Raw genomic sequence first — 257,852 nt, 5'->3', positions numbered from 1 at the left:
GACATACACCTAGTGTTATCTTGGCAGCTCTACCACTCTACCTACCAGTTCTATTGTGATTCCCCACTGCCAAAAACAATTTGTGACTGAATTGTAGCCAGTTTTATGCAAGCACTAGAATTAAATAAAAAAAGGGGTATGACACTCCCTTTCCCCATGAGTACTGCAAGTAAAGATGTCCAGCACCAAGAAAGGCCAATACCTGGTGAATATGACAGAAAACCCTGGTGAGAATTACAATACAACCAGAATGTATGTGAGCATTTTAACTAAGAGTTCAGTTTCTAGGGCCAGGGATATGGTCTTAGGAGTTGAACTATTTGTCTTACATGATGACACCTTGGTTCAATCCTGGTACCACAAAAAACTCCAGGTATGAGCACAAGTGCAAATGGCACAACTAAAGAAATATAACCCTCAGCTAGTATCATTGCTGAGTGTGTGAGCACTATAATCTGATGTGTGACCTCAGCAAGAACCACACTAAATACGTGAGCATCATAGTCAGGTGTATGGGTGAATCTCTATCCATCACAAAGACAACAAAGGAAGAGAAAGGAGAATTTACATGGATAGGGGCATAAAAGATAGACTAGGGGGTAGAGTACTTGCAAGTATGCTAATTGGGGTTCAATCCCAGGTACCCCATGTTGTTCCCTGAGCCCACCAGAAATGATACCTGAGCACCGCTGGGTAGGTGTGGCCCCAAAACAAACAAAAAGATATATGTACACCTATGTTCACTGCTGTACTTGTACAATATCCAACATACGAGTACAATTCAAGTGTCCAACTACCGCTGAATGGATTCAGAAGTGTGGCATATATACACACAATGAAATACTATCAAACAGTGCAGCACACTGCGCTTGTATGAAACTGTAGGGTAATGTGCGGGGTGAAATAAGCTGGGACGGGGGATGGGAGTGGGGAATGAAGATGAAAGATGGTCTCACCTGTATACTTACAGAGAAGCAAAACAAAGGTAATGACTGATCAGTTGAAAACCCCTGAGCACTAGATTGCGGAACTGAGACCACCAGGATAAAGGGGAATGGGGAGGATGCTTGATGAGTTAGATTAGAAGTGATACACAGGAATTGGTGGAGAAACTTGCTCAGGGTAAGGCAAGGTAGCTGTGCACTAAAACTATAAATGTCAACACTATTATTAACATGTAAATTTAATAAAATTTGAAAAGAAAAAAACTTGGAGAGTCATGGGCACTTTGGTGATGCAATAATTTTTTGTACATCAGAACTAAACTGCTAATACTACTGTAACCAGATTACCTAAACTATAACCAAAATATACATAAATAAGACATTTAAAAATTAAAGTTTGAAGGGGTGCCTCCCAAGCAATGTTCTAGGACTCCTCCCAGTGATACTCAGCCCAACTCTGCGGGCCTGAAGTTTCAGTGCTTGAGTGAGAGGTGCTACTTTGGCCAGAGGTGCTCTAAGCCATTAGGGCCACACCCAGCAGTTCTGTGAGGGACATGGGGTATTGGGAATCAAACATTTGATCTCCACATACAAGTTATGTACTCTTGGGCTTTGAGGTATCTCCTCTTTGAGGTTCTAAATTTAATCTTTGGGAGGGTGGGATAGGCAATGGGGCCAGGGTTTGAGCCACAACAAGCAGTGCTCAGGGCTTACTCCTGGCTCTATGTTCAGGGATTACTGCCGTCAGTGCTCAGGGGAACATAGTTACTATGACATAGATAATATTCTTATTTACAGATGAAGAAAGTTTAGTTTGCCAAAAAGAGTATGGTTAGTAAGTAGCAGAGCTGATAATTATAGCTAAGCAGTCTGACTCCAGAATATAAATGCACCAGAAATATATAATGGATTAGATAAATGCTATTATAGAAGTCACTATATTTTGGAACAACTTTAAGATATAATAAAATTTGAGAAAAATTTTAATAAAATTAGACCCAATGTGTGTGTGTGTTTTAATTTTTATTCATTACTTTGGTGCAAGGGATACACCCAGACCCTCGCATACACATGTGTTTTTCCAAGTGTAAAAATCTCATTTATATTCTTGAAAAGAAAAAGGAAGATGTTTCTTAAGGGAATAAAGGACACTAACATTAAATTCCAAAAACCAGAGATAACAAACTGCCATATTAAAAAGATTCTTTTTCAAATTATATTATGCTGAACAAAGAAGAAGACTATACTAATTTGTAGCTTTAAATTCACTTCCTTAAAAAAAAAAAATACGAATCGGGGCTGGAGCGATAGTATAATGGGTAGGGCATTTAATTCCTTGCATTTGGCTGACCAGGTTCGATTCCTGGCATCTCACATCTCATATGGTCCTCCAAGCACTGCTAGGAGTAATTGTGAGTGCAAAGCCAGGAATAACCCCTGTGCATTGCCAGGTGTGACCCCAAAAGCAAAAAAATATAAAAATCAATGGCCAGGGAGACAGTCCAAGGTGGTAAAGGGCATGACTTTGATGCATAAGACCCCAAGTCTGATCCCTAGCGCCACATAGTCCAGCAGTGCTGGGTGTGGTCCTGGTGACCCCCAGCAGCACTGAGCCAGAGAAGAAACACATTGTCAAGAACAAGCAACAAACTATACCACCAAGTATCATAGCAAGGTCCCCCAGGTCCTTGAGCATCTCAATCCTTGAGCATCTTTCACAAAAATAAATTTAAAAAATAAATACAGTGTTCTGGAAAACCATCAAACTAGTTATAACTATTAGTACCAAATTCCAAATTTATTAAGCACATGACAACCTGCAATTCCAATTCACAAAGTAACATGCTAGATGTAGATTACGATCACGATCATCCTGTTGTTCATCGATTGTCTTGAGCAGGCACCAGTAACGTCTTCTTCCTAGCCCTGAGATTTTAAAAGAGCCATTTAAATGCTCTTTTGGGGTTAGGAGAATGGGACCCATCATTATTACTGGTATTTGGCATATTGAATACGACACGGGAAGTTTGCCAGACTCTGCTGTGTGGGCAGGATACTTTTTGTAGCCTGCCAGGTTCTCCAAAGGAAAAAAGAGATAATAAGATGTCACATGGCCGCATTTGCAGCTGCACGCTTCCAGGAGCTGGGTTTTATAGTCTCTGCATCTTGGCCGTTGATGGGACCAACCTGGCACTGGTGACAGCTGGTGGGTGTGACGCCTACCTACTGGAAGATGGGGGGTCTGGGTGGAGAAGGCCCAGTCCCAATTCGAGCAGGCTTGGAGATCTCAGCCTCAGATCTCAGAGTCTCCTTCTCCCGCTCCTGGCTGTCCTCACCGGGCCCCCTTGGACGGGAGCGGGTTGAGTTTCCCTCCGCCCCCCCCCCCCCGCCCTGCAGAGCCCCAGCAGCTGAGAACCTCCGGAGCCAGCCATGGCCATACTGAGACCACTCTCCACACGTCCGGACAAGCCTCATGCATAAAAGAACTGGCAGAGGAACCCAGGCATGCGGGTCCCGGGGCTGAGATGTAGATTATGTAGAAATAAATTAAGGTAGAATTATCATAGAAAAGGAGCCCCACTATTCATAAATTTTAGAATGTTAATCACATCCATTATTTAACTTTAATTTTCAAACTGGAATTTGTAGTAAATATGATTGAGTGGTCCATACACTAAGCTATTTGAGACAACTGACATTTGAACATGTCTGAACCATTGAGGTCTCCTTATGCCTGGATTTTTCTTTTGTTTAACATTTAGCAAACCCTCTATGTACTGAGAGAGTCCTAAAAGCAACAAGAAAAAGAATTCTTTATGAAGGATCCTCCTTAAAACTTTCAGCTGAGGGGCTGGAGCCACAGCACAGCGGGTAGGGTGTTTGCCTTGCACACAGCCGACCTGGATTTGATTCCCAGCATCCCATATGGTCCCCCGAGCAGCGCCAGGAGTAATTTCTGAGTGCGTGAGCCAGGAGTAACTCCTGTGCATCGCCCGGGTTACAAAAAAAAAAAAAAAAGACTTTCAGCTGATTCTCCACAGATGCTCTACAGGCCAAAAGAGGGTGGCAGGATGCATACAAAATGCTGAGAAAAGACCTCAAACCTAAAATCTCTAACCAGTTATCAGATTTGAAAGAGAAATAGCAAGCTCTCAGACATCTGAAAGTCATCAAGCAAGCCCTCCAAAAAATATTTGTGTTCCTACAAATGAGAAAGAAACCCCAGTTGGAAACAGTAAGATACCAAGAAACACAAAATGTGGGTGAGGAAACAATAAAAAGGGACACTTTACAAGTTTGCAGATTCTTTCCTTGTTAGCTTCATTCTGTTAAGTTTAGAGAAGTTTACATTTCAGACACTGAACTCCTTAGTTCTAACGCTATTATTTAATCCATCTTATCTCTGTTAAAAAAAAAAATACCTGTGTCTGAGCTGCAAAACCTTATGGTTTTGGAATACCATTTAACAGAACACACTGATCAAAGATAAGTGTGTTGGGTTAGTCCTGGGATCCAAGTCGCTTGCCTTCAGTCAGATCAGTGGTTTGGAATCCCAAACCTTGGATAAATTAGACAAAACAAATTACCCTCTATAAGAACATTAGCAAAATAGTGCTGCTAAGTAGCTGCAATTACTAAGGCTATTTTCACCTTGCTAGTGTTGCATGCTGTTCATTCCACAAGCAGAAAAAAAAAATGTCAGTACAAACACCTGGAAACCTGTTTCTCTGCGCAGAGGGACTTGTGTTAATTATCACATTGGTATTCTCCCAGGTCTAGGACCTAGACCTAGTGTTTCTCTGCAATCTAATGCTCATGGTGAGCCATGACCCCCACCGGCCTAATTAATCAAAATCCAGATCTTCCCAGGAGGTTCGAAGGCACAAGTTATCAACTTCTATCTTGCCAGTCTCCCTCCTGAGGAACTGAGTGGAGGAGCTCCGGGGCTCACATGGTGTCTAATGACCTGAGACTACCTCACAAACACACAGAGGGGTGTGGCCAGCCCACTAAACTACCTCATGGCCAGCCCACTAAACCACCTCATTAGCCAGAGCAAGCTGGATGCTTAGGGCTATGCTTGCCCCATTACCCAGCCTTCAACCCTAGTGGAAGCTACAGCAGGACATTCCAGGTAACAAGAAGCCTTGTGATTGACTATAGGACCCCTCTAAGCCAAGCTCAGCTCTCTTTCATCTCCCTGAATATGCGTAGCCTTCCATGTCCTTCCTCTTCTTCATTCCCCAAAGGCTTCCGTCTCTCTTCAGTTCCATGTTGCTGTAGCCTTCATTAAGTGACATTTTTCCAAAATCTAACAGATAATTTGTTGATACTTCTCAGTGTAAAAAGGCCTGTGGCTCTCATGAACATCCATGTCTTCCAGGTGTGTTACAAATTACATTGGGCAGCTGTTAAAACCACTGGGGTCTATTTTTGCCTATCAAATTGACAGCATTTATCTTTTTTTTAGCTGTAAATAATTTTTATATATTTTTATTTAAAAAATTTTTTGGTTTACAATACTATTAATGGCTTCTTGTGGTCATAATTCCAGCACCACACCCATCACCAGTATACCAGTGTCTCTCCCCCTAAGAAACCCTGCCCCACTTACTCTCGCCACCCTCTTCCCTGACTCAATTGTGTAAATTCTTCCATTGGCAGCATTTGTCTTTAAATGAGACTCAGTCCCTGTGAGAATGAAACGGAAAAGATATAAAATTAATGGCACTGGACTGGAGTTATGGTACAGCAGATGGGGTGCTTGCCTTGCACATGGTCAAACAGGGTTTGATCCCCAGCACCTCATAGGGCTTTCTCCAGCCCCACTGGGTGTGGTCCCTGAGCACATAACCAGAAGTCCTGAGAACTACCTGGTTTGGCCCCCCCAAAACAAAAAAAATGGTGGCACTTCCTTAAGTGGAATATTCTACAGGTGTGAAAGATACGTTTTCAAATACTATTTTATTTCAGCGGCTGGAGCGATAGCACAGCGGGTAGGGTGTTTGCCTTACACGTGGCCGACCTGGGTTCAATTCCTCCAACCCTCTAAGACAGCCCAGCAAGCTACCGAGAATATCTCACCCACACTGTAGAGCCTGGCAAACTCCCTGTGGCGTATTCAATATGCCAAAAACAGTAACAACAAGTCTCACAATTTGTTGTGAGATGTTACAGGTTCCCGCTTGAGCAAATTAATGAACAACGGGAGGACAGTGCTACAGTGCTATTTTACTTTAGACCGCAGTATTGAGTCTAAAGACTATCCTGTCATCGTGGAAATGTTGGATTATCTGAACAGTCTAGTGAGATAGTTACCAATCACATATATCTCGGAGCACTTAAAAAGTTAGTAGGATGCTGAGGAGCTAAATTGTAACTTTAAATTGAAAGGTAATACCCACATGCAGCTAGAAGCTACTATACTGGCATTGATATATACATAACAATTTTGTTTTTAAAAATGTATATGGTTGACATTCACCAAATGTCTATTTCTAAAAAGTGGTTATAGACGCCATCATAATTGTTTCTGGAGCACTTGTTCTTCTATTTGTTCCATCACCCTACGCTAGTAGCCCCAAGGCAGATGTTATGTCTTTCTCTAAAGGTGAGCAATATGTTGCTACCTAAAACAAAAACTCTGGCTTCTAGCCATATCATGGATGTCAGGGTTGGGTGGGAGATCTAATTTGGGCCAATGAACTTGAGATTTCATCTGTGACTAAGTCTCTTCTCCTTTACTAGTCCAGACTGAGTGGTAGCATTCAGAGACAATCTATAGGTAGCCACATCCAGCCCTTAAACTTTTCATCTTTTAAAAATAGGTCGTTTGTTACCTAACAATGTGAATGTACATAAGGTTGCTAACTATATACTTAAAATCCCTAAAACAATGTCATTTATGTATATTTTAGCACTTTAAAAAATAAAGACAGCCCTGTGCAGAAAAACAATCAACCCCCTTGGGGAATAAAGATCAGAATCCCAAGGGCTGAAGTCACCTGAAGAAGATATCTCTATTAAAGACAATCTGGACTGTTAGAAAATGCCAATATCAAAACTCTAAAAGCATAAAGTACAAAGCCTCACCATATCTCCAGAGCCTTAATCCTTAATCTCTGCAATTTTATAGCAAGTACCAGTTTTTTTTCAAAGTGATCAGTCAATATAGCATATGTCTGAATATGATAAATAGAAGAATAAAACGCTTCATTGCCCAAGTTCTTTATCAGTAAATATATCCTGGGAAATATGATTTTAAAATATTAACTTTATTACTTGGTGTTGCAGTTTACAGAAAATGGCTCTGGTCAATATCCAGTGGACTTAAAATAACTTACTCCAGCCCGCTCATATGTTATTCTTAACCAGCAATAGAAAACAAATTGTCTACTGTTGCCTTTCAGCAGATCTGGTTGTTGGGGTAAAATTCCAAATAATAATGGTGGGTCTGGTGTCAAAATATTGAATGCGATCAAAGTAGAGTGAGAGTAATGTGGAAATTATCTGCCCCACAGGTAGGGGGAAGGTGTGAGATGGCGGTATACAGGGTTTTTTTGTATACCTGGAGAATGGGCACTTGTGAAGGTACAGGTGTTTCATCGTATGACCAAGACTTAAACCCTAAAGCTTTGTGACTGCTCTCACAGTGATTCAATAAATAAAATTATAAAAAATTTTTAAAAAAGTAAGGTGGAGTTCATGCCCAATTCAATCAGCTAATCAGTGGTTGAATAAATAGCAGTACTCTTACATTAAAAAAATCAAAACTAGACAAAAACCATACAAAAAGAAAAATTACAAATAAAAATATTCTGAATATTGGATTTAATAAGAAGTGATTTTAAAAAGTATGTGACAAAGTTTGATTTTTCTCAGAAATATTAGGTATTTAATAATAATATGTATTAATATGATATACCAAATTCACATATTAAAGAAATAAGATGCACATATTAAAGACAGAAGCAGATACTCTAGTGAAGTGTGGTGTTGGAATGTTGTATGCATAAAACCTTATTAACAGTATTGTAAATCAGGGAGCCTTAAAAATAAATAAATAAGACAAAGATAATTATCATCCTTTCCATTCCACATTTTTCTGATGTTTTCTGATGATGTTCACAAATGCATTAAGGGGTTAGGGAGAGAGTATAGCTAATTAGCTTGCCTTGCATGAGACAGACCTGCATTTAAACCCCAATACCACATATGCTCCCACCAGTACTGTCATAAGTGATCCCTAAATACAAAGTCAATAGTAACCAACCCCCTGAGAATAGCTGAGTGTAGCCCACCCTCATCCCAAAATCCACAAAGACAATAAAAATAAGCAAAAGGCATTGAAGTAGATAATGAAAATTAAAAACTCAGTATTTGTAGTATTGTCCTTAGGAAAATATGTAATACTAAATAAAAATTATTTAGCCCAATCATGTTGCTGAATATAATACCATGTACAAAGATGCATAGTTTCTATCAGTTTTAATTTTATTTAGAAATATATATTTTATAGCAATATTTTTATAGCCAAGTAAAAATGACAGATAAAAGATATTTTCAGTAGCAAAAGAGGTACACAGGTTTTTAATAGGAATTTCATAATAAATATACCTTCTCTCCAAAGTCAATTTATAAATTGAATTTAATATATTTTCTTCACTGCCAGAGATTAATATATTTTCTTCACTGCCAGAGATTAATATATTTTCTTCACTGCCAGAGATTGAATCCAGGGCTTCATATACAGTGAGACATGTGCTATACCACTGAGCCACAGCACTTATTCTCAAATTCAATTATATAATTATTATTCAGCAACAGATATTGAAATCAGTGTGTAACATATGCCAGACATGTGCTTTACCACTGTCACATCCTCAACCCATACTCAGTTAATATTTATGGGGGTGGGTGATTCATACCTGGCATTACTGGCATTACAGGATTACTCCTGACTCTTAGGGATTATTCTTGCCAGTCCTGGGTGGACCATAAGCGGTGTCAGAGATCAAACTAGGATGACCATTTGCAAGGCAAGCAATTTACCCCTGTACTATCTCTTTGGCTCCTCAATTCAACTTTAATTGAGATATAAGCTAGACAGTAGAACTTGATACAGTGAAAAGATTTACAATAATCACCATAGTCTTGAAAAGGAAAAATGATGGTTTTCTCTACAAGAATTTGCTCGAACGGGCCCAGTAACGTCTCCATTGGAGACTTTGTTGTTACTGTGTTTGGCATATCGAACACGTCACGGGGAGCTTGCCAGGTTCTGCCATGTGGGCGAGATACTCTCGGTAGCTTGCCGGGCTCTCCGAGAGGGGCGGAGGAATCGAACTCAGGTTGGCCATGTTGGCTGCGTGCAAGGCAAACGCCCTACTGCTGTGCTATCGTTTTATTTCATTTATATTCCATATTTGGCAGTGCTCAGGGACAGACCCTAGTATCGTACTCAGGGGATACTCCCAGTGTGGTGCTTAAAGGTCACTTCCAGAAGTGCTCAAAGGACCATGAGGTTCCAGGGGTCAAACCTGGATTTCTACATGTAAAACATACCCATTATTTCTTTGAGTGATGTCCTTAGTCCCTCCAGATTTATTTTAAAGTATTTTCATTAAAATATTTGGAAATGATGCAAACTTAGACAAACAAATAAAAGAAATAGTAAAGAAGGTCCAGAAACAGTTTCCCACATGCATGCTGTATAACTGAGGCAGCATAACAAGTCAATGAAATTGAGGTAAAGTTACTATTTAGTAAACTGTCAAAGACTCGATAAGCAATATGAAAAAAAAATTAGACAACGACCTCACAGCTTACACAAAATAATCACCTGATAGATTAAAGAACTGTAAAAAGCAAAGTGTACAATTTTTTAGAAGTTGTATTGCATATTTTTCATTTGGTCTTTCTCTCCATTGGGGACAATGAGTTCACAATTATAAATAGGTTAACAATTTGAGGTTAGCATAGGTTTATCATTCTTTTGGCTGGGCTCACCCAAACACATGTGTTCTACCCTGTCAGCTCGTTCACCCCACTTCTAGGAGTTGACTAATGGCTGGAATAAGGAGACACATGTCTATCACCATCTAGGAGACTTAGACTTCTTTAAGTTGTCTGTATGACAGTGATCTCAAAAACTGTAAGAGGAAATGTTAATTCCAGTATCAAAATGCTCTTCAAAACTCTGCCTAAGTCACACCCGGTTGTCTGAAGTAAGCTTCATGTACAACCTAAGTTTCAAGAGGTGAGGAAAACAGACTATCTTGAAGCATACACAGATATGGGGAAAATCTGTGCCCATTTCTGTAATCTTAACTTCTGCAATTTGCTTTGTATCCAGAAGGCTGAACTGAAGGGAATGCATCCATCATTAAAAGCTATCAAACTCTGATTCTAGTTGGGTTCAGCCAGCAGGGAGCAGTAGAATATAAAAAGAATGGAGAAGAGTGAAACCAGGAAGTTATTTCCTTGACTTTCTCATTATAGCATGATTGCAGACTCACTTCTACCTAAAGTCTCAGTTCCCTACCCACAGAGTTCTTCTACCCACAGAGAACTCTCTGGGTTCTTTCTTCATTCCCTTAAGGCTTCGAAGTGATACTAGAGTTCATGGTTAGGAACTGTAATGTAACACCTTTATTTGGGTTTTCTGTTACTATTCCTTATCTTTGGGGCCAGAGAGATAGTACAGTGAGTAAAGTGCTTGCCTTGCACCTGGCCAACCTGGTGTTCGATTCCCCAGCATCCCATATGGTTCCACAATCACCACCAAGAGTTAATCCTGACTGCAGAGCCAGGAGTAACCCTCAAGCATCTACAGATGTGGCCCCCAAAACTAAAAACAAACTAAAAACATCCCCCCCAAAAAACTATTCCACATCTTTGTAAATAAATTCTGTTAATTGTTCCTCAAATTGTATGATTTGAAAAGATCAAGTCTTTCCTGTGGGACACTAATACAGAAGTAAATGTGCAAGAATAAGAAAGGAAGAAAAAGAAGGAGAAGGAGGAGGAAGGTGGTATTTAACAAGGCGGATATGTCCAAAACATAAAATTAAAATAGGACAAAGCATATTAAGGAAGTATAAAAGTTTTATAAAAAGTTAAAGAAAAAAAACAGAGATTTATCAAATAAACCCTCTAGTTCACTTAGGAATGGTTAAGTTTTCTTTGAAATTAGATTCAAGGACGGGTATAATATAACTTGATTTATATGCCTCTTATGAACACACTACTTGTAATATGTTACTATTATAAACAATACTTTGTCTTATATGCTTAAGAAATCATGCTCAGGGGAGAAGAAGAGTCACAATGGTAGGAAAGGGAACAAAATAAAAATGCTCCACGGGTCTATGAACAAGACACAGTCAGTTCAGGGCAATAGAGATCTTCCCACCAAGGAAAGAAATGAAATAGAATCTGGAGACAAAATGCACTCACTGCTTGAAGTGAGGGTATAAGTGCTACGTATGTTGCAGGGAGGTGAGGGGAGACAGAGACACACAAAGAGACAGAGAATAACCTGTGCCTAGAATACTCCCCAAGTACAGGCATTTACTGGAACCGACAGAACCACATCATTGAGTCTGAGGACTGTATCTGTACATGGGTGGCTCCTAGCAAGCTAGTGGGGATAACTTGGAACACACAAGAAGTAGGAGATCCCGTGCATGGTGACAAGTCCACTCTGATAGTCTGAGGACAAAAAAAAGCTGTGGAGTAGTATTAGCATCTGCAGCCCCTTCTACCCATTTTGGAGGGTAAAATTGTGGGGCATGTTTAAAATTTTGGTGACACACAAAGAAGCAAAAATTTAACAGGGGCTTGAAATAAGCACATTGCTGGGAGCCCCCAAAGAACATAAGTACCCTGGAGTAGAGCAGACTACAGGATAGCCCTCAAAGTTACCTTGAACAGAGAAATAGGTATGCACTTGGTGTGGACTCCCTGTGGTGAACAGCCTACTGGTGGTATACAAATTGCCTGGAGCTAAGTAATAGGCTAGGCACAAACTTTAATAAGGATGTGCACTTGAGTGTGGGTACCCAGAGTGAATAGACATGTGGCTGTAGTTAGTAACTAAGAACAGACTGGACACAAGCTCTAACACAGGAGCACAATCCAGTGTGAGCACCCAAGTGGTTTACCAGTGGGGAAAAATTCTATTTCTGGCCATTTATATGTTGCCAGAAACTGAAAAGATTGCTGGGCATGTGTTCAAGTATGGGTGCCCTGTGACAGACAGGCTCCAGGTAGTTCTCAGGTCACACAAAACTGCAGATATGTACAAATTAGCAAGAACTTAGACCAATCACACCTTCACAATATGGTTACTCAGACATACCAGGGTAGCTGTGATCTGAAGCACAACCTCAAGGTTGAATGAACTTTGCTCAAAACAGCCATCTGCGACCATCACAAGCATGAATTCACTGACTGTGACCATCCAGGTCTTTTTTTTTTTTTTTTTTTTTTTTTTTTTATAATTTATTTATTTATTGAATCACTGTGGGAAAAGTTACAGAGCTTTCGGGTTTAGGTCTCAGTCATGTAGATACCGAACACATTTCCCTTTACCAATACTCATTTTTAACCCCGAACCCCAATAGACCCCCACCTCCCACCCCTCCCAATTCTTATGAGGCAGATGAGTTCTAGTTAATACTCTATCTACTTTGACTAGATAGATTATTTCGATAGAAGATGCACAATTATTGTTTAGAGTTTACGACCCACCCCCCCCCCCAATCAGACATGCTGAAACAGCGTTGTGAAATGATTTGCTTTCTACAACTTGGTTTAAGAATAAAATGATGTCGCGCGGCCGCAATAGCGGCCGCGCGGTTTTGAATTTCTGCTATTTTACTTATTGACCCTGGAAGAATTTCTATTAAAAGTTAGCTAGTTAAGAGATTGATTTCTGTGCCCTGGAGTCGTGGCCGTGCCGGAGAGCTGCTCGTGGGGGGCAGCTGGCGACCTCGGTGGGGCGTGGGGGACGGCCCACAAAGCCCCCCTTCCCATGAGGTCCCCGCCGCTTCCCCGAGCCCGGCTCAAACCCGCTTTCCACAAGGCTCCCGTGCGGCCGCCATCTTTCTTTCCAGAGAGGAGCGGGCGGGCCGGTCAACGCCCTTCCCCCTCCGGGCAGGCTTGGTGGCGCGGATCAACACAAGTCCATTTGCTTTTCTGCTCCAAGCGGCTGGTTCTCTGTGCTAAGTCCTTGTGCCTCCGGGGCCGTGGCCGTGCCGGAGAGCCGCTCGTGGGGGGCAGCTGGCGACCTCGGTGGGGCGTGGGGGACGGCCCACAAAGCCCCCCTTCCCATGAGGTCCCCGCCGCTTCCCCGAGCCCGGCTCAAACCCGCTTTCCACAAGGCTCCCGTGCGGCCGCCATCTTTCTTTCCAGAGAGGAGCGGGCGGGCCGGTCAACGCCCTTCCCCCTCCGGGCAGGCTTGGTGGCGCGGATCAACACAAGTCCATTTGCTTTTCTGCTCCAAGCGGCTGGTTCTCTGTGCTAAGTCCTTGTGCCTCCGGGGCCGTGGCCGTGCCGGAGAGCCGCTCGTGGGGGGCAGCTGGCGACCTCGGTGGGGCGTGGGGGACGGCCCACAAAGCCCCCCTTCCCATGAGGTCCCCGCCGCTTCCCCGAGCCCGGCTCAAACCCGCTTTCCACAAGGCTCCCGTGCGGCCGCCATCTTTCTTTCCAGAGAGGAGCGGGCGGGCTGGTCAACGCCCTTCCCCCTCCAGGCAGGCTTGGTGGCGCGGATCAACACAAGTCCATTTGCTTTTCTCCCATCCAGGTCTTTTAAAGCTGAGTATCTACAGCTGCTAGAGAACAATAGAAACATAGGAATTTAGGCTTGTAAACAGGATCACCAGACTGCTGCTCAGACCAGTTTGGAGCTCCGACCTTAGCACCCATGCAGCAACAGCAACAATGACACAAAGTAATTTATCCATGTAAGTGGATGGCAAAAATTCAGGAAAGGAGTTGTGTTAAGGGGTGGTGGGTGTGGATATATATAGTACAGAGGGTAAGACACTTGCCTTGCACGCACCTGACACAGGTTTGATCTCCAGCACTGCATATCGTCCCTAGCACCACCAGGAGTGATCTCTGAGCAAAAAACCAGAAGTAAGCCTTTAGCCCTGCCAGGTGTGGCCCTAAGTTGCCTTCCTCTCCACAAAAAAAATTCCAGGAAGATGAATCCTCGACCACATCAGATATTTCTAAACTTCCTGAAAATTTCAAAACAACAATCTTCTCTGTTAAATGATCCAAGAAAATTGTTGAAATAGAGATCAATAAGCTTAAAAGATAGTTCTGACGGGGGAAAAATTGAAACAACTCATTCAGGTTGAAATGAAAGAATGAAAGAATATAGTAGGACAGAGCAGAATGCAAGAAGCTGAAAATTAAATCGGTGACCTTAAAAACAAAGTGACAACATCAATAAGGAAGTGGTAATACAGGAGCTAAAGATAGAGTACCGGGATTAAGGCACTTGCCTTGATGTGGTTGACCCAGTTCAGCACCCTGTACCACATATGGTTTCCCAAGCACTGCTAGAAGTGATCCCTGAGTACAGAGCCAGGGAGTACTGCCAGGTGTGTTTCCCAAAAAAAGTGATTGTAAATTCAAGTGTGAGTGAAGCTTTCAGTGGCCAAGAGCCACCTCCCACACATCCTCTGCAGAGGAATAAAGAGACGGGACTCACAGATAGATGGTAAAAATGGCCCATTTAATTCCAGAGCTGAGTAGCCTTATATAGACAATCTGAGGGGCGGGGGGGATCAAGGTACAGGACACACACATAGGTGTGATCGATCATTTGCAGGAGTAAAGCGTTCAACAGAGGAAATTCTCTTGGGATTAACTCAAGGAGATGCTTTGTCTCCCAGGGGCTATACTGAGAAATTTACTCAGGGGCATCCATATTGCTTTTCTCTTTTCCTTGCTGACAGTACATATTGAACAATCAAGTTTACTTCTTATTAATATTTGCAGTTATTTGGATAAACATAATAAGAAATATAGTTTCATAATAAGAAATATAGATTCAGAAACTTAGTTCTCTGGGCTCTGGGGGCAGAGCTTACTGGGGTTTTATCATATATCCCAGACTAAAGTCCTAAAGTCAGTTTAGCTTTTTATACCCCATAGTGTCCTATATCTTAAGTCATAAGAGACTTGTATCACAACTGTGCTTTATGCTTTCTGAACTATCCCACTGAAGCCAGGATAGCTTTGCTGCTTGCTCTGGGTCCACCCAAGTCCCTCGGCAGGACTCAACTTTTGGAGGTGTTAGGAACTCAGACAACTAAAGCCTGAGTCAAGTAGTTATGTTGGGTACCCAGGAGTAGATAGATTTCAGAGTCCATTAACTACCAAATATTAGGACAATAGCATTAATGGTCTTTCTGTATTTAAGCAAAGAACATTTCTCTATAATAAAATATGAAAAGTTTATAGGGGGAAGAGAAAAGCAAGTAGTTCAATATAAGTACAAAGTTCAGAGTCACCAGAAGGTTTGACATTCTAAATAACCAAGCTTGCACTGTAGCACTGTAGCACTGTTCTCCCATTGTTCATCTATTTGCTCGAGTGGGCACCAGTAATGTCTCCATTGTGAGACTTGTTGTTACTGTTTTGGGTATATCGAATACACCACGGGGGTGCTTGCCAGGCTCTGCTGTGTGGGAGGGATACTTCCAGTAGCTTGCCGGGCTCTCTGAGAGGAACGGAGGATTCGAACCCGGGTCAGCCACGTACAAGGCAAATGCCCTACCCGCTGTGCTATCACTCCAGCCTGAGCTCCAAATCAAGCTTGACTTGGGGAAATTAGTAGCTAACAGAAGGAGAAGTGAAGAACAAAAAGTAAAGGTTAAAGGTAAACTTGAGGGATTAGGTTGCTAGTAAGAGCACTCTGCGGGGGGTGGGGGGGGAGGGAAAATGGGCAATTCACTGATGAAGCCTAAAATATTTAGTGTTAATTTCCAACAAGTGGTTATATAAGACAAAAGAAAAATGAAGATAATTTAAGAGATATTTTATTTATTTTTTTATCTTTTATTAGTGAAACACTACGAGGTACAGTTATAGACTTACAAATTTTTGTGCTTGGGTTTCAGTTATACAATGATCAAGTACCCATCCCTCCACCAGCACCCATTCTCCACCACCACAGGTCCCAGCATTCCTCCCACCCCCCATCTCCCCCATCCCACCCTGCCTCTGTGGCAGGGCATTCCCTTTTGTTCTCTCTCTCTCCTTTTGGGTTCTGTGGTTTGCAAGAGAGGCATTGAGTGACAATCATGTTTGGTCTATAGTCTACTTTCAGCATGCTTCTCCCATCCTGGGAGCGTCCTCCCAACACCTTAAGAGATATTTTTGACAATGTTTAGAATAACATGCTTTGACTATTAGAAATTATAGAAGTAAAAAGATAAAAGGAAATAATTACTAGTGGATGACATAATAACTTGAGAACTTCCCTAATCTGAGAAGGGAGAAAAATATTTTGATCCAGGAGGCACAAAAGAGTACAAAACAAAAATAAACCCTAACAGAAAAACACCAAGGCACATTGAAATCAAAATGGTAAGAACCAAAAAACAGAGATATACTTTAAAGCATCAAAAGTTCATTTGGAAGGAACTGTCGCAAGACTCAGCAGATTTCTCAAAATTATAAGCAAGAAGAGATTGTACTGATACATTCAAAGTAATGAGTGAAAAGAACAACCAAGCAAGTATCTTCTATTCTGCAAGGTTATCACTCAGATCTGAGGAAGTGATAAAAAACTTCTCAGAAAAACAATATCCGAGGGCATCTTTTTTGTCTCAAGCCAGTTCCACAAGGAATAGTGGATAATATCCTTTGAAAAGTAAATGATAAATGGCAAAAAAAAATCAAAACTTTCACAGAAAAAATGGCAATAAAATTCTTCATAGAAATAATTTCTTAGAATGTTAATGGAATAAATTTCACTATCAAAATCCTCTATCCAGTCTTTGGAGGAGGAAGGTGGCTACACTGAAGATGACTGTAGTGTTGGAATCAATGTGCAGGAGAAACCATCATTAATAATATTGTAAACCATAGAATCTCAATTAAAAAAAATAGAGAAAAAAGCAGCAAAATTCCCTATCCAAAGGATGGATGGATGGATGGATGGATGGATGAGGAAACAAAATTTAACATTCTACTGCTTATAAGAGATACACTTGAACTCTAATGTTAAAAACAGGTTTGGAATGAAAGGCAGGAAAATAATTGCCTAGGCTAATGGAAGACTGAAATAATGAGGATGCTCATATACAAAATAACATTTAAACTTAATAAATTAATAAAAGGTAGGGATAGACATTACATTCTGGTTAAAGAACCAAAAAAAGAAACATATCAACATATTTGCATAAAGTGAAACAACAGCAAAGTTTATAAAGCAACTGCTAATAAGCCTGACATGATATATCAAAAGTAACATAATGTTAGTTAGGACTTTAAAACCCTACTCTTGGCGGGGGTATGGTGCTGCCAGCAGGTCAATCTGTACCTGTAAGGTGAGTGCATCAGCAGCCTGATGGCACCTTCAGACTTCCAAATACCCCAAAGTTGCTGCTGTGCCTTTGGCCAGACCCCATAACCTTAGGGCAAAGTTTACCAAGAAAGTAAACGGCCAAAAGTTAGGTATGTGGGAGACACACCCACAAACCATCTCTGGCTCAGCTATATAATTGGAGGCATGGCCTCTCTTGTTCCTGATCAAACTGCTTAACAGCAATGATCCCAGAGACTCAGAAACAAATCTTGAAACCCAGTGGCTTTTGGCAGAAATGCATCTGGTCCCTGCAGTAGGTTACCGGTGCCAGGCCACCTCAGAGGGGAATAGGTTTTGTGCCTTGGCCTGTTCCCCCTGGAGGTCCGGTGGCATCATCCTCCAGAGGCCAATGGACAGTCAGGTTTGGGCCTACAGTGACGAGACACGTGGGGCCTCAAAGGATGGGGATGGAGCCGGCCCTTTCCTCCCCACCCCAACAAGACCCCGAGTCGCCACCCATGAACGGCCTCTCTGGCTCCTGATCAAGTTGCTTAATGGCCATGATCCCAGAGACTCAGAAACAAATCTCAGAACCCAGTGGCTTTTGGCAGAAATGAGTCTGGACCCACAGTAGGTTACTGTCACTGGGCCATCCCAGGGGGGAAAGGGTGCTGTCCTTCCACCTGCTCCCCCATGAGGCTCAGTGGCTGTCATCGGCCAGAGGCCATTAGACAGTCAGGTTTGGGCTCTCAGTGACGAGATACGTGGGGCCTCACGGGATGGGGGTGGAGCTGGCCCTTTCTTCCCTGTCCCAAGAAGACCCTGACTTGCCGCCCATGAATGGCCTTTCTGGCTCCTGATGAAGCTCCTTAACGGCCATCATTCAAGAGACTCAGGAACAAATCTCGGAACCCAGCAGGTTTTGGCAGAAATCTTTGCAGATTTAAGTGTTAAAATTTTGGAATTTCAAAATTACGTGGCCACTACTGCAGCCACAGGACACATATGTTATTCATAACCAGCAATAGAAAACAAACTGTCTACTGTTGCCTTTTCAGCAGATCTGAGTGTTGGGGTAAAATCTCAAATAATAATGGTGGGTATGGTGTCAAAATATTGAATGTAATCAAAGTAGAGAGAGAGTAATGTGGAAATCATCTGCCCCATAGGTAGGGGGAGGGTGTGGGACGTGGGTATACTGGTTTTTTTGTGGTGGAGAATGGGCACTGGTGAAGGTATGGCTGTTTCATTGTATGACTGAGACTTAAACCCAACAGCTTTGTAAGTGCTCTCATGGTGATTCAATAAATAAAATTATAAAAAAATTTTAAAAATGTAAGGTAGAGTTCATGCCCAATTCAATCAGCTAATCAGTGGCTGAATAAATAGCAGTACTCCTACATTTAAAAAAACCCTACTGTTGGGTTTGTAGTGTTCAACTGGACTTGAGCAATAGTACAACTGGTAGGTGCATGGCTTGCATATGGCCAACTCAGGTTCAATCCCTGGCATACCATCTTATAGGGTTTCAGAATGCTTCCAGAAGTGGTCTCCTGAGTGGGGAGCCAGGACTAATCCCTGACTATCACTGATCATGGCCCCCGAATCAACCAACCAACCAAACAAGAGCATCAAAATCCTACTGTGATCACTGTTAAGATTAACTAGAGAGAATATTAATAATGAAACAATAATCCTAAATGAAGAATTGGAATAACTGACTTTAATAAACACATATAGAACTCTTCACACCCAAATCTATAAAGTTATGAAAATAGAAATATAAATCAGATTGAGTATCTTTTCAGACCACAACACTGGTATTTTAACACAGCTATTAAAGTTATGAAAAGCTGTAATATTTGGAAAGTTTTATTACAAATATTTGTAATGTTTGAACAATAAACTATCAAATAATCATTGGATCAAAGAAGAAATGTAAGAAATGAAAATATTCCTTGAATGAGAATAAAATACATAAATTATTAGAATCTATGAGAAAAAGAAAAATAAGTATTAAGAGGAAAGTTCATAGCAGTACAAGATACATCAGGAAATGAGTGAAAGCTCAAATAAATATTCTAATAGCAAAGCTTAAGAAACTAGGAAAAGAAAAAACACCAAAGTAACTGCAATAGTAGAAATAATTAGATTTAAAAATTAATGATACAAAGGGTAAATAAAACCAAGAGCTGAATTTTATAAAAACAAGAATGATAAAATTTTAGACTCACAAGGAAAAAAGAGAACAAAGCCTATTAATAGTAAAAGCAGAAAGAGAACAAATCAGTGAGTAATAATAAACTTTAGCAACCAAATAAATCATGACCATATCAATAGATTGGGAGAAAGGTTATGAAAAGACTCAGCATCCATTCATGATAAAAAGAAAAAAAACTCAACTAAATGAGAATAGAAAGAACATACCTCAAGACTGCAACAGGCCACAATGGAGTACTATGTAGGTGTTAGAAAAGATGAAGTCATGAAATTTACATACAAGTGGTACTACATGGAAAGTATCATGCTAAGATGCTAAGCAAAATGAGTCAAAAAGAGAGGGACATAGAAAGATTGCATTCATCTGGGGAACATAAAGTAACAAAATAGGAGACTAACACCCAAGAATAGCTGAGATAAGTACCAGGAGGTTCACTCCATGGCTTGGAGGCCAGCTGCACATGCTAGGGGAAAAGGCAGCTCAGACAGAGAAGGGAGCAACAAAAAAAGGTGTTGGGAGGATCCTCCCAAGATGGGAGATGCATACTGAAAGTAGACTATAGACCAAACATGATTGCCACTCAATGCAAACCAAGCACCCAAAAGGAGAGAGAGAGAGAACAAACACAGCACCCAAAAGGAGAGAGAGAGAGAACAAAAGGGAATTCCCTGCCACAGAGGCAGGGTGGGATGGGAAGGATGGGGGTTGGGAGGGATACTGGGATCAGTGGTGGTGGAAAATGGGCACTGGTGGAAGGATGGGTACTTGGTCATTGTATAATTGAAACCTAAGCACAAAAATTTGTAAGTCTACAACTGTACCTCATGGTGTTTCACTAATAAAAATTAAAAAAAAAAAAGATTGCAACAGGCCTGGGGATGGAGGTGATAGTGCAGAAGGTAATGTGCTTTGGCATCACTTATGGTCCACTGAGTCCTACTAGGAGTGATTCCTGAGTGCACAGCCAGGAGTAAACCCTGAGCATAGCTGGGTGTGACCCAAAAGAATACAAACAAAAAATACAGTAATAGCCACAGACAGCAAACCCATAACCAACAACATACTCTGTGGAAAAACAATAAAACTTCCCTTTCAACTTATGCATAATGCAAGGATTTTCACAATTTCCGCTATTATTTAGCATAGTTTTGGAAACTCTTACTAGGCATGAAAAGATGTTAGAGGCATTAAATTTATTTTTAAAAAAGACGTTAAATTCTCACTATTTGCAGATGATAATCTAAAGATGCCACAAAAAACTCTTAGAAACAATAAACCAGTCCCTCGGCTCCTCACCTCCAGGTGGGTCGGGAGCGTCCAGCCTGGAAGTGCTCCTGCCCCCCAAGCCGCGCCTCAGATTCCCGCCTGAAGCCCAGTGGGGAGACTGTAGACCACCCTTCCTCCATTCCAGGATCCTGGGTGGGTGTAGCCTGGGACAGGCTCGGGGCGTGGCCACCAGGAAAGGGGCGTGGCCTCTTAAAGTGGGCGTGGCCTTCTCCTTGGCGGGCGGCCGCAGTTATATCACTTACGTCAAGCACTCAGGACTCCCATCCCACAACTTGCTGCCTAATACCAACCAAACATTTCCCACCTCTTCTACTGCAATCCAACAACAACCCACTCGCCTACTCAAGTTCCAACAAAGACCTGTTTGAAAACAGCTGTATAAGTTCATTTCCAAATAGCACCTCCTCCAAAAGTTTCACTCAATGTCTGTTATAAAACAAAGAATAACGCCTGACTGAGAAGAACGTCAAACTCAGAAACGTAGAAGGGGGCCTACCATGGACAAAAACTTATCCATAATCCCTTCCCACTATAAGAGAGAATAGTGTAATCTGTGCTGGACGGAACCGAGGCCCATTGTTTGGCAACAAAACTGAACGGCTCCTGGCAGTCTCTCCTCATTCAACCAGGTACAGCCTGCCCCACGGCTTGAGACTCCCCCAGGGAATGCGCAGCTAGCTTGATCCCCTAGAATTGCTGGTTTTCTCCCTTGACCTGCGCAGGACGGGAACTGAGGCAACATTAGATCCCGCGACAACAAAGCTGAAGGGATCCAGGAACTCTCTCCTCACTCAACCAGAATAGTAACAGTGAAGGTGAAGGACTAAAGCACACTGGTCACAATGGTAAAGCAACGCAAAAGCCCACCAAACTTTCTTATTGAAGAGGCAAGCCCAGAAGACACCAACAGTATTGTAGTATTAGACAACCTCTCTGACAAGGAATTCAGAAGGGAGCTAGTTAGGATGCTTAGGGAACTAAAAGAAACAATGGAAAGCAATGCCAATAAAAGACAAGAGGATTTGAAGGCAGAAATGAGAAAAATGCAATCGGAAATGTCGGACCTGAAAACCCTGGTAGGCGAATTGAAAACCTCAGTGGAAGGCCTCAGAAGCAGAGTAACAGCTGCTGAGAACAGAATCAGTGAGCTTGAAGATGAAGTTCAGAGACTCTCCAGAAAAGAGCAGAAAATGGAAAAGAGACTCACAGTTCGGGAACAGATGGCAAGAGAAGATCGTGATGAAGCCAAGAGGGGTAACATAAGAATTATTGGAGTCCCAGAGGGACAGGAAGAAAACCCTGATGAAGAAGAAACTGTCAAAGACATCATTGCTACAACATTTCCAGAGCTGAAGAAAACTTGTGACCACATTCAGGAGGCCCGAAGGGTACCAGCTAGAAGAAATCCGAACAAAAATACCCCAAGACACATCCTGATCAAAATGACCAAAACTTTAGACAGAGACAAAATTCTGAAAGCAGCAAGATCGAAAAAAGAAATCTCTTACAAAGGAGCATCCTTAAAATTCACAGCTGATTTTTCTGATGAAACCCTCAGGGCCCGAAAACAGTGGTGGGACATAGTGAGAAAACTCAATGAAATAAATGCCTCTCCAAAAATACTTTACCCAGCGAGACTCTCATTCATAATAGAAGGAACAACACACAGTTTCACAGACAAACAACAGCTCAGGAACTTCATAGACTCAAGACCATGGTTACAAGTACAACTAAATGGGCTACTTTAAGACAGGACAGGCCCCTCAAATACACCTAATTTCAACAGAACAATGGGACAAAATCCCATAACAGTAATCTCTCTCAATGTCAATGGGCTAAACGCACCAATTAAAAGACACAGAGTGGCTGGATGGAATACAAAATTGAACCCAACATTCTGCTGCCTGCAAGAAACACACCTTAATAGTCAAAGCAAACACAGACTCAGAGTCAAAGGCTGGAAAACAATCCTACAGGCAAACAGCTCCCATAAAAAAGCTGCGGTAGCCACCTTAATATCAGACCAGATCGATTTCAGAGTGAAGAAGGTCATAAGAGACAGTGAAGGCCATTTCTTAGTGATCAAAGGATCTGTACAACAGGAAGAACTTACAATAATAAATGTATATGCACCTAATGAGAGACCAGCAAAGTACTTAAAACAACTACTCATAGATTTGGAAAAAGACATCAATAGCAACACAATACTAGTGGGAGACTTCAATACCGCTTTGTCACCTCTGGATAGATCAACCAGACTCAAACTTAGCAAGGACATACTTAATCTGAGGGAAACAATGGAAGAAAGGGACTTAGTAGATATATACAGGACACTTCATCCTCAAAAGGCTGAATACACATTCTTCTCAAGCGTACATGGAACATTCTCCAAGATAGACCACATGCTGAGCAACAAAACATATCTCCATAAAATTAAGAAGATAGAGATTGTATCAACAATCTTCTCAGACCACAATGCACTTAAATTAGAAGTAAATCACACACAAAAACAGAAAACTAAATCAAACACCTGGAAATTAAACAGTGCGCTATTGAACAACGAGTGGCTTAGAATGGAAATCAAAGAGGAAATCAAAAGATTCCTAGAAACGAATGAAAATGAGGACACGAGTTACCAAAACTTATGGGACACAGCAAAAGCTGTCTTAAGAGGAAAGTTTATAGCTCTACAAGCATTCCTCAGAAAGGAGGAGCGAGCCCACATAAATAAACTAACCTCACAGCTTAAGAGCTTGGAGAAGGACCAACAAAAGGAGCACAACCCGAACAGGAGGAAGGAAATAATAAAACTCAGAGCAGAGATTAACGAGATGGAAACCCAAAAAACAATCCGAAAGATCAATGAAACCAAGAGCTGGTTCTTTGAGAAAATTAACAAGATTGATAAGCCTCTAGCAAAACTCACAAAGAAGGGGAGAGAGAAAACCCTAATAAACCGAATCAGAAATGAAAAGGGGGTCATCACAACAGAAACTACAGAAATTCAAAGGATCCCCAGGGAGTACTTTGAGAAGCTTTATGCCACGGAACATCAAAACCTCGAGGAAATGGATAAATTCCTAGACTCCTACAGACTCCCAAGGCTGAACCAAGAAGACCTGGAATACCTGAACAGACCTATCACCATCAAGGAAATTGAAATGGTAATAAAACGTCTCCCCAAGCACAAAAGCCCTGGCCCGGATGGATTCACTAGTGAATTCTTCCAAATCTTTAAAGAGGACTTACTCCCAATCCTCTTTAAGCTTTTCCACGAAATTGAAATATCAAAAACACTTCGAATAGTTTCTACGAAGCGAATATCACACTGATACCAAAAGCAGACAGAGATACCACAAAGAAAGAGAATTACAGGCCGATATCCCTGATGAACACAGATGCAAAGATCCTCAACAAACTACTAGCAAATAGAATCCAACTACTCATCAAAAAGATCATACACCATGACCAAGTAGGATTCATCCCAGGGATGCAAGGATGGTTCAGCATTCGGAAAATAATCAACATAATCCACCATATCAACAAAAGAAAAGATAAAAAGCATATGATCATATCAATAGATGCAGAGAAAGCATTTGACAAGGTCCAGCACCCCTTTATGATGAAAACCCTAGCCAAAATGGGTATAGAGGGGACTTTCCTCAACATAGTTAAAGCCATCTACCACAAGCCTACAGCAAGCATCATCCTCAATGGGGAAAAACTGAGAGCCTTCCCTCTAAGATCAGGGACGAGACAAGGATGCCCACTCTCTCCACTGCTGTTCAATATAGTACTGGAAGTACTTGCAATAGCGATTAGGCAAGAAAAAGATATTAAGGGCATTCAGGTAGCAAAGGAAGAAATCAAGCTCTCACTATTCGTAGATGATATGTTACTATACTTAGAGAACCCAATAACCTCCACCAAAAAACTCCTAGAAACAAAAGACTCGTATAGTAAAGTTGCAGGCTACAAAATCAATACCCAAAAGTCCATGGCTTTCCTATACGCAAACAGTGAGAGAGAAGAAAGCAACATGAAAAAAACAATCCCGTTCACAATTGTGCCCCAGAAAATCAAGTACCTAGGAATCAGCTTAACTAAGGAAGTAAAGGACCTGTACAAAGAAAACTACAAAACACTACTTCAGGAAATAAAAGAGGACATGAGGAAATGGAAAGATATCCCCTGCTCATGGGTCGGGAGACTTAACATTGTCAAAATGGCAATACTACCGAAAGCATTGTATAAATTCAATGCAATCCCTATAAGGATACCCATGACATTCTTCAAAGAAATGGAGAAAACACTCCTGAAATTTAAATGGAACAATAAGCCCCCACGAATAGCTAAAGCAATTCTTGGGAAAAAGAAAATGGGAGGAATCAACCTCCCTAACTTCAAACTCTACTACAAAGCAGTAATAATTAAAACAGCGTGGTACTGGAACAAAAGCAGAACTGCAGACCAATGGAACAGGGTTGAATACACTGACATCTCCCCTCAATCATATGCTCATCTAATCTTTGATAAAGGTGCAAGAAATGTGAAGTGGAGTAAGGAAAGCCTCTTTAACAAATTGTGCTGGCATCACTGGACGGCTACATGCAAAAAAATGGGCTCAGAACTCTGCCTAACACCATGTACAAAAATAAGATCAAAATGGATTTAAAGACCTCAACATCAGACCAGACACCATAAGGTACATTGAAGACAAAGTTGGCAAAACCCTCCATGGCATTGAGGCTAATGGTACTTTCAAAGATGCCACACCACTGGCCGAGCAAGTAAAAACAGAGATAGATAAATGGGACTATCTTAAACTAAGAAGCTTCTGCACCTCCAAAGAAACAGTGACCAAAATACAAAGACAGTCTACAGAATGGGAAAAGATATTCACCGAATACACATCTGACAAGGGGTTGATAACAAGGATATACAAAATACTGGTGAAACTCCACACGAAGAAAACATCCAACCCCATCAAAAAATGGGGCAATGAAATGAACAGAAACTTTCTCAAAGAAGAAATCCGAATGGCAAAAAAGCACATGAGAAAATGTTCTACATCATTAATCATCAGGGAGATGCAGATCAAAACCACAATGAGATACCATCTCACACCTCAGAGACTGGCCCACATTCAAAAGAACAAAAGCAACCGATGCTGGCGCGGATGTGGCGAGAAAGGGACACTCCTTCACTGTTGGTGGGAATGTCGACTAGTTCAGCCCTTTTGGAAAACAGTATGGACGATTCTCAAAAAATTAGAAATTGAGCTCCCATTTGACCCAGCGATACCACTCCTGGGAATATACCCCAGAGAGGCAAAAATGTGTAGTCGAAGTGACATCTGCACTTGTTTGTTCATTGCAGCACTCTTTACAATAGCCAGAAACTGGAAGAAACCTGAGTGCCCAAGAACAGATGACTGGTTAAAGAAACTCTGGTACATCTACACAATGGAGTACTATGTAGCTCTTAGAAAAGATGAAGTCATGAAATTTACATACAAGTGGTACAATATGGAAAGTATCATGCTAAGTGAAATGAGTCAGAAAGAGAGGGATAGACATAGAAAAATTGCATTCATCTGGGGGATATAAAGCAACAAAATATGAGATCAATACCTAAGAATAGCTGAGATCAACACCAGGAGGATTACTCCATAACTTAGAGGCCAGCCGGATATTCTAGGGGAAAGGGCAGTTCAGATAGAGAAGGGAACACCAAATGAAAGGTGTTTGGAGGATCCTCCCAGGAGGGGAAATGCATGTTGAAAGTAGACTATGGACTGAACATGATTGCCACTCAATGCCTCTTTTGCAGACCACAACACCCAAAAGGAGAGAGAGAACAAAGGGAAATGCCCTGCCACAGAGGCAGGGTGGGAGGGGGGGGGTGGGGGGAAATGGGCACTGGTGGAGGGATGGGTATTTGATCATTGTATGACCGAAACTCAGGCACAAGGATTTGTAAATCTACAACTGTACCTCACGGTGCTTCACTAATTAAAAAAAAAAAGAAACAATAAACCAATTCTGCAAAGTAGCAGGCTACAATATCAGCACACAAAAATATCAGTTGCATTTCTATGCACAAACTATGAAACATAAAGTAATGGGGCATCAACTTAAAAAAGATATGAAAAGCTTATACTTCAAAAACTTTCACTACTGAGTGGAATAGAAGAGAACATCAGGAAATTTTAAAAAATACCAAAAAAAATACATGTCCATGTATTAGAAAAATTATCATCAAAATGGCTATACTAACCAAAGTATTCTATAGATTCAGTGCAAGTCCCAATAACAATATTCAAGATCTTGAAATAAATGTTATTAACATTTGAATGGAATAATAAATCTCTCCTGATTGGCCAAAGCAATTGTGACAAAAACGAAAATGAGAGATTTTGCATTTCCCGGCTGAATTATACTACAAGCCTTGTAGCACTGTCCTCCTGTTGTTCATAGATTTGCTCGAGTAACGTTTCCATTGTGAGACTTGTTGTTACTGTTTTGGGCATATTGAATATGCCACGGGGAGCTTACCAGGCTCTGCTGTGCGGGTGGGATACTCTCGGTAGCTTGCCGGGCTCTCCAAGAGGAATGGAGGAATCCAACCCGGGTCGGCTGCATGCAAGGCAAACGCCCTACCCGCTGTGCTATCACTCCAGCCCAATTATACTGCAAATGTATAGTAATTAAAACTCCGATTCTGGAATAAAGGCAAACTCTCAGACTAGTCAGTCCAAAAGTTCAGGAATCACATAAAGAACTCAAAATCAGAATTTAGTCTTGAAGGACTGTTTCATTTTGAGTTCATTCTTACAGAAAGCAGCTGTCTTATTTTACTCATATCTACCAGAAAACCCAAAATGTATTGAATTTCATTTTGGGAAAAGACATTTCAATGTCTTATTAAACCTACACTGTCTGTAATGTAAGTGGCATTATTTGCATGTGGTGCAAGTGACAGCTGACTAGATCCTTTAAAAAATTAATTATATTATTAATGTTAGCCACTATGAAGCTAGAACATTAAAGGAAATCTCAATCTGTTCATTAAATTAAAAGGAATTATTATATAAATGCCTTGATACAATGTTTAGCCAATTTTAATAAAAGGAGAGAAGTCTGATTTCACTGTGTGAGAACATCTTACCAAACATAATTTATGTATGAAAGAGAAAAATGAAAAAAATATTCCTTTAGAACAAAACCATATTCTTTTCCATTTCTGTTACCTATTATACATCAGGAAAACCTGGGACATGGACATAAACATTGAAGGAGCAACAAAAGGTCAGATGCAACAGAACTAGAGAACTGGTCTACTCCTGGCAGTTCTTGGGGGGCCATATGGGATGCCAGGGATTAAACCTGGGTCAGCCACATGCAAGGCAAATGCCCTCCTTGCTGTACTATCAGTCTGGCCCCCCACCCCCACCTCTGTTAGCTTCTTTAAGACAAAATTAGGAACTGGAGAGAGAATATAACAGGTAGGGAAGTTTTGCACACACCTGAGATGAGAAGCCCTGAGCACTGTTAGCTGTGTGCCCTAAACCAAAAAATTAATATTTTATTTACACACTATAATTTACAAAGCTGTTTGATTTTCAAGTATAAAAATACTTCCACCAGTGTCCCTAGGTTCCATGCCACCTCAAGTTCATTTCCTTAATAAATATATTTTTAGATTTAATTATTGTACTTTGGTCCTCATGTTTACAGCAGTGTTAATTTTAGTGGTTTAGTATAGATACCTTGCCTCTTCATCATTAACATGTCGAAGTCCCTGATCTCTATTACCTCCAGATTATCTCTTCTTTTTTTTTTAGTGTTTAAGAACATCATGTGTTTATTTGGATATTCAGAATAGTTGTTTCTGATAGTTTTTCAAGATGATTTTTATCTCTTCTTCTTAACCCCCTCGACTTCACTCCTCCCGTGGCATTTTAATTTCTGTAAACCTAGGGCCAAGTATTTACCCACTTTTGAATTTTCCATTCCCTTGTCCTGTCATTTACTAAAGATTAAACATCTGCTATTTGTCTTTCTCCATCTGACTTATTTCACTTAACATGATATCCTTCAGTTCCATCCAAGTACTAGTAAATTACATGATGTTGTCATTCCTTGTGGCTGCATTGTATTCCACTGTGTGTATATATACCACAAAGCTTTTTTCCAATTTTGGTTACACCCTGCCATATCCAGGACTTACTACTGGCTCTATACTAGGAGATAATTCCTGATGGGGCTCAAGGGGATGGAGTGCCAGGGATCAGACTTGGGTCAACAGCATGCAATGCAAGCACATTGCATGCTGCACTATTGTCTGGCCTTACCACTTCTTTTGTTGTTGCTGCTGTTTTGGGCCACACCCTGCAATGCTCAGGGGTTACTCCTGGCTCTGTACTCAGGATTACTCCTGGTGGTGCTCAGGAAACAATAGTGAGGCCAGAATTGAACCCAGGTCAGTTGCATGTAAGGCAAATGCACTACCCGCTGTCACTCTGGCCCCCATCCACAATTTCTTTATCCACTCATCTGCTGTTGGATATCTGGATTGCTTACAAATACTGGCTATTGTACTAAATGATGCAATGAGTATGGATGTATAATTATCTTTTTGAATGAATATTTTCTTGTTTGGGAATAGATACTGATGAGTGAAATCACTGGGTTATGTGGGAGCTCTATTCTTTTTTGATGTATCTTTCATTTCTTTTTCCATAGGGGATAAACAAGATCACGGGGTATCTCCTTTTTGTCTGCCCCAAATTTGCTGAATTCTCTAATTCCTTCATGTCTCCTTTATCACCTTCTTTCCTCTTCTTTTTTTCCTTGTTTCAAGGACAGGAATTCAGCCCAGAGCCTCATAAATCTTTAATGATGAACTCTGACATCAAGACCATCATCCAGGATCCTTTCTCAAATACATTTGTACTTTAAAAAAATATATGAGTAGTGCTATTATTCAGCCACTGATTAAACTGACTGAAGAGGGCATGAACTCCAAATTACTCTTTTAAAAAATTTTTTTATTGAGTTTTCCATGAGATAGACCATTACAAAGCTGTTCATGATTGGGTTTCAGTTATACAATGATCCAACACCCATCCCTCCATCAGTATACATTTCCCACCATCAATGTCCCCTGTTTCCCTCCCACCATGCCCCAACACCCCTCCTCCCATTGCATCCTGATCTGAGCCACGCACTTCTCTTTTGTCTCCCCTCCCCCCACCCATTTGTGCGTTATGGTTTGCAGTACAGGTACCAGGAGGTCATGTCTTTTCAGGGCATTCAGTATTTTTATCAGGACGGTAAGGCGGGACTAGTTTTTTTAATCAGGTGACAGTTTGGGGGTATGGAAGTGATTACTGAGGCTTCCAGAAGTACATGGAGGTTGGGGGGAAGTAGCCCACCCTAACCCTGAGAAAGCCTGGTAATTTCAGTCACAAATCCCACATACCCAAACTTTCAGCATATTAGACCTCGGTGTGGTCTTTCCTGAGATGGTGAAGTCTGGCCAGGGGCATAGTGGTGATTTTGGATTGTGGGAGCAAGTGACTGTCAGAGGATCTGCTTGAGTGGGCACCACGCTGATCTGCCCCCACTCTGATTTACCCTAGTCTGTACAGTCTTGTGCAGGTACAAGATTAACTGTGGTTTTTTTTTTTAATCTCTTTTGAGATTTGTTTATGGGTCTCTGAAGCAAGGCCAGTAGAATAACTTTCATGGTAATGTTGGAGATGATTCGTGGGGGTGACTGCTGGTGCTTTCAGGAGTTTAGGGAATTGGGGGGAGGTAGTCCATCCCAATTCCGAGAAAGCCTGAAGATTCAGTCACAAAACTCAAAATTCAAATTTTCAAATTCGAATTTTCAACAGGTGAATATCTCGATGAGGTCTACCCTGAGATCGTGGAGTCCAGACAGGGGCATGGTGGTAATTATAGATTGTAGAAGCAAGTGGCTGTCAGGAGCTCTGTTGGGATGGGCATCAGGCTGACCTGCTCTCCTCTGATTTACCCTCCACTGTTTAATGTGCCAAGTGCCAAGATTTAATGTGTCTTGTGCCAAGATTAACTATGTTTTTTAAAAATCTCTTTAGAGATTTATTTATGGGTTTCTGAAGCAAAATCAATAAATGAGCTTGTAGAGCTGCACCAGAGGTGTTTGTGGGCATGTTCCCCCATACCTAACTTTTGGCCATTTAATTTCTCAGGAAACTTGGTCCTGAGTTGGGGTCTGGCTAGAAGCACAGCAGCATTTTGGGGTATTAGAAAGCTTGAAGTCACCATCAGGCTGCTGATACACTCACCCCACAGGTACAGGATAACCTGTTAGCAGCACAGCACCCCTGTGTTTTATACTTCTTATTCCTGTTTATAATTTTAGTGTGATTTCAAGAGTATCATGTGGTAAATGCATACAATCAATATATTATCCTTAACCAGGAACCCATAGTTAAAAATGTAAGGGTTTTATATATATTACTTATTATAGAATAAAATATAATAAAATTAATGATTTTTACAATTTTGTTAAGTTTACTCTTTTAATAATAACATTTATTTTTATAGGTCCAAAAGGAAAAACTAAACATGAACATTGTAAAATCAAGTTATAAACTCTATTTGTGTGAACATATCAGCTAATGAAATGTCTGAAAAGGAGGATACTTCAGAAGAGCTAACAGATATCTCAAGACAATTTAATGAACAGTCTCATGAGAAGCCTTCTAAGCAGAATTCTGAAACATATCCTAGACAGGATACAAAGTTAGAATACTTACCTTCATATGTATTTTGGAGCAATGAAGAACAAATGGAAACACTTCAGTCTTTTGAAGCAAACAAAAATGGCAACTTATCATCATTATTAAAAACTGATATGGCTGCAGAATCTCAGTCTTTTGCTGACACTCTATCTGATGAAACATCAGGAAAATATCGTCCACAAATTTTGGAAGAAAATCAGAAAGAATTTTACCCACAGACAGGAAAATTCACAGTTAACCTCAAAGCCAAGGGTTTGCATGATTTTCCTACTGACACTTTAAAAGTCAAACATATAAAATGTCTCTATTTAGATGAGAACCAAATTAAAAATTTAAAAGGAACAGACTTCAGTGACCTGCTAGGACTTGAAGTTCTATCTCTGCAAAGAAATGAGCTATCATTACTTCCACCTGAAATTCATTTACTTCATAATTTAAAGATATTAAATGTCAGTCACAATCAAATATCACATATACCTACAGAGATATCACAGCTTAGAAATATAACACAACTCTATTTAAATAACAATGACATTGCTAATTTTCCTTCTGGTTTTGAAAGTCTTGAAAACTTGGAAATTTTAAGTTTGGCTAAAAATAAGTTAGAACATATACCAGAGAGCCTATCTAAATTAAAAAAGTTGAGTGTTCTCAATTTGGAATATAATCAGCTAACAATATTTCATACATCTCTGTGCTTCCTCCCAAATTTAATTTCACTAAACCTTACTGGTAACATGATAAGTAGTTTACCAAAAGAAATTAAGGAGCTTAAAAAATTAGAAAAACTTTTATTGGCTCACAATAAACTTACTTTTCTGGCTGTGCAAATTTTCCAATTGCTCAAAATAAAGGAACTCCAACTGACTAACAATAAGTTGGAAGTTATTTCACACAAAATTGAGAATTTTGGGGAACTAAGAATTCTCATGCTTGATAAAAATCTACTGAAAGAAATACCAGAGAAACTTTCCCATTGCATGATGTTGGAATGTCTTATCCTCAGTGATAATAACTTAAGAGAACTTCCTAAGAACATCCATAAGCTTAAGAATTTAAGAAAACTACATGTAAATAGGAATTACATAAAGAAAATAACTGAAAATATCTCCCATCTTAACAATATATTCAGTCTAGAAATTTCAGATAATTTAATCACAGATATTCCCATTGAAATAAAAAACTGTACAAAAATAACTAAAGTTGAATTGAATAATAATAAAATTATATATTTTCCAGTAGGTTTGTGTGCTTTGGATACTCTCTATTATTTGAGTTTTAACAGAAATTATATTACAGAACTACCAATTGAGATATCATTCAGTACACAACTGCTTCATTTAGAGCTGAATGAAAATAAACTCTACATATTCTCTGAGCACTTATGTTTTCTTATTAATCTTAAATATCTGGATCTTGGTAAAAACCAAATAAGGACAATCCCACAATCTATCCACAACATGGCATCACTCCATGTTCTTATCTTATGCAATAATAAATTTAAAGCTTTTCCTATAGAAGTGTGTACTTTAAGAAAATTGCAAGCACTTGACCTTTCAGAAAATCAAATACCAAAAATCCCTTCAGAGATCTGCAACTTAAAAGAAATTAAAAAACTAAACTTAGCAAGCAACCATTTTTTATACTTTCCAACTGAACTATGCCAACTTCAATCTTTGGAAGAACTGAATATAAGTCAGTTAAATGGACGAAAGGTAAGGTATCTAAAATTTAGTCTTTGGAGGGAAGGTGGGACTGTAGAGCGGAAGAATCTAAGTGATATATTTGTGGGGGTATCTTTTAAGTTTAGCTAGAATATTTTGGGGTTTTTTGTTTTGTTTTGTTTTTGTTCTTTGTTTTTGGGCTGCACTTGGCAATACTCAGGGGTTACTCCTGGCTTTGCATTCAGAAATTACTCCTGGTGATGCTCAGGGGACCATATTGGGTGCCTGGGATCAAACCTGGGTCAGCTGCTTGCAAGGCAGATGTCCTATCCACTGTACTATTGCTCCGGCTCATGGAATATTTTTATTCTTAAAGGGTAAACATTTCTTTCCCTTTATCTTTGGGGTAACGGCCAAGAAAGTGCTTGGAGGTTATGACTACTCCTAGCATAGTGGTTAGAGTGGAGTGGCAGGGATCAAACCTAGGGCTCCCACATTCAAATCACACACTCCAGACCTTTTGAGTCATCTCACTGGTCCTCCAAAAGAATTTTAAACTATAGATTATAAGTCCAATATTGAAAATTGGAAAATTGAGAAAAGTATTGAAAATTATACGGGCAATCCATTAAAATTTCTGGTCACATGTTGAAAAAACTTTTTCAGTCTTTTGGACATAGTATTATAATTAATTGTAAAAAGACAGTGCATTCAACCTAAAGTTCTATTTCTTTTAATTCTAGAGGGAATGCAGGTGTTTCCATTAGGAGAGAGCAGGAAAGAGCCCAAAGGTACCCCATAAAGTAAAACAAAAGAATTCCGGGGGAGACAAAGCATTACAGGAGAGATGAATTATGAGGTGCTTGCCTTGCACATGGTCAACCAAGATTTGATTACTCCATATGGGCCTCCCACCCCAGCACTGCCAAGAGTGATCCTGAGCACAGAGCATAAACACTGGGAAACAGTGGGTATGGCCCAATCCCTCCTCCCACAAAAAAGAAAAAAAAATCAGTTTGAGATGCAGGTGACTCTCACAATGGAGAATACCAATAATGTAATTTTTATTATCATAAAAATAACCTTTGTCATATATTTCTATTTACTCAGGGATTTTTCCCTATTTTTGCTGTATTAATGAGAATGAATATTCTTTTAAAAGTCATCTCTAAAACCAATGTTGTTATGCCATAGTAAATGAGTGTAAAAAGAGTGCATTACAAACTTCAACAGAAGAGGCTGGAGACTCTAAGCCAGAAAAAAAAAATTTATAGTTTATTTAGTATTTCATTTTTTATTAAAGTCTATGTATGAATATTATGGAAATGTTTGGAGGGGTGTCATAAGTTAAACCCAGGATCCATACATGTAAGGCATGAGTTCTATTGTTAAATTATATTCCGAGTCCATGGCAGTACTTAAAAAAAATTAAAAAAATAAAAAATAAAAAAAGGAATTCCCCTGGAATTCTTTTGTTTTACTTTATGGGGTACTTTTGGCTCTCTCCTAATGGAAACATCTGCATTCCCTCTAGAATTAAATGAAATAGAACATTAAGTTGAATGCACTGTCATTTTACAATTAATTATAAAACTATGTCCAAAAGACTGAAAAAGTTGTTTCAACATGTGACCAGAAATTATAATGGATTGCCTATATAAAGAAAGAAGTCAAAGGGCTGGAACACATGTTGAAGAGTTCCCAATTACTGAATATTTCCTATTGTTCTCTTCCACTGTCTCAAACTCAAGATGTCAAGATCAAGTTAATCTTTCTTTTGAATGAATTCCATTCAAACATGTTTGTTATGCTATTTTATTCAAATCTTCCAATGTAGAAATTATAGAATGATATTTGTTCCTTTTCTTTCATCAGTTATGCCAACTCTTACAACAAAATGATCTTATTTTTTCTCATAAAATTCTGATTATCATTCTCATTTTTAATAACACTATCTCTATTCTAGTACATGATCAATTCACCTCATGTCCAGAACCTCTTTATATTTTTATACTCAGTTTCCTCCCTTTAATCAGAACTTGTCAACAGTATCAAAACTCATTCCAGAGAACAGTCTCAGTGTTGCACACATGCAAACAGAAATTCAGACTTGTATAACTATTGCCTGCTTATGATGATTGGTAGCTAAAAGCACCAGTTCATATCACTGCAATCAAAGGTCTCCAATGGTTTAAAAAAAAAACATGGGGGAAAGAGGATAAGGAGCTTAAAAGGACACATTTTCCATTTTGATGGCCATCTTAAGGTTGCCATGAGATGCTCAAGTGATTATATAATAGCAGTGATCACTGAATAGTCACCTATAGAGTGTGAGCCAATTGTTACAGGACCTTTTTTTTAAAAAAAAATTATTTAGGGAATGGTCCTTAAATGACCCTTTTCCTTTTTCTTCTACAAAGTTCCATCATTCAGAATTCCCAGGTTGTTCTTTGAAAGTAGTTAAACATTACTTGCTTGAGAGAATGGCAAATTACGGACCAGCTCTCCTAAACTGATTTGACTATTTTCTTAAGAGTCTGGCTCTAGCATCTTGCCATAGCTAGATTACATGTTCTTTCTCCGTAATTCCTTCTGCTTCTATCTCTACTGTTTAGCTTCTGGCTGGTCATTTTTTATTTGTAAAATTTGTCTTGCCTTAAACATCCCGCAATTTATAACCATTTGCATCCTTTACCCCAGCCTCCTTACCTCCAGAGATCCCAGACTGGATTTGCCAAAATGCATGCAGCATTACTAGGGATTAAGCTCACAGCTTCTAGCTTTCCCTGGACAATTTAAGATACTGCACCCCAATTCTATTCATGCCCAGGAGGTCATTTATATCTCACATAATACATAAACTCTTCTTTAGTCTTTTGTTTATACTGGTAAACATTCCTTAAACTTATATTTAATCTCTTTTAATGACTGTACTGTTTTGACATTGGTTTACTTACTGCTTATTGCTGTTTCCTGATTGTTTCATTAACATTTTGTTTGTTTTGCCACATCTAGCTGTGCTAGGGGTGTGAGGGGCTGGTTCTGGGGTGTTGCTACTGAGCCATTCTCAGTAGGATTCCGTGGACTGCTGGGTTTGGAAACAGATTCCTGCAAACAAAGCATGCGCTTTAGCCCTTTGAGTTATCTTCCCCCTCCCCTGGTCCCCCATTTGTTTGTATTTTGATTCTGAACTAATATTTTATCTCCTTGAAGATAGGGTCTTCTCTTAAACTTCTTTTAAATCTGTAAGATCAATGTTCAGTATTTACCTTGTTGTTTGATTCTTTCTAAAGGGACAATACACTCAAAATTCTTTTCTTCATTCATAGTACTTATTATCTCACACATAATGGCCTTATTTTCTTTGAATACACATATTTTTCTTCACTATAGTATTTATTTTAATTTCTCTCACTTTGCAATACTTTTGATACTAGGGATTCTAATTAGAAGATATATTACCAAACTGTTATTCCACTGCAAAGAGGTTAATTTAGTGTTTATTTAAAATGCATCCTGTGGGCTAGAGTGATAAAGGGCAAGACACTTACCTTGCAAGTAATTCAATCCATATTCAATCCATAGATTGAATCCATTTTGAATCCATAGCAACCCATATGGTCCCTGAGTACAGAGCCAGGAGTAGTCCCTAAGCACCACTGTGTATAGCCCAAGATTAAAACATAAAATAAAACACAATAAGGTGCATCCTGATTAGAACATGTAAACAGTAAGTATAAACCATGTATTTTAAAATGTCATATAAAAATCAAGGAAAATACAAAGTAATAAAAAGCAATGTCTGTGAGAAGAGCAGGGAAAAAAAAGATCAAACAGTTGGGAAAAACTTCAAGGAAATAAATCCAAGCAGGGTCAGACTTAGAAAAGGATGAAAGAGATGAGACAGAAGGACCACTGGGTATTTGGCAGAGTGTATAAAATGGATTAGCAAACAACAGAGTTGAATTTATAAGATGAAATAGATACTTCAATGCCATATTATGGATTATATTGAGGTGAGTGGGAAAGAATTTTTGACACTGATGAAAACATCTCCTTTCCAAAGCAGAAGCAATTAATAAAAAGAAATCTCCAACCATCTGATTTTTAAGTTTTAATTATCAAACATTAATTATAATTGTTCAATGTGTATTTCAGCTAACAAGACTTCCAGAAGAACTGCCTGAGATAACTCAACTTAAAAGACTTGATATTTCAAATAATGCAATCACAGAGATTCCAAAAACTATAGAGGAACTGAGAAGTTTGGTTAGTTTAAATGCATGCAATAATCAAATAAGTTATTTCCCACCAGCTTTTCTAGCTTTAAATAATCTTCAACAACTAAACTTGAGTGGTGAGTGTCAAGCATTATCATCAATAACCTATTCAGTAACAGTATTAGTGATTAGGGGCAAATTTTGCTAAGAAGATACAGAACTTTGTAGTCAGCACAGTGTATTAAGTACCCGTTGGAAAGAACTTCCTATTGTAAAGAAAATGATAGCAAGGCAAAAAGTTTTATTTCTTCCTTCAAAGAGGCTATAATCTAGAGAAGCTGAACAGATTTTTCATTTCTTTCCTGCCACCTCTGACCTTAACCTATCATTCAGTATTTCTTTCCTTTCTGAATCTGACCTCCTCCCCCACTTTAAACAAAGCTACACAATATCAGGTCAGCATTTTTTTTTCTAGAACTCTTATTCCTCCTCTAATCCCACTATAGTCTCAATCCTATGTGAGGTCGTTGTGAAAAATATAACAACAGTAAAAGTTTCTGAATACACTATGGCCAAAAAGCTAATTCAAAATCAATGCTTAATGCATCTGAGGTGTTACTCATAGTGCTTTCCAGGATGCATCATGCAATTCAAGAAGGGGTGGCTAGTGGATCAAGTTTAAGAAGTCCTTGGTTGGAGACAGAAAGATAGTACAACGGGTAGGATGGGGGTGATCTGGGTTCAATCCCTGGCATCCCACATAGTTCCCCTGAGTATTGTCACATGTCTTCAGAGCCTGGCAAGCTCCCTGTGGCGTATTCGATATGCAAAAAAACAGTAACAACTACAGGTCTCATTGCCCTGACCCTGAAAGAGCTCCAATTGGCAGCATTGGGAAAAAAAGAGTAAGGAGAGGCTGCAAAAATCCCAGGGCTGGGATGAACGGAGATATTACTGGTGCCCACTCGAATAAATTGATGAACAACAGGATGACAGTGATACAGTGATTGTCACATATAGTTTCACTACCCTCCTTTCACCCCCCTCCTCACCACCAAACCCAGAAATCTTATTTACAACAAGAAACCTACATCCTATTAAATTTAGAGAGTTTCTAATTTTAAAACAAAGCTCATATTTTTTTGCTCATATAATGCAACTGATTGTCTCCTCAACTCCTCAATAAGTTCACTGAGTGAAGTTCACTGCGAGAATACACCAGCCACTTTATTATTATTACTAGTTTAAATAATTAAACCGTACAATTAAAATTTTGATCCCATTTTTGTTATGGATAAGTTTCATGGTATTTCAGGAATATTATTTATTTGTCCAAGTGTAGGACATACACCACTCACTACTATTTGTATAAGAAAATTTAAAAGGCTGACACAACCTCCTGATCCATTGCAAAACATAACAACTGGGAGCATGGTTCACTGGAGGCTTATAGTATAGAAGAAAAGCAGAATGAGGACCAAGGGATAGCTCAGTAGCAACACACAAACATTCCAAGCTTGAGGTCATGAGTTTGATTCCCAGCATCCCCAACATACCTGACCTGAGTATGATCTCAGTGGCACTGCCATTTGAGACTCACGAAACCACAACAAAGTGTTTGATCTCCCATACAGTGCATCAAAAATGTGCAAGCACTAAGACAAGTGTTGGTCCCTGCTCATCGCAACAAAAAGGAAAAGGAAGGAGAAAATAATAATAATAATAATAATAATAATAATAATAATAATTAGAAAGTAGAATGGGACTCTGTCTTTGAGCACCAGTGTCACCCCTCCCCCATTTTTTTTCTTTTTGGGTCACACCCGGCAGTGCACAGGGGTTACTCCTGGCTCATGCACTCAGGAATTACTCCTGGTGGTTCTTGGGGGACCATATGGGATGCTGGGAATTGAACTCGGGTCAGCCGCGTGCAAGGCAAACGCCTTACTTGCTCTGCTATTGCTCCAGCCTTCCCCCCCCATTTTAATCCTCCTCCACTTCCCTGTGGTAAGCTTCTGTCTAAAGATTTGATAGTGCGTAATTATGGATTTTTTAACTTTGAAATCATTCTCTTTATTTCATTTACTATATGAATTTATCATATATACAATTATATATTATTTTGTGTTTGTGCTTTTGGTGTCGTATCTAAGAATATAGTTCAAGGTCAGTAAGATTTAATCTTATATTTTAAGTAAATTTAAAATTAAATCTCTTTACTTTCAGTGTATATCCATTTTGAGGACGATTTGAGGGTTTTGTTTATTTGTGGAGAAGGGACTTAGGCCACCCAGTTGGTGCAGAGGACTTAAGCTAGTCTCTGGATTTAGTGATCACTCAAGGCAGTGCTGAAGGAACCATATGTGGTGCCAGAGATTAAACAGGGTTGGCTCTTGCAGGGAAAATTATTATTTCTTTAATATTGTATAAAGTAGGAGTCTAAATTCTTTTTTTTTTTTTTGCATGAGGATTTCCAGTTTTAGCACCATTTTTTTCAAAAGATTGTTTCTCCCAATTTGAATGATCTTGGTATCCATGATGAAAATTCAAAGGTTATAGATACACGTATTTATTTTTGGCCACACCTGGCTGTGGTCAGTGATGACTCCTGGCAGGTTAGGGAGATCCTATGTGGTTCTGGGGATAGAACATCGGTCAGTCAAGTGTAAGACAAGTGAACTACCGGCTATACTATCACGCCACCTCATAGAAATTCTGAATTCCAGGGCATTGATCTGCATGTCAATTCAATACCAGTCACATACTGTTTTGATTACTATATCTGTCAATTTTTGCAATAAGAAAATAGTCTTCCAATTCATATTTCCTTTCACCATTTTCTTTTGTAATTTTATTATTATTTTGGATTCCTTGCATTTCTGTATTTTAGGCATAATAATTTACAATTTACAATGTAAACTTACAGTTTAAATGTTAATGATAGAGGTCCAAGCATAAAATATTCCAATATTACATCCTCCACCAGAATGTTGGCTTCCCTCCACCACTGTCCCAGTGTTCCTCCCATCTACCCACAACCATCACTCCTACCCCAATCTCCCCAAACACTGTGGTAGGCTTCCAACAGAAGGCCAGCTGATAGGTTATTTTTCTATGATGCCCTTCCTTTTGTTGAGTTTTGCTTTTGTTTTGCCATTGGAATTGAATCTCCAAAGACACATTTAATGTCCCTATCATGGAGCATTGTGTCTATGTACTCTTCTGTGTACTTCATAGCTTCAGATCTTAGATCCAATTTGATAAATCACTTTGAATTAATTTTTGTGTATGGTGCTAGATAGTGGTCTAGTTTCTAGTTTCATTCATTTGCATCTAATTGTTCAATTTCCCCAACACTACTATGATATTTCTTGTTTCACTAAATTCTTGGGTTCTTTGCCATAAATTAGTCATTTCACTTATGTGTGGTTTCATTTCCGGGTTGTTGGGAGCTGTTTATTTTTGTTGTTGTTTAGTTCTAGTAATATACGCAGTGGTGATTAGGGGTTATTCCCAGATGGGGCATGGGCAAAATGCAGGGTGGAGGATTGAATCTGGGACACCAGCAGAGCAAAGAAAATTATTTGATGTAATTATAAACGAAATTGTTTCCTTTATTTCATTTTCTTCTAGTTTATTGCATATAGAAACTCAGTACTTTCGTATATTCTGTAGCCTAGTACATTATTGTGTCCATTTTTCATTTCTCATAGTGTTTTTTTTAATAGAGCCTTTGGGGTTTGCTTTGTTATTGTGTCAATAAATAGTAATGATTTATTAAGTTCACAATTTACTTTGTCACTTCAGGTTATTTTTTTCCTCATCGACTTGTGTCTGGAAGACTTATTCACTACTGTAAGAGGGGTTGTTAAAAGTCATCTTACCATTGGAGAACCAAGGAATGGCTCAGTGACAAAACTTCTGCCTTGAAGCATGGGCCAAGAGTTCAATCCTTGGTACTCTCCCACATACTTCAGTGCAAACCAAAGAACTTTTTTTTTAAAATGTAGGAGTACTGCTATTTATTCAGCCACTGATTAGCTGATTGAATTGTGCATGAACTCTACCTTACTTTTTTTTCATTTTTTATAATTTTATTTATTGAATCACCATGAGAGCAGTTACAAAGCTTTCGGGTCTAAGTCTCAGTCATACAATGAAACACCCGTACCTTCACCAGTGCCCACTCTCTACCACCAAAAATCCCAGTATACCCCCATCCCACTCTCTCCCCCTACCTGTGGGGCAGATGATTTCCACATTACTCTCTCTCTACTTTGATCACATTCAATATTTTGACACCAGACCCACCATTATTATTTGAGATTTTACCCCAACACTCAGATCTGCTGAAAAGGCAACAGTAGATAATTTGTGTTCTATTGCTGGTTATGAATAACACATGATGTTGTTTGGCTGCAGTAGGGCCATGTGATTTTGAAATTTCGAAATTTTTTTTTTATTAGTGAGACATCATGAGGTACAGTTGTAGACTTACAAATTTTTGAATTCCAAAATTTTAACACTTAAATCTGGAGGGATTTCTGCCAAAAGCCACTGGGTTTCGAGATTTTCTCCTGAGTCTCTGGGATAATGGCTGTTGAGCAGCTTGATCAGGAGCCAGAGAGGCCATTCATGGGCGATGACTTGGGGTCTCATTGGGACGGGGAGACCAGGACCAGCTCCACCCCCATCCTGTGAGGCCCAACAAGTTTTGTCACTGTGGGCCCAGACCTGATTGTCCAATGGCCTCTGGAGGATGACAGCCACCGCACCGCCAAGGGGGAGCAGGCGGAGGAACAACACCCTTTTCCTCCTGGGGTGGCCTGGTGACAGTAATCTACAGCGGGGTCTGGACGCATTTCTGCCAAAAGCCGCTGGGTTTCGAGATTTGTTTTTGAGTCTCTGGGATCATGGCCATTAAGCAGCTTGACCAGAAGCCAGAGAGGCTGTTCGTGGGCTATGACTTGGGGTCTCGTTGGGGTGGGGAGGACAGGCCTGGCTCCACCCCCATCCTGTGAGGCCCTGTGTGTCTCGACAGTGGGGGCCCAAACCTGACTGTCCAGTGGCCTTTGGAGGATGGTGGCCACTGGGCCGTGGGGGGTTGGGGGGGAGGGGGCAACAGGCCAGGCACAATACCTATTTCCACCTGGGTTGGCCCAGCACTGGTAACCTACTACAGGGACCAGACGCATTTCTGCCAAAAGCTGCTGGGTTTCGAGATTTGTTTCTAAGTCTCTGGGATCATGGCCATTAAGCAGTTCAATCAGGAACCAGAGAGGCCATGCCTCCAATTATATAGCTGAGCCTGAGGTGGTTTGTGGGTGTGTTTCCCACATACCTAACTTTTGGCCGTTTACTTTCTTGGTAAACTTTGCCCCAAGTTTTTGGGGCCTGGCCAAAGGCATAGCAGCAATTTTGGGGTATCTGGAAGTCTGAAGGCACCATCAGGCTGCTGATGCACTCGCCTCACAGGTACAGATTGACCTGCTGGTGGCACCATACCCCCGCAAACCAAAGAACTTTACTGTTTGGATTTTTTTTTTTTTTTTGGCTTTTTGGGTCACACCCGGCTATGGTCAGGGGTTCCTCCTGGCTCTGCACTCAGGACTTACTCCTGGTGGTGCTGGGGGATCATATGGGATGTTGGGAATATAACTCGGGTCAGCCTCGTGCAAGGCAAATACCCTACCCACTGTGCTATTGCTCCAGCCCCTACTGTTTGGAATCTTGTAACCTACAAACTGTGCAGTCTCTGCACAACACAGCCATTTGTGAGCAAGCAGTACAACTAAAGTGTGTGACCTCTGGTGAGCACTGGAACCAAAAGTGAGAGTCACAACCAAGTATGCATGACCCCCAGTTGTCACAGAAACAATAATAATAAAGGAAGAGAGAGGGAGAAAATAAACAAATTTAAAGTCACAAAAGCCCGTACTATTGTATTTTTGTTCATCTCTCCAGTTCACAAATCAATCACAAATCATCCTGTTAATCGTCGATTCCCTCGAGCAGGCCCCAGTAACGTCTCCTTCATCCTAGCCCTGAGATTATATTCAAGGCTCTTTAGGAGAATGAGACCCATCATTGTTACTGGTATTTGGCATATTGGGTACGCCACAGGGAGTTTGCCAGACTCTGCCGTGTGGGCAGGCTACATTCGGTAGCCTGCCAGTTTGTCCAAAGTAGGAATGAGATAATAAGATGTCATAATAACATGTCCGGGCTGGAGAGATAGCACAGTGGTAGGGCGTTTGCCTTGCACGCAGCCAACATGGCCGACCCGAGTTCGATTCCTCCACCCCTCCTGGAGAGCCGGGCAAGCTACCGAGAGTATCTCGCCCACACGGCAGAGCCTGGCAAGCCACCCGTGATGTATTCGATATGCCAGACACAGTAACAACAAAATCTCCAATGGAGACGATTCTGGGCCCGCTCGAGCAAATCGATGAACAACGGGAGGGCCTTTACCTTTTACCTTTTAATAAGATGTCTGGGTTCCAGGAGCTGGTTTTTATAGTCTCTGAGTCTTGGCCGCTGATGGGATTACACGGCGCCAGGGGGCCAGTTGGTGGGTGTGACCCCCGCCTACTGGAATTTGGAGGATCTGGGTGGAGGATGCTCGGCCCAAATCTGAGTAGGCTTGGAGATCTCAGCCCCGGAACCCGCGTGGCTTTGTCCCTCTGCCAGTACCTTCATGTGTGCGGAGAGTGGTCTCAGCATGGTGGTGGCTGGTCCTGGAGGTCTTTGGCTGCCGGAGCCCTGATCGGGGCGGGGAGGAAAGCTCAACCCGCTCCCCTCCAAGGGGCCCCGGCAGCGAGAACAGTTAGGCTTATTAATACATTATGTATTTTGGGCTCCTGTATTGGGAGCACATACACTAATAAGTGTTATATCTTCCAGTAGTATTTAATTTTCATCACTATATAATTCCTGCCTTTACCCCATCACCTTTCCCCCCATTAATCCTTTAATCTGCTACAAGTATAATGGTTCTATCCATTCAATTTTTGCTTTTGTTTCAAGTACCATTTCTATCCCTTTATTTCAAGCATGTTTTTATAGATTTTGTGTCCTGAGAGCAGCATATTTTTGGGTTCTATTTCTCAATTCATCAGGCCAATCTGTGCCTTTTGTGAGATCAGTTTATATACATTAACGGTAGTTAATAATAAATGATGGTGCTACTGTTACTGTCTTTAGCTTCCTACCTTTATCTTATCTACATGTTTCCTTGTTCAATTTTTCATGAACTTTCATTTTTTAATTTATATATAATTCCTTTCAACATTACTTCTCATGGGATTAGGAACATTAGGAAAAACTAAACTGAGGAGGAGCATATAGAAAGTCTTTATAATTTCTGCAAGTATAAAGTGTTCCAAATATGTTTAAATATTAAAAATCACATTTACTTTATAAAGTTCTTTGTTAAATTATAAGAATAAAAGTTCCAATGATGTTTCCTCTATCTTTAAGGAAAAAGAACTATCACTGTTTTTACTCAAATAAAAAGAATTTATGATTTTCCAACATCATGAGGGTCTTCTGGTATCGTGACAATGAGACACAGTAGATGCTCCAAATATTTGTCACCAGAGTTTTCTTTTATAGAAAGGTATATAATTCATGGGGCTAGAGCAATAGCACAGCGGGTAGGGTGTTTGCCTTGCATGCAGCCAACCCGGGTTCGATTCGCAGCATCCCAAATGGTTCCCTGAGCACTGCCAGGGGTGATTACTGAGTGCAAAGCCAGGAGTAACCTCTTTGAATCGCTGGGTGTGATCCCCCCCAAAAAGGGAAAAAAAAGAAAGGTATATAATTCAATTATTTTTAATTTTTTTCTGATAGGAAACAATCTGACAGCTCTACCTAGTGGCATCTCCAAACTTAGTTCACTGAAGGAAATAAATTTTGATAATAATCCTTTGCTAAGACCACCTATGGAAATCTGTAAAGGAAAACAGTTAAATACTATTATACATTATCTACAGAGAGCTGATGAAAGAGATGGTAGGTGATAAGTGATTAGTTAGATTATAAGTCATTTCCTTATTTATATAAATTTAAAAAAAGTTTGCTTTAATCATGTGAAATCTGGCCAAAACATTAACATAGTTACATCTTCAATATTCTTCTGGTAAAGATTTTTTTCTTTTTAAAAATTCAGTTATTTTCAAGGTTCATTAAAATTGGAGAATTGAAAACAGATAAATCTATGTGGAGTGGTGGGATTCTTCAAGAGACTTATTTTCACGGTTATAGCCAGATATGGAAGTTCACATACAACCTTCATCACTCATGATCTTATGTAACTTTTCTAAAAGACATATATTTGACTTTGAAGGAAATCATGGGTCCTTCTTATTTATGCCAATCAGCTTTTGGCCCATGACGATCACCTACCTCAAACCTTGGGCAATCGTCATTTTTCCCATTCTTTAAACTCTCCTTTGGTAGTGCTTGACAATTTCCCAGAACAAGTTTGTTTGCTTTTTAATGTTTTATCATCAGACCAGATGTAGAATAGTTTATTTATGACTTTCAGAAGTAACTTCACTATTTAGTTCTTTCCCTGGTGCTGAATTTCCAACAAGTATGCTTTCTCCCTGAAACTCTGAACTTCGTAGTTCATTGTCACCGCTCCGAGAGGATGTAGGATATGGTTCTACAGTTTAATGCATTATTTAACAAGAATTAAATAAACTTAATCAATAATGGTTCAGATTTAAGTAAAAGGGACATACAAAACCTCCAGATCATTCTATTACATATCATAAGTAATAAGGATTTTATATCACATAAATTCATAATCTAGTTAGATGATCACTAAAATGCATAATCCTCTGGAAGCCACAATATGCATGTATGTACATCAAAATATAGTGTAAGACTGAAGAAAAATAAAAGCTGCAACAAGAAATGGGCTGGAGCGATAGCACAGTGGGTAGGGTATTTGCCTTGCACAAGGCCGACCCGGGTTCCATTCTTCCGCCCCTCTTGGAGAGCCCTGCAAGCTACCGAGAGTATCCCACCTGCACAGCAAAGCCTGGCAAGCTCCCCATGACATATTCGATATGCTAAAAACAGTAACAAGAAGTCTCACAATGGAGATGTTACTGCTGCCTGCTTGAGCAAATCTGATGAACAACGGGAGGACAGTGTTACAGTGCTACAACAAGAAAGATCAGTAGATTTTTCCCTCTAACTTGTTATGCAAGCTGGTTCTGCTAATCATTATGAAATGGAATAGTCTATTGTAACTTTAGTTGCCCAAGACCCATAGGATATTCCTTTTAGGTAGAATAATTTAGTGAAGTGCAGTACTATAAAGTTAAATGATTAAATGTTCTCGCAAAAATTCTAAAGTTGCCAAAGAGGGTAAACATATAGATCTCAATGGGGAATGTGTAATAGGATATTACACTTTTATGTAATGGCAATACATAAAAAAAGTCAGGTGAAATAGGGGGCCGGAGTGATAGTACAGTGGGTTGGGCGCTTGCCTGCACACAGCTGACCCTGATTCTATTCCTGATGCCCAATATGATTTCTCAAGCCCTCTAGGAGTAATTCCAACATGCAGAGTCAGGAGTAAGCACTGAGCACAACTGGATGTGGCCTCAAAACCAAAATTTTTTTAAAAAATGTCAGGAGAGAGAAGAGAACCCGAGCCATTAATCTATTTTCTCTAATCCAAGTTAACAAAGAACATGTAATTTCTTATTTAAAAATAGTGCTTACTGTAATAATTTTAATTTACATTATTATCATATAATCTACACTTGGATTAAAGGTTTGAATCAGTAACATTTATTCATACAATAAAATAAAAGCCTAGAAGCATAGAACACATCTGGGATGATTACAGAGTGGGGCATTCCTAATTCTTAAAAATTTCCAAAGCAATATTGTTAACAAAAAAATGAATCTAACAAGTTAGCTAGGATCTATTTTTTATAACTTAAATTCTCTATATACAATGAATACCACATTCATTAGTTACTTGATTGTACATCATTTTCATAGTTGTGAGATCTATTTCTCAAAATACATAAATAAGACATGAGTAAAAGGAGGAGTTGAGTTTATTTTCAAATCCTAAAAATAAAGGAAGAGTTTAAAAATTACTTTGAAGTGGCTTATAATACCTCTTTAAATAGACATGCTACATTGTAGGGTTATTCAAATTTTAGATGAAATGATATAAGTTATTCAAATTTCAGTCTGTATGTAGAGTTATGTTTTAATTTCATTTTTACTTTATATATATTTGATAGGAGCAGAAGAAATTAGAACTAATGTTAACTCAAGATATGTTTTTCAAGAGATGGTCTAATTTTTCTTTTATGTTCAAATACAGAGAAAGTCTTACAGAAGATAATTACAATAATTTCTGTTAGCATCACTGAAAACAATTTTGAATTTTTGTGTCAAAAATTAAAGCAGAGAACTATGGAAACCCATATATCTGTAAATAGGTATGTATGATACATTTAGTATAAACTTAATATCAAGTTCTGATTTATAACATACTAATATGACATGACTTTGAAACATTCATATTAACATTTATTCCAATTAACTGTAGAATAAGAATTTCATATTTGATAGCCATGTGAGTGTAACAGTTATGTCCAAAGGTTCTTAAGACAAACTTCCTGTCTTTCAGTCTCAACTAGCTTTGTAAACTTGGTCAAGTCCTTGAACTTCTCTGTGCCTCTGCTCCTTTACTAGTAAAATTACTATTACTTGAGTTGGCATGAATTCAAATTACAAAGCTTGTAGTATTTTAGTAGAAGTACTGTTGTGGATTGGTCTATGTAATTTATCCACAACTAGTGTTTTTGAAGTTTTGCATAAGTCTTTTAGAACTCAATTTTAAGTTAAATTTATTTTTCAAAGTAATAAGGGATGGCATGGAGGTAACATTAAATTTTTATGTGTCAGCCTTTATGCTAAACTTCTACAATCTTTACTAAGTCATAATTACTTTGATCTGGTAAATCTCCTTGAAACTTACATATGTAATATTTTAGTAGCTTAAAACAGTGTATTTAATTGTTGATTAAACTAATTATTATTTTGATATTTTTCAGTACCTTTCCATTTAGGGAGAGAGTCTGTCAAGTACTTAATACATGGAAAATAGAAAAAAACAACTTGTCAATAACTAATTCTGCATTAATAGACCAACTAATTCGAGCACTTAGAATGATAGGAGAATTTGAAATTATAGATAAAGTAAAAGTCTTAAAGCTTTCTACAAGTGTAATAAAATTCTGAAGAGTGGATCAATAATAATAAAAACTGAAAACTTAATGATGCATCTATATACTGAACTTGAATTTTTGAAACATTTAGCTTCACCTTATAATAAAATTGTAGAGAATGTCTCTTTTCATATAGTCTCTGGGTCTTGGCCGTTGATGGGATTACACGGTGCCAGGGGGCAGTTGGTGTGTGTGGCCCCTGCGTACTGGAAGATGGGGATTTGGGTGGAGAGGATGCTCAGCTCTGATCCGAGCAGACTTGGAGATCTCAGCCCCGGGACCTGCATGCCTTTGTTCCTCTGCCCGTACCTTCATGCATGTGGAGAGTGGTCTCAGCATGGTTGTGACTGGTTCTGGAGGTCTTAAGCTGCCGGGGCTCTGCTTGGGGTGGGGAGGAAACTCAACCCGCCCCCCTCCAAGGGGCCCCCGGTGAGGACAGCCAGGTGCAGGGGCAGGAGATTCTGCGCTGTTCTGCTGTTCTCTTTCCGGGAGCTGGATTTTATAGTCTCTGGGTCTTGGCTGTTGATGGGATTACACGGCGCTGGGGGGCAGTTGGTGGGTGTGACCCCTGCCTACTGGAAGATGGTGGATCTGGGTGGAGAATGCTTCCAGAGGAGAGGAACAAAGGCATGCGGGTCCCGGGGCTGAGATCTCCAAGCCTGCTCGGATCGGGGCTGAGCATCCTCCACCCAGATCCTCCACCTTCCAGTAGGCAGGGGTCACACCCACCAACTGTCCCCCCACTTCCCCCCCGACACTGTGTAATCCCATCAACGGCCAAGACCCAGAGACTATAAAACCCAGCTCCCGGAAGCATCTTATTATTTCATTCTTACTTTGGACAACCTGGCAAGCTACCGAGTGTAACCTGCCCACATGGCAGAGTCTGGCAAACTCCCTGTGGTGTACCCAATATGCCAAATACCAGTAACAATGATGGGTCTCATTCTCCATACCCTGAGCCTTGAATATGGCACTTTTTAAAATCTCAGGGCTAGGGCAAAGGAGACGTTACTGGTGCCTGCTTGAGGCAATCAATGAACAACAGGATGATCGTGATTGTGATTCTCTCTTTCCATGCATTCTAAGAGATGATAATAAACATGTATACCATTTGAATGTAGCAAAAATTAAAGATGATGTTTTGTGCATTTATTTTGAAATTTCAATTACTTTTTTTGTGAAATAAATTTTATTTTGGAGGATTTTAAAGGATTTTAAAGATTTTAAAGGCTGGAGCGATAGCACAGCGGTAGGGTGTTCGCCTTACAAGCGGCCAACATGGCCGACCCGAGTTCTATTCCTCCGCCCCTCTCGGAGAGCCCGGCAAGCTACCGAGAGTATCTCACCCGCATGGCAGAGCCTGGCAAGCTACCCGTGACGTATTCGATATGCCAAACACAGTAACAACAAAGTCTCCAATGGAGACGTTACTGGGCCCGCTCGAGCAAATCGACGATCAACGGGAGGGCCTTTACCTTTACCTTTAAAGGTGTGGAGGGGGAGAGAGTGAGAGAGTAACGTACTCAAGAGAGAACACAGACTTCTCCAAGGGCGGAGAGAGAGCCCCTACAGCTCCTAACATTAGACATGAAAGTACACATCTCAAAAGAGAATATGAGGGCAACACATGTGCTCTGGCACCACATGTGCTCCACCATGTGGGCATAAGTAGCACATGGGCTCAGGCAGCATATGCTCCTGAAATTTCAATAAGTTTTAAAAGAAATAAACTCAATAATATACTTATTACATGGGCCAGAGAGATGACTCAGAGAGCTGGAGCACAAGTGTTCAATTTCTGGCATTGCTAGGAGAAACCCCTAGCACCAAGCTGGGAGAAACCTTCACACACGGTGGGTGTGGATAAAACAATTCAAAATAAAATCTTTAAAGAAACCAAGATTTGTAGGTAATAAGGTGATCAGTGACTTTCACTAGACAGCTTCTTTTTAGATGCTGACTTTAATATTGATAGAACTATATTTTTTCTCATTTAGGATTGGGCAGCATTGTTAAAAATAAATTGGTACTGCGCAAAAGTTATAGTAATCCCCGGGCACTGCTATGCTTAGCCTAAACCCCTCCTTCCCTAAAAACCACTCCCTTAAACCTAAATCAGGGTTAAGGTTAGTAGAAATTTAATTGACTATCCTTGGAAAATTGGTGATGTGACCATCTGTCATTTTGCCTGTAATACATGCTTTCTTCCACTTCCATTTTTCTATTTCACAAAGCTTTTACGTGGGAACTTAGTTCATGGATCAGGGTGAGCTGGCTTTTCATATGCAATCTTCTCCCACTCTCCCCTCAGTGACTAATAGTAAGCTTACTCATTGATCAATTTCTCTTGATTTTGAGAATGTCATTTGAGGCAGGTCAGTTCATTTATACTATCCTTTGTACCGATGCTACAGACACTGTAGACATAGAGCAATTTTTGTTATTTTATAAAATAATGTCTACCCTAAGAAAACAGAAAACTTTGTGATGAGTGTCTAAACAAAGTAACTGATTATGCAGGTTGAAATTTTAAGTTTATATATATATATTTTGCTATTGCTCTGGAAATGCAATATGAATAATGTTTAAACTATTGAGTATTTCTCTGGTATTTTAAAGTCTTATAGTAGCAAGGCTGGAGCAATAGCACAGCAGGTAGAGCATTTGCCTTGCATAGGGCCCACGTGGGTTTGATTCTCAGTATCCCATTTGGTCTCCTGAGCACTGCCATAGGTAATTCCTGAATGCAGAGCCAGGAGTAACTCCTGTGCATCGTTGGATGTGACCCAAAAAAGCAAAAATAAAATAAAAATAAATAAATAAATAAATAAATAAAGTCTTATAGTAGGGATAAGAATTTCTATGATTCTATGAGAACAAGACAATGATGGCCGTTTTCTCCACTATTATTCAATATAGTCTTAGAAGTTCTTTCAGGCAATAAAAAATATCAAAGGAATTCAAATTAGACAAGGAAATGTCAAACTATCACTATATGCACTATATGCATCAGGTATGTGTATATATATATGTATATATGAATATCCTGAACATTCCACTAAAAATCTAGAAGAATGAATGACTCAGTACAACAATGTATTGGTCACAAAATCAATATATAAAAGTCTGTTGCATTTCTATATGTAAATAATAGTATCCAAATACCTGGGAATCAACTTAGAAAATCATGGTAAAGATCTTGTGGGGGTATGGTGCCACCAGCAGGTCAACCTGTACCTGCGGGTCAAGTGCATCAGCAGCTTGATGGTGCCTTCAGGCTTCCTGATACCCCAAAATTGCCGCTGTGCCTATGCCCAGAACCCAACAACTTGGGACCAAGTTTACCAAGAAACTAAATGGTCAAAAGTTAGGTATGTGGAAGCAACACCCACAAATCGCCTCTGGCTCAGCTATATAAGCTCATTTATTGGCCTTATTTTGGAGATCCATAGATAAATCTCAAAAGGTATCAAAAGCCACAGAAAAGCTCAGACCTGTGCATGGTTGAACAGATTGGGGTAAATAGGAGGGGGGTGGGTTGGTTTGTGCCCGCCCAAGCAGTGCCCCCGGCAGCCACTTGCTTCCACAATCCAAAATCGCCACCACACCCCCAGACTGACTCCACTGTCTCAGGATGGACCTCACCAAGATAAAATCTGCTGAAAATTTTGTAATGTGGCTCTTAGCTCACCAACAGCCCTGACCCTGAGACACAGCAGCAAGTCCCAGAAGATACTACAGTGCTGGAGATCTCTCCCGGCCCCATAATGGGCCAATTTTATCAGGGCACCCCAGAAGGAGCAGGTGTGCTCTCCCCACCTACTCCAGATGGAATCCCGGTGACCAAGAGCTTCCACAAGCAAGGCCCAGGTTTGCAGGTTCCAGTCTGTTGCATTTCTATATATAAATAATGGCATCCAAATACCTGGGAATCAAGTTATTCATGGTAAAGATCTTGTGGGGGTATAAAATAAATAAAATCAAGCTGGCAGCAGAGGCCCCGGGCTGTTGCTCCCCAGGTCCCCGCCTACCCAGCATATTGAATGTCATGCCCACAATTTGCCTTCAGGTGGGTGCCATCTTAGTGCACCAACAACCCTGGCCTAGAGACTCCCAACTGAATCCCAAAATGGATTAGTGCCATACAGATATACCTCTGAATCCAACTATTTACAATCTAGAAATTTATATTTACAATTAAGGCCGTGCAAGCTCTCATGATATTCAAAATGAGTGATGGAAAATAAATGACCTAGTGTCTGCCCCTGGCAGGTAGGCTTGAATGATGATGGGAAATTTCAAGCAAAACATAATGTCCCAAATCAGAGTGAGAGTATTGGGGAAATTGTCTGCCACAGAGGCAGGGTGAGGATTGGGATATGGGTGGTGGAAAATGTATACTGGTGGAGGGATGGGTGTTTTATCATTGTATGGCTGAATCTCAAACATGAAAGCTTTGTAACTCTATCTCACCGTGATACAATTCAAAAAAAATAATGTGGAGTTCATGCCCAGTTTAATCAGCTTAATCAATGGCTGAACAAATAGCAGTAACTCCTACATATTTAAAAAAAAATCTATATCTTGAAAACTAGAAGTCACTTATGAAAAAAATGGAGGCCATCAGAAAATAGAAAAATATTCATGTTCATAAACTGGAGTAATTATCAAAATAACGATCCTACCAAACTATTATACAGATTCAGTGCAATCTCAGTCAATGTATCAATGACATTATTAAAGTACTTGGAAAAATACTAATACAGTTTTTATAGAATCAAAAACTCCCTGAATAGCCAAAGCCATACTGAGAAAAAAATGTGCTCAATAATTTTTTTGTGGGGAGGGTCCACCATGCAACTTTATTTTTTTAATTTATTTACTGAATCACCATGAGAACAGTTAGATAGCTTTTGTGTTTGAGTCTTGGTCGTACAATGATAAAACACCCATCCCTTCTCCAGTGCACATTTTCCACCACCAAAAACCCCAGTATACCCCCATCACTACCCCTGCCTGTGTGGCAGATAATTTCCACATTGCTCTTTCTTTACTTTGATCACATTCAATATTTTGACACCAGTCCCACCATTATTATTTGGAATTTTTCCCCAACACTCAGATCTGCCGAAAAAAGCAACATTAGAAAAATTGTTTTCTATTGCTGGTTATGAATAGCATATGATGTTGCATGGCCTGCCCGATCTTGGAATTCTAAAATTTTAATAATTAGGTCTGGACAGATTTGTATCAAGGAATTTCTCACTCAGTTCTGAGATTTGTTTGTTTGTCTCTGGGATCATGGCTGTTAAGGAGCTCAATAAGTGGGGGGAGGGACATGTTCATGAGCAGCATCTCAGGGTCCCATTGAGGTGGGGGAGGAGGAGGACTGGCTCCTCCCCTATCCTGTGAGGCCCAGCGTGTGTTGTCACTGCTGGCCTGTACCTGGATTTTCCAATGAATTCTGGAAGATGGTTGCCACCAGGATCCCTAGGGAACAGGTGGAGGGACAGCACCTGCTCCCATCTGGGGTGGCCCGGCGAAGGTGGCCTAATGAAAAGTCTGGAGGCATTTCTGCCAAGAGCTGCTGGGTTCTGAGATTTGTTTTTTATCACAATTCCTGAATTTTAATTATACTACAAAGCCAAATGGCATGGTACTGGAATAAGGATAGATTGTCTGGCTGATGAATTAGAACTCCAAGTCCAGAGATAAACACTCAGACCTATGAATAGTCAATATATGACAACAGAAGTAGGTGCAGGAAGTGGAGCAACGAAAGGATGGAAGATGAGAGGGAGGAAGGGAGGGAGGAAGGAGAGAAATTTGGTCCATATCTTATACCATATATAAAAGATTATTCTTTTGTTTTGTTTGGGGGGCACACTTTGTAATATTTAGATATTACTCCTGGCTCTGCTTCAGAAATTACTCCTAGCTCAGGGGATCATATGGGATGCCAGGATAGAAACCACGTAAGCTGTGTGCAAGGCAACTGCCCTACCTACTCAGTTATCTCTCTGCCCCACAAAAGTTAATTCTAAGTGAATTAAATGCCTAGAGATTAGACCAGAATCCATAAAATACATTTAGAAAAAAATCAGAATATTCTAGGATCCAGTCAGTCACACCATCTACCTATCTTCATTCTGTGTTCTCACTATCTGCCTGTCTGATCTCCTATATAGTGACCTATGTTTTTATATATTAACCATTCATCCTTACTTAATTTTACCTATTTGTTACACCCTTGTGAGGTGATCTTATCATCTTATTTGCCACTGCTTCTATCCCCAAGCATTCAGAAACAATGCAGTGTCTCAATCTCTGCTGCAGTTAAACAATTCTTCATCTCCAACTTGCAATCTTTAGAAGTATGCCAATTAAAACTCAGTGCAAGTCAGTAAGAGAAAAATAAAATGGTAGCTCATGGAGGACAGAGAGATAGTATAGTAGGTAAGGTTTTTGCCTTGAAATTAAGGTGCTTTCTTAAAATCCCACCTTCTGAGCCCAACAGGAGTGATCTGTGAGTGGAGAGCCAGAAGTAAACCCTAAGCACAGCCCGGGGTGGCCCAAAACCAAAAGAAAAAATTTTCTTTTAAGTGCCAGCTCAGAAAGTCACATATAAGAAAAATTCATAATTTCAGTTTACTAGCAAAAATAAAAAAAACACCAAAAAACCAAGATTAAGAAGGAACAATTTTATTTCCATAAAGATCATGTTACTGAAATGCATTTTTCTCTACTTTCTCTTTCTTCACTTGTCACCATGTCTCAAGTGGCTGTGGAATCCATTTGAAAACAAAAATTATTGAAAAAAAATTTTCTGTTTTTATATTTGAAAACAGTTTTATATTTGAAAACAAAAATTAATGATAAGGTGCATTGTTTTGGATTTTTGCAAAGCTCTTTGATGCTAGTTAGGTAAACAATCAGGAAGGGGCTCCTCAGAAATAATTAAAAAACAAAACAACAAAACCTTTAAATCTAGATGGGATCTACAGTGAAGTTGCCCTACCCTATCCCAGGCTGAGGTTCAAAATTCTCAAATGACCAAGCACAGACTTATGACCAAACTAGGGGTTCAACTCAAGATGACTCTGAGCCTAGGAAGCTGTGCTTAGGAACTTGCCATCTTACCCCTAGGTCAGGGCTTTTTGCAACCCATGGCCTGTAATGTGGCGATATTTTTCTTCACTTCCTATCTCACAGAGACCAAAAACTGACAAAATTAGTCACTGATCTTCACAACACACAAATCATACCAGACTGCAAAAGTCACAATGGGAAAGCAACACAGAACCTCACCACATTTAATGAATGAAGATGATAGACCTGAAGAACCAACCAATAGTAACCAGGTATAAAACTTCTCTGACTTTAGAGAAGAAATGTCAAGGACATTTGAGGAGTTCAAAGAAACAACGGAATGGACTGCCCCCAAACCACAATAGGTAGGATATGAGAACAGAAGTGAGGAAACTGCAAGCAGAAATGACAGAAATAAAGACTTTAGTAGGTGAAGTGAAAAATTCCCTCAACAATAGTAACAGTAAGCTGAGGACAAAAATCAGTGTACTCCAAGATGCAAAACATCTTAGGGAATTCATAGCCTTGAAACCAGTTCTGCAAGAAATGTTAAAATTGCTCCTTTAAAGGACAGGAGAAATTTCCCATCATGTGGCATCAAGTGACTATAATGATATAAATAGTTGTTTACTAGGTTAAGAAAGGTTGAAAACATTTATTAATCATCACAAATTGATTTTATTGATTTATTTTCGGATAATTCTATTTGACATTCCCTTAAGCTTTATTGGACCAAGTAACATGTCTGCCGAGGGAATAGGCTGGGGGATGGGAAGGAACCTGGGGATATTGGTGGAAGGAGGAGGACATTGTGGTGGGATTGATGTTTGAACATTTGTATGCCTGAAACAACTCTATTATGAACAGCTTTGTAAATCACGTTCTCATAAAACATTCCTGAAAAAATAAAGTTGGGAAAAGAAAAAAAGTGGACTGTTGCATCGCTGTAGTAGTTAGGATGAGAAGCTTTAAGAAGAGACAATTCAGATTGAGGAAACTTTGAAGTGGTTGGAATAACAGGTTTTAGTGACTGGTTAGAAATGAGGGGAGGGAAGTAGCTAGTGATGCCCTGCCTACATACGCACTGTAGAACTGGCAAGTTAATTGACTGAAGGGTGGGAAGAGATAAATTCAGGTTGGGATTAACTGTGAGGAAGGTTAAGATTTCTAGGAAAGGAGTTGGAGATTTGGGTTTTCTCCAAAGGTTTGTGGTTTCCTCGTTCACTGTCTTATCTCCGGCGCCTCTCACACACCTTGCTTAATGACAACCTGATATATAAATCTGGTCCTGGCTTGTGTATCTGATATTTTATAAACACGCTCATTTGATACCACCCAGAGACCACGTTGACTGTAGTTGGGGGCTGCATTTGGCTTCAAACTCTAGCTGCTCTGCGGCCAAACTCGTGTTCTTGTGGGAAGGCTACCTCAGAGTTCACCGTGTTCTGTAACATTCGAAATTTATTCTGAAGAACCGCTTTCCATATTATCCAGCATACCAAATAACCAAAATATATTTATTACCTTCATGGCCAGTCAGGCTGATTTAATTGGGTTAGGGAGGGCCTGATCTCCTAGTCCCACCCATCACTGTGAAGAGACATCTTTCACGGGCTCCCCTCCCGCAACTATCTGGTGAAATTCTCGTGTCACCACAAGCGGCCGTGAGGTGCCGCGGGTTCGAACGCTGAGGCACGGGGCGGCGCTCCAGCCAGCGACCCAGCTGACGCCACATAAGACGAGATCACCTCACGCTCCCGCGGTGCAATCACAGAGCTCGGGTCCTCCTCGAGCCGTCCCGCCTCAACCTCCTCCCGAGATCCCTCCGCCCAGCTCCTCCCGGCCTCGTGTCCTGGCGCCCCTAACCGAGGGGAACAGAGACTTGGTGGCCTGCTCTCCTCTGGGGATGATCTCTCCTTTCTCCTACATTTGCTTCCATGTCTGTGCCATTTGTATCCTAGGTACAGCCTGCTTATTCAGGCCCCCTCTAACGGCGCAAGGAGACATCAGCATCGAGAGACCTACTTAAGGGGCGTGGCCTGCGAGCGGCCCCGCCCCCGTCCGTGACGCGCCGGGTGGCGCGCGAGGGAGCCGGGAGTAGGGGGTGGGATTGGCTTTAGTAGGAGACCTGGAGGCCGGGGCCGCCTCCATCGCCCATCTGGCCCGCTTCTCTGGCCGGGTCGAATTGGAGAAGCAGCGGCGACCTCGGCCTCCAGCATCTCCGGAGAGCTGAAGCAGCAGCGGCGGCGGCGGCCTCGGGATGGTGTTGCTGGGCTTATTGCAGGCGGGTGGGTCGGTGTTGGGGCAGGCGATGGAGCAGGTGACCGGTGGCAACCTTCTATCCATGCTGCTGCTCGCCTGCGCCTTTACGCTCAGCCTCGTCTACCTCTTCCGCCTTGCTGTCGGTCACCTGGCCCCTCTACCTGCTGGGGCGGTACGTGCACACACATACTCCCCCTATTCCCTACCGCAGGGGTCTAGCGGCGGGGGCCCCTCCGGCGGCCTTGGGTCGTAGCGGGGATGGAGACGATCGCGGTGCTGTGGCAGCTGCGCTGGGGACTGGGCGGGCCGGGGTGAGGGGAGATGGGGGTAAGTAGAGGGCCTTATGGTGGCTTGAACTGTGGCTGTCGTGCCTTGTCTTAGGCCTTTCCGGCTTGGGGTCTCTGCTGGCCGGAGTCTTGCTGGAGGGGTTTGTGGTCCGTCGTGATGGCTGTGCCGGCCACACCACCGGTAGCTCCAGTGACCTGACTGGCCGGCTAATGGCCGCCCTTTTCAGTGATCCCTGGGCTGTGGCATTAGCCTCATGGCGCTTTATTTCAAGAGGCATAGGTTGCAGTTTGGTAGAGTGGTATTGATTTGGAGTGCTCTTCAAGTAGTATATTTGGTGAATGCATCCTTAATCACCCACCCCCAAGTAGCCTTTAAACTTTTAATGACAGTAGACTGTTTAAAAACGGTTGGCCAGGTGGCTAGTGAGCTTGTCTTGCACGCGGTGGACCCAGGTTCCATCTCTGGCACCTCATTTGGTTCCCCAGAGCCCGGCCAGGAATCACTCCTGGACTCAGAGCCAGGAGTAAGAACGTAGCACTTGGGTGTGGCCCCGTTTTCCCCTACCGCCCTCTCCCATAAAATAAAATAGTGCATAACGCTAGTAGACAGCATTTTTTCCCTACCCTTGGGATTTGCGAGGAAGTGTTAGTGTTTTGAGATGGTTGTTACCGTTACCTAAGAGTTTCTAGTGCCCCTTATTAATTCGTCAAAGATCTGAGGAGTATTATTCTTTTTCGTATTTGCGAGTTTGGTTTGCTGGAGACTCAAGGTTGTAATCTACAAGGCTCATTTGGGGTCATCCAAGGTATCTTTTAAGTCCTAAAGAGTTTCTGCCATTTTACTCTTTAAAATCAGTGGATCTAGTCCATTTGCAAGGAGAAAAGTATCAGATGTGTTCTATTTACTGATATGTGTAGTTTCTTAAATATTTTTTAGTTATATTCTGTTACTGTATCTTTTTCTATACTTTCTACGATATTAAAACTAAAATTGAATGGTACTAATAAGTGGTGTAGAAAATAGAGTTTAGGAAACCAGAGCCATATTAAGAATTGTATACACCATTTATAGCTATAGTATGCTTGTGTTAGTCTATTTATTTTACACCATGTTTTGAATTTCTGTTTACTTTGGTTACTTTCCAAAGATACCTCGAAGTTTAACTGTACTTTTACTTGTGATGCTTTATTTTGGGGTAACTTTAGTATTATTGGAAATTTTTATTTAGTCATTGAACAGGGATTCTCTTAAAATGAAACATTAAATGAAAGTAATTTTTATTTTCCCTTGCAGAAAAGTCCACCATACATTTTTTCCCCAATTCCATTCCTGGGACATGCCATAGCATTTGGGAAAAGTCCAATTGAATTCCTAGAAAATGCATATGAGAAGGTAAGCATTTCAAATCATTAGAAAAAAAATTAGTGTTTTCCACAATATTCTCTTAAATGGCAAAAGATTAAAAAGTTCTACCTTAAGTTCTATCTTAACTGTTATTTAAAGTACATTAAATTGGGCAGATTAATTAAAAGCTGGAGGGGTCTCGGAGACCTTCCTTCCCATATGCTGAGGTGATTATGACTTCAGTTCCACTGTTCAGCCACAGAATTGTGGCCACTAAGACCTTTGCCCTTCTTTCCAGTGAATTTTCTTGTACCAGTTTAGCCATTTCATTTCACAAGTCCATTATTTCACCTCCAGATTATGAAGTTGGGCATTCTGTCTTTTGAAAACAAAAACTTATTCTTTGCTCAACTAAACTTTTTTTTTTATCTTATGAGAGATTCTAGTTTATTATCTCATTGGAGCTATAGCACAGCGGTAGGGCGTTTGCCTTGCACGCAGCCAGCATACATGGCTGACCCGAGTTCGATTCCTCTGCCCCTCTCCGAGAGCCCGGCAAGCTACTGAGAGTATCTCGCTCGCAGGGCAGAGCCTGGCAAGCTCCCCGTGACGTATTCGATATGCCAAACACAGTAACAACAAAGTCTCCAATGGAGACGTTACTTGGCCCGCTCGAGCAAATCGATGAACAACGGGAGGGCCTTTACCTTTACCTTACTTTTTCTTGATTTATCACTCTTATTTTCCTTTATCCACTTTTGGGTCCATGATCCATCATTTCAGTAGACTCTTCCCACTGTCTTAAACTTCTTTGCCCCTGGATCACATCATGATACTGGTAAAATCCTAAACTTGGATGGGAGTGATACTGCTTCTCCTTTTCTTCTTCCTTATAGCAGATTAATTCCTTCCTAATTTCCTCATTACCATCTTTGGAAGAACTTGGAACACTGTTCCACAACCATGTTAATTCTTGAGGTTGATTTTCCTACTCACTGCTATGACTAAGTGCTACCTCCGCCTTTCTAAACTTCTGACTCTTCCTATCCCTTTATCAAAACAGACAACTTACCTCCACTATACAGAGATTACATACCATCCAATGGGAACTCTCTTGTGTTTTCAATTTCAAACATACAACCCTTCTTATAACTATATTATCCCATTTCTTTATTTTACACTAATAATTATAAGGTAGCACTGTAGCACTGTCCTCCCATTGTTCATTGATTTTCTTGAGCGGGCACCAGTAACGTTTCCATTGTGAGATTTGTTGTTACTGTTTTTGGCATATCCAGTATGTCACGGGTAGCTTGCCAGGCTTTGCCATGCGGGCGGAATACTCTTGGTAGTTTGCCGGGTCTCCGAGAGGGGCGAAGGAATCGAACCCAGGTTGGCCGCGTGCAAGGCAAATGCTCTACCCGATATGCTATCTCTCCAGCCCAATTATAAGGTAACTTACTTTATACCAGTAGTTCTTTGATTCAGTGATGCTAGTGTTTCAGTGATACCTCTGAAGCTACACAGATATCCTGTCTGGTACGTCCATTTTATTGATGGCAAAACTGAGAATTATTTTATAGAATCCTAGCTAATGATCAAGCATGATTCACATACAACTTGATTTCCAAAATTGTGCCTTTAGTAATAATATTAAAACAAAGTGCTTTATTATAGTAAGTTACTTTAAATTTGTAGTCTCTAATAAACAGTCATCATAGGCACATAATATACACATATATTGCATATATGTACACTTATAATATTTACCATAATTTACATATGTATACAGAATTAAAATTTTAGAACAATTCTATGAATTATTGTTTTCTGGTTTTGGTTTTGGGGCCATACCCAGTGATTCACAGCTTGGAGTTTGGGATTTGCTCCTGATGGTAGTTGAGATCAAACCCAGGACTTGTGCGTGTCAAGCATACCCTTTGGCCTGCTGAGCTCCAGCCCTGGAGTTGCTTTGGAGCCATTCTTAGCAGTCCACTGAGAGGCTACTCCCAGAGTTGGTATTTGGAGACCACTCCCTGCAGTGCATGGGGTACCATGAAGTGCCGGGGATGAAACCTGGGCCTCTTGCATGCAGAGCATGAGCTCCAGCCCTTTGAGTTCTCCCTGTCCTCAGCATAGGTACTGTTTTAATGCCCATTTTATAGGCACAGATAAAGGGAAGCAAAGCACTCAACATTAAATTTCTACTCTAGAACTAAGGTCATTTAACTAGTAGGTGAAAGAGTTAGGAGTTGCACCCAGGAAGTCTGACACAAGAATTTTGTCACTGATCCTTGCTCACTATGCACTATCGCCTTGATTTTGTTATACTATTTTGTCTTCTATGGGAGGCTAAACTGCGTTTTCTTTTTTGTCTCTGGAACCGTATGCTATGACTTACAGTAGGAACTTAATTTTTTTTATTTTTTAAAGCATTGCCAACGTTTCATTTAAAAAGATCAGTCTTTACTACCACCTAGTCTCCTGCCAAGGTCTCTCCCCTCTTAAGGACCCTCTTAAATATAGTCTGTGTGAACTATATTTCAAGACCACTTGGTATTTATTCTAGTCTGGCTTTCTCTTTTCTTGGTGATCTCCATGTCTTAATTCAATGAATGAACTTGTTCTCTTATGTGTTTGTTGCTAATGACTACTCTTCTTGTGTTTTATTTTTTCTTTCATCCTATATCTTTTTTTTTTTCATCCTATATCTTTGACTATTTTTTTAACTCATTTTGTAGGTTCATGCTTGACCATTTGCTATTAGGGTTTTCTTTGTTTGGTCCTAGGCCTTAATTCTTTTCTAGGGGAGTTGGTTCCTCCCTTCAGCTCCAACTGTGGATAGATGTTACCCAAATTAATGTTTATGCGTAAGGTCTTTTCTCCAAGCTGCTAGCCTGGATATTTAACTTCTACATGATTCTTAGTTGGTGCAAAGTCAAAATTTTGATTTTTTTAAATTTTTTTATAATTTTATTTATTGAATCACCTTGAGAGCAGTTACAAAGCTTTCGGGTCTAAGTCTTGGTCATACAGTGAAACACCCGTACCTTCACCAGTGCCCATTCTGCACCCCCAACAGCCCCAGTATACCCCCATCCCACACCCTACCCCTACCTGTGGGGCAGATAATTTCCACACTACTCTCTCTCTACTTTGATCACATTCAATATTTTGACACCAGACCCACCATTATTATTTGAGATTTTACCCCAACACTCAGATCTGCTGAAAAGGCAACAGTAGACAATTTGTTTTCTGTTGCTGGTTATCTCTAATCTTAGTTATCCTGTTTTCATAATTATTCTAGTGTTTTCAATTTGTTTTTTTGGTGGGTCACACCAAACAGTGCTCAGGGCTTACTCCTGGATTTGTGCTCAGGGACTATTGGTGGTGTTGGGGAGTGAATCAAGGTTGGACACATGCAAGGAAAGTGCCTTAACCTCTGTTATCTCTCTGGCCACTGTTCGTCCCATTTTGTTAGAACTGGAAGACTAGAATCCATTCTTGATACTTTCCTCGCTTTCTGTCAGTCTGTTATAAGATCTACAGAGTTTCTCTCCAAAATAATTATTACATTTTTATCGCCACTGCCCTGTACAAAAGTTCTTATCACTAGGTTTTACACGAGGCTTTAGTTGTTCCTTTGCATCTTTTTGCTTTTGTCTCTCCCTTTCCCTATGTAGTACCTAAAGGGATCTTTTAAAATACACGATGCTGTCTTTCCCATGCCCTTTAAATCCTCCATAACTATCCGTTGTTTGCAAGGAAAAAGCATCCTGAATCCAACTAACAATGTGCTATATATCCTAGGTTCTGCCAGTGCCAGCCTTCATCTTATCCTTGAACCCTCTCTTTTATCTTTGGGACCTTTGTCCTTATTTGGCCCTTATACTAACACTATCAGCTCAGGTGTCTTTTGCATTCTTAGGTCTCTCTTTTGTGGCTGATTTATTACAGAATTGCTTCCCTTTGTATAATATTGTCACATTTACAATTTTATATATACATTTAGTAATTATTTGTTAAGTTGTATGTTTCCAGTAGACAGTTTTATTAGTCATTGACAGCAGTTCACAATTATATCGCCACTACCTAATTTTTTATAATAATAAGCAAAATACTGCAAGATAAAGCACTTAACATTTAGTAAGATTAATAGAAAATGAAATCATTTAATGTTTCTGGGACAATGATAAAACTGATGACAGGAACTGGAGCAATAGGATAGTGGGAAGGTGCCTTGCATGCACCTGACCTGAGTTCAATTCCGGACACCTCAGCTGCTCCCCGAGCCCTGCAAGGAGTGATCTTTGAACACAGAACCAGGAGTAAACCCTGAGCACTGCCAGGTGTGGCGCAAAACACAACAAGAAGACAAACAAAATGATAACCAATCCTCTTGGTGTCTTCATGTAGCAAATTTCATAGGAAAATCCATATCTTCTGTCCCTTACCTATAAATTTTATCTTGAACCAAAGGTGAAAAAAACTGTTCTCAGAGATGTTCATTATGGAATTATCTATTACTGAGAAATGGACACATTTCCTACATATCCAATAATGACAAATAAGTTATAAACATTACAGTGTCTGAAAGAAAATATTTTCAGTATAAACAAAAAGAAAAAGAATAAAAAGCTAGGTTAATGTCCCATTTGCAACAAGGTTGACATAATTATAAATTTGGACAGAATCAAAAGATGTGCACTGAAGTTTATGAATGTTTTTATTTTTAATTGCATATTTTGTGATTTAAGGAGTTAGTGTTCTTAGAGTTACATATTTTTTTAGAGACATTTGAATGACTGGTTCTTTTCTCTTTAGTATGGACCTGTTTTTAGTTTTACTATGGTGGGCAAGACGTTTACTTACCTTCTGGGGAGTGATGCCGCTGCACTGCTTTTTAATAGTAAGAATGAAGACCTGAATGCCGAGGATGTTTATAGCCGTCTGACAACACCTGTATTTGGGAAGGGCGTCGCCTATGATGTACCAAATCCAGTAGGTAACATTATCTTGAGGAAAGACAAATCTTGTTATAAATCAAATAATTATGACTAGTAGTATATATATTTAAATATAACAATTTGTTCTTTGATTAAAAGTCTGAAGAAGGGGTTGGGTAGAATTAGGCCCTGGGTTCCATTTTTGATATCCAACCGCCTCCCCAGCACTTCCCCTGAAGTGCACAAAGAAATTTGGAAAATCACAAGATAGTATTAAGAAGGAGGAAACCCGCACACAGCTAGCAGACAGCAGGTATTTTAGTTAGTTGCTGGCCCAGCAATTTTAGGGGACTTCTTGTATAGTAAAGAGAATTAATAACAACTTAGCAGATTAATGATTTCAAGTGCATGACTTAAAAGCCCAATATTTCATCAGGAGAATCTCCTGCCGGAAATTCCTTTATAAGCATTCTTCTGGATTTGGAGAGTGCTGTCTTCAGAACTTTGTGTCATTTCTTCTTGATTATAAAAACAAGGGGCCAGTTAGATAATGCAGGAGATTCCTGGCATTACATCATCCTCGAGTACCATTGGGATTGATCTATAAGCACTGAGATAGGTGTAGGCCATGAGCATGGCCTAAATCAAACAACCTTCGATAAAGTCAAAGTGCTACAAGTAATGTAACACAAATCTGATAATTGATAGTTTTTGGTGAGTGCTTTGGCTTTGAACTCCCTAACCAAATAAGAAACAATAGATAAATACAACAGGTAAGACATAGTTGTATTTGCAGGGAAGGAGAGGTGTGGCAGAATATATGGGTTTCTTCTAAGTCCTGATAAATCCCACTGCTCAGATATAGCTACTCATTTCTCATAGTTTATCTGCTTCATAAAATAGAGACCATAGGGCTAAAGTCACTAGTTGTCTTCATGTGAACTTATTTTATCCTTTCATAAATAAGATTATACTTTAATTAAAATCCTGGAAGTTATAGTAAAATGGGAACTTGTTGGGACGAAGAAAATAGGAGAATACGTGAAGGAAAATGAAAAACACCTGGAAATATAATGAAGTTTTGGGAGATAATGTTGGCCTCTGGGTTAGGCTGTAAGATTAGAAAATGGAAAAAGAGGAAAAGGAATCCTGGAGGTGGGAGTGGGAGGAAGGTACATAAGAAAGAAGGCAGAAGTTGGGGCTCTTAATTGATCATTTCTCTAGAGTCCGGGTAGTATGTGTCTTCTGCATGTTACTACTGGTGGATGCCTGGATGTGCTGTTTCCCACATGTGATAAAGATTTGAAAATCCTTTAACTCATGAACAGTTTTGTAACTATCTCACAGTGACTCAAAAAAAAAAAATCCTTTAACTTTATTTTCACACTTTCAGAAGGTGGTTTTCTTTTGAGAGAGTGGTAGTAACTCAGTGGGTCCAACAAAATCCATCGAGGTAACACAGAATTGTATTTTAAATAATGCTTAATTTTTTTTTAAGGTTTTCTTAGAGCAGAAGAAAATGTTAAAAAGTGGCCTCAACATAGCCCATTTTAAACAGCATGTTTCTATAATTGAAAAAGAAACAAAGGAGTACTTTGAAAGTTGGGGAGAAAGTGGAGAAAAAAGTAAGCAAAACATTCTGGTTTTGTATTTGTTCTGCTATTTTCACTTTTCTGTGATTAGAAATTTAAGAATATGTGTGTGTTATATATAAAATAAACTACAAGATATGTAAAACCATCTTAGACTGAGAAAGGAAAATGTTACTATTTCCATGGAATTAAAAGGATCTAAGAAGTAATTCTTGCTGCTTGCGTAGTACAACATGCCTATTAAAGTTCATTTGTGCACATAAAAGAGAAATTATTTCAGATTAAATTTTGAAGTAAAATAAATGTGAAACATTGCAGGGCTATTTTAAAATTTTACATAATTCCCCCCTCCCCCGCCATGGGCAAGTGAAAGTCCAGATTTATTCACATATGTAATACTCTTATCTAATATTTTGGTAACGTTTTACTCCATGAAAATTATTAAGATATGGCTTATTTTGAACAAAAGTTAAATTTCAGCCATTTTCAATAGAAATCTTTTATTTTTATTTATTTTGGCTTTTTGTGTCACACCCAGCGATACTCAGGTGTTAACTCCTGGCTCTGCACTCACAAATTACTCATGGCTGTGCACAGAGAGACCATATGGGATGCCAGGGATTAAACCAGGATTGGCTGCATGCAAGGCAAACGTCCTACCTGCTGTACTCCGGCCCCTCAATAGATATCTTTTAAAATCTATTATCTTTAGATAGCTTTTGAATATTTCTGTGAATCGAGTCTTTGTATTCGACTTCATTAGGTGGTGTTTTTAGAGACTATTGCCATCCCCATAATAGGAGGCAGCATGGGAGCTAAGACCCCTCCCTGGGTCTTCAGCTTTTATGAAAGGTCTAGAAATTTCATATAAATAGTTATTAATTTCCTTCATCCCTTTTTGTTGTCATAGGAGGTCTCACACCTGACTGTGGTGCTTACTTTTTAGTTGCATTGCTTCCCGGTTTCATGCACTTTAGATGGGGGTGCACACACTTCACTGTGTCAGCTATCACAGGCTGTATTGCCTTCACGGATGACTTAGCATATAAGGTGGTGCCAAAAATCAAACTCGCAGCTCATGCCTACAAAGCAGGCACTCTACCATGGAGCTATTGCTGACCTCTGATTTTATTAACTACACCTAATATTGATACGTGAAACAATTTTTACCACAGAAGAAGCTAATGTAATACTTGATAATAGTAAATTCAAACAAATGACATAATTATAGCACCAAGAACAAAAGAGTACTTGCTGTATTCCACCCACCGCCATTGTTAAACTATTTTGAAAGCCAAATAATAATTAGAAGTTCATTTGGTGACCAAGGCGTTAAAAAGTAGACCATTGATTGAATAATTTTAATTTATTTGTTAATTTATTTGACTTTCAGGCCATACTCTGCACTTTTTGGGGGGGCTACTCCTGGCTTACTGTTTGGGGTTTTTTCCTGGCTGTGTTTGGAAGAGCTAAGATTTACTTTCTGTGTGTCAGGCTTTGTGCTAAACTTTTACAGTCTTTACTTAAATGATGCAGTTGTTACTTTGATATGGTAAATCTGCTTGAGACATAGATAAAAAATTTTAGTTGTTAAAAAAATGAGTATTTGGAATTATACCCAGGGGATAGAGAATTGAACCAAGGCCTCCTGCATGCCGATCATATGTTCCTGTATGTTGAGATGTCTCTCTGACTCTGAATAATTTTTTAAAATTTGATTAATTTTTGGGCCTCATAGGCAGTGCTCTGAGGGCCTCTTTATGCAGTACTAAGCCACTGGACTGGATGGTTCAATGATAGAGTCAGAGGCTGCATCACTGCTCAGATTCAGTGAAGGCTTTCAGCTGCTCTGGTTTATTCCCAGTGTTTCTTTGTAGGGAAGTGGGTCATTTTGAATTTTGAAAAATTATTTCTCCCTCTTTTTTTTCTTTCTTGCTTTTGTGATGACTCTAGTTCACACACATTTATGTGCTCCAGTTATCTCTGGGATTGACGTTGAGTGTGTGGGGTGGTACCAAGATTTGAACTTAATGCCTCAACATGCTATACATGATGTTGTACCACTAGAGCTGCTGCCTTCCAGCCTCTAAACTTTTTTGAGGCCATATCTGGTTTTGCTCAGGGCTTCTGGCTCTGTGCTCAGGGCCCCCTTGTGGTGATTCCTGGGGTATATGGTACCAGAGTTTGAACTGGGGTCAGCCTCATGCAAGGCAAGCGCCCCAACCCTTGTATGATCTCTCTGATCTCATTATAGGTTCTTTTGATGGTGTGAACAGGATCGTTGTTCTTGAGTGTTCAGTTTTTCTCTATGTTTTTGTATCTCTAATAAAACGTTTATTAAAGTTTTGGCAATTATCTTTCTTTATCTAGATTTGTTTGAAGCTCTTTCTGAGCTTATAATTTTGACAGCTAGTCATTGTTTACATGGAAAGGAAATCAGAAGCCAACTCAATGAGAAGGTGGCACAACTGTATGCGGATTTGGATGGAGGTTTCAGCCACGCAGCCTGGCTACTGCCAGGTTGGCTCCCTTTGCCTAGTTTCAGGTATGGAGAAGGAAACTAAGCTCGATTTATTTAATTGTATCAATACATTAATAAAGGTATAAAACATAAAATGGATGGAGATCATTATTCTCTATTCAAGCCAGGCATTCTTTATATAGTGAATTCATTTAAAAAATGACACTTTAGTTTATTAAAAAGTTATTTGTTTTATACCATTGAGCAATAAAATTTTTCTTTTGTTTTTAGTATTACAACTGATCCTTAAGAACAGTCATAAAAATGAAGCAGGGCAGCAGTTTTTATGAAAAGGCATGATCAGAGGGAGTAGGTAGTGAGGTTATCAGCTCTACTGCCCAGTGGCTGTGATTTTTATGCAGCTATCTGTGAATGAAGGCTATTATATCTGCCTACAAGAGGATAAAGTGAGTAGTTCATTGTAGCACACTAATATTGAACCTGTAATTATAGATTAAAGTAGAGCAAGCTCCCTACTTTAAAGCTTACAGATTCAGAGTCTGTTTGCTGGCTTACTAGTAATTTTGTGTCCCCACAAAACTATATTATTTTACAGGCTAAAAGTAGAATGAAATACTATATGAGTTAGTTAGTATCCTAGATCTCAGTAATCCTAAATGCTGCTTACTTAAACCTTAAATCTTGGATAAGAGCCACAGTGACTTTCCTGCTCAAATAATTTGGTTAAAATTGGAATTTCATGGTTAATTTAAAAGTATTCTATTTTCTGGTGAACTGGAAAATGATTTTAAAGAGAATCATTTGTGTTTTTTTCTAGACTATTAGAACACAGGTAAAAATCAAGATGTATCTCTGTATGTTTATATATGTCGATATGTTTATATATACATATACACACATATCCTCATTATTATTTTAGTCATTAAAGTTAAATAAGATTGCTTTATGCAAAATCTTATTTTCAAGTAAATTTGATGCTTAGAAGCATTGTTTTATCTTAATTTTATCTAACTATAGGCGCAGAGATAGAGCTCATCGAGAGATGAAGAATATATTTTACAAGGCAATACAGAAACGCAGAAATTCCGAAGAAAAAATAGATGACATCCTCCAAACTTTACTTGATTCTACTTACAAGTAAGATCTATTCAGATCAATATTAAGATGAAACCAAAAATTACACGTTAGAATACAATTAAATAATATTTCTTGTTAAGAAGTAATGATACTAGAAAATTAATAATCTTTGGAATTTATTGGGGGGGTAGGGGAGCATAGTTCGGGCTACTCAGGGGCTATTTCTGGCCCTGTGCTGGGGATTAACAAGTACTTTGACTTTTATATATTTCTTAAATTTCTAATCTTTGGTTGTTTGGTTGATTTTTTTTTTTTGCCCCCTAAGGGAATGAGATAGAAGTTAGATAGTGGGCCTTAGTAAAATCCTGATGATGGAGTGATGAAAAGTGTGCTAATAAACTGCCAAAACTTTTTTTTTGTAACAAAAATATCTTTGTCTCTTTTTCCCTAATGGGAAATGAATTATGTGACTTGCGATGGTCAAGGAGTCATCAAGAACCATTATGCCTAAGAGATTTTCTCATTAAGCATCCTTAAGTGTTGAAGATGAAAGATATCTGTTGAAACGTTAGTGTGTGTGTGTGTTCATTCTGCAGAGATGGGCGTCCTTTGACAGATGAGGAAATAGCTGGCATGCTTATTGGACTGCTCCTGGCAGGGCAGCATACCTCCTCAACTACTAGTTCCTGGATGGGCTTCTTTTTGGCCAGAGACAAAGCACTTCAAGAAAAATGTTATCTAGAACAGAAAACAGTTTGTGGAGAGGACCTCCCTCCTTTATCTTATGATCAGGTTTGTAGATATTTAGTATCATTATTGCCGCAAGACTTTTAGTATCAGTGGTTACTTGTAGAAAGAGACCGTTTATATAGTATTAATTCTTAGATTAACTTGACTAGTTCTTTGATTTTTAGAAAATTGCCCATATGTCTCCCTGAAATAGCCTGATATGGTTCCTTCTTGATATTAAATTTTTTTCAGTGTGTTTAGGTTCATTTGTGGATTCTTGGGGTTGTTTCCTTAGGACTCTTTTTCTCTGGTTCAGTCTGGCACCTGAGAAAGAGTAATATTATATGTTTGTTGTATTTCGTTTTTTGAAGTGAAGCCTCTGAATTACTTAGAATTCTGCAGGCCCAGAATGATCTGTGCATTTAAAATAAAAACAAAATAAAAACAAGTGATAGTGGCAGTAATGTTAAATAATTTCTGCTGATTATTTTTTTCACAAGTTGGCTTAACTTCTCTAGTAATTTCCAATTGCTTATTTCCAAAGCTATTGTAATAGCAGGCTGTTTGTTACCAAGCCTCTCTAGGGAGAGCAAGAAGTATAAGTTATATACCAGAGAGCATGCTGTTCTCACCAAGCTTTTTTCTTGATTTTTCCTTCAATTGTTACAGACCTTTGGTTAAATTTCTAGAATTTTGAAAAACTAGTAACTTTCACTAATACTGTTTTTATTTTGGTGACTCCCAAGCAGTGTTTAGTGGGTCTAGGGCGATTCTTACCCAACCAGGTTAGTGGTTCAAAGTGAGAATGTGGTCCTGCTCAGGCCTTGGCAGCACCCAAGGCGTCACTGGGGCCTTTGAGCCACACCCAACATAGTGTTCAGGAGGCCAGTGGTGCCAGGGGTCAGATTTGGGTCAAGTACATGCTAAGCTGGACTATCTTCCAGTTCCTTTTCGTGTTTTCAGACTAGTGATCATTGTGATCTCTTATTGTTCTCATGCCCTCATAATCTTTATTGACTGTGTGGAGAAATAGAAGATATTTCAGTAAGCCTGAGCCTGTTAGATCTGTGTCAGAATATAAGTTCTTTTGTAAGTTTTCTTTGTTTTGGGGCTAACATAGCACCTTATGTGGTGATCATTTGGCTCCTGGGACTGAACCCATATGCAAACCATATGCTCTAGCCCTTTGAACTTTCTCCCTAGTCCTTAGGTAGTCTGTGATAATCTGTAAATTTTAAATAATTGTATATACTTCTGATGATTAAGTACTTGCAAAATTTAAGTATGTATTTTCTTTATTAGCTCAAGGACCTAAATTTACTGGATCGCTGTATAAAAGAAACATTAAGACTTAGACCTCCTATTATGACCATGATGAGAATGGCCAAAACTCCTCAGGTGAGTCTCTTCTAAATATCTCTTCATGCTCCCAGATTTTGTTTACCAAAGTGATAAAATCTGATAACATCAAGGAAGAAAATTTTAGTTACAAAGGCAAAATTTACATAATTTTCAATCTCTTAATTTTGATATATAATATGGTTTTACATAATTGCTGATATTTGTTATTTTTTAGGGTTTTAAAAATAGAACTTTTTAAATAATGTGTTATTTTTTTAAAATTTAGGCTGTGTTTAAGTATATGTCAAATTGTGAAAGGCTCATTGTTTCCCCTTTCTACCAGTGATTGAACCTAGAATCTCATACATAATTTTGTGTTTCATCATTGAGTCATATCCAAGCCCTGAGAGGCTCTTTAAAATCAGATGCTGTTTTTGACACATTATGCCCTTTTTTTTAATCTATAAATACTCTGGTCCAATGATGAGTCACTTGGAAATTTTTTAATTAAAGCTGTATTTTTACCTGGTTAAAAAAAAAAAGAGAATAGAGGTAATACTCTTTAGCTATTAAATATATGTTTATCTAATGTATGCCAATGCCTTATTATACTGATCTGGTTTTATGGTTGAATATTTCAAAATTATGTAATAATGTTCATCTTATTTGTAGACTGTAGCAGGGTATACCATTCCTCCAGGACATCAGGTGTGTGTTTCTCCCACGGTCAACCAGAGACTTAAAGATTCATGGATTGAACGTCTGGACTATAATCCTGACCGTTACTTACAGGAAAATAATCCAGCATCAAGAGAGAAATTTGCCTACATACCATTTGGAGCTGGTAAGATTTGAGTTTGAGTTTCTGATAACATATATGTCCCTATAAAAAAAAAGCCCATTTGAATCTTAATTTTAAATATAGACCCTTTCCTCATAAGGACATTCCCGCAAGCTTTTGTAAGGGTATGATTTTTGCACGTTAGAAAAATAGGTACTAAAGGATATAGTTCTGGAAATCCTCATATAAGGTCTTTTATCATTTTGTGGTTTTATTAGATTTAATTTTTATAGCTCACTGTTTTGAATTGTTTTAAAAAATACTGAGCAGGCCAGAGAGATAGTACAGAAGGTAAGGTGCTTGCCTTTCATGGAAATGACCTGGGTTTGATCTCCTACACCCCATATGGTGCCCCAATATACTCAGAGTGATCCCTGAGTATAGAGCTAGAAGTAAGCTCCAAGCATGGCCTGGGCCTGGTGTAGCCCAAAAACAAATATACAAACCTGGAACACTCTATTAATGTAATCATTTAGATTAAATATCATATTATCAACATTTTAGAAAAGATGAAAGTACTTTGAGGTTTTGTGATTTACTGTTGACAATGGCTTCCCGTGTACCTAGTTCTAACATTGGGCTGGAACAATAGTGTAATATTACAGAGGATAGGGACACTTCCCTTGCACACTGCTGACCTGGGTTGGATCTCTGACACTCTAGAGGGCACCCAAGCCTACCAGGAGTGATGTCTGAGTGCAGATCAGGAGTAAGCCCTGAGCATTACTGGGTGTGGATTGAAAAAAAAAAATTCCAACACCATACCCATCACCATCATACCCAACACCATACCCATATTTACCTCCCCCAAGAACTCCAGTGCCCTCTCCCTTTCAGCCATCTCCCCACAACTTGGTTGTGTGGCTCAGTTCTCCCATTGGATTTTCTTTGGTTTGTTGTTGCTATCTTGCTGTGTCTAAGGTTTATTTTAAATTTTTAAGTGACATAACTTTGTCATTGGTCAGTTTGGTCACATACCATATTTCATTGCATACTCATGACCTCCACTTGTTATCTTTCACCAGAAAATTGTCACAGATTTCCTGCCAATATATATATTTTTTTACCAAAAATGGGGTATGCCAATTATGTGACACTGAAAATAAATTGGGCCAGCATTACTGAAAAAGCAAATAGCAATAATTACGCAATGAAATATGGTCACAGACAGACCTTGTTGTAATACTTACATACACATATACTTGCTGGTGGTCGCACCCACTTTTTCTTTTGTGTGCCAGGGATTGAGCCCGAGGCCTCACATATGAAGCAAGTGCCTGATTGCTGAACTACAGTCCCCAACTAAGGATTTTTTTTTGGGGGGGGGAGGGGGGCAACTATTTACTTAGCCATATTTCTTGACTCCATGCTCAGGATTCTGGTTGTGCTCGGGGAGCATGTGGTGCCAGGGATTGAATCCAGGCCTACCACATGCAAATCATATGTTCCAGCCCACTGAGCTATCTTGGAAAGTGCACTCTTTAGCTGATGCATCAAGTTAGGGTTGTACTGCTCATCTTGGGTTGCTGAGGGTTCACACATGAACATGCCAGAGTTGTATTTCCTGGTCATGGCTCACCTTCCACATCTTTTTAGTTGTGGTACTTATTGGGGGTTGAATCCTTTGTAGTGCTTATACACCTTTGTGGTGTAACTGGAAATGACTTGCAGCACCACCGATTAGACACAACAGATTCTTGGATCAATGCATATGAAACCAGTGCGGATTGAATTTGAGATTTGATGTTTACAGGGCAGGATTTCTAACCTCAGAATCCTATATTACTTTGTGATTGTGCTGTGTCTATTGATGTATATGTTACATAGTTAATTCAATTTTGTAGTCTATTTTTTGAATAAGAGTTTAACAGTTGTTCTGTAAATTCCTAGTTCAGATATCTTTAATCAGTTGCTTCTAAAAAGAATTCATTCCTTTTAAAAGTAAACTAAGGCTTTCCTTAGTTGTTACATGTTAATATTGAATGACATGTAACATTCACCTCTTAAATTTCAGATAAACTGGAAAAGTTGTCATATAGTTACATACATAAGTGTAACTTTCCTTAAAAACATGTCAAAAATCTCCTAGGACTATTTTGGTTTTATTTTGGCTCTGTGGCTAGATCAGCTGGTTTTGGGATCAATCCTGGGCTTCCTATTTGCAAACGTATATTCTCAGTCTGTTGAGCCATTTCTCTGTGGAGCCAAATCTCAGAGGATAAACTTCTGGGATTTTTATTAACTATTTACATTTTGTTTAACCTGAAAAGAAAGGTGATCTTTTTACCTTCTCTGGTCTATTTGCTGTTCACCTTAACTATAGAGGAATTTCAATTTTTTTTTTAAAACAGGACGTCATCGTTGTGTTGGAGAGAATTTTGCCTATGTTCAAATTAAGACAATTTGGTCCACTATGCTTCGTCTATATGAATTTGATCTCGTTAATGGCTATTTTCCTGCTGTGAATTATACAACCATGATTCACACCCCTGAAAACCCAGTTATCCGATACAAAAGAAGGTCAAAATGAAACAGACTGCAAGGAACTGAAAAGTGAAACATCAGTGTAATCTACAAAAGCATTGGAAGAGAATGGAGTTTACAAATGACTTACAGTGTATTACTCTTTTTTGAGTGTGGAATTTAAAATAGGCATCTGTAGCTACTAGTTTTTATATTAGCCGAATGGTTTCATCAAATCTAAAGGTATTTCAGAGATTTCCTAAAACTTTTGTACTGGGCATTTACAACATGTGCTTTCTTTACAGACATCAAGCTCATTAATATTGCTTAGAGGAATATTGGAATTGGTAAATTTTAAGTCACACAATTTCCAAGTATTTATTTTAAGAGCATTTGGAATGTATGTTCATGGTATTCAAATCTTAGATTTTGCAAGACACTTGGGATACTTGGGAGCCATAGGTTATTTATTCATTTACTGGGTAATGTGTGTGTGTATGGAAGGATAAGGAATAAACTCACATTTAAAGCTTTGGATAAAAGAGTATGCTATGTGTTACATGATTCTTAGCAGTGATGAAGCAGTGGGGTAGAAAAATGTTTTCTATTTTAACTGGAAGCACCATTTATAGGAAATTGAGATCTGTGGCTGACTTAACTGTATTTCCTAAAAATGATTACTAAGAATTATTCATTCAACTTGGATCTAATTAATAAATATCACATATTTACCCACCTGTTAATTACATATCTGGTTCTGTAGGGTCATGTCTGTGCAAAGTCCAAAAGGACATGCCTAAAGGGCTTTTTTTCTCTTAGGCTTAGAATGGTTCCTTGCTTCCTCTTGAGAATCCGGATAGGGTTGTTTCTGTGTGTAGTTCCATCAATTAAAACATAACTTAGGTGAACAAGTTTTCAAGCAAATTCATACAATCTGAGATCAGGGTATTCTGATTTTTAAGTATGAGTATTATGATCAAGGTCTCTGGAGTAGTATCAGTGTTTACATTATGTAAAATTGTTCAAAAGCAACTTACAATGGGGGGACTGAATGGATGATACCAGTAATCTGACCCCTTAGTCTTTTTACTGGTTGAGGCCAAATATGTACATTACAGTTTCATTTAAGAGGGTAAGGGGACTAATGTGAAGCTCTTTGTAAAGGCAAATGTCTGCTGTTAAGTCTTCCATATTAAACTTATCTTTGAGAAAAATACAGTTGTTAATGAATTATGTGTGTGTGTGCGACAGTGTAAAGAATTCTGAAACCTAGAATTTATTAGAAGAAACAATTACATTTTTTCCCTTAAAGCGGCAACGTTAATTGCTATTTTCAAGTTAGTATTTCCTTTATGAACTTCGAGCTGGGGCTTCAACTCAGGCCATCAAGCTATTTAAGGTCCAGGCTTCATTCCTTTACTTCCCTGATCCAGCTAGTTTTAGATATCCAATATAACTTATAACCACAATATGGCTTATAACCACAAACCAAATATTGTGTAGTACCAACAAGTTGGTTAGTATTAATAGTGTAAAAGGAGGAATGGTAGTCAAAATACTGAAGTATAATGAATTTGATCAGAATACTTGTCATTTGAATGCCACAGATGTGGTTTAAAGTGGTAGTGCACATAACTGACACTTGTAAAGCCCTGCGTACCTTCTGGCCACTTTGAGCCACTTTTGTGCTGGGAGGCACGAAAAACCTAAAACACCGAAAAGCATTCTTATCAATCATTTGCTCCTTTCTTCATTCTTACAGCAGAATAGACTTGGATGACATGTGTGATAATCATAAAAGCCTTTACTCAAAATCCTCCCCTTTAGATGCTTTAGAGTGTATTTATCTCCAGCTTTGACTGGAACCCAGCAGCTCAAATGGTAACTACAGGTAACCTGAACTCTTAAGAATGTGGAATTTGACCAACTTGCTAATGAAAATTACAATTATCCTGATAAGAGAGAATCCTCTGGACATAAGCATTAAATCCTACTATAATAGTCTGTTTTTTGACTACACCAGTAGTAGCGCTCTAGTCCCAAGTCTACCACTCTTGATGTTTAGTGAATTGTGATGTTTTCTGTAAATTAGAGAAATAGGTTACAACACAGATTTTTATCACCTCTGATAACTTTCGAATTTGGTTTGTGCACTCTGGCTAGTACATTCTTTTTTATTGTTTTGGTGTCACACCCATTGCCAGCTGTGATCAAGGGTTACTTCTGGCAGTGCTCAGGGGAACATATGGGATGCTGGGGTTGAACCTGTATCAGCCGTGTTCAAACTAGTGTTGAAATTAGCATTACACAAGTATCCTACCTGCTGTACTATTGCTCTGGCCCCAAGGCTAATGAATTTAAGCCTGATGTAAATGAGTTTACGACATCTTATATGGGCACTGGTTTGTGAGACAAGTTTGAACATAATACTAAGTATGGTAGAAAAGTTGATAAAAAGGAAAATGGAAGACTTCTTTAATGTAAGACAAAATCCTGAATCAACTATGTAGTTCTACATATCTGAGCTTCATAGTTATGCTAGGCCATCGTTTGTGTCCCCTATTCCATTCATATTTTGAGACCCAATTTCCAGAGGGTGGGGCTTTTTGGAGTTGGGGACACCATATGGGGACAGCAAGAAGCTATGGACCATGATGCTGGCCTTCAATAAACATGACCTGGCACCTTATCAAAACAGAAATTTCCTTTTAATGATTAGTCACTATTGTATGGGATTTTATTTATTCTACTTATTTTTTTGCTTTTTGGGTCATACCCGGCAATGTGCAAGGGTTACTCCTGGCTCATTCACTCAGAAATTACTCGGGGCGGTGCTCAGGGGACCATATGGGATGCTGGGAATTGAACCCTGGTTGGCCACATGCAAGGCAAACGCTCTACCTGCTGTGCTATCACTCCAGACCCTGTATGGGATTTTATTGGAGCAGTCTGAATGTACCAAGTGAAAAAGAAGGTTCATAATACAGTATATTTAAAATGGTGAAGTCATTTTTATTTCAGTACTTGACAAAATACCCCATAAAATTCAAAACTTCTACCATTATACAAAAATAGTTCTCTACAAGTGATATCTGTCCTCATCACCGGTAGCAAATATATTAGGCAGAAACATGTAACTTCAGTAGCCTTATAAGAAAAGTGCAGGAACACTTCAAGCTACACATTCAGCAGTATCATAATGCGCAAAAGTTGAGTCTTTTTACCCATTTGATAAATACACAAAGTTTATAATTTAATCATTTAAATTAGCATTCCACAAATATACATGTAATTTAGTGATTATTGTGCATGAAGACATACACAATGTTCATATGTACAAATTCCAGTTTGTTTTCATGTGCTGGCAAAGGATTTGTATACAATCATAAGCTGTGTTCGTATTGGTCCCATTGAATATCCACAATACAAAAGGACAAAATTGCCACTGATTTACAAAAGGTAATTTGTTCAAAATCATTTTGATTCATGATGTTTCAAAGGATTATCTTCTCATGCCAGCATGAAACTGAACTGAACCTGTTTAAAAAAAAAAACAGTATGTTTAAATGGTTTCAAATCTGATTGCTACCTATAGCAGACAAGATAATTAAAAGGTTTATAATTACCCTACATTAAGGAAAGAGCTGTAAAATATTTGTTTAGGGACCACCCTTGGCAGTGTGTTGGGGAGCTGCTACTGCATCTGTGTTTAGGATTTACTTCCTCTGATGCTTGGGACTGCTCTGGCCTACTGTGTCCCTCTGCAGCATCCCACCCAACCCAACCCAAATGTTTCCTACTCTTAAAAACAACTTCGAAAGTTTAAAAGTCACTGTGACTGGTTCTATAGCAGGTTTTCCCAGTGTGTGATACTGTACTCCTCGGAGAGCCAAAATGATGGGGGTGGGCAGTACTAAACTCAGGAACAAGTGGGGAACACACTTTTTGTTGTCTTGAGGTTCAGTTCCACTAGGAATGCGGGGGCTAAGTTTCCGAAAAGGGGACAGTAGGCCAAATCTGGGAAACTGCCTGACTGCAAAATAACTCAAACTAAAGATTTTCTTTTAAAATGGCAAGCAGGTTTGGCAAGCAGGTTAAATATTTTGTATTTCCTGTTTGTCAAAAAATCTTTTTGGTCTTCAAAAGTATGCATCTTGTGATATCTACACAGCCATCCCTCTATCTCTCAACAAACAAGGATACACATACACAAACACACAAAGTAAACAAAAATAGGATCTTATGAAATTTGGATGCACCTATTGTTGTCTCATACCCCCCTCCCCTGCCCCAATAACATGCACAAGCATCCACACACATTTCTCTAGACACATCACTCGAACATACAGATATGAGCATACACATCCTTTCCCTCAACATTCACTCACATAAAGCAACTACACAAATAAAGCAGCTGAAAATGTGGATCTTGTGAAATCTGGACATACATCTCTTTCCCCTCAACACAACCAATCAAACTCCAGTTCTGGTATTTCCTGTGACTACAAATTGTGTCATTTGGGGATTGCTTGTATGAACATATTAACTTAGAACAATCTGTTATTAGTCCAATTCTGTGGGATTAGTAGGGAAAAAAGGTCTTTTTATAGGGATGGGAGCCACATCTGGTGGTACTCAGGGCTTACTCCTTGACTCTTCACTTAAGGATCACTCCTAGCAGGCTTGGGGGACCATATGGAGTATAGTATAGATCTTATGGATATCTCAGGTTGGTTGCATGCAAGATAAGCACTCAACCCACTCAGGCTCTGAAAAAAGGTCTTTAAGAAATAAAAACAAAACTCAGAGCTGACCCAAAGCACATTCAAAACTTGATGAGCCAATAGTGAACTGAAAGACTGGCAAAGAGGTTTTACTACAATGAATAGGGAATCCACTTCTATCAAGGATGATTAGATTACTTTTTTGCTTCTGAGTAGAGAAAATGAAAAGGTCATTCTTAACTTTTTTTTTTTTTTGGCCTTTTGGGTAACACCCAACAATGCTCAGGAATTAAATGATGTTGCTTGGTATTGCTTGGAGGACCATGGGATGCTGGGGAACAAACTCGGGTTGGCTCATACAAGGCAAACACTACCCACTGTACTATTGCTCTGGCACTTAACAAAACTTCGTATAGAATGCATTTCTCAGAATATATAAAAAAAAACTAATAGTTCTAATAGAGAAAAATGGATGTAATTTGTGTCATCCTCTCTCCCTCGTTGGACTTGTATACCTCACTATGTGTTTACCATGTTCTCCTATGTAGACCCTGCAGCCTTAAAGTACCCTGATGCTTTTTTTTTTTTAATCTAATCCAGGGTTGGGGAACATCTGGTCCTTGGGCGGTAGAAGGTCTGTGAAATCATGGGGTCTGGATCTGGTACATAATTGGACAGACACAGATCTCAGATAGGCTGCCTGTACTGTCTGGTCTGTGAAACATTTCTCACCCTTATTTTTATCAATCTAAAACAGAATCCTTTATTTGGGGGAATGGAAGTAGGGTGATAAATCTTGTTTAGATTTAAAATCCCTAAATTTACCCTGGGAACTCATGCACTGAACTGTAAGATCTGATTGCCTCAATGAAGGTCGAATCTTCAGAGAGAGAACAGAGGCTGGGTACAGGCCCTCGTGAAGCCTGCCATACCTGACTGTACAGTTCCAAGTCGTCTCTGCAGTGCTTCTAGGCGAGTAATATAATCTGTCAGCGCCCTGTCAGGATCATAGTTCTGAAGCTGAGAGCATGCTAGGGAACCAGGATTTAAATCAGCCGGAGGGCCTGGGTACCTAGAAGAATAAAAATATAAACATGATTTTAAATTACCCCCAAATAATCCAAGTATCCTGTATCCATAAAACCACCTGCCTCCATGCTGCCCTTAAAAGTCAGACCACGTGTACACTGTCCAATCTCTATTGAACCATGTTTCTGAGTTTGTTATATATAAAACAAAAATCAGTAAATTCAAAGCAGTTAAGTTGGAACAATGGCCAGTCCAGAGCTGGGGAGATAGCTCAAAAGGCTGGAGTGCATGTTTTATATGATGGAGACCTGGGTTCAATTCCAGGCACCACATACGGTCCCCTGTGTACCCCCACAAGCAACCCCTGAGCAATGAGCCAGGAGTAGTCCCTCAGCACTGCCAGATGTGCTCAAAACCAAAAACCAAAATATGTGGCAGTACAAATATGTCCAATACTGAAAGATTTTGTCATCCTTACTTTAGAGCATCATCCTTCAACTATTTGCCCATAGACTGGAGCTAGCTGGCAGGTGCAGAAAGATTGAAAACAACTACTGTACCACCTTGGTTCTAACTATCAGAGAACAGACCAGTATGCAGGGCAGGTGCTGGGCCCCGGGTACAGAAAAGTTAAAGAGCACTGCTTTAAAGTTTTTCCTTCAAGACTGGAGACTATCTAAGTCACACTTTCCTGATGTCTAACCATAGCACATAATAAAATATCCCCTAGCTATATCCTAGACCTTTATAAACCAGTTACAAATTAAAGAACAGTTTTTGATTTTGAGCATTAGATTCATCTATTTTGATACAAAGTAGTCACATTCCTAACACTGTTTGTCCTCTGTTATATATCACTGTATTTGTCTGCCACGGGCAGGTGTCAAATCCTTACCTATTTTGAAATGGTAAAGGAGACCGAGGATAATCCAAATCTGATCTTGAGCGGTATGTAGCATGTCTTGGTTCTCCATATAGCTCCAGCCCCCCAGAAGAATGATAAAATGAGTCAGTCTTTTCAGTACCTAAAGTAATACAAAAAATATCTTGTAAAGAAAATATACCAAGCTCTCAAAATTTTCTACAAAACAGATGAAAAGAGCCAGTGAGAATACTATACCACTTACACTATACTGTCTTCCATTAATACTTATTTTCTTGTGACAGGAGAAAAAATCCAGTATAAAACAAAAACCAGCATTCAAATGCTGTTTACTTTTCTTTAAATAATATTACCACTGATACTATATAGAATTATATCTCAAAGAAAATAAATGAATTAAATTACCTGCCTTTAAAAGTCCTCTACTTGTATAGACGTTGAGGTAAGGTAAGCAGTGTCTGAGAGTATGTGGTTTTGGGGGAAAAAAGATGATGTGGATAAGAAATATTGCACCAATGTAGCCAAGTCATTTTATTACTCATTTCCTGACATTTAAGAGGAAATGACATTTAAGAGCCTGGCAAGCTACCGTGGAGTAGTCAATATGCCAAAAACAGTAACAAAAAGTCTCACAATGGAGACGTTACTGGTGCCTGTTTCAGCAAATCGATGAACAACGGGAGGACAGTGCAGTGCTAAGAGGAAAATGTGAAATCAATGTTTGCTAACTTATAACGCAAAACATAACAATCTTCAGCTGTTTCAATGCAAGACTGTGTCTTCCAAAATATCTTGCCTAGGACAGTAGTACTTCCTTTTCCTCTGCTGCTCAGGAACTGGAAGAATTTGTAAAGGTGGTTTATTTCCAACACAACACAGTTATGCTTGTCTGTAAGTGTGTGTGTTTCCTAGTTTTTGTATTTATGCCTGAAATGTTTAAGTACTAACGCCTGTTTCCACTTTCTGGTATAGAAGGAAGGAATTTTAACTTGCTGAAGTTATGCAACTTACTGATAAACTTGAGACACTTGTCTGAATATGTGTACATTGCAATAAGGTCTCCCACATAACTAAGAGCAATCCTAGCTTGAACCAGAGTCTTAAACACAGGTATGGAGAGAGGACCCAGAACCACAGTTGAGGGTTCAGACCGGCTATACCACATTAAATGAGTAATCTGGGGCAAAGGGAAAATGCTTTTCAGGCCTTGGGTTTTCATGAATAAACTGAAAATAATATTAACTGTACTTGCATAACAGGACTGGAAAGACACAAGGGCAGGGCAGGGCCAAGAGCTAAGTGCTCCATAAATATCAGTCATCATTACTCCTTATTATCTCATTCCTACTTTGGACAAACTTGCAGGCTATCGAATGTAGCCTGCCCACAGGGCAGAGTCTGGCAAACTCCCCGTGGCGTACCAAATATGCCAAATACCAGTAACAATGATGGGTCTCATTCTCCTAAAGAGCCTTGAATATAATCTCAGGGCTAGGATGAAAGAGATGTTACTGGGGCCTGCTCGAGGCAATTGACAAATAACAGGATGATGAAATGAAAAATGAAATTACCCCTTAAAAGAGTGGGCCCTGAGCTTTGTTACAAGTTCTCTGGAAGCAGAGGCGCTAGAACATATCAAGGTAAAGGATCACATATGCGGTAATTTTACATGATAATAAAGTATGTTTTTACTTCACCTGTAGTCAGTCCAAAGCCATCTCTGTTAATATTGATAGAACCAGAACTTGTGACTCTGTGCCACCGTCGAACCAAAAATTTCATCCTGAAAAACAGCCCACGAAAATATTTTATACTTGTCTACAGTGTAAAGAGCATAAAAAACACACTTCCAACAAAATTCAACTCATACATTAAAATTTGAATATAAAACACATTTTTTAACATAGTCACTAGCTGATTGCCTAACCTGCAAATATAAAAATGTCCCTGGCTTAAGGCACAACAAACTGGAACAGAGCAGGGCTTTGCAGAAGGCACCTAGTCTGTTGCCAGCACTAGATTCTGGCTTCAGGGATAAAGGCACGAAAATAAAATGTGGCTGGGCAGAGAAAGGGTGAGAAGTAATTAAAAGAAGGAGAAATAGAAACTAAAGAGCAGCTGCCCTGAGAAGGGAGGGTAGTGGAGGGAATGGGCACAGGGGATTTCTCTAATGGTGGGAGTTGTTGACAATGATATCTACAGAGACTAGAGAAGCTAAACCCCTTGAAGTTCCATAGTATCAAAGATCAACAGTAAGACAATGAAAATATTTATCAATAAAAAGATCAGATGAGACGACTTGGCAGCATGGGTGAGTGAGAACTAAGGGCGAGCTCAGACACGGGTCAGTCAGGAGAACAATGCTACTTTCAAAAGGAGTGGCAGTGCCCAAGCAGCCAGCAAGTTGTTGCCTGCTCCATCCTTGGCCTCAGGAGCCTCAGGAGTACCAGTTTTAATTTCTTAATTTCAAGTGTCATGATTCAGTTTTGGCAGAGCCAAAATACAATAAACAGGTACAAGGACAAAGCAATCAGGAAAGCTGAGTGAAGGCCTTCAGTGGCAACTTTCTCTCATGAAGTTCTCCTAAGGTGCCAATAAAAAAAAAATTAAAGACTTGCTCCCATGACATTTCATTTGGTAACTTTTAAGTTAAATGCCTAGAATTTCCCCACTGGAAGATGCCTTGAGGCAGAGATTATATCTTTTTCCCCCATTCGCCTCTCAGCATATAATCTTGTACAAAGTGCTCAGGTGAAGAAAGGAATGGTGAGGGAGAAACGGCAAGATGATGACTATAGCACGAAGTAGCATAAGCAGGAAAAATCTCAAACCATCAGTCAGATCAAACAAACTTCTGGGATAGAGAGATGGCTCAATGGTCTGTGAGCATGCTTTGTATGCAGGAGGCCCAGATTTGATCCTCAGCAATACAAGGCCTCTAGAGCACTGCTCAGACCAACCTCTTGGCCCAGAGCCAGAGGTATGTCCCCAACCCCCTGAACACTGCCAGGCATGGCACAAGAAAACCAAACAACAAGCCCCATTCTCTCCCTCTCTAGAGAGTCAGCAAAAGTCCTGAATGATTGCACTAGGTTTTATAACTATTGACTTTAGTTAGAATCTCTCTTTTTTGCTGTTGCTGTAGTTTTGCCTCATCAGGCAAGAGAACCTTAGTAAGCCAGAACCTTAAGGTCTGAGCTTTGGTAAGATTTCAATTACACAAAGAATGAGCATTTGAATTCTTAGTTTGAAACTGTAACAGGACGAGTTAGAAAGTACTAGTATTTGAGCTGGAGCAATAGTACAGTAGCCTGGGTGTTTGAGTTGTTTGCAGCTGATGTGAGTTCAATCCTTGGCATCCCAGGTGGTTCCCACGTCTGTCAGAAGTGATCCCAGGAGTAAGCCCTGAGCACCATTGGTTGTGGCCCCCAAGTCAACCCCAAACAAACAAAAAACAAAAACAAAACAACTCCCCCAAACAAATAAACAAAAGACAAAGAAAAAAAAGAAAAAGAAAGACTAGTAGAGTCCAGTGACCAAATAGACTAAATACAAGAGGGATCTGGGTTTTCTACCACTGAGTTATTTTAGTAAAAAAGAAAAGTAAATAAAATTAAGTCAAAATCATTTTTCAAAAACATTTTCCAGTATGATTGTTTATTTAAGATAGGAATGCTAAGTTCATGGGTACATATATTTTTTAATGAAAATGTCCTTAGCAGTGCTAGTGGAAAACAGACCCTCATTCATTATTGGTAGTCTGTCCTCTGATTCAACCTCTATAGAGCAGGAGATACTCAAAATATTAAAACAGAACTACTATATAACTCATTGATTGCACACTTTGGCATCTATACCAAAAATACAAAAACATTAATTTAAAAAGATGCATGCACATCTATGTTCACTATAGGACTCTTTTTAATGGCCAACATATGGAAACAACCCAAGTGTTCAATGACAGATGAGTGTACAAAGAAATGGTGGAGGGGGTCGGAGAGATAGCTCAACCTTCTGAGTGCATGCTCTATGTGTGGGAGGCCTGCTTGGGTTTGGTCCCTGGAACACTGATGGGAGTAGACTAGAAGCACTACCCAAAAACAAATAAACAAAAGAAATAGTGATGTACATACATAATAGGCTACTACTCAGCTGTAAGAAAGGTGAAATCCTACTTTTTTTTTTTTTAATTTTATTGAATCACTGTGAGATAGTTACAAGCTTTCATGTTTGGGTTACAATCACACGATGATCAAACACCCATCCCTCTACCAGTGCACATTCCCCACCACCAATATCCCTGGTATACCCCCCCCTTTCCCACCCTCCCGCTGCCTCCATGGCAGACATGATTCCCTATAATCTCTCTACTTTTGGGCATTATGGTTTGCAGTACAGACCCTGAGAGGTTATCATGTTTGGTCCTTTATCTACTTTTTGCACACATCTCCCATACCGACCGGTTTCTCGAGGCACCATTTTCTTAGTGATCCCTTCTCTATTCCAGATGCCTTCTCCCCTTTGTTCATGAGATAGGCTTCCAGCTATGGAGCAATCTACCTGTCCCATGTATCTACTATGAAATCCTACATTTTGTTATAATTTGAATTGAATTAAATGGTGTTAAGTGAAATATGTCGGGGAGGGGGACATATAAATATCAGATGATTCTACTTATATGTAGTACAGGGAAATAAAGGAAGAGAACAAATCTTTGATCTTTGACAACATAAAGTTACCAAGAAGCGGAAGACAAATGAGGGGCAGGAGGGTAGGGGAGGATGACATTAGAACTACTGTTAAAAAAAATAAAATTATAAAACTAATAAAAAATAATGTGAGAGTAGTATGAGCACTGCTTGCATACACACCCCTCCCCCCAGATAATCCAATTTTACACAAAATCATAAAATATACTGAAGAAAACATCAACAAGACCCTCAAGGGAATAGGTCCTATGGTGTATTTGGGAATTCAACTAAAACAACAAAAGAAATAGAAACATAAATTTAAAAATGGAATTATATTAAACTAAAAGATTTTCACACTGAAAAAAAAGCTATCATTAAGACAAAAAAGACACTCTACTAAACTTGAAAAAGAAGCATTTATTTGCATACTAAAAAGGCTATTATTCAAAAAACGTAAGCATATGCAAAACTCAACTACAAAGACGGCACCCTTTAAAAAAAAAGAAAAGGTGAATAGACACATCAAAAAAAGATAATAGATATTTAACAGGAACACGAAAAAAATATCATCATCATTTATTGCATGGAAAACACACATCAAAACACAATGCCACAAGGAGATTACAACCTCATACCTGTGAGAGTGGCCTCTTATCAAAAAGGCCAGAAATTGGGTGGGGGTGTAGAGAAAAGAAGTGCTCATAAAATGACGGGTATGAACGTAAACTGGACCAGTCTCTACGGAAAACAGTATGGAGATTTCTCAAAATATTAAAAAAAAATTATACCGTATGATCCTGTGAGCCCACTCCTAGGTATGTATTAGAAAACAATTCTAAAAATTCTATGTGCACCTATGTTCACTACAGCCTTATTTACAACAGACAAGATTTGGTACTACCTACATGCTCAACCAGAGTATGAATGGATAATGAAAATGTGATTCAGACACACAAAAATTATTACTTGGCTACTTAAAAAGATGAAACTTGGGGATAGAGCAATAGCACAGTGGATAGGGCGTTTGCCTTGCATGCGGCCGACCCGGGTTTGATTCCCAGCATCCCATATCATCCTCTGAGCACCGCCAGGAGTAATTCCTGAATACAGAGCCAGGAGTAACCTCTGTGCATTGCCAGGACCCAAAAAACAAACAACAACAACAACAAAAATGAAACCATTGCCTTTTACTACAACAAGCACTGAATGGAAGGATCTGATGCTAACTGAAGCAGGCCAGAAGGAGAGAGATAAACACCAAGTTGATCTCACTCAAATGTGGGATAAGGAGGCACAAATCAAGGTAACAGACAACCCACCCTTGCATTCAGACCACAGAGCTGAGGTTACCAGAAGGGAAAGGGGATGCCAAGGGGTGAGGGAGGGGAGGGGAGTGGAAAAGACTGTGGTTGAGAGATACTGGCATTTCTGCACTGGTTGTGACAGCCATGTTTTGAAGAGACACAAAAGGCAACCCTAAAACAGACCCAGTGATATAAACTAGTGTTGCCTCAAGTAAGGAAACAAATGGAGACTACACGTGCCAGCTATGAGTCACCTACTGCCTGTAGCTGGAGAGGCTATTTTCATAGAGTCTCTATAGCACAACATAAAGGATGCCAAGAGGATAAAAACTTAGACTGAAGTTAGTATGCATGCATTAGCTAGGGCTAAGTACATCATAATGTAGGAACATAAGGTACCTAGTCAAAGAAAACAGAAACTAATCTTGAGAGTCTATTAAAAGACATTTTCTTTCAAGGACCTTACCTTGAAATTGCCAGAGACACTCTGACAGCTGACCGAAATCTGGTGAAGCCCTTTGGACGGTTGGTGATCACCTCAAGATCTGTGAAGGCTGGCTGCCCCCCCATTCGGGCAAGCAGAGCCAGGGTGGCATCTTCACATTCCTGGAAACCACCCAGTAACAGCAGCAGGTATTTCTTCTGGTAAATAAGAGCTTTCCGGAAACTTTCTGCTCTCAGGTATTTACCATAAATTCTCTGTGTTTAAGGCAAGGACAGAAGAGTAGTGTCAAGTCATTTAAACTCTCAAGGGGGAAGATAACCTAGTGTGGTGGCTGGAGAGATAGCACTTACCTTACATGTGGCCCACCCAGGTTTGAACTCTTGTACCCCAGAAGCTCCCCTGAGCACTACCAGGAGTAACTCCTTAGAGCAGAGAGGCAGGAATAAGCACTGGGTGTGGCCCCAACCCCCCCCCCAAAAAAAAAAACAGAAAAAGAAGATAACCTAGATTTTACTTAAAAGAAGGTCTGGAGCACAGCTGGTAGGGCATTTGCCTTGCAAGCTACCGAGTATCCCGCCTGCACGGCAGGGCCTGCAAACTCCCCATGGCATATTTGATATGCCAAAAACAGTAATAAGTCTCACAATGGAGACGTTACTGGTGGCTGCTCGAGCAAACGGATGAACAACGCGGGCTGGGGGGCGGGGAGAATGACACAGTGCTACGGGTGCTACTTAAAAGAAAAGAATCGAAGCTGGAGAGATAATACATTAAGACAGAGACATTCCAAAAAAGGAAAATTGTAGACCCATATTGCTGATAAACATAAAAGCAAAGATCCTCAATAAAATACTAGAAAACCAAATTCAACAATACACTAAAATGATCATGGACCATGACTAAGTAGGATTCATCCTGTGGATGCAAGGATGCTTTAATATGCACAAATCAATCAACATAATATCCCACAGCAATACAAGGAAAAATAAAAATCATAGGATAATATCAATAGTCACAGAAAAAGCATTCCCCCTCTCTTTTTCTTTTGTTTTTATCGTTAAAGTGAGCTACACAGTTACAAAGCTGTTCACGGTTGGGTTTCAGTCATATATATGTTCCAACACCTATCCTTTCACCAGTGTACATTTCCCAACACCAATGTCCCAATTTCCCTCCCACCTCACCCCTCGCCCCCGCCACTGCCTACCTCTAAGGCAGAGAAAACATTTGACCATTTGACAAGATTCAACACCCATTCATGATAAAAACTCTCAAAAAAAAAAAAAAAAGGGAATTGAAGGAGACTTCCTCAACATTTTCCTCGAAATGAAAGCTATCTACCAAAATTCCACAGCAACATAGTACTCTATGGTAAAAAACGAAAAGCCTTCCTTCAAAGATCAGATTATACAATACATGGTTGCCCACTCTCATCACTATTATTCGATATAGTGATGATGGTCTTGTCATAGCAATTAGATAAGAAAGAGATACTAAGAGCATTCAGATCTGAAAAGAATTCCAACTCAAATGACATGTTATACCCCACAAAGAAGCTCCTAGAAATGAAAGGCTTATACAAATAAAGTGTCAGGATATAAAATCAATGCACAAAACCCATCTGTATGCAAATAATGAAATAGAAGAGAAAGAAATTAAAAAAATAAAATCCAGGGATGTGGAGTGGATGGAGTGATAGTACAAGAGTTAAGGGACTTGCCTTACATGTGACCAACCCAGCATCCCAAATAGTTCACTGAGCCTACCCAGAATGACTGATTCCTGGGTGCAGAGCCAGGAGTAACTCCTGAGCATTGTTGGGTGTGGCCTCCCAAAACAAAGCCAAAAACAATCATGGGGCCAGAGAGACAGTATGAAGGTGCTTGCCTTGCACGCAAGCTAACCTGGGTCCAATCCCTGGCACCATAAATGGTCCCCTGTGTCCTGTCAGGAGTGACCCTGGGTACAGACCAGAAGTAAGACCTGAGCATTTTTGGGTATGGCCCCCAAACCAAAAAATAGAAATAAATAATCCCATTTATAATTGGGCCTCAGAAAATCTAGTACCTGGGAATCTGCTTAACAAAGAGGTAAAAAATTTGTATGAAGAAAACTATAAATTACTACTAAAAGAAAACCATAAATCACCACTAAAAGAAATAGAAATAGTGGCATGGAGTGGGAAGGGGGGTGTGTGGGGCGGGAGGGCAACTGGGATCATTGGTGGTGGAAAGGTACATTGGTGAAAAGATGGGTGTTGGAACATTATGTGACTGAAATCCAATCATGAACAACTTTGTAAATATGTATACCACTGTGATGGGTATTTGATCAATGTATAATTGAAACCCAAGCACAAAAATTCGTAAGTCTACAATTGTACCTCATGGTGTCTCACTAATAAAAATTAAAAAAATAAATAAATAAAATATCTATCTTGTGCAAAAAAAAATTAAATAAAAAATTTAAAAATGGGAAAAAAATTTTAAAAATAAAGGAAGACACCAGGAAATAGAAACACATTTCCTGTTCCTGGACTGGAAGGGTTCATGGACGGGAAGGACAAACACTGTCAAAATGACAACCTTGTCCAAGGCAGTATGCAGATTCACTGCAAGCTCTATTAAAATACCCATGAATTTTTTTTTTTTAAGACACAGACTGAAATTCATGTGGAGTAATAACCCCACCACCCCTTTCCATACACACATTCCCTGAAGAGCCAAAGCAATCTTAGGAAAAAAACAAGATGATAGAAACTTGTTTCCCCCACTCCAAACTGTACTCTACCGTGGTAGTATTTGAGATAGTGTGGCATTGGAATAAGGACAAATTCTCAGACCAGTGGAACAGAGTTGAGAATCCAGAGACAGATCCTCAGGTATATAGTCAGTTAATCTTCAATAAAGATAGAATGAAGTATGAAGTAAAGCAAGGAAAGTCTCTTCAATAAATAAATGGTGCTCGAATAACTGGCAAGTCACATCCAAAAAAATGAATTCACCCCTAACATCATGAATGGAAGTCAAAACAGAATGGTTTAAAGACCTCAATATCAGATCTGTGTTCATAAATTATATTGAGGAAAACACAGCTAGACCATTCCATAAAACTGAAGCTGGAGATTATCTTCAATGATTCAATACCACTCGCCAAAAAAACCAGAAGCAAAGATAAGCAAATGGGACTATATCAGGCTAAGAAACTTCTGCAATGCAAAAGAAATGAGGACCCGAATAAAAAGACACCTCACAAAGGCACAGAGAGATGGTGCAATGGCCTTGCCCAGGAGTGATTCCTGAGTGCAGAGCTAGAATCCCTGAACACCAACGGATATTGACTCACCTCCCTGAAATAAAGGGTACCCCTCAGACTGGGAGAGAATATCTGCCCACCACTCATCTCATAAAGGGTCAATAACCAAGATATATAAAGCACTGGTAGAAGTTAATAAGAAAAACAACTAAACCTATAAAAAAGGGAGAGACAAACAGAAGCTTTCTTAAAGAAGACAGACGGCCAAAATGTATATGAAAAATGCTCTACATCACTTGTCATTAGGGAAATGCAAATCAAAACAATGAGGTATCATTTCATACCAATGAGACTGGTACATATCACAACAAAAACAATCAGTGTTCATGTGGATGGATGTGTTCTCTCACTGCTGGTGGGAACACTGACTCGTCCAGTCTTTTTGGAAGACAACATGGACACTCCTCAAAAGCCTAGGCATTGACCCAGAAATTTCACTTTTTGGCATCTAATCCATAGGCACGAAAAAAATCTATCCAGAAGAAACATTTGTACTCCTATGCTCAAATGTAGCACTATTAATAGTTGTTCAAGCAGATGACTGGATAAAAAAACTATGGCAGGGGCTAAAGGTATAGCACAGTGGGTGGGGTGTTTGCCTTGCACGCAGCCGACACAGGTTCGATCCCCAGCATCCCATATGATCCCCTGAGCACTGCCAGGAGTGATTCCTGAATGCATGAGCCAGGAATAACCCCTGTGCATCGCCAGGGGTGACTCAAAAAGCAAAAACAAAACAAAACAAAACAAAAAACAAAACCCTATGGTATAAATACACAAAGGAGTACTCATCTACTAGAAAAGGTGAGATCATACAATCTGCAGCTATGTGAATAGATCTGGAGAGTATCATGCTGAGTGAAGTTAGAAGGAGAGGGACAGAAACAGAACAGTAATCTCTCATAGGTGAGATATAAAGAAAAAAAGTAGGAGTAGAATGAATACCCAAAGAAAGTTTACCCTGGAGGGTATGGAGGGGATTAGGATGAGGTGGAGTTATAGGGGCTGGGTGACACTGGAATAATGGCAGAGGGAAGTAGATCATGTAGAGGAGGGTGTGGTGCTGGATTGAGTCAAGCACAAAATCCTATCATCAACAGTATTGTAAACCAAGGTGCTAAAATGAAAAATAAAAGTTAAAAAAAAAGAGTCATTAAGAGATGAAACACGGCCAAAGGTAAAGGAATAACTTCATTCCAGGTTCAGATAGAAAGATGTCTCCTACCTTTAAAGCATAATGTTCAGAGTCAGGACCCAAGTTCTGAAGTAATGCTTCATTTCTTAGTTCAGCTTTCAGTTTGTATACTTCAGCTTCTGCTCTTTTCAAGGATTTTTGGAGCGCTGACCTTTCTCTACTCCAGACTTCTTTTTCAGAAGCAATGATGGCTTCGATGTTGGCACCGCCAGCGAATGGAAACCTAGAAGACTACAGAGACCAGAACCAACTTATGAGAGTTTTAAGAACAAGATATCAAAGAAAATTCTGAATTAAATATTATCAAAGGTATCCTCATGGGGCCATAACACTTAGCTTGTCAACCTCACAAAGGGAAGATGCAGAGGCTGGAGAGATAGTACAGCACATGGCTGAACTGGGTTTGATACCCGCACCACATATGGGCTCTCAGGAACCTCCAGGAGAGATGTCTGAGAGAAGAGCAAGGAGTAAGTCCTAAACACTGTCTGGTGTGGCCCCCAAACAAAAACAGACAATCAAATAAATGGAAAATTGCAAAGCTAATCTTAAGTGACATCAAAGAATATATATGAAGTATATAAGCCTTTACTGAGAGGATCAGCTTTGTAATTGAAAAGCCCTATGAAGGCCTACTTGTAAAGTGTTCAGATTTATTTAGCATAGCTTTATAGATATTTTTCATTCTATGTGTTCCACAATTTTTAAAATTTTATAACAGTTTAGGTAACATGGTTAATGATGTTAGCATTTATGGTAAAAGCAAACAAAATACAGACATACACAATCTCTGCCAGCTCCTGTCTGTCGATACCACCTGATCTGCTCTTCTAGCTTCATAACCGTATTTCTTAAGTCATTCTTTTCTTCGGTCAGTTGACTGATATGTCCTGTAAGCTCAGCATTTTGTCTCAGTAGTCGTTCCATCAATGAGCCACAAGAAGTACTTGGGGACACTAAGCTAGGCTAGAGAGAGATAGTGTCATAGATCACACATGCACAAAGATAGATGAATAATGCAAACAAAAATGTGGAGAGGCATTGAGGGTATCAGGTTTCAAAAAAGAAATTGTGTTTGAATTGAGCTTACAATAGAAAATAGGATTTTCCAAGCAGGAAATAAGATAGAGAATGACATATTGAGAAGAAACAGAAGAGCAAATGCACAAAGGCTTGCATGAGAACACACTGCTTTTAGCCAGCTTGTTGCTTGTTATGGAGGGAGTTAAAGTTGACTTCACTTTACAGATAATAGAGTAATAGAGAGTGCAAAGTATAAAAAAATTTAGGCAGGAGCATGTCACTGACAAAGCTTATGTGTGTGAAACACTCCTTTGCCAAAGTGTGCAAAATAAACCAGAGAATAAATCCTAGAGTCAAACAAACACATTGGGAATATGTTGTTAACTGCAGACTACAGAAATGTGAAAAGTCTGAATGAAGGAATGAATAAGGACTAGAGAGAGTCTAAGGCAGATGTGTTATTTAGGAGGTAGAGCACAAGGACTAAGTGACTGGGGAAGGTGTACAGGGAAAAGTGAAGAAAAGCAATCTACTGTGACTTTCGGCTTCCTCTACTGTGTGATATCATGACCAGAAAGGCAGGCTTGGGGAAGGAAGGAGAAAAGCAGATGATACTCAGTTTGAAATGTGTCTGTGAGGTTCCTCAGAATCACCACGTGGTACATTTCCCCAAGGAAATAAATTCAGTAACTAACAGAATGTATGTCTAGATCACAGAGAGAAGAAAGAGAGTGCATCAGAAGAAACGCTCTATCTATAAGGGTCAGACTTTTAGTCAAATTTTTAAAAACTAAAGATCCCTATACTCCAATATAGTACCTGGTACATAGTAGCTGGCTGGTACATTTGCCAGTAATAAAGAAAGACTAGAGAAAAAAACCATGAGAATGAAGGAACTTTCACAATTGTATAATTAGAGGGGGGAAAAAACAGAGGTAAAGGAACTAAAAGTGCTCCTCCATGAAAGAAGTGAATAACTGTCAGAAAGGCAAGAAAAGGGTAGTTTTCTGTTTGTTTGGTTTTTTTAAGATGGAAGAGGTCAAAGTGTCAAATGTCAAAAGTCCCAAAAGAGATAGGGACTGAAAAGATTCACCAGATTATCAATTGTTGAAGACTTCTATATCATTGTGAGGATGATTTTACTAAGCAATAAGAGTAGATGCCAGACTACTGTTTCAAAAAACCTAGCACCATAACATAATGACAACAATAAACTCATAATGATAACCCTACAAAATTTCACTATGATGTACTGGGGGAAGGCAAACATTTTTATTAATACTGTCACTGTCAATGTCCTCCCGTTGTTCATTGATTTGCTCAAATGGGCACCAGTAACATCTCACAACAAATTGTGAGAACTGTATTTTATTAATAAGAAAAATAAATGAAAAGATGAAAACTCTTCAGATTTAAGACTTACCTCTTCACTTGGTTGCCCAGTAAATTTTTGCAGCTGTAAAATAACTCCATCAATACTTTCTTGAACCCAAATGAAATTTTCGTCATCTACTGTTTCAAACTGTAGTCTTTAAGAAAAAGATAAAAATGTCAAAAATACAACTTTCAACTGGAGATATTGACTAGCATAAATATTACAGATATCAGGTGACTCTACTTTGCCTATAAACACACAAATACATACACACACGTGTAAGATGTTTTTTTCACCACATCCAATGGTGCTCAGGACTTGCCCCTGGCTCTGTGCTCAGACTCCTGAAGACTTAGGGGGCCAAATGGAGCATAGGGGTCAGTCTTGTACAAGACAAGCACCTGACCCACTGTACTATTTCTCTGATCCTGTTTATGTATTTTTAAAATGACTTTTATTTTTTAATAAACACACTATAATTTCTTCCTCACATGAAGCAGGTTTTTCCCCCTAGGGTCAAGATGTGTGGATAATGTGCTGGCAGCAAATTCTAACCTTTTAGATGCTTTCTGGGAAAGCTGCTGTAGTATTACAGCCACACGTTGAAGATTTTGTCGGATGATTTCTAACTCATGATTAAAGTCACTGCTTCCTCCGTTCATTTCAATCAGTTTAGGGTAGCTTGATTCATTTGTCTGTCCTTCTATTTTTTGCTGAAGAACCCAATTTCTAGTTCGGTCATTAGTTAAACTCCATGTGCTTGGCTAGCAATTTTGAATAGAAAAAGAAAAAGCAACAATTAGAATAAACAGCATGCCATACACTTATTGTTTATATAATTATTTTAAATTTTAAAGGCTTTCATTTTTATATATGTGTATTTGTACTTAAAAATTTCTTAAACCATTATAAAAATTATGTGATGGAAGGAATGCAGTATTTTTTTAATAATGTAGGTAAAACAGATACAATAGTACTAAAGTTTATAGTATTGATGTACAAAGTTACTACTGCCCCACATCAAAGTGCCCAAAGTTCAAAACCAAAGTGCAAATTTACCTCATTAAGATTCTGATACAGAATTCTTCTGTTTTCTCTTTTTTCTTCTCTTTCTAGTTCTTGCTTCTGGAATTCCTGCATAATTCCTTGCAATCGTTTTCCTTCAAGGTCCAACTTATAGACTTGTTGCCTTTTTTCTTCTAGCTGGCGCTGAAGGTCTTCTACTTTTGACTGGAGTTCATGCATTTTTTTCTGTCCCTCAGTGTTGGCCTCTTGTTCTGTCTGCAACGTCTTCTTGTGAACCTGCCTATCCTTTTCCATTTGTTGTCTTGCTTGCAAAGAATCAAGCTTATATTTCTCAGTCTCATTTAACAACTCTACTATGCGACTGTGCTTTTCCTCTAATTGTTTTTGTAGCTCCTTAAGAATATTCTCAGAGGGTAAGGTAGGCCAAGGCTGCCCACTCTCATCACAGCTCTGCAGCTGGGCATGCAATTCCCGCTCTCTCTCCAAGGTGCTACTCATTTCCTGAATCCGAATTTTCTCTGATTCAAGAAGTACTTGAAGCTCTAAGTTTCGACCTCGCTCCTCTGATAACTGGGCATCATGCAGCATTCTTTGTGATTCTATTTCCTGCTGTGATTCATGTAGTAGCTGTTTCTGTTGTTCCAGAAGTAGATTTAGTTGCATATTCCTTTGTTTCTGACCCTCAAGTGAAAATTTCAGATCCTTATATAAGAAAAATTAGTTGAAGAATTTGTTAATATCATTAAACACCCTTTGCAAGCCATGTATCTGTGCCCTGAAGCACCAAGTTGGTAGTATTGGCAATAAAACTGATTATATAATTTAAATTTTTGGTAGTTAGAGCATAATTATTTGGATAATCTGATGATTTTTAATTCAAGAAAACAAAAAGAGAGCTAAACTAAATAGTTTCTTCTCAAACACATTTTATCTGGATAAGGAAAAAGCATAGTACATTTTTTCCCAGGAATAACACTGCTAAAAATGCATGCTTTTTCTTATATGACATGAGTCCCTTTAAAGCATCAAATTTTGGTATCTTTTGAGGGGGAATTGGTTGGGAGGGGGCGCTTTAGGTCATACCTGGCAGTGTACAGGGGTTGCTCCTGGTTCTGTGTTTAAAAGTGATCGCTGGTGGTGCTTAGGGGACCATACATAGAGATGGGAATCAAACTGGGATTGCCAAAAAAACCACGTTTTATAATCCCACATACTAAAAATAGGGCTTAGGGGAAAGCAGGGTTAGGAAAATGACAAAACCAATACAAATCTGTAATGACAATATTTAGTAACTAGTATTCACCTGTTCCTGTCATCGAGAGAGCTTAGTAAGCCTGAAGGATACCCTAGCTGATATTGGGGGAAAGGGAAGAAGGAATGCTATCTATGTACTTTTTTAGTAAAGAATTAGTGAGTTCATGGATGATGTGCATAAAAGAAGAGTTGTGGGACTAGCTCTTCAAGTGGGCACCATGTGCAGTACAATCTGACCTGAGCTGAGATCTGTACAAGGTTGGGACAGAACAAAGAGAAGGGACTCACTTTGGATTTTCTAAAAATATGGCAGCATGGGCTCCTGCCAGAGAAGTATCACTCATCCCCAGGCAGAAATAGGAAACAAAAAATGCCTTTGTATTAAACTGGTATGACTGCCCTCTGTATCAAACTGTTTATGCATCAACTCAAATCTCTCAAACACATTCCACAGCAGAACAGTCTGCATGCATCTTTGGATGGATGAAGTAAAATAAAAAACTCAAACCATCAGTATTTTCTGATAATTCAACTTAGCTGGCATTATAAGTATGCAACACATAGTTGAACACCTAGTAAAGGAGACTAAGGTTCACGTTTTAGAATTAGGAAAGTTGCAAGATGTTTTTGTATTGCTTGAATTTTCCCATCCATAATGAGATATAAAGGTAACACACCTCAAGTTCTTCTTTATCACGCTCTTCACTGCGTCCTAGTTTGGCTTTTTCTTTCTCCAAAGCCCACTGAAGCTCTCTAGATTTTTTCTGTTCATTTACTAGTGTGTCATTAAGCAAATGCACTTCATCTGTTTTATCTTTAACTTCCAACCTAAATCAAAGACAGAAATGAACTTTCATATGACCACCTTGACCAAGTTTATATTGGAAAAAAAATGAAGATATTACAGATTCTTTTCAAAGCAACTATTTCTGGTATACAAATATTAGCTACTAGTTGTCACTACAAGCAATTTTTGTAACAAAATAATTTTAATAATTTTTTTAATCTACAAAAACAGGGGAATCACCACATGTATTTGTGTGTGGCTCCAATGTTCAAGAATTGACCAGAAAACATAATATCTCTGGATTTACCAACAAATCTATCCTTAAAAAGTCATTTCAGTGGAAATCATTTTACATATTTTAGCTAATCATAAATCCAAATGAGATCACAAATATTTCAAATTACTTGGTGGCAAAATAAAGGTTAAAATGATCTATTTAATGTAAGAAGTTTTAAATACAACTGAGGCCACAGTAGAGAGTATGGTAATACCTGAGCATAAACTTACCATTTAGAAAATTTTGGAATTTCCCTCTTCATTCATTTTTCCTATAAATCAGAAAGTTTCCTGGCATTTAGACATCATGTAGAATGCTACACTTGTTAAAGATTTTGCACACTAAATTGCTCTGATTCTTTTACTAACTTAGGTCTTTCATAAGGATTCTTGGCATACCTGAAGGCCTCTAACTCTTTCAGGTGCTTATGCTGTGCCTTGAGTGTTGTCTCCAGCTCTAGTTTAGTTTGTGCAAGTTCATTCTTCAGTTCGGCAACCACCATTTTCTCAGAACTCAGATGTTCCTGCAGTTCTGTTGCTCTGTCTTTCACACTGCTGAGCTCCACTTGCATCTCCAGTATTTGCGACTGCTTATGTTGCATATTATATTCCAAGAGGTCTAAATGAAAAATTAAGGTGGTTAATAAAATATGATCGATCAACACATATTTGGTATAGAAACATTTTCATAAACAGAATGCTAGTAATTTAGAAGATTGCTTCAAAGTAGTTTAGAAGATTGCTTCAAAGACTGCAGGTCCCAGATTATCAATTTATTAAAGCACATAAACAAGTATCTTCCTCAAACTACTCAGGATTTCAGAAAAGTAATAACATGTGTGGACAATGAACTGGGGTCCTGGGATAACTCAATGCAAAAGCACCAGCCTGGCAAGCCTGAGGCTGATGGGGCTGAGTTTAATTGGCAACAGAGTCCCATAAGCCTGAGCAGGATTTAAGGCCGTTTGGGATCCTGGTGCCACAATATGTCTGCCGTCTCCAGTGTACCTCCGCCATGTGTGTATGAGCAGCAAAACCAAGAGTGTGTCCCTCCACCAAGTGACCACTGCAACAGAAATATGCACCAGGACCACAAAAAGTGAGTTTTGTGAGCACACTGCAAGCACCACATCCAAGTGTGTACAACCTCTGGTGACTGCAACATCACCAACAAACCAAAGGTAAAGATGAATAAAAAATATGTATCTTTTAAAATTGATAAATATATTAATTTACACATGAAAAACTTACATGAAAAACTTCTGTGCCTACACAATGCTATGTTTTTTCATTTCAACGGTTTTGTTTTGGGGGGCACACCCCACCAGTGCTCGAGACTTAGTCTGAGCTCTGCATTCAGGGACCACTCGCTCAGAAGACCATATGTATTAAGCCATCACCTGGGTCACTGCCTGCCATAAAGTTTTTTGATTAAAACAAAATATTTTCAGATACTACCCATGTAATCAATAATTATCAGTATTACAGTAATTCATAATACTGTGTATTTTTACATTTCAGACTTTGTTATATATTCCTTATAGTTTACGACCAAGAAAAAGGATTTAAAAAGAAAAAGTTATTCATATTGTAAATACAATTTTCTTTCACCAGTTTATCCTCATATAGGGGTTTGAAGCACAGAAGACAATTTCAATGGACTAAACAATCTGGTCTATGTAATATTTATTTTACATGAAACTGTCATTTCAAAATGAATTAGAAAATATCTTTATTTTATCTAGAGTAAAATTATGCATATTACCTGCCTAATGTTGAGAATGAGAAGAAAATGTGACTAAGGGAAAATGTGTTTAACAATAATCATGATTATTTAAGAAAACAAAGTTTATTATTCTCTTGTATTTGTACCATAAAACATGAGGTTGATACACAACATACCTTGGTTTGATTGATCACTTTCTTGCTCTCTTTTCAAAATCACATTCCTACCATTTATTTGGTCATGCAGGGCTTGAATTTCAGATAACAAACTCCTCCTATCTGCACTCTGCAGCCATTCCATAGCTGCCTGATATTCAATACCCTGTGACAATGCAAAGAAAAAAAAAATCAAATCAAGAGAGTTGCAAAGGTATAATAAAATTAAGCAGGACATCTGGAAAATGAAAGGAACACACAAGCTCAAATTTTGGAAAGTTCAGATTATTTTGTAACTGGTTATATTGATTTTGACCACTGGTGAAGGAGGTTATCAGCAAGGTTTCTCTCCAGTGTAAAGCAACTGTTCATTTTTTATAGAAAAAGTTTTTAAAAATATGTCTTTCTAGGATCTACTATGAAATTGCAATCATACTTTTCTGATCAAACTTTTCCACATGATAGTTCTTGTACTCATAACTGATTATTGCTGGAACTGATTATTACTATAAATGCTTACTAAAGGGTGATTTACTGATTTCATTTCTTCTACATACTAGTTAGTATTCTAAGTAAAAATTTTATTCATTTAGTTGTATCAGATTAGCACTGTAGCACTGTCCTCCCGTTGTTCATCGATTTGCTTGAACTGGCATCAGTAACGTCTCCATTGTGAGACTTGTTACTGTTTTTGGCATATCGAATATGCCACGGGTAGCCTGCCGCATACACGGGTAGTTGTATCAGTATGGCCTTGCTAAATGTGTGTGTTTGTGTGTGTGTGTGTGGCGGAAGGGGGGGTCAGGGATTAATCCCAGGATTTCACACACACATGGAGATTGCTCTACTGTTGAATGACATCCACAACAAAATTTGTGGATTCTTATATTACTCATGATATATAATCTGTCACTGTCGTTGTTTAGCTTGACGTCCAAATTTGTCCCAAACTGGCCTTAGGAATGATTTCAGGTTGAATTTTATGAGCTTCTGAAATACTCCCCTCACTCTTTAAGCAATTCATTACTTTTCAGCAAAACTAGAAACCCCACGTTCATCTGTACTTTTCTTGTCGCAGTTCTGCAACTGACCATTTTGTACAATGAGTCCTAGTTCCTTATAAGGGTGAATGTATTTAAAAATCAAGATCTGGGAGCTAAGTGTTATGAGTAAATTTTTAGTAACTGACCTAATTTCTTTATTAGTTATTCGTCCCAAGTTGGAATGTAGAAAATTCTAGAGTGAAAAGAGTCTTTTCATGTTTTCTGTTTATTCCTAGAAAATATGACCATTTGACTAAATTTTCAAATTAACATATAATAAAAATTAGAAAAACTGTGAATATCTCAGCTGTAGCTTTATTGATTCCAATTTCAATAAGTTTTCTTTAAATAGTATGCTTTTTAATATTTTTCCTTAACCATTTGGGAGTTTTTATTTTCATTACCTGTTTAAAAAAATGTGTGCGTGCATAAATGTGTGCGTGTGCGTGCATGCATGCGTGCGTGTGAGTGTGTTTGTGTGTGTGTGTGTGTGTGTGTGTGATCTTCTAGGGATTCAGAGATTGATTTCAGGGCCCCATCTGTGTGAACCATGTTTTCCACCACTGAGCCATATCGCGATATCCCTGGCCTCAAGAACTGACTTTTTTTAAAAAATTTTTATTAGTGAAACACCATGAGGTACAGTTGTAGACTTACAAATTTAAGAACTTTTATGTTTTTTAACCTCTCCATGTATCAAAAGAATTCACTAATTTTTACATTAATTACAACTGATTCTTATCATTCTTATCATTATATATTTACAAAATTATCTATCACTAAAATTTATCTTAAGTAATTCAATATCTGCCATGCTTTTATAGTTGTTTGTAAACATGTATAGAGTGGAAAGCATTTTAAAATCGTTAGATATATATCTTCATACTGAAGTTCAATACAGTGACAATGTCTTCTCTCATGTCTTATAAACAAATAAATGTTCTTTCTTTGGAGGTGGGGGAGATGGCAGATAGGGCATACCTGGAAATGAACAGGGACCACAAGTGGGTCAGTGCTCAGGGGCTGCAACTGGCAGTACTCAGGGGATTATTTTTGTGGTGCCGGGCTTTGGACCAGGGCTGCGGCTATAGCCATATGCTAAGTAAACATTTCTTAACCTTGTACTAATCTCTCTGACCCAACAAGTGCTTTCCCCCCCATCCATTTAGGAATGTGCGTTTTGTACTTTCCTGTTTTATATTCATTATTTTGATATCTAAAATGTTCCCAAGTGGGGCTGGAGTGATATGATAGCACAGCAGGTAGGGCATTTGCCTTGCATGCGGTCGACCCGGGTTGAATTTCCAGCATCCCATATGGCCCCCCGAGCACCGCCAAGAGTAACTCTTGACTGCAGAGCCAGGAGTAACCCCTGAGCATCGTCAGGTGTGACCCAAAAAGAAAAAAAAAAGAAAAGAAAACCTAACACAAAACAATTTTCCTAGTAGTGACGGTCCATCATTCATGTCTTTAAAAAAAAACAATAACAATTCTGCTTATTAATGCTGAGTATATTTGAAGGATTTAATATTTAACTGTTTCTGAAATATTTTAGAGAAATGGAAAATATCTTTAATAACATCAATGTTATAGAACTCAAATGATAAGAACTTAGTATATTTCATTCCCTCTATGTTCTTTAGCTTATTTTATTGCTCCTTTTCTACCTTCATAAGTTGGATGATTGGCTTATTTTTAGTCTTGAGCGATAGCACAGCGGGTAGGGCGTTCGCCTTACAAGCGGCCAACATGGCCGACCCGAGTTTGATTCCTCTGCCCCTCTCGGAGAGCCCGGCAAGCTACCGAGAGTATTGGATATGCCAGACACAGTAACAACAAAGTCTCCAATGGAGACGTTACTGGGCCCGCTCGAGCAAATCGACGATCAACGGGAGGGCCTTTACCTTTACCTTTACCTTTATTTTCCAATAGCACATAAAATATTTAAGGTATATAAGGTAAAATCATTTTTAACTCAATATTTTTGTCTCCAATTAAAAATTTAACATTCAAATTTAATCAATAACTCATTTATTACTATTTTAAGACACTGCTTTAAGGTTTCATTCTGATACCTGTTCTTTCATTCTGTGTTCCAAACAGTTGAATAAAGCAACTGTATCTCCAGTACCTAGAGCTGTCAACTCGGTTTGAAAGGCAGCTAGTAAGACACTGCGCTCTTTTAAGAATACTTGCTGAAGGGCAAAAAGAAGTTCACTTCGCCAGTCTGTCAAGCTCTCGCGAGGATGAGAACTCTCATAAGCCTTGCAAAATATAAACAAAAAAAGGTTTTGAACAAGCACGTTTTTAAAATATTCTAAAAATGGTATTAATCTACCAACAAAAATATATACTAGAAGTAAAAAAGCATATGGATTTATATTTCAAGTGTGTGATCTGAGGCATTAAACAAAGCATAGTAATTCACACAAAAAATCATGAAAGATAACATATGAAATGTCTTATGATAAAATTTATTAATAAAACTACTTAGATGATGCTTAATACTGAGTACCTTAGCTTCTCTATGAATTTGCATTTTAGTGATCAAATCCTTAAGGGATGAGATTGTACTGAGGTAAGCTCTTCTTTCTTCTAGCCAAGACTCTGAAACTTGCTGAGCAGAATGGTCTTCTCCGTCGCTATAGGGAGACTCAGTGAGAGAGAGCACCTGCATGCCTTCATTATGCAGAGCTCTGAGTAATCCCTTGAAACCAAAACCCAAAAGCCAAAACCATGAGAAATTCATCAAATATCAATAAAATCAGGCATAGATAAATACAATTTAAGCAAAACAGCTTATCTAGTCATATGAATTTGGAAGTCACTGCTCACAGGAAATGTCAGTCCTCCATCACTGAAAGCCTTCTTCTTTCTGGAGGGGTAAGCCAATCCTTATAGGCAGGCTATAATCTTTGTACCTTTCAGTTCTAAATTCCTTCTGGTTTTGGATTTGATGATTAGCCACTAATCTGACCAACAGAAATATGTAGAAAATAAATTCTAGTCCTTGAGAGTGTTTTTAATAAATAAAACCAGGGCCAGAGGTCAGGGTGCTTATCATTCCAATTTGATCCCTGGCACTAAGAGGCCCCCCAGAACACCACTGGGTGTGACTCTGGTGGCCTGGAGTACCACCTAGATGGCCCAAATTGTTACATACAACCATAGAACCCAAGCAGCACCACATCTGCACCCAGTTAAATGAGTATCTTCTGGAGTGGTGCCTGATCCCCATAGCATCACTTGGGAGCACTTCCCTTTAAAATATACAAATGAAACCACCAGAAAAATAATTACTGACAGTATTCCTACAAATACTTACTACTGAATCTATTGTACTTTGTTATATGCTAAATAACAGACCTAACTATGAAATTCTTTTCTCAGACAAGAGTAACTCCTTAAAAACTTAAAAACTCCTTAAAAACTCCTTAAAAACTCAGACACTAGGTAACTCCTTAAAAACTCAATGATCAATACAGAAATCACAGTGGTTAAATTTTATTAAAAGGTAAGTCTTTTAGTACCTTTATTTTCTTTGGAAATGAATCCGTTGAACTTTCACCTTCTTCTCTTCGGTCTTCCGATGCTGTATCAAATCCTTGACTTTGTGTAAGATAAATTCCTTGACCCCAGTCTGATCCAGAATCTACTTGTAAAAACAAAACAAAACAAAACAAAAACCCCCAAACCATTAACTACTAAAATAGAAACCCTTTCTAAATAAGTACTATTAAAATTCCAGAAATTTATAACTTACCACTGGAACAAACTTCTCTAGCTTGGTAAGCATCAGAATGTGCTACTTCAGGAACTGTGGACCCCTAATCAGAGAAAAAAAAATACATTAAAAATATTTTTTCCTTAATAAAAATCAGGTACAACAGTTTCATGGGGCTGTAAAAAACAAAACCAAAGCAAAAAATACAACTGATTATCTCTGTCACAATAATGGAATAGGTTTAAAGTTATAATTATATCATAATGAAGAGAATGTTCCCAAATTTCTCTTGAAAATAGAAACTTGAAAAAAAGTCACGTGATGTACATATTATGAAAACCAAATACCTCTTTAGATGTCAGGCACTGTATCACTGCCTTCAAGGTACCACATTCCTCTGTCAGTAACTGAATAGCAACATAGTGTTCCCTCTTTAAGGTTTCAGTTTCTGAAATATGCCTGGATTCCATGTCCAAAATTTCAGCAGCATGTAGTTCATGCATTTGCTCAATTTTTTCAGTAAACTGACTGATTATTTCACTGACTTCTTCTGAATAACAGTCACTCTGTAAATCAATTTGGATTCCTGCATTTCTAACAAGAATTTCTGGAGTCTGATCACTGCTACTGACTTTGACAGTCCCATTGGTCTGGGATGCAGCACTTTTAACCACTTTAATAGGAAGTGGCTCTAATATGCAGTGCTTTCTGTTTTCTTGTACCTCAGTCTTATCTTCTTTTTCTAAGAAGGAGGCTAATTTCTCTTCTACCTCTGTTAGTTGATCACTAACTTCATTTAATTCTTTCTGGAGGGATTCCACTTTTCTTTCTTTTACCTAAGACAAAATGAATAGAAAAGCATTTAGTTACAATTTATCCATACTGAATGTTGACCTTAGTGTAGAAAGGTGAGTATAATTCATTAATGACAAGTGTTAATTTAGTTTAAAATGGCAAGAAAGGGGCCAGCATGATAATATAGTGGGTAGGGCATTTGCCTTGCATGCGGCCAGCTCAGGTTCAATCCCTGGCATCCTATATGGTCCCCTTAGCACCTCCAGGAGTGATTCCTGAGTGCACAGCCAGGAGCAACACCACTGAGAATCGCCAGGTGTGATATAAAAATAAATAAAAACACTTAAAAATAGTATAATGGCAAGAAAAATATTTGGAAATATTAATAGCTTCCAATTACCTTTTTTTCTTTTTCTTTTGGGTCACACCCAGAGATGTTCAGGGGTTACTCCTAACTCTGCACTCAGGAATTACTCCTGGAGGTGCTCAGGGGACCATATGGGATGCTGGGAAATGAACCTGGGTTGGTTGTGTGCAAGGCAAATGCCCTACCTGCTGTGCTATCGCTCCAGCCCGGCCCCCAAATATCTTTTATATAAAAGTGAAAACCACTTTTTGTGTTCGTAGACTAAGATGGTTCTCCTTAAGATTTTTTCTTCCCCCACATAACAGAACTAGAGATTAAAAGCATCCTACTAACAAATGTTCTCAGAAAAATTAGGTAAAATGCTAGTGAAAAAATTTAGAGCAATGAAGTTTTTCATCATATTTACAAGACTACTGTTTTTTAGCTTTAAAATTTGAGAGCTGGGCTTGTTCTAACAGAAAAAAATATACTCTGAAATCAAATGAAGTAATATGAGACTGACACCCAAGAACAGCAGATACAAGGGCCAGGAATACTACTCCATAGTTGGAAGCCCATCCCATGAGCTGTGGGAAAGGCAGCTGGAATCACTAGTCAATGATGGTTGGAGGAATCATTTAAGATGGGAGACGTGTGCTGAAAGTAGATAAAGGACCAAATGTGATAGCCTCTCAGTATTTATACTGCAAGTCATAATGCCCAAAAGTAGAGAGAGCGTATGGGGAAAATTGTCTGCCATAGAGGCAGGGAGAGGGTTGGGAAGCAGGGGGAATACTGGGAACAGTGGTGGTGGAAAATGGGCACTGGTGGAGGGAATGGATGTTCCATCATTGTATGTCTGAAACTCAACATAGAAGCTTTGTAATGGTCTCTCATGGTGATTTAATGGAAAGAAAGAAATCAAATGAAGTTAACTAAGAAATAGCGGATCAAGACTATATTACTTCTAATCTTACCAAAAGCTCTTCTTGTAGTGTTTCTGCCTTCTTTTTGTAACTGGCAAGTTCTTCCTTGATAGCTGCTGATTCAGCTCGAACTGCCTCGAGCAGACCAAATAATTCATTTTCCGCATTATTTTGAATTAGTTCAGTGGTAGTCTGAATGGTAGTGCAAAACATAAAAAATTTACATTACTAAAAATATACATATGTAACATATACATACACATTTGTATATATACATAAGTATGGAAGCATACATACATACACACACACATATGTACTGGGCTCGAGAGATAGTATGGAGGGTAAGGTGCTTGCCTTTCATGCAGCTAACCTAGGTTTGATCCCCGGCACCCAATATGTTCTGCCGAGCACTGCCAGGAGTGATTCCTAAGTAGAGTAAGTTCTGAGTGCTACCAGGTGTGGCCAAAAATAAATAAATAAATAAACAGGCAGACCCCCCAAAAATACATGATATATATTATATATGTATATATATATATATATATAGAGAGAGAGAGAGAGAGAGCATACATCAAGTTTAAGCTACACATTCTAACGAAGCTTTTCCAAGAATAATCTGCCTATCAGATAATAGGGACAAATCATCTATAATTTTTCAATAACTGGAGAAATTTTTCTTTAATTTTTATTAGTGAGACACCATGAGGTACTGTTGTAGACTTACAAATTTTTGTGCTTGGGTTTCACTTATACAATGATCAAATACACATCCCTCCACCAGTGCCCATTTCCCACCACCATGGATCCCAGTATCCCTCCCACACCCCATCCCCCCCAATCCCACCCTGCCTCTGTGGCAGGACAGGGCAGGGAAGGGCATTCCCTTTTGTTTGGAGAAATTTTTTGAGAATTATCATTTTATATTCTTTTAAGGGTTAAGAGGTCTGGGCTACACCTGGCTGTGCTCTGGTTTTACTCTTGACTCTGTGTTCAGGGATCACACCTGGCAGTGTTCAGGGGACCTTATGTTGTACTGGGGATAAGCCAGAGTCAGTCACATATAAAGCAAGTCCTTACCCCTATAGTTTCTCACTGGTCCCCATTTTATATTCTTGAGAGTGTAATAACAATGATTTTCTAAGAATGAAATTATGTCATTAGTACATACCCTAAACATTTATAAATTATTACTAAAAACATTTTTTATCACTATTCAAAAACTTTTCACATTTATTTCTCAAAAGGTACCCATGCAATGGCCCAGAGTGATAGCACAGCAGATAGGGCTCTTGCCTTGCACATGGCTGACCTAGGTTCCATCCACGGCACCACAAATGGTATCGTGTACACCGCCATGAGTGATCCCTGAGTACAGAGCCTAGGAGTAAGTCCTAAGCACAGCGGGTATGTCCCCCCAAATAAACAAACAATAACAACAAAAAAGATACCATATATTAAAAAGGTATTTCTTAGATATTTTATATAAAATTTCCATACTATTTTATTATTAATTAGAAAAATTATACTATCAGTAAAGCAGGAGGAAAGGCACAGTAAATGAAGTAAGTTATTATTCTTGGAAGCACCAGTTAGCTCAAAGGGCTCTGGAGCATTAAGTTGTATGCCCCCCAAAACCCAAAAAACCTTCGTCGATTGTCTCGAGCAGGCCCCAGTAACGTCTCCTTCATCCTAGCCCTGAGATTTTTAAGAAAGTGCTATATTCAAGGCTCTTGAGAATGAGACCCATCATTGTTACTGGTATTTGGCATATTGGGTACACCACGGGGAGTTTGCCAGACTCTGCCGTGTGGGCAGGTTACATTCGGTAGACTGCCAGTTTGTTCAAAGTAGGAATGAGATAATAAGATGTCATAATAAGAGGTCACGCGACAGCGAATGCCGGCGTACAAGATACCATTTGTGGTGGTATCTTTTTTTTATCTTTTTATCTCTGGGCCAATGCATGGTACCTTTTGAGAAATAAATGTGAAAAGTTTTTGAATAGTGATAAAAAATGTTTTTAGTAATAATTTATAAATGTTTAGGGTATATACTAATGACATAATTTCATTCTTAGAAAATCATTCTGTTATTACACTCTCAAGAATATAAAATGAGGACCAGTGAGAAACTATAGGGGTAAGGACTTGCTTTATATGTGACTGACTCTGGCTTATCCCCAGTACCACACACATTTTTGTGGCTGCGAATGTCGGTGTACAAGATACCATTTGTGGTGCCGTGGATGGAACCTAGGTCAGCCGTGTGCAAAAAACCTAAAAACAAAATTTATCCTTCCCAAAATAAATTATGTATTTATAGAATCCTCACTTATTACTTAAGTTTCCAGCATTCAAACAGGACTGCATATTAACTAGATAAAATCACAAAGACATAAAGTGAGAATTTGTAATTTAAAGTTCTTGCATATATATTTTTTAAAATGTTTTATTAGTGAATCACTGTGAGGTACAGTAACAGACTTACACACTTTCATGCTTGCATTTCAGTCATACAATGATGGAGTACCCATCCCTCCACCAGTGCCCATTTTCCAATGGTCCCAGCATCCCTCCCACACCCCCACCCCATCCCCTCCACCCCACCCAACCTTGGTGGCAGGGCATTACCTTTCGCTCTTTCCTTTTGGGAGTTGTGGTTTGCAATAGTGGCCATCATGTTCAGTCTATAGTCTACTTTCAGTTCGCATCTCCCATCCCTAGTGGGCCCTCCTTGCACCCTTTACTTGGTGGTCCTTCCTCTATCTGACCTGCCTTTTCCCCCAGCATCTGAGGCTGGCTTCTAAGACATAGAGTACTCCTCCTTGGTACTTATTTCTACTATTCTTGGGTGTAAGTCTCCCATTTTATTATTTTATATTCCACAAATGAGTACGATCTTTCTATATCTGTCCCTCTCTTTCTCACTCATTTCACTTAACATACTTTCCATGTTGATCCACCTATGTGCAAATTTCATGACTTCATCTTTTCTAACAGCTGCATAGTATTCCACTGTGTAGATGTACCAAAGTTTCTTTAACCAGCCATCTGTTCTTGGGTTTTTTCCAGATCCTGGCTATTGTAAACAGTGCCTTGCATATATTTTCTATGATAATAACTGATTTCAGATCTATAAAAGAGTAGATTTACAAGAATAAAATAAAACACCCTTTTCCTATGAAAGGCTAAAATTAACAAATATAAAATATACAAAAGTGAATGACTTATAACTAATATTTTGAAATTTCCTATTATTTAATGAGATGGATCACCTAACATGTTAGAGAAAAAAGGGAAAAAACACCTACACAATTTTTTTAGATCGCTACATTTAGTTTTTTAAGTTTATTTGAACTATTCCTCATGAGAGCTTGTTTGGAGGTTCCAGGGTGTCTAGGGGTACATAGCTACACAACTACTCATATATCCTTAAACCCTACTGTCTATCTCCATTTCTATTGGAATGTCCTCTTCCACTGAGCACGCAGACTATCCTCCTCCTGGAGAGACACTCATGGAGTGGTGAGAGAGGAAGGGACATCCATCTAGTCAATCATATCAGCTGAACAAACCGGGATGATCAGTGAGATGATAGATGTTGCGGTCAGATTTCCCTCACATACCTGAATACTATTAACGGCCCTGCTAGTAAAATAAGTATTGTTTTTTAAAGACTACCACATAAAGTTTTGATTAATTATTCTAATGAAGGGCTGGAGCAATAGCACAAGGGGTAGGGTGTTGGCTTGCACGTGGCCGACCTGGGGACCCAGGTACGAAAACTCCGCCCCTCTCGGAGAGCCTGATAAGCTACTGAGAGTATTGCACCCTCATGGCAAAGTCTGGCGAGCTGCCTGTGACATAGTCTATATGACAAACACAGTAACAACAAGTCTCACAATGGAGACGTTACTGGTGCCTGCTCGGGCAAAATTGAGGAACAACGGGAGGACTATAGTGCTACAGTGCTATTCTATTTTGTTTTTATTTATTTATTTTTTTTGCTTTTTGGGTTACACCCAGCGATGCACAGAGGTTACTCCTGGCTCTGCACTCAGGAATCAGCCCTGGAAGTGCTCAGGGGACCATATGGGATGCTGGGAATCGAACCCGGGTTGGCCACGTGCAAGGCAAATGCCCTAACCGCTGTGCTATTGCTCCAGCCCCTACAGTGCTATTCTAATGAATACTTGGGTGCACAGAATAACAATGCCATTTTTATGAAACTCCTTTACATATGAATTGGTAGATACAAAGAACAGCATGCTTAATTTAGTAAATTATCGGTCATATTAAGAAACATGGAATGAGTCCACTTGAACATTCAACTGAAAACTATCAAATGCAAACTAACCTTGAGAACTTCAACATCTCTTTGAGGACTTCTTTTCCTTTCTATATTTTTTTGTGTTTTCTCATTGTCTTCCAATAGCTTCTGTAGCTCTAGAAGCTTCTTCTCTTTTTCCATAGCCTTTTTCTCTGCAATTTCAACCTGTTCTTTTTCTACAACCAAGCTTGTCTGCATTTCAGCAATTTGGCTTTCTAGTTCTGATATCCTTAAGGTTAATGCTGGTACATCTAACACTATCTCACTGTCTGTTAATTGATCTAAAGTCTGTATATTTGGTTTATTGGTTTCTAATGAAACTGCTTGCTTTTCTTGACAGATTTTTGCAAACTCCTTAAATGCTTCAAGTTGGACTTGACTCACAAGAGCAGCAGCTACCTTTTCTTCAAGTATATTCTGTAGGCTTATAATCTTCTTTTTAAGCATTTCTGCTTCGGATTGGCCTTGCTCCTGCAAGTCCTTTATTTGTTTATAACACTGTGTAAGTTCTAAGTCTTTTGCACTCACAGTGTTCTCAAGTTGTAGCACCTTTATTTCAAAACTGTTTATGGAAATTTTGCTATTTTCTTCCAAAGATTTGAGGTAAGTCTGATTTTCCAGAGGCGTCAGAGCATTCTGAGTGAGATCTTCAGGTTTGTTTTTGTGCAGAACATCCACATCTATGTGAATATTTTTTCCTGGCACACTTTGCATTTTCCCCACATTTTCACGTTCTCTCTTTAAGTTGCATAATTCTTGTGTTAGTTGGTTCACTTTAACATTTGTTTCCTTTAGCACATTTTTTGTTAAGGCCATTTCTTCATTAGTAGTTTCTACTTGTTGTTCCAAAGCCAGTTTTTCAGCTGTTACCATATCTAGTTGATGTTTTAAACTATCTGCCTCTTCTGGGAAAGAATTAGCATCTGGTGATATCTTCTGTTCAATATTTGCTAATTCTTGCTGAAGCTTTTCAATCACTTCATTGAGTTGCTCAATTTCTTCTTCTCTGTTTTTCTTTACACGTTCTTGATCAATCATCAAACATTCTATTTGGTTTTCAAGATTTCTTATCAGTTCATTTTTTTCTTCAATAATCTATTAATGAAAAAACATACACAGTAAATAAACACACACACACACACACACACACACACACATATAGTTTTTCTCCCTTTTCCCATTTTACTACTGAGGTACATCACTGATTCTGATTTTATTTTGGGAATTTTGCTTCAGAGCACAATCTTAAAGTGTTGTTCACACAAAAATGATATCCATTTCAAAAATACATTGTTTTAGTTTTAAGACAGACCAGTCATTTTCTAGGACATCAAGAATCTCAATGAGAATTTCATTCAGAAAATTCTGCTAAATATAAGATTACTTACACTCTTGGTAGTTTAATTTCTACTCATAAATTAGTCATTATCAATATATTCTAACTGAAAAGGTATAATATACTGAAATAAAATAAGTTTTAACAAGTAGTGTACAAAGTTTACTATCTTAACTCACAACAGAGAACAGATTTGATAGATTTGATTTGAATATGATAAAAATCTGAGTTACCAGAGACTCTCAAAAAAACATTAAAACTCTTGGAAAATTCTAGAAGGTAACAAAAATACTCATAGTTAATGGACAATGTGTCCTTGTAAAATTAATGAATAAAGAGAATTAAGGTTTGTGTGTTTTTTAGATTCAAGGAGAAAGTTAAAAGTAAATCTCAATTTAAAATTGTTAAAATTAAAACTAATTTCATGTACTAATTAATTTTAGGAGTGTACCTTATTATCTGTTGTAATTTCAAGTTGATGTTGAAGTTTTGCAATCTGCTCATTCAGCTGGCCAATTTCTATCTCTTTTTCCTGCATTAATTGAACAAAGTTCCCAAACAGTACATGCTGGTCATGAGTAGAAACAGCATCAGATTCCTTTATGGCAAATCCTAGTTTCTCCATTTCATCCTTGAAATAAGAATTGCATTTTAAACAGATTAACATATTTGATTTTGATAACATTTTATCAAAGTGTATCATTGTATCACTGTACAACTGTCCTCCCATTGTTCATCGATTTGCTCCTGTGGGCCCAGCAACGTCTCCATTGTGAGACTTGTTGTTACTGTGTTTGGCATATAGAATACATCATGAGTAGCTTGCCAGGCTTTGCTGTGCGGGTGAGATACTCTCGGTAGCTTGCTGGGCTCTCCGAGAGGGGCAAAGGAATTGATAGGCCAGGTTGGCCGCATGCAAGGCAAACGCCCTACCCGCTGGGCTACTATCAGCATTATAATAATTAGAAATTAACTTTATTTTGGGGGAGTTTGGGGCCACAACCAGTCATGCTCAGGAATCACTCCTGGCAGGGTCAGGAGACCATTTGTGATCCTGAAGATCAAACCTGGATTAGCCACATGCAAGGGAAGTGCACTACCCACAGTATTGCTCCAGCCTATAAATTAACAATTCTTAAAGGATTTTGATAAAGTATCGACTTTTTTACATTTGTGATTAATTAAAATGTTTATTTTGGGTTGAAAATTAAGTTCTAAGTTTGGAGAAACAGCTCAAAGGGCTGGAGTGTATGCTTTGCGTGGAGGAGTCCCTGGTTTAAACACCAGTAACACATTACCCCCCCAGGCACTGTTAGGTGTGGAAATGTTTACCTCCACTCAACATCCCCTAAAAAAAAGAAAAGTTCCAGACAAATCCATTTGGTGCTAATGTTCCTCTACTAAGTAATATTTAGCAGCTGAAATCAGAAAATGCTTATAATACCAGTCACAGAGTATAAAAACTATCAATTAGATATAGGCAAAATTTTTTCTTAATGAATTACCTTAAACAACTTGTTTTCTTGTTCAAGTTCTTGGAGACGGGTAGTCGATTCTTTTTTTTGTATTTCCAATTGCATATGTAGTTGCTGAACTTCTTCATTCTTATTTTCTAGTTCTTCTCTGAATTGCTCTAATTGTTCTTCTAAGTTAGTGATCTTTAATATCAAAATTATCAAAAGAGAAAAAAACTGTTCATACAAATACTTGACAAAAGATAGTCAAGGGTATTGTGCTAGCACTATAAAGTATATCTGCTTAAAACATAAGTCAAGAAAATAAAGGAAAGGTTTTTTTTGTTTTTGTAAGCCCAGTATTACCAATTTTGTTTCTAGACATGTTCAAATATTCTGTCATTCTTCTCGAAGCAAAGAGTTTCCAAGACCTTCAGACAGATACACAGTTATTTTCTACCTATAATATTCTCTAATAAAGCAAAAAAAATCGTGGGAGAAAGGAAAACAATATGCATTATAAGGTCTCAGCTACTATTCTTAAAGCTCAAAGGGTTGCAGAATTAAGTCAGTAATTTAAACCACCAAGCAAGACTCAGTAACTTAGCTTATATTAAAGTTAAACCAGTGAAGTTTGCTGCCATAGGACTTGCTAATGTAGAAGGAAACAAAGATACTAAGTGCATGAGATACTTACGTCTGAAATTGTTATAAAATATAATTTTAAGAGAAATCGAATCATTCTCATCTAAGTGAAATAGAAATATAGCTTATTTCCTTTTCTTTTTTTTTTTTCTTTTTGGGTCACACCTGGCAATGCTCAGGGGTTACTCCTGGCTCTGCACTCAGGAATTACTCCTGGTGGTGGTCAGGGGACCATATGGGATGCTGGGAACAGAACCTGGGTTCATTGCATGCAAGGCAAATGCCTTACCTGCTGCGCTATCGCTCTAGCCCCATATAGCTTATTTCTAAGATTCGATTTTGTTAATACAGCAATTACTCCCTGATAGTTACATAATGAGACTGAAACTAATGATTGATATTAAGAGCGAGTTATTGTATTTTAAAAACTGGATTTGGTTAAGGACAAGAACAGCCACTTAGCTCACTACTTTGCTGTTACTTAATAAAAATGTAATGACTGGATCTTCAAAAATGTATTTATTCAAAGATCAAAACTCCTACATTAAAAAAAATTTAGGATGAAGGAGTAGCATTTAGTGGCAGATGGCACAGAGAGCAGTTTATTAATTATTTAATGTCTTACAACATAGAAGTGGCATATGTCAATTATACAATAATTCATACCCAGAAAAATATTTCCTTAACAGTAGCAATATCAGTAACAACTAACATTTCAACATTTATAGACTGTTCACTAATAGCACTGAATATAGTCATTACAAGTATTATTATATTTTAAAACCCTTAACACCTTGTGATATCTGTACTAGAATTACCCCCTTTCCAGAAATGAGGAAGAGAGTCATGGAAAGAGAAAATCTTTGTCTAAGGTCAAATGACTAAGCATGCGGTAAAGTCAAGAGTTTACCACTGAAGCTCTAAATTCTTAACTATCATTTACCCTACTGCTAATAACTAATGTCTAAAACTTATATTTAAATATTTTTCTGTAACACTGGTATTAAACTCATTAGACATAATGCATACGTTCTGTAGATGTGGGCATATAATTATCAGGTTAGTCTGCTCAACACTGTGATGATTATATCTCCAAAGCTCTTCAACAGTGCTTACCCTAATCTTCTATAACAACTTTTGATGACAAGGTATTATTTTAAAATCAACACATACATATACATTTAAGTTCAAAATTGCAGCCTTTGGGGTGGAGGAAAGAGAAGACCTTGGGACAATGGTGAAGGAAGACTGAAACTGGTGGTGGAGGTGATGTAGAAGAATTTTAAGCAAAACATAGTACTATCAATACTAATGTAAACCATTATACCTCAATTTTAAAAACAACAGCCCCACCTCAAATGATATTTGCCTTCTTTTTGGATATTCCAATTCGTGGTAAAAATTATAGCCATATGATCCAAATCTTGCTATTCGTTGCATAGTCCCTGGAGCAGCATAACTGATATCATCAGGGAACTTATCACACAGTATACTCCTTCCTTGTTGTAGGAAGGGTGAGGCACACCAGGTGATGCTTGGGGGTCACTCCCTGCAGTACTTGAGGAAGAATGCAGGCCTGAAGTCCAAACTCAGGTTCCTTCATTTGCATTGCAAAGCATGCACTCACTCATTCCACTGAACTTTTCTCTGGCCTTTAGGTGCATATATATATATATATATATATATATATAATATATATATTTAAATTTTTATTAGTGAAACACCATGTGGTACAGTCGTGGACTTACAAAGTTTTGTGCTTGGGTTTCAGTTACATAATGATCAAGTACCCATCCCTCCACCAGTGCCCATTTTCTACCACCACGGGTCCCAGTACCCCTCCAACCCCCCCCATCCCCCCCATTCCACCCTGCCTCTGTGGCAGGGAATTCCCTTTTGTTCTCTCTCTCTTTTTAGGTGTTGTGGCTTGCAAAAGAGGCATTGAGTGGCAATCATGTTTGGTCATAGTCTACTTTCAGCATGCTTCTCCCATCCTGGGAGGATCTTCCGAACAACTTTTATTTGGTGCTCCCTTCTCTATCTGAGCTCCCTTTTCCCCTAGCATGTGTGGCTGGCCTCCAAGCCATGGAGCAAAATTCCTGGTACTAATCTCGGCCATTCTTGGGTGTTAGACTCCTATTTTGTTACTTTATGTTCCCCAGATAAATGCAATCTTTCTATGTCTGTCCCTTTCTTTCTGACTCATTTCGCTTAACATGATACTTTCCATGTAGTACCACTTGAACGTAAATGGGGGGTGGGAGGGATACTGGGATTTGTGGTGGTGGGAAATGGGCACTGGTGGAGGGATGGGTATTTGATCATTGTATAATTGAAACCCAAGCACAAAAATTTGTAAGTCTCCAATGGTACCTCATGGTGTCTCACTAATAAAAATTAAAAAATATATATGCGGGAATGCCGACTGGTTCAGCCCTTTTGGAAAACAGTATGGATGATTCTCAAAAAATTAGAAATTGAGCTCCCATTTGACCCAGCAATACCACTCCTGGGAATATATCCCAGAGAGGCAAAATAAGTATAGTATACCAGGAATAAGTATAAGTATACCAGGAATTTTGCTCCATGGTCTGGAGGCCAGCCACACATTCTAGGGGAAAAGGGAGCTCAGATAAAGAGGGGAACACCAAATAAAAGTTGCTGGGAGGATCTTCCCAGGATGGGAGAAGCATGCTGAAAGTAGGCTATAGACCAAACATGATTGCCACTCATTGCCTCTTTTGCAAACCGCATATATTTTTAAGTCTCACTCAGATGTTCTAAAACACCATTCTCATTTTAACGAGATCCTCGGAAATGCTACATACATTAAAAGTGTGAGAAGCACTAGTCTAAAGCTTTTATATTACATTATAAGTGGCTGAAGCTGAAGTATTAGACTCCTCTAGTTCCCTTGCTACTCCTCTTGATACTGTAGGGGCATTTTTTTCCTTTTTCCAATCCCAGTTTGGACTCCGGCTGTCTTAAACTAAATTTGTAACAATCTAACCAGAAGACTATTTTAAGGCTTAACAGACTAGCAATGATTTGCTTTAATCTCTTAACTTTTAGTTACTAAATGATATTTGGACTCTGAATTACATTAATTTGTACCTATTTGTGTGGTTTTTAAAGTTTTTTTTTAAAAGAAGTTTCAGGGGCCAGAGAGATAGTACAGTGGGTAGGGTACATATTGCAGATGGTCCCCCAAGACCACCAGGAGTAATTTGAGTGCACAGCCAGGGGAAAACCCTGAGTATGGCCAGGTGTGCCTTGCACCCCTCAAATAAGTGTTTTTTTTTTATCACTTCTAAATGTGTATCCACATTTCCCCTACTGTCCAAAATTAAATCTGATATGATTTGGTGGTTCTTTGTTGGTTATGGAAAACTATTAACTAGTACATCTTTCTCTTCTATGTTCCTGTCATTTTAGGTGACAGGAACTGTCAGTCACTCTTTAAACGAATCCCTGTTATTAAAAACCTGTAGACCAGGATCAGCTCTCAGTTTAACCCTTTACTCATCCAACATGTCTAGCCATCTCGTCAGTAATTACCTAACTATAATCAACTATGGGGGGAGAACCCCGCACCAGACTGTCTTCACAGGGGTCCCTCGGGGGGGGGGGGGGGGCGGGTTTCCCTCACTGCCCAAGCAGAACCCCGGCAGCCGGAAAACTCCAGAACCCAGCCACAGCCATGTTCAAGGCCACTCTCCACACACTCAGATGAGCCTTACGAATGAAGGAACTGACAGAGGACCCAGGTATGAGGGACCTGTGGCTGTTATCTCCAAGCCTGCTCAGATCGGGACTGGGCCTCCTCTGTCCAGATCCCCCATTTTCAGTAGCTTGGCAGTCACACCCACAAACTGCCCCTGGCACCATGTAATCCCATCAACTGCCAAGATCCAGAGACCATAAAACAAAGCTCCTGGAAGAGAGTTATGCCCCCAAAGTTTCTGTCCCTCTCGGAGAGCCCGGCAAGCTACAGAGAGTATCCTGCCTGCATAGTAGAGCCTGGCAATATCCCCATAGTGTATTCGATATGCCAAAAACAGTAACAATAACGGGCCTTATTCCTCTGACCCTGAAAGAGCCCCCAACACACCATTGGGCTACACTAGCACATGACAGGGACAAATGGAGACATTACTGGCACCCACTCGAGCAAATCGATGAACAACGGGACAACAAGTGATACAAGCGATACAAGTGAATCAACTATGACTGCTTTGGGGACTACTTTTGAAAATCTACTTTTTAAGGGAACAGATTACTAATCTTTGATTATTTTTCTTTTCAAAAGACAAAAAAGGACTCCCTATTGCCCTTGGAGAAATCACAAACCAACAGTCTTTTAGATAAACTTTAGTATAATAGTGAGAAAATGCCTTTTCTAATGGAAATGATTATTAAAAATCAGTTATAGAGCTAGCTATTTTTTAAAGTTCTCTGAGCTACAGTTTTAAGCGCTACCTAAAATCACTCTTGTATTTTTAAAGCACTAATATTTATGCATGTTTTATGTTCACTAGAAAGCCCTAAGCACAGCCAGTATGGTCTAACATTCCTGTCCCTGCTCCCCAAATAAAACACAATTTTCTGTTTGTGAGCCAAACCTAGCGATGCTCAGGAGTTATTCTTGCCTCGGAACTTAGGAATTATTCCTGGCGGTGCTCGGGAACCATATGCCAGAGACTGAACCTGGAGCTGCCACCCTACCTGCTGTAGTATCACTCCAGCCCCATAAAATGATACTTTCAAGAGGCCTTATTTTAAATAATTTAGATCCCCCTTTATCATAAAAAATAAACATCTTACCTCTTTTTCCTTTCTGTCTATGGCATCTCGCTCAGCCTGTAATTGTACTTCTAGAGACAAATCTGCTTTACTTTCTATCACCCCAAATTGTTTTTGATCTTCCACCTTTAAATATAGAAGAGTTTTTTCAAAATCTCAAACATTAAACCCTGAATATTTTACTGAAGAAATGACAACAGAATCTTACCAATTCTAAGGAATCAATATTAGTGAATAATCCACAAATTATGGATATTTTATTCTGAAATCATGATATATAAATAAGCAGGAATATTTAATAATCTTAAAATTTATTTCTCAGATAAGAATGTGTGATATTCTTAAAATTCTTTCCTCGGATAATATAAAAGCTACCTCTGTATCTGCTCTGTATCATGCATCTTTATTCTGTCCTTTTAAAAAATTATTTTTACTTTCTGAAGTAAAATATACTTTCATATATTTGTTTTAATATAATTTTCCTTTCTTAGGATTAGAATGAAAAGCTATGCTCTCAAGACATAATATAAAGCATGTATCTACATACATATATTATAACACAATAATCAACAAAAAGGTAATAGCAAATTTTAATTTAAGATAATTAATTTTAGTATAGTTAAGAGCAACATGTAGGGGCTGGAACGATAGCACAGCGGGTAGGGCGTTTGCCTTGCACGCAGCCAACATGGCCGACCCTAGTTCGATTCCCAGCATCCCATATGGTCCCCCGAGCACCGCCAGGAGTAATTCCTGAGTGCATGAGCCAGGAGTAACCCCTGAGCATCGCCGGGTGTGACCCAAAAAGCAAAAAAAAAAAAAAAAAAGAGCAACATGTATTAAAACATTTGATAAATTTAAGTGCCCCAGAAGTGACATACCTTTTGAAAAGTGTCTGTACTGCTGAGTAAGGCTTGTTCCAATTCCCTAACTCTAAATTCCAATTTCTCAATTTCTTCATTCCTCTCTTGTATATCCCTCTGAAATTGCTCTATAGAGAGCAAAAGTTCACTGCATTTGTCTGTTTTTTCTTTCAGATGATTTGTTAACTGTTCAACCTAGAAATAAGAAAAAGTATAAATTTTTAAAAATTTTACAGTAATATCTATACTTATTTTCAAAAGAATTTTTATATGCTAACCTAATTTTATTTTTGAAAATAATAGCAACTGCCATCTTCAACTATGGTGACGTTTTTAAATGAACTGAGACTAGTAAAAGAGAAATTCTGCTTTCAGTCACTCTTTTTTAAAAAGTCCCTTCTCTTAAGACTGTAATGTTCTCCAGTTAAGAGGAGAAAAACAATTATATCTTTGAATAATGTTGAATTACTAGCTTTTTTTTTGGCAAAGTAACTTTTCATTTTGTTTTCTGAATTCTAAGCATTTATATTACAACCACACTAACAATACAACAAATTTGTAGAATATTAACACCTTTACTGAAATATAATTACCTAACAAAATATTTCATAGATCACAGATTTCCTTTTACTAATGGTCATAATTAATGGATTTAAATAATACAATGGCTCTAAATACAAGGGATGGAGGAACATTAACACAGCTACTTCAAAAGCATTTACAGTCTACATATGCTGCCACTTTAGAACAGAGATGAGATGTACAGTGGTGAGGGGTATCTGTGGAGTTTGAAAGTTTACCAAAGAGATCCTTATATGCAGGCACGTCCACTCAAATGAATGGCTCTGAGACCAAATACAAAAATATTAAGAGATAACTTATGCAATTAGTACTGATCTAGTGACAGGAGAAAGTTTGCTTTAAAAAAGCACTGTGGACATCCCTCAACTACTGACAAGTAAGCTCATCTATCAGTCCAGCTTCAGAGACTCATGATTGAATCTCAGATGGGATCAATTATCTGCAAAAATTTATTGGATACACCGGTTCCCTGCTGAGAACTCTGTGGGCGAAGGGTGGGGGGCAGGCGGTGGGTGCTCTCAGGAGCTGGGCAGGCCAAGTTCTCTACCCTTCAGAAGCCCAAGCAGCCATACTCACACCCCAACAGCTGCTGCCATGTCAGAGTCTCAGGACTGAGCTCCACCAAGATGCCAAACTGCCCCAAATTTCAGGTTCACCTTTTATTTTATTTTATTTTTGGTCTGAGAACTCCTGGCCTTCTAGGAGTGGGGTTGGAGGACATGCCCCACATCCCACAACTGCTGCCACGGAAGCTCACTGCCCAGTTAAATATTCTGGATTTTTCTAGAGCACGTGGTCATGAGTGCAATGTCTCCAAATTTACTAACATTCCAGTAAGAAGAAAGAAAACTGGATGGTAATGTAATATAGACGACAACTATGTTCGATTAACAAAAACATTAACACAGAAGGCTCAACTAGCAACAACAGCTCAGTAAACCCTCAGACAAGGACTTAATGTCCCCATGGTAAGATATAATAATGTTTATCAATTTTCTTTTACTGAGTGTTTTTTGATAATTCCATTTTACCATTAAGTGGTAACAAGCAGTATAAAATAATATTGGGCCTGTTAGTGGGACAGACTTGAGGGGTGGTTGAGAAAAAGGGAAAAATGGTGGAGGGTCACAGTGGTAGTAAGACTGGGGTTGGAATATCAAAAGCTATAAAATATGCAGTATGAATAGCTTTGTAAATCACAGTGTTTAAGTAAAGTTGTTTAAAAAAAGCATTATGATAGAATAAACACCTTTGATAGTCTTATTTTTTTAAAAAAATTATTAAAAATGGTGCCAGTCTTCAAAATATTGATGTATGTAGTATCATTATGCTATAGATAATATATAACATAACTTCAGGCTCAAGGAATCAGGAACAAAGCCTCTGAGGAAAAGCTAACAACCATGAAATAAGATTTGTAATCAGATCAAGGGAAAAACAACACAGCTATGTGAAAATGGCACAATATACTGTTAGATATTTTTGTTGTACTGATCTTGAGAAAAACAAGCTGGGGAATCAATGAACTAACAAAAGGATCACAATGCTCTTGGAAGAAAAAAATATATATCCTCTTTCTTAGGATTTCATAAATTAGGCAGGTCATACTTGTGAAAATAAAAGCAAGCAACAGTAAATGACAATAAATTCCAGAGCATGAACTTAGAGTTTCAATAAACACATGGTTATTTTTTCAACCGCTGAAAATATATTTGTTAGGTACAGGGCCAATCACTATAAATTCTTGGAGGACTAATAACTTTCCTACTGTTACCAACCTCCTGGCTGTTCTGTATCAGATTACTTCTATTTTTGGTGGGGAGGGTAGGCTACACCTGATGGTGCTGAGTGGACCACGTGGCACTGGGATTGAATCAGTGTTAGCCCCATGCAAAGAAAGAGTCTTAACAATTATACTATCTCTTCAGCCCTGTAACAGATTATTTCTATTCTATGGGATTGTAGATAACAATTTAGTTACATTACTATGAAGGAGTTTGCATGCATTTTATAATTTGTAATTATTTTAAGGGAAATAAAATCCAGTGAATTACACAAAAAGTAAATACTATAAAGCTGTTGAGAAGCAGAATTATTCTCAGAAATAATAATAGTAGAATGTAAGTATGTGCACTATGTAACAAGGCAATACTTCTCTAGAGTGGGTTCTATTACAATCTTGATTTAATTAATTTATTTTGGGGGAGAGTTGGGTCACACCTGGTGGTGCTCAGGGCTTACTCCTGGCTCTGTGCTCAGAGAGTCACTCCTAGCAGATCTGGAGGATTCTAGGGAGTCCTGGGGATGAAATCTGCATTGGCCACGTGTAAATCAAATGCCTATCCTCTGTACTATGACTCTGGCCTTTACAACCTCCATTATAGAAATGCATGAACTAGTTTTAGAATTTACCTTTGTCATTGCCACATAAATAGTAAATGATTCAAACTGGGAAGGTTTAACTCTAAACATGATCTCTTTATAATCAGGATGAATACTCTTATTTTAGGGATGTAGGTAGGGACCATACTTGGCTGGCTGAGTGTTCATGGAACTATGCAGTGCTAGGACTGAACCTAGGCCTCCCGTATGATAAACATGCATTCCAGCCCTTTAAGCCATCTCCTTCCCCATTCTTACACCCATCTTGTTTCTGAAAAACAAGGGCCATACCCAGAAGTACTGACTTGGGGGGAATGGGGTTACTACTCCCCAAGAAGTTCTGCCCAGCAGTTTGGTGAGTTGATTCTTAGACTGTCAGTAGAGTACTTGGGACTCACCAGGGTCACACCAGGTGGCACTGCTGTGGGGGTCATGTGGTGTACAGGGATCAGGGTCTCATACATGTGAGCATGTGCTCTAACACCTGAGTTTATCTTGCGAATCTGCAGTTTATACAATGAATGCTTCCTCTTACATGTGCCATTCATTTGGTAAATATGGAATTCTGGTTACATTTCTTACTTTATGAAGAAAACAGTCGGGGTGAAGAAAAATAGAAGCAATAGGAATAGTTAGAAGGCTACGACAGACATTTATCTAGGCAAAGTAAGATGACAGTAAGGGGTTAGGGAGATGATTCAAAGCAGAAAGAATTAGAAAACAAAGTACAACCTGACTCATCACTGGGTTAGATAGTGAGAAAACAAAGCGTTGACTCAAAGATGATTTCTAGATCTCAGCAATGAATAATGAGGAGAGTATAGACTTTACTAAGGAAGTAACAGGTCTTGTTCTTATCTTTCTTTGGTGGGGGTTAGTCATCAGAGTTCTCTTTTGCATATGTTAATTTTGCATTATCTAAATGGAGACACAGAATGGGCAGTTGAACACTCAAGAGAGATGTCAGGGCTAGAGGAGATACAAAAGTAGAGTTATTTATATATGACTGCCTGGGAGTGAACAGAAATGAGAAAGAAACATGATTCAAGGCAAAGTCTTGGAGTTTTTCTGCTTTTATTTTGGGAAGCACAGAAACAAAGATTAGAGAGAAGAGCAACGAAATAGGTATGTCCCACAAACTAAGTGAAAGAAATACTTCACGAAGAAGGCTGGAATGGGAAGCCAGAGAGAGTATAGCAGGTAAGGCACTGGCCTTGCACGAGGCTGACCTGGGTTCAGTCCCTGGCACACCACATGGTACCCTGAGTCACATCAACAGTGCAGAGCCATGAGTAAGCAAGCCTTAAATATTGCAGGATATTTCTTTTTTTTTTCAAGCTGGAATGAGTGCCTCAAAGAGGTGATTATAGGATATAGACTATAGGATATAGGCTGTGGGTAACCATCACAAAAGTTTTAGGAAATAGATGATAGAAAACCCCATGACAAGAAAGCGTTAGAAACATCACTGAAGTGGACTGAGAAAAGAATGGGAGCTATAAGGAAGTAGTGAATATAGAAAATGCCTTGGTCAAGTTCTTTTTTCCTTTTTTTTTTTTTTTTTTTTGGCTATTTGGGTCACACCCAGCAATGCTCAGGGGTTACTCTTGGCTCTGCATTCAGGAATTACTCCTGGTGGTGCGTGGGATGACAAGGATTGAACTCGGGTCAGCCATGTGCAAAACAAACACCCTACCCGCTATACTATCACTCCGGCCCACCTTGATCAATTTTGCTGGCAACAGGAACAGATTTATAGGGGTTATATTAAGATAAATACTGGTGTATCTGACACCAATTTGAATACAAGTGATTTATACAGTTATAAGAATCTTCTCAAATTAAATAATAATTTTCTGATATTTTTGTGTATTAGAAAAAATTCCTTTAAAGTTTCTAATGATATCCATTTTATCTTATACATAATATACAAATTATTATAAGGTAGACAGTGTCAATAGAGTTCTTACCTCTGTAGTTTGCTGTTCATTGACAGGCTGGAATCGAGGTACAACCTTAAGTTGCTGTTCCAATTTCTGTATTTCTTGTTGGAAAACATCTCTTTCATGTTCCCTATCAATGGCTTGCTCCTAAAGTTTAATAATAATATTAGTAATAAGAACTATAGAAGCAATATATATTAAAACTGTTCTTTCCCTTTCGTTATAAGAATAGTTTTGTATGAAGACAAACAACTGATGCTCACAGAAGATCCCAAACCAAAAAGGTCTGCAAAATAATTGTATATATAAACAATTCATTGTATAGTACGATTCTGAACTATCAAATAGAAGCAATTTTATACTTTTTTTGGGGAGGGGGCAGGGAAAAGGAAGGGGGCAACACCTGGCTGTGTTCAGGGCTTTTGACCGTACTCGAATTACTCCTTGGGGACCATATGGGATGCCGGGGATTGAACCTTAATTGTCCACATGCAAGGGAAATGCTCTATCTGTTGTACTATCTTTTCGGCCCCAATTATATATACTTTAACATAAATTTAGCTATTTAAATGTTTATTTATATATTTATTTCCTTCTCAATATATTTTTACTCAAGTAATTTCTTACTCAAATAATGTTAAATATAAAATAAAGTAAAATTTCATAAAATTAACTGATTAATAAAGGGAGAATTTCACTACTAATTTTGTTTTGTGAGCAGAACAAACTGGATTTTTAAAACTCTATGTTAAAATGATAAAATATTAACAAGCGGATATTTTGATTTATAAAGAGATCAAACTTGAATAAAATTCCAAAGAAAACTCATGTAAAATTAAGAAATTTAGCATCTTTTTTGAAGGAGAGTAATGAGAGAATGATACCGGTTCTATTCCTCCAATTTCATGCACAGTGACCTAAATTTACTTTTATGGATGAAGAACTAGTAATCAAATAGCTGTTAGGATACTCACTCACTCTGGTTGTTAGTTAAAGGAAAGCCCTTAACAAGATCTTTACATTTGAAATTTGAATGGCTAACTAGAAGTCATTCATAATTATCTATACTGTTTTAATACTAGTTACACAATAAAAATTACTGGGAGATTACGAAAAAAAAAATTAAAAATACAGTATCTCTTCATAACATAAAATTCAATCTAGCACCAAGCTGCATCCCACTGAGAAAACCAATATTCTATTTGTGATACTTACATCTAAAAATTTTCTCATTTTTTCTAATTGCTTTTCCAGTGCTTGGTTTTGCTGTCTTACATCCATTAGCTCAGCATTTTTTTCTTGTTCCAGCTCAATGTATCTACTAACTTGTTCCTCGACATCTATTTCTAGAGCTTTCACTTGTTTTTGAAGGTCATCACATACTTTTTCGGCTTGGCACTGTACTTCCAATTTTTCCTTCATTAGCTTTTCTGTTTCCTGTAGCAATTCTATTTATAAATGGAAAAATATACTAAGTTAAATCATAGCTGTTAATGTTATAAAAGTGAAGTCACCGATAATGATACCCAAATTTTACCTTCATGAAAAAAAATCATGAAAGTTTTATTTCAAATACATACAAAAAAAGTAAAGCATTTGCCTAAGAAAATATAAATAAATATATTTCTATAAAAGGAAGCAAGTAAGCATCAATAAAATTATAAAGAGTTAACAAAAATAATATGTTCTATCACTAATGTTTTATGAAACAAGCATAGCAAAAGATAAGGAAAAACTCTTTTTCAACTATAAAGGGATTTCAAGCACAGAAAAAAGCTCACCTCAGGCAAAAATGAATTCATTCCAAACTCATAAAGTCATTTTTATATGCATACACAATACACACAAAAATCAAATACTGTAATTCTTTAACCAAGACAATAAAAGTTGCAGAAAGAAAGAAAACTGCTATCAGAATATCATGTTAAGTGTTAATTCATTAGGTCCAAATTCTTGAGTTAATTTTAGATTCTATGCATGTCTACCAAGGGAAAACACAAAATTATAAAAGACTGTGCACTTAATAGCACAGAGTTTCAAATCCTAGCTCCACCACTTATATAGTCTTCTATATAACACTAAGCATAATTTTATTTTACATATATGTTGACAAAGACAATAATGGTACTGAACTCTTAGTTATGGGATTAAACTGAGTTAATATAGGTAAAAACAGAACCTTGGGTATAATAAGTACTGTGTTAAGTTACTATCACTAATATTATTTTAATAATAATGTACAGAACAAAGTAAAATAATTCTCTAGTAAAAAATGAAATAATACAATTCTAGAGTCTTTATATTAATTTGTCTGCAACACTGTACTCGAACTGGTAACCTATAGAAAAACAGCTTTACTTTTAAAACAACAGTGATTTAGATATTAATATAAAAGCAAATCAACATGAAAGTTTTGTGTTTTACTAAATTTCATTGATCCTATCAATACCATCATCTTATATACTTCTTTATTCAAAAGAGCGTTTTATAAGAGTTTAATATATTTGCTAATTATTATATCATTCTTGCTTTGGACAACCTGGCATGCTACTGAATGTAACCTGCCCACACGGCAGAGTCTGGCAAACTCCCCGTGGTATACCCAATATGCCAAATACCAATAACAATGATGGATCTCATTCTCCTAACCCTGAAAGAGCCTTGAATATGGCACTTTTTAAAATCTCAGGGCTAGGACAAAGGAGACGTTACTGGTGCCTGCTTGAGGCAATCGATGAACAATAGAATGATCGTGATCGTGAATGATCGCTAAAACCTGTTATAATAAAACAACATTTTCAGGAGGGAATTAATGGGTGTTTTGGGTGATAAATAGCCCAGCTGTTTGAGCCTGACTATTTGATGCTTAGGCATGGTGGTATAGGAGCCATTGCCACACCCTGCAGTGCAGAGGTGAGGAGGCACATGGTGCCAGGGGATCCAAATCAGGGCCTTGCACGTGCAAGTTGTATTCTTTAGTCTTCTGAGTTATCTCTCAGTATTCCATTAAACAAACAGAAAAAAAACATATAGACATAAAAATGCCTATAAGCTCTTGTGAAAAACAGATATAGTAAGATGATGGTCTATGAATCTCAGTTGTTAATTTGAAATATCATTTTTTTTAATGGTAAGAGTTTTACTTTCTGTTAAAGAAAAAACCGAAAAACACAACATCAAAACTGCGAAATTAGAGCTAAGTTAGTGTTAGTTGAAAGTCCAAGGGTCACCCAATTTTTGGAGTGTAAGTTTGCCACCCAAAGATTGGTCATGCAATTGTACAACACACCTGCTCCGGGTGCTGCATCGACTGCAGCATCTACTAGTCCTATAAGAATAGGGGAAACACACACAGAACAAAAATGTAACAATTTACACATCTTCTGCTAGTAAAACAGAATAAAACATACGCGCGCACACACACACAATCAGGAAACTTGAAACCACTGATGATATCATTGAAATTATTTTGAGACATTTCATCACTTTTTTAAATATTCTAAATGGACAACATCTATTTTCCATAGAAAAAATTCCAATACCAAATAAACCTGTGTTAAATAACTCTAAGTAGCTATACTACAAAAATGTGTGTTGTCTAAATTAATAAAAATAGTGAAATTGGGGCCAGAGAAACAACAATGGGTAGGACACTTGCCCTTCATACAGCCAACCCGCATTTGATCACTCACATCCCATACTCTCCCCCAACCCAACCGGAGCAATCCCTGAGCACTAAGCCAGAAGTGATTCCTGAGTACTGCCAGGTATGACCCAACCCACCTCCACCAAAAAAATATTAGTGATAATACATATTTGTAATTTCAAATACATTTGTAATGCAAAAATAAAAAAATATAAAATTTTAAAAAGTTAAACATCTCAACAAAATTTGCTTCAATTATAGTCACCTAATTTCTCACTTAAGGAAGATTAGAGATTTCTGACCAATTAAAAAATGCATGTATTCTTTGAAATCCCACTTAGATGTTAGATGTCAGTCTGCTTCTAACATTTAATCTACTCCCTCAACGATAAAAATTTACTCCTCCTCCTCCTCACTACTACTGTCAGATTAGTGCTCTTAGTTCTTTTAGTCAAGAATACATTTTTGCTGTCTCTCTGCTGCTAGAAATAAATTTCACACAATCTAAAATATGTTATGCCTTATCATGTGGAGCTTTCTTTTGAGGTAGAGTTTTGAAAATAAATGAATTTATCTTTTCTTGTCCTGATTCCACCTGGTTGAGTATAAGACATTTACCAATAAGGTAAGTTTTCTTATAATTTTTCAATACGAACAAAAATCATGAGTAATGATAGTGAAGGGAAAAGAAGCCACGTTGAAATTTAAGGAATGTTTCATGCCAAATTTAAAAATACGTACGCTGTTCCACGGGGCCTGCTTCTGCCTTCATAGCCTCCTTCTGTCTGGACAGTAATTCTCTTTCTTCTTGAATCTGCTGCTGTTCTGCTTCCAATTCTTGTAATCTGTTACCTGCACATAACAACTCCTGCTCAAGACGATCTATTATATCAGTTTTTTCCTGAATTTGCCTTTCAAAAAGAGTTTTTTCATCTGCATAGCCATCAATGATACCTATAACAAAAAATGAATAGGAAATGGGATTATTATTTACTTCAAAATTTACTATTAGGTTTTAATATAAATAAAATATATACTGTTAAAAGCATCACAACCTACTGAAATTTTTAAGGAGGGCCAGAGAGAGAGTTTGGCAAGTAAGGTGCTTGCCTTCCACGCTGCTAATTCAGGTTCAATTCCCAGCACCACATACAGTCCCCTAAATACCCCGAGGAGTGACCAATGAGAACAGAGCCAGGAGTAAGTCCTGAGCATTGCTGGGTATACCCTCTGTGCCACATCCCTGTCCCCCATACACAGAAAATAAAAATTTCTTACTGCTGATAGCAACAAAGTATGGTGTGTTCAATGCAATTTTTTCCTATTAATTATGTGCTAAAACATGAAATTCCTCTGAATATTTCACTACTTCACCATGCTAATGTTTCATACCATGTAGTTGGTAATTCATTTTATTCAGCTTATGCATAAATACATAGGTTCTTAGAAATATAATATAAATTAGATGCTTATGAATAAAACACATTTTAACCATAAACATGAAAGTTGGTATTTTGTATCTTTCCAGAAGCAAAGACCTCAAACAGCATGGTAGCATGTAAAGAGCATAAGACTTAGGAGCTCAAAGCTGGTTATCAATAATAAATGCTAATTCTGGACAATTTATTAACATCTCTTAACTTCATTTTTCTCATCTTAAAAATTACTAGGGTAGTTTATGACAATGGATTGATGGTAACAACTTGCCATTATCTGTGGGAAGCCCAGAGCCCTCTCATAGACCCTGGCCATGGTTCCCATGTTAGGAACTGCTTGGGACAGACATTGGTGACAGTCTCCCAGGACTTCCTGATCTCAGCAGATACCTGATCTATAGCCACACATCAGGCTGACAGCTTATCTGGCCTTATCTATAGTAACCTCCAGGATGCATCTACTCCCTAAGACCCTTTGATATACAAATGTAAAGCTCAGGATGCACCTACTGCCACAAGACCCTTTGATGTGCAAATGTCTACCTTGAATGTTAGGTAAAGCTCTTGTTGCTGACCTTACCTATATGGTTATATTGCCTCTGCTCCTGACTGAGCTGCCCGGACCCTATATAAACAGCCTGTATCCCTCAATAAAGCCTGTCCCTTTTTCTCTCTGTTTCTAAACTGTACTCTGTCTCTTGTGTCTCGTGTTCATTCGGTTGGTCCCTCCTTGCACCATCGGATCAATCCTCGGGCCACCTCCGCGGGCCGGAGAGTGGTTACCGGGGCCCCCTGCAATTATCCATTTCTGCACTTTCTAAAACTTTTTATATGTTCTTTAATTCTATGATTACTTTTACAATTAAAAAAATTTATGGATCCAAAACTGTGTGGAGGACTTTACAAAGTATGACCACTATTTTTCAGTGATTGCTCTATAACAGATTGGTGGTTTCTATGAACAACTCTTTTGAATTTTTTAAATTCTGGGGATCATATCTAGGGCCCTGGTACATGCAAAATGTGCATTCCACTAGCATGCATTCATTCAAACATTTGTGCCCCTAATTCCCTATATTTAAACTTGACATTTCTCCATCTTCAGTTGCCAATGATAAGGTGCTCACCTTCAGCCTTACTGAGCTCCACAGCCAGCTGTTCTCTGGCCCTGGACTCCTCGTGAAGGCGCTCTCGCAGTTCTTCTTGGCACTTAAGAGAGTCTGCTGTTTCCTGTTTCTGTCTAAATGATTCACGCATCAACTCGGTCTGTGTAACTTTTGCATGTTCAAGCTAAATAAGAAGGGAAAGTATACATGAATGAAGTTAGTTAAGTATTAGGAAAAGAAATATCATTCTCCAAAAATATTTTTAAATAATTTAAAATAAAAATAAACTACTGAATTATAATTAATACTTCTAGTACATGCTAAAATTAGTAGGTAGGATACATCAGAAGATAGCAGGTTAGCTGCATATAATTTTCCCTAAGAAAAGTGTTCTGGTCTTAATGAAAAACAAAAATGTGTCTGGGAATAAATCACCAGATCTGTAGTCAATGTATAAAGTGAGACCTAAAATTAATAACCAGTTTAAGTTGCTAAAGAATTATATGCAATTGTGTGCCCTCATATATTATAGTTCTTACATATTTTAAATGGATTTTGACTCCTTTACATCATGGAAATATATATTTTGTAATTGATACAGTCTTGTCAACTAACAAAATCATAGTGGCACTACAAAATAAAATTACATCTATGATCCAATTTTTCAAATTTAATGCTTTATATTTCTGCCAGTTAGTGAAACACCTATAAGATTTTGCATAAACATTTAACTTATTTGAAAAAAGTAAAAATCTAGATAAACAATAAACAGATTCCATACAATGCTATTATTAGCACATACTAATGACATTCTAAGAATTTTTTAAGATAATGGTCAAATTCACACTCAAGGCCAAAGCTCTCAAAAAACAGTGAACACTGTTAGCAGATGCAAGAAATTGTAGAAAAGCTGTACAACAATATATTTTTAACTGCCATCATCACCTGTGTTTACTGAAATATTCTTATGAGAAAAACTTGTTTCTAGTAATTAGTTATATTAACACTTAAACATTTATTTGTTATATTAAGCCACACATGACAGTGTTCCAGTGTTCAGGGCTTGCTCCTGGCTCTGCACTCAGGGATCACTCCTAGCGGGACTTTGGGAGCATGTGTGCTACCAGGGATCAAATTCAGGATGACAGCATGCAAGGCCAGTGGCCTACTCACTATACTACTGCCCTGCCCCTGAACATTGTTAAAGCTTTACCAATCAATGATTATATAAATTCATAAGACTTACAATAATATAAATAGAAAATGTGAATTTATATTTACTTAGCATGCTAGAAAAATTTGTTTTAGGCTCGAAATAATCAATAGTTTTCAATTTGTAGTCAGATATTAGTAACATGTTATAAAATAAAAATATTCATATATTTAAATTATTAATTTTATTTGGGTGGTGTTTTGGGCTACATCTGTCTGTGCTCAGGACATATACATGACTTTGTGCTCAGCAATAACTCTAGGTCGTGTCTGGGGACCACATGGGGTGCTGGGGATCAAACCATAATTGGCCACATAGAAGGCAAGCATTTCAATCCTGTGCTATCTCTCCAGCCCTTATTTTTTATTTTATATTTCATTCTTCATGAATTCTTTCATTCTTTATTGATTTCATTCTTCACTGAGTAGAATTTACAATAGCAAACAGATTTCAGAGTTACTATTTTTTTGTTGTTTTTTCTCTAATATAGAATTCTTACTTATAATGAAAAATTAAACTTGCATCTTAAAATCACAATTTTCCATGTATCTGTGATAATATACTATTTCCTGAACAAAGATAAAATCATATATAATTTTACTTTTGACAAAGAATATTTTCCCTTAAATATGGATCACGAATATTTTACCCTAAGTACAATTATAATGTTGTTATAAATATATACAACTACTTTCCCAAATTTACAGCTATAACCTGTATTCTAAAAGTTTTTCTACACATACACATGCAACTTTTTCTGTAACAAAATGGTAACTTGGTAAATACATAAAATCTTTAAACTTGTGTTCAGAGCTCTAACTAAATTTTTTCCAAACTTAATATCCTAATACAACAAAATACTGATTTTAGATAAGGAAACTAATATAGAAACCTGGGCTTCTATGTTCTACTTCTTGACAAACAGGAACTTATCATATTAAGAGTATGTGTAAAAACCTCAGTAAATATTCTGTGACTTTAATAAAGAGTTTCACAGGGAGGCAAGAGCTATTCTGAAAACCATCTGCATTGTTAAATATTTGCTAGTATAATAAAATTAAAGTCATGAACGTCATAAAAAGTGCTGAATAACTTGGTGAATTATTCACAACACACTGAAGCTTCAAATGAACCAGGAATACTAATGATGCTAAATATCCTTAACAATATTTGTAAAAAACAATTCACATAAAAAAGTTAAAAAAATTCCTCACAGAATTAACAGGTACAATAAACAAACAAACAAACAAATACTGAAAGTAAGTTCCTTAGGGAACTAAGCAAGGAAGTTAAAATTAGGTCCAGGTTTCCTTTTCCTTGTCTGGAAGGACAGCCACTATGCCCTATGATCTGAAACATTTCCTACTTGGCTCACCGACAATTCTCAGCTCTTTATATATCACAATGACTGTTCCCGCCCTATTTCTCAGAATTGACATCATAAACTTATAAAAGCAAGATTTTTAAGGAAGAGTACAATCATTTTAACAACTGGCTTGGCATGTGAGAACTGCAATATCAACTCATTCAGTTTTCTGAAATATAAAAAAGCTATATATATATGTATATATATATATATATATAGCTAAGTTGGGACTTTCAGACAAATTTAGATATTCAACTAATCTTAAAGAAATGGGTAGTAACATAACAAGCAAAAACAAAACAAGATTCTGTTCCACTTATCCTTACTTAAGTCACTGAAAGTTCAATTTTCAGAAATTGTACAGTTCTCTAAATTTATAAAAAGCTAAAAGTATAAAAACCTACTTTTAATACTTACAGAGTAAGGTGGGGTAGGCAGTGAAATTTTAGAAATAAGCTTTAATATGTGCCCATTTGTCTTATGAAAAAAATGAAAAATAGATGTATTAATAATCACTGAATTATTTTCATCCAAATGTTGACATAAAGGAAAAGGCTGTGGTAAAGGCACCCGAGATTCAACCTCATAAATGTCTTCATCTTGTTCTTCCAACCAAGAGCCACTAAGTTTGACAGTTGCCAAATAGGTTCTGTAAGAATCCATTCTAGAAGATATAGCTGCCAATTTTCCTCTTAGGCTTGTTCAGTCTTACACTGTATCAGTCTTTCACTATCAGTCTTTCAGCTCATCAAAACAGACCTATAGCTGTCTGTGAATTTATTTTTAATACTATCAAGTAAACATTACAAAATTAATTCATACAACTAAAAACAAAGGAAAAACCTAAAACTTAAAAAAAATCTAGCTATCCATTTTTTTTTAAAAAAAAGGAACAACAAAAAACAAAATGAAAGCAAGCTAACTTCTATTTAAATAGAATCAACTAAATCCTTAAAGAATAAAATAACAAAAATATAAACATCGAAATTAGCTGAGCAATATAAAACTACTTCTAGTATCAAATACTTCTATGGAAATAAATGAGCATTCCAAACAGAAGCCGGCGGGGAAGGTCAAGTTTTAAATCTCCATAGTAGCAGTCTTGAGAAATGTAGTTGCAACATTACTTCGCTAGCTCTTGCCGATTCACTCAATTCAAAAGTAAAAGCTCTTCTGACCGGAGCTTTTCAAACTGCCTCTCATACTGAGCCAAAAGATTCTAGTCAGCATCCCCTGAGGAAAAGGTCAGAACAGAGGGTGTGGCTTAATGTCTTTACCTATAGGTACACTGACAGGTGGAATGTGAATTAATACGCCCATAAAAAAGCCTGCCTAACAGGATCCAAGATCCACGTCAGAGCTTTGAAAAGGGTATTTAGACAAGTTCATAATGCTTTTAAGATATGCTAGTGTTTTTCCATCCCATGAAAAAAGTGTTTTAACTAAAAACTGTGAGACTAAGTAAGTTTGATCCCACGTTACCAGTGACTTATTCAAGTATAACAAATAATCATAATTATTTCTGGAAAACTAAATTAGTGCTTTCTTTTGATATTTCCTTGGAAATAGTATTTGTATTTTGAGCAGTCACTGTCCTAGTGAGTATACTTCAATGACAGCAGATTCCCACATTATTTGGTTTACAGAGGAACTGTTAAGTGAGAAAAACTTGCCGAAGTTTTGTTATATAACAATTGGTTATCATATGCCTTAAAGTATAGTCTACAAATTCTGTCAAAAATGTAAAAGTCCACAAAACATGAATGAAATGCTGTGCTGGTAGTTCTAGAGACCTGAAAATAGTGAATACTTCTATTGTTTAGAATTTTAAAAGCTAAATAACTTTTTAAAATATTATCAACAGTGAATGTTACTTTAAATGATAAAAACCTTAATTTTGGTATCTTTTCTCTGTCTAGAAGTTGAATGCCTTAAGCACCACAAAACTTTTATATACAATAAAAAAGTTATTATGCAGGTGAATCGACAAAAATATTTTTCATAGCCATTTTCACATCACAAAATTGTTCAGAGGATCCTATATGCAAACCTTTCACAACAAGTTAATATTTAGGGCAGAGAAAATAATATTTTTGAGGGGGAAGTGGCACAGCTGGGAGCACTGAAACCCTATACCTGAAAGTGCCTGGGAGAACATACATGGTACCAGAGTTGGAACCTGACTGAAAGTTTAGCACCGTATCTATTGTACTATTTTCCTGGCTCCAGTATTTTAATGTATAGCTGAAGGCTACTGATCTGGGAAAAGAGTTATGCTTACCAAATGACCTAAATTTCTTTCATTGTACAACGGAAAGCTGTTTAACTTTTCCCCATAAATAGATCCGGTTTCTCTGGGATTTTGATTATTTTGCAATTTAAGTTATTTAATAGAGGGACTGAATCTTTGATAGAAACCTAATCTAATAAGCAGACTTACTTCTTTCTTAAGAAAGTCTACTTTTTTAAGTCTACTCTCTCACTTTCTCTCCCTCCTTCCCTTCAAAACCTCCAAATAAAACACTATGTAATTTCAAAAAAAAAAAAAAAAAGAAAGTCTATTTTTTCAAGAAAGCAAAAAAATCCTCATTCATTAATTTCTTCCAAGGCTTAAAGGAAACTTCTCGGTAGCAATTTCCTGTGGCTTACTTATATATCCAGTTATTGGGCCTGTCACCCACTCCACCAGCCAGTCTGTCTCTGAGGCCTAGACATCACTCCCAGTAATAATCAGCATGGCTGCAGGGCCTGTGGTGGTGGTGCTTGGGCCCACCAGTACTGGGCATGATGATGAGGGATATACAGCATGTTATTAGGTGCGTGTGATACTGGATATCAAGCTTAGGGCTTCACACATGCCAGATGTATACTCTAGTACTCGAAGCTATCCTCTCAATTCCTCCTATGGTTTAAATTGTACCTTTAGATTCTGGAAAACTATTTTCTGAAAGACTGTTCCCACTGAACAGACTGACTTGTTTCTACATGATCCAAGAATCAAAAATCTAAAACCATATTCTCAAAGATAGCATTTCTTTAGAGTCACAGAGAGTCCTAAACAAATATGTCAGATTCTTTGGTGAAAAAGCAAAATGGATGCAGGCAAGCAGATTCCATGAAAGTACCCAGGAATCAACTACAACCACAGGAAAAATACCTTACGTGCTCTCAACCTGATCTGCCTGAGAAACAAAATATTTGGAGACTAGCAACATCTAGACCAGAGGCGATTTCACCGCTATCAGGAGTGACCCCACTGAGCACAGAGCCAGGAGTAAGCCCTGAGCACCATTGGTTATGGGCCGAAATATACTGGTGGCCACAGATACATAAAATGTTTGACAGCACTTGTTATTAGGTAAATATAAATCAAACATCAATGGGAGAACTTCATACTCAAAAGAACTGTATATATCCTGAAGACATCTTATTATCTCATTCCTACTTTGGACAAACTTGCAGGCTGTCGAATGTAGCCTGCCCACAGGGCAGAGTCTGGCAAACTCCCCGTGGCCTACCAAATATGCCAAATACCAGTAACAATGATGGGTCTCATTCTCCTAAAGAGCCCTGAATATAATCTCAGGGCTAGGATGAAAGAGACGTTACTGGGGCCTGCTCGAGGCAATCGACGATTAACAGGATGATGAAATGAAATGAAAATGAAAATATCCTGAAGATTAAGTTAACATTAAGTTTATAAGTGTTGGTTAAGAATGTGAATAAAATGAAACTCTGGTATGGGAATGTAAATTGGCATAACATCTACAAAAAAAATAGTGGGAAGATTCCTTGAAAACATATCGAAAACAAAAAAAAATTGGGGTCATAGAGATAATACAGGGATTAAGGTACGTGCCTCGCATGCAGCTGAATCAATTTGATCCCTGGTCCCCCAAGCATCATCAAGTGCAGTGGTGGAAAACCCCAAGCAATGCTGGATGTGGTCCTGGGGGTCCCCAAGCACTGCTGGTAGCCTAGGTAATCCCAGCAACACAGGGCCAATGCACATACAGCACAGCAGGGCCTGAGAAGTACCACAGCCTCAGGCCTGTATACTGAATCACCTGCTCCATCACTGGGAAATGTGAACACCTCGTGGGTGAACCATCCCCAACTCCAGCAAAAGGATAAAAAAAAAACCTTGAAAAATGGGAATTTTATATGATCCAATAACACTATTCCTAAGCACTCATCTAAAGGTTAGGAAAGCAAAAATTCAAAAGGACAATTTTACCTGTACACTAATATTCAAACTCTTACACAATAATCAAACATGGAATCACCTAAAGGTCATCAACAGATGACTAGCTAAAGCAACCATGTATACTCAATAGAGTATTACTCTGCCATTTAAAAAAGATGTATTTGTGCCTTTAAAAGGGGATACAGTGGAAAAAACTTGACACGATTGTGCTAAGCGAAGAACTTTAATTATAAAAACAATTGTTAGACAATTTCACTCAGGTGCGCAATATGAATTATTAAAGCTAATGAAAGTCAGGAAAAGGGGAGGAGACTTGAGAGGAATGAATAGTGGCAGAGTGGTAACAACTACATATACAGACACATGAATCTAACCCTCTGAAATTCTATATGGAAATGGAAATTCAATGACAAGACAATCAAAAAATTTAAAAAGAGATTATGTTCTTAGAAACTGAGGATAATCTCTAAATACTTTTACACATTGTACATGTGACAAGAGCTATCATAACCAGTGGGAATCTGCACCTGAGAGATATAAGCCTTTTATGTAGTCTGTCTCTGCAAAATTTACCATCGGGAGTATACTATTTACGGATTTGGATATGCCTTTTAGAAAAACACTTGTAAAGTCATACATATCAAGTAAAATACCCTTATAAAAGCTTATAAAGTAGATAGATCACGGGATCACGGTCCTCCCGTTGTTCATTGATTTGCTCGAGCGGGCCCAGTAAAGTCTCTATCATGAGACTTGTTGTTACTGTGTTTGGCATATCAAATACGTCATGGGGAGCTTGCCAGGCTCTGCCGTGAGGGCGAGATACTCTCAGTAGCTTGTCGGGCTCTCCGAGTGGAGCGGAGAAATCGAACTTGCGTCAGCCATGTTGGCTGCGTGCAAGGTAAACGCCCTACCCGCTGTGCTATCGCTCCAGCCCTAAAGGCCCTCCCATTATTCATCGATTTGCTGGAGCGGGCCCAGTAACGTCTCCATTGGAGACTTTGTTGTTACTGTGTTTGGCATATCGAATACATCACGGGTGGCTTGCCAGGCTCTGCCGTATGGGCGAGATACTCTCGGTAGCTTGCCGGGCTCTCCGAGAGGGGCGGAGGAATCGAACTCGGGTCGGTCATGTTGGCTGCGTGCAAGGCAAACGCCCTACCGCTGTGCTATCGCTCCAGCCCAAAGTAGATAGATACCTTAATATTTTATAAAGGAAACCTAAGGCAGTCCAAAACTATAAGGCTTATTCATGTATTTTCCACTAAAAATATATAACATACAAAACCCTGGCATTAGAAAAGGAAAATGTTTAAAAGAATAATGAATATTCAGCAAATTAACTTAGACTATGGGGCCTTATCTATGGAACATGACCCTGTGCCCAAACCAGCTCCCAGCCACCTGCAGTAATCCTGTTCTCCAAAGTTAATGTAGGCAATGCCTCTCTGAACCAAAGGCTACGCTTTCCATCTGGATTTCATGCTCACCTCCTCAAAGACCTCCACAAAGTTCAACCTTTGTGTTCTGCATTTTCAACTTCTCCAATGCTACTCAGTATAAATGCCTCCAGACTTAAAAAACACACTTTCCTCAAGCAAGAGCTCTCCTGTTTTCTTCTCAACTCAATTACGCTCTCTCAAACTCTAATTTGATTTAATCCCATTCTACCCCTCAAACGTGTTCTCTTTTGGTGAAAAGAGGGGTGAGGGGAGAGCGGCTCACAAGCAGTTGTTGGGCTCACCAAGGATGATATTCTTTAATTGTGGTGATCATGCACATTTCTGCTGCAATGCCTCAAAGACAGCAGCACTTTGCTGTGGCACCAGGTATATCAAATGGCAGTGATGCAGAGATTCTGCTTGAGGCATATGACTGATGCTGGGAATCCTTCATGCCTTGCCACTGGGCTCCTTTTATAACAACTTCATGAATTTTTCACATCAATGCCACTGATGATATCCATATTAAAAAGCTCTCATCTGGCTTTTATGACATCATTTTGATCTTACTGTTATCTCTCACTCTCATCTCCTATGTACTTTTTGTGATTTCATTTTCTTTTAAATGTCAGCATTCTATCTGTATGCAAATAAATTAGCTCTGTGCATTCTCTAAAATCATGGTTTCAAATACTTTTTACCTAACTCTCCCCAAAGTCAAATATAGCTAAATATTTTTACTAGACGCCCCTACATACATTTCAAAACAATATTCTCTAAAGCAAAACTCATTATTCACTTTTGCCTCTTCCATCTCAGTAAATGTTTTTTAAGTCTTTTCTTTCTCACATTCTTTATTAAATTAAGACTTTCTATCTCTATTACTGTACCAAAATTCCTTTCATAAAATCACTAAAGACTGCCACATTTCAAAACAATTCCTCAGTCTCTAACTTACATACTCTATCAGCTATAACTGACAATGTCATTCACTCTTTATTTTCAAAGGCAAAGAAACCTGATAGGAAAAGCAGGTACTGTGATATCAGATTGCTTGGGTTGAGATTCCAATACTACCATCTATGCTATAAGCTTAGATAGGCTTCGTTAACTAGTTTCCATACTTTTTTATTTGTTTTTGGGTCTCACCTGGCCGTACTCAAAAGTTACTCCTGGCTCTGTACCCAGAGATTTCTCTTGGCAGTGATGGGGGACCAAGCAGGGCAAGCGGATTAAAGTGAGACCTCCTGCATAAAAACAGATACTCGAGTCCACTGAGCTAACTCTCCAAACCCTATGTTCTTCCTACACTTCTGTTCTGAGTCTGCCATTCATCCCTTTCTTTTATTTTTAAGCAAGGTGGACAAAATGGTACTTATGAAAACTAAATTAGATTACTCAGAAATCTTTCATTACCCGAAGTCAGAAATAATCGAAATGTTTTTTAAGCAGTAAATAAATAAAATCATGCTACATTCATACAACTAAATACTCCTCAGTTATAAAAATGCAATATTAGTAGACATAATAATGGCCTACTCCAAAGTATACGTGTTAAGATAATAAAGTCATACCCCAAAGAAGATAATGTGTTGTATGAACCTTTAGAACAGATTAAATTATAGGGATGGAAAGCAACTAGTAGGAACTGAGGGTAGGGCACAGAAAATGGGTTGACCACAGCAGGGCAACAGTGGGAAATTTGGGAGTGATCAAAGTACCATGTCTGTGGTAGTAGACAGATAACTCTTTCACAACTGAAGAAACCACACAAAGTGAATTTTACGGTAGACAAAATATTACAAACACAGAATGTAATATTGAACTAAAACCTGCACAGATGATTCTAGCTGCATTAAGACTGAGTAATAATGATAGCACAGCAAGTAGGGGGTTTGCCTTGCACACAGCCCACCTGGGTTCGATTCCCAGCATCCTCTATGGTCCCCTGAGCACTGCCAGGAGTAATTCCTGAGTGCAAAGCCAGGAGTAACCCCTGTCCATTGCTGAGTGTGACCCAAAAAGCGAAAAAAAAAAAAAAGAGTAACAAAACCACACTGAAGGGAACAGAGAGGAAAAGAGTTTACTCAAATACTTTGAGAAAAGTATTTTGACTATGTGGTTAAAGACAAAAAGCATAATATATATGTGACAATGTCAAATTTGCTATACTGAATATTCACTGGTACTGCAGACACATACTATATTAATTCCTAAGAAAAAAGTTCGATGAAATTCAGACGACAGAAATCATATGAGATCAAAGAAAGAAAATGTCTGTCTTTGATGTCATGTAATTTCTGATGTCTGACATTTTCTCAACTTCAGTGTGAAACAAACATGATATGAATTAAGATATATCTATGAAAATGTCAATAATCTGGTCCTGGAGCTGACCACAGTGAAGCACTTGGATAACAACTATGATTGTAGAGTTGTTTTAACCTAAGCATTTAAAAAAATAAGACACTTGTCTAAAGTTTAAATCAATAAGGGCTGGAGAGATGGTACAGGAGGTTAGGAGCTTGCCTTGCATAAGACAGACCCCAGTGTGATCCCAAACATTACATATGGTCCCCCAAGCACTGTCAGGAGTCACCCTTGAGCACGGAGTCAAAGATAGCCTGAGCATAGACAGGCGCAAAACCCAAACATTCCCTGCTCACACCCCACCCAAAAAATCAATAAATAACTATTAAAATTCTGCATACAGTATTTCAAAGACAATTACTATATATACTATAAAAACTTTTATACTCAAAAAATTGGAATTCAAACTACAGATACAATGACTATAACCCTTTTCAACTTCTATGAAAATAGCACTTTTAACATAAATATTGTCCTACAAAAATTGTCTTACACACTAATTTTCAATCAAGGTAGTTTGTAAGGAAATCTATCCTTATTTGTTAAAAGGATATAAAAATAATCAAAGAAACTAAAAGTGTTATCTGTAATCACAGAATAATAATGTTAATATAGCTGAACCATACGGTTTCTTTTAGAAATTCCTTGCATCATTCCTTCAATAAGGGCTGGAGATAATTAATATATGCCTATTTTGATGGAACACTCATACAATGATGAAGGTTCAAATTTTTCTGGTATTAAAATATTGTAATAGGGAAGTATACAGAAAAATTTAAAATTACAAGAGTGAGTATTACAAGCTGAAGTCTCTCCATCAGCACATTATATCAACCTTTATCACCTGAGAAGAGGACCATGGGCTATTAGTACTGGTTATCTCAGACACAAACAATTATTAAAGGGGAGCCTAATTCAATTTCTTTGAGACAGTAAAGAAAACATTTTCTTGTTCGCTGGCTTGAAAGAAAACTTAGACTAATCTCAGTTTATATTAGTAATAAAAGAAGTTTACCTGACTACTTGTTTCACTTATGGCTTCTAGGAGTTTTTCAACTGCTGCTTGTAACCGAGAGCTGATATTCAACATAAGTTCTTCATTTTCAGGGTCTATTTCTGTCCCAGTAAAACCACTCCTTATAAGTCGTTGAGAGAGTTCTGTTCCTTCCTCAGTTACCGTCGACCACATGCTACTGTCATTTCTTGGCATATCACTTCCAGAGTAAGAGGATATAGAATCATCTGTAACTAGAATAATAGTAATTTAAAGTATTTTAATATTAGAGAAAAAAAAAGTTCAAAGAGGGCTGGAGTGATAGCACAGCGGGTAGAGCATTTGCCTTGCACGCAGCCAACCCAGGTTCGATTGCCAGCATCTCATATGGTTCCCTGAGAATCACCAGGAGTAATACCTGAGTGAATGAACCAGAAATAATCCCTGTGCATTGCTAGGTGTGATCCAAAAAGCAAAACAAAAACAAAACAAAAACAAAAAAAGTTGAAAAATAAAGTTTAAATTTGCAATCACAGAAGTGGCAGGTCTTTTAATAATAACAATATTGAGACAAAACAAGTGAAACAGGAAAAATAGAACTAATGCTTGGAAATGACAGGGAAGAATGAAGATAATGCTATGCAAACATAAGATTTAAAAAATTATTATTAAGCTATTTAGCATTTTTTCCTCAGTAATATCTGTTTTGGGGGGAGGGGTTGGGTTTTGGATCAATACTCAGAGGCTATACCTGGCTTTGTACTCACCAGGGATCACTCCTTGCAGTGCTCAAGTGTCAGGAATCAAACCAAGGTTTTCTGCATGCAAGGTAGTTCTATACTATGCCATTTCCATAGTATTTCTCTGGCCTAATAAAATCTTTTAATAACAAGTTTAAACGGATTATTTACTAAATTTCTATCAGAATACAAAGTAACATACACATAGCAAAAACTGATTTCCATCCTCAAGAAGAAAAGAAAGACACAAACAACCCATAGAAAGAAAAAAAAAACTGCAATGGCATGTTCCAGGTGTAAAGAAAGAAAAGTACTGGAGAGAGTACTGTGAGTTTTACACTGGACATTAGTGTCAGGTCCAGCTACAAAATAAGAAGGCACTAACGCTCATTCTCCAGGTTGCTACTTTAGTAAGATACTGGGAAATGGTCAAACTGATAAGCAGTTCTAATTTAAAACTATGTACTTACAGAGTCACGCCATTTTTATTTCTTAAGTAAAGAAAAGTGAGCATACACGGACAGAAGAAAAGACTGAAAGTGTTTTTCTTTAGGAAAAAATTTAAATATAGATTACTTGTCAGTTTTATGGAAGTATGTTACAGCCTAAGATAAAATTTCCAGAAAAAGAATTTCTATTGCTCTCTTACATGTAGTTCCTATTTCATATCAGTATGTATACAAATTAAATGCAGGCATTAAATTAATTTAATGTCTATAAATTAGGAAATAAATAGCAGCAATAAGAGAAGAGCTGAAGAAGGGAAAGACACTATAAGGAGGTTTTATTCAACTATCCTGATGGGAAGTAAAGGCATGAAAAAAGACAGACAAGGAATTGGACACATGTTAAAGACTGAATTTGTGAAAATTCAGAAAAGGGAGAAAGAAAAGCAGTCTGGGGTTTCAGCTAAGATGATTCTTAGCTGAAAAAAAGAGTCATTAGGAAAAATACTAAAATACCAGGGGCCAGAGAGAGAGCGAGAGAGAGCGAGAGAGAGCGAGAGAGCGAGAGAGCGAGAGAGAGAGAGAGAGAGAGAGAGAGAGAGAGAAAGAAAGAAATAGAGAACAGCAGAGAGGGCATTTGCCTTGAGTTCTTGCCTTGCATGCAGCTGACCTGGATACAATCCCTGGCATCCCATATGGCCCCTGAGCCTGCCAGGAGTGATTGAGAGAACAGAGTGAGTACTGAGCCAGGAGTAAGCCCTTGAGCACCTCTGGGTGGAAGCCAAACAAACAAATCAAACAAAACCCCTAAAAGACCAGAAGACAGTGAATATAAGGGAGAATTAATTTTATAATTATATATGTATATATACACATATATATATATATAAGATAACCTTGGCTCATTCCTGGCACCAGATAGTTCCCTGAGCACCAAAGGGGACAGGGACTAGGACCAAAGCACCACGAGGTGTGGTCCCCAAACAAACACAGAAAACCTAAATCTGAGTATATTCCAGTGGAAAAACAGAACTCATCTTTTTTATTCCAATTAAAGAAAGGGAAAAGATACCAAATTCACATTATTTGCAGTAATTTGTCCTTAAAAAATCAGAGAAAAATTTATTTGGCAAGGCAATTTCATTATAGGGCACTAGAATCTTAGAACTGCCAGTATGATAACAGAATTACAATTTCACTGGAAAACTACTACCATATGATCTAGTAGCACATGATGATCATTAAAAAAATTCTTTTTTCATGTACTGTATGGATTACATTTAGCCCAAGTAAATAATAAGCCTCTTAAGATAAGCAAAGGCAGGTGATAGGACAGAGGCCCTGACCCAATGGACTCTAAATATCTCTTGAGTTTCAATTGAAAATCATTACCTCTAATACATAAATTATGTATTAAATCTCAGGGGGAACCAAGAGATTTAACCAAGGTCATCCTGAACTAGAACAAGAATTCAGGGTATTCTGATTATTACTCCAGCATTTTTTCAATAATAACAGCACACTGGTCCAAAAGCAAGCTGCAGCAAGTGAGATTCAGTCCTGAGCTTCTTCATAAAAGGGTAAGTATGAAAAAAAAATTCATTTTACAATTCCTAGATTAACTCAGTTTTATGAACTAGCCAATCATTTCACACAAATTCAAATGATTTCACACTGCCTAAAATTTCATAACTAAGTTACTCTTATGAGAAAGCAAACATTAACAAATCAACTATTTGTTTTTCAGAGTTGACAAGTCCATACATGTTTAAATTCTAAACATGTTCAGACTTGAAAGTTGAAAAACAAGATCACAAGTGCTATTATGTACAACAGAAAGAAAGTCTTATATAAAAACTGAGAAGCAACATTTCTCTATAGTCAAGATTGAGGTGAAATTTTATTGTGCTAAATAAAAGATAAAAGAAATATTTCAAAAGTTTATTTTGTTTGTACAATAAAGCTCTTAAAAATACAGAACTGGAAAGATAGTGCAATGTGCTCAAGGGCATGCTTTGCATGCAGGAGGCCCGGGTTTAATTCCCAGTAATATATGGCCTTCGAAGCACTTGCAGGAGTGACATGAGACAGGAGCAGCCCCTGAGCACTGTGGGGTAAGGCCCTCCCAAAAATTCTTGCATGCAAAACAGTGCCAGTACTTTATGCTCAGAATTGTCTTCAAAGTTTTACATTATAAACCTTATTAATTCAGTATTTCCTTCCAAATACAAAATGGATCGTTTCCTAAATGATTTTATTAGTAAGACATTCTTATGATTTTATCTTGCCTTGAATAGAATCCCAATGCCTCCTTCACTGTGAAGGACAGTGAACTGTTGTAAAAACAGAGCTCACAGAGAAATTCCTCAGAATATATATTTTTATTTAAATATGAGAAAATAGAGATACACATTAATAATTATTTGGAAACATAAAAGCAATCACACAAAAAAATAAGGCTGAGGTCAGAAACCCTCAAAAAGTATATGAATTTGCATTGTAGAATGTCAGACTTTGAACTAAATGGGGAGAAATACTTGAGTGTGGAAATAGTAGTGAAACGTGTTCTTCGCTTTCTGACACAAAATTCCTAACCCCAACATCTGACAAAAACTTTCTCTGTTTTCGATTCCCTGATTATCTCTTCAGAAAAAAACAAAGAAGTGAAACAAGGAAGAGAATCTGGAGATCAGCAATGTAAAGTTAGAAATTCAAAGAGCCAGTACACACAGCTGGAAGGTAGAGTTTGGAGATGGCTATGATAAGTCAGAACTTAAGTTCTGGATTCACACGCATTTCATCATATGTCACTTTTCCAAAAGTAACAAAGGATAGTCCTAAGTGAGATCAAACTTAGTTTCTTATAAAGACTTCTTTTTAACCATCTCATTAGGTAAGTTTTATTCTTTTTTTTTTAAGTTTATTAATGACAGGTAAGTCATGATTATTACCATAATAAGAACCAATTATAAAATAAAATTTTTTAATGCAATATACTTTAGATTACAGAGTTGAAAACTTTTAAGTAAATGAGAACAGGTATTTTATTATGTTGTATTAAAAACAGTAATTTTTTTTCCTTTCTCATTTTTGGACCACATTTGGCAGTGCTCAGGGGTTACTCCTAGCTCTGTGCTCACGATTTATTCTTGGTGATGCTTAGGAGACCATATAGGATGGTGGGGACTGAATCTGGGTTGGTCGCATGCAATGTAAATGTTCTACCCATTGTACTGTTGCTCCAGCTCAAGTTTTATTCTTAAGAGCTCTTTTTTCCTCACATTTCCTTAATTTTTAGGGTGGCCTTGGGACATAGCCCATATCTCCTAGATAACAGGTAAGAATACTGCATGATGATGTGCCATTTTTCTTCTACTGATGGGCAAACAGTCTCTGGTTTGCATACATACAGCATAGCACAGCAGTAACTCAGAGTATGCATGGCCACAGCTCTATGATGGCAAATGCTATTTTAAAATTGGTGTTTTGTAAAAAACGGCTTTAATGTACTAGAAGTCTTTTTGTTGAGAAATACTATCCAGAGATAATGAAGACAGTTTCAAGTATAAAATAAAACTAGTACCTCCAGAGTGTGCCTCATGGACACATGACTTCATGGGTGCCTCTGCTTCTGACCTCCAGATCAGGCTGACAGATGACTGGCCTTTATTGGATCTATCTAGAATACCAAGGACATGACGACCAATTGTTTCTTCTACAGCTGCTGTTGTTTTTACAACTTCTAAGAGGACCTTCAGAAGTCTGTTGTTAGCTTTCTGGAGTGCATATCTGCATAGATAAAAAACATTTAGCAAAATGTTTAATCTTAAAAGTGAACATTTTGCCATGTTCCACAACAATTGCACTACAAAATTTTTCACTCAGAAAATAAGTCACAAGGTCCTCTCTAGTAAAACAATATGCAACAATATCTATATCTTTTTTAACTTCATAATTAATTATAGCACTTGCTTTCTTGTAATTTTGGTGAATAATTAAGCATTTTTAGAAAATTTGAAAAGTGGGCAGAGACTGAACCCAGGATTACACGAGCAAGGACAGTGCTTTACTACTGAGGTACACTGCCAGCTTCTAACATAAAAAAAAGGTACTGTGCTTCAATGACCTGAATAAAACAAATAACCATAATTTTAAGTTAGCAGTTTCCAAATTAGAATAAAATTTAAAATAAAAGCAAAAAGTTAAATTAGATAAAGTGAAGTAGAACCCAAGCACATTAAAGTTATAATAATTGTAACACCATTCAGATTTCTTCATGGTTAGCTATTCACATATTATTTTACATTTTACCTTTTTAGTTTATATAACATACTCTTAAAATTATACCAGAAAAATTTTATTTTTTTTTCTACAACATACTGGGCTAGAGTGATAGCACAGTGGTAGGGCGTTTGCCTTGCACGCAGCCAACATGGCCGACCCGAGTTCGATTCCTCCGTCCCTCTCAGAGAGCCCAGTAAGCTACCGAGAGTATCTCGCCTGCACAGCAAAGCCTGGCAAGCTACCCTGGTATATTCCATATGCTAAACACAGTAACAACAAGTCTCACAATGGAGACGTTACTGGGCCCGCTCGAGCAAATTGATGAACAATGGGAGGCCAGTGCTACAGTGCTACTACAACATACTGATGATGATGTAAACAACTGAAAAAAATAAGTACAGATCAGATTTTAAAAAGACTTAATCTAGGGGGCTGGAGAGATAGCACAGCGGGTAGGGCGTTTGCCTTGCACGCAGCCGACCCAGGTTCGATTCCCAGCATCCCATATGGTTCCCTGAGCACCATCAGGAGTAACTCCTGAGTGCAGAGCCAGGAGTAACCCCTGTGCATTGCCAGGTGTGACCCAAAGAGCAAAAAATAAAATAAATAACTAAAAAAAATAAAAAGATTTAATCTATATTTTATCTGCCAATACATTATGTTGTTTTTAAAATAACTGTTTCAGAGACAGAAATTTCTCAAATTACATATACCATATTCATTACTTCCAACAGAAGGAATTAATTTTCAACCAAAGGAATCAATGACATGTCCTTTTAAATCAGTTAACACATTGATTTTTAAAAAAAATCAGAAAATACTGCTAACCACCATTTGAAATATCTCAGTACTTGGAAATAATCACTATTAACATTTTAATTCTTATCTTTCTTAGAAATTTTCTTCTTTTGCTTATTCTCAGAATGTACACAATTTTTAAATGGTGTTATCTTGACCAAAATATTTTTAAGCATTTTTTTTGTTTAACATAAACATCTTTCCATAAGAAGAAATTTATTTTTTATAAATGGTTACATCTATAAATGATTATATTTCTATAAATAATCAGAAGATCATAGGTCAATTTTCTGAAGAAACAACTCTAAACAATTCTATTTTCCAAACAGTTTATTTAAAAAAAATTATAGTGAAAAAATTTACATATAGACAAATAAGAGATTTTCATAGTAAAGGTCCTCTGACTTAAAAGAGTTTCCTCTCTCAACTTCACATTGTGGGAAGTCATCAACACTTGGGTTAAAGGATATCTGTTTTCACAGACACATGACAAAACTATTTTAAGACAAGTGAATACATGGAGGAGATTTCCTTTAGTATTATTAGCCAATGAAGGGTCTATTTTTTTACCTAGATCAGATTCTCTGCTTATATAAGAATAGATATTAAAAATAAAACTCTAATTCAGTTAGTAGGAAGTTAAGTCAAGGGACTTTATTTCTTTAACAGTGTCTGAGGTGTTGTTCAAGTCCAAACACCTCAGGACAATCTGAATATATTTATATATGAAATAAATGAAAATTAACATGATGGTAAAAATAAATATATATATTCACTTTATAAATACTCACTACAAAAGTTCCTAAAAGCTAGACAATGTATAATTTTAAAAAATATACCAAATAGGAATAAACAGCTTGTTTATTTTATATTGTCATGGTAAATCTAATTTTCATACAGTGTCTTTCTTGTTTGAATTCCATACTGACTGTGTTCCAAACTGATGATCCCATGGGGAAGCCAAAATCTTAGGGGCCAAATTCCTCCATGCAAACTGAGGAAGGAGGTTAGGAGGAACTGACATTCACAGAAATTGGAAAAGGAGGAAATTAAGTTAGTAGATATTAGTTTTAATTTAAAGAAATTATTTTCAACTGAACAAAGCAATGTTTTTAAATATTGTGCTAAAGTCCTTAATATTAATGTGAGGACACCATTCTCACTAAAATATTTACATTTTATACTAACTTTTACAAAACCAAAGGAAAAAAGTTTTGGTAATATCAGATCATAAATTTATTCCTCTATAAAACTGGAATATGACTTAAAAGTTTCCATTTATTACATAGCAAGTTAATGAAAAAGCTAACTGTGGACTATTATACTCATTTTTTTTCTTATCAATATTAATCTAGGGTGTAGCTTATACCAGTGATTTTTAACTACCGGTTTGTGGATTAATGCCTGTCTACAGGTACAGAATTTGAAAACTACTGGCTTATACTAATGGATGTCTATACAGTGGAGAAATAACTCACAACTCACAAGTATAATTTTTTTCCAGGATAAAATGTAGCCTATGAACAGAATTAACTAATTAAGAAAGTTCAATGACCAAATAAATAAAGCCTTAACATTTACTATGTTAAATACACGAGCAATAGCATCCAATTAAAAATTCCCTTACAGTGAAACTATATATGATTTCTATTAAATAAAATACTGATAATTCTTTAGAGTATAAAATACAAATTTAATGTATAACAGAAAAATTAAGTTTTTTTATGTTAAAACTATTTTAAATAACTTTGTATTAAAAAAATGTACATTCTTGAATACCTTTCATTGGACAGAGTATCAGGAGGCACATCTTCAGATTTTCTATCCAATTCCTTCTCTTTTAAAGTCTGTTCTTCAACTTCCCCTTGGTTTTCACTTCCATTCTGTTTAAGTTTGTGTAGAGGCAGAGAGGACAAGACAGAAAGAAAACCTATCATTTCGGAAATAGCATGCCATTCTTTTCTATTGCTATTAGGTGAAACAGAAACCACTGTGTGCAAAACGTAGCTTGAAATAATGTTTAACTATATTTTACCAAGAGATTAGCATTATCAAAAAAAGATAAAGCAAGTCTAGTGCACAGATATAAAATTGTTAGTGGGTTGAAGTTAATGAAGGCTATAGTGCCACGATGCAGTTTGTTAGGTTGTTCCTTGATAGAAACAATAGTTGCTGCTATAGTGATGTCAAATTCAAATGACCTTCAGCGAAATGTAAGGCACTCTGACTCCACCTACCTGACATGCAAGCAATCACGGACACATTAAGCGAAATACTAATAAAAACACATTTCACGCCACAACAAAGACAAACAGACCCTACTGCATGGTTGATCCATTGCTCCTGAGAGGGCTAAAGTCCATACTACCTGTGTTTGCGTACTGCTGTTGCGCAGCTCACAACACAACTTCTCTCTTCCAGCTAGGGACAGTTGCTTTAGTGCTTCCAGCTCCTCTAAAAGCACCCTCTCTCTTTCTGAAACCAGGTTTTCATTATCTATTGAGGATCTCTGAATAAGAAAAAAGGTCATGAGAGAAAGTTGTTTGCGATAGAAGAAATACAGCAGAAATATTGAGCAGATTTCTTTTAACCTCTTGGGATCAACAGGTCTTGGTTCTACCTCTGACCAAAATCCCATAATAAGGAGTTAAAAGCATATATTAAATTCAATGCAAAATTTGAAACATTAAAAAAAATCAGTCAATTAAGATGAAATACTTAGTCATTTATGTAATTCAAAAAGGATTTATATATGCCAATTTTGCATTGAAAAATTTTAAAATTTCAATTTACAAAATGCACTGAAGAAAAGCATAATTAATTTTTTATATATTTTATCATTTAGAAACTCAATAAAACTCTCAAGTTCCCCATTATTCTGTTTGGAAAACTACATTGTAAGAACACTATTTCTTATATCTCCTTTTAGCTTGTCTCCAATTACATTGAATAAACTTGTTTCAATAAGAAATTCTACATTAACATTTCTTGCTTTTCTGCAATGATTTTGTGACTATATTATTTACAGAAATTTATAAGAATCAAGCTCCCAAATACCAAGGAATATGTAAATTTAGTCAAGAGAGGGACAGAAAATATCATGTAAATTTCTATTTCTCAAATCAAGAAGAGATGTTTCCTTAATTACTTTAGATTTCCATTCATGATTAAAAAGGTAGATTAGAGACAGATTAAGGAAAATTTGGAGATGCTAGTTGGTGGACTAATGAAACTGTACTGAATAAAGAAAAGTTGAGTATCAAATGTACCTCAGTCCAAAGAATCTCCGAAACTGTCTAAGTCCTTTTTTACCAAAAATGGCCAAGAGACCTTTTTAAGTTTAAAAAGAAAAATACCCTATAGTCACTTTTTAAGTGCCTGTAACAACAGCAATATAAAACAGTAGAGACAATGTCTTCAAGGGTGAGTTAGGTGTCCCTGAAAAGATCTAAGGCTGTTGTGGTACCGTGTTGTGGAGTTTTTCCCTTTTGTTAAATATCTGCAGTTTTTAAAGATTTCTGGCAATGATTTTGACTTCTTTTTTTTAAAAAAAGACTATATAAAGAATACTGCGAAGTTAGTTGCAGAGAAAATGGAAATCTATACCTGGGCTAACTGTCTATTCAGTCTCTTAATCTCTTCTTGAAGTTGCTCTTGGTCTTCCCGCTGTCTCTCCATTTGGCGCATGTGTGCTTGCCTCAACAGTTCTGTTGCCTGCTGATGCTCCTGGTATTGTCGTACAAGTTCCTGCCTCATATCTTCCAACTGTTCTTCATTTAACATTAGTTGTCTAGAAGCATCCATATTTGATACCAAAATCTCATCATGAATCTATAAAGGAGAAAAAATGAGATCTTCTTTCAACCACAACACAATTTGTAGAAATATATCAGCATCATTATCTAACATACATATTAAAATAGATATGCAACTAGTCACACAAAATACTTGCTTTATTCTATTAAGCTATGTAAGTTTTGAAATATATTTGTCTTAATTATAAATCCAAATCAATGTGAAATTAATTGCTACCTTATTCTTCAAAGTAGAGTGACTTATTAGTTTAGATATAATCTAACTTTAAAATGGAGGAAAAGAATAAAAATACTGCAATTCTTCCTACTATAAATACTGTAACTCTTTAATTCCTTTTAAGATTTTGTTTAGGAAATAATAAAATGGACTGCTTTTATTTTAAAATTAAATTTATAAAAGAAAACAAACATTCAATTTATATTATGATCCAGGCACCATCGTACTACAGAAAAATATTTGACATAAGAAAACATTATAGGGGCTGGAGCAATAGTACAGCGGGTAGGGTGTTTGCCTTGCACACGGTCAACCTGGGTTCGATTCCCAGCATCCCATTCCATATGATCCCCTGAGCACCGCCATGAGTAACTCCTGAGTGCAGAGCCAGGAGTAACCCCTGTGCATTGCCAAGTGTGACCCAAAAAGCAAAAAAAAAAAAAAAAAAAAAAAAATTACATATATTTTATATAAGGTTTGAAAGCTTTATAGTTTACTTTCTCGGCCACATGAGAAGTCAACTTTTTAATAAGAATTTAAACTCTCCTTTAAAGATTTACCTCTTAGGCCAAAGAGACAATAGAGGAGTACTCTACTTAGGAAGTAAGGCACTTGCCTTGCATACAGTCAACCCTGGTTCAATCCCCAGCATCTCATATGGTCCTCTGAGTACCACCTGAAGTTACCTCTAAGCACAGAGTTAGGAGTAACACAGGAGCACCACCAGGTGTGGCCTCAGAACCCAAACCCCATCTCCCACAAATTACCATTTCAATCAATTATTCCATTTTAAACAGTTACCAATAAATTAAAGTGGTTTCATGAGCATCTCACAAGCACACCAAAAAAACTTGACAACTTGATTTGAATATGTCTCTGAATGTGACATTATTTGTTTTGAATGTTAAAAAAATTTGAATAATAATATTAAAAGAGGTAGGATTACTCTGCTAATTGCATAACTGAGGTACATAAATTAGTAAATAATGAAAAAAAAAAAACTATATCCAGAGTAGTGTTTTACACTGTTTTCTTAATTAAGAAGCCTCCCTTGCAATATTATCATATTTAATGATTCATATTTTGCCAAATTATAGTACATTTAATCTTAAATTAAAACAAAATAATATAGACACAATTTAAATGAGATTTTATCATGCAGTATGTTTCAGACAAACTATGAACTAGACTTATTTAAAAAGTCATTTATTTATATATTTGCAAGTGATAAAACAGTCATAACTGGAGAAATAAACTTAGAGTGGACATAATACTTTTCCATTAAACAACATTATTGCTAATAAATTTATAATAAATGAGCAATATTAAAACCCTAAGCATATTATATATGTATACTGTATATACATAAATTATATATAATTTATATATATACAAATTACATTTTATCCACAATATAAAATTTAACATTAAAAGAATCGTACTTACCATTTCTCTAGCTATACATGTTTTCTCTTTGGAGAACAGTTCTTCTGAAATAGTCAATTCATAGTCTTTTGACTCTAAGGCACTGATATTTGCATTATTTGATAGAAGAACTTCTTTTCCATCTTCTCCTAATTCTTTACTAAGTGGCTTAAATTCATCTTTAAAGTTCATGTCTGCTGCCACAGGAGTCTGAAAACTAACTTGACCTTGTGATAATTTTATTTCTTCTACATAATTTTGGTTTCCTTGCTGACAGAGAGTTTGTGGTTGTTTTGGTGATAGTGGAACTTCTTTTTCCCTGGATAGTCTTGATTGTTCAGTTTGTTGAGCAAATGCTACACTCATTGACACAATAACCTAAAAAATTAACAAAAGAGAATTAGATATTTAAGCCTAGTTAAAAATTTAAAGTTACTGCTCAAAATTACATGAATTAATAACCACAGCCTTGGGGCTAGAGAGATATAGTACAGCAGAAAGGGCGCCAGCCTGCCTTTGCATGTGGCTGACCTGGGTTTGATTTCTAGCACCCCACATAAGTCCCCTAAGCCTTCCAGTAGCGAACCCTAAGCATGAACCTAGTAGTAAATCTGAGCATTCCTGGCTGTGGCACTTAAACGAAACAAAAACAAACACATCACAGCCTCATAATTTTAAATCTGAAAAAGGCTATGATCAACTAGACAGTAAGAAGACAGAATATTTACTTTACTGCTTGAATTTTTAAATTTAAAATTTTTCTTTGTAACAAAGAGTACCAGAGCTAGTCTTTAGTAGGAAGCTTGCTATATGGGTGGAACTGTGGGGGGTTAAGTCAGTGAAGGGAACACTAAGGACAATGAGGGAGGAGAAAAGTGCAGGCCCTAAAGGAAGGGAAGTCCCTTTACTGGTGAAGGTATTGGTGCTGGAGTATTATACACCTGAACCATAATGATGAACAACTAACTCTGTAAGTCAAGGTGATCTAATTAATAGAAAAAATGAAAAAACTCAAAAGTAAAAAATAAATGTTTTGAGGAAAGAAATTAATAGAGAGGTTTGAAGAGTACATGCCTAGCACCTGCCTAACTGGGGCTCAATTCACAGTACACGGTTTCTGAACATTGCTAGGTGCAGCCCAATTGGTCCCCCAAGCACACCACTGGGCATAGTCCTGAGCAGCACAGGATCCCTTAACCCCTGCACTAAACCACTGGCTGGGTTGACTAAAGAATTGCTAGTAGAACTTCCAGAGTTGCCGAGCATCACTTAAGAGGTCCCTCCCCAGGTCCAAAACAAAAATATGTTCTTGAGAAGGAGATGATTTAAAAGTTATGGAAGGCTGGTTCTGGTGTTTCAGTTGTTCAAACCAAAGGACTAAGGCAAAGGAGCTGAGGTGAGGTCCCAGGAACTGGGAAAGCAGGGAGGCTGCACTGATTTATACTGAAAAGTATATGCATTAGTTAGATGCACCATTCATGCAAAACAAAACCAAAACACCCCAAAATTCACTTCTATAAATAATCAGATAATGAGAGCTATATAAAAATGAGTATGCCTGGAGGCTGAAGCATCAATACAAAGGTTAACATGCTTGCCTTGCATAGGGCTGACCTGTGGTTTTTAATAGAAATTTAACCTCTCCTTTAAAGATTTACCTCTTAGGCCAAAGAGATAGTAGAGGAGTTCTCTACTTGGGGACAAGGCACTTGCCTTGCATGCAGTCAACCCTGGTTCAATCCCCAGCATCTCATATGGTCCTCTGAGCACCACCAGGAGTTACCTCAGAGTTTGAGCCTTGGCACCATGCATGGTCCTCTAAGCCTCCCTAGGAGAGAGCCAGGAATAAGCCCTGAGCTCAGTTGGGCATGACCACAAAACAAAGCAAAGGAAAAATGAGCATGCCTGACAAGAAACTAAATATTCAACTTATATTTATATATAAATAAGTACTCATTGATACATATGTGCTGGATTTCCTTGCGTAGTAAATTTTAAGCTGAATCCTTATGAATTTCCTATCAATGCTAAGTTATAGAATCTAAAACTTCCATGGGACTGTTCCATGGGAACAGGAGTAATATTATAAAAATAAGTCAACAAACTCAGAATTTAGGCTCTGATGTAACAACATGATCAGACATACACATAAAAGATAAAAAATATGAAATCACATTTGTAAATAGAATGGCTTTGAACACAGAGCTAAATATAAGCAAAACTCATCTCAGGGGGTATGGTGCCGCCAGCAGGTCAATCTGTACCTGTGAGGCGAGTGCTGATATCAGCAGTCTCCTGGCATCTTCAGACTTCCAGATACCCCAAAATTGCTGCTGTGCCTTTGGCCAGACCCCAAAAACTTGGAGCAAAGTTTACCAAGAAAGTAAATGGCCAAAAGTTAGGTATTGGGAGACACACCCACAAACCACCGCCGGCTCAGCTATAGAACTGGAGGCATGGACTCTCTGGTTCCTGATTGAACTGCTTAACGGCCATGATCCGAGAGACTCCAAAACAAATCTTGAAACCCAACAGCTTTTGGCAGAAATGCGTTCGGTCCCTGCAGTAGGCTACTGGCGCTGGGCGACCCCAGGTGGGAATAAGTTTCGTGCCTTGGCCTGTTCCCCCTAGCGGCCTGGTGGCCGTCATCCTCCAGAGGCCACTGGACAGTCAGGTTTGGGCCTGCAGTGACGAGACACGTGGGGCCTCACAGGATGGGGGTGGAGCCGGCCCTTTTCTCCCCGTCCCAATGAGACCCCGAGTAGCCGCCCACAAACGGCCACTCTGGCTCCTGATCAAGCTGCTTAATGGCCTTGATGCCAGAGACTGAGAACCAAATCTCGAAACCCAGTGACTTTTGGCAGAAATGCATCTGGACTACACAGTAGGTTACTGTCATCGGGCCAACCCAGGGGAGAAAGGGTGCTGTCCCTCCGCCTGTTCCCCCTGGGTGGCTTGGTGGCCGCTATCTTCCAGAAGCCATTGGACAGTTATGTTTGGGCCCGCAGAAACGAGACACGTCGGACCTCACGGGATGGGTATAAAGCCGGCCCTTTCCTCCCCGTCCCAACGAGACCCCGAGCCACCGCCCATGAAGAGCCTCTCTGGCTCCTGACCAAGCTACTTAACAACCACGATCCCAGAGACTCAGAAGCAAAACTTGAAACCCAGCAGCTTTTGGCAGAAATGTGTCTGGACTGCACAGTATGTTACTGTCGTCGGGCCACCCCAGGGGGGAAAGAATGCTGTCTCTCCGCCTGCTCCCCTAGGCGGCTCGGTGGCCACCATCTTCCATAGGCCATTGAACAGTCAGGTTTGGGTCCTCAGTGATGAGACATGCGGGGCCTCATGGGATGGGGGTGAAGCCGGCCTTTTTCTCCCCACCCCAACAAGACCCCGAGTAGCCGCTCAGAAACAGCCTCTCTGGCTCCTGATCAAGCTGCTTAGTGGCCATGATCCCAGAGATTCAGAAACAAATCTTGAAAACCAGTGGCTTTTGGCAGAAATGCGTCCGGTCTTTGCAGTAGGTTACTGGCGCTGGGCCACCCCAGGTGGGAATAGGTTTCATGCCTTGGCCTGTTCCCCCTGGCGGCCTGGTGGCCACCATCCTCCAGTGGCCACTGGACAGTCAGGTTTGGGCCCACCATGACGAGACACATGGGGCCTCATGGGATTGTGGTGGAGCTGGCCCTTTCCTCCCCATCCCAATGAGACCCCGAGTCGCCGCCCTCGAACGGCCTCTCTGGCTCCTGATCAAGCTGCTTAATGGCCATGATCCAGAGACTGAGAAACAAATCTTGAAACCCAGTGACTTTTGGCAAAAATCTCTCCAGATTTAAGTGTTAAAATTTCGGAATTTCAAAATCGCGTGGCCACTACTGCAGCCATACGACATCATATGTTATTCATAACTAGCAATAGAAAACAAATTTTCTATTGTTGCCTTTTTGGCAGACCTGAGTATTGGGGTAAAATCCCAAATAATAATGGTGGGTGTGGTGTCAAAATGTTGAATGTAATCAAAGTATAGAGAGAGTAATTTGGAAATCATCTGCCCCACAGGTAGGGGGGAGGGTTTGGAGTGGGGGTATACTGGGGATTTTGGTGATGGAAAATGGGCACTGGTGAAGGTATGGGTGTTTCATTGTATGACTGACACTTAAACCCAAAAGCTTTGTAACTGCTCTTATGGCGATTCAATAAATAAAATTATAAAAAATGGAAAAAAAACTCATCTCCATAAACTTTTCCACTTGATCAGCAACTAATAATGTTCAGTGGTAATTGTTCCCTAGTACTCAGTCAAAGATATCATACTTCTTTGGTAGGAAGTAGACAAAAGTAAAATACAAAACCCAACCGCCTTTGTTCTTGTTTTATACTATAAAGTATTTTATACCTTCACCTATGAGGAAAGCGAAATTCCTTCAACGATATTACTTGTTTAGGCTTTCTGGAAAATTTCTAATTACGTACGATTCTACATAGAGAAAGGATAATTTTCTCTAAAATTTCACAGCACTGAATAGTAATTGTGGTCCTATCACTATCTTAAAGATGTCCCATGCATGTAACTTATGACAAAAAATAAGGTTCATTATCATCAGTTAAATCTGTTTTTGAAAGATAAAAGAACTATAAGCCACAATAACTTTCCAAACACTGAACTTACCTTAGCTACTTCTTCTTCTAATCGTTCTTGGTACTGCTTTTCCAGCAACTTATCCGTATGTGCTTCCTGCTTCATCCCAAATTCATCAGAAAACTAGATCAAAAAGCAAAATAAATTACTTATATATACTAGATATCTTAAACTTCTACTCTCAAATAGCCTCAAAAGAGCACTATTTCTTAAAAAGTTTGACTTTAATAATTTTATTCTCTTAATTAAAAACAATACTTCTAATGAGTATAGTGTATAAATATAGTGATTTACCATTGCTGTGAACTTAATGGAGATGCAAAGCGATAAATATGTTAAGTATTTGTAATTTTAATGTATGCAGTTATAAGGAAGATTCTTAAACATACATGAATTTTAGTAAAATGCCAAGAGTGGTTATCTTTGCTCATGAATTTTAAGGAAATTTTTTTTGGTAGTACTTATTAACAAAATCTAGTTTTTCACAAATACAAGCTACTTATATATATATATATACATATATATAAAGTTCATAAACAGGCTTTTTAAAGGCAAACATTCTCAGCATAAAGGTACCATTTTATTTTATCTGAATGACATCCAAATAAATATTCCATATGGGATCATTATAGAAGAATAAAAAATATGATCAATATCACTCATTGGGATCTAGAATAAGAGACAGAAAGCAATCATCTTTATTTTCTGGGAATACCTAAACAATATTTTAGATAAGTTGCTGCACATCTCGCTAAAACATCATGGAGAGGTATTACCAAAAAAAAAAAAAAAAGCTGTGGGCAGGGCACTGATTAGCAACCCAGTACCCAGTCCATAAATGTTACACAGACATTTTAAATTAGAACATGTGCGTGTGTGTGTGTGTGTGTGTGTGAGGGTGGGATTCTCAATTTTAACTTTTCTGTGACTTCCTAATATTGAGAAGACACACTATCTTACTTGTATACTCTTCTGGGTATTTTATATAAGAAAACGTCTTCATACTTACATAAGTACTGGACAAATACAAAATCATACAAAAATTACAGTAAAAAGAACAAATGGAAGGCACATAACAGTTTAAAAATATAATACCTCTACTGCACCATCAATATTTTCTTTTAGACAACTTCCAGGGTATTTTGTTTTCCATGCATCAGATTCAGTAATTACCTTTGAATCAATGGAGAAGCTAAATATAAATAAAAGAATGTGAAAAAAAATTAGAGAGTTGCCTAATTTATTCTAACAGAAACAATAGTATCATCATAACATAAAGCTGCAAGCAAAATGCTATTACTGAGGCCAGAGTGATGGTACAACAGATAGGGAGTATAGCAGTAAGGGCGTTTGCCTTACACATGGCTGATCCAGGTTCAATCCCTGACAACACTTAGTGGAGCCTCACCACCAATGATCCCCGAGCACAGAGCCAGGAATAAGTCCTTAGTGGCCACAAAACCAAGGGGAAAAATGCTTCTGCTTATACAAATATTTCACACATGTCAAAGATAAAGAATTGTCTCTTGCTTTTTTCGTGTTAGTGCTACATCTGATTTCTTTCAAGCAAATTTGCTTAAACAATCATACTGTAGCTGGCAAATGGCCCAAAGGACTAGAACATATATTTGGAATGTGGGAGTCCAGGGTTTAATCTGAAAATAACATGGGTCCCCAGAGCATTTCTGGGCTTTGATGAAAACTAATCAATTACACTATGACTATTATTTAGTTATAAATATTACAGGACAGTATCTTACCTTGGTGGAACTGTGGCCTCATTGAAACCTTGAAGCCTTTGGTGCAAACAGTGGATCTCTATCGCATGATTGTCTTCTGTTTCTTTTAATCGCTGGTTCACAGAAGATAAGGAGTTTTCTAATTCATGAATTTGTTCTTCAAGATGTTTAATTTTGATATCTTGTAGAGAAGACAATTTGCTTTTATGACTGACATCTAAGTTTTATAACCAGAAGAAAACATATTTCAGTACAATTTTCTTAATAAAACAACACAATGACTTTTTGTATGTGAAGAATATTAATTACTCTCTGAAAAGATAATGAGAAAATAGATCCAAGCAGTATAACCTCTTCATTTTAAGGATTCAGAAACTTGAAACTAGAATGATTAATAGCAAAACGTCCAAGGTTACTAAATTGTCTCTGATTTTAACGTCAACTATCAAATTACTAAATTTTTTGGTATAAAAACGTTACAGCAGGTATCTAATCAAAATTTACCAATGTCTTGAAAATTGGGCATCTGAGAACAGGTGGCCAAAAACTCTGTTTCCTCTTCTGGTAGGTCTTCTTCAGTAAATTCAAGTTTCACATCATCCTTCTGCTGCCCTTGCATCTGTTAAAAACGAAACTAATGATACAGCGATCTATGATCCAGTATAGGAACACACTCAATGCTGCTCAAGTGCTATTCCTGTCCCTGTACCAACAGTGATCCTGGCAATGCTCAGGGAACCATTATGTTGTACCAGGGATTCAAACCAGGGTTACAGGTGTCAGAGCTCCATGAAAAGCAAACCCCTTAACCCCTGAATTAACTCTCTGGCCCCATGATCCAGTACTTTGAAAGCTATACTGAAGCAACTTTACATTTAAAATGTTATTTTCAACATCACCTGAAATTTTAAGTAAGATACAAATAATTTTTCTTCTTCCAATGTTGATACAATATTCTCTTCAATATTCCTGAAATTATTTCAATAATCAAGGTCCCAAAATACAAAGAAAGTAGCTAATTTCACACAAACATAGGTTGCAGAGAATTTTAGTTAAGAGTTCTCCAGTTTATGAGTTGGTTTTAGCAATTTCAACTCATGGGCTCAAGATGTAGCTATTTTGTTGAGCAGATGCTTGACATAAAGAAGGCAAAGACTCAATCTATGATACTACATGGTCCCCAGTCCCCAAGCACCATTAGGTGAGACCCAAAAAAACAAAACAAATTTCAACACATACCCACTAAATGAGGTATTATCAGAAACTGATAATATACATGTAATTCATCTGTAGTTATATAGCATGTTTGCAAACAAGTAACTGATATGCTATTCTTTGCAAACTGATATTGCTTTGCTATTCTTTGTAACTGATACTATTTTTCTTCTATACTATTCTTTACAGAAATGAAAAACAATAAAAATGGGGTGAGAAACAACCAAGAGCAAACCTCAAAAACAGAGCCATGAATAGCCCCCGACATTGCAGGTATGGCCCCAAAACAAAAGCAAAAACAAAACTGAGATATTTTGGCTTACTTCCTTGACTATTAAAATTAGGCAGCACCATGTCTAAATGAATACACATGTATACATTTAGTCATTCACCAAGTATTAAACAATCATTTACTAGTTCTCTGGGTCAGTGAGTGACTTAATCAAATTCTTAAAGGTATAAATGTGGGATATTCAGGATATGACTCAGAGAGTAATGAACTCTAAGATTAGAAAGGATAAACTGATAACTCTGAGTGCTAGGCTAAGCTGTTTTGTTGTGTGACAGTTCCCACAACTTAATGGTGCCCAGGGGAACAGGCCCATTTCCAGTGGTCAAGAGTGGCCACCAAGGGCACCATTTTGGGGTGGGAATGTGGTTCCTCAGATTAAACTCTGATCTCACATATTCAAGTTATGTACTGTACCACTTGAGACACATTCCTAGCCTCTAGGCTGAACTTTGATCATGTAGACATTGACAGCTGCGGGAAATCATATAGACTGCTCATCATGAAGTTAAATGTTTTGTAGAAATCAATGTGGTGGTAAAGAAAGGCAGAATGAAAGGATGATTTAAAAGATATTTTTTAAAAAGAACCTAAACAATTTGTTAGTCAGCAGATATACAGGCCCTAGAGGACTGTATAATGGGGCATGGAAAATGGTTGTGTTTAAATTCCACAAGACTGTCAGTCTGGGAAATGTTTGAAAGGTTAGAAAGGAAAGGTTAGAAAAGGCACCCAGAACAAAGACCAGATGGGAAGCCGACACAAACTTCTAAAATGCTTTTCAAGCATGATCAGAGGGCATACTTGATTCCTCTACCAAAAGTTGTGATAAGATATGCAGAGAGTTATATACCAGGAAATGCACCTGAGCCTATGAACCTATAGATTTGATCTCTTTAGTTTTGTCTTAGGGCCACATCTCGTGATGATCAGGGATTACTCCAGGCTTTGAACTCAGGAATTACTCCTGGAGGTGCTTGGGGGTCCGTATGTGATGTGGGGAATCAAACCTGAGTTTGATTTGCAAGCACCCAACCTGGTGTACTATCATGCGAGTCCTAGGACCTACAGATATTTATTTTTGGAGCAAGTTTCTCTCATAAAGGCATCCCCTGTCTAGTACATACCCAAATTCAGACTTCTAAAAGAAAATTATTTTTGAACATAAACCATATTTTTGCACTATCTAGGTATTGGATGCTCTCAGTCACTTAGGGAAAGTTTTATATTAGCAATGTAAATTTGTTTTAAATTGTTTTAAAATCAATCTCTTTATGGTTTGTTATCGGTGAACATGTGATTTACAAATATGCTTTATATACGTGGGGTTGTATAAAGGTTTCTTGAATAAAAAGGAGCTGATAAGGGGAAATGCATGTTGAAAGCAGACTATGGACTGAACATGTTTGCCACTCAATGCCTCTTTTGCAGACCACAACACCCAAAAGGAGAGAGAGAACAAAAGGGAATGCCCTGCCACAGAGGCAGGGGGTGGGGGTGGGGATATTATCCATGGTGGTGGAAAATGGGCACTGGTGGAGGGATGGGTATTTGATCATTGTATGACCGAAACCCAAGCACAAAGATTTGTAAATCTACAACTGTACCTCATGGTGCTTCACTAATAAAAAAAAAAATGCTATCAGAAAAAAAAAAGGAGTTGATAGTGAAAAAGTTTAAGAAGCCTTAATGTAGGGAACTGTTTTATCAACCAAGTTTTCAGAGCCAGAAAACATGCAAGTAAATGAAATTTGTAAGTAGGCCTTTCTATAGATAGCCCTTGGCTTTGTGAATTCTTTTCTGCACAGTAAGTAATCATATTTTATTTGCTAGCCATAAAATATGTAGTCATATATGTGTTTTCAAAAGGCTGGTGGTGCTCTATCTCTCTTGCCACCTGCGTTTGGTGGCCTAGGGCCACTTCCCACACCCTGGGGAGGCTGACGGCAATAGGTAGGCAAAGGAAGGAACAAGGGCCAGAGTGCTCGGTATCAATTGTAGTTTATTCCAATCTTCACTCCCCTTCTGCTTCTCTCTCTCTCGAACCCAAGCCCCTCTAACTTCTGACTCTGCCCCCTCCGCTCTTACAGTCTTAGTTTATATAGCAATCATGTAGGGCGGTGATACAAAGGTGGTTTGAACATAATCAACAAAGAGAGGTAAAACCATTCCTTCAGGAGATTAACTCAAGGATAAAATCTCATCTAAAGAGATTTGCTCGAGCGGGCCCAGTAACGTCTCCATTGGAGACTTTGTTGTTACTGTGTTTGGCATATCGAATACTCTCGGTAGCTTGCTGGGCTCTCTGAGAGGGGCGGAGGAATCGAACTCGGGTCGGCCATGATGGCCGCTTGTAAGGCGAACACCCTACCCGCTGTGCTATCGCTCCAGCATTACTCCAAATTACTAGGAGATCCCCTCAAGAGTGAGATCCCAATGAGGGTGTGTAGTAATCCACTTAATAGTTCTAGCAATGTCATTTTGTATGAGCACAGTAAGAGATATAAACTTACAGTTTGGTTCTTCCTGAGGACACCTCACTATATATTCTGCAGTCCTCAGACCAGGTTAGTCTTCCTAGCCCCAGCAGGGTCCTAGTCTTGTCGTTACCTTTGGATCATGACAGCATTTGTCTATGACCATGCCCTGAACTTATAATTGAGTATTGTGGTGCTTTGGCCTGGCCCTTTTCGATGCCAGGGTAGCTTACAGCTTGCCCTGGGTCCATTCAGTCCTTCATCGGGACCCTGCTTTTGAGGTGCTAGGAACTAAGAGCAACTGAGTCAAGAAAGCAGATGCCCAGGAGTAAATATTATTCAGAGTCAATCAACTCCCAAGTTACAAAGCATAATATTAACTGTCTTCCTGTGTCCATACAGAAAGGACGTTGCTTTAAGGTAAACTATGCAAAAGATGGAGAAAAGCAGTATTTAACTTACAATACAAGTTCAATGTCCTAAAAGGATCTGATCTTACAGAATCTGATTAAGGAAAAAGGTGATTAATTGGCTGGGGAGAAGAACAAAGGGAAGAGTCTACAGACAAACAGAGGAATGGGAGTGACTTGGGAGCATGGTGATGGGTGTAACCCAATAAGCCTAAGCTTCCCTGTGGCAAGGAAGAAAGGGCAAACCAATGTTATCCTACAGTCATATTTTATTTGGTTTGGGGAGAGGTAGTTACACAGCTGGTTGTATTGAGGGGATACTCCTGATTTTGTGTTTGGGGGTCATCACTCCCAGTGGTCCCTGAGATCACAAAGTGCCAGGGACAGAACTGAAGCCTCCTGCAGGCAAAACATGTACTTAGCCCTTTGAGCTCTCCTTCCAGCCCTTGAGCTTTGTATCTTAGCACAGGTTATTCTTAACTTTGAACCCATGTTAGCCATGTAGAAGACAAGGATCTTACCCACTTTACCACTTTACAATCTCCTGAGCCCACAAAAGTTTTATTTTTAGTCTTCTATTGCACTTGCTAGGTTTTGGATTTTGGGTCACCGTAAGAGTACTCAGGGGACCATGTGGTACTGAAAATCAAATCTTGGCCTCTTGCACACGAAGTCTGAACTTAGCTCTTTGGATATTCCCCTCCCCTAGTATGAACTTTTTTTTTATCATTTCCCAACATGTTTTAATGTAAAACATTTCAGATAAAATTGATAAATTGAATAAAGCAATAATTGGACATCCAATCCAACATATGGCAACAATAAGCTCAAGCTGAGCTTATTGTCCTTTAGACTAGCTCTCCCCAGGTTTCATTTTTTTAGCTCATTTGGCCTTCTTCATTTACTGAGCTAAACTCATCTAGGCATTTATGTATAAAACCTCTGACATGTGACTTCTCCCTCCCTATGAACACAATTAAAATAATACCAAATAATCTTTAATAAACAAGAAAATAAGAGAGGCCAAGAGAGATTCCAAACTATTTCTCAAAAACAGCAAGAGAATTGATTAACAAATGTGGAGGAAGAGCAGCCTAACGTACACAGGAAGAGCCAGAGTTTAAGAAGAGAGTTACCTGCCTGAGTAGGAAACTTGATGGTAGGCAGAAAGAAGTAGTTTAGAAAACAAGTATGTTTCATTAATCATACTACAACCCTTTGCTCCTAACCAGTCAAAAGTCCAGTGATTGACAAAAATTCTCAAAATTAATGAAAGTGCCTGAAGAGAACTAAAGAGCCAGCGCAGGTGTTTGTGTGACTGAGTAACTCCCATATTCTGGCATTGCACAGAGGGTTATTGCCTATCATCAAGCAAACTGTGCTCCACCCACTGCCCTAAAATCAAACAAGCAAATTTATACACATCACTGTGGATTACGTGTCTACTATAAACCCTCCTATGCTATTTAATAGTTTCACTTACTACTACTACTATAAGAAAAAGCAACACATTTTTACATGGGAGAGAAAAAAAGAGAGGAGGGAGACACAGCATAGGGGACAAGGTGCTTGCACTTCACGTGGCCACCCCTGCTGAATCTTCAGCACAACACAGTGCCTGAGCATCACTGGGTAAAACCCTGGAGGCTCCTGAGTAGCAGTGGGGCAGCCCAGGCAATTCCTGGCACTGCAGAGCCCAAGCAACACTACATCCTCAGGCCCTTGAGTTGAACCACTGGCCCAGCTGGCTAGGATTCACCGGGAAGAGCCTGTAGGCCTCCTGAACACTGAGCAATAGTCCCTTCTCTCCCCACACTCACTCCCTTAAGGGAAAAAATCCAAAAGGAAAATTTTAATAGAGATAAGAACATTTAATAATGAAGAATTTGGGGCTAGAGCAATAGTACAGTGGATAGGCTGTTTGCCTTGCACATGGGACCCAGGTTTGATCCCCAGGACCCCATATGAAAATTTAAAAAATTCAGTGTGACTTTGTTAAAAATTTTCAGTAAAGTGCAGGTGGGAGCTTATTTACAGGTTCATAGGAAGGAAAGAAGAAAACAAGGTTGTTGGAAATTCTGGCTCTTGTTTATTTCTTCAAAGAACGTGACAAAGAAGGAGAAAAAAAATCACAAAGGGAAGCGTGAGAGAAGACAGATATGTTCAAATATGAGACAAATGAAACATAAAAGGAAAAAAGAGCACAGAACGGAAAAGCAAAGAAACTTAAAACAAAGAATATGATTGTCAATTTTAAAGATGGTAGAGGGGATATAAATAGCAAGTAAAAAAAAAGACAGGAATATAAAAAAGGATAATATCTTCTGTGGCAAAAGGAAAACAAATGGTCATTTGCAAATTCAAAGAAATAAGTAATTTAGAAGGGGCTGGAGTGATAGCACAGTGGTAGGGCGTTCGCCTTACAAGCGGCCAACATGGCCGACCCGAGTTTGATTCCTCCGCCCCTCTCGGAGAGCCTGGCAAGCTACCGAGAGTATCTCACCCACACGGGAGAGCCTGGCAAGGTACCCATGATGTATTCGATATTCCAAACACAGTAACAACAAAGTCTCCAATGGAGACGTTACTGGGCCCGCTCGAGCAAATTTAGAAGTAACACACTGAAATAGTTTATAATTCACGGTTCTAGTACAGAGAAATAGGATATAATTTATCTGTAAGGAAAATGGGGAGTAGAATGGAATATGACTTGAAGAAAGCCACCAAATTAAGGAATGAAAACACTAGCAATCATATATAAGAACTATTATCTGACCCTCAGGGTTCAATGAGGTCAGAGATCATGAATGATTTTATAATGCCACCAAAAAAAAAATCACTGTTTAATTTTCTTAAAAATACTGAGATATCCAAGAAGAAGTAAAGAAGACTCTCTAGTGCACAATAAGGGTGAGAGAAGAAAAAATCTGGACTGCTAAGGATCTGCTAAGAAAATGATGACTGATTGTGAATCGGGTTCAATATTTTATTGATGAAGAAAGTAGTATGGATGTAGAGAGTAATAATTTATAAGAAATGCAGAATTAAGGCATATTTTCTTTTCCCTGCCTTCTTACTTATCAAGGAGACAGAACAGATTTTCAAGTTTTACGGGTGATCCCTGAGTACCACTGGGTGTGATACAAAACCATAAAAATAAAATAAATAAAAAGAAGTTGCCTAGCTCTGAAGTAGCCCAAAAGCAAATTTTGAGCATTTTAGAGATGGAGAAACTGAGGTAACACTCTGAGAAGTGTGATCCTCTCAGTAAAGAAACTACAGGAGAATCTAAAGGTTACAATAAGAATATGAAAGGACATCAAAGATCCAAAGCTTTCCCCCTGACACCCAGATTAACTTATATGTGTGCAAGGAACTCCAGGCCACAACAATTTGGAGTAACAGTATGTAACCTTCTCCCAAAAGCCATATGAGGTTCCCCCCCCCCCTCAAGTTCTGGAGAATTCCAAGTTCTCTCTTGAATATTTTTTTCCTCTCCCATTTTTCTTAAGTAAATTTCTTTAAACACACACACCAAAAAACAGTTGTAGGTAAAGTTAAATGATTAGATGTTTTGTAAAATCTATAGTTTATTTGACTTTTATATGTACTGAACATTATGAGTTTTTTAAAAAAAACCACATATAGGACCAGGGATCGTATAGTTCAGACACAGAGAAGAGCTGAGTCAGAGCCCACGCTGCACAGTCCTCTAAGCACTACCAGGCTTTACCCTCAAGAATCACTGGGTGGGTGGTCCTCCCCACAAAAATCTTTTATAAAGACATGTATGCAAATTCTCAGTTCACTGACACCACAAATATGTCACTTTCCTCTAATTTTTCTGTTTTATATCCACTTATCTTAGAAATTTTTGGCTAATGAAGTCACATATAAAACAGCAGGTTATACAACAAATGTAAATGTTATAAAGCATTTTCATTTCACAGACCTTACTTAATCTTGTCTGAAGAACCAAGAGTTTGTTGCATTCTTGTGTCACTCTGGTGAGAAGCTCTTGCATTTTTTCGTGAATATCTAGATGATAAATATAACACTAAGAAAATTGTATCTTATTATTATTCTATTTTTAAAAAAGTAATCCACTAAAATAAATCCATTTACTGTCACTGTCCTCCCATTGTTCATCGATTTGCTCAAGTGGGCCCAGTAACGTCTCCATTTTGAGACTTGTTGTTACTGTGTTTGGCATACTGAATACGTCACGGGTAGCTTGCCAGGCTTTGCTGTGCAGGCGAGATACTCTCAGTAGCTTGCCGGGCTCTCCGAGAGGGGTGGAGGAATGGAACTCAGCTTGGCCGGACTGGCTGCGCATAAGGCAAAAGCCCTACCGCTGTGCTATCACTCCATTTACTGTAACTTTCAAAATACTTGGATCTTTTTAAAATTTTTAAAAAGTATAAAGAGTGCTCAATTTCTAAATGGGCACTGGTGGAGGGATGGGTATTTGATCATTGTATAATCAAAACCCAAGCACAAAAATTTGTAAATCTACAACTGTACCTCATGGTGTTTCACTAATAAAAATGAATAAAAAAAATTAAATAAAAAAAATCACAACATAATAAAGACCACATGCGATAAATCCACAGCTAATATAAAAAAAAGTATAAAGAGTGAAAAATGAGATAAATAAAAAAGAAAAAGAATTGCATAGATAATCCCAGTTTTCTTCATAAAACTGCTGCATTATGAAATTAAAATGAATCTTAAACAATTTCATGAATATGAAGAGAAAAATATTAAGAATATGAACAAAACATGTATTTAAACAACTCATCAATTGATTTCAGAAAATTAAATGCTTTATTCAACAATATAAGCTTTTATTACCTTGAACTTCACATCTGAAGCCTTGCAATTCTAGTTCTTGGTTTTCAGAATTAACACCAGAATTTGCTCTCTCTTCTAAATTTTCTTTACATTTTGAAGAGGGAATATAATGATCACTGGGGACACTGCAAAAAGCCTGTTAACAACAAAATTAGGTATTTTATGGAATTAAAAGTTTGACTCCTTCTCTACAGATAGTTAAACATTACCATCCTATGTATGCAAAAAAACAGTCATCAGTCAGGAAAATAAATCTGTAAGAAAATACTCTTTCATAGGGTGAAAACAACAGTACAGTGGAAAGGGTGCTTGCCTTGCATTTGGTAGACTCTAATTTGATACACAAAGTCAATATATTAAAAAAATCAAATTTTCTCTCTATATAAAATTCTTCTGATGTGGCTAAAACATTAATAATTTTTAGTCACAGAAACTACAATATTTTTGCTTATTATGAAGAATCTGGTACCTTAAACATTTTTTAGCTTGTATCATATCCTGATGTTACATCTATAATACCAACTACTCTACAAAACAAGAGGGCCTTAGACAAATAGGACAAGAACTTAGAGAGTGTCAAGTGTATGATCACAAATACAAAGGCTCTCAAAGGCATTGAGTGTGAGTCTAACAGCTCTGTTGTTTGGGCCTGGTAGCTCTGCAGTCTCTGATACGAGTGTAAGATAGCCAGAAAAGGACCACAAAACGGGGAAAGGTCCACAGCAAACACTTCAACTAAAAGGATGTGCAAACACTGCAGCCAAGAGGCAAGACTACCGAATGTATATGTGTGAATAGGGTAGCTGAGTATGAAAACACCACAACTTAATGTGCAACCCTTGGTGAGCACCATAGGCGCCATCACAACAACATCACCACTACTTAAAGGAGAGGAAGGGGGAAGGAAATAAAATATTAGAAATAAAACACCAGATGACAGAACAATTCAAAAATGATAACCAAAAGCTGATAAAGTTCTAACTACATCAAGTAAAAAATCACATTCACAACTCATCAGCAATATAACCAACAATGCCTATTAGAGAAATCTTTCACACTGGCTCAAACATTTTAATATAATATCAAAGTACCCCAAATTCAAAAAATGATCTTCCTATATTTGTTTTTTTCCTACAACACAAAGATTGCAACATTTATCTTTGCTCTTTACTAATTCTTATAATAAATGATACTACATCATCTATATTCCTACCCAGTTTTCAATGCACACATTTCTATAACATATGAGTGATTCTGAGTGGTTTAGAAATACCAATTTGAAAGAACACATTATTTTTAATTTTCTCTTGAGCAATAATTTAATTATCATGCAAAAACAAGAAACACCCCATAATTATCTGTTAAATACTTAACGTAAATTTTACCTTTGCTCTTCATAAAACTGTTTACAAGCAGCTACTTCTAGATTTAAAAACTAAACTGCTTATTTTTGCTAATGCTTGAGATTTTCTTTAAATTATACTAGCAACTAATAATTTTGGTCAATTATGGGTATAAGATAGAAATGTCTTATATTTAAAGTGAGTAAAAACCCTATGATTGATCACTGAATTACAGATAAAGATGATGAAGGAGCAATGTTAATGATTAGTGACAAAAGTAGGTTTCACAATAACCCCCCAAAGAGCCCTCCATTACAAGCTGATTCATATTTCAACTTGAGATTAGTGGTGAGGTAAAGATATTTTTCTTTGAAGAAAATAAAATGCATAAAATAAGCTTAACATATTGTGACACATGTCCTCTTCCCATATTTACTATCAAAACGGTCAGAAATATTTTGACAGAGGTAGAAAATTCGGTTGAAGAGTAGCAGAAATATAAAGGCCTTAATGTGCTTCACTGGTTTATTCATTCTTTTTTGTAATACCACTCTCTGAACTGTTTCATAGGTATATCAAGACTCAATTAAAGTAGCTTTGCTTCTGCCACTTAATAATACCTTTTCCCTTCAATCTACAAACATGCAGTATGAAATGCAGATCAGGGACAAAGCATATATTTAAAATGTTAAAACTATTTGAACTATGTAGAAAAAGAGGTTATCTGTGACATAACTTTAACAAATACTTATATTTTGCTATATTATCTCCATTTATTTTATTATTCCAGGAGTTTAGTTTATAGTTTGCTGCAGGTTGACTTTAGGTTGACCTTGCGACCACTCACTACTTTCGGACTAGTATTATTTCGGAATAATAATAATAATTTTATTATTGTTTCCGTTTCTGGTGGTGCTGAGGGGAGGGAGTTGACTCCAAGAAGTGTTCCAGGGACCACATGGTGTCAGAGGTCAAACTTCTGCTTCCATCATGTGAGGCACATGTACAGCCCCCTGAGATCTTTCTCCGGTTGCTCAACATACTTAAGAAAAATCTCATAAATAATTGTACCTCTGTTTACATATATTCTTTGCCTAGAGATGATTGCTCTCGCATGTAGGGTTTCATATTTTTGAGATTATTAACATTGCTACACATATCAAATACTGATAAAAGATGTTCCATTGTACAGATATATCACAATGTGTTATTGTTCTACCTATAGAGGAAAATCTGACCTACTCCCAACTGTAGTACAGGAATTCTTGCACCTAACACATCTGGTTGTGCATATATGTGCACCTTTCTGAGAGTAAATGCCTGCTCTGTGGATATATAGCTCTTTAAAATGTATCTTGGCAGTCTGCTTCTAAGATAGTGCACTCTTATTACTATATCAGAACTTACATTTCAGGGCTGGGGAGATAGCTCAAGAGGCTACAGCATATGTTTTGCACATGGAAAATTGGGTTAAATCCCTGGCTCCTCAATCAATGAGCTGGGACTAGTCCTAAGCACTGCTGGGTATGGCACCCCTAGTCGGCCCCCGCCCCCCAAAAGAGATCTCATTTAACTAAAAATTAATACATACACTGGTATAATATTTATTTTGGAGAAATTTTAAATTGTGAAATCTCTCACTAATTATTGGAAGCTTCCTGAATAAGTCATCATATTCAATGAATCACCAAATTGGTCATATTAAGGTCATATTAAGGAATAAACCTGATTGACAGGACTGGTCCACTGTTCTTATTAGCTACAGATTCAATTTGTTTTATTACTAAGGTAATTTATCTGAACTTCTCTTGTTTCAAATTTGTTACACATAAGTATTTTTTTAGAGACTGTAGGAGGACACTGCCAGCTTAGTGCTTGGGGCCACTCCTGGTGGTTCTGGGAAATCATGCAATGCTAGGGATAGAGCCCAAGGTTCTCATATGAAAGGCATGCACTCCAGTCCCCTGAGCTCTTGCAAGCACCAGGAAAAAATATATATATATATGGCTTAAAACTTAAAAATTCAGGAATATTTTATAAATTCATTTTGGTGATTTTATTAATGAAGAAAATTAAATGGAATGATTCTTATCAAATTAACAGTAACTTAAAATCTAGCATTTCCATGTCAAAATATATTTTTTTTACTTTATTTAAATACTGAGGTTTACAGAGTGGGTCATTATACAGTCGCCACAGACATTCAATATTCCAACACCAAGTCCACCACCACTTGACCGCTCCACAATATCCTCATTTCCCCAAGCACCCCCAAAGCTTGTCCCTTTAGAAGACACAAAATCATTAAATTTATATTCTTTGTTACAATTAAATGGCTAATGGAATTATCGAAAATACTTTAGTAAGAGAAAATTTGTGAAAATTAATAAATCTCACCATAGGGCCTTAATATAAGCCTTTATATTAAGTCCTTATATAAAGGTTTACTAGAGCTGTTCACTGCTAGTTGAGCCTTCTGTATTATTGTTTATTTAGCTTAGTTGGCTTCTATGTTACTTTCCTGTGTAGTTGGTATGCTCCTACTGGGTTATCAGTATTATAGAATTTGGGTTGTGGCTATGCTACAGAAATTTCAGGATCTGTAACTGGGATTATGTCAAAATATATTTAAAAAATCTTACCTGTGTAAAATGAGAACATTCCTCAGACACTACCTTGCGAAGCTTTCCAATAAGCATTTGTAAAGTTTTAACATCACCTAATAGAATAGATACTATATTAAGGCATTGATTTTCATATGTAAGTACTATTATTATCAAATTAACCTCATTTATTAGAAGGTTCCTGAAAAAAAATTACTTTCATTTCATGTTTTCTACTACATCCCAATCTAGGAATTAAGATTTTTTTCCCTCCCACCCCCCCAGGAATTAAGATTTTATAATCTATTATGCATACTCAAGTAAATCAGAAAAAAAAATTCACAAACCAATATTTACTTTCTACATGCTATGAAATCATTTTTTCTTTTTTCTTTTTTTAAGTTCTCATCAGGGGCTGGAGATAGTGGGTAAGGTGCTTGCTTTGCACACTCCTGACCTGGCTTCAATTCCTGGTACCCTGAATGGTTACCCTACTCTTCCAGAAGTCATCCCTGAGCACAGAGTCAGAAGAAAGTCTTTATATCACTTTATAATAGTCTTTATACTTTGGGTGTGGCTCCAAAACAAAACAGAAATGCAATGAGGCTTCTACTTAAGCTTCCGTAAGTGTTGTTGCTTTCCAGAGTGCCATCTTAGTCTTTTCTCTTCGTCTAAACTTCAAAGACATCATTCTTGTATCAAATGATTTGTTGATTTCCAAATATTAATCTGGAACCCAAATCTCCCCCTGAGTTTCAGGCATTTTATTTGGGGGGTGTGCAGTCATCCCAGAACTGGCACTTAGAAATCATGTGCTCCAGTCCTCTGAGCCATTTCTCCAGACCCCAGATTTCTATTTTCAGTTGCCTAGTAGACATTTTGTTTTCAAAGTAAAAAACCTATTCTTAACTCAATGTGTTCCAAACAGAATTTATTTTTTCCATAAATCTGTTCTCCATCATATGACTGGAGTCATCCTTAATCCAGTTACTCAGGCTAAAAACTTAGAGATCATCCTCAAAAATTTCTCTCTCTTTATTACTAATATTATCTACAAATGACTGTCTACCTCCTTAGCTTTGAAAACTAATTTTTCCTTTGTATCTTTTGACATTTATTTCATTATTTTTTATACCAGAATTAGTGATACAAAGTTGCTGAACAGTTTTTCCATCACTTTATTTCTCCAATATGCTTCAATGGTGTCACTGAAGTAAAATAAAAATCTTAGTATGTTAACCCTACTATTGAAAAATATTTCAGTAGAGTTTAACAACAACATAAAGGTTTAAAGATTTTCTAATCAGGGTAGCACTGTAGCACTGTCCCACTGTCCTGTAGCACTGTCCTCCCATTGTTCATCGATATTTCTCAAGCAGGCCCAGTAACGTCTCCATTGTGAGACTTTGTCATTGTGTTTCACATAAGGAATACATCACGAAGACCTTGCCAGGCTTTGATGTGCGGGCGAGATACTCTCAGTAGCTTGCCAGGTTCTCTGAGAGGAGCAGAGGAATCGAACCTGGGTTGGTCAGGTCCGCCGCATGCAAGGCAAATGCCCTACCCACTGTGCTATCGCTCCAGCCCATCTAATCAGGGTATAAAGCTTTTTTTTTAACAAGCTCATGCCAATCTCCAGCTTTATCCCTATTTTTTTCACACACCTTGAACTCTGAATTTTTCCAATTGTTGGTAATCTCTCACATCACTATGTTTAAGACTAAAGCCTTCCCTACAATTCCAACCTCCTCCTACTACCTCATGCTCTACTCTGTATATTTTTCTTCTCTCTATTCCTCCTGCTCGTTCAACAAGAGAAAGTGTCCTGGACTGGGAGACAATACTGTGGTTAGAGCATATGCTAGGCATGAATTTGCCTCAGGTTCAGTTCCTGACACCACACAGCCTCCTGACCACTGCTGGTGTCACCCTTGTGATCTCCAGCACCATACAGCCCAGCAGCACTATAACCTCAGGTTCTAGTCCCTACAGACCCCTTGAAACCTGTTCCCTTCAAAAAAGTTGTCCTGTTAGTTTCAGAGAGTTTATTTTATATCGCTTTTCCACTAAACTGTGACTTCCTAGGGGAAAATCATTCAGTGACTTTGTATTTGTCAAGTACTTAAAATAAATTTTGTTCAATGATGAAATGAACAAAAGAATAAGGACAGGGACAGACAGTTCCTCTCTATGCATTCTACAACAAGGATAGAACAATGAAATGGTAGGTTCGAAGTGATGTTTATCTGCTTCACAGTACTTATAATTTTGCTATGAACCATGTACCTGTTTCTTGTGTTTTTATATTTTGTAGCTCTAGCTGGTGTATTTTCTGAAGTTCCTTGATCTTTTCCTCTTGAGAAAAAATAAGTTCTTCTTTAAGACTGCAAAGAGCTTTATCTTTTTCATTTTCCATGTATTCACGAACCTGATCCACATGAGTTGAATAAACCAGAGAAAGGCATATACGCTGAGCTTCCATCTGCAGTTTTAAATCGTTCTTCAAGTGAACATAAACACATGTCAGGAAAAAAATGGCGTTTCCTCCAATCCCAGTACCAGTGTCAGCATCCCTTCATTAATGACCCCAGATTATTTCCCACTCTCCAAACTTCTCCTTAAGAGACACATTTTTAGGTTTAATTATTACAGTTTGGGTGCCATGCTTATAGTTGCTTCTAGTGGTTTTGGTATGTTCCAAATAACTTAAGTTCTATTGATTTTCATAAATGCGCAAAAGGAAAATAAAAATAACAACATAAAACTTTCTAAAAGTGAATTATAATTTTTTCTCACATTTCATTCTGCTGCACTGATGTCTTTTACTTCAGGATAACAGAAAATGTTTTATTACTTTAATTTTATTTGTTTGGTGTTTTTTTTTTCTTTTCTTTTTGGAGTTTTGGGTTACATCAGACTATGCTCTGGGTTTACTCCTGGCTTTTCATTCAAGAATCACACCTGGTGGGACTCAGGGGACTATACATAACACTGAGGATTAAAGCTGGGTAGTTCATGTGTAAGGCAAGTGCCTTAAGCTCTGTACTATCTCTTTTCATATTATTTCATATTATTACCCAAGAATAAAATTATTTTTTTGGTGGCTATGCTGTTACTTTAAGTACATCTAGGTTGACTTCTTCTATGAGCTTTCTTCCACAGACACAGCTCACTCCCTTTCCTACATTTAGTGAGTTGTCTAGGTACTTATGAGTGAGCAAGAGCAATTCACAGCTCTCTCCATCTAGTTAATGCTAATGCGAAGGAGAGAATATCTGAAAATGATCAAAAATGTCTTCAGGAGAGAAAATAAAATTTTTACTGAGAAAATTTGATCATTTTGACAGCTTTAAATTCAGACCCTTTCCCAATAATGCTTTTAGAAAAGTATTATTATTTTGGGGTCCTCTTCCAGTAGTACTCAGGAACCAGTTGGTGCAGGATGGAATTTGATACTTTTACATGCAAAACTCTAGCCTTTTGAGCTATCTTCCCAGACTCAAGGCTTTTTCGAAAACTTCTTTAGAATGATGTTTGGAATTTCTTAAGCAACTAAATAAAAGTCATATTTTAAAAATAAGTCTGGGGGGGTGGGGTGTGGGAGGGATACTGGGATCCGTGGTGGTGGAAATGGGCACTGGTGGAGGGATGGGTATTTGATCGTTGTATAATTGAAACCCAAGCACAAAAATTTCTAAGTCTACAACTGTACCTCATGGTGTCTCACTAATAAAAATTAAAAAATTTAAAAACAACAACAACAACAATGAATATCACCTCATGCTAGTGAGAATGGCATGTATTGAGAGACTTAGAAACAGTCAGCTTGTGGAGATCCAGAGAAAAAGAACCATCTTTCATTGTGGTAGAAATGTATTCCTATTCAGCAGCTCTGTAAAGCAGTATGAAGGCTTCTTTAAAGAAATAACAAATAAAGCTTTAATATGAAAAAAAATAAGTCTAGGTATTTAACAAAACAAAAATAATAACACTTTTTTTTTAAGTGTGACTGGAGAGGAAGAAAGGGTTTGAAGGAGGGAAAGAACAGATCTTGAGAGTCTTATAGATTTTGTAAGATGTTGAGATTTATTTTTCATATATTATGAGGTCAACGGCAAGTTTTATCTTTTTACTTTAAATATATATACATTTACATTCTTAAGCCAAGTGTAAAGCTATTTCTAGCTGAGTTATTAAAATATAAAACTATCTTTTTCTCCCCACTGTCTCTTTCAAACTATACATGTCTTTAAAACTTACCCATGTCTTCATAATTAATTTAATTCCCATGTGACAGACTTCCTCCACATCATTAAGATCTCAGTTCAAATGTGAATTCCTCAAAGAAACTGCTCCTACCTACCCTTCTCTATTAAATTATTTGTTTAATTTTCTTCTGGGAACTTAACACTATTTCTTTTATTTCTTGTTTACTGCTTCTCTGCCACTACAGATTTTATGAGTAGGAGCACGGGCAATCTCTTTCTCTCATTGCCACTACAACCCTAAGCCTGGAAAAAAATTCAATGTTTATTCCATAAATTATTATATATATAAAGCTTTAACATTATTATACAAAATACCTAAATTTTCCTCCACCATTTCTAATATTAACATATGGCAATATTAACATATGGCAAATGTAAATTGTTAGTAATAATGTATTATTACTCATTATATACACTATCTGAATGCACTTATAAAAACAGTCCCCTTCCCCATATTTCAAGTATAACAAGACTCCCCCAAAAATCTATACATCAGAAATTACTATTTTTTCCTAGGGAAATTAATTTCCAAAACTAGTGAACAACTTATATAGAGCACCCAAAAGTTTAACTAAGTTAATATTCAGCTGCAGAACTCAAGAAACACCAGTATAAAAAGAAATTGAAATCAGTCTTTGGATTGCAACAAATTATCCTAAGGTAACTTTTCTAAAGGTCAGGGTCTTCAATGTTACTGGAACTTTTGCTTTTCCAAAGAAAAATAGAAGTTATTATTGTATTTTACTTTCTAGAAGAATAACCTGAACTCTTACCTTTCCAAAGAAAATGGAAGTCATTATTATATTTTACTTCCTAGGAAAAATTTATAAATTATGTGAAATAAAGACAACAATGTTTAAGAAAATACAGAATGATAAATGATGGGACCAAATGAGAATTACATTTCAGGGTTCACTTTCTCTTTGGTAAGGAGTTTTTGGTAAAACTTTATGTTTTATGAAAATGAAGAACTTTAGTATGTAAAGCACATTCCCACTGAGTTTTAGTGTACATATATATATACACATAAACTGTGTGTATAAATGCAAACATACCTGTTCTGATTTAAGTATGCTGAGTTCCCACTGAAGTCTATCATTTTCACTTGGCACCACAGACCCAAGTGATGCTTCATGTGTCACTGTGGGAAAATGATCCAAAATCAACTGTTCTTGATTGCTTACTTTTCCAACAGTAATACTTTCCAAAGGAATGTGATCATCCTCCATTTTTTTGGATTGTTTGCCAAAATTGCTATTTATCTTAGAAAATGTACTTCCAGAATCACTGCTTGTAAAAGTTAGATCTCCATCTTTTAAAGAACTTAATTGACCATCACATACACTTATATTTTCTGTCCTATTATGGTCAATTATGATTTCTAGCTCTCTACATCTCAACATAACTTGTTCTTTCTCTTGCTTTAAAGATTTAACTTCTTCACTTAGAAGACCAATCTCATCATGCTTCTGTTTTAACTGTTCAGAAAGATCAGACAGTTTCTCTGACAGTTCTAACTTTTCCCGTTTTGTTACTTCAAGTTTTTCCATAAGTTCTGTTGTATCTTTCTCAACAACCTCACCAGTTTCCAAGGATTCTGTGATAAAAGTTTTGTCATCAAAGACTGTGCTTTTCATTTTGGCAACAGCTGGATTTATTCTTTGCAAATGATGAAGCTCTTCACTAAGTGCTTTAAGCTGACTTTTATACTCTACTTCTTGCTTATTTTTACTGTCTTCTAAATCAGTTTTTACCTTAAGAAGGCAAGCATAATCCTCCTGTAACTCCTGATAATTAACCTCAAAATTTTTTTCAGCAAAGGAAAAAGTGTTCCTTTGTTTTTCAATCTCTTCATTTAGTCTAATACATTGCTTTTTGAGGTCCTCGTTTTCCTCTGCAAGTATTTCAATTTCTTTTTGCCAGCTAGAGTCTTTCGTTTTGGATGTAGTGGAGTCTGTGAAAATTAACCCTTCTTCCTGATTAAAAGGAGTGGACATTTTCAACATGTTTTCAAGGGCATTCTTTTCATCTTTAAGAATGCTATTCTCGGACACAAGCTGTGCAAATTTGTTTTGAAGATCATCCTCTTTTTCCTTCATTTGTTTTTCCAATAATTCAGTTTTAAGTTGTAATTCTTGAACTTCTTGTTCAAGTGTACCCTTTTCCTTTTCCTCTTGTCTTAGTATTTCAATTTCTTTCTGAAGCTCATTGATTTGAAGAGTCATTTCCTCTGATTTTGAATTCACAAGGGACTGTTGTAAATCTTTTAGCTTTGAAATTTCAAACATTAATTGATTCTGCTTAGTTATCAAACTATCTTTTTCAAACTGCATGGTTTCCATCTTAACACTCATTTCATTCTGTAAGTCATCTATCTGCTGTTTATAGTGAATTCCTAAGTTTTCTTTAAGTTTTTCAATATTTATTCTATGTTCAATCTCTAAATCTTCTTTCAACTTTGAAAGTTCTTCTTCATGACTAAACAGAAGCTGTGTCCTCAGTCTCTCTAACTCTGCTTCCTGTGACTCAGCCATCCGGTCCAATACAGCATCTTTCTCTCTTTCCAGCATTTCAAGTTTTATTTTGTAATTTGTAACCTCTGCTTCATGTTTTAATTCAAGTTCCTTCCTGGATTCGGATGCAGAAACAATCTCAGCCTTCAAATCTTCCACAGTACTAAGAGATTTACGTGCTTCACTGAGTTTACTTTCTTGTTCAGCTATTGTCTGTCTAGCTCTTTGAATTTGGTCTCTTGAAAAGCTCAATTCTTCTAAAAGATCTTCAAGCTGTCTCTGTTGCGAAGACTTTTCTTCCAAAATTACTACCAGTTCTCCCTTGAGTTTTTCTTTTTGAGAATTACTATCTTGTAGTTTTATATTCAGTTCATTTATTGCTACGTTCATTAACTTTATTTGATCTTCATTAACTGTAATATTTGAGTATGATTTTAAAGCATTCTCTAGTTCTTCCTTATGTCGTGTATTAAGTTCATGTATCTCTGCCATGTGTTGTTTTATTAATTCTTGTTTCATTTGTACTATCTGCTGCCCATACATCTCATCCAACTCTGCTCGAAGTTGTTCTAATTTTCTTTCTGTTTCTTGTTCCACTCTTTGTAGGACATCAGTTTCAAATTGGCTACCTTTATGATTTTTCTTCTGAAGTTCTTCAACTGTCCCCATTAATTGTTTTATTTCCTCAGAACACTGTCTTTCTTTTTGCTTGGAATTAGTCAGCTCAAGCTTCATGTTTTTTATCTCTTGATTCTTCTTTAGAAGCTCTTCTTGTAATTCTTCTAGTAATTTGTCAGCAGTTGTTACTTTACCCTTTAGCTCAAGAGTTTTTTTTTCTTCTTCTATTATTCTTATATTTAATTCTTTAATAATAGTCTCCTTTTCCAGTATTTCTTTATTCGAGCTTTCTGCTTTTTTATCTTGTTCCTTTACAAAAGAAAAAAAAAATATATATATGGCATTTTTACTTCCAAGCAACTTAAACTGTTCAATCCATTATCAAATACTGATATAAGTCTTTATTTCATATAATTTCATAAAAAGAAACTGCCAAGTCTATCCTTCAATTTTTCCCAAGTTGAGAAAGAACGTGTGTATCCAACACTGCCTATGATCAAATACTACAACTATACTGGCCTTCTTGGGAAGAAATTTTTCTTACACGTTATGACTAAAAATTTAGTTCCATTAAAATGTGTCGAAACTACTCTTTCTTATTTATTAACCAGTCAACATTCTCATATGCAGAGTTCCCTACAGCCAGAATACTATGAACTCTTTGTAGTTACTGAAGACAATTTTAAATATAAATCAGTGTTCTTCCTACAGATTCTAGTAACTTGAACTTGCATGAAAGAGCAAGAACACCGAAAAGTGTAAAATGATAACAGTAAAACAGGTTTGTATGGGTATGATTTAACTTTACTGCTGTGGCTAAGTAAATCAGAAATTTAGAAATTTACTATTATTAAGAATACTGTAAACAAATGTGCCTGAGAGAGAGAGAGAAAGAGAGAGAGAGAGAGAGAGAGAGAGAGAGAGAAAGAGAGAGAGAGAGAGAGTGCAAGGGGGGCAGGGAGAAGGTGCCCACCAAGCTCACTGAGTGAAAACATCAACACAGAAGGCTCAATCAGCAACCAACCAGCTCAGTAAATCCTCAATGACTTTAGAAACCCCATTGTAAGATATAACAACTAATCATCACAAATTCACTCTTTTCTATTTTCTGGTAATTCCATTTGCCCTTTTATTGTAGTAAGCAATGTAAAGTAAAATTGTTATGTGACTACTTGAGGAGGTAGTTTGGAGGGGAGGGAAACTTGGAACACTGGAGGAGGGAAGATCACAGCAGTGGTGGGGTTGTTGCTGGAAAATTGTATGCCTGAAACAACTGTATTATGAACAACTTTGTAAATCAGTGTTATAATTGTTTTTTAATTAAAAAAGAAATTTAGGAATATGTATTGATATTGGGGCTGTAGTGATAGCACAGTGGGTAGGGCACTTGCTTTGCACGGAGCCGACCCGGGCTGACCCGGGTTTGATTCCTCTGCCCCTCTCAGAGAGCCCAGCAAGCTACTGAGAGTATCATGCTCCCACAGCAAAGCCTGGCAAGCTACCCGTGATGTATTCAATATGCCAAAAAACAGTAACAATAAATCTTATTACTGGTGCTCGCTCGAGCAAATCGATGAACACGGGAGGACAGTATTGATATTAAGCTAATCATATACAAGATAACTTGATGTTAGACTTTCAGATTAAATAGAAATTTGAAAGTAAACAAATATTTTCCCCCCAGTAACTCTGATTTGGTACTCTAATTTTAGAACTGTAGATAATCTTAAACTCAGAATACAGGTCAATACATAACCATAATCAAATAGTTCAAAAAATGTATGAAGTACAGGGAGTCAAACAAAAGCCTCTCTTGTGTATCTGCTAATTAGTTGTCTTAACTACTGAGTTAAGGGTGTAATCCCAAGGAAACAGAAGTAAAATTCACAGATTATAAGTAGATAAGTAATTAAGTAAATAAATAAAATCATCTTGAGTGAGACTTCCACATCAGAAGAACTTAAAAGGCATCACATTGATTCCATGATTATTTATTAAAAAATAAAATTGAATAAATATAATAAATGAGTATGAATGATGTCTTAACATCATTCTAAAAAAAAAACTGTGAAAGCCTAAAAAAGCTGTCTTAAAAGGAAATGTTGGCAATGCCCATTCAAGTACAATTCAGAAAGACACCACACAGAGTTCTGATCCCTCAGGAAGAACCATACCTAATAGAGAAAGAAATGAGAAGATTATAGCAAAGTTTAGGAACGCCAATTCACAGACATGACCATTCCTACTGTGGGTCAAATACATCAGGATATCACAGCCAAATGGCAATGGGCAGTTGTTTTGCCTTATCTCATGCTCACCAAACAACTTTCTAATTTGGGGGGGAATTATTCATATTCATTTGCCTCTGTGAAGAAAGTATAATTATATTAATTTTTAAATGATCTTGTTTGTAAAGAAAGCCCATAATTCATAATTTAAAAGTACAAAATTACAGGTCCAGTCTGTCATTATTTAAATATTATGTTAGTTAACTCATCTATTTGTTAATATTTGTGGCTCTAAACTCAAAACTTGCGGTCATTTGCAGAAGTGCAGAGTGGCAAAAACTACTTAACATGTTTCTAGCTGCTGTCAATCAAGACAACATACTCTCCCTCCTGTTTCTGCTCTCATATGGAGAGAACAGATGGAGGAAAATGGAGGGAGATGATATAGGCAATGCAATATATTGCAAAAATTCTGGTTCTAAAATATTTGCATGGGGGTCTGTATACCAACTCTGCCAACTGCTTGTAGAACTGTTTAAAGCAAGACACTTAAAACTTCAAATCTCATTTTCCTCGTCTGAAAATAAACAAAATGCATACTACCAGGATGGACTATTTTTAGGATGTAACAGTATAACCTATATAAGATGTACATGTATTTGAATAGTGTCTATTTTAATCCCCTTACGAATATTTATTTGTAAATAAGTGTTCGGGCAACTTCATAAAGTGAAATTAGCAAGAATAAAGAGAAATACCTGCATTTTTACTAATTAAAATTCATAACATTTCATTTTACTTTGAAATGTTTTCAGAATTTCCTAACAATGGGTAAATGAGTAAAATGTATTTAGATGAAAAGATAGAAATTTTAAATATAAATTTACATTCTTCTGAGAACTCAGCTTAAAACAGGTTGATCACTTTCAAGTAACTAATTAATTACCTTTGAAACTATTACTGCAAGAATCCTAGCAGCATTTGAAATAAATTATTTTACATACTTAAGGAACTGTTGTTAATTATTAAATTTTGTGATCATGTGCATAATAAAAAGATTAAAAAACACTTGAATAATAAAAAGATTAAAAACACTTAAAAAAGATTAAAAAAGCTTTTAAAATTAAATGTAAAAGCTCCTGGACACTGGCTGACTTGCTGAAAATAAACATACCATTTCACATGCTCTAATTTTCTCTTGTAAGAAGTTAATTTGCATTTTGAAGTCCTCTTTCTTCTTTTGATAGTCTTCTAATAAATGGTCTTGTTCTTCCAGCTGTTGCTGATGAGTGAGGATCTGTTGTTTGGCTTGTAGTAAATCTGCAGCTGTGTTACTGTGAGTGCTGTTTCTCAGAGTTTCACTAGCATGTAACTTGAAAATAGAAAGAAAGCCAAAAGGATTAAAATCTGAAGTAGTCGCACTAAGAAACAGACATCTCTTGGTATATTATTCAACTCACAAATGCTCTAGGTAAAATGCACTAGATTTTTCAAGCCTGAGTCCCAGCAAATATGTTATCATGAATGATCAGATAAGCAAAGTCACATTACCCAGACTGAACCAATAAAATTACCTTTCCCATAAAAACAAAGAAACAAACAAAACCCAAAAAACAGTCTAGTTGGGGCTGGAGCGACAAAACAGTTGGTATGGGTGCTTGCCTTGCATATAACTGACCTGCGTTTGATCCCTGACATCCTATGTGGTTCCCTGAGTCCTCTAGGAGTGATCCCTGGACACAGAGCTAGGAAGCTAGGGGCAAGTCCTGAGCACAGCTGGGTGTGACAAAAGAAAAAAAAAGAAAAGGAAAAGAAAAAGGGGAAGTCTAGAGAGAAATTAAGACCGAAAACATGCAGAAACGCAATGTAAAAGACAGTACTTCCTGAATCCCTAACAACTTTCTGTTTTTAAAATTTCAATTCCTTTCAGAGGACTGGATTTATTATTGTCTTGAATTCTGAAAGATAAGCCTGTTCCTTTACATTACATTATTCAAAGAAATAAAACACTCCTGAAATTCATATGGAACAATAACCTCCCTAAATAGCTAAAGAAATCCTTGAAAAAGAAAATAGGTAGTATCACCTTTCCCAACTTCAAACTGTACTACAAAGCAGTAGTAATTAAAACAACATGATTTTGGGCTAGAAGGAGACCTGCAGATCAATGGAACAGAGTTGAATAGAGTTGAATATTCTGTCACAGACTCTCAATTATATGATCACTTAATCTTTGATAAAGGAGCAAGAAATGTGAAGTGGAACAAGGAAAGTCTCTTCAACAAGTGGTGCTGGGAAAACTGGACAGCTACCTGCAAAAAAATGAACTCTGACCTCTGTCTAATGCTAGGCACAAAAATCAGATCAAAGTGGATTAAAGACCTCAATATCAGACATGAATCCATAAGGTACACAGAGGAAAATGTAGGCAGAACTCTCCATTGACGTTCAAAACATCTCTAAGGATGAAACACCACTGACCAAGCAAGTGGAAACACATAAACAAATTGGACTACATTAAACTAAGAAGCTTCTGCACCTCAAAAAAAAAAAAAAACACTGACCAAAATACAGAGAGAGCCTATGGGATGGGAAAGAATATTTACCCAATACCCATCTGATAAGGGGTTAATATCCAGGATATGCAAGACACTACTAGAATCATACAAGAAAAAAATCTCCAACCCCATAAAAAATGGGGAGAAGAAATGAACAGAAGCTTCCTCAAAAAAGAAAAACAAATGGCGAAAAGAAATGAAAAAATGTTCTAAATCGCTAATCATCAGGGAGATGCAAATCAAAACAACAATGAGATATCATCTCACACCACAGAGACTGGCCCACATCCACAAGAACAAGAACAACCAATGCTGGCATGATGTGGGGAAAAAGGGATTCTCTTTCATTGTTGTAGGAATGCTGACTGGTTCAGCCTTTTTGGAAAACAATATGGGCATTCCTTCAGAAACAAGAAATTGAGCTTCCATATGACCCCACAATACAACTTCTGGGAATATATCTCGAGGATGCAAAAAAGCAGAGTAGAAATGACATCTGCACCTGTCTGTTCATTGTAGCCCTGTTCACAATAGCCAAAATCTGGAAACAAACCAAGTGCCCTAGAACAGATGACTGGTTAAAGAAACTTTGGTACATCTACACAATGGAATACTATGTAGCTGTTAGGAAAGGTGAAATCATGAAATTTGCTTGTAAGTGGATGGTCATGGAGAGTACCAGGCTGAGTGAAATGAGTTAGAAAGAGAGGGGCAGACATAAAATGACTGCGCTCATTTGTGGAATATAAAATAACATAATATGAGACAGATACCCAAAGACAATAGACACAAGGGCTAGGAATATTGCTCCATATTTGGAAGCCTGCCTCATGTGCTAGGGGGTAAAGGCAGCTGGAATAGAGAAGGGTAAGTCAATGATGGTTGGAGGAATCGTTTGGGATGGGAGATGTATGCTGAAAGTAGATAAAGGACCAAACGTGATAGCCTCTCAGTATCTGTTTTGCAAATCATAATGCCAAAAGTAGAGAGTGAGTATAGGGGGAAACTGTCTGCCATAGAGGCAGGGGCAGGGTTGGAATGGGGGGATAGTGGAGATATTGGTAGTAGAAGATGTGCACTGGTGGAGGGATGGGTGTTCGGTCATTGTATGACTGAAACTCAAACATGAAAGCTTTGTAACTGTATCTCACAGTGATTCAATTTAAAAAAAAAAAAAGAAAAGGAGGAAAAAATTACTTTAGTTTAAGTTTTGTCAATTTCCTTTCATTTGACATCAAAAACCCTTGATTAATACAAATTTCATGGTTTTACTTAATGTATTTATTTATTATAGATGCCCTTTTAGAACCTAGATAAAATAAAATTATACCAGTATGAGCAAAGGCAAGATGCAACTACAGAATAATTTCTGAAAATAATCAACCCAGCCTAGCTTTACAAGGCTTTGTAGGATTCAAACTGTAGCCAAAAAGAAGTTGAAAAAAAATGATGACAGTAAGAAACTGAAAAGTGTAATTAAATTCTTGATTAACATAACAGATTTTCATTCATTTTTCTAATCCTTTGCATAATAGACAAAGGACTTAAAAAATTTAAATGTGGCTAGCTTTAAAAATTCATAGCTAAAAACCTGATAATTTGTTCTGTCATACTTACATACTGGAATTGAATCTGCAATTTTTGACTTTGTTCTGTCAGTTCCAGAAATTCTCTCATTGTCTCATCCTTTTCTCTTCTGGCTTGTTGTAAATTAGCAGTGAGCTGGGTTATGATACCATCTCTTTGTTTAATCGCAGCTTCAAATTCTTGCAACTAAGATATCAGTAAAAATAATAAGTGCTATGCTAATCTTCTTAATAAAATTTATTATAGTAATCATTACTCAAAAATATGATACTCAAAACACATTGGCAGAGATACGCAATTTGCAAGTAATCTCCCTCATTTAAAAGCTATTAGCCTGCAAGAATTAGTTTTAATTCCAAATAAACTTTATAAAATTTCATGAGGGCAGGAAAGATAGCCCAAAGGGCTGAAGCACGTGCTTTATATTCCGGAATCTGGATTTGTTTCACCACACAATATCCCCCACACCCTTACACCCGTAGCGCCACTGAGTGTACCATTCCCCTGAAAACAAAATTTTTAAAAAATTGAACAAAGAAAATACATAGGGTCTGACATTCATGTCTTTTACTTCTAGAAGAAAAAGTGTTTTTACATTCAGGAATGTCTTGATCAGTTTCTAGGCAGTATCACCATAGAGGAAAAAATAAAACTGAAATAATTCTGTAATCATTACTAATGTTCTACTTCACTCTGCTTCCATGAGATTGCTACAAACAGAGCTCAGCTCAACCAGAAGAAAATGCATATGTAGACTCTATGACATTTTAAATGAAATCCTTTAATACATGTAAGTCATCAATTCCTGGCACTGCCAAGAATAAAAATAAAAAGCCAAGGTTGCCCCTGTGGCCCCCATTACACTGCAGGATACAAGAACTGCAGGATACAATCTCTGGCCCTCTCAGCATTGCTTGGAAGCATGGCTCCAAAAACATAAAGAAGTAGGCAGTACAAGGACTTAATGCAGAGCCTGGCAGCTTGCGACAGAAAAGTGAATGGACTATGCGTTAATCCACGTCACCAAGCCTCCAGAGCGACAGAAACCAATCTCATAATTATCCTGCTCTCGGCAGAAATACTTCCAGGCTTAATAAGTAAAATATCAGAAATCCAAAATCGCGCGGGCACGACATCATTTGGTTCTTGTAACCAGCTGTAGAAAACAAATTATTTTGCAATGCCTTTTCAGCAGGTCTGATTTTGGGGTGTAAACTCTAAACAATAATGGTGCATCTTTTGTTGAAACAATCAATCTAATCAAAATAGATAGAGTGCTAATTAGAATTCATCTGCCTCACAGGCATTGGGAGGGGTGGGAGGGGGTGTATATTGGGGTTCTTGGTGGTGAAAAATAAGTACTGGTGAAGGGAAATGTGTTTGATCATTGTATGACCGAGACTTAAACTTGAAAGCTTTGTAACTTTTCCCAGTGATTCAATAAATAAATTTAAAAAAAAAAAGTAGGTAGACAAATTATTTTCATGTTAAACCACAATTTTCTCCAAGGTGGATTATAGAAACATTTATTATTTACTGAAGTGATTTCAGTGTAGTTATCTAATAAAATTAAATAAAAGTTAGTGGCCAGAGACATAGTACAGCAAATAAGGCACTTGCTTTGCATGCAGCTGATCCAGGTTCAATACCTGGAACCCCATATGGTCCCCTGAGTTCCCCACCAGTAGTGAACCCTAAGCATAGAGTCAAGAATAAGCCCTGAGCACTGGTAGGTATGGAAAAAACAAAAAAGTTAATAGAATCCTAGTTTTAGGTAGTGGGTTTTATATGTGTAAGGATTAATACTATCAGAAGAAATTAAGTATTTTATGGGTGGGGTGGAGAGAGGGAATCTGGGAACTTGGAGGGAAGTTGACACTGGTAGAGGGATTGGTAATGAATTATTGTATGTCTAATTTGCAAACTATCAGTAACCTTGTAAATCACAGCTCTTTAATAAGTCTTTTTAAAACAATGTTTACTTATACTATAACAGAAATCCCCCCCCCCATTTTTTAAAACAAAATAAATGTCATATAAGGTAACCATACCTGCTGCAGCCCTTCAGAACCATAAGTGGCCCTCATTTCTTCCAGCTCTCTATTTAACTCCTCAATCTCATGCTGTTTCCCAGCCAGCTCATTTTCCATCATCTCTAGGTGGGTCTGATTATACTGTGCTCCATGTTCAGAGGATGAGTCATCAACTCCAAATTCTTTATCCTAAATCAATGAAAAATTTTTAATAATTCAGCACTAGAAATATTGATCAGGAAGAATTCCAAAGCAGAGTTCAATTTAAAAGTAACTAATAACCCAAGAGCTTACTGGTATAGCAATCGATTTTCTTGACTATGTGATATGTACCTCAAAAGCAAAAATGTGTTTTCATCAAATTTTGTTACAATTGAGTTTTATAACTGTAAGTATCTTTTTATAGATTTTCATAAAGGTAAATCTGTTTTATAAAACACTGAAAGCATTTAGAAATAATAGAAAGTAGTACATGCAAGAAAAATTTTGTTAGTAAGCCACACAATTTTAAATAGTGTAAAACATTAGTATCATGAGTAGTTTTAAATACTATACCCTTAAAAAATTGGTAGGATTTTCTGTTCTCACAAAAAAACTGCAACCATTTACCTGTATAAAAACAATTTGCTGATAGTTAAGATTTTAGATAAAATTTTATTTAACAGTAACAATTATATTTTTACTAACTGTAATCATTCTTAAGGTTTAAAGAAAACATCTCATTGGAAAAATATGCAGTGATTAAATTTAGGTATCTGAAAGACATAATGAGAATTTGTGGTACCAATTAATTTGCAAACATTTGGATGCTGAAATGCAAAACATTCTGCAGTATACACTTTTGCTTATGTGAATTAAAATGCTAGGAACAAATTCAGTTTTGTCTTCTAAAGAGCAACCATAAACATCAAGTTACTAGATCCTTATACTGCCTCATACTAAATACTGCCTTCAAATTTTTTAGAAACATATTTATTTTTGATTAAAAACACCATATGACCACGACCAAGCAGGATTCATCCCAGGGATGCAAGGATGCTTTAACATTTGGAAGTCTATCAACATAATCCATCATATCAATAAAAAAAAGATAAAAACCATATGATCATAGCAATAGATGCAGAGAAAGCATTTGACAAGATACAGCACCCATTTATGATGAAAACTCTCACCAAAATGGGTATTGAAGGAACTTTCCTCAATATAGTTATAGCAATCTAACACATTATCCTCAATGGGGTAAAACTAAGAGCCTTCCCTCTAAGATCAGGGACAAAACAAGGAGGCTCACTCTCACCACTTCTACTCAACATAATACCAGAAGTACTTGCAATAATGGTTAAGCAAGAAAAAAGATATTAAGGGAAAGGAAGAAGTCAGGCTCTCACTATTTGCAGATGATATGACACTATATTTAGAGAACCCTAAAGCCTCTACCAAGAAGCTCCTAGAAACAATAGACTTGTAAAGTCACAAGCTATAAAATCAATACCCAAGAGTCCATGGCTTTCCTATATGCAAATAATGAGAGAAGAAAGCAATATGAAAAAAGCAATCCAATTCAAAATCATGCCTCAGAAAATCAAATAGCTCAGAATCAGTTTAACTAAGGAGGAAAGGGACCTGACAAAGAAAACTACAAAATGCTACTTCAAGAAATAAGGACACAAGGAAATGGAAACACATTCCCTGCTCATAGATTGGGAGAATTAACATCGTCAAAATGGCAATACTCCCCAAAGCATTATACAGATTCAATGCAATCCCTATAAAGATACTCATGACATTCTTTCAAAATGGCAATACTCCCCATTGCATTATACAGATTAAATACAATCCCTTTAAGGATACCCATGACATTCTTCAAAGAAATTGATCAAACACTCCCGAAATTCATATGGAACAACAAGTGCCCACAAGTAGCCAAAGCAATTCTCGGGAAAAAGAAGATGGGAGGCATCACCTTCCCCAACCTCAAATTATACTACAAAGTGGTAATAATTAAAATATCATGGTATTGGAACAAAGGCAGAGCCACAGACCAATACAACAGGGTTGAATATCTTTACACACACCCTCAAATATCACTTAATCACTTAATCTCACCCTCAAATATATGATCATATATCTATGTAAAATTAGACACATATGTAAAGTTCTTATTGTTGAACATATTCTAACTTTATTCTGTAGGACTTACATTCAAAAAGCAATAGTGGGCAGCAAAGAACTGGGTGCATTCTTTGCCTGCTGGAGCTCTGGGTTCAGTCCCTAGTACTGCACGGTTGCTTGAGCACCACTAAGGCGCAATCCCCATGCAAAGAACTGGGAGTAGCCCTGAATGTCACTGGGTATGGCCCCCAAACAAAACACAGAAACATATTTCCACCTTTTAAATACAACACACCACAAATATGTATCAGAGATTTATGTGTCTTTTCAACTTGTTTCTATTATGTACCACAACTAAGAGTACCCAAGGGCTACTTTCAGCCCAGCAGTACTTGGGGGTGTTTCTCCTGGTGATGCTGAGGGACCATGTGGTACAATGAATACAACCTCAGATTCCACCTATGAAGCATGTGCTCTAGCCACTTGAGCCAAATTTGCAAACCCATTGACCTATAGTTTCAATATATTTTTCTAGACCTCAAAATCACATTAAAAATTTTAATTTAGACAAATTGCAAATATTATTAATGTATCTTTACAAAATGAGAATCTGAAAATAACAATCTTTTGGTGCCTTTAAATTTTTCAAATTTAGGGCCACGGAGATAGTACAGTGGGTAGGCGCTTGTCTTGCACAGGTTCCATCCCCACATCCCACATTGTCCCTGGAGCACTGCCAGGAGTGATTCCTGAGAAGAGAGCCAAAGTAACCTCTAAGCACTGCTGGGTGTAACCCCCCAAATCCAAATAATAATAATAACAATAATAATAATAATAATTTTTTAAATTTTTTAAAGTCTTCTAATTTATATTAAACTTTCAAATTTATATCGAATTTTACTTCTATCCCAAACATGAAAAATAACTAAATTTCAGCTAAATTCAACAGGGCTATATGAGATAGTCTGAGCTGCAAGTATATTAAAAAATCTTTCACTTTGGGGGCCACAGAGATAGTTCAAAGAATGGGAACACATGTTTGCATGTGGAAGTCCTGTGCTCTATTTCTGGCATAGCATGTAGACCAATGTCCCAGAATTGCCTGAAGAGACCTTCAAGAACCAGTTTAGCTATGGCTCCCAAATATATATCTTAATTTCACTTTCGGCTATGGATGCAGCTCACTACCAGAGTGCAAGATTCACATGTATCAAACATTCACATGTATGTCCTGGGTTCAATTCTTAGAATCATATCTGGACACATAAAATTTCACTTTGTTGTAAAGAATGAGATGCACTTAGTGAAATTACAAGGTCTCGGATAGGAGACCCCATCAAGCACTACCAAATAATCTGAAATTTTGCTTGTTTTTGAGTCATACCCTCTGTGTTCAGGGCTTACTCGTGGCTCTATGCTCAAGGATCACTCTTGGAGGTGATCGGGGAACATATGGGGTGAAAGGATTAAAATTGGGTTGGCCATGTGTAGAGCAAGTGCCTTGCCCACTATCCTCCATCCTCCAGCCCTTCATCTGAAACTTTTTTTTTTGCCTTTTGGGTCACACCCAGCAATGCTCAGGGGTCACTCCTGGCTCTGCACTCAGGAATCACCCCTGGCGGTGCTTGGAGGACCATATGGGATGCCGGGGATCGAACCTGGGTCGGCTGTATGCAAGGCAAATGCCCTACCCAGAGTGCTATTACCCCGGTCCTCATGCGAAATTTTTAGTCAAGACAGACAAGCCATAAGAATACAGGCATTAAAGAAAGTGAAAAGCAGTGTTTCTGAAAAGACATATAAGCAAATTCTCTGATGGGCTGTGATTTCTATTCAAAGTATTCCCATAGAGAAAACTAACTATACAGGGCAACAGTTTCTTTGTTTAACATTTATTTGTTTAATATTGGTTATTTTCCTGACTAGATTTTACTAATAAGCATAATTCCAAGTTTTATGCACATTAAAACTGTGTAAAAGTTTTTTGAACTTTCATTAACAATACAAAGAAGCAATATGTTCTTAACAATTATTTAAGGTTATTTTTTTTTCCTGTTAGAAACATAAAATAAACTGAAATTATAGAATACAATGAGTTTCTAGGGGGTATGGTGCCAGCAGCAGGTCAATCTGTACCTGTGAGGCGAGTGCATCAGCAGCCTGATGGCGCTTTCAGACTTCCAGATACCCCAAAATTGCTGCTGTGCCTTTGGCCAGACCCCAAAAACTTGGGGCAAAGTTTACCAAGAGTGTAAATGGCCAAAAGTCAGGTATGTGGGAGACACACCCACAAACCACCTCTGGTTCAGCTATATAACTGGAGGCATGAACTCTCTGGTTCCTGACCAAACTGCTTAATGGCCATGATCCCAGAGACTCAGAAACAAATCTGTAAACCCAATGGCTTTTGGCAGAAATGCGTCCAGTCCCTGCGGTAGGTTACCGACACAGGTCACCCCAGGTGGGAATAGGTTTCGTTCCTTGGCCTGTTCCCCCTGGCGGCCTGGTGGCCGCCATCCTCCAGAGGCCACTGGACAGTCAGGCTTAGGCCCACAGTGACAAGACACGAGGGACCTCACAAGATGGAGTTGGAGCCAGCCCTTTCCTCCCCGTCCCAACAAGACCCCAAGTCGCCGCCACAAACGGCCTCTCTGGCTCCTGATCAAGCTGCTTAACGGCCATGATCCCAGAGACTCAAGAACAAATCTTGGAACCCAGCAGGTTTTGGTAGAAATCCCTTCAGATTTAATTGTTAAAATTTTGGAATTTCAAAATCTTGCGGTCACTACTGCTGCCATGAGACATCATATGTTTTTCATAACCAGCAATAGAAAACAAAATGTTGTTGCCTTTTCAGCAGATCTGAGTGTTGGGGTAAAATCCCAAATAATAATGGTAGGTCTGGTATCAAAATATTGAATGTAATTAAAGTAGAGAGAGAGTAATGTGGAAATCATGTGCCCCACAGGTAGGGGAGAGGGTGTGGGATGGGAGTATACTGGGGTTGTTGGTGGTGGAGAACGGGCACTGGTGAAGGTACGGGTATTTCATTGTATGACAGAGACTTAAATCCAAAAGCTTTGTAACTGCTCTCTTGGTGATTCAATAAATAAAATCATAAAAAATGAAAAAAAAGGTGGAGTTCATGCCCAATTCAATCAGCTAATCAGTGGCTGAATAAATAGCAGTACTCCTACACTAAAAAAAAAAAAAAGAAAGAATACAATGAGTTTCTAAACCATTTGAAGTAAGAAATAGCATTCCATGTCCTAAAATTCTGAACCAAAGCAATGACAATTACATTTAAAAGAATATAAAGGTTAATAAAATGACTATTTGTTGCAAACACATAAGGATTATTTCCTAAAAAGTGGACAATGCCTACATTACCTAAAAGTAGTTTTATCACACAAAATAAAAATTATAACATTAATTTTTAATAAATACACTTATAAAGTTAATTAGTATTAAACATAATTCTCAAAATAAATTAGACCATATTATGAAACATTTACTCTATTAAATAGGAATGCCTTGCAATGATCACATACCCTAAAAATTTATTATCAAACATTCCTAGAAAATAAAACTAGCTCTTTATCTAATGGAGAGCAAGTTATTCAGACAAACTTAAGACTTCTAGTCACTAAAAGCACAAAAAGATGTACCATAAAATCATAATTTTAGTTTTACTAGGTCATTTAAAAACTACGTCTTCTTATATTTATAAAAATAAACATAACTAGCAAAAAAAGTACTAATAATAGTGTGTTCATGTATCGTTATTTCTTTTTTTGGGGGGGGGGGGTCACACCTGGCATGCACAGGGGTTATTCCTGGCTCTGCACTCAGGAATTACTCCTGGCGGTGCCCAGGAGACCATATGGGATGCTGGGAATCGAACTCAGGTTGGGCCGCGTGCAAGGCAAATGCCCTACCCACTGTGCCATTGCTCCAGCCCCTCATGTATTGCTATTTCAAAAATAATACAAAATATCAACATAGAAGTTATTCTTACCTCTGAACTGTAATCATCTGCTGTAGTTGAGATTTCACTTTCAGGCTAAAATAAAAACAAATTATATTAAGGCCATTTCTTAGAAAATATTATTTTTTATAATTACACTTTTTTCCTAAATATCATGCTCTACTAAGCTATTATTTTAGAAATATATGGACCATAGCAATATATAGTGTGTAGGGCACTTGCCTTGCATCCAGCTCACCCAGATTCAATCCCCAGCACCCCACATGGTTCCCTGTGCCTTCCAGGAGTGATTCCTGAATGCAGAATCAGGAATAAGTGCTCAGCACTCGGTACGCCCCCCCCAAAAAAAAGCCCCTTTTTAAAATAAATATATTATGAAAATACTCATAAAAGTATCAGTAGGAGCCAGGAAGATGGCTCAAATGGATGAATCACAACCCTTACAGGTGTGATTGGTAGCATGAAGGCACGTGCCCTTACTGCTGTACCACGTTCCTCTAGTTTTATTTATTTACTTTTGTTTTTGAGGCCACACCCAGTTGTGTTCAGGGCTTACTCCTGGCTCTGTGCTCAGGGATCACATGGGCTTGGGTGCTAGGGATCGAACTCAGATAGGCTGCACGCAAGGCAAGTGCCCTAAATGTTTTACTATCACTCCAGCCCACCTACCGTGGCTTTTTAAAAAGCATCTAAATTTTAATCACTGCAGGTATTTTCCTAAATAATGACAACATAGGGTGACTTTCATATAGGGGCCTTGAATTATATTATAAATCGCTACTATGAACACCAATAAGAAAACAAATTGGAATACCCAGAATGGTAAATTTCAGGGAAGGGGAACTGGGACCACAGTCCATAGTACTCAGGGCTTATTACTAGCTCTGTGTTCAGAGATCACTCCTGGCAACACTTGGGGGACAATTCACGAAGCTGAGGATTGAACCTATGGCGGCAATGTGCAAGGCAAGCACTTTACCTGCTTATCTCTCTGGCCCTGAATGTTAAAAAATGTTGAAGTCTTAAAATGAGGAAGAAAGAATGAGATGTAAAACAGTAATCAAAAGACCAGGATCAAAAACCCATGAACAGATGGCATCATCAGTGAATTTTATAAGAGTTTTTTTTTAAAAAAATATAACTAATACTCAAGTTTCTTAAACATTTCCTAAAAACTGAAGATGAGGGGATGCTTCCAAATACATTTTACAAAGTCAATTATCACTCTAATCTTCAAACCAGGAAAGAATAGTACAGAAAAAGAAATCTATGGGCGGGTGAATACAAATGCAAAAATTCTCAACAAAGCCTTGCCAAAATGAATACAAAATGGCAAGAGAATCATTCACATGACCAAGTGAGATCCATCCAAGAAATGCAAGAATGGTTCAACAAACATGGACCAAAATGTAACAGATCACAGAAACAAGATAAAAATACTATTATTATATCCACTGATACCTAAAACTTGTCAGGATTCAACATCTATTTATGATGAAAACACTCAAATAGTGAAGAAAAAAAACCTATCTCAGTGTAATGAAAGTCAGCCACTAATAAGAAACACAATACTAATATCATATGCAATAAAATAAAAATAAAAATTTTCCCCTAAGATGTGGAACAAGACAAGGATATACATTCTGATATACATTCCAAGGATATACAAGGATATTCACTACTGCTTTTCAAAACAGGTTTGGAAAACTAGTAGGAGCAATTAGGAAAAAAAAAAAAGATATAAATAGAATTCAGATTGAAAAATAAAAAGGAAACCTAACACTATTTGCTGATAACATAAACACATAAATGACCTTATAAACTACTAGAAATGCATTCTCTTTTTTTAAAGAAGGTACAAAATCAATGGTAAGTGAATTGCATTTTTACACACAAACAAGTTAGAGAATAGGGAAATCAAAAAAACAATCTCATTTAAGGACCACAGTTATAGTTCAGCAGGTAAGGCATTTGCATTACATGTGGCCTACCTAGATTTAATTCCCAGCACCCTGAGCACAGTCAGGAGTGATTCCTGAGGCAGGGCCAGGAGTACTAAAGCAATTTACAGATTTAACACAATCCCTATCAAAATACCAATAGCAAAGCATTCTAAAACTTGTATGGTGGGGCTGGAGAGATAGCACAGCAAGTAGGGTGTTTGCATTGCACGCGGCCGACCCGGGTTCCATTCCCTGCATCCTATATGGTCCACTGAGCACCACCAGGACTAATTCCTGAGTGCAGAGCCAGGAATAACTCCTGTGCATCGCTGGGTGTGACCCAAAAAGCCAAAAAAAAAAAAAAACTTGTATGGAGTTAGCAAATAACCTTACTGAATAGCCTAACAATGTCTGAGGGAAAAGAAACTAGAGGGATTGTATACCCCAATTTGAAACTGTAAACAGGGCACTTGCCTTCCATGTGGCAGGATCCAGATTCAATTCCCCAGAACCACATATGGTCCCCAATCACCACCAGGAGTGATCCCTAAGCTCAGAGTCAAGAGTAAGCCCTGAGCACAAGTGGATGTGGCAGACACACACTATGAAAAGGAATGGAGGACTCAAAGAAGGAATGGAGGAGTCAAAGAACTAGCACAGGAATTTAGAGTATCTGCCTTGCAAGCACCTCATCAAGTTCAAGTCCCTGGCATTTCACATGCACACGCCCAATTCTGACAGCTCTGCAGTTTCAACAGGGCAAATCATGTCCTCAGTGTTCACTAATCCATATGTATGATGTTTGATCAATAAATGTTTACTGACTAAAACTCAATACATTGCACAGGGTGCTTATGTGTGTTGCCATTACAAATTTCTACTTGGAAATCTAGTGTATAAAAATCTGAACAAATACTTACTTCAACAGAAAAGACCAGGTCATGTTTGGTTATTTCTCCACTGTGCAGAGTTTGCACTGCAGACTCCGGAGTCACTGTTGGTTCTATCCTCTGAGAATTACTTAAGCACATCTCGTCATTTTGTGATTGCTCAATATTCGAAGCAGGATGTGCTGACACATCATTTTTACTGCTTGAAGTTTTCCTCTTCTTTTTCTGCTTCTTAGGAGTTTGCCCATCAGATTGAGCTTTCTTTAGTCGAAACTGGGCAAGCTATAAGGCAAAAAAGAGTCATCATTTTCAAAGATCAATTCTCTTTATTACTTTATTACCTAATATTTTCTTCCAATTAATTTCATGTCTTTATTATTTAAAAAAAAATCGAAGCTCTAAAGTAATTTTCTTATGGCTTTTGCTTAGGATCTTATCCGGAGTTGCTCAGGGACTACAAGTAGCTCTGTGCTCAGGGGTCTCTCCTGGCAGTGTTTGTGGGACTATATGTGATGCTGGGAATAAAACCAGGGTCAGCATGTAAGGCAATTATCTTAACCCCTTTACTATTTCTCTAGCCCCTTGAGTTCTTTCTTCAAAAGATCAAATCATTACTAAAATTATTATTTAGGGGCAGGAGCAGTAGTACAGCGGTTAGGGTATTTGCCTTGCATGCAGCCAACCCAGGCATTCCGTATGAGCACTACCAGGAGTAATTCCTGAGTGCAGAGCCTGAAGTAAGCCCTGAATATCACAAGCTGTGACCCAAAAAGCAAAAATAAAATAAAATTAAAATTAAATAATTATTTAAAAATAAAACATTATTATTAATGTAAGGATAACTACTAAATTAAAAAGAAATCGGGTATTTCTGAATGAACACTTAAAGTGAATTGAATATTCATTCATATTGAAAAGAATAGGAAACATCATTATCTAAAACAAAAAAATAAGAGAAACATTCTCCTCTGATTTGTTGAGAGTATAATTTCTGGGTGTGAGATTATTTAAAAAATAAGCATAGGATCATTGTGGCACTGTTTACAATAGCCAAAATCTGGGGAAAAAACTGTGTCCTCAAGAACAGACACCTGGTTAAAGAAACTTTGGTAAATCTACACAGTGGAATACTATGCAGCTGTTAGAAAAGATGAAGTCATGAAATTTGCGTATAAATGGATCGACATGGAAAGTATCATGTTAAGTTAAATGAGTCAGAAAGAGAGGGAGAGACTTAGAAAGAATGCACTCATCTGTGAAATATAAAGTAACAGAATGGGAGACTAACACCCAAGAATAGTAGAGATAAGGACCAGGAGGTTTACTCCATGGCTTGGAAGCCTGCCTCAACTGCTAAAGGAAAAGGCAGCTCAGATAGAGACAGGAATACCAAGTAAAGGGTATTTGGAGGACCAACTGGGGTTGGGAAATGCCAGCTGAATGTAGACTATAGATCGAACATAATGGCCGCTCAATGCCTCTAGTGCAAACTACAACACCCAAAGGAAAGAGAGAACAAAAGGGAATGCCCTCCCTCAGAGGCGGGGGGTGGGGGAGGAATGGTTGGAGGGATACTGGGATCATTGATGGTGGAGAATGGGCACTGGTAGAGGGATGGGTACTCGATTATTGTATGACTGAAACGTAAACACGAAGGTTTGTAAGTCTGTAACTGTACCCCATGGTGATTCACTAAAAAAAATTTTTTAAAAAATAAACATAGGAGCTCTAAATGCACTGTTTTGTAAAGGTAAAGGTAAAGGCCCTCCCGTTGATCGTCGATTTGCTCGAGCGGGCCCAGTAACGTCTCCATTGGAGACTTTGTTGTTACTGTGTCTGGCATATCGAATACTCTCGGTAGCTTGCCGGGCTCTCCGAGAGGGGCGGAGGAATCGAACTCGGGTCGGCCATGTTGGCCGCTTGTAAGGCGAACGCCCTACCCGCTGTGCTATCGCTCCAGCCCTGGTACATAAATTTCCACTTTATTGCATTCATTTCTGTCATATGGGACTTCTAATTTATGCTAAATATAACTGGTACACACAAAAAGATATAGAAATGAAAGCTCTGGTCTTATTTCTAATAGAGAAAATTAGAATAATTTAAATATTAAACAATAGTACTTTCCAGCATTTAATCACTGGTATATGTCTCATTAAGAGTCTACAATGTTCTAGGGCTTCCAATATTTATCATTTACTTAACACAAGCTTAACTTGTGTATTTTTAATTTAAATTTATCCTCAAAGGAAACTTTGAATATCATGTATGGAAAGTGATTGCTTTCAAATAAATGAATACAATTAAATTAAACTACAGTCTTCAAATTTTAGATAGTATTAATGCAGGTTATAAGAGAAACAAGTGTTAAAAGGGAATTATATCATCTGAGCTTCAAACAGACTTTTGGCTTGTCATAACAGATGTACTGAAATGAACTTGGAAGAACACCTTTCTTATAATACTATCCAATGTTATTTAATACTGGACTAAATATCACCAAATTATCTCACCACCTAAAATCAGAGGTGTTATATACTTTGTGCAAAGTTGAATTCAATGAAAATAACATAATAAAAGCAAATATTATCATTAACAGTATATGATTCAACAATCCTGTTTCTTGACATCTACCTCAAGGGTCGAAACCATTTCAAAAAGGCATGTGCACTACTATGTTCATTGAAGCACTATTCACAGTAACCCAATCTGGAAACAACCCAAGTGTTAAAGAGAAGATGATTGATAAAGAAACAACCGACTTGATAAAGTAACAACAAGTTACAGACACAATGGAATAGTACTCAGCTATAAGGAAAAAGAAATCACGCAAGGTGCTACTATGTGGATGTATCAGGCTGAATGAAGTCAGCCAGAATGAGAGGGACAGATACAAAATTAACTCTCACATATGTGGGATACAGACACAATAAGGAACTAACAAATTCCAGGGACAACAGAACTTCAGAACTTATTTACTGAACTGGACTTAACATGGAAGGAGGAGATGTGAGAAGGGGACCATGGATATAGGGAAACTGACACTCTAACTAGAGATGTGGTGCTGGAATACTGAAAAGTCCTACCACCACTAACAGCACTGTAATTCATAGTGCCTAAAATTAATTTTTTTAAGTTTATTTTAAAAATATCAAAGTATATCATTATTGATAAAGATGTTTATGACAATAGTCATGTCAAAAATAATATTGCAATAAAATCATTTTAATGAAACAAAATTAGCTTCACTATTTTTTAACAAATATAGGATGAGTCTCAGGCTCAGAGCCTTCAACAACTGTTACTCACCTTGAATTTTAATGTGCAATGTGCATTTTAATGAATTCTTACGTATATACACATAAGCACAGATAAACTCTGAAAGACTGTAACCAGAATAACTTTATCCTATCTCTGAATTTGAGGTTACAGGAATTCTCTAGACTCACTTGAAATTGACATTTTTAAGCAATAAATTTTCTACGTGAAATACTAGTAGTTACTGGTTCCTATATTTATTTTGAACTTTTAAATCATTTTGAAAGGAAAAAAAACACAGTAAGAACAGATGTAAGGTCTCCCAAAAAAGCATCTAGGACTAGAGAGATTTTACAGCAGGTAAGCAATTTGCCTTGCATACAGCTGACCTGGATTCAAACCCTGGCATCACATATGTGTCCCTGAGTCCCGCCAAAAGCAATCCCTGAGCATCATCAGGTATGACTCCAAAAACAAAAGAAAAAATAAGGGGCTGGAGCAATAGTACAGCGGGTAGGGCGTTTGCCTTGCACGCAGCCAACCCAGGTTCGATTCCCAGCATCCGATATGATCCCCTGAGCACCGCCAGGGGTAATTCCTGAGCTCAGAGCCAGGAGTAACCCCTGTGCAATGCTGGTTATGACCCAAAAAGCAAAAAAAAAAAAAAAATAGTGCTACCGGTATGTAAATTACATGTAATTAACTAGATAATTATAAAATATCCAATGAATTTCTTATGATACAAGTATTAATATAACCTTAAAAACTGTTATCATTACTATTAAAATATGAAAAATACCAGACCTAAGCACATCAGTTTACTTTATGCTTATTTTCTACTGTAGATATAAAGTATCTGAGCATGTACTGCTATCTTAATAAAGACACAATTTATATATCTGAAATATATAATCCCCAACTTTATAGAATTAAAAACATCACATTTAAATTTTTCCCAGTTACTCATGGCGTCAGGGGGAGGATGGGAAAGGGGGGGTATACTAGGGATATTGGTGGTGGCGAATGTGCACTGGTGGAGGGATGGGCATTTGACCGTTGTGTGATTATAACCCAAACATTGAAGCTTTTAACTATTTCAAGTGATTCAATAAAATTATAAGTAAATAATTTTTTCCCAGTTAATGAGCGGCTACAGTCAGTCTACTTCAAGTCTGTTTAGGAAACATATAAATTGCCCCTTTTTTTCATTATAAAGGTACTGATATGCATTTAAACCATTTTGGAGGATAGTAAATATCCTCCAAAAATGTTATCTTTAAGAATCAAATGTCTAACTCATCATTTAAAAGAAGACTTAGAAAGAATGCAGTATCAAGCAAAAATATTGACATTCTTGATACTTAGAGTAAGATTCAAAAGTCTCTTTAAATTCCATGCTATTCTACTAGACAATAAATTCAGACAGGCAGAGGGTATCAGGATAAAAATAACAATATTGTTTAAAATTCCAACTTAGATGCATCAGGAGCCTGATGTTGCCTTCAGACTTCCAGAAACTCCAAAATTGCTGCTGTGCCTTTGGCCAGACCCCAACAACTTGGGGCTGAATTTACCAAGAAATCAAACAGCCAAAAGTTTGGTATGTAGGAATCACACCCACAAACCACCTCCAGCTCAGCTATATAAGCTAATATATTGGCCTTATTTCAGAGACCCATAAATCTTGAAAGAGATCAAAAGACACAGTTAGGGCCAGTAGTGCGGTAAGCGGAAACCCGTGATTGAGATCTCCAGGCCCGCCTGGATTGGGACTGGGTCTCTTCCCCAGGCCCCCAGTTTTCCAGTAGCTTGGCAGTCACATCCACAAACTATCTCCTGCTCCATGTAATCTCATCAATGGCCAAGACCCAGAGACTATAAATTAAAGCTCCCGGAAGAGAACGCCGCAGAATGTCCTGAGCCCATGGTAGGCTGTCTTCAACTGGGCACCTTGAAGGGGGGTGGGTTGAGTTCCCCTCCCCACTCCAAGCAGACACCCGGCAGCTGAAAGCCTCCAGAACCCAACCACCACCATGCACAAGGATACTCTCCCCGTGCTCGGACAAGCCTCACCCAAGATGGGATGAACCTCATACGAGAGCAGACCAGCAGGAAAACCCAGGTATGTGGGAACCTGTGACTGAGATCTCCAAGCCTGCTTGGATCAGGACTGGGCCTCCTCCCCAAAGGTCCCCAGTTTTCCTGTAGCTTGGCAGTCACACCCATAAACCGCCCCTAGCTCTATGTAATCTCATCAACGGCTAAGATCCAGAGACTATAAACTAGAGCTCCAAGAAGAGAATGACACAGAATTTCCTGGACATTATATTCTATTCATAATAAGCAATACAAAACAAATTGTCTAGCAGTGCCTTTTCGGCAGGTTTGAGTGGTGGTGAGACTGGTGTCGAAATATCAAGTGTAACCAAAGTAGAGAGAGAGTATGGGGGAAATTGCCACACAGGCAGGGGAAGGGTTGGCGGGGAGGGGGAAAATACTGGGGATTTTGGTGGTGGAAAATGTGCAGTGGTGAAGGGATGGGTGTTTAATGATTGTATGACCAAAGCTCAAACATGAAAGCTTTGTAACTGTATCTCACGGTGAATCAATAAAAAGGAGAAAAAATAATAATAAAATAATACAATAAAGGGCTGGAGCGATAGCACAGCGGTAGGGCGTTTGCCTTGCACGCAGCCACATGGCTGACCCGAGTTCAATTCCTCCGCCCCTCTTGGAGAGCCGGGCAAGCTACTGAGAGTCTCTCGCCCGCACGGTAGAGCCTGGCAAGCTCCCCGTGATGTATTCGATATGCCAAATACAGTAACAACAAAAGTCTCCAATGGAGACGTTACTGGGCCTGCTCGAGCAAATCGATGAACAATGGGAGGGCAGTGACAATAAAATAAAATTAACATTTTGAATAAAAAAGTAATGGGAGGCCTCATGCCCAATTCAATCAGTTTAATCAATGGCTGAATAAATAGCAGTACTCCTACATGATATATATATATACATATAAATAATTCCAACTTAGGTTTGACATGCAAGTTATGTGTCCAAATATATTAATAAGAAACTAAAACTTATTGGAAGTTTGATTTAAAAAACTTAAGATGAAAACATCCATTATCCAGATGAAAAATTTAATGAATAGTAGATATGGAATAAAAAGTAAATTCAATGAATAAAAAGTAGATATGGAATAAAAAGTAAAAGAATAGTTATACTACAGTGTTGAGGGCAAATCACTTCTAAGGACAGAAAAATTACCAAGACAGTGTTTTGGGTCTCTGATATTGGTTCTAAGAAGCATTTTTTCAGACAGAAGGTAAACTCCGAAAACTTAAGGTAAAGTTCAGAAGAGTGAGGAGACTTTTGTTGATTGTTGTATATGTAAATCCTAGAATAATATTTAATACATGATGCATTTTTGGTTTTCTTTGGTCACACCCAGCTATTCTCCAGACTACTCTTGGCTCTGTGCTCAGGGATCACTCCTGGCAGGCTCAGGGGACCATATGTAGTGATGGAGATCAAATCCAGGTTGACTGTGTGCAAGACAAGTGCCCGATCCACTGAGTTGTTTCTTTTTTTAAATTTTTTAAAGATAATTCACTTTTACAGGTAGGTAGAAATATCATTCAGCAAAAATTTTAAGCACAATTTCACAGAATCCAAGAATTAAAGTGACATAAAAGACATCCAGCTTTGCTGTGTGAAAATGTTCTATGGGTTTGGGGGTAAGGGTCGAGTGGTAGAGCCTGTCTTCATGAGTGAGGCACTGTCTTTGAGCCCTGGCACAATGTGAACCCTTGGAAAAAAGAATGACAACGACAACAAAGACAAAATTGAATTCTCTGAAAACATAATGTCCATAATGGACTTTAAGCAAGAGTTCTGTTTTACATAAATTGTTCATAAATCTTATGGTTATCTATTTGATTCATATTTGAAAAATAGGAAGTTAGCAGATAAACAAAATTCAGAAACTACTCAATTAGCTAATCATCTGATACAAGAATGATACATTTTAAATTACTAGAAAAACATTTATTCCAAACAGTTGGAAATTCAGACTATGCCATCTGTGTTTGCCACTTTGAAGCCAATTATAAAAATGTTAGCATATGCAGGCATGGAAATAGTTGCAAGACGTACTGGAAAGATATGTCCACATACACTTTGTCTTATAAAACTGAATCAGATTTCAAGAAAATGTTTTACCCTGACCAGAAGAACCTAAATAAATGATTACATGAAAATAGTTAATATTTTTTAACCTGAATATTTATAACTGCAAATTATTAATAAAAGTTCCTTAAATGATGTATAAAAACTTGGGAAGTTCATTAATGTCACTTTGTAAACCAATAGTGGAGCTAGATAGTACAGGGATTAAATGTCTTCAAATATTATGCAGGATAGCCCTGCAGACCCCCAAGCACTGCAGGCTGTAGTCCAGGTAATCCCTGGCATTACAGGGCCAGATCAGCACCACATCCTCTGGCTCTGCACTGAATTGCAGCCAAGAATTCTCTAGAAGGGTTCCCAGGTACCCCAAAACCATTTAGGAGACCCAATAAATAAATACTGGGTACTAACAGGAATTGGTTTTATTCCTTTACTGTCCATTGAATATTTACTATGTACCAGAATTACGATAGTTGTGATTGAAAACACAAAACAAAACAAAAGTTAGAGTACAATTTCATGAACTCAGTCATATATAGCATGAAAGAGGTGTCACGTCCGTATTTTCTTAAAGAAGGCTTTCTGCAAGGGTTGTGGCAAGATCTATGATGGTAATAACTTGGCACACAACAAGTCGTATATAACAGGTTTGATTATTGGCTGCTATTATTCAGTCTGTGTTGTGACAAATATTTACTGACTTAACTATTGTTCAGTCTGTCCTAATAGCAGAGACAAGTAATGATGAGGTTCTCTCCCCCTGACCTCCCTTACCCTCCCCTCCTCCACTCCTTCTCTCCACTTGTGAACTATAATCCAGGTGATAGAAAAAACAATTTTTTAAAAATGTAAACACAAATATATCAAAAGATATGATGTTGAGAAAGAGTAGGAATCCTAAAGAAAACCTACAAAAAACAAATTTTGTTAGAGATGTGCATACAGGTTATGACATATTGAATAAAAAGAATGAAGAAACTGAAATTTTGAAGATAAATACAAATTACTTGCCTGAGATGATAATCTTGGTTAAAAAGAATAAGAACATCTGACTACAAATGTAGTATTTTTTCCTTCACACCAATTTGCATTCCTCACATTCAGATCTCTTCTCTTTCATTTGTCATTATACTTCACAATCTTACTTTAATGGAATGAATAAATAAAACCATTAAATTAATAAACACTTTTTTAACCAGACCAGGAGGCTGGAGGGGAGTGAATTTAAACACCCAACATACTAAATAAAACAAAATATCGTGTTCTCTTATAGAATATTATGTTCTCTACAGTAACTTGCTACAGTTTTCAAAAATAGCTGTTAAGTAAAATTACTTTTAACTGTAGAAATATTAAGAAATCCTAATTAGAATTAGGGTAACAATCTGTACTTTTCAGTGCTGCCTTTAAACCATTTTAATATTCCTTAACGAATACTATACAAGAATGCTGTACAGACTATTACAACAAAACTCCAGGGGCCTAACTGTGGAAACAAAAAAGAAAATCACAACAGTTGACCCAAAGGCAATTTGTACATAGAGCTCAAAAAGGGCAACTCAAAGCAGAAACAAAAGCAATATTTTAAGATTGCTCTGAAGCATATTTTCCAACAATATCACAAATAAAAACCAAAATGAAGCCAGGAGACATAGTACAGCTGTTCAGGCGCTAGCTTTGCATGCTGCCAACCTGGGTTCCCTCCCCAGAACCCCAGATGGTCCCCTGAGCTTGCCAGGAGTGATCCCTGACTGCAGAGCCAGAAGTAAGCCCTGAGTATTGACAAATGTGGCCCAGAAAACAGAATGAAAAAGAGTACTAAAGAGACCCAAGGAAACCAGGTATGGAAAAGACCAATAGTTTACCTTATTGTGCTAGTTATAGCCTATAATCTCACTCAACACAGACTTGGGGGAAGTTTTGGAACACTTTCATGTCTGAAAAGAAAAGATTCTACAAGCCTAAGCGGCCTTGATTTTTCATTTCTTAAAAATAATTTCATGGGGCTGGAGGAATAGTACAGCGGTAGGGCATTTGCCTTGCATGCGACTGACCCGGGTTTGATTCCCAGCATCCCATATGGTCCTCTGAGCACCGCCAGGAGGAATTCCTGAGTGCAAAGCCAGGAATAAACCCTGTGCATCACCAGATGTGACTCAAAAAGCTAATAATAATAATAATAATAATAATAATTTCATTTGCTTATAAATGAATGGACATGGAGAGTATCATGCTGAGTGAAATGAGTCAGAAGGATAGGAACAGACGTTGAATGAGTACACTTATTTGTAAAATATTAAAAAAAAAACAACAGTAGGAGACTAATACCCAAGGCCAGGAGAAACATAGGCTGGGAGGACCAGGTCATGGTTAGAAGTTCGCTACAAGTGGTGGAGCAGGGGAGGGCTGTTAGGATAGAGAAGTCCACTAGGACAGTAATAGCTGAAAATGATTGCACTAGACAAGAACTGAGTGCTTAAAGCAGGTAAAGGAATAAGCATGATAACCTTTCAGTACTTGTATTTCAAACCATAATGTCCAAGAAAGAGACAGAGAGAAGTGTTTGGGGGTCGTGGAGGGGTTGGGAGGGAAACTGGGGACATTGGTGGTGGGAAATGTGCACTGGTGAAAGGAAGGTGTTGAAACATTGCATGACTGAAACCCAATCATAAATAACTTTGTAACTGTGTATCTCTCAGTGATCCAATAAAAAAAGAAATATTGAACCTATATTTTAAACTTAAAAAAAAATTTCATTGCATTGGCACTTAGTAGGCACAAGTGTTTGCTGAATGGAAATGTTTTTAAAAAGAGTATGGACTACATATAATTGATTATAGGATATATCCACAGGACTATCAAATTAGAGAATGGGCACTGGACAAGTCACTTAACCATTGTAGAACTTGGCTTCTTCCACTATACAAAGAAGTAGACAATAAAAGAACTTTTGTGGTTTCTTTCATCTTTTTTCTGATTCTTTTTTCAACTGTCTACTTTCTTTCTCCTCTCCCTTTCCAGCTTGGGGTGGGGCACACCCAGCAGTAATTAGGAGCCATCACATGGGATCATGTACTTTGAGAAGCAGAGAGACCTCCGGCATGCAAAGCAGGTGAACAGTCCATTGAGTTATCTCTTCAGCCCCAAACTCTTCTTTAACTCTCATAAAGGAGAAAAACTAGAACTCTGCATTATGAAATATTTTTTTAACTGAGTAAGCCCTGAGCACTTGTGGTTATTGTCCCCAAAACAAAATATAACTATAGGTATATATGTATGTACATATTTAACTGACTTGAGACAATTAAAATGTACCTCCTGCTAAATTTTGAAAATTAGGGGAAGTGGTGATAATAACATAGGAAAAAAATAGAACTATTTTTTTAGAATAAATTTCACATCTAAATACATAAACTTACCACAACAACTGCTTCAGGTTTATGTTATTGTTATTTTTGAATAAAGTCAAATATTATTACTACTATTAACTAGAAAGCAAACTTTTAGGGGAATAAGGATTTTTCAGAAAACCATTACCAATATGACTCCAAGTCTAGAAAAGTTGGAAATGGAAATAGGCTTGCAAAAAATTTGAGTTAAAAAAAAGAATTTTTTACAGAAAAGACACACCATTATGAGTAACCTTGGGAACTATTCCTTTGAAATTCAGAACATCTTTATAGTTTCTTAAAACAACAATAAAAACAAGTCAAGATTACAATGTTGCACATATGTAATACTGCGCAGCTGTCAAAATCCTATTTCAAGAAATAATTTACTATGAGGAAAATGCTCTCAACATAAAGTGAGATTTTTAAAAAAATGACAAAATTGCATTTTGGTCAAGTTATCACAAACAAACTTACACAGAGAAATGAGATGTTGACAGTGATTACCGGTATATTATGATATAATGAACCATTGTTTTCTCTTTTCAAAGATCTTCACTGCCTCTCTCCCTATCTGTAGAATATGCACATTAATAAAATTATTACTGATAAATTGTCATCATTATTCCTTTTTTATTGTATTCACATTTTTATTGACTGCAGTAAAACACTATTTAAGTTCTAAGTTTCACTATTTCATAAAAGATGAACCACTAACAATGCACTAACAAATACATACATCAAAAAGCTCATCCCCGGGGCTGGAGTGATAGTGCAGCAGGTAGGGTATTTGCCTTGCAAGCAGCCAACCTGGGTTTGATTCCCAGCATCCCTGAGCATAGCCAGAAGTAATTCCTGAGTGCAGAATCAGGAATGAGCTATGTGCATCGCCGGGTGTAACCCCCCCCACAAAAAAAGCTCATCCCAAAATGTTGAATAGAAACATAATTGCAAGAAACATGCCATCTCAAGAATATGCCTCCTTCTTCAGCCTCTCCAGACAGCTTTATCACACCCCATATGTGTAGCTGCCAACAATTACAAGATTTACACCTCACTGTTCAGATGCCACATTAGTCTGTTTCATTGCGCCATCACCTCAGTTACTGCTAACGATGAATGCTAAGAATGGCACTTGGCCCTTAACTTTTCCAGTCTCTGCATATTCAATGACGATTAATCCCATTAAAATGCAATTAAAAATAACATTGTCCCAATGTAAGAAAATATCCAAATCAAGGAAACTAATAAATGATTTTTTTCTCCTTGTAACATAAATTCACGCCAGTTTTACATCTGAGTTTTTTCCGTTTATAAACCACTGGTCATAGATCATAGAGTATGTTTCCTCTGAAATGTGTGTTTTCAAGAAATACTGACTTAAAAATAGAGATTACTGTATCTGGTCAGATCAAGGGCCTAACCTGTCAGTTATCCAAGGTTCACTAACAGATATCCAAGAGCATCTGTCATTTATGTGAGGAATCCAAATCTACACAGAAAAATTAGTTTGCTTTTGGCCTCAATTCCTCTTCCCAATCCATCTACTTCATCCCTGAGATGATCACTATTCCCCAAGGACAAAAGTACTCTGACATCATGATCCCTGCACACCTCTGGGTCCATGGCAGATGTCGTGCACCACTATATTGAGTCACAAACAAAAATTAACACAGTGTAAATATTTGTGACAGTACACACACACACACACACACACACACACACACGTGCTCACTGACAGAAGAATACATACTGAATGGGGCTGGTTAGAAACAACCCAAAGGGGTGGTGCACATGCTTCACATGCTAGAGTCCCTAGTTCAAACCCTATCACCACATGGTTCCCAGAACAGTACTGGAAAAGCCCTGAAGCATTGCTGGGTGTGGCACGAACATATACACACCACAAACCTCTGCAAAAAAGAATGAAAACTGAGGTTAAGTTCTTACAACAGAATACTATGCAGAAGTGCACATGCTTGACATATTCTGAATGTAAAAAAAAAAACAACCAAACACACACACACACACACACACTAAAGATTGCTTATAATACCATGAATTCAAAAATCAGGAAAACCAACATATTATCTGTGCATATATGTAAAAAAATCAAGGCAATAAAGAAAATCCAAAATTATAGCTAACTACAATAGACTTGGAAAATCTTTTAATATATCTGAAGATTTCATGTCTTTTAAAACAGGGTTATAGATAAAGTGATACTCTTTATTGTTTCTTCTATGTATACTTTGTTTTGTTCTCTTTTGTCTGAAGGTACAACCAGAGGTATTCAGAGGTTCCTCTCAGTGTGGTGCTCAGGGGATCATGTGGTATGATTAAAACCATGGTCTCCCACATGCAAAACAGAAGCTCAAACCCTTTAAGCTACCTCCCTGCCCTGCCCTATTTTATATATGTGTGTGTGTATACATATAAGAATACAGATTCCTATGTAATATATAAAAATACATATATTCCTAATATATTCTTTATATATCTTATATATATTCTTTCATAGAACCGTCTTCAAAATAATCTTTAAGAGTGTGTTGAACTTTCACGGCAGGGGTGGTAGCTCAAAGATTCAGAGTGCATACCTGCATTCCAGAGGTTGGATTTGAACTCCACCATGGCATGGTCCTTGAGTACCACCCACTGAAGTAACACCAACCCCAAGCATCATGTTGGGTGGGATTAGATCCCAAGCACTGTCAGGAGTGACCAAAAATCAGAAGGAAAAAAATTTTTGTAAGCATGCAAAACTTTCTTCTGAGGGAACCAGCCAGGGCTTCCAACTCATATATCACTCACAATACTATCTTTCCATGCCATGATAAGGAAGTGAGACATTTAAATTTTTCTCTTGAAATTAGGGAAGAAGATGGTATTAAAGCAATCCATAACAGAGATACCTCTAGCAGGAAGATTTTCAGTGATTTTATATTCTAAAAACAGTCCATGACACAATCATATAAATCTACCTAAAATCTTCTATAAAGTGCAATTTATGTGATCAACTTACTAATCCTGTTACAGACTGAAATAGTTTCCTTTGTATACCCCAAAGACAATTTCCCTACTGACACTGACATATTCCCACTTCTTCAGCTGTCCACTAAACAAAATAGTTAGTACATAAGAACTCATAATTTATAACCACTCAGTGCTTCAAACAATGCAAAGTGGCATGTGGGCATGTGTGACCTTTATCAGTGGGTTCCAGGCACTATTTCACTTTGAAAATCTTAAAAATCCTATATGGCCTGCTTCTCACCCCAAATTTTCTCATTTGACATGGATGTTACTTAGAATTTGAAACTGTTTAAAGTTACTTTAGCAATTCTAATTGTTAACCCAACACTTCACACGTCCAAAGAACATGGTCCACCACTGAATCACAACCTCAACCTTGTTTCCACTGTTTAAATAGATGTTCTCTATTTATTTTTAAGGACATACAAAAGAAAAAAATCCACTGAATAAAATAGATCTGGGAGCTCAGCCTGTATGTGTTGCTCATACATAACGGTATACAAGTCCCCCAAAAAAAATCTAAAAAGAAGCAAGTATCAAATGTTGTGAAAGTGAGATTAGAAATGATAAAGAAAATGTCAGTGGTCCCAATGGCTCTTCAGTTCTCATGAGATTCAATTATATTTCTCTTAAATTCCTTTGAAATCTATCTTTACAATATTTCTCCCACCCCTTCACTTGTTTAAACTCAACTGGGGGAGGAGGCACAAAAGAAACATAATTGGGCCAGAGAGACAGATCAACAGGCTGAACACAAAGAGGCCCAGGTGGGATCCATGGAACTTCTCAGACCTCTGAGTACTGGCAGGAGCGACCCTGGAGCACAATGAGCAATAGCCTCTAAGCACCACTAGGTGTGTCTCCCCGCAACGAATCCTACTGAAATAATGTCTACATTTAGATATTTTTAGGTCAATATTTTACACCTAAAAAAGAAGGAAAAAATCATGAAGCTGCAGCAATAGTACAGAGAAAGTGGGACTTTTGCCTTGATTTTACTACTCTGTCAGTATAGTAGCACTGTAGCACTGTCCTCCCATTGTTCATCGATTTGCTCGAGGGGGCACCAGTAAAGTCTCCTTTGTGAGACTTGTTGTTATTGTTTTTGGCATATCCAATATGCCACGGAGAGCTTTCCAGGCTCTGCCGTGCAGGCAGGATACTTTCAGTAGCTTGCTGGGCTCTCCGAGAGGGACGGAGGAATTGAACTGGCGGCAAACGCCCTACCCACTGTGCTACACTCTAGCCCCATCAGTATAGTAATAACATATAATGAACTACCACATGGTGGCAGCATGCCATCCTAAACATGTAGTATGTTACTCAAAAAATAAATAATTCAGAGGTTAAAAATGTAAATGTATATTCTTAAACACCCAACACTCTTAAGATAAAACTCAAGCTACTTTATACAATATATGTGGCTCCATTATCTGATTCCAGCCTATTTCTCCAATCTAATTTTCTGCTTAAATCTTTGCTCCAGGGCAATGATGATGGAAGATGATGATGGCTAACTATTTTGTTCACTTTCTATAGTCTAACAATGTTCTCTATGGTTTATACTTATTACCTGAATCCTCACAACACCCCCATGGCAAGCATTTTAGTATTCCCATTTAGCAAATGTGAAACATAGGTACAAAGACGTTAGAAAATTTGCTTGAATTGCAAAATTAAAACAACAGCAAGGCCATGGCCTGATCCTACACAGTCTGGTACACTCCAAATTTATAATCACTACAACTACACTGAATTTTACAAATTCTTTAAGGTATTTGTAATTTACTATCTTTTCTTGATTCATTTATTCCTCTGCTCACAGTAATCTTAATTCTACATATCCCTTTAGGTCACACGTCAAATCTACAACATACTAAAATTCTTGTTTTAGTCAACAACCACTTTGTCCTTATTTGCAACTCTGCCTCCCTTGAGTTTCACAGACCCTGACTTTGTGAATTGTCACTGGGGTTTTGTTTGTTTGGCAGCAGCACCCATTACCGCTCAGGGGTGCCTCCTTACTTGGTGATCCCTATATCATATACAATACCAGTGGTCAAATACGGGTTAGCCACGTGCAAGACATGCACTGTAATCCCTATACTATCTTGTGCCCAATAGTCTGCATTTTAATCTCCTTTGCAAGTATTTCACTGGCCCTGTAAAAAGAGGTGCTTCCTCAGCTGTCTGTATGCATCTTACTCATTTTTTCTTGAATGAAAACCCTATTCCTAAATGAATTAGTATTTCTAAACCTGTCTTAAGTTCCACACTCATTCAGTTTTACAATGAGACACTCTTTGTGGACTCCCTACAGCAGAACCCTCATAGTCTAAAAAAAAAAATCGTGTTTACCTTACTCAAATATTTGATTCCCCTCATAAATGTCTACTTATGCTGCTAGGGATGTGACTCAGTGGTACAATGTCTACAAAAATGCCTACTGTGGGGCTTAGAGATGTAGCTCAGTGGTAGAGAACCTGCACTGCAGGCATAAAACCTGAATGCAATCTTTGGCATCATTCTGTATCATTAAGCCTGATCCTAGTGACAGTGCCACTGGGTACCACAAGTGTATAAGTTCCAGAACAATGCAACCTAATGCATGTGTAAGCACCCCAACCAAGTGTATGAGTTCGGGTAACACCATCAGTATAACCAAGTGTCTATGCAACTCAACCTATGCAAAAGCACCACACTCAGACATTCCAGCAACAACAGAAGGAAAGAAGGAAATTAATTTAAAAAACAAAAAAGGTGGGGCTGGAGCAATAGCACAGCAGGTAGGGCATTTGCCTTGCACGTGGCCAACCTGGGTTCGATTCCCAGCATCCCATATGGTTCCCCGAGTACCGCCAGGAGTAATTCCTGAGTGAAAAGCCAGGAGTAACCCCTGTGCATTGCCGGGTGTGACCCCAAAAGCAATAAATAAATAAAAATAAAAACAAAAAAAGATATTAAGGGCATACAGATAGAAAAGGAAGAAATCAAGCTCTATTTGCAGATGATATGATACTTATGTTTAGAGAACCCTAAAGCCTCTACCAAGAAGCTCCAAGAAACTACAGACTTGTATAGTCAAGTTGCATTCTATAAAATCAATACCCAAAAGACCCATGGCTTTCCTATGCAAATAATGAGAGAGAAAGCGATAAGGGGGAATAGTGCTGCCAGCAGCTCAATCGGTATCTATAAGACGAGTGCATCATCAGTCTGATGGCACCTTCAGACTTCCAGATACCCCAAAATTGCTGCTGTGCCTTTGGCCAGACCCCAAAACTTGGGGCCAACATTAGCAAAAAAGTAAACGGCCAAAAGTTAGGTATGTGGGAGACACACCCACAAACCTCCAGCTCAGCTATATAATTGGAGGTATGGCCTCTCTGGTTCCTGATCAGATTGCTTAACAGACATGACCCCAGAGGCTCAGAAACAAATCTCGAAAGCCAGCAGCTTTTGGCAGAAATGCATCTGGTCCCTGCAGTAGGTTACCAGCACTGAGCCACCCCAGGTGGGAACAGGTTTTGTGCCTTGGCTTGTTCCCACTGGTGGCCCAGTGGCCATCATCCTCCAGAGGCCATTGGACAGTTAGGTTTGGGCCCGCAGTGATAAGACACATGGGCTCAAACCGGAATGGGTGTGGAGCCAGCCCTTTCCTACCCGCCACAATGAGACCCCGAGTCGCCGCCCACGAATAGCCTCTCTGGCTTCTGATCAAGCTACTTAACGGCCATGATCCCAGAGACTCAAGAACAAATCTTGGAACCCCGCAGGTTTTGGCAGAAATCCCTTCAGATTTAATTGTTAAAATTTTGTAATTTCAAAATCGTAGTGGCCACTACTGCAGCCACACGACATCATATGTTATTAATAACCAGCAATAGAAAACAAATTGTCTACTGTTGCCTTTTCGGCAGATCTGAGTGTTGGGATAAAATCCCAAATAATAATGGTGGGTCTGCTGTCAAAATATTGAATGTGATCAAAATAGAGAGAGAGTAATGTGGAAATCATGTGCCCCACAGGTAGGGGGAGGGTGTGGGATTGAGGTATACTGGGGTTTTGGGGGGTGGAGAATGGGTACTGGTGAAGGTATGGGTGCTTCACTGTATGACCAAGACTTAAACCCGAAAGCTTTGTAACTACTCTCACGGTGATTCACTAAAAAATTATAAAAAATTTAAAAAAGTAAGGTGGAGTTTATGCCCAATTCAATCAGCCTAATCAGTGGCTGAATAAATAGCAGTGCCCCTACATAGAAAGAAAGAAAGAAAGAAAGAAAGAAAGAAAGAAAGAAAGAAAGAGAGAGATAAAAAGCAATCCCGTTCACAATCATGCCTCAGAAAATCAAATACCTTGGAATCAGCCTAACTAAGGAGGTAAAGGACCTCTCTACAAAGAAAACTACAAAATGCTACTTCAAGAAATAAAAGAGGACACGAGGAAATAGAAAAACATCCCCTGCTCATAGATTGGGAGAATTCATATTGTCAAAATGGCAATACTCCCCAAAGCATTATATAGATTCAATGTGATCCCTATAGGATACCCATGAAATTCTTCAAAGAAATGGATCAAACACTCCTGAAATTCATATGGAACAACAAACCCCCATGAATAGCTAAAGCAATTACTGAGTAAAAGAAGATGGGAATGATCACCTTCCCCTCTATTACCTTAAACTCTATTACAAAGTGGTAATAATTAAAACAGCATGGTAATGGAACAAAGGCAGAGCCGCAGACCTACACGCAACCCCAAATGTATGAACATCTAATCTTTGATAAGGGAGCAAGAAATGTGTCGTGGAGCAAGGAAAGCCTCTTTAACAAATGGTGCTGGCAAAACTGGACAGCAAAAATGGGGGAAAAAGGGCTCAGACCTCTATCTAAACCATGCACAAAAGTCAGATCAAAATGGATTAAAGACCTCAACATCAGGCCAGACTCCAGAAGGTACATTGAAGAAAAGGCCGACAAAACCCTCCACAACATAGACGCTAAAGATATCTTAAGAGATGAAATGCCAAGGACCAATCAAGTGGAAACAGAGATAAACAAATGGGACTATCTTCAACTAAGAAGCTTCTGTACCTCAAAAGAAATGGTGACCGAAATACAAAGACAGACTACAGAATGGGAAAGGATATTCACCCAATGCCCATCTAATAAGGGACTAATATCAAGGATATACAAGGCACTGGTTGAACTTCATAAGACAGAAACATCCAATCCCATCAGAAAAATGGGGAGATGAAATGAACTTTGGAAAAAATACTCACCTTTACCAAGACTCATTTGCCTCAAATACCCCTTTCCCCATATCTTTTCAGGTTTGCTACTTTATCACAGACACTAGCACCAACATAATCCTCACAGTTGCTCAAGTTAGAAAACTGGTAATCACCCTTTTGTCTGGGCTGCAATAATAACATAAATACTTATCCTCACAGTTCTGGAAGATCAAAGTGTCAATAGACTTGGTGTCTGAAGAGATACCTTTGGGTTCACTGTCTGCTATAATTTAACTACAAACTCACAATGCAAGGAAAGAAGAAACACACTTTATAAAAACACTAATCCCGTTCACAAGGGCTCTGTCCTTATGATAGAATCATTTCTAAAAGGCTCCACCTCCTGTAACATCACTTTAGGGGTTAAGATTTCCACATATAGAGGAAAAGTGGGGACCATTAAGGCTAAAATGCCTCTCCTACCCTTTATAAGTTAATTACCAAAGGCCTGACCTGTGATGGAGGTCTGACCTCCAACACACTGATTAACAACAGAGGAGCCTGTACAGAGTTGTAGAAACACAGCAAGAGGCAGTTCAACAGGCTGGAGTACAAGCTTTAAATAAAAGCCTAGGTTTAATTCCCAGTACTACCTCATGGTCCCCCAAATACCACTAGAGCATAAAAAGAACACCAGAGCACAGAACTGGGAGCAGCCCCTGAGACCATAGGGTAGAGGGTGGGGTACAAAGGGCCCCACAGCACCTTTAATGTGGCCCCAGTTCTGCTGGTTGTAAGTAATATTGCATCCTCAGGCTCTGGCACTGAACCATCTGGCTCACTTGGCAAGTATCACTGGGGAGCAAGAGCACTGCTTGAGAGCATACCCAAAATTGCACTGTAGCACTGTCCTCCCATTGTTCATCAATTTGCTCGAGTGGGCACCAGTAACATCTGCATTGTGAGACTTGTTACTGTTTTTTGGCATGTCCAATATGCCACGGGGCTCTGACATGCAGGCAAGATACTCTCAGTAGCTTGCCAGGCTCTCCGAGAGGGATTGAGGAATCGAACCCAGGTCAGCCGAATGCAAGGCAAATGTCCTACGCGCTGTGCTATTGCTCCAGCCCATACCCAAAACACAGAACAAAAATTCTTGAGTCAAAGGGGTTTGAAGCCTTGCTCTTCTTTGTTTTTTTTTGGGGGGGGAGAGCATACCTGGGGGTGCTCAGGGCTTACTCCAGGTCTGTGCTCAGAGATCACTCCTGGCTGCTCAGGGGACTATATGGGGGTGTCAGAGATCAAGCCCAGGTCAGCCATGTGCAAGGAAAGCACCCTACCTACTGCACAAGGATTTTCTAGCACTGATCCTTATTCTCACAACATAATGTGCCCAAATTACTTTAATTTCCCTGATTTTTTTTCCTGTAAAAAGAAATACCAATAGTTACACAGCTCTGAGAAGAGCTATAAGGATTAAATGATATTGAACATAAAACCCTTAATAAGATAGCTTGCTCTAGAAAGTGTTCAAAAACTAGTAACTATTATTACTGGTGAATTCACACTTTTCTTCCATTTCAATTTTCCCATTATTCAAGTGAGAAATAGGAATAGATGCATAGATAAGTCAAGAAATATGGAAGCATAATATGATGACTGCTTGGATCTGAAATGTTAAGGAATGAGTCAAGGAAACCAAATGAAAGGTGAGATGTGTGGACTTGATTTTATTGGGTAGTGTGCATTTAGAATGGAAAGAATGAGGCCCACAATGAGAAAATTTTTAATTAAAAAATAGATTTGGTTTGAGTATATTTAGTATATTCAGAAAATAACTGCAGAAAGTTCAAAGAAGAATGACAAAAGAAAATTATACTCAAATCCTAGAGGAAATGAAAACTTTTAAATCTTGTGCATAAGATTAAAATCCCAAGACCTATCAAAATCAATTATATCCTAAAGGCGATAGACAGCTCAAGAGATGAAGCACAGATCTCAAGAGATGAAGCCCTGAGTACGCTCACTGGTCCTGTGCCCAGAACTGGGCATGTGCCTGGAAGCACCCGCACACTCCAGAACACCAGAGCCCAATGCAGGGCAGAGAATCCCCAAGAGCAGGCCATATAAAAAGTAACACTGTAATTAGTTATGTCTTATATCATTCTCCCTGCTATAGTAAAGAAATTAATTTCATAATAAAAATTATAAAAGAGAGTAATTTGTAGTTATGATTGATATTTGTCCCAAAATACTCTGGAGAAACAATAAAGCCGCATATCAATATGAGATAAAAGTGAGACTTTTGAGGAATAAACAATGTCTAATCACAGAGTCTACAATAAATGATCCTTAGTAACAAAAAATTCTGCAGTATGTTATGTACAGAGATCCTAGATTTTATACCTTATAAATTTTTCATAAGTCTATAAGCCATAGAACCTAGTCAGACATCCAGATCATTATGACCTAGGATTTTAAAAATAATTTTGACTTTGTTTTTACTCTATATCCAGTGGTGCTCAAGACTTATTCCTGGCTTTCAGCTCAAAGATCACTCCTGGGAGTGAAGAATCCTGGCCAGCAGGCACCACAACAATCAGAGAATTCTCTGAGTCCCATACTGAGCCGATATCGCGGGTCCCAGATGGAGCAGGTGCAGTCTCCCTGCCTTCTCCAGATGGAATCCTGGTGACCATGAGCTTCTATAAGCATGGCTCCAGCATGTGGGCATCAGGAGTATTCCTCTGAACCTTTCCTGATATGTAAAGTGAGCAATGGAAAGTAAATGATCTAGCGTCTGTCCCTAAAAGGCAGGCTTGAATGGTGGTGGGAAAATTCGAGCAAAATATAATGTCCAACAGAAATGAATCTGAACTATGCATTAAACTCTGGCGTCGTGCCGCCCCGGGAGGGGAAGGGTGTTTGTCCCTCCACCTTTTCCCCCTGGTGGTGGCAGCATGGTGGCTGCCATCTTTCAGAGCCCAATGAACAGCCAGGTATGAGACTGCAGAGACAAGGCACATGGGATGGGGAGTGGAACCGGCTCTGCTTCCTGCCCTGACTAGGCCCCGAGTTGCCACCCATGAACTCCTCTCTGGCTCCTGAACAACCATGATCCCAGAGGCACACAAACCAATCTCAGAACCCAGCAGCTTTTGGCAGAAATCCCTCCAGATTTATTACAAAATATCAGAAATCCAAAATTGCGGCCGTGCGACATCATATGCTCTTCATAATCAGCAACAGAAAACAAATTATCTAATGATGCCTTTTTGTCAGGACTGATTGTAGGGGAAAATTACAAATAATAATGGTGGGTCTTTTGTCATAACACTGAATGTGATCAAAGTAGAGAGAGTAAAGTGGAAATCTTCTGCCACACAGGCAGGAGGAGGGGTGGGATGGGGGGCATACTGGGGTTCTTGGTGGTGGAAAATGTTCATTGGTGAAGGGATGGGTGTTTGATCATTGTATGACCGAGACATAAACTGGAAAGCTTTGTGGCTGTTCTCACGATGACTCAATAAATAAAATTAAAAAAAAAAACTCCTGGGGTACTCGTGGAACCCTATATGGTGCTGGGTATTGGACCCAGATGGGCCATGATCAAAGCAAGCACCCTGTCCACTGTACTATTCCTCCAACCCATTTGTTTTGCTTTGGTTCTGTTTTGTTTTGGAGCCACACACAGTGGTGCTCAAGGCTTGGCTCTGCACTCAGGGATCACTCCAGACAGGGCTTGGGGGACCACAGGGGTGCTGAGAATGAAATTTGGGTTGGCAGCATGCAAGACAAGTGCCCTACCTGCTGTACCATCACTCAGGCCCCTTTTTAATAGCCCTTGCTGGACAAAATAGTAATGTGCAGATCTTTAGTAAATGATCTTCTAAAAGGGAAAAGTAGACTCAAAATAAATTTTCAAACCACATAAAAGTCTTAGTGAACAGCAAATCACACATTAAGAATACCACAGAAATCACAGTCATGATGGCAATGAAAATGCTATATGATTCAGAGACAAAGGAATTTTTCACAGTACAAAAGAATCTACAGATTTAAATAAATAACCTAGGCCAAATTACTTCTGATACAATGTTAAGGTTTTTTTTAGTAGCATTAAATTCATGTCCTAATCAACCAATGTTTTTGCAGAATACCTAGAATAGCGTTAAATATTCTAGTTATATTTTATTAACCACCACCACAAAAATACTGCAAATTAAAAGGGCAGTTAATTTGACAACAAAAATATCTTACAGTGATGTTCACATATGAAAATGACAGGCCCTTTTGCAACTGAAGAAGATTAAGCTGTTGGGTTTTCTTAACACTACAAAAATGGATTGGAAATAAGCCCAAAACCCAACAGGTGTCCTTTGGACCAACTGCATGCACTTGTAAAACAGCTGGTCAAGGAATGAAATGACTCATTAGTCCCCAAAGAAGTCAAACTTCAGCAAAGTGCTCTAAACAACTTACCAAGAACCTCTTATATAAACGAAGCAACAATTTAAACTATGACAGAAATCAAAGGTCAAAAAAAAAAAAAGACAGCAAGATATCCTATAAGAGAGATGTCGCTTACTGCTAGGTGAAAAATATGTACTTACTTCCTCAATAAGTACAAAGGTAATATAGATATAAAAATATTGATATTACTAAATTAAAAATTTTGGTAACAGTTCAATTAAATAATGATCAATCACCTAAATAGACAGTTCCAAAGGAAACAAATTACCAATAAGCACACACAGAAAAGTATTCAATCTTCTTAGTCATTAGAAAATTACATATCAAAGACTCAATAAGATAATACTTGAGGGTATTATCTTATTAAGAATAGAATAATATATTCTTAATCTTATTTAAGTATAAGAATAAAGTTGTAATTTTATTGCAATATTTGCAATTATCCCACTAGAATAGTTGCAGTTTTAAAAAATGTAGTTAGTGGAAAATTGGAACCATCATATATTGATGGTAGGAATATAAAATGGTAGTTACAATGGGAAAACTTTGGTAGTTACTCAGGAGAGAAAATTACCATAGGAACCATAAATTCCATCCGTAAGCCCATATCATAAAAGATGAAACAGGCTGCTATTCATACAACATGTGCATAGCATTACTATTCTCAATAGCCAAAAACCATTTTCTGAGTGCTGAAAGTAGGTGAAGGGATATTTGACAACTTTTCATTATGGTACTGCAAACCATAATGCCCCAAAAGAGAAAGAAAAGGAGAAAGTGAGAGGATGAGAGTGGGGGGGAAGGGTAGAGGAAGAGAGGGACGAAGGGAGGCAGGGAGAGAGAAAAAGAAGAGTAAAGGAGAAAAGTGCCTGCACAAAGGCAGGCTGAGGGGTTGGGGGTAGGGTGAGGAGGGAAACTGGGCATTTTGATGGTGGGATAGGTACACAGGTGAAGGGATGGGTGTTGAAACATTGTATCACTAATACCAATCATGAACAACTGTGTAACTGTATCTCACTGTGATTCATCAAAAAATAATAAATAACAATACTAATAAATACTATAACATGGACTAAGACACTGAATTGTTCTCTCTTGTTTAGGGACACACCAGCGCATGCATCGATGCCCAGGAGCTACTCTTGCCCAGGAGCTACTCTACTATTGTGGAGCCAAGAATGGAATCCAAGCCCCCATCAGAAAAAGCATGTGCTCCAGCCTTCTGAGCTATCTCCAAGGCTCCTGACTTACTGGTTTTGGTTTTTATTTCTTTTTTTTTAAATTTATTTATTGAATCACAGTGAGAACAGTTACAAAGCTTTCAGATTTAAGTCATGGTCACACAATGATCAAACACCCATCCCTTCACCAGTGAATATTTTCCACCACCAAGAACCCCAATGTAACCCCCATGTCACCCCTCCCGTCCCCATGCCTGTGAGGCAGAAAATTTCCACTTAGCTCTCTACTTTGATTATATTTATTTTGACAAAAGATGCACCATTATTATTTGGAATTTTCCCCCAACAATCAAACCTGCTGAAAAGGCGTTATAAAATAATTTGTTATCTATTGCTGGTTATGAAGACCATACGATGTCGCTACCACGGCCACACGATTTTGGATTTCAGATTATTTTACTAATTAAGTCTGGAGGTATTTCTGCCAAAAGCTGAATAGGTCCGAGTTTGGTTTGTGTGCCTCTGGATCCATGGCTGTGCCGAAGACCCAGCTTGTTGGGGGTTGGGGGGGGAGGGACTCGTTGTGGTCTCAGCAGGGCAAGAAGGACATGCCAGTTCCAACCCCCCATCCCATGAGGCCCATCCCATGAGGCCACAGTTGTCTCATCACCACTGGCTCATACCTGGCTGTCCAATAAACTCTGAGGAGGCAGCCACCATGTTGGGGGGAGGGGGGGAAAGGGGGGGCAGCACCATAGCTTAATGCATAGTCCATTCACATTTCTGCCAGAAGCTGCTGGGTTCCGAATTAGGTCTGTTTGCCTCTGGGGCTATGGCCAACCAGGAGAGCCGCTCATGGGGATTAACTCCCTCCCTCCCTCCCTTCCTCCTTTCCTCCCTCCCTCCTTCCCTCCCTTCCCTCCCTCCTCCCCTCCCTTTCTCCCTCCCTTTTTTTTTCTTTTTGGATCACACCCAGCAATGCTCAGGGGTTACTTCTGACCCACACTCAGGAATTACTCCTGACAGAACTCAAGGACCATATGAGATAGAGCAGGGATTGAACTCACATCACATCAGCCACTTGCAAGGCAAACACCCTATCCACTGCACTGTAATATCACTCAGCACCATTTTTGTTTCTTTCTTAAGATAGTTAACTTTTGTTACATTTTTGCCTCAAATTTTAAAGATCTTTATATTTAGCACAGAAGAACGCAGAAAGTTCTCAATCAATATCTCATTTATTCTTCAAAATATCTTCAAAATACTCAAAATATGAATCTCATGCACTGGCATAGGAACTGTGGTAATTTATATAAATATTTACTAAGCAGTCATGGCTGCAGCTGTAGGCATTCAAATGTTAGTTTAAAAACAAATAAATGGCTCCAAATTCCTAGTTCCATATAAAAGTATTTTAAACTCCCTTCTTTTCTCCTCTTAGCTCTCCCTCCTTTTCCCATTCTCTCTTCTTTTTCATTCTTCTTCCTCACTCACAGTATCCCTCACTTTAACACACACATATCCTAGAGGTAAAATAACCTCTCATATAAATTTTTTTGATTTTGTAACTCTTTCCAATTAAAACCCTTTAAAAGAAATGTTAGTCAAAGAAATGACTAGTTTCAAAATTAATCTGATCTTTTTGAGAAATAAAGAATATTTCTTAACGTTTAATGCATAATAATTTATGATAACTTTTCCTAGCTTCCACATAAAAAACTTAGTCACATATCAATACACAGCAACCTTTATTATTTTACAGTCATAGCTTTGCTCTTACCATATAAAAAAGGAGTTTTGTTTCAAGTAACTTTGTCCCTGTCTTTTCATAGTCCAGTCACTTGGAAATACTGTATATTTTTCACTTCTAATTTTCCATGTGACCTTTCAACTTTCAGTTTTACTGACAGGACACCACAGGCCTCCTTGATAAGTCTCTTGTGATCTGATCTAGAGCTTTTATCTGAATAGCTTTTCTCTTTACTGCCTACATTTGGATTCACTTTCAAATATTCTCTCAATATATACTTCAATGAGTCTCTTCTGTCCACTCTTGCCTACATATTATCTCTTAAAGCTCATAATCAAGAAGTCATTTTTGTTTTTGTTTTTTCAACTAAATAGCAAGGTCATGAACTAGTTTTAAGTTACAGGTAATGCACCACTGCTGAGATATATGTTGATGAAAGCATCAAATTACTGCCCACATTCTGAAAAATGAGCAAGCCACATCATAAACAAGTATTTTTAAAAAGCAAAGTTCAGAAAGCAATAGTAACACCAGATCCAAAGACGCAAGTCAGCAGGAAGCCAATGAAGGAGCTGAAAAGAATCTGTAAATGTAGAATGAAAAATGCCCTCAATATCAAAGCTGATGAAGCTAATTTATTGCCTAGGCAGGGACTTATGGTTCCTGATAACCCTCCCCAAAAAATAAGAAGGGAAGAAGGGGTTCAGAATCATAATCAACATTGCATACACAGTATTCTTTCAAATCACTGAACATTACATTGAACACAAAAATCTATAATCCGAACATAGTTGAAAAGAGATAAATTGATGCTAAAAAATGAAAGTCAGCAATGAAATACAACCAGTAATACAGTTCCTTACTGACTAAGAATAACCCTCAATTTGAAGACCCACTTCAGGCTGTCTTAGCTTGAAGGAGTGTGAAAAAAATCCTCTATGAATGTTTAAGAGTTGATGAAGAAATGTAGGGGGGGGGTTGGCACAGGGTGGGGAAAGTGACCTGCGTGTCTAGATCTACCATGATTAAGTGGAGCAAGTGTGAGCAGAGACCCTAATATTCGAGAGCACAGCAGGCAGGGCGTTTGCCTTGCATGTGGCTGACCCAGGTTCGATTCCGCCATCCCTCTCAGAGAGCCTGACAAGCTACCAAGAGTATCCCGCCCGCAAGGCAGAGCCTGGCAAGCTCCCAGTAACATGTTCGATACGCCAAAAACAGTAACAAGTCTCATAATGGAGACATTACTGGTTCCTACTTAAGCAAATCGATGAACAACGGGAGGACAGAGCTACAGTGCAGTGTATTTATACACCTAGCAAAGCAGGTTCCCCTGTAGGATATTGGCAATCACTTGAGGAGGTTCGCTTTCTACAGTTTTCTTTCTTTCTTATTTTGCTTTCTACAGTTTCCTTAATCTACTTAGTTAAAAGTAATCTAGGTAATCTGTAAATGATTAAAATGTTAAGATAGTCTTTAAAAACAAAAACTAGGAAGTTTACAAGAAAACAAGTGAAGAGCTAGTGCTGCTTGACTTGCACATGTGACACCAGAAAAATTTTAAAGATTCCAGAAAAGTAAAAAGAAAAAGTGAAAGTGAAAGTAAAAATGGAGACCAACTTCCTACTGATAGAGCAAGTTATATATGAAATATGCAAATAAAAACTTACATCATAGCAAACTTTATAACAGTAGAAACAGTCATTGAAAAGTCCTACTATCTAATAATCAAGATATACAGCTTGCACTGAGAACTATCCCCTCTTTTTTTTGGAATAAAATTTATTTGGGGGGCTTGCTTTGTTGGAGGTACACTGGGCAGTGCTCAGGGCTTATACTGGCTGTGATCTAGGATCACTCCTGGTGATACTCAGGGAATCATTTGTAGTGCTGGGAATGAACCCAAGTCAGCCAAATGCAAGGCAAATGCTTGAATGCCTGTGCTCTATCTATCCACCCTGCAAAATCTATACCTTCAAACGGCAAATGCCCATTAAAAAAATTAAAAGCCATTAATTACTAGTTACCGAATACAACAGGAAAAATTAAATAATAATGATTCTCATTAAATAAAGTGATTAATAGTTGGTGCCACTGTTTAGTACTTTCTTTACATGGTGCAATTAGTACTTTACATGGTGCAAAAAAGTTAAGTTTTATTGAATTCTGTCTTGTCAGAAGAACATTATAAAGTATACCTAATGTTAAATTATAGTTGTAAAACTTTTGTACTAAAAATACAAGTTTTTTTTAGTCTGTTTCTGGACCACATCTGGTGGTGCTCAGAGATTAATCCTGGCGCTACATTCAGGAATTACTCCTGGCAGATCTCTGGGACAGTATGGCGTGCCAGGGATCAAACCCGGGTCAGCCGGGTGCAAGATAAGTGCCCTATCCACAGTACTATCTCTCCAGTCCCCATTTATAATACTTTATTACAATGTAAGTAATTTTACTGAGAAAAAAAACATTTAGATAATGTTCAACACAAGAACAGCCTTTGTACTGCTATCCCCAACAGCACAAGATGAAAATGGGGTTAGCTTAGCTCTGAAAATATTTACTGAAGATTACAGTAATGTCTCTGATCTCCATAGGTCAGGCTTCTTACGACATCAACAAGGAAGGAGCTCCTGACACAAGAACAAACAAAAAAAAATAGATCAAGCAGGAACAAAACTAAACTGTCATAAAGTACATACAGCAGACTCTTTAAGCTTTTTCTACGGGCTTTTAAGTTTTACAAACAATTTTTTAAATGCTTTCTTTAATTGTCATTGCTTTGCTTTGTTTTATTTTGGAACTGCACCTGAGTATACTCAGGGCTGACTTCTGGCTCTGTGCTCAGGGATCATTCCTGACGCAGCACTGGGACCGTATGTGGCGCTGGGGATCAAACCTGGGTCAGCCCCTTGCAAGTCCTCTTCATTATCTCTCCAGCCCCCATAATTTCTTTTTTAATGTACCATTCACTGTTTGTGGGTGTTTTTGCAACTCAAACTGCCTTTGTAGAATTATGCTAATGACTACGTATACTAAAATTTACTCCTCTATCATAGTACATTGCTTTGGTCTACATGTGTTATATAGTATATTTCACTATACACAGAGCAAATCATTAAAAATTACAAGCTCTCCATACAAAAAGCAAAGTTTTCAATGGAACGGCTTAGCAAACACCAACATAGGGGCCTTGGGGAGGAGAGGTCTAGGCACTTGGGTGGTGGTGGTGGTGAGGTGAGGTTAACTGTACACCAAGACATAAATGCCAACACCATGGTAAACATTAGTTTAACTACAGTATTTTTAAAACTAGATTATTAAATACAATAAATTCAATAAATGAGTAAGACATTAAGCTTTAAGTGACTTAATAAGAACCTTCCAATTCAGGGATTCTGGATTACTGCTATTAAATTACAAATATACTAAAGTAGCAACCAACCCTTAACAGCAACTCAGTCATTTTGTCTATTCAATCCATAAGCAAATATTTATTGAGTACCTTCTGTTTTGTTTGATTGACATTATGTTAAAATTCATTAATATCTGTTTTTTTAAGCCATCTTTGTTCAGTAAGTTTTAAAATGAGACAGCCAGCAGCATGATAGCAAAAGAAAAAAATTCACCTTGAAGCCTACTATCCCCTCCTTTCCCATTGTACTCACTACCCAATGTCTGGCTCACACTAAACTGTGAGCAACATGAGAACAAAGACTGTCACTCTATTTCTATTTTAAGCTCTTGGTTTAAAACAGGAGTAGAATGTAGGTTTGCTGAAACCAACATTATAATCCAAAATTTTAAATCTAAAAGCATATATGCTAATATAAATGAAATATATGACTATTTTTGATGATATCTGATTGTGTTTCCATGTTCCCATCAATCTTTATAGTCTTGATGGCTTATAGCCCATCTCACTTTTACAATTTAGAAAATGATTTCACTGCATGTCTTTTGACAATCCTTTCCATTGTTTTGTGTTGTACAGGTAATGCTTCAGAAAACATACTTTGCATATTTATTTCTGACTAGAAAAATAGGCTTAACTCTAAGGTAATCTTCTACAATAAAACCAAATATAAGAGAAAAAAATTTTTTCAATCCACCTTAGAATTCTATTTTGCAAAATTAAAATAATTTAAATGAAGCCTCTTATGAAATACCCGGTTCAAAGCAAACTGTAGGATGCTTCACATATGTTTAGGGAAAATATTTGACAATAGGTAGTATAAATTCTGACACAAAAAGCCACACAAAACATGTAATTAGCTCTTGAAAGCGTTTTAAAGGAGTGTGCCTCCACTTGGAACCACAGGGTCTCTTCAGAACTTGAGGTTGCAGAAATGTAACCAACTCTGAGCTTCTGAAGATGCCTTGGCTACTCTTTCCTGCATTTATAAATCCTAAGGTAATAAGCTACCTGGCTCTGCAGGAGGTAACAGACAAACATTTAAAACGCCCTTACCTAGAAACTGTGATATTCATAAACTGGCTTTATAGAAACATGAAGGCAGTTTATAGATTCATTTAAGAAATTTGTGTTGAGCATTGACCACTGCATCTCTGCGGTAGGGCCCTGAAATCACTGACCCGGTATCCTTTGTTTACTTGGGAGACGATAGGAAAAACAGATAACTATATTATAATTTAATTATGGTTTCAAGTATGAATGGTAACAATCATTTGTAATAAGGCAGATTAGAATCTACAAAAGATAACTTCATTATGGGAAGAAAGGGGGCTTTTGTGGGCAGGCAAAAATATGCTCAAATGTATCATTTTAAAAAAAATAATATGCTGTAGAGTTCATATTTTGTCTATGTCAATTTTTTCATGCTGCACAGAGAATGACACATGGGTACAAATCGTACTGTTGGTTTCACAGGTGTTTTCCCAGGCACCTCAACCAGAAGCTCGCCCATGAAACACACTATTTGATTCTTTAAACCTGGGGTTCTGTAGGTGGGGCTCCGAATAGGCCACCTTTCCTTCCCAGCAGCTCCCGAGGGAGAACCGCATTCACACCGACACGGCGCGCGATACCGAACGCGCGAGGTGCAACAAAGACCTCGGAGCAAGCTACACGCAGGAGACGTGCTCCGCAAAACGCCACGGAGGCGAAGTTCACAGCTGGCACTTGTGGCATACTTGAAGCCACGGCCCGAAGCAGCTGTCACAGGCCAATCACACACACACACATACACATACACATACACACACACACACACACACACACACACCCGGGAGTGCCAGCGTGCCACCGAAGAACCGGTGACCAGTGTACATATCCTCCAGGGAATGGGGGTGGGGTGGGGGCGAGGGGAACCCAATCTCCCACCCGGAGAAGTACAAAGCCCACACGCCCTTGGGGGGTGGAAAGTGAAAGGTTGAGATTTCGAAGGAAGACCCAGCTGAGAGCAAAAAACCGCAAGAGAGCGGTTTGGCTGAGAGGGTGAGGGGGGGTCATCTAAGAGAAAGGGGGGGGGCAGCCACCAATGCGTCGCGGAAGTGTCTCGCGGAGTAGCCCCGATTGCAAAGGGGGCGTTTTCGACTGAGCCGCGGAGCAGAAGGGTGGGAGGCCCGGGAGGTGAGTGGGTGAGACGAGGGGGTGGGGGTGCATTGCAAACCTTGCAGCACCTCCCTCCTCGCAGGCTGCGCCCCCCCCCGCCCCCCCGCCGCCGGGCTGCAGCGACCTCGGCTGCCCAGGCCGCCCCCCGCGGGCCTCCGGCTCTCTCACCTTCGCTTTGCCGGCCTCCAGCTTCTTCTGCCTCTCCTCGTCCTCCATGGCTTCTGCAGGGCAGGCTAGGGAGAGACGACAGGGAGAGAGAGGGGGTCGGGGACCGAAAGGGAACGCTCCGCTCCCGAGGAGCTCCAAACACGGGCCGCCGGCGCCGCGGCGCAGGAAGCAGCAGGGCCGCGCCTGACGCGTCCCCACCCCCCCGCCCGCCCCGAGTGGAATCCGTCTCGGCGCTCACTGGCGCGCCGGCCGCGGCCGCACGGGCGACGCCGTCACCGCCGCCGCCATCTTCGTCTCCACGTAAACACACGGCGGGGCGGAGGGGGAGGGGGCGCGCCGCGCCGGTCCGCGCAGCCGCGGGCGGCCCCGCCGCTCTCCCGGCAGGTGCGTGCTCCGCGCTGCGCGCGCCGCCCCCCAGGGCTCCCGGGCCCCGCTTTCCCACGCGGCTCGCCCCGCGCGCCTTTAGCCGGGACTAGCGAGGAGAACCCCGGGGAGGGTCCGCCAGGGACCCTCGACGGGGCCGTCAGCTCGCGAGGGGGGTGTGGCGGGGCGCCCTGAACCGACCCCAGCGAGGACTTCCGAGGCCGCTTTTTACACGGAGAGAGCCCCTGCAACGGCGCTGTGGTTTGTAAACGCTGCGAGGCTCCAAAGAAAAAAGGCTCCGGTGGTTGGAGGGAGAGTGGAAGGCAGGCGAGCTGCACACCAGGCTCAGCCTGAATGTATTCACTGAGGTGCAGCAATTGGCACCGCCCCTCCTCCTTCACCCTCGGGTAGGCTCGACCTCGGGATCTTTTCTTCCCGGCCTTTCTCACTCGCCCCCTTCCAAAAGCTTTTCTGATCTCTTTGTTCAGCCACCGCGATTCGGGAGTGTGCAGTGATCATTTATTCCTCTCCCGCGCCCACTCCTTGGAGCTGCTCCTCCTTGGCAATGGTTGTCTGTCCTGAAAAAAAGCCGAGGCTTTGCATTGTAGGCTGAGGACAAAGTCGACACTAACCTGATAGTTTGACCTTGAACAAGTCACTTATCCTTCTGAATTTCCAAAAAATGCCCCACTGACTTAGTATAAACCAGCTGCCCTCCGGTGTATTAAAATGTTCCCTATTGTCATTTTTCTTTCTCCTTGCTCTCCTTTAAGCTGCAAGATGCATTAATGAATTGTGCATTTCTGTTTCAGCACATAGTGCCACTCCTTGATCATAGAGATGGCTTGATAGTTTTGGCTACTACAGTGCTTTGCACCCCGTAAACACTTGTTGAATTGAGTCAAGCAATTTTAGTAAGGTGAGCACTACACATGTATCTGCTCCCTCAGTACAGCATTTCCCTCCCAACCTCATATCCTTTCCCCACGGTGAACCACCATTTTATCTTTTGCTTTGGTTCTGTTTTTTTTTTGTTGGTGTTGGGCCACATCCAGTGGTGCTCAGGGGTTCCTTCTGGCTCTGCACTCAGGAATCACTCCTGGTGAACTCGGGGACCACATGGATGCTGGGCAGCCTGGGGAGCAGAGACAAATGCAAGACAAATGCCCTAGCCACTGTTCTACCGCTCCAGCCCCTGACGTACCATTTTTAATGTCTCTGGTTGATTACTCAGGTTGATGGTGGTTGTTCATTGTTTTGAGCTAGATCGGATTAAAAAAAATAACCGGTATGAATAAAATAAACTATACTGTCAGTCATAGAAGCGCTGTTAGGTGAAAATGGGAGGCGAAAAGGAAAAGCCTAAATCTACCACAAACTGAAGACTAATTTTAAATAGCCCAGATTTCCAGATTCTTAAATCTGAAAGTGTTTTTTCCCCTTCTGCTTTACAATGCATACATAATTGTTTCAGCTAGGAACACTCAAAGTGCTGTCATGTTAACCAGAATTGTGTGAGATTAGACATTTTATCACAGGAATAAGAGAGTTAAGACACTAAAATGAACAATTGTTTAGTCACCTAGCAAGATAAAAATAGAGGTAAGATGGGAAGCAAGCATTGTAGTAATGCAACAATTTAAATACTGACTGAATTGAGGGATTATGCTTGCCCATGCTGATTGCTTAACCTATCAGAATATTCTCCTTTGTTATTAAATACTGCTTTCTCAGTGACTAAGGAAACAGTCATTCTTGTGTGATGAAAATGTTCAAGAACACATTCAAAATAAACAAAGTATTTCAGTGTTTACCTTTACTAAAAGCAGATCAAATATAGGACTTTATTTTTTGTCTTTTTTTTATTTGGGGGCCACACCCAGTGATGCTCAGGGGTTACTCCTGTCTCTGCACTCAAGAATTATTCCTGGAGGTTCTCAGGGGACCATATAAGATGCCTGAGATGGAATTCTGGGTGGCTGCGTGCATGCAAATGCAAAGTGAGTGCCCTGCCAGCTGTACTATCTCTCATAGGTTATGTGTGTATGTATATATGTGTGTGTATATATATATATATATATATATATATATATATATCACTGTCACTGTCACTGTCACTGTCCTTCCATTGTTCGTCAGTTTGCTCGAGCGGGCCCAGTAACGTCTCCATTGTAACTATTGTTACTGTGTTTGGCATATCAAATGTGTCACGGGTAGTTTAACAGGCTTTGCTGTGCAGGTGAGATACACTCGGTAGCTTGCTGGGCTCTCCAAGAGGGGCGGAGGAATCGAACTCGGGTAAGCCATGTTGGCCACTTGCAAGGCAAACGCCCTACCCACTGTGCTATCGCTCCAGCCCAATATAAATATAGTATATATATAATATGTATTAGAGATACTGAGAGTTTGATTCCATATCATAACAATAAATGGAATATTGAGGCCCAAATCATAACTCAATGAACTGAACACTTGAAGGAGATCAGGGTTCAATCCCTAGCACTGCCTGATCCTCTGAGCACTTCTGGAAGTAACTCCCAAGTACAGAGCAGAGCATAGGCCCTGAGCATCAATGGGTGTGGCCCAATAAACAAAACACAATTATAGATTGCAATAATCTCAAGTAATATTTTTGGTTTTCCAGTGTACATAAAAGTGCACTTACTCTATGCAATAGTGTGTTAGTGTACTGTACCATTATGTCTCAAAGCTACCAGCCTGGGCACAACTGGGAGTGGTGCTGGGTCACTGAAGCTCCATTAAGAGTGGCTCCTACTGTTGTCAGAAAGAGCGGGATAGACACAGAAAGATTGCATTCATCTGGGGAACATAAAGCAACAAAATGGGAGACTAACACCCAGGAGTGGCTGAGATTAGTACCAGGAATTTTGCTCCATGACTTGGAGGCCAGCCACACATGGTAGGGGAAAAGGAAGCTCAGATAGGGAAGAGAGCACCAAATAGAGGTTGTTGGGAGGATCCTCCCAGGGTGGGAGAAGCATGCTGAAAGTAGACTATAAACCAAACAGATTGCCACTCAATGCTTCTCTTGCAAACCACAGGAGAGAGAGAACAAGGGGGAATGCCCTGCCACAGAGGCAGGGATGGATGGGGGGATGGGGGGTGGGAGGGATGCTGGGATTGTGGTGGTGGAGGATGGGCACTGGTGGAGGGATGAGTACTTGATCATTGTATAACTGAAACCCAAGCACAAAAATTCGTAAGTCTATAACTGTACCTCATGGTGTTTCACTAATAAAAATAATAATAATAATAAAATTTTAAAAATTTTTAAAAGAGTGGATCCTACTTTTAAAATGAGTGGGATTGGGTATGAGGCTGCCAGCAGGTCAATCTGTACCTGTGAGGCAAGTGTATCAGCAGTCTAGTACTGCCTTCAGACTTCTAGATACCCCCAAATTGCTGCTGTGCCTTTGGCCAGACCCCAGCAACTTGGGGCCAAGTTTACCAAGAAAGTAAATGGCCAAAAGTTAAGGTATGTGGGAGACACACCCACAAACCACCTCCAGCTTAGCTATATAATTGGAGGCAAGGCCTTTCTGGTTCCTGATCAAACTGCTTAGTGGACATGACCCCAGAGACTCAGAAACAAATCTCGGAACCCAGCGGCTTTTGGCAGAAATGCATCTGGTCCCTGCAGTAGATTATTCGCGCCGGGCCACCCCAGGGGGGAAAGGCTGCTGTCCCTCGTCCACTCCCTCTTGGCAGCTTGGTGGCCGCCATCCTCCAGAAGCCATTGGACAGTCAGGTTTGGGCCCACAGTGATGAGACACACGGGCCCAAACCAGGATGGGGGTGGAGCCAGCCCTTTCCTCCCCATCCCAACGAGACCCTGAGTCACTACCCACGAATGGCCTCTCTGGCTCCTGATCAAGCTGCTTAATGGCCAGGATCCCAGAGACTCAGGAACAAATTTCGGAGCCCAGCAGGTTTTGGCAGAAATCCCTCCAGATTTAATTGTTAAAATTTCAGAATTCCAAAATTACATAGCCACTACTGTGGCCATGTGACATCATATGTTATTCATAATCAGCAATAGAAAACAAATTGTTTACGGTTGCCTTTTTGGCAGTTCTGAGTGTTGGAGTAAAATGCCAAAAAATAATGCTGGGTCTGGTGTCAAAATATTGAATGTAATCAAAGTAGAGAGAGAGTAATGTGGAAATCATCTGCTCCACAAGTAGGGGGAGGGTGTGGGATGGGGGAGTATACTGGAGGTTTTGTTGGTGGAAAGTTTGATACTGGTGAAGGGACAGGTGTTTCATCATTGTATGACTGAGACTTAAACCCAATAGTTTTGTAACTACTCTCACAGTGATTCAATAAATTTATAAAAAGGGGGAAAAATGTAAGGTGGAGTTCATGCCCAATTCAATCAGCCTAATCAATGACTGAATAAATAGCAAAACTCCTACATTAAAATTAAAAAATAAATAATAAAAATAAATAGATAAAAAGAGTGGGGAGGGTTTGCAAAGATGGTACAGCTGATAAGGCACTTACCTTGCAAGTCACTGATCCAGGTTTGATCACTGGCACTACATATGGTCCTCTGAGCCCCTCCAGGTGTGGTCCCTAAGCACAGAGACAGGAGTAAGCCCTGAGCACAACTGAATGAGACCCAGACCACCCACCACACGCACACACACACACACACACACACACACACAATTGGATCAGAGAGATAGTTCAGAGGTTAAAACACTTGCCTTGCACATGGCAAACCCTGATTCGATCCTCATAGGTCCCACTCCAAGAGTGATCCCTGAGCAGTGAGCCAGGTGCCACCCTCAAATAAACAAAATTGTCCTCTCAAACCATATAAGAGACTCAGATTGTCATTTGCAGTTTTAAGGCCAAGCATTGATTTCTCTCTATTGAAGTCTTAAATGGCATCTTCTAATAAAGCTATTTCATCACAGATTGAAAATGTTAGGTATAGGTATAAATTAAATACATTCTCTGGAAAAGCTGACCATGAAACTCATTTGATTTCAAAGACTTAGTTTAAAACAAAAGAATTTGAAATCTCTAACATTAATATATATTAATAACCCTGAAATCTCTAACAATATTAATATATATCATTAATATATAATATTAATAACATTAATATGTATTATATGTCAAATGCTGATATTGAGGTATGTTGGGTTAAATATATACACGAATTTTATTAGCTTCTTTACTCTTTAAAATGAAGTTATTAGTACACATTGTGTCTTGCATTTCTGGGTCATATCATATTTCTATTAGACTGTGTTTCTCTGGGAAGCAAATTTAGATACAGAAGTGATACAAAAAACTGACTTGGAGCTTTCCAGCCTAAGGAAGGAAGGCAAGAGAAATCAGAAAACAAGACCAAACAGTGACTACCTAGATAAGAAGGACCAGTAGCAATGTGAAGGATTAAAGGAGACGGGATAATTGCTGCTGAATAGGCAGTAAAATGAGGACTGAGAAATGAACATTAAATTTTGTAGCAGTAGAGCTTCTGTGAAGGTGATTGTAAATAAATCATTAGCTTTTTCCTATTAAGTGCAAACACTGTCTCTGTGTCCTCTACAGAGCCCCCTGGAAGTTATTTCCAGGAGAACAGAGCTGAAAGTGAAATTATGTAAATTTGTTGTCTCTTATTGGAATTATATTTTAGTGATTCTGTTAATGACATCTTTAAAACCCATAATTATGTTACAAGTTTTTTAGTGTTGACTTGGTTTTCTCAGTAATGAAAATATTGTACTACACACTTGTTTCCTCATAGGAATTCAAGATTCATAAGATACTTTATATCTTTTCATTTAAATAGTAACATTCCTTATTGGTAAAATAGTTTCAAAAAATGAATACATAATTATAACATGCTTTAGAACAAAATGAATTTTGTTCTAAGTTTTAGTTTTCATAACTTTTGAAATTTACTCCTTCCTTAAGGTGGTTTAATGCAGTGTAAACAAAACATAATGTGTTATTGTTATTGTTGAGGGATACTAAACTTGTAGTCTATCAGCAATTCAGTTTGATTTTGAACAAAATATATTCTAATTTTGTATCTACAAAGATTTCATACCATAAATATGATTTTACATATTTCAGCATACTAAACAAAATATAAATTCAATGGGATTATAAAATAAAATTATTTTTTCCGAGAAGAGCTGAAAGAAGAGATCATATAGTTTTTAGAAGTCAGGAAAAATTTAGTTTAAATATATTAGGAAATTTCGAGTAGTTAATCTCCCAGGGTCTCCTCTTCAGTTTCTACCAAGAGTATGTAAAATGCTAAATATCCATTACAGTTACAAAGCCCTTAGAGAAACTGCCCAGTTTCTTATACTGGATGTAAGTGAGACTAGTCTTGTTTATTCTGGGATACAAATGTTTGAACCACTATAGGGTGGACCCAAACGAGGCTTATTTCCTATGATATGACAAAAATTCTGACCATTTGAATGATCATAAATATGAATGATGATCTATAAACATAATCTTACTCCTGTTCTTATGCCCTGTCCCCTTCATGTAAAATCAGACAATTCAGTGATGATTCAAATTTTCCATGAAATACTTCCCTGCTATAATTCACAGTGTTGGAAGTATTTGGAATAATTCCATGACTCATAATATAATGTCCTAGGCTACCTTACATTCCAGTATGTCCTTGCCCAGTATCATTGCCAAAGATAATCTGGATATAATCCTTGTTGAATTCTTACAGAAGTAATACAACTTATATAAACTATATATTTGCCACAAAACAAATGTGCAAAATAGTATAAAATATTTGAACTCTTCATAAATCTTCAGAATTGGAATATATGCTTACATTAATTCTCACTTCCATTTCCTTTATCCAAGAAACCATTACTAGGAATCACTTTTGTGAAGTATATAAGCTGATTATGAATGACATCACATACCCACGTAGGTATGTGTGTGTGCATGTTGGTGCACAGCAGTCTATAAAAGCTTGTTAGAAATTTCTTGGAATAAGTTTCAAGTCAAGAATTATCATGAATTTTTTTAATTAGTGAAACATCATGAGGTACAGTTGTAGATTTACAAACTTTCATGTTTGGGTTTCAGTTATACAGTGATCAAGTACCCTTCTCTCCACCAGAGCCCATTCTCCACCACCAATGAACTCAGTAGCCCTCCCACCTCCCTACCCCCCACCCCACTCCACCCCACCTCTGTGGCAGGGCATTCCCTATGCTCTCTCTTTCCTTTAGGATGTTGTGGTTTGCAATAGAGGTATTGAGTGGCCATCGTGCTCAGTCTATAGTCTACTTTTAGCACGTATCTCACATCCCGAGCAAGTCCTCCAAACACTCTTTACTTGGTGTTCCCTTCCTTATCTGGGCTGCCTTTCCCCCAGTATATGCTGCCGACTTCCAAGCCAATGGAGCAGACCTCCTGGTACTTATCTCAACTATTCTTGGGTTTTCGTCTCCCATTCTGTTACTTTATATTCCCCAGATGAGTGCAGTCTTTCTATGTCTGTCCCTCTCTTTCTGACTCACTTCACTTAGCATGATACTTTCCATGAATCACTTATTTGCAAATTTCACGACTTCATCATTTCTAACAGGTGCATAGTATTTCATTGTGTAGATGTACCAAAGTTTCTTTAACCAATCATCGGTTCTCAGCCACTCGGATTTTTTCTAGATTTTGGCTATTGTGAACAGTGCAGCAATGAACATAGAAGTGCAGATGTCATTTCGACTGTACTTTTTTGCCTCTCTGGGATATATTCCCAGGAGTGGTATTGCTGGAACAAATGGGAGCTCAATTTCTAACTTTTTGAGAATCATTCATACTGTTTTCCAAAAGGGCTGAACCAGTTGGCATTCCCACCAGCAGTGAAGGAGGGTCCCTTTCTCGCCACATCCGTGCCAACACTGGTTGCTTTTGTTCTTTTGGATATGGGTCAGTCTCTGTAGTGTGAGATGATATCTCATTGTTGTTTTGATCTGCATCTCCCCGATGATTAGTGATGTAGAGCATTTTCTCATGTGCCTTTTTGCCATTCGGATTTCTTCTTTGAGAAAGTTTCTGTTCATTTCATCACCCCATTTTTTGATGGGGTTGGATGTTTTCTTCTTGTGGAGTTCAAACAGTGCTTTGTATATTCTTGATACCAACCCCTTACTGGATAGGTTTAGGGTGAATATCCTTTTCCATTCTGGAGATTGTCTTTGTGTTTTGGTCACTGTATCTTTTGTGGTGCAGAAGCTTCTTAGTTTAATATAGTCCCATTTATTTATCTCTGTTTCCACTTGGTTGGTCAGTGGTATGTCATCTTTGAAGACACCGTTAGCCTCAATATCGTGGAGGGTTTTGCCGACCTTGTCTTCAGTGTACCTTATAGATTCTGGTCTGATGTTGAGGTCTTTAATCCATTTTGATATGACTTTTGTGAATGATTTTAAGTTGGGTCTAAGCCCATTTTTTTGCATGTGGTTGTTATGTTATGCCAGAATCATTTGTTAAAGAAGCCTTCCTTCCTCCACTTCACATTTCTTGCTCCCTTATCAAAGATTAGATGTTCATACATTTGGGGTTGTGTGTAGGGATATTCCACCCTGTTCCCTTGGTCTGCGATTCTGCCTTTGTTCCAGTACCATGCTGTTTTAATTGTTACCACTGTGTAGTAGAGTTTGAGATTGGGGAGGGTGATGCCTCCCATCATCTTTTTCCCAGAATTTCTTTAGCTATTTGTGAGTGTTTGTTGTTCCAAATGAATTTTAGGAGTGCTTGATCCATTTCTTTGAAGAATTTCATGGGTATCCTTATAGGGATCACATTGAATCTGTATAGGGCCTTGGGGAGTATTGCCATTTTGACAATGTTAATTCTTCCCATGAACAGGGGATATGTTTCCATTTCCTCATATCTTCTTTTATTTCGTGGAGTAGCATTTTCTAGTTTTCTTTGTAGAGGTCCTTTACCTCCTTAGTTAGGTTGACTCCAAGGTACTTGATTTTCTGGGGCACGATTGTGAATGGGATTGATTTTTTTCATGTCTCTTTCCTCTCTCATTATTTGTGTATAGGAAGGCCATGGATTTTTGTGTATTGATTTTATAGCCTACGACTTTACTTTACAAGTCTATTGTTTCTAGGAGTTTCTTGGTAGAGGCTTTAGGGTTCTCTAGATATTGTATCATATTATCTGCGAATAGTAAGAGCTTGATTTCTTCCTTTCCTATCTGGATGCCCTTAATATCTTTTTCTTGCCTAACTGCTATTGCAAGTATTTCTAGTACTATATTGAACAGAAGTGGCAAGAGTGGGCATCCTTATCACGAAATTTTTTTAATCCAACTGATAGAGAACCATTTGAAACTGTGTCAGTGTTTACTAAAAATGTGAAAGAATTCAATCTGACATATATATTAATAGATGAGATACAACCACCATTTGAAATAAAATATCCTAAGTTATTAATTTATAATATATAATATGAAATTCTAATATAATAATATTTAGAATGACCATTTGTTAATTTTCTGTTATAAGAATTGTGATTGTTTCCTTTTTTTTTCTTTTTTGGGTCACACTCTGCGATGCTCAGTGGTTGCTCCTGGCTTTGCACTCAGAAATTACTCCTAGCGATGTTCCAGGGACCATATGGGATTCTGGGAATTGAACCTGCGTCGGCTGTGGGCAAGGCAAACACCATACACGCTGTACTATCACTCCAGCCCCCATGATTTTTTTTTAATCTTTAAGTATTTATTTTTGCAAAAGCTTAAAATTTTGATAATTTGTTACTACTTAGATAACATCTCTTCATTTCTACAGTAGTTATTGAACTTACTTACATGCAGTGTTATTAGAACTCTAAGTTGCTTAGGTCAGAATATTTGAGGTGAACATAAAGGAAAAAGGGATATGATCTGGACAAGCAGTGTCTGTGACAGTGATGTGAATGGTCTGGGGATAAGGCTAATGCTTTATATTGGAAGACTGTGTTCTCTCCCTTCCCAATTCATGTCTCAAAATCTTATTCTTCATTGTTATGGTATCAAAGGTGCCTTATGAATGATGAGTTCTCTTAAAAAAACAGACCCTGGAGGGGGCCAAAATAATAGTACAGCCTGCAGGGTTTTGCCTTGCATGCAGGTTCGATCCCTGGCACCCCATATGGTCCCCAGAAAACCACTAGGAGTGATTCCTTAGTGCAGAGCCAGGAGTAACCCCTGAATCCTGCCTGGTGTGATCTCAAAAACAAAACAAAACAAAATCCTGGTGAACTTGATCTTTTAGGCCATGAAAGGACATAAGGGACTAAACAGAAAAACTCAAAGGACTGAAGCACATGCTTTGCATGCAAGAGCCCTATATTCTGCTCTGCATGTCCTTCAAACACCACACAGAAAATAGTTTAAGCACACCCTGAGCACAGCCTTAGGGTGTGTCACCCTCCCCTACCCCCAAAGAAAGGCTAACAATGAGAAATGGGAGTCTATGGATCTGGAAAGAGGGCCTTTACCAGAAACCAACCATGCTGATACCCTGATTGAAATTCAAATCTTGAAAACTATGAGAAGATTAAAGCAGATTAAGGCAGCTGCTATTCTCTAAATAATGAGTTGCAAATAGGCACAAAACACAGATATAAAACTACCATTTATCACCATTTTAATTTCAGTTTATGCTATAGATTTTTAATCTAGTGACTATCACGGTCACGGTCCAGGGACCTCCCATTGTTCATCGATTTGCTCGAGTGGGCCCAGTAACGTCTCCATCGTGAGACTTGTTGTTACTGTGTTCGGCATATCGAATATGTCACGGGGAGCTTGCCAGGCTCTGCAGTGCGGGCGAGATACTCTCGGTAGCTTGCCGGGCTCTCCGAGAGGGGCGGAGGAGGGTCGGCCATATTGGCTGCATGCAAGGCAAATGCCCTACCACTGTGCTATTGCTCCAGCCCCTATATAGACAATGTAACATGTGTATGCATATATATAATTTTAGCATAGTATTTACTGATTTATATGATGTAAAATGAAAATTTTTTAGTAGGAAAGTTTATTTTTAAGTAACATAGGTTTGAGAATTAAGCAAATTAATTTTTCAATTTGTATAAACTACATCTCCAGAACTTAAGCGGATAGGGCATATGCCTTGCACGCGGGTGACCCAGGTTTGATTCCTCCGCCCCTCTCAAAGAGCCTGGCAAGCTACCAAGTGTATCCTGCCTGCACGGCAGAGCCTGGCAAACTCTCCATGGCGTATTAGATATGCCAAAAGCAGTAACAAGAAGTCTCACAATTTGTTGTGAGACGCTACTGGTGCCCGCTCGAGCAAATCGATGAACAATGGGAGGACAATACTACAGAACAGGACAGGACATCTCCAGATGTTACTCACATCTGGGGATATAGTTCACTGGTAGTGCACTTTGCTAGAATGAGACCCTGGCTTTGATCCATGGCACCCTACATAAAAGCATAAATCAGACTCTCGTGTATGAAAAGCTGTTGGATCTAGTGTATAGTTAGACAAGAGTAAATTAAATATATATTTAGAAATCATTTCAAATATGTAGGTTCATGCAACACAAGTGTCCTTATTAGTGAAAAACTAATTTCATCTTGGACGTTAGAGCAAACCATTAATAAAACATTTTCAGTTCCCAGTTTGTATGTATATGTATATTTGTGTATATGCATATGTTAAAATAATGCATGTATAAAATTTTAGCATAATATTGATTTGTTATAAAGTTGTCGATTGAGTAAATTACCATCAATCATTTCATTTTAATTTACATATAAGAATGTTCATGATCTGAATAGTTCTTTAAAATGCTTGTAATACATGTTGGCAATCTACTAAAAAAAAAACCCAAAACTCTATTCCAAAATCTCTATTCATTGCAGCACTATTCACAATAGCCACAAATTAAAAACAACCCAAGCAGTCCAAGAACAGATGATTAATAAAGAAATGGTAGTACATACACACAATGGAATATTACTCAGCTATGAGAAAAGATAAAATAATGCAATTTGTTGCTATATGGATGGACTGGAGCGTATGTTGCTGAGTGAAGTTATTCAGAAGAGGAACAGATGCAGAATGATCTCTCTGATATGTGAGATACAAATAGGGTACTGGAATAACAAATGGCCAAAGGCAACAGAATCTGAGAACCAGTCTATAGGACCAAGCTTACCAAGGTGGAGAGAAGAGTATGGGGAGTGATGGGAGGTTGGGTTGAGTGGGGGACACTGAGACAATGGTGGAAGGAAGCAGACACACTAGTGGAGGGTGGGGTGTTGGAACATTGTATGCATAAAACCCTATCATTAACAAGTCACTTAGGCACTGTAAGTCACAGTACCTAAAATAATTTTTTTTTCTTTTTGGGTCACACCCGGTGATGCACAGTTACTTCTGGCTCTGCACTCAGGAGTAACTCCTGGCAGTGTTCAGGGGACTATATGGGATGCAGGGAATCAAACCAGGTCGGCAGCATGCAAGGCAAACACCCTACCCGCTGTACTATCTCTCCAGCCCCCCTAAAATAATTTTTAAAAAAAGAACCATAAATGCAAAAATACTAGTAATATAAAAATATATGCATATATCTATCACTTTATTTCAAAGCACCTTAATTTATTGTTTTCATAAATATTTCAAAATGTGTCCTTAGTTTTAATGTAGTCATCTGATTATTTTTGTAGTCACTGTCACTGTCCTCCCGTTTGTTCATTGATTTGCTCAAGCGGGCCCAGTTACATCTCCATCATGAGACTTGTTGTTACTGTGTTTGGCATATTGAATATGTCACAGGTAGCTTGCCAGGCTTTGTACCACAGGGTACTGTGAAACTAATCCCAGAGTAACAGAGATTGTTGATTTGCATGTCACACTAGTGGTATTCAGGGCTGACTTCTGGCTCTGTGCTCAGGGATCACACCTGGAAGCTCAGGGGACTATATGGGGTGTCTGGGATACAACCCAGGTCAGTTGCGTGCAAGACAAGTGCCCTACCCATAGTACTCTCTCCAGCCCTGAAAACTGTTTTGTCTTAATCTTAGCATTAAAAAAAAATAAAAAGTTGACTTTGTAAAATATGCCAATACTGTTGGATCTTCACATTTTAAAGAGAAGTAGAGACTTGATCATTATAAAAGTAGAAAAGAATCAATTCCCTTTTGGGTTCATGCCCAGCAATGCTCAGGACTTACACCCGGCTCTGCACCCAGGGATCATTTCTGGAAGGGGGACCTTATAGAGTGCCTGGGATCAAATCTAGGTCAATCTTTTGCGAAGCAATAGCTCTACCCACTGTACTAGCTCATCTCTGGGATGTTAGAACTGTTTGTGGCTGAACTGAGTAATTGGCAAATGTGTTATTATAACATCTCAATGACATTCTACCATAACACTCTAATTAAATATTGGAAGGTGATTCTGTTTGCACTATATAAACATAAATATTATAGAATGTTATTATATTCAATAATATAATAGTATTATTAATATAAAGTAATATTTTTAGTAATAGGGGAGAGGTGTGGGCCACTCCTGGTAGTGCTGGGACTTCTCTCCTAGTGGTGCTCAGGGAATCATGCAGTGCTGGGAATTAGACCCCGGCTTTCACACATGCAAAATATGCATTCAGTCTTTAAACCACCTCTTCAGTCCTTGTTTAGAGATCATTAGTAATAGGTTGGAAGAGTTATTTCAGAGTTTTATAGATAACATGCTATTTTATCAAATATCACAAAGACTTCCTCAAAGCCTATATTTTGTGTCATCTTATCCACTGTCATTGAGAAAGAGGAAAAGTATTTTCCTTAAAACAAAAATAAAAAATAAAAAAATTACATTCTCATATACATTCTCATAATACATACTTAAATGCATGCATAGCAGATCAGTGACAACATTTTTTCCATTGCTGTCCTTGTCTCCACCCCCAAGAATTCATTATTTCTTGTCTAAAGTTTTGAAATGAATGTACAATCATACAAATGGACTCACACTTGATCCCTCAGAACGACATAGTAATAATACTTACTGTAGTAATGCATACCCCCAGGAGAATGAAGTCTTTGTTTCCTGGATCTTGGGGTTGTACAACATATGGTCTGACATATTTTAATCTCCAAGTATCTATTTTTAGACATGCTTCTTTAACCTTATCTTTCAGTAAAGAAGAAAATATTTGTTGAGCTGAGACTTGCATTCACAGTGACACTTTAGTCTAGAAAGCAACAGCTTTTTCAGGTTAGAAAGTTTGGTGCAATGAATAATTTAGTTTGTGGGAGTAAAATGTCTAGAGAGGAAACTTAAGTAGGGGTTGAGATAATGCAGGTAATTAATTAAATGCTCTTAGGATGTTTGATTCACAATGACATTTAAAGATAAACTAAAATGCATACAGATCATGTCATTGTGATATCCTCAAGTGCAGTACAGAACATATACATTCCTAAAGTAGGAAGAATTGTAATTGCTTTATATGCTTTAAACATGGGAAATTTCCTCTTGTCTCTCTCTCCTTCTTTATCTATCTTTCCTCCCTTCCTCTCACTCTTTCTATCACTAAGGTTTACACCAAATACCAGGAAAAAGAAACATTTCAGAGCACTAAGGTTTTGTGAAGGTTATTAATTTTGGTTTTTGAACCAGGTTCAGCTGTGCTGGGAGCTACTCCTGCCAGTGTTTAGGATCAGATGGGGGTTGGTCAAATGCAAGGCGAGTGTCTTGACCCCTCTGCTGTCTCTCCTGCTTCTTTTTACTGGATCTTAGTGTTGATGGTTTTGGTTGACTTTTTTTTCAGCTGTGGAAGGGTCTTTGTAGCCTATCCATCATGCGTCTCAAATTTTATTGTCAATGTGAATTCCCTGGGAAACTTGTGAGATTTTGATGATCTGTCTGTGATGGGGCCTCTAGTTTTGTTTGCATTAAAAATCGCAGATTGATAGAGGCGCCTTTGCTGGTCCACAAATCATACCTGGAACTGCAAAGATCTTCATTTAATTTAATTTTATTTTTGGTTTTGTTGGGGTCGTGATTCCTGGTGGGACTATTGCTGGTGCCATGCTTGGGGTGGGGTGTTGGGGAAGATCATCGCTCTGTGTGGTCCTCAGAGGACTATTCAGTGTCAAGGACTAAACCCAGTCCTGCAAAGCATATGCTCAAAGTGTGCTCTAGCACTTTGAGTCGTGTCCCTGGCCCAAAGATATATTGTGTGCTGTAGTAACAAAATCATAATCTTTGAAAATCAGCCTGCAGCAAAAAAAGAAAATAATAGTGTGGTGAGGTTATTTTACCAAGGTGAAAGTATTCTTGTTTTATAGTCTTTGAGTGTTGGCCGTTGATGGGATTACCTGGCTCCGGGGGCAGTTGGTGGGTGTGACCCCTGCCTACTGGAAGATGGAGGATCTGGGTGGAGGATGCTCAGCCCCGATTTGAGCAGGCTTGGAGATCTCAGACCGGGAACCCTCTGTGTTCCTGCAAGCCTGTGTTCCTCTGTCGGTTCATCTGTGTTCATCTGCCAGTTCCTCTGCGGCATTCGCGGCCGCGCAACATCTTATTTGGACATCATCATTCTTACTTTGGACAACCTGGAAGGCTACCGAATGTAACCTGCCCACACGGCAGAGTCTGGCAAACTCCCCGTGGTGTACCCAATATGCCAAATACCAGTAACAATGATGGGTCTCATTCTCCTAACGCTGAAAGAACTTTGAATATGGCACTTTTTAAAATCTCAGCGCTAGGACGAAGGAGACATTACTGGTGCCTGCTCGAGGCAATCCACGAACAACAGGATGATCGTGATTCTCCTGAGCAATGCACAGGAGACCAAAAGGTCCCTCCTTAGTGATTCTTCCAGAAACTAGGATTGGCCATAGAGGAGGCATGTGACATAACCCATGTACAATCATTCCAGCCTCTGGAGCACTAATGTTTAATAAGACAGAATACAAAATAGATGGGTATTCTATTTTTTGTCATAGTTGTGGAGCCACCAGAGATATCCTGGAAGTGCTGGGATTTGGGGGATACTGGGGATGTTGAGCTGTGGGCAGGGAACATCCTGGGGATAAAACCCAGGCCCTTGAGCATGCCATGACAGATCATCTCTGGACTCAAATGTTACAGATTTAGAAGCATTTTCCTCAGATTTTCTGGTGTATAGCAGTGTTTGCTTTTTCAGATTTTTAGTTTAATTATGTGGGTACAGAAAGGTGCTGTGTCATTCATACTACTCTCTTCAGTTCTAGGCAAATCCTAGGTAGTAGGTTCTTGTGGGCTGGAGAAGAGAAGGGAGACTCCCTCCATTTCATTCATGTCTGAGAAGCTGTCAATCTTATCAACGGTAACACATCATTGAAATCTCCTCCCCAAGCTTCACTGCTCTCCTTTAAAAAACCTTCAGGACTCGACTTTGTCCATGACATTGGGAAAGAATACTTGTTAGGTGAGTTCCGAGCCTGGTGTTAGCTGCTTTCACACACTTCTCAACTTTCAGATGAACTGACTTCCAAAATATTGATACTTAAAGCTTTCAAATAAAACACAACTGAGTGCTGTGAATAATCCATAGAAAGTGTCATAAAATAGAAAAAATACAACTTGTAAAAACAAATATCAAAACTGAGAACAACAAATTGATTAAAAGTAACTTTATATTGAACACTGGCTTCTGAAGAAAGGGTTTTATTAGACAAAAATAAAAAAGACACAGACTTTTGTGGAAACTTTGAAGTGTTGTTGTTTTTTTGTTTTTTTGTTTGTTTGGGGTCACACGCAGCAATTCTCAGGAATTATGCCAGGTGATGCTGAGGGACCAACAGGGTACTGGAGATTGAACCTGAGTTGGCTGTGTGCAAGGTAAATGCCTTACCTACTGTACCATTTCTGTGGCCCCAGAAGTTTACTAGCTCTTTCATGAACTCAGATGATTTCTCTTTATTTTCATGTAAAAATTTCCTTTATGGAAATGAGTCAAAACACTGGAGCCTAGATGTGGGAGCCCTACGTTTGGTCCCTGAACTTCTGGAAACAATCTGAATACAAATATGGGAGTTCTTAGTAGTATATGTGAAATGAATTTATAATGCAATAAGAAGAGGATTAGATATAAGACCAAATACTTCAATTCTAATTCTGATTAACTATAATAGAGAATAAAGATGTTCTTGTGTCAGATAGGGAAATAGAACAGTGGGTAGGACAATTGCCTTGGACACAGTTGACCTGGATTTGATTCCAAACATTCCATGTGGTTCCTGGAGCACTTCCAGAAATGATCCCTGAACAAAGAGCCAGGAGTAAGTCCTGAGCACTGCTGGGTATGGCCCCAAACCAAAGGTGTTCTTGTGCGTTTAATCTCCCTTTCTTCTTCTAGCAATAGTAACCTTCTTTCTCCTTTGAGACATTGCATCTCCCTGGATCCAAATGGTTTTGTGAAACAATGGATAGTCAAGGAAAGCCAGAGTCCTTTGTTTTAGATTTTGTATTTAAGATAATTAGACAAATTTCTCCATTTCCTCCAGGATTTTAAATTAAGAGGATGTTTTTTTAGAGATGTTAACAGCCATGTATCTAGTCCCCTGAGAGATTTTTGAGAGAACAAGTCCGATGGAGAGAGAGCACTTAATTAAAATTACTATATTTGACCATACCTGAAGAAAAATCTTTGCTTCTTTCTTTCCCATGTTATGGAGGGAAATTGGAAAGCCCCCTCCTTTTTTAGAATTAGTTTGAGTTGTGTTTCTATCACTTGCAAGCAAAAGAAATTGGTGAAATATCATCACTAACTGGCAGCATTATTTGTTAGATGATTTTTTAAAAGCATTGTGGGTTTCAATTTTCTTTTCTCTAGATGCCGAGTGTAGACAGGATAATGATCCCCTTAAGCTTAGTTTACATTTCTATCAAAATTGCAGAATTTGAGCCAAAATATGCTAACCTGTATCTTGGTCATAATTGAAAACAATTCTTAAAACTTGAAATAGCATTGGTTTAAACCTGTGTAAATGGTTATATGCTTTAGATGTGCAGTGTTAATCACACCAAATCAAGAAGCAAAGTACCAATATCCTCCACCACTTTCCATTGCGTCCTTTCAACTTACTCCCCCCACCCTTAGTAAGATAAATTCTGTGGTCAAAATCTAAAGTTGTTTTTTTAATGAACAGCCCCTTATTCCCTTGCTTTGTTTCCTTATATACCACATATGTGTGGGATAATGTGAACATGTATCTTTTTCCCTTCTGACCTTTACTTTTTACTTGTTTATTCTGTATTGTAGCAAAAGGTTCAATTTCATCTTTCAGGTGAGTAGTATTCTTTTGTGTATTTATACCACATCATCTTTTTCTACTTATCTCTCACAGGACAGTTTCCATATCTTCCCTATTGTAAATTGTGCTTCTGTGCACATAGATGTGCATTAGATTTTTTGGTATTCTCTGGATGGAGAGCGAAGAGTGGAATTGTAGGATGTCATTTCATTTTCAGTTTTTGGGGAAATGTCAGTACTATTTTTCATAGAGGTAAACCAGGTTTTTTAAAAAAATTGTTTTGTTTGGAGCACCACATCTAGCTATGCTATGGGGATTACTTCTGGCTCTGTGCTTAGGGACCACTTATGGTGGGTTCAGGGAAGCATGCTGAGAATGTGCTTCTGGTGTCAAGGTATTGTTAACACTACAGATACTGCTCAGAAGAATTCATATTTCTTCAACTTTTTGAAGGATATTTAGAAGTGCAGGTAATAGGTCACCTTCGAAAGTTTGATAGATCTCATGAGTAAAGCGAACTGAACCTGGGCCATTTTTTGAGAGAGCCATTTAATTAAGATTTTAATTTTCTTATAATTGGCCTGTTCATATTTCTCATTCCTCTTGATTTAGTCTTGGCAAGCCACATAATAACAAAAATCCATCAATTTCTTCTATGTTATCCACTTTAGTGGCATAACACTGTCATAGTATGTAGTATGTAGTCTCTTTTGCTCCTCTGCATTTAATATGCTGTCTGTTCTAACTACCCCCCTCCTTTTTGGGGGGGGGCACAGCTGGTGGTCAGGGTATACTATTGGCTCTGCACTCAGGAATCACTCCTGGAGATTCTTAGGGGATCAGATGGGGTGCCAGGATGGAACCCTTGTCAGCCACATGCAAGGCAAAAACCCTACCTACTATACTCTCTCCAGTCCCCCCTTTCCCGCTTTTATTTCTGATTCTGTTTATTGGGGTTATAATTATTTTTTTCTTTTGAGTTTAGCTAAGGGTTTTGTTAATTTTTGTCCGTTCTTTTATTTCTTGGTTTCATTGACTTATCTATTGTTTGTAGATTTCTATTTTCTTTCTAATTTTTTGTCTTCAATTTTGAGTTTCTTTTTTTTTAATTCTTGGATACATGTTAATCAATTTAACATGTGCTGGAGTGATAGCACAGCAGTAGGGCATTTCCCTTGCAAGCTGCTGGCCTGGCTGAGCCGGGTTTGATTCCTCTGCCTCTCTCAGAGAGCCCGGCAAGCTATAGAGAGTATTTCACCCGCACAGCAAAGCCTAGCAAGCTACCCCTGACGTATTCAATATGCCAAACACAGTAACAACAAGTCTCACAATGGAGATGTTACTGGGCCCGCTCGAGCATACCGATGAAAAATGGAAGGACAGTGCTACAGTGCTTGGATACATGAGGTTTATTTGTTTAAGCATTTCCTTACTTCCTAATGTAAACCTATATGGCCATGAATTTCTTGAGGCTTTTACATTTAACATATATATATATATATAAATACATATATATATATTGCATTTTCTTCTGGCTTATAGTTTTCCAGTTGAGAAAAATGCCAGTGGAATTCCTTCCACTTGAGTCTTTACTTTTCCCATTTTAGTTTTAGGACTGTATCTTGATGTATTGCTACTACCATTTAAATTTCGGCCGGATCCATAGCACGGCTGTAGGGCGTTTGCCATGCATGCAGCCAGCCAGGCTGAGCCGGGTTTGATTCCCCTGCCCCTCTCGGAGGGCCAGACAAGCTACCAAGAGTATCTCGCCCACACGGCAAGCTAGGTAAGCTACCCGTGTCGTATTCAATATGCCAAACACAGTAACAACAAGTCTCACGATGGAGACGTTATTGGGCCCACTCAAGTAAATCAATGAACAACGGGAGTGACTGTGACAATTTAAATTTCAATGTATCACCTTTTGAATTTATTTTGTTTGCTGTTTCTTTGAAATATTTTTGGCTTCCTGAGTATATGTATCTCATCCCTTCTTCAGTTTGGGGAGTTTTGGCTATTACTTTTCAAATAAAAATTCTTCCCCCATATCCCCTCTCTTTCTAGAACTCTTCTAATATTTTCAGACTTACTGATCACCCAGGTGCCCGCCAGTCTGCAGCCTGCCTTTTCTAAAAATAGTTCTCCTCATTGGTGGAGTGATGTAGATACTGCTGATCGGATTATGTAGCTAGGAACTCTAGGATGAACAACTTCGTAAATCACTGTGCCTTAAGGAAAAAAAATCAGTCTTCCCATTTCTTTTCCTATGTAAATTGCTTCTTATGAAAATACAGGCAAGATGCTTCTCTAGAACCTGTGCCTGACATTGTCTGATCTGCTTTATTAAATAAAGCTCTTTCCTTGTCATCTTGTCTCTGGATTGATAGTCCCATTGAGTGGAAGTGGAACTGGACCTTTCTGGCCACAAGCTAGTGTTATCAATGATCATAGCCTTTAGAGCTGGGCTCCTTAAGGTCCAGTTGCTTACTAGCTGTCTGAACTTGGACATGTTATTTAGCCTCTATCTCAGGTTTCTCTATGCACTGTAGCACTGTCCTCCCATTGTTCATTGACTTGCTTGAGCGGGCATCAGTATCATCTCCATTAGGTTTGTTGTTACTGTTTTTGGCATATCGAATATGTCATGGGGAGCTTGCCAGGCTCTGTCATGCGGGCAGGATACTCTCGGTAGTTTGCCAGGCTTTCCGAGAGGGATGGAGGAATCGAACCTGGGTTGGCCACGTGCAAGGCAAACACCCTACCTGCTGTGCTATCGCTCCAGCCCAGTGGAGAGTAACCTGCTCAAAAAAGAGCCCGGGCTTCTCCAACGGCAGAGAGATTCCCTACACACATCCCAGCATTAGACATGAAAACATGAAAGTACACATTTCAAGAGGGGAGATGCAGCAACAGAAGATAATATTTCCATCAAAGAATCAGTGTAGGTGAAGTGGTAAGAACAGTAATGACAAATAGTATTATCTGAATGTTTTTAAGTGTTATTAATGTTTTTCTCATTTATGCTCTTTCAGAATTCCTACACCTTAGAGTTCTTTAAGTCAGCAAGCTAAGTTAAAAATATATATAAGTAGGCCATTTAGGTTACTGTAGTTGCAGGCAGATATGTCCAATAACTAGATAGCCCTTGATAAATAATTATTTTATCATTTGTAAAGGGTTGTAAAAATGAGTAATGCACAATACAGACAGTTTCCAAACAACCAAAATCAACCAGTTCAAAAGGTTATATTTAAATTTAAATGTTTTTGTTTGTTTTGGGTTCATAACCAGTGATACTCAGAGCTTACTCTTGTCTCTGCACTCAGGGATCACTCCTGGTGGGGTTCGGGGGATCATATAGGATACTGGGAATTGAAACTTGGGTCAGATACATGCAAGGCACGCACCCTACCCTCTGTACTATCTCTCCAGCCCTTCAAAAGAGTATTTTTAATTCACCAAGCTATTATGGGGTCTAGGTAGAACAGGATTTCGAGTGACTATCATATTTCTTTTGGTCAACTGTGCACTGCTGATGTAGTAACCACAGCCATCAGGGATCATACCATGTCTGGAATCTGCAGCTTTGCAAGGCAAAGTATCTAATTTCTTGCCACAGACCCTTGTGGTCATGCGAGTGGGAGTAAGAAAGCTAACTATGAAGTCTTTATAGACTCTGTTTAGGCACATTTTAAAGAAAGTTTCCAGCAATAAAGTCTTTATAAAACTGGTGGTTAAAAAAAACTTTTGAAAAGGAAGGCAATTATGCCAGCTATCATTTTCTATTTGCAATTATTTTGTGTTTGCTTGCAAACAGAAAGTTAACAGCCAGTCATTACTTGTAACTAATCTACTCTTTCAGCGTTAAACAATTGGTCGCATTTGGTCGCAATTGGTCGCAATTGGTCGCAATTGGTTGCAATTGGTAGCTGGCAAGAGAATAGGAGAAAATGTCCTGGCCAAACTTGATATTACTGAGGGCATTCAAGTAGAACGAGTAGGACGTTGGCAGGTTTGTCTACAAAGCTAATGTCTGGGGGAGGAAAAGGTACAATTATCTGTTGAGTCCAGGAATCTGTGGGACCATATGGGGTTGGCTGGGGGAACGATACAGGAAGTCGAGAAGCTGGTAAAAGCATTGAGGAACACGATCTTAGATTACTTCTAACTGACTTTTTTGTTGTCTCTTTTGAATTAGCATTCTGGTTTTGGTTAGTTCTGTTTAATAAAAATTATAATCATTTATTATTGGACTATCTAGTCAGTAAAACTACTTACTGCAGTGACTCCTAAAATAAAAACAGTGCTGAAAAATTAGAAAGTCTTTTTATATAATTTATAACATCTATTTCTGAAAGGAAGGAGCAGATATAACTGAGTTTACTACCAAAAATATATGTTTCTGTACAGAAGTATGTATTTTATCCAGGAGCTGGGTTTTATGGTCTTGATAGGTTTGATAGTCTCTATAGGTTTTATAAGATCTCGGCTGCGTGAGATCTTATTATCTCATTCTTGCTTTGGACAACCTTGCAGGCTACCGAATGTAACCTGCCCACATGGCAGAATCTGGCAAACTCCCCGTGGCGTACCCAATGTACCAAATACCAGTAACAATGATGGATATTATTCTCCTAATGCTGAAAGAGCCTTGAATATGGCACTTTTTAAAATCTCAGCGCTAGGACGAAGGAGACGTTGCTGGTGCCTGCTTGAGGCAATCCACGAACAACAGGATGATCGTGATCGTGAAGTATGTATTTTATATTATAGAGATTTGGCTTTTAGATCAATTCAAATAAAAATTTTAGGGATATCACATCACATACTTAAGAAAAATGGATATAAGAAACAATGAGATAAGAGAGATAGAATGAAGAAAAGCCATTGGCGCAGAAATGGGATGAAGATAATTTTATCATAATGCTTTATTAAAAGCAAGAAATTCTATCCTTTAGAATAAACACATTTTCCTTATGGTCCAAACCACTACTTCTTCCTGAAGATAACTGGGAGGCCTGGTTATATCATTAATCTAGTGGGTATTACCTTTCTTTTGAGGTCACAGTAGAATGAATTATTTTGAACTGAAACTTAATATACTCCCATTGCTACCAACACCAGGCAGGTTAGACAGATGGAGACACAATTATCTATTGATAGAGTTGGAGGTTTAAAGCATGCCAGGGAAGAGGAGAGAAGGCATCTGCAGTGGATATTATGTTTCTGCTCACATTTTGATTTAAATATCAAAAAGACCAGAAACAACCAGTGCTAGTAAGGATGTGGTTAAAAAAGGAATTCTCATTCACTGTTGGTGGAACTTTTTAGCCTCTTTGGAAAAGAAGGGAAAGTTATAAAAACAGCCAACATCATGCAAAAAATGGACTCAGATCTCTGCCTAACACCATGTACAAAATTAAGATAAAAATGGATGGAAGACCTCAACATCAGACTGGAATCCATAAGGTACATTGAAGACAAAGTCGGCAAAACCCTCCATGACATTGAAGCTAATGATGTCTTCAAAGATGTCACACCACTGGCTAAGCAAGTGAAAACAGAGATAGACAAATGGGATTATCTTAAACTAAGAAGCTTCTGCACCTCAAAAGAAACAGTGAACAAAATACAAAGACAGTCCACAGAATAGGAAAGGATATTCGCCAAATACACATCCGACAAGGGGTTGATATCAAGGATATACAAAGTACTGGTTGAACTCCACAAGAAGAAAACATCCAACCCTATCAGAAAATGGGAAGATGAAATGAACAGAAACTTCATCAAAGATGAAATTCGAATGGCTAAAAGACACATGAGAAAATGCTCTACATCATTAATCATCAGGGAGATGCAGATCAAAACAACAATGAGATATCATTTCACACCACAGAGACTGGCCCGCATCCAAAAGAACAAAAGCAACCAGTGTTGGCGCAGATGTGGCGAGAAAGGGACCCTCTTTCACTGCTGGTGGGAATGCCGACTGGTTCAGCCCTTCTGGAAAACAGTATGGATGATTCTCAAAAAGTTAGAAATTGAGCTCCCATTTGACCCAGAATTTCCACTCCTGGGAATATACCCCGGAGAGGCAAAAAAGTATAGTCGAAGCAACATCTGCAGTTGTCTGTTCATTGCAGCACTGTTTACAATAGCCAGAATCTGGAAAAAACCCGAGTGCCCAGGAACAGATGACTGGTTAAAGAAGCTTTGGTACATCTACACAATGGAATACTATGTAGCTGTCAGAAAGGATGAAGTCATGAAATTTACATACAAGTGGTACTACATGGAAAGTATCATGCTAAGCGAAAAGAGTCAGGAAGAGAGGGACAGACATAGAAAGATTGCATTCATCTGGGGAACATAAAGTAACAAAATAGGAGACTAACACCCAAGAATAACCGAGATAAGTACCAGGAGGATTACTCCATGGCTTTGAGGACAGCTGCACACGCTAGGGGAAAAGGCAGCTCAGACAGAGAAAGGAGCACCAAATAAAGGGTGTTGGGAGGTTCCTCTCAGGATGGGAAATGCATGATGAGAGTATACTATAGTCCGAACAAGATTGTCACTCAATGTCTCTTTTGCAAACCACAGCACTCAGAAGGAGAGAGATAACAAAAGGGAATGCCCTGCCACAGTGGTAGGGTGGGATGGAGGGTAGGGGGGGTGGGAGGAATACTGGGACTGGTCGTGGTGGAGAATGGGCACTGGTGGAGGGATGGATATTCGATCATTGTATAACTGAAACCCAAGCACAAAAATTTGTAAGTCTACAACTGTACCTCATGGTGTTTCACTAATAAAAATTTAAGGAAAAAACAAACAAACAAACAAACAAAACCAGCCAGCATCACCAACAAGAAAAACAAAACCTGGTTTTTGTTTTGATCATGCTTCATATGATCCAGGTTTTCTATGTAGTTGAGCACTACTCCAAGAACACAAAAACATTAATTGGAAAAAAAACATTTGTCCTCCTATATTCATTGTACAGCTATCACTATAGCCAAGATCTGAAAACAAACTCAGTACCCAACCATAGATGATGTACAAAGTTGTAGTTTAAGCACATGGAGTATTATTCAGCTATGAGAAAGGATGGAATTCTATAGCTTGCTGCAACTTGGCTGAAAATGGAAGGAGTCATGTGAGCAAAATGAATCAAAAGGGCAAGGACACATACTGAATGATCTCATTCATATGTGGAGTATAAGGAAAGGAACACGAACATGATAAAGGGATAAACAACAGCTATGGAGAACATGCAGAACAAAGAATTAATGTATAGAACAATTTGCACTTCTCTCTC

The 257,852-nt window shown here is 38.2% G+C and overlaps 3 protein-coding genes across 9 annotated transcripts; 2 read left to right on the top strand and 1 right to left on the bottom strand.

Annotated features, from left to right (window-relative positions):
• The first annotated feature begins 31,681 nt into the window (after positions 1-31,681).
• LRRD1 (leucine rich repeats and death domain containing 1) lies at positions 31,682-48,969 on the top strand. The gene is made up of 5 exons (XM_056118522.1): positions 31,682-33,514; positions 37,622-37,820; positions 45,535-45,696; positions 48,047-48,164; positions 48,783-48,969. Exons 1-5 carry the CDS (start codon positions 31,682-31,684, stop codon positions 48,967-48,969), a joined length of 2,499 nt encoding a protein of 832 aa, XP_055974497.1.
• A 9,239-nt stretch (positions 48,970-58,208) lies between these two features.
• LOC130027350 (lanosterol 14-alpha demethylase) lies at positions 58,209-76,594 on the top strand. The gene is made up of 10 exons (XM_056118046.1): positions 58,209-58,482; positions 59,892-59,990; positions 64,770-64,946; positions 66,390-66,516; positions 68,854-69,028; positions 69,983-70,102; positions 70,639-70,834; positions 72,074-72,169; positions 72,785-72,956; positions 75,305-76,594. Exons 1-10 carry the CDS (start codon positions 58,309-58,311, stop codon positions 75,481-75,483), a joined length of 1,515 nt encoding a protein of 504 aa, XP_055974021.1. The 5' UTR covers positions 58,209-58,308; the 3' UTR covers positions 75,484-76,594.
• A 1,813-nt stretch (positions 76,595-78,407) lies between these two features.
• Positions 78,408-232,152, bottom strand: AKAP9 (A-kinase anchoring protein 9). 7 transcript variants are annotated; one of them, XM_056118632.1, is made up of 51 exons: positions 231,868-232,152; positions 199,641-199,892; positions 196,808-196,852; positions 191,233-191,286; positions 190,696-190,866; positions 188,675-188,830; positions 185,674-185,871; positions 180,196-182,580; positions 177,159-177,372; positions 174,912-174,988; positions 170,927-171,062; positions 170,025-170,110; positions 162,186-162,300; positions 161,703-161,898; positions 161,038-161,134; positions 159,973-160,065; positions 155,322-155,678; positions 153,450-153,674; positions 152,212-152,352; positions 151,623-151,726; positions 148,345-148,550; positions 143,597-143,829; positions 132,005-132,167; positions 130,183-130,395; positions 129,085-129,123; positions 127,011-127,243; positions 125,823-125,942; positions 120,907-121,083; positions 120,047-120,151; positions 114,629-114,781; positions 113,575-113,754; positions 111,815-112,882; positions 107,510-107,650; positions 105,739-106,227; positions 105,431-105,494; positions 105,198-105,322; positions 104,183-104,374; positions 103,743-103,931; positions 100,646-100,790; positions 99,143-99,362; positions 98,358-98,508; positions 96,460-97,128; positions 95,956-96,164; positions 95,449-95,554; positions 93,786-93,968; positions 93,033-93,233; positions 88,514-88,746; positions 83,750-83,835; positions 82,065-82,194; positions 81,073-81,212; positions 78,408-78,953 (listed from the first exon to the last, which is right to left on the bottom strand). In XM_056118632.1, exons 1-51 carry the CDS (start codon positions 231,913-231,915, stop codon positions 78,919-78,921), a joined length of 11,748 nt encoding a protein of 3,915 aa, XP_055974607.1. In that variant the 5' UTR covers positions 231,916-232,152; the 3' UTR covers positions 78,408-78,918. The 7 variants fall into 7 exon arrangements, with proteins under 7 accessions (XP_055974607.1, XP_055974608.1, XP_055974612.1 ...); XM_056118633.1 differs by having other exon boundaries at positions 105,198-105,319; XM_056118637.1 differs by having other exon boundaries at positions 106,114-106,227.
• Positions 232,153-257,852: the final 25,700 nt, after the last annotated feature.

This window comes from Sorex fumeus, unplaced genomic scaffold (genome assembly GCF_029834395.1).
Source record: "Sorex fumeus unplaced genomic scaffold, SorFum_2.1 ptg000037l, whole genome shotgun sequence".
NCBI classification, from domain to species: Eukaryota; Metazoa; Chordata; class Mammalia; order Eulipotyphla; family Soricidae; genus Sorex; species Sorex fumeus.
The sequence above is the reverse complement of the archived record's forward strand: the minus strand, read 5'-3'. Positions and strand labels throughout refer to the sequence as shown.

Excerpts from the sequence above, each read along its gene's own strand:
- AKAP9 (XM_056118632.1), bottom strand. The coding sequence starts at position 231,915 with ATGGAGGACGAGGAGAGGCAGAAGAAGCTGGAGGCCGGCAAAGCGAAG. Across the intron at positions 127,244-129,084 it reads CGATGCAGCACCCGGAGCAG|AATTGCTACAGGAAACAGAA; the intron begins GTGTGTTGTACA and ends ATTTATAAATAG. Across the intron at positions 113,755-114,628 it reads AAGAAAACAAGTTGTTTAAG|GATGAAATGGAGAAACTAGG; the intron begins GTAATTCATTAA and ends TCTTATTTCAAG.
- LRRD1 (XM_056118522.1), top strand. The coding sequence starts at position 31,682 with ATGTCTGAAAAGGAGGATACTTCAGAAGAGCTAACAGATATCTCAAGA. Across the intron at positions 33,515-37,621 it reads GTCAGTTAAATGGACGAAAG|CTAACAAGACTTCCAGAAGA; the intron begins GTAAGGTATCTA and ends TGTGTATTTCAG. Across the intron at positions 37,821-45,534 it reads TCAACAACTAAACTTGAGTG|GAAACAATCTGACAGCTCTA; the intron begins GTGAGTGTCAAG and ends TTTTTCTGATAG.
- LOC130027350 (XM_056118046.1), top strand. The coding sequence starts at position 58,309 with ATGGTGTTGCTGGGCTTATTGCAGGCGGGTGGGTCGGTGTTGGGGCAG. Across the intron at positions 64,947-66,389 it reads CCTATGATGTACCAAATCCA|GTTTTCTTAGAGCAGAAGAA; the intron begins GTAGGTAACATT and ends TTTTTTTTTAAG. Across the intron at positions 66,517-68,853 it reads GGGAGAAAGTGGAGAAAAAA|ATTTGTTTGAAGCTCTTTCT; the intron begins GTAAGCAAAACA and ends TTCTTTATCTAG.